Raw genomic sequence first — 223080 nt, 5'->3', positions numbered from 1 at the left:
CTGGAACAGAGAGGATTTGAGCAACTGGAAGGATGGGGAACTGAGGTCAGAAGCACGCCGCAAATCTGGGACACAGTCAAGGCACCCCCACCCCGTCCCTGACTGATCTCTTCATTCAACCATCCTTCCCTGCGCCCAGATCAGCCTTTCTCAGAGCTGCCCCCACAACGGTCCCCGCGGATGTAGATGGAAGGGGGCCGTCCCGGGGAGGACCTCCCACAGGCTCCTCTTGGCCCATTTCCCATCTTCCCTCCCACGCGCAGGCTGGAGATTCTGGCTCTCCATGGAGCTTTTCACTCCAAAGAGGCCCTGGAACCCGGATCAACCGCCCACTCCCACTTCCCCAGGTTTCGGCCCGCTCAGAATAGACCCAGGACACCGCACTGAAAGCCCGGCCCTAGCCGGGAACCCCATCCCACATAAACGCCTATCTAGGTCATTTTGGGGGAACAGGACCTGGGGCCGGTTCTGCACTCCTCTATTCCGTTCTTTGGGAAGCTCCGCCCCCCGCTGAAGCCCCGCCCCGCGCGGCCGCCCCCTCTCCCGGAACCGCCCTCGGCCGCGCGGGCTATTTTGATGCATTCCACGGGTGACAGGGCCGGGTGCCCCCACCACGCTTCCTGTTGGTTTTTTTTTTTTTTTTTTTTAAAGCTCCGCCCCCTGGAGACCGCAGTGTCTCCGGGAGCCGCCCGCGCGGGACCGAGGACAGCCCTGGCCCCTCGCTGCACAGCGCTGGGACCACCCCACGGAGCGCAGCGTCTCATACTCCCTGGGGCCCGCCGCTTCCACTGACCTGCGCAGGGCCACGCGCCACCCCGGGCTCCCTGGCTGTAACCGACCCCATCCACCCTCGAGGCGCGCTGGCCGACCTCCCGCACCTGCGGGGCCACGTGGTTGCCGGGGATGTTCCCCTAGCGTGGTGGAGCAGCGCCCCCTCGTGGCCCTGCGCTCGCGGCGCCTGGGCGGCAGCCCCGCCAAGGCTTTGCTAAGGCAGGAAAAGTGTTTAAGAAAAATTCAAATTGGGCTGGGCGCGGTGGCTCATGCCTGTAATCCCAGCAGTCTGGGAGGCCGAGGCAGGTGCATCACCTGAGGTCAGGGGTTCAAGACCAGCCTAGCCAACATGGCGAAACCCCGTCTCGTCTAAAAATGCAAAAATTAGCCAGGCGTGGTGGCGGGCGCCTGTAGTCCCAGCTACTTGGGAGGCTGAGGCAGGAGAATCGCTTGAACCCCGGAGGTGGAAGTTGCAGGGAGCCAAAATCGAGCCACTGCACTCCAGTGATAGAGGGAGACTCGGTGTCCCAAAAAAAAAAGAAAAAGAAAAATTGCTGTCGCATTCATGAACATTATACTTCAGGCCCTGGCTCAGCCGTTCCCCCTCTGGCAATTCCTCCCTGACTGGTCGGGCGCCTTCTTTGGGATCCTATGTTCCTTATGCTCCTCAACTCGGCCTGTATCTCCCTGCCCTGGCCCGGATCCGTCTACCTGTGCCTCTCCCATCTGGACCCTGACCCCTTTGCCCTCCACCTGCACCTCCCCAGTCACTGCCCCGACCCCTCTGCCTGTGCCCCCCATTTCAGGCCAACCTCTCTGCCCGAGCTTCCCCCATCCTGGCCTCCCACCTCTCTGCCTGTTCCCGCCGCGATGGCTCTAGGCTGTCACTGTCTACAATGGGTCAGCTTCCCTGCCCTGCACAGAAAGCCTTATCAGGGCAGGGAAGAGAGCTGCCTTGATAACCACTGAGTCCTCAGTATTACCAAGGTAGCATTTATTTCCTCCCTTAACACTGGTTTTGTTTTAACAGCTTTACTGAGGTATAATCTACCTGTCATAAAGTTCACCTGTTGTAAGTGATTTACTGATTTTGGGTGATTTTATAGTTCTACAGCCATCACAGCCACTTCAAAAACATTCCCATCACTCTAAAAATGTCCCTTCTGCCCATTTGCAGTTGCTCCCTATTCCCTGTCCCAGCCCCAGGCAACCACTGGTCTACTTCCTGCCCCATACATATTCTCTTCTTCATTTTACAAGCGTTTTCTGAATACTTATTTTTATCAGCTATTGAGGGCTGAGGGTACACAATGATACTCACAGGCCCTGCCTTCGGGGAACTCAGAGTCTGGTTATTGTGAGAGCTGATGGGAAAATATGTCCATGCACTAATTTCTTCATTCATTCAAAAAATATTTATTGGCCAGACACTGTGGCTCATGCCTGTAATCCCAGCACTACTTTGGGAGGCTGTTTGGGGAGGATCACTTGAGGCCAGGAGTTCAAGACCAGCCTGGACAATATAGTGAGACCGCCCCATCTCTACAAAAATAATAATAATTATTATTATTATTATCAAGGTGTGGTGGTGCACACCTATAGTCCCAGTAATTCAGGAAGCTGAGGTGGGAGGATTGCTTAAGCCCAGGAAGTCAAGGCTTCAGTGAGCCATGATTGTGCCGCTGCACTCCAGCCTGGGTGACAGAGCAAGACCGTCTCTACAGAAAAAAAAAAAAAAAAAAGAGAGAAGAGAAAGAGGGGTCTTCCAAATATTCATGGAAAATGTGGATTATGAAAACTGTGCATGGAGTTCAATTTTTTTTTTGCACCAAAATAAACTTGTACTAACTTGTTATAACTTGTCTGAACACGATCTAGTTTGAGACACTAAAATAAAATATCAGATTGAAAAGAGCTCCTAGGCCGGGCGTGGTGGCTCAAGCCTGTAATCCCAGCACTTTGGGAGGCCGAGACGGGAGGATCACGAGGTCGGGAGATCGAGACCATCCTGGCTAACACGGTGAAACCCCGTCTCTACTAAAAAAATACAAAAAACTAGCCGGGCGAGGTGGTGGGCGCCTGTAGTCCCAGCTACTCGGGAGGCTGAGGCAGGAGAATGGCGTGAACCCGGGAGGCGGAGCTTGCAGTGAGCTGAGATCCAGCCACTGCACTCCAGCCTGGGCGACAGAGCCAGACTCCGTCTCAAAAAAAAAAAAAAAAAAAAAAAAGAAAAGAGCTCCTAGGCCGGGGCGCGGTGGCTCAAGCCTGTAATCTCAGCACTTTGGGAGGCCGAGACGGGCAGATCACGAGGTCAGGAGATCGAGACCATCCTGGCTAACACGGTGAAACCCTGTCTCTACTAAAAAATACAAAAAAACTAGCCGGGCGAGATGGCGGGTGCCTGTAGTCCCAGCTACTTGGGAGGCTGAGGCAGGAGAATGGCGTGAATCCGGGAGGCGGAGCTTGCAGTGAGCCGAGATCACGCCACTGCACTCCAGCCTGGGCGACAGAGCGAGACTCCGTCTCAAAAAGCAAAAATAAAAAAAGAAAAGAAAAGAGCTTCTATCAGAGCAACATGAATTCTAAAATTGAAGCAAAAAGAAGCATCAAATTGATGGTGAAGCTTGGGTGGAAGAATGATGAAATCATTGATGTTTTACAAAAACTTGACAGTGCCCCAAAGAAATCAGCCATTTACAAATGGAGAACTCGTTTTAAGAAGGGACAAGGTCGGCCGGGCGCGGTGGCTCAAGCCTGTAATCCCAGCACTTTGGGAGGCCGAGGCGGGCGGATCACGAGGTCAGGAGATCGAGACCATCCTGGCTAACACAGTGAAACCCCGTCTCTACTAAAAATACAAAAAACTAGCCGGGCGCGGTGGCGGGCGCCTGTAGTCCCAGCTACTCGGGAGGCTGAGGCAGGAGAATGGCGTAAACCCGGGAGGCGGAGCTTGCAGTGAGCTGAGATCCGGCCACTGCACTCCAGCCTGGGTGACAGAGCAAGACTCCGTCTCAAAAAAAAAAAAAAAAAAAAGAAGGGACAAGGTCAGGCGTGGTGGTTCACGCCTGTAATCCCAACACTGTAGGAGGCTGAGGCCAGCAGATCATTGGAGCTCAGGAATGTGAAACCAGTCTGAGCAACATGGTGAAACCCCATCTGTACGAAAAATAGATAAATTATCTGGGCATGGTGGTGCACACTTGTAGTTCCAGCTACTCAGGAGGCTGAGGTGGGAGGATCACTTGAGTCTGGGAAGTAGAGGCTGCAGTGAGCCGTGACTGCACCACTGCACTCCAGCCTGGGTCATGCTGAAGATGAAATCCACCGTGGCATACTATCCACATCTATTTTTCTGGAAAAAATTAAATTTGTTCATGCCCTAATTAAAGAGGACTTACAGTTAACAGCAGAAACAATAGCCAACACCACAGACATCTCAACTGGTTCAGCTTACACAAATCTATCTTTCTTTCTTTCTTTCTTTCTTTCTTTCTTTCTTTCTTTCTTTCTTTCTCTCTCTCTCTCTCTCTCTCTTTCTTTCTCTCTCTCTCTCTCTCTCTCTTTCTTTCTCTCTCTTTCTTTCTTTCTTTTTTTTGAGACAGGGTTCTCGCACTGTCGCCCAGGCTGAGTACAGTGGCAAGATTGTGGCTCACTGCAGCCTCGACCTCCTGGGCTCAAGCAATCCTCCCACCTCAGCCTCCGAAGTAGCTAGAACTACAGTTGCGCACCACCATGCTCAGCTAAGTTTTTGTATTTTTTTGTAGAGATGAGGGTCTCATTAGGTTGCCCAGGCCGGTCTTGAACTCCTGGATGCAAGTGATCCTCCTGCCTCATTCTCCCGAAGTGCTGGGATTACTGGCTTGAGCCACCTCGCCTGGCCTCAGCTTACACAATTCTGACTGAAATTAAAGCTGAACAAACTTTCCACTCGGATGGGTGCCAAAACGGTCGCACCCAGGTCAGCTGCAGAGAGGAGCAGAGCTTTCCATGGACATGCTAAACAAGTGAGATCCTGATCTTAATGCATTTCCTTGAAGGATTGTAACAGGAAATAATACATGGTTTCACTGGTGCAATCCTGAAGTCAAATCCTAATCAAAGAATGGCTGTCAAGAGGGGGAAGTGATCCAGTCAAGGCAAAAGCATGTTGGTCAAGAGCAAAGGTCATGGCAACAGTTTTTGGGGATGCTCGAGGCATTTTGCTTGTTGACTTTCTGGAGGGTCAAAGAACAATAAGATCTCCTTATTATGAGAGTGTTTTGAGAAAGTTAGCCAAATCTTTAGCAGAAATAAGCCTGGGAAGCTTCACCAGAGAGTTCTTCTCCAGCATGACTACCCTCCTGTTCATTCCGCTCATCAAACGAGCCATTTTACAAGTTTTGACGGGAAATTATTAGGCATCCACTTGGCAGTCCCGATCTGGCTCCTGCTGACTTTTTGTTTCCTAATCTTAAAATCTTTGAAGGGGCTCAAGCCTGTAATCCCAGCACGTTGGGAGGCCAAGACGGGCGGATCACGAGGTCAGGAGATCGAGACCATCCTGGCTAAGACAGTGAAACCCCGTCTCTACTAAAAAATACAAAAAACTAGCCGGGCGCGGTGGCTCACGCCTGTAATCCCAGCACTTTGGGAGGCCGAGACGGGCAGATCACGAGGTCAGGAGATCGAGACCATCCTGGCTAAGACGGTGAAACCCCGTCTCTACTAAAAAATACAAAAAATTAGCCGGGCGAGGTGGCGGGCACCTGTAGTCCCAGCTACTCGGGAGGCTGAGGCAGGAGGATGACGTGAACCCGGGAGGCGGAGCTTGCAGTGAGCCGAGATCGGGCCACTGCGCTCCAGCCTGGGCGACAGAGGGAGACTCTGTCTCAAAAAAAAAAAAAAAAAAATTTGAAGGGCATCCATTTTTCTTCAGTTAAGAATGTAAAAAGACTGGGCTGGACGCAGTGGCTCACGCCTGTAATCCTAGCATTTTGGGAGGCCAAGGAGGGCGGATCACCTGAGGTCGGGAGTTCAAGACCAGGCTGACTAACATGGCAAAACCCTATCTCTACTAAAAAAATACAAAAATCAGCCAGTTGTGGTAGCTCATGCCTGTAAGCCCAGCTAGTCAGGAGGCTGAGGCAGGAGAATCACTTGAACCCAGGAGGCAGAAGTTGCAGTGAACTGAAATCATGCCACCGCACTCCAGCCTGGACAAGAACAACAACAAAAACGGCCTGGCGCAGTGGCTCACAACTGTAATGCCAGCACTTTGGGAGGCTGAGGCGGGCAGATCACCTGAAGTCAGGAGTTTGAGACCAGCACGGCCAACTTGGCAAAACCTCGTCTCTACTAAAAAAAAAAAAACAATGGCCGGGCGCGGTGGCTCAAGCCTGTAATCCCAGCACTTTGGGAGGCCGAGACGGGCGGATCACGAGGTCAGGAGATCGAGACCATCCTGGCTAACACAATGAAACCCCGTCTCTACTAAAAATACAAAAAAATTAGCCGGGCGAGGTGGCGGGCGCCTGTAGTCCCAGCTACTCGGGAGGCTGAGGCAGGAGAATGGCGTAAACCCGGGAGGCGGAGCTTGCGGTGAGCCGAGATAGCGCCACTGCACTCCAGCCTGGGCGACAGAGCGAGACTCCGTCTCAAAAAAAAAAAAAAACAAAAAAAAAAAAAAGAGCCAGGCGTGGTGGTGCATGCCTGTAGTCCCAGCTACTTAGAAGGCTGAGGCAGGAGAAGGGCTTGAACCTGGGAGGCGGAGGTTGTAATGAGCCGAGATCGCACCACTGCACTCCAGCCCGGGCAACAGAGTGAGATTCCATCTCAAAAAAAAGAAAAGAAAGGTAAAAAGGCTGCACTGATGTGGTTAAATTCCTGGGACCCTCAGTTATTTATCTTTTAATTCCATTCTCCATGAACTTTTTGAATTCCCCTCATAATACAATAGCAATTTGTAGCTCATGCCTATAAGCTTAAGTAGACATTTACATAACTTTTAGATATCTATAGTATGTAGATATCTACAGCTCAATGTAGATGTAGAAAGAGAAAGAGTGAGACCAGGCCAGATGGTTCATGCCTATAACCCCACTGCTTTGGAAGGGTGAAGCAAGGGGATCACCTGAGGTTGGAGGTTCCAGACCAGCCTAGGCAACATAGCAAGAACTCATGTCTCCAAAAATTTCTTTTCATTAACTAGGTATAGTGGCACACACCTGTAGTCTGGGCTACTTGGGAGGCTGATGCAGGAGGATCTCCCGTGCCTAGGAGTTTGAGGCTGCAGTGAGCTATGATCGAATCATTGTACTCCAGCCTGGGCAACACAGAAAGACCCCGCCTCTTAAGACACAAAGAAATACGCCCTCATGTGGCTCATGTTTGTAATCCCAGCACTTTGGGAGGCCCAAGTGCGGGGAATCACTTGAGCCCAGGAGTTTGAGACCAGCCTGGGCAACATGGTGAAAACCCATTTCTACAAAAATTAGCTGGGTGTGGTGGTGGGTGCCTGTAGTCTCAGCTACTCAAGGGGCTTAGGTGGGAGTATCACTTGAGCCTAGCAGGTTGAAGCTGTAGTGAGCTGTGATTACACCACTGTACTCCAGCCTGGGCAACAGAGTGAAACCCCGTCTCATAAACACACACACACACACACACACACACACACACCCACACACACACACACCACACACAAAAACACAAAAGGCCAGGTGTGGTGGTCCACGCCTATAATCCCAGCACTTTGGGAGGCCAAAGCTGGCAGATCACCTGAGGTCAGGAGGTCAAGACCAGCTGGCCAACATGACAAAACCCTATCTCTACTGAAAAATACAAAAATTAGCCGGGCATGGTGGTGGGTGCTTGTAATCCCAGCTACTTGGGAGGCTGAAGCAGGAAGAATTGCTTGAACCTGGGAGGCAGAGGTTGCAGTGAGATCGCACCATTGCACTCCAGCCTGGGCAATGGAGCAAGACTCCATCTCAAAACAAAAACAGACAGACAAAAAACCACAAAAACTTGGTGAATCCATATCCATAGTATGTTATTATTGTCATGCGTGTCCGTGTGAAGAGACCACCAAACAGGCTTTGTGTGAGCAATAAAGCTTTTTAATCACCTGGGTGCAGGCAGGCGGGCTGAGTCCGAAAAGAGTCAGCGAAGGGAGATAAGGGTGGGGCCGTTTTATAGGATTTGGGTAGGTAAAGGAAAATTACAGTCAAAGGGGGGTTATTCTCTGGCGGGCAGGAGTGGGGGTCACAAGGTGCTCAGTGGGGGAGCTTTTTGAGCCAGGATGAGCCCGGAAAAGGAATTTCACAAGGTAATGTCATCGCTTAAGGCAAGAACCGGCCATTTTCACTTCTTTTTTTTTTTTTTTTTTTTTTGAGACGGAGTCTCGCTCTGTCACCCAGGCTGGAGTGCAGTGGCCGGATCTCAGCTCACTGCAAGCTCCGCCTCCCGGGTTCCCGCCATTCTCCTGCCTCAGCCTCCCGTGTAGTTGGGACTACAGGCGCCGCCACCACGCCCGGCTAATTTTTTGTATTTTTAGTAGAGACGGGGTTTCACTGTGTTAGCCAGGATGGTCTCGATCTCCTGACCTCGTGATCCGCCCGTCTCGGCCTCCCAAAGTGCTGGGATTACAGGCTTGAGCCACCGCGCCCGGCCATTTTCACTTCTTTTGTCATCAGTTAAGGCGGGGCAGGGCATGTTCACTTCTTTTGTGATTCTTCAGTTACTTCAGGTAATCTGGGCGTATATGTGCAAGTCACAGGGGATGTGATGGCTTGGCTTGGGCTCAGTGGCCTGATAATTATATCTTCTACTTTTCTTGCAACTCTTTTGCATGTTTAGAAATTTTCTAAATAGAAGGGTGGGGGTAGGGGTGAGGTAAGCATCTGCTTTAGAGGAAAGCAGGAATTGTCCATGAGTGGCATATGTGGAATGAGGAGAGGAAGTGCCTCCAAATTGCCTGGGTTTCTGGCTTGAGGTCCCAGGTAGAGACATTTTTGAGATGGGGAAGGTTGTGATCATGGAGGGGAACAGGTGGGAAGGGGAAAAATCAACAATTTAAGAATGACCATCAGCTGGGCGCGGCGGCTCACGCCTGTAATCCCAGCACTTTGTGAGGCTGAGGTGGGTGGATCATTTGAGGTCAGGAGTTCAAGACCAGCCTGGCCAACATGGTGAAACCCCGTCTCGATTGAAAATACAAAAATTAGCCAGGCAGTAGTGGTGTGCACCTGTAATCTCAGCTACCCAGGAGGCTAAGGCAGGAGAATTGCTTGAGCCTGGGAGGCAGAGGTTGCAGTGAGTGGAGATCGCACCACGGCACTCCAGTCTGGGCGACAGAGTGAGACCCTGTCTCAAAAACAATAAATAAATTTAAAAAGACAGTCTTGGATGCTGTGATTTTGGATCACAGTCTTGGAAAACAATAGATAGCAGGTAGAGAGCAGTCACTGCAAAACAAACGGAAACCGTCATGTTTTTGATCCAAAGGGATTGAGATTTCTCAATAAACTATTTCCGTTTAGAACAGGGAGTTGGAGTTGTGCCCAGGTGGATGTTATTGGGCACAGGCTGTATAGAGGTGGGTCTTAAATCAGTACCAGGAAAAGCCAGATGTAACTTCCAAAGATGGTTGCAACAATGTTTGCCAGCCCATATATTCCTCTAGAACCGTGATACCCCTTCCATTGGGAAGTGGAATTTGTGTAAGCTCCCCTTACATCTAGGCAGTTTGTGACTTGCTTGTAACCAAGAGTATCTGGCAGAAGTAATGCTGCATGATTCCAAGGCTAGATCAGAAGAGATAAGGCACGCTCTCTCTCTCTTTCTTTCCTTCTTGTTTCAATGGAGTCTCGCTCTGTCACCCAGGCTGAAGTGTAGTGGCATGATCTCGGCTCACTGCAACCTCTGCCTCCCAGGTTCAAGCGATTCTCCTGCCTCAGCCTCCTGAGTAGGTGGGACTGCAGGCTCGCGCTACCATGCCCGGCTAATTTTTATATTTTTAGTAGAGACGGGATGTCACCATGTTTTCCAGGCTGGTCTTAAACTCCCGAACTCAGGTGATCCGCCTGCCTCAAGCTCCCAAAATGCTGGGATTACAGGCGTAAGCAACCGCACCTGGTCGAGGCTGCCACTTGCATAAAAACACTTGTACTGGAGACCGAAGCGGCTATGTGAGTCCAACTGCCCAGAGGCTGCCATGATGTGAGGGAGCCCAAACCAGCTCCCGTGGAGAGACCACATGGAGAAGGCCTGAGACAACATGGAGCCAGGAGAAGGTAAGAGCGAGCGAGAGAGCGAGAGAGCGAGAGAGCGAGCGAGAGAGAGCGAGCGAGCGAGCGAGAGAGCGAGAGAGAGAGATCCACCCACCCACCCCCAGCTGCTTCCCTGTTCCAGTTTCAGCTGCCAAGTGACTGCAACCATATGAAATTCCGAGTCAGAACTGCCCAGTTGGGTTATTCCCAAAACTCTGACCACAGACACAGTGAAAAATAATAGGATGACTGTTGTTGTTTTGGGCCACCATGTTTTGGAGTGATTTGTTACCAAGCAATAGTAACTAGAAAGAGGGAAATGTGTGGAGCATAAGGAGCGTGCAAAGAAAAGCAGCCTTGAGAGGTGAGAATGACCATATAATGACAATAACAGAAGCTAACATTTGAACGCTTTCTGTATATCGGCACCATTCTCAGTGCTTTGCATTAACTAACTCATTTAATCCTCACAGGAACTCTACCATATGAGTGCCTTCACTATCTCTGTGTTACTGAAGGGAAACAGGGCAGAGAAGCCAGAAATTGGCTTAGAATGGAAATTGAACCCAGGTGTGGCTTCAACAGCCCTAGTGTGAGCCACTCACCTTACTAGTTGAAGAACCTGTGCTTGGCTCAACCAATCTTGCCATTATGGTTTTTCCGTCTGTCCCTCAGATCACAGTGATTGGCTCTTGCATGAACACGTGCCCTCGGTTGGCCCAATCAGAGTTAGCCTCATTTCTTTGGCAGGAAATCTGAGCCAAAGGTGCTCTCCTTTGCTTGTGGGGTATGAAGGAGGTTCCCTGTGGCCAGAGGCTGGAGGCAACCATCTTGGGAACTTCCACTGGAAAAGATAAAGCAGAGAGGTAAAAAGAAATGGGGTCCCGCGGGAATGGTGGCTCACGCCTTTAATCCCAGCACTTTGGGAGGCCAAGGCAGGCAGATCACTTGAGGTCAGGAGTTCAAGACCAGCCTGGCCAACATGGTAAAACCCAGTCTCTATTAAAAATACAAAAATTAACTGGGTGTGGTGGCACATGCCTATAGCCCTAGCTACTCGGGAGGCTAAAGCGGGAGAATCACTTGAATTCCAGGGAGTTAGAGGCTGTTGCAGTGAGCTGAGATTGTGCCACTGCATTCTAGCCTGGGCAACAGAGCCAGGCTCCATCACAAAAAAAAATAAAAAGTAAAAAAGAAGGAAGGCAGAAAGAAATGGGGTCCTTGGTGATACGGCTGAGCCATTGTGTTAATTTTGGCTGAAGCCAGCACAAGTGTGGATTTTCCAGCCAGAAATTCCCCTTACAGCTGAAGCCATTTGAGTCAGCTGTTGTGGTACTTGCATCTAGGCGAATCATCAAATATTTTACAACCAGTCCAGGTGCGGTGGCTCACGCCTTAATCCCAACACACTGAGAGACCAAGGCAGGAGGATCGCTTGAGTTCAGGAGTTCAAGACTTGCTTAGGCAACATAGTGAGACTTTGTCTCCAAAAAAAAAAAAAAAAAGAAAAGAAAAGAAAAAATGAATTTCACAACCAATACTTTGGGCACTGACCGAGAAGCATGGTTCACTTCAGTGCCCGATATTGACCTTTTACTTCCTGCATTGTGGAGCGGTCTGGGAAGTCCTGGGAGAGGGACCAGGGCAGCTGGAGTGGCCATGGTGGGGTACGTCATTGGAGCGACTTGAGAGCATGATTTACCAATCAATAGGGAAATAATTCAATATTTCAACAATCAACATAACCTAGATATACCCCAACAACATTCCCCGCAGACAGCTTGTCCAAGCTGAATATGAGCTTTGCTTGCTGATGGATACAACACCCCGCCTTTGTTTGTTTGTTTGTTTGTTTGTTTGTTTTTTGAGACGGAGTCTCTCACTGTCGCCCAGGCTGGAGTGCAGTGGTGCGATATCGGCTCACTGCAACCTTCCCCTCCCGGGTTCAACCGATTACCCTGCCTCAGTACAACTCCCTTTAGACGTGAGCTAGTGTGAATGGATTTCTGTTTCTTGCAACCGAGCATATATAGAAGAAGGAAAAAAAAAAAAAAACAGATCCCCTGACAAGCTTGAGTCATGAATCAAACGTTTAGGAAATAAATAGCAGTCCAATCTCGCTTTAACCGTATGAGGTCATCTTAGCTTCGGGTCAGGCTGAAACTCTGCCGAGGTTTTTGACCATGAGCTCTGCCAAAGGGTCCGCACCCTTTGGCCCAAGAATCCCTCCTCTGGGACACACAAGGAGGTCCATGGGGGCATTATTTATAATGGGAGGAAATTGGAAACAGCTTCAACCTCTGGCAATGCTGCCCTTTTGAATAAACATAGTGCAAACATTAGAGATTGTGTTTATCCAAAGATGTTTTAACAGGGGAACAGCTTACATTTTAAGAGGGGAAAAAACAGGGCTGTATAAACAATTTGCTCATACAGTTATGTAAAACACACACGTGCACACACGCATTTAAAAAGCTCACATAGAATAGAAAAGACTGAAAGGAAATATATCAAAATGTCAACAACCAATAGTGGTACAGGACTTAGGGATGGGAGGGGCGTCTTTGCCTTGCTCGTTTTCCACAGTCCAAATGTTGCTTAATGAACACCAAACTCTCCTCTTTTTTTTTTTTTTTTTTTTTTTTTTTTTTTTTGAGACAGAGCCTCGCTCCATCCCCCAGGCCAGAGTGCAGTGGCGCGATCTCGGGATCTCGGCTCACTGCAACCTCCGCCTCCCGGGTTCAAGCAATTCTCTGCCTCAGCCTCCTGAGTTGCTGGAATTTACAGGCGCCCACTACCGCGCCCGGCTAATTTTCATATTTTTAGTAGAGACAGGGTTTCACCACCTTGGCCAGGCTGGTCTTGAACTCCTGACCTCGTGATACACCCACCTCGGCCTCCCAAAGCCGGGATTACAGGCGTGAGCCACCACACCTGGCCTAATTATTGTATTTTTGGTAGAGACAGTGTTTCTTCATGCTGGCCAGGCTGATCTTGAACTTCTGACCTCAGGTGATCCACCTGCCTCGGCCTCCCAAAGTGCTGGGATTATAGGCGTGAGCCTCTGCACCCAGCCCAAACGCTTCTTTTATAAATTTTGTTTTCAATTTTTAAACTCTTATATCATGACAATTTTCAAACAGACACAAAAAGTCGAGAGACAATAAGCTTACATATACTCATCACCCAGGTTCAAGAATCATCAATATTTTGCCATTGCATCTTCTTTCTCCTCCCCGTTTTTCTGAATACTTGAAAAAAAATCACACGCTGTAGTCCCAGCTACTCAGGAGGCTGAGGCAGAAGGATCACTTGAGCCCAGGAGTTTGAGACCAGTCTGGGCAGCATAGTGAGACCCTATCTGTAAAAAAAAAAAAAAAATGAAAAATAGGCCAGGCAGGGCCGGGTGCGGTGGTTCATGTCTGTAATCCCAGCACTTTGGGAGGCTGAGGCAGGAGAATGGCGTGAATCCAGGACGCATAGCTTGCGGTGAGCCGAGATCACGCCACTGCACTGCAGCCTGGGCATGGTGACTCACGCCTGTAATTCCCGCACTTTGGGAGGCCGAGTTGGGAGGATCACTTGAGGCCAGGAGTTTGAGACCAGCCTGTTCAATATAGTCTTGTCTCTACAAAAAAAAAATTTTAAAAACATTAGCCAAGCATGGTGGCCAGTGCCTGTAATCCCAGCTTTTTGGGAGACTGAGGCAGGAGGATCACTTGAGTCCAGGAGTTTGAGGTTATAGTGAGCTATGATCATGCCACTGCACTCCAGCCTGAGCAACAGAATGAGACCCCATCTCTAAAAAATTAATAAAAATTTTTTTTAATTACAGGTGATAGGAATTATGTTGTTTCATTGGTAAATACTTCAATGAGCATCTTGAAAAGAAGAATAGGGTACATTTTCTTTTCTTTCTTTATTTTTTGGACAGGGTCTTGCTCTGTCGTCCAGACTAGAGTGCAATGACACAATCTCAGCTCTCTGCAACCTCAAACTCCTGGGTTCAAGTAATCCTCCCACCTCAGCCTCCTGAGTAGCTGAGATTACAGGCCCACCCCACCACACTTGGCTAATGTTTTTTTAAAATGTTGTGTAGAGGCCGGGCGCGGTGGCTCAAGCCTGTAATCCCAGCACTTTGGGAGGCCGAAACGGGCGGATCACGAGGTCAGGAGATCGAGACCATCCTGGTTAACACGGTGAAACCCCGTCTCTACTAAAAAATACAAAAAACTAGCCGGCCGAGGTGGCGGACGCCTGTAGTCCCAGCTACTCCGGAGGCGGAGGCAGGAGAATGGCGTGAACCCGGGAGGCGGAGCTTGCAGTGAGCTGAGATCCGGCCACTGCACTCCAGCCTGGGTGACAGCGCGAGACTCCGTCTCAAAAAAAAAAAAAAAAATGTTGTGTAGAGATGAGGTCTCACTGTGTTGCTTAGGTTGGTCTCAAACTCTTGAGCTCAAGCAATCCTCCTACCTAGGCCTCCCAAAATGCTGGGATTACAGGTGTGAGTCACCACACCCAGCCAAGGCATGGTATGTGGGCATTATCCAACCACAATGCCATTATCAAGTCTAACATAACAGAAATTCCTTCATATCTCCTAAAAGCCAGTTTGTGTTCAAATTTCCCTAATTGTCTCAAAAACAAATTTTTACAGTTGTTTGGTGTGAATTGGAATCCAGAGAAAGTACATTCATTGTATTTGGTTTTGAACTTTCTTCTTTTCTACAAGCAGTAAAATTTATGGGTGAGTGTGTGTGCGCTCGTGTATAAGCCTGATTCTTAAGGGGTTTTTTTGTGTGTGTGGTTTTGATTTTGGTTTTTGAGACAGAGTCTGGAGTACAGTGGCATGATCTCGTCTTACTGCAACCTCCGCCTCCTGGGTTCAAACGATTTTCCTGCCTTAGCTACTGAAATAGCTGGGATTACAGGCATGTGCCACCACACGCAGCTAATTTTTGTATTTTTAGTAGAGACAGGGTTTCACCATGTTGGCCAGGCTGGTCCTGAACTCCTGGCCTCAAGCGATCATCCTGCCACGGTCTCCGAGAGTGCTGGGATTACAGGCAGGAATCATTTAGTCCGGCTCAATTCTGAGTTTTGACAAATTCGTAAGTCATCTAATCACCACGGTATGGATTCATGACAGTTTTATTACCTCAAAAATTCTCTTGGGCTTTGTAGACAAGCATAGTTGGTTTTTATATCTCTGCATTTATTGTTCCAATGGGAGGAAAAGCAATCGTGGGAGGTTGTTTAAGGCCTGGGGTTATTCAAGATTGGGGAGGAGTCTACCAGCAAAAGCCCAGGATTAGGCAGGAGGAGACCGGGACTCCAGGCCTGCTCTTCCACTTGGGCCTTCCTCTCTCTGAGCCTCAGTTTCCCCATCTGTAAAGTGGGTGCTGTGAGAACCCCAAGAGTTAACAAAGGCATCCAGGAAGCTCTCAACCGTGGCAGCTCTTTCTTTCTTCTTCTTTTTTTTTTTCTTTTTTTGAGACCGAGTTTTGTTCAGGCTAGAGTGCAGTGGTGCGATCTTGGCTTACTGCAAATCTCCTCCTCCCGAGTTCAAGCGACTCTCCTGCCTCAGCCTCCCGAGTAGCTGGAATTACAGGCATGCATGCGCCACCACACCTGACTAATTTTGTATTTTTAGCAGAGATGGGATTTCTCTATGTTGGTCAGACTGGCCTCGAACTCCTGACCTCAGGTGATTCGTCCACCTCAGCCTCCCAAAGCTCTGGGATCACAGGCGTGAACCACCTTGCCCGGCCCTCTTTCTTCTTTATTTACAGCCTCTGAGGCTGAGTCATCCCGACCCAGGCACTAGCCCTACACAGAGCAGCCAGCCCTCCTGGTCACCTGCCCACTGCTCCCCCACAGACAACCTGACACTGTGTTCCGTGCTTTATTTTAAATTATTTTTTATTTTTGGAGACAGGGTCTTACTCTGTTGCCCAGGCTGGAGTGCAGTAGCATGATCACGGCTCACCACAGATCTCCTGGGCTCCAGTGATCCTCCCACCTCAGCCTCCCAAGTAGCCTTGGGAGTACAGGTGGGTGCCACAATGCCTGGCTAATTTTATTATTTTTTGTAGAGACAGGGGTCTCACTATGTTGCCCAGGTTGATCTCGAACGGCTTAAGCCATCCTCCCACTTTGGCCTTCCAAAGTGCTGGGATTAGAGGTGTGAGCCACCATACCCAGCCTATGCACTGTGTTTTCTACCTTCAATAGCACTCACATTCTCCCCTTCCCTTGGCGGGGCACGGTGGCTCACACCTGTAATCCCAGCACTTTGGGAGGTTGAGGTGTGCGGATCACTTGAGGCCAGGAGTTCAAGACTAGCCTGGCCAACATGGCAAAACCCTGTCTCTCCTAAAAATACAAAAAATTAGGCCAGGCATGGTGGCTCACGCCTGTAATTCCAGCATTTTGGGAGGCTGGGGCAGGTGGATCACTTGAGGTCAGGAGGATGAGACCAGTCTGGCCAACATGGTGAAACCCTGTCTCTACCAAAAATATTAAAAATTAGCCAGGTGTGGTGGTGTGCGCCTATAATCCCAGCTACTTGGGAGGCTGATGAAGGAAAATCCCTCGAACCCAGGAGGCGGAGGTTGCAGTGAGCAGAGATCGTGCCACTGCACTACAGTCTTGGAGACAGAATGAGATTCTGTCTCAAAAAAGAAAAAATAAAATAATCTCCTTCCCCAACCCACAGTCCCCAGGGCCTGCCCCTCCTGGACTCTCCACGGCCCTGCCCATCTCCGCTGCCTGGGTGCCTGCCGGGCCGGCCTCCTCCCTGGACTCCAGCCTGCCCTTATGTCTCCCTTGACCCACTCCCACCCAGCCACCCACAAGCACTTTCTATATCTGACCACAGCCCCCCATGTCTCAAAGAATAACTCGAGGCCTGCCAAGCGCCTCCCTTCCCCATAGGACAAAATTATTTCCAGTAATAATCACGGAATGAAATGAACAATATTAATAGCCAGAAAAGAAATGTAAACAGTGGAGATTTTCTTTTCTTGAACCTCATATATGTAAAGTCGTGCCAGTAAAAATTAAATTTAAAAGTAAACATTACAGTACCAAAAAGAAAGAAAGAAAAAGAAAAATAGCACTACTATTTATTCAAAGTTTATTGAAAAATTCAAAGTTGGAACTTGGGTTTTTGGGTTACAGTCTGATATAAAATTGTTATGTAGATAATTGTGAGTTTTTTCATCTTGAGGAGAAAGAGATTGGGAGGGAGGGAGGGAAACAGGAAGAGAGACAGACAGAGAGACAGACACAGAGCGGGACACAGTTGACCCCTTCACACGGGGCCCTGGGCACTTAGAGTTCACCCTGCAAAGCTCCCCCGGAAGTCAGGACTTGGTGTGGGTTGTTGCAGAAATGTTTCCTCCCCTGCCCGGGCTCCACTGGGAAGCTACGTCCCCCACCCCTGCCCTTCCTCCCGCCCACAGCCTGCCTTCTCTCTGGGGACCTCTGCGGAGCTGCCTGGAACATGCGTGGGGTGACATGCATAGCAAGCTGGGGAAAGGAACCAAGGTGGCAGAGCCAGGCCCCTTGAAGATATAAAAGCCCATTGCATTGGGAAAGAGGGACTCCGGGGGGCTGAGACTGTCCTGTTGCTTAAACTGGGTGGAGGAGACACTGGGTGTGGGTGCAGCTCCTTGTTTGTTTTCGGCAGTGGTTTATTGAAGTAGACCCACATTCAGGAAAGTACAAACCATAAGTATAACTGCTGGAGGAATCATCACCGATTGAACACACCTGTGTCACCAGCCCCCAACCCAAGAAGCAGTATCTCCAGGCCCCCAGAAGCCCCCTCGACGTTCCCTTATCACCTGCCCTCCCTCCAAGGTCATTATCACCCTGACTTCTGACGGCATAGATTGGTTGTGCCTGTTTTGAATTCGTGTAAATGCAATCTGAAAACATGTTCTTTTTAGCATCTGGCTTTTTTCACTCAGCACCGTGAAAAAAAATTCATCCTGGTTGTCGTGTGTAGTTATAGGTTATTCTCTTTGCAGCACACAGGGTCACTGTGGGATCAGTTTATCCATTCTCCTGCTGGTGGTAAGGGCCTGAGCCAAGTGGGGCCGGGTGCAGTGGCTCACACCTGTAATCCCACCACTTTGGGAGGCTGAGGTAGATGGATCACTTGAGGTCAGGAGTTCGAGACCAGCCTGGCCAACATGGTGAAACCCCATCTCTACTAATAATACAAAAATTAGCTGGGAGTGGTGGTGGGTGCCTGTAGTCTCAGCTACTTGGGAGGCTGAGGCAGGAGAATTGCCTGAACCCGAGAGGCGGAGGTTGCAGTGAGCCGAGATTGTGCCACTGCACTCCAGTCTGGGCAACAAGAGCGACAAAACTCCATCTCAAATTAAAAAAAAAAAATTAGAGAGACTGAGCCTAGTGGAAAAGAGACCTCTAGGCAGAGGGAACAGCCAGTGCCAAGGTCCTGGGGTGGGAACGTGTCTGGATCTTAGAGAAACAACAAGGAGATCTGTGTGGCTGCAGAGGAGTATGTGGGAGGTGGAAGGGAGATGAGGTCAGAGAGGAAACAAGAAGCAGATGGTGCAGAGTCTGCAGGACCACAGTGAGGACTTTGGCTCTTACTTTGAATGAGATTGGCAGAACACAGTGGCTCAGACCTGGAATCCCAGCACTTTGGGAGGCCGAGGTGGGTAGATAAGTTGAGCCCAGGAGTTCAAGACCAGCTTGGGCAACAAAGGAGACCCCGTCTCTATCAAAAACTTGGCTGGGTTGTTGTAGTGTGTGCCTGAGGTCCCAGCAGCTCAGGAGGCTGAGCCTGGAGGATGGCTTGAGCCGAGGAGGTCTAGGCTACAGTGAGTCGTGATTTGCACCATTGCACTCCAGCCTGGGCAACAGAGTGAGATCCTGTCTCAACAATAACAGCAACAACAACAACAACAAAACAAATGAGCAAAAATATCTTCGAGTGAGATGGAGCCACAGGAAGGTTTCGAGCAGCAGAGGGACTTGATTTGACGTGGGTATTCAGAGTCCCTCTAGCTGCATGACAGGGAGAGATTGTGGGGACAGGAGTAGGAACTCCAAACCCTAAGAAGGAGGGTGAGATATGGGTAGCAGCTGTGGAGGTGGTAAGAAGTATTTGGCCTCTGAATACATTTTTTCTTTGTTTGTTTTTCCAATGAAGTCTCACTCTGTCGCCCAGGCTGGAGTGCAGTGGCGCAATCTCAGCTCACTGTAACCTCCGCTTTCTGGGTTCAAGTAATCTCCTGCCTCAGCCTCCCATGTAGCTGGGATTACGGGAGTACGCCTCGATGCCTGGCTAACTTCTTGTTTTTTTGTATGTGTATTTTTAGTAGAGATGGGTTTCACCATATTGACCAGGCTAGTCTCAAACTCGTGGCCTCAAGGGATCCGCCCGCCTCAGCCTCCCAAAGTGCTGGGATTACAGGTGTGAGCCACCATACCTGGTCCTGAATACATTTTTTGTGTGTGTGATTAGTGATGTATTTTGTTTACTTCTACCATTTTGCTTTGTGACTTTAGTGTCCCTCATTTTTCTGCGTTTATTTTTTTTTCCATGCTCATTTAAGCTTCTTTGAATTGGCTGCATTTTTTTGTTTAGTTTTGTCTTATGTTTTCTTATTCTTTATTTTCCCTCTACTAGTTTGGAATCTATGCACCATTTCTATTCTTTTTTTTTTTTTTTTTTTTTTGAGACTGAGTCTGGCTCTGTTGCCCAGGCTGGAGTGCAGTGGCCGGATCTCAGCTCACTGCAAGCTCCGCCTCTCGGGTTTACGCCATTCTCCTGCCTCAGCCTCCGGAGTAGCTGGGACTACAGGCGCCCGCCACCTTGCCCGGCTAGTTTTTTGTTTTTTTTTTTTTTAGTAGAGACGGGGTTTCACCGTGTTAGCCAGGATGGTCTCGATCTCCTGACCTAGTGATCCGCCCGTCTTGGCCTCCCAAAGTGCTGGGACTACAGGCTTGAGCCACCGTACCCGGCCTTCTTTTAGTAGCAATCTTTGAAATTTTACCATGCTTTTTTTGTTTGTTTGCTTGTTCGTTTGTTTTTTGAGGCAGGGTCTCGCTCTGTTGCCCAGGCTGCAGTGCAGTGATCTTAGCTCATTGCAGCCTGGAACTCCTGGTCTCAATGGATCCCCTGTCTCAACCTCCTGTGTAGCTGGTACTACAGGTGTACATGACCACACCCACCTAATATTATTTCTGTAGAGACAGGGTTTTGCTATGTTGTCCAGGTTGATCTCCAACTCCTGGGCTCAGGTGATTGTCCCACATTGGCCTCCCAAAGCCCTGGGATTATAGGCATGAGTTACTGTGCCTGACCATGCACATTTTAAAAAATCAGGTCTATTTCTATTGGAGGAAAACTATTTTAAAAAAATCAAGTCTAGGCTAGGCACGGTGGCTCACGCCTGTTATGTCAGCACTTTAGGAGGCTAAGGAGGGCAGATCATGAGGTCAGGAGTTCTAGACCAGCCTGGCCAATATGGTGAAATCCCGTCTCTACTAAAAATACAAAAATTAGCCAGGTGTGGTGGCACGCACCTGTAGTCCCAGCTACTCGGGAGGCTGAGGCAGAAGAATCGCTTGAACCCGGGAGGCAGCGGTTACAGTGAGCCAAGATCGCACCATTGCACTCCAGCCTGGGCGACAGAGCAACACTCTGCTCAAAAAAAAAAAAAAAAAAATCAAGTCTACAATCTAATATTTTCCACATCATACCGAACAGTACCTGCAGCACAGAGCATGTTGCCTTTGATCTCCCTAATCCTACTTATAATGATAGTGTTGTCTAAGATTTTATTTTATTTTATATTATTTTTGAGTTGGAGTCTTGCTCTATTACCCAGGCTGGAGTGCAGTGGCGCCATCTTGGCTCACTGCAACCTCCGCCTCCCAGGTTCAAGCGATTCTTGTTCCTGAGTAGCTGGGATTACAGGCACCTCCCACCATGCCCGGCTAATTTTTGTATTTTTAGCAGAGACAGGTTTTCACCACGTTGGCCGGACTGGTCTCCAACTCCTGACCTCAGGTGATCCACCTGCCTCAGCCTCCCAAAGTGCTGGGATTACAGGTGTGAGCCACCGTGCCTGGCCTAAGATTTTAGATCTCTCATTTTTAGGAAGTGTTTTAAGTTTTCCTTTAGAAATAATTTCAGATCATCCTGGCTAACATGGTGAAACCCTGTCTCTACTAAAAAATACAAAAAAACTAGCCGGGCGAGGTGGGGGGCGCCTGTAGTCCCAGCTACTCGGGAGGCTGAGGCGGGAGAATAGCGTAAACCCGGGAGGCGGAGCTTGCAGTGAGCCGAGATCCGGCCACTGCACTCCAGCCTGGGCGACAGAGCGAGACTCTGTCTCAAAAGAAAAGAAAAAAAAAAAGAAATAATTTCAAACTTACCAAAAAATTGCAAGACAAATAATAGGACAAAGAACTCTCCTGTATTTCATACTTGGGTTCGTGGATTGGTAACATTTCTACCTTATTTCCTTCATTGCTTGCTCTCTTCTCTGTTACGTGGGTATATTTTCTTTTTCTGATTTTTTTAAAAAAAGTATTTAAGGCTAAGTTTACAAACAACACTACCCCTAAAAGATTCTGTAATGGGCCAGGCACGGTGGCTCGCGCCTATAATCCCAGCACTTCAGGAGACTAAGGCGGGTGAATCACCTGAGGTCAGGAGTTTGAGACCAGCCGGGCCAACATGAAGAAACCTCATCTCTACTAAAAATACAAAAATTATCCAGGTGTGGTGGCACACGCCGGTAGTCCTGGCTGCTCAGGAGGTGAGGTTGCCGTGAGTCAAGATTTCAGTGAGCTGAACTGCACTCTGCACTCCAGCCTGGGCGACAGAGCGAGACTCTATCTCAAAAACAGAACAAAACAAAACAAAAGAATAGGGATGTTCTTTTACATGACCACAATATAGTGATCAATTTTAGTAAATTTAATACTAGTACATGAATTTTTCTAATCGACTGTTTGTATTCCAGTTCTATCAACTGACCCAGTAATATCCTGATACATAGCATCACTTTTCCTCCAACACAGAATGGGACACCTTTTCTAACTAGAGCTGACAGAATTTGCTGACAAATTTGGTGTAAGATGCAAAGAAAAAATGTCACATTCCTGAAATGTTCTGGAGAAGGGTGAGACAGAGGTGCCGATGACGTGCGCCAGGCACCAGTCTCTCTGTTCCTCTCCCAGCCCTGCTTCCCCTCGTGTTGGCTGCATTTTCAGGCCAGCTCTTCTCCCATGCAAGACCCTAGTGCTCCAGGCCTATGCCCTTTCAGCACAGCTGTCTAGGAAGCCCCTTCTTCAACAACGAGCAGTAGCCCCAGAGCCAGCGCTCATCAGTCTGGCTTCAGGGACAGGCATGTCCCTGAGCCAGTGGCAAAGGCTGAAGGGAAGGGATTCTGTCATTGGCCAGGTCTGGAGTCTTCTAGGAGGGTCAACATGTGAACCACACGAGCTGAGAGTGAAGGAGGCAGCTCTTCTCCCAGTGGGAGAGGCAGTTAAAGCAGTGGTTTCCAAAGTGTAGAGATGGGGTTTCACTATGTTGGCCAGGCTGGTCTCAAACTCCTGACCTCAGGTGATCCCCCTGCCTTGGCCTCCCAAAGTAGTGGGATTACAGGTGTGAGCTACTGCATCCGGCCTATAGCGTTTTGTTTTGTTTTGTAGAGACAACGCTTGCTATGTCGCCCAGGCTAGTCTAGAACTCGTGGCCTCATGAGATCCTCCTGCCTTGGCCTCCCAAAGCCCTGGGATTACAGACATGAACCACTGTGCCTGGACAATCATAGCTTTATTTTATTTTTTTATTATTATTATTTTTTTGAGACAGAGTCTCACTCTGTCACCCAGGCTGGAGTGCAGTGGTTCAATCTCAGCTCACTATAACCTCTGCCTCCCGGGTTCAAGCTATTCTCATGCCTCAGCCTCCTGAGTAGCTGGGATTACAGTGCCCACCACCACACCCAGTTGATTTTTTGTATTGTTTTGTAGAGACCGGGTTTCACCATGTTGGCCAGGCTGGTCTCGAACTTATGGCCTGAAGTGTGTGGGTCTCAGGTGTTGGCCACCACGCCCGGTCTATTAGCTATTGATGATGATGATGATGATGATGACAACGATGACAACGACAATGACCCCAGCCTGCAAAACCAAGGCTGGCTCGCAAAAGGAGCTCAGGGCTCGCTGAAGACTTTACGAGCACCGGCCACTAAGGGGCGCAGCCGGCTTGGGCTGCGCCGGCGCGCGACGGCCATCGGGGGGCGCTGCGTTGCTTGTCTGGAGAGCACGGTGACCGCCTGGACTACCTCCCTCTGAACATTCCAGAGGAGAACGCGTCGTCCCGGCCAGTGCCAGAAGCCCCAGCGCCAGGGCTAGGGGTTAGCGCAGGGGATGCAGGCAGGATAACACTTAGATCCATGGGGCACACCCTCCAGGCCCGGCGGCGGGTGAGATCTCAGAAGAAAGATCCCACTCCCGGGATGCTGAAATTCGATTGCAGTTTTCCAGCACTGTTGGCCAGCCCTGTCGCAATTCCTGGGACATTTATGCAGCAAGGTGGTTGTGGAGGCGGGGGTGGGAATGGGATACCCACAGACGATTCCGAGGGAGGATGAGAATACTTGGAAATTGCCTGCAACCTTTGTTCGTGTGAGTTTTTCTTCTGTGAATGAGCTTTCGACAGATTCTCAAAGGGGTCTAGACCCCCAAACAGAGACTGTTCAGAGCTCTGTGTCTTTCTCCAGAAAGCCTTCCCTGATCATCTCTCAGACTGGATCAAGTGTCTCCTCTGGGCACCCATGCCCTCTGATCTTCCCCCACCCCAGCCTGACCCCTGCCTGTCCTTCCCCTGTACAGCACAGGCTGTCACGTGTGGTGATGTGTCAGTGTCCCCATGAAGGCAGGGGCCTGGGATTTCTCAGACACCAAGAAGGCCACCATTGTTGTCCAACACAGGCCTTACATACCAAAGGAAAAACATCTAACAGATATTTGCTTTCTTACTTCTAGGCCTTTGGAAGTGCTGTTCCCTCCACCTGGAACATGGTTCTCCACCTCTTTCTCTTTCTTTCTTTCTCTCTCCTTCCTTCCTTCCTTCCTTTTCTCCTTCCTTCCTTCCTTTTCTCCTTCCTTCCTTCCTTTTCTCCTTCCTTCCTTCCTTCCTTTCTTTCTCTTTCTCCTTCATTCCTTCCTTCCTTCCTTCGTTTCTTTTTCTTTCTTTCTTCTTTCTTTCTTTCAACAGAGTCTCACTCTGTTGCCCAGACTGGAGTGCAGCAGTGCAATCTTGGCTCACTGCAACCTCCGCCTCCTGAGTTCAAGAGATTCTCCTGCCTCAGCCTCCCGAGTAGCTGGGATTATAGGCATCTCCACCACTTTCATCTTGCTCATTTCCCTACAGTGATCAACTCTCAGCTCCAACATGTCCTCCTCTAGGAGCCCTCCCTACCTCCCACCCCATAAGGCTGGGTTAAAGCTTGTGGTCCTCTAATTCACTTATTGCAAAGCAGGAAAATATCTGTTGAACGAGTGAGTGAGGAGTTAGTTAGTGTTTGGGTCGGGTTCCCTGTGCCAGCTGGAGGGTAACTTCCTGAAACCCTCTGTAGGGTTGGGGATTTTAAAGAAGGGCTTTATTATGATTCACATACCACACAAGTCACGCATGTGTAGTGTACAATTCAATAATTTTTGGTACAGGCAGTTTTGGGCAACTGTTACCCCTTTGTGGAACCTTGAGCCCTCCTTGTCTGACACTCCTCCCCACCAAGGCCCTGTGTTAGGTGCTTCTCACTGTCCTGTTGAAGGGGATGGGGTATGGCCTCCTCCTCCACCCTGGGAGAGAGAATTGGTAAAGAACAAGACCTAGCCAGACTGGGTGCTGTGGGTCATACTTGTAATCCCAGCACCTTTGGTAGGAATTTGAGATCAGCCTGTCCAACACAGTAAGGTCCCCTTTCTACAAAAAATTAAAATTAAAAAATTAGCTGAGCATGGTGGCACATGCCTGCAGTCCCAGCTAATTGGGAGGCTGAGATGGGAGGATCACTTGAGGCTTGGGGTGGTTGAGGCTACAGTGAGCCATGGTGGCACCACTGCACTCCAGCCTGTGCAACAGAGAAAGACCCTATGTCAAAAAAAGGAAAAAAAAAAAGAAAAAGAAAAGAAATAAAAAGGAAGAAGAAAAGAAAAAGACAAAAGAATGAGACCTTACTATCTGCCCAGCCACAGGGCTCAGCATGTCCTGGGAGGCCCAGGGTTACACCAACAATGACTGGGCCCTTGCTCTGTACCAGATGCCATTCTAAGCACATATATGACAATTCATTTGACTACCACCACCAATCCTGCAGAGTAGGCGCTCTTAGTATGATTCCCCAATGTAGCACAGGAGGCTTCTGGGAATGGGACTCCTCCTGACACTCAGCGGGTGGGCTGGGGATCAGGTCAAGAAGCAGCCTCCAATCTGCAATTTATGCAATTTCAGCTGTACCTAGAGGATTAAAACTGGAGCTCACAGGCCAAATAGGCTCCATAGGGTACTATATTAGTCCTTTTTTTTTTTTTTTTTCCTGAGACGGAGTCTCGCTCTGTCACCCAGGCTGGAGTGCAGTGGCACAATCTCGGCTCACTGCAACCTCCAGCTCCTGGTTTCAAGCGATTCTCCTGCCTCAGCCTCCTGAGTAGGAGGGACTACAGGCATCCACCACCATGCCCTGCTAATTTTTGTATTTTTAGTAGAGATGGGGTTTCACCATGTTGCCCAGGCTGGTCTCAAACTCCTGAGCTCAAGTGATCATCCTGCCTTGGCCTCCCAAAGTGCTGGGATTACAATCGTGAGCCACCCTGCCAGGCCAAAAACAGTATTAACACTGGGGAGAATTCCCCTTCCTAGTCTACCTAAGCCTTAGGCAGATCACACTTAGGAGTAATGTGTGCTTCAGTTTTCCCTGCTTCCTGCTAACATTCCGGGTCTGGTCTTTGCAGCATGCGAGTTTGAAACCCTGGGGACACATGCATTGACAGGTAGGTGAAGAATGACTCAGGTACAGTTTTGTGGGGTTGGTTGGTTTTGAGATGCAGTCTTGCTCTGTCACCAGGCTGGAGTGCAGTGGCATCATCTCAGCTCACTGCAACCTCTGCCTCCTGGGTTCAAGTGATTCTCCTGTCTCAGCCTCCTTAGTAGCTGGGATTACAATTGCACGCCACCACGCCTGGCTAATTTTTGTATTTTTAATAGAGACGGGGTTTCACCATGTTGGCCAGGATGGTCTGAATCTCTTGACCTTGTGATCCGCCCGCCTCGGTCTCCCAAAGTGCTGGGATTACATGTATGAGCCATCGCGCCCCACCGAGGTACAGTTTTTTTTGTTTTTTTTCCAGCTTGTCCCAGTGCTAAGCTGATCACCCACGATCCCTGGTCCCTACTCCTGCCCTAAGTTTATGCTGATCTAGGATGTTCTTGTTTTTTAGGGAAGAAGATTCTGGACTAGGAACATGGCCAATAAGTAGTTAGGGCGCATGGAGGAGGTCGGTGCTGGGTCCTCAACCATCACACTCAGAGCTTATTCCCGCCTCCAGCTGCCAGGACTGCCGCTCCATACTCCATCCACAGCCAACTCCCAGCTGGAGCTTCAGGTCTGGGTTTGGCCCACCAGGTACTCCTGCTCCCTGCTCTTGCCCCATTTGTTCCAGGATAGCTTAAGACTTCTAGGCCAGGCGCGGTGGCTCCTATTTATAATCTCAGCACTTTGGGAGGGCGAGGTGGCAGGATCTCTTGAGACCAGGAGTTTGAGACCAGACTGGGCAACGTAGGGAGACCTCGTCTCTAAAAAATAAAAGCTGGGCGTGGTGGCTCACACCTGTAATCCCAGCACTTTGGGAGGCCAAGGTGGGTGGATCACTTGAGGCCAGGAGTTTGAGACCAGCCTGGCCAACATAGTGAAACCCTGTCTCTCCTAACAATACAAAAATTAGCCAGGTGTGGTGGTGCGCGCCTGTAATCCCAGCTGCTTGGGAGGCTAAGGCAGGAGAATCGCTTGAAACTGGGAGGCGGAGTTTGCAGTGAATGGAGATGGCGCCACTGCACTCCAGCCTGGGTGACAAAGCGACACTCCATCTCAAAAATAAATAAATAAATAAAAAATAAAAAATAAAAATATTAAAAAAATCCAGAGGCAAGATTGCTTTCCAGATTAAAGAAGAACAAAACAAAGAGAAGGAAAAAGAGAAAGACGCATGCAGAAACAGAGATGAAAAGACAGGATGTAGAGGTTAGGCAGAGAAAACAAATCAGAGACAGAGAGACAGAGATGAGACAGAACGACAGAGACAGAGAAGGAAGGCAGAGACCAAGAGAGGCAGAGACAGACGAAACTAGGGGTCAGAAGGGAAGGGAATGTCATTTTGTGACTCAAAGCACAAACTGAGGTAGATTTGGAGAAACAGAAAGACAGATGGAGGCAAAACATACAAAATAGGTGGGTTTTAATGGAGAATTTTATAAAAGGGAAAGGGCATGTGAAGGGGCCCCTGGGCCAGGCCCGGGACCACCGCATCAGTGGGAGCGCTGGGGGAGGCGGGGCAGTGCAGGGCGTCGCAGCTTCCAGGTGTCCGTAGGTCCCTTCTCCAGGTCCAAGCGGGCCGCCCCATGCACATACGCATAAGGGGGCTGCAGGATGCGCTGCAGGGGCCATGTGTGGTAGGCGCGGATGGGCGGCCAGCGGGTGCCAGGGCTTAGGCCCGGGGCCGCGCGGGCGCACAGTGGTGCGGCTGGTGCGTGGGTGCGAATCCTGGGCGGCAGATACAGCGGAAGGAGCCATCCGTATTGAGGCAGCGCGCGTTGACGCACAGCGGGGAGGCAGCCTCGGCCTCATCACACTCGTTGATGTCTGTGGAGAGGGGACAAGGATCCCTGCTGAAGGCTGGGGCCCCAGAAGCTCGCCTCCTCGGCCCCTTAGGCTCTTGGAACAGAGGAGCAGATGCTGAGCCTCTCGTTTGGAGTCCAATCTGACCTCAGCCATCTGCTAGCTGTGTGAGCCCGGCCAGGTGGCTTAACCTCTCTGTGCTTCAGTTTCGTGTTCTGTAAGATGGGTATGGTGGCCCATACGGCACTAGGATTTTGTTAAGAAAATAATAATGGCCGGGCGCGTAACGGTTCATGCCTGTAATCCCAGCACTTTGGGAGGCTGAGGCGGGCAGATCACTTGAGGCTGGAGTTCGAGACGAACCTGGCCAACATGGTGAAACCCCGTCTCTACTAAAAATATAAAAATTAGCCAGGCGTGGTGGCGGGTGCCTGTAATCCCAGCGACTTGAGAGGCTGAGGCTCGAGAATCACTTGAACCCGGGAGGCGGAGGTTGTTGTAAGCCAAGATCAGGCCACTGCACTCCAGCCTGGGCGACAGAGTGAGACTCCGTCTCCAAAAAAAGAAAATAATAATAAAAAAAAAGAAAATAATACTGATGATGGTGTCAACAACAGTAAATGTTCATGCATTGTTTTAAGCACATTACGAGTATTAACTTTGTTCTAATATCCCTATTACGTAGGTACTGTAATTCGTTTTACACATGTGCCTCCATTTGCACATGGTCTTAATGTTATTGTAAATCAGTGTTAATAATATTCACAATTCTATGAAATGGGATCTTTGACTATAGCCATTTTTCAGATGAGAAAAATTAGGTAAGGGCAGCGACCTGTCCAGCGTCACACAACAAGCTGCTGGACTGGGCCTGAGGTCTATGTGACCTCCTTGAGTTTTTTTGTTTGTTTTTTGAGACGGAGTTTCGCTCTTGTTGCCCAGGCTGGAGTGCAATGGCGTGATCTTGGCTCACCGCAACCTCTGCCTCCTGGGTTCCTCCCAAGTAGCTGGGATTACAGGCATGCACCACCACACCCGGCTAATTTTGTATTTTTAGAGATGGGGTTTCACCATATCGGCCAGGCTGGTCTCAAACCCCTGACCTCTTGATCTGCCCGCCTCGGCCTCCCAAAGTGCTGGGATTACAGGCATGAGCCACCGCACCTGGCTGAGTTCTTGATTTTAATCACTTGGCTTTACTACAATCCAAATTAGGCAGACTTGATTAATACTCCCATTTTACAGGTGGGAAGACTGAAGCTCTCCAAAGCGGTCCTGCAAGTTGCCCAAGGTAGCATTGCAAGTCACACCAGCACTATTCTATCCTATCCTGCTTCAAGGCCCAGTTCCAGCACTGTGTCAAGCCCTGTCCTGCTGACACCCTGACTCCGCCTTCTTCAGTCAAGCCCCATCCAGTTGCAATTACTCCTCCCTTCTGGGCTGGTCCGTCCCCTGTAGTGAGGTTGTTTCCCGTCCCTTACCAGCAGCCCCTGCTCAGGGCTTCCACCCTCCCTGGACAAGCCTTGCCTCTCCCCACATATGCTGGCCCCGGGCCCGCCCTCACCAACGCAGGCCATGCGAGTCATGTCCAGGCGGTAGCCATCGAAGCAGCGGCAGGTGAAGCCTTCGGGGACGCGCACGCAGCGGCCATTGGTGCAGCCGTCCAGGATCCCGCACTCCTCTGCCTCCAGCTCCTCGTAGGGCTCAGCCAGGGAACCTGTGGGAAATGCGGGGACCCTGTGACTTGAAGTCCCTGCCTTAGTCCCTTACCCACCGCGGTGGGTGCGCGTCCTTGGCTCCATCTTTCTTGCTCTAAACTGTCCACCCGCTCCAGGGCTGCGGCGGGCGCTGTGGGGCCAGTACGCTTACCTCATTCTCTCACCAGCTTTCCCTCTGCCGCTTTCTCTTTCTTTGCCGGGCTACAGACACTTCTCTGTCCCTCTCCGTGGCTCTCTCCAGTTGCACCTGTGTTCCGTCTCTCCTCCCACCTTCTCTGTTTCCCTCCCTCCCCTCTCTCTGCACACCTCACCCCTCATTTCTGTCTCATCATCCGCTGGCAGCGCTCACCAGCATAACTTCCACCTTCAGGAAGCTCCTCGGGCTCTGGGAAGGAGCGGCGGGTGTCCCGGGACCGATAGGGCCAGCGGGTGCCCGGGCCGGGTGGCGCAGGAGCCTCAGATTCGCCATAGGGGCCACCATCATCCTCAAAGTCTGGCATGTCGAAGCGGGGTGCCCCGTAAGGAGCCTCCCGGCGGGCGAAGGGACCAGGTGGCGGTGGGTAGGGGTCGTAGGGTAGCGCAGGTGGCGGGTACAACTCAGGCCCATACGGGAGGCCCTGGTAAGGTGGGCCTAAGTCTGGGCCGTACTCGTAGGGGAGTCCAAAGCCACCTGGTCGCGGGGGGCTATATGCAGGGGGGCGTAGCACATTGCACAGGGCCTCGAAGTCATCTGGGAACAGAAGTCAAGGCAATCAGCCCCCGCTGGCCCCCACACCCACCCCTCATGTACCCTCCTTGGGAAGAGGAGGCAGAGGAGTGGATGGGGAGGGTCCTGGGTGGCCCTGGGGTGTCTGGAGCCAGCACTGAGAATCTGAAGGCTAAGACTGGGATTCCAACGTGCCAAGATCAAGGGTAATGAAGCCTGCTAAAAATCAGGGTCTGAGGCTAGAATTGGAGGGACCCATGGGAGCTAGGACTAGGGACCTGAAGAAATCAGATGAGGGTGTTCTGTGGACCAGGACGAGGGAATCCCAGGAATTGCTGCTGGGGACCCGAGGGGACAGGATGCATGGGAGAGGGTCTGAGCCACTAGGACCTGAAGGTCTGGGGACCCAGGACTGGGGTCTTTGGAACTGGGCTCCTAAGGGCTGAGGATTGAGGAACTCAGGGGTTGTAGGAACCAAGACTTGGGAATCTCTGGGGCTGTATGTTGGGGTCTTAGGCACCCGGATGTGGTGTCCAAGGCAATGGGATTGGAGTTCTGTGGGGCTGTGACCACGGGGTCTGGGGCCAGGATGGTGAGGTCTGAACAACTGGTATTTCAGGTCTAAGGGCCCAGGATTTAGGGGAGGACATCTCATAGGCTGTGTCTTGTGGTTCTACAGACCAGGAGCGGAGGGTATGACAGACCAGACCTCAGGGGCCTGCGGGGCTGGTACCATGGGATCTGCTGGGTCAGGCCTTGGGATGTCTGTGGCTGAGATTTGGAAGTCTTTGGAATGTGACTCGGGGACCAAGATTTTGGGATGGGCTGCGACTTGGGGGTTGGTCTAGGGGACAGAGTTTGGGTAGAGTCTGTGGGTTCTGAGACTGGGGATCTGAGGGCCTAGATTTGAAGCCCATGGGGCAAGGCCTCTGAGTTCAGCTTAGGCCAGTGCCAGCACCTGAGTCCTGGGCAGGGCAGAGGGCACAGTCCATGCCCCAGGCCTCTCCATACAGGCAGCAGCACTCTGTGTAGGTGGCCTGACGGTCCAGCCGAGGGTGACTGCACACGAGGTCAGCCCCAACTTCCTGCCAGCACACTCCCAGATTGTCATCTGCAGGTGGAGACAGCATGTGTCAGACTGGGCCTGGCACTCGGGTCCTCCCAGGGGCTGGGCCCTTCCCCTGCTGAGCAGCCCAGTCACCCTCTGCCTATCAACAAATCCTTCTCATCAGCTGTGATCTAACTCCGGAAGTTCTCTGAGGTCGCTCCAGGGGTCTGGATTGAGGAACAAGGAGACTGTCATATAAGAGGAGAGGGCAGAAGAAGGGGGTCCAATGACTAGGAGGTAGGGCCTGAGAGGGGTCTACCCAAGTCTGGCTTCCAGAGAGCTGTGTGACCTCGAGGCAGTTGCTTTGCTTCTCTGAGCATTGTCTGACATCTCAGTGTATGGGGGCTAGTGCTGAAGGCACAGGAAATGAAAGAAGAGTGGTTGGGACAGTGGGCAAAAAGAGAGGTGGCAAGATGCATAGAGAGTGTTGGAGCCTGTAATCCACTTTGGGAGGCTGAGGTGGGGGCATTGCTTGAGCCCAGGAGTTCAAGACCAGCCTGGGCAACACAGCAAAAATCCATCTTTACCAAAAAAAAAAAAAAAAAATCAAAAATTAGCCAGGCGTGGTGGCGGGCTCCTGCAGTCCCAGCTACCACAAGGCTGAGGTGGGAGGATCATTTGGGCGTGAGAGGTCGAAGCTGCAGTGAGCTGTGATCATGCCACTGTACTCCAGCTTGGGCGACAGAGCGAGATCTTGTCTCAAAAATGAAAACAACAACAAAGACAGTGTTCAAGAGACAGAGCTTCAGGAGAAACTGTCAGAGATCTAGAGATAGGAAAAGAGTCAGAAACAAAAAGGGAGAAAAAAGACCGAGAGAGAGAGAGAGAAACACATCCAAAGAGTCAAAGACTCAAAACAGGAAAACAAAGATACACAAGCAGGAGAAAGAGACCTGAAAACAAAGATCCAGAGGGTGTCAGAAATTCAGAGAAAACACGAAAGACAGAAATCTACAAACACCTGGAAAGAGACAGAGACCTAGAGATGCAGAGAAATAATAACAGGTAGCACCCATGTGGCACTCAGTAAAAAATAAATAACAACATTTGAAAAAATAAAAATAAAATTCCTCAGCCAGGCGTGGTGGCTCACGCCTGTAATCCCAGCACTTTGGGAGGCCGAGGCAGATGGATCACCTGAGGTCAGGAGTTCGAGACTGGCCTGACCAACCCGGAGAAACTCTGTCTCTACTAAAGAAAAAAATACAAAATTAGCTGGATGTGGTGGCACATGCCTGTAATCGCAGCCACTCGTGAGGCTGAGGCAGGAGAATCGCTTGAACCCCGGAGGCGGAGGCTACGGTGAGCTGAGATGGCGCCATTGCACTCCAGCCTGGGCAACAAGAGCGAAACTCCGTCTCAAAAAAAAAGAAAACTTCTCACAGCCACCCTATAAGGTAGGGGCTATTCACCCAGTGTGCAGAAAGGAAGCTGGAGTCCAAGAGGCAACATGCACTGGGACAGAGACTGAGTTGGGGCTCAGTGGGGCGTGGCCTTTGAAGGGCGTGGCTGTCGCAAAAGTGTGGCCCGGGTGCGGGTGTGAGGCTGAGCGGAGGGAAGGAGGGCCTGGACGGCGTGGGAGGGGCATAGCGGATTTGGGGGCGGGGTTACCGAGGCTCTGGCTCTCGTTGGAGACGCAGCGGCGCTGCGAGCCATCCAGCACCAGTGGGGGCTCGCAGGTGCAGTGGTAAGAGCCCACAGTGTTGACGCAGCGGCCGCCCTCACAGGCCGGCTCCTCATCGGCGCACTCGTCATTATCTAGGGAGAGGATGGTTAACAGGCATCCCCTTCAACTCCCCCTACCCTTTCCCATTTCTCTTCCCAGCACATTGGCAGTGTGATGGATGGAGTCTAGACTCCAGGAAAGACTCCCGCTGGGGGTGGCCACATTCCAGAGAGGAGCTGGCATGGCTAGGGGTTGGAGAGAGTTGCCAGGGGTTGGGGGAGGTGGGGCTTGTACCAATGCACTCCAGCCGCTGTGTGTGGTAGTAGTAGCCGTTGCTGCAATAGCACGAGTAGCCCGGGGCCGTGTTCACACACACGCCACTCTTGCACACCTGGTCTCGGAAGAGCTGACATTCGTCCACATCTGTGGGAAAAGCAGAGAGAGAGATGGGGGTGGGCTGGATGGGTGGAGTGTGTGAGGGCATGACCAGGGAAGACAGAGATAGAGGTGGTGATAGAGACCAAGAAGTAGAGACAGGGAAAGAGAGATGGACAGGCCAGGAGTGGTGGCTCATGCCTGTAATCCCAGCATTTCAGGAGGCCAAGACAGGCAGATCACCTGAGGTCAGGAGTTTGAGACCAGTCTGGCCAACATGGTGAAACCCTGTCTCTACCAAAAATACAAAAAAATTAGCCAGGCATGGTGGTTCGTGTCTGTAGTTCCAGCTACACCAGAGGCTGAGGCAGGAGAATCGCTTGAACCCAGGAGACAAAGGTTGTAGTGAGCCAAGATCTCGCCATTGCTTTCCAGCCTGGGTGACAAGAGCAAAACTCTAAAAAAAAAAAAAAAAAAAAAAAAAAAAAAAAAAGAAAAAAAAAGAAAAGAGACAGAGGACGGGTGGGGTTGGGGAGACAGATACAGAGAAGCAAAGGGTGAGACACAGAGCTGGGCCTGAGAGCTGAGTAGGGTGGAGGGTCAAAGGCTGGCCTCACCTCTCCGGAGGCTCGGGTCTCCGCTGGGCGCCAGGTAGCCCCGGCCGTGAGGGCACAATGACTGGTACTCAGCTACACACAGAGACAAGCCTGAGCCAGGACACCAGAGCCCCAGCCCCACCCTGCTCGTGCCCACTTGTCACAAGTCACTCTGGCCCTGTGCCTGTTAATGCCCACCACTCAGCCTCATGCCCACCCCTCAGCCTCATGCCCACCTATCTGGCAGCTCGCCCTTGCCCTGACAGTACTAGTACCTCAACGCCCTATCCAAATGTGTCCCCTGTCCCAGGCCCACACCCCACCCAGTATTTCCACCCAAGCCTTCAACCCTGTGTCCCCATCAGCCCATGCCCACCTGTCTCGGTGCCTGGGCACTGCTGGATGCGGCAGCCGTTGCCCCAGCCCTCACCCACAGTACAGCAGCACTCCTGCCACGTCACATTCCGAGCCAGGATGTTGTCACATGCATCCGGGGCCGCCGTGTCAAAGTAGCACTCCCGGCGCCCGCTCCCCACAGGGCCCTGCCTAGGTGTGCTGGGTCGGCGGGGCGGGGGTGGTGGGGGTGGCCTGGCTGGCAGAACGGGGCTGGCAGGTGCCTGGGGCTGTGAGCCTGGGAACGTGCCTAGGGAGACAAGCGGCTTTAGCCCAGTGTGGGTTGAACCCCCAACCCCGCCACATCATAGATGGGGAAACTGAGGCCGGCATAGATGGGAAAACAGGGTGACAGCCATCAATGGCAGAACCAGACTCCATACCTCTCACACTCTGTCATTGCCTCTCTTTCTCCCACTGTCACCTCCTGTCATTTCTGCATCTCTTGCCTCCCCACCTCACACTTCCCTGTCACTGCAGCTAACAGCTCGGGTGGGTGGTGAGGGAACGTCCCTGGCTTCCTGGATGCCTCTCTGGGTCTCTTATCTGGTGTGTCCCAAACTGGCTGAGTCTTCATCTCAAAATCTACACTTTGTCACCAGGTGCAGTGGCTCCTGCCTGTACTCCCAGCACTTTGGGAGGCCGAGGTGGTCGGATTACTTGAGGTCAGAAGTTTGAGACCAGCCTGACCAACATGGTGAAACCCCGTCTCTACTAAAAATACAAAAAATTAGCCGGGCGTGGTGGCGGATGCCTGTAATCCCAGCTACTTGGGAGGCTGAGGCACGAGAATCACTTGAACCTGGGAGGCAGAGGTTGCAGTGAGCCGAGATCACACCAATGCATTCCAGCCTGGGCGACAGAGCGAGACTCTGTCACAAAACAAACAAAAAACCTGTGCCTTGTCTTGGACACAGCTTCCCCACCCAGACATCCACAGCTTGTCCATATGGCCTCTTGGGTTTTTCTCCCACCACCCTTTCTTCCCCTTCCACAGCCCCTGCCTTGGTCCAGCCCTGTCCTCTCCTGTCCAGGCCCCTGCCCCAGCCTGTTCCCTGAGCTCCCAGCCTCCAGTATCACCCGCTGCAATCACCTTCACATGGCGGCCAGAGGGAGGTTTCAAAATCCAATTCTATCTTTCCTGCTCAAAACCCTTCCATGAATACTACACAGTCATGAAAAAGAATGAAATCATGTCCTCAGCAGCAGCATGGATGCAGCTGGAGACCATTATCCTAAGCAAATTAATGCAGGAACAGAAGACCAAATACCACATATTCTCACTTATAAGTGAGAGCTAAACAGTGGGTACTCATGGATATAAAGATGCCCACAATAGATGCTGGGGACCACTAGATAGGGGAGGGACAGAGGGAGAGGGACAAGGGTTGAAAAACTGGATGTTAGGCCAGGCATGGTGGCTCACGCCTGTAATCCCTGTACTTTGGGAGGCCGAGGTGGGTGGATGACCTGAGGTCAGGAGTTCGAGACCAGCCTGGCCAACATGATGAAACCCCATCTCTACTAAAAATACAAAAAGTTAGCCAGGCGTGGTGGTGGGTGCCTATAATCCCAGCTATTCAGGAGGCTGAGGCAGGAGAATCGCTTGAACCTGGGAGGTGGAGGTTTCAGCGAGCCGAGATCGCGCCACTGCACTGCAGCCTGGGCAACAAGAGCGAAACTCCATTTCAAAAAAAAACAAGAAAAACTGGCTGTTGGGTACTATGCTTATGCTTACTATCTGGGTGACGGAATCATTTGTATCTCAAAGCTCAGCATCATGAAATATACCCAGGTAACAAACCTGCTCATGTATCTAAAGTAAAGATGGAAATTATTAAAAATAAATAAATACATACGTAGCTTTTTTTTTTTTTTTGAGATGGAGTCTCCCTCTGTCACCCAGGCTGGAGTCCACTGGCGCAATCCCACAACCTCCGCCTCCTGGATTCAAGTGATTTTCCTGCCTCAGCCTCTCGAGTAGCTGGGATTACAGGCGTGTACCACTACATCCAGCTAATTTTTGTATTTTTATTAGAGATGGGATTTTGCCATGTTGGCCATGCTGGTCTGGAACTCCTGACCTCAGGTGATCTGCCCGCCTCGGCCTTCCAAAGAGCTGGGATTACAGGCGTGAGCCACCACGCCCAGCCTAAATACGTAACATTTAAAAATTAAAAAATATATATATACTGCAGCCTGGGCAATATGACAAAACCACGTCTCTACAAGAAATACAAAAATTAGCTGTGGTGGTGGTATATGCCTGTAATCCCAGTTACTCAGCAGGCTGAGGTTGGAGGATTCCTTGAGCACAGGAGGTGGAGGCTGCAGTGAGCTGAGATCGTGCCGCTGCACTCCAGCCTGGGTGAAAGTACGACTCTGTCTTGAAAAACATTAAAAAAAAAAATTTCCAAAAATGCCCCGAAACCCCTTCCACAGTACCGCAGTGCTCTCTTACTGTGGTAAGTCGGTGTGATCGGGCACCTGACTCCTTCCCTGGCCCCATCTCTCCCCACCCCTTCCTTTGCTGTCTAAATCATGCCATGTTGAACCTGTTTCAGTTCCTCTTACATGCCAGATGCTCTCTGGCTTTGCCAGGCCTTTGCCCTTGCTGTGTCCTCTGCCCAGAATGCCCTCCTCACACATCGGGCCTGGCTCATTTCTACTCATCCTGCAGCCCTCAGTTCAGATGTCCTCTCTTACAGCAAGAACTCCCTGACCCTCTCATGCTGGGCCAGGCGCCTCCTCCAAAACTCCCCTGGGCTTTCCCCATCACAGTCTTGTTGATTTCTCTGAGTTGTCACTATCTGGTGATATCTCTGTCTGTCCCATTGGCTTGTGAGCCCCTTGAGGACAGACAGTGATCCCTCCTGGTCACTACTACGTCCTCAGTGCCCAGAAGATGGCCTGAACACAGTGCACGCCCTGTGAACATTTGTTGAATGAAAGAATCTGGTAGAGTCACGGCCAGGATCCAGTTATCCTGACACAGTCTCACTACCCATGTTAACCTATGTGTCTTTTGTTGATGTTTAAAACAACAGTATTTAACTGATGGTAGCTGTCCACATCAGGAATGATTAGACCACATGATTTTCCCATGGGGCCAGCAGTCATCAGTTAAATAGACACAACAGTCTCACCAGCAGAAGTTCGTGGGGAAACACAGCGTCCAGTCATGGGGTCAAACTCCTCCGGGCTGTTGGGGCAGACACAGAGGAAGGAGCCTTCGACGTTTTCACACAGGGCAGCTCCACATACACCCTGTAGTGTTTCACATTCATTCACATCTGTAAGCAGGAGACAACAGGGGACACAGTGGTTATAAGCTTCTATGATTCCAAAGGTCCGAAAGTCTGAGCTTTCAAATATTATGAGTATATTTAATGGCCCAGACTCCATCATCTGTTTTTATTCTAGTGACAAGCCCTGAATTTCCCTTGGGAATCCTGTGCTTTGAGTAGAGCTATATCTACTCTGAGAGGTGGGCACAAGTTCCAGGAATGACCAAATAGATGACTGCATTTCTCTGGTTCAGAGATAGCAGTGATCATGCTGGGTCAATCAAAGCCAGGCCTGGCACTTTTGCTAGAAATATTGAAAAAGAACCTCCCTTTTTAGCTCTAGGGTTGCCAACTGGAGCTGTTAGCCCAGAGGTTCTAGGGCCACCTTCATCATTATGAAAAATAATCTGCCTGAAAATCATGCAATAGAAGAAAGCAGAACTCAGAGAAGATAGAAATAGCCTTGTTAAAATTCCTGGATCCAGTTATGCCTGGAGTTCAAATATATCCCAGGTCTTTATAGTTTTAATTCCCTTTAAAGAAATAAAACCTGTTGTGTTTGCATTTGTGAAAATTTACAGAATGTATAATTAAGATTCCTGCATTTCACTGTATATAAATTGAACGTCGAATGAAAATATCTGTAGGATACAATGGCTCATGCCTGTAATCCCAGTGCTTTGGGAGGCCAAGGCAGGAGGGCTGCTTAAGGCCAGGAGTTTGAGACCAGCCTGGGCAACAGAGCAAGATCTCTACAGGCCAGGCGTGGTGGCTCACGCTTGTAATCCCAGCACTTCAGGAGGCCAAGGTGGGCACATCACCTGAGGTCAGGAGTTCAAGACCAGCCTGGCCAACATGGTAAAACCCCGTCTCTACTAAATATGCAAAAAATTACTGGACGTAGTGGTGGGTGCCTGTAATCTCAGCTACTTGGGAGGCTGAGGCACGAGAATCGCTTGAACCCAGGAGGTGGAGGTTGCAGTGAGCCGAGATCATGCCATTGCACTGCAGCCTGGACAACTAGAACAAAACTCTGTCTCCAAAAAAAACTCATCTCTACAAAAATTAACAACATTAGCTGGGCGTGGTTGTGTGTGCCTGTGGTCCCAGCTACTCGGAAGCTCAGTTCTGGAGGGAGGCTGGCTTGAGCCCAGGAGTTAGAGGCTGCAGTAAGCTGTGATCACACAACCACACTCCAGCCTGGACAACAGAGCAAGACCCCAGCTCAAAAAAAAAAAAAAAAAAAAAAAAAAAAAAAAAAAAGAAGAAGAAGAAAATATTAGTAAACATATTGAATTCTGGTTAGTGATATGTATATTAAAGAATTTATGGGGAAGCAGACTGGTGCCTGCAATTTACTTTTAACTCTGTCCAAAAAATTAGATGGATTAATGGATAGATACGTGAGGAAGTAAGTATAATAAAATAATATAATCTAGATCATGAATAGGCAGGTGTTCATTCTATGATTCTCTCAATTTGCTTTGTGTTTAGAAATTTTCCTCATAAAATGTTAGGAAAAATTAACGTTTATGAACACTTTAGTGCTTTATACATTTATACTTTATACATTTTTATTTATTTTTAGTTTTAGTTTTTATTTTTTGAGACGGAGTTTCGCTCTTGCTGCTCAGGCTGGAGTGCAATGGTGCAATCTCAGCTCACTGCAACCTCCGCCTCCCAGGTTCAAGCAATTCTCCTGTCTCAGCCTCCTGAGTAGCTGGGATTACAGGCATGCACCACTACGCCCAGCTAATTTTGTATTTCTAGTAGAGACGGGATTTCTCCATGTTGAGACTGGTCTCGAACTCCTGACCTCAGGTGACCTGCCCACCTTGGCCTCCCAAAGTGCTAGGATTACAGGTGTGAGCCACCGCGCCTGGCCTACTTACACATTTTTAAAAGTACACACATAAAAATAAAACCTGAATAGGTCAGGTTTCTTTCACCAGCCACTACAACAGTTCTGAGAAGATTTTTTTTTTTTTTTTTTTGAGACAGGGTCTCACTCTGTCACCCAGGCTGGAGTGCAGTGGCGTGATCTAGGCTCACTGCAACCTCCATCCCTTGGGTTCAGGCCATTCTTGTGCCTCAGCTTCCTGAGTAGCTGGGATTACAGGCATGCACCACCAGACCCTGCTAATTTTTGTATTTTTAGTAGAGATGGTATTTCACCATGTTCACCAGGCTGGTTTCAAACTCCTGACCTCAAGTGATCTGCTCGCCTCAGCCTCCCAAAGTGCTGGGATTACAGGCATGAGCCACCGTTCTTGGCATGAAGATGATCTTATATTCCAAAGTCTAAATTCCACAACCCGAAAGTTCCTATTTGTTCAGATACATGGGGAGGGACAGGGCCTGACCAACCTCCCCCACCCGCTTTGGTCCCATCCACCCCCTGAAGTCCCATACCCACGCAGTGACGCCCATCCCGCGCCCCCTCGTAACCCTGGTCACAGAGGCACTGGAAGGAGCCGGGCAGGTTCTGGCACACGGCGTGGGCACCGCAGAAGGACCGGTTCCGGCATTCGTCCACATCTGCAACCACCAGACAGTCAGGCCATTTCTGGACCTTCTACCATCTCCACATCTCACCCGATGCCCGACGGACACCCACCCTGGCATCCGCCCCCTGGCGTGGGCTGATAGCCAGGGTCACAGGCCGGTGTGCAGCGGTAGGAGCCAGGGGTGTTCTCACAACGCTGGGCTCCACAAATCTCGGGACCATATTCTTGGCACTCATCCACATCTGCAGAGTGTGGAGGAGATGAAAGGGGAGTCAAAGGCCTGAATTCAGAAGTTCTAACACCACTTCCAGTCCCCAAGACTAAGAAGTCTTTAGAAGGCCGGGCGCGGTGGCTCAAGCCTGTAATCCCAGCACTTTGGGAGGCTGAGACGGGCGGATCACAAGGTCAGGAGATCGAGACCATCCTGGCTAACACGGTGAAACCCCGTCTCTACAAAAATACAAAAAACTAGCTGGGCGAGGTGGCGGGCGCCTGTAGTCCCAGCTACTCGGGAGGCTGAGGCAGGAGAATGGCGTGAACCCGGGAGGCGGAGCTTGCAGTGAGCCGAGATCGAGCCACTGCACTCCAGCCTGGGCGACAGAGTGAGACTCCGTCTCAAAAAAAAAAAGTCTTTAGAAATCTGGTATTCTAGAAGTCTGAGCTTCTAAAGATCAACAATGTTGAAAATGTTGTTTTTTCTTTGAGACGGAATCTCGCTCTGTCACTCAGGCTGGAGTGCAGTGGCTCAAGTTCGGCTCACTGCAACCTTTGCCTCCTGGGTTCAAGCAATTCTGCCTCAGCTTCTGGAGCAGCTGGGACTACAGGCGTGCACCATCATGCCCGGCTAGTTTTTGTATTTTTAGTAGAGATGAGATTTCACCACATTGGCTGGGCTGGTCTCAAACTCTTGACCTCAAGTGATCTGTCCACCTCAGCCTCCCAAAGTCCTGGAATTACAGGTATGAGCCACCACGGCCAGTCACTTTTGTATTTTTTTTTTTTTTTAGTAGAGATGGGGTTTCATCATATTGGCCAGGCTGGTCTTGAACTCCTGACCTCAGGTGATTTACCTGCCTCAGCCTCCCAAAGTGCTGGGATTATAGGCATGAGCCACCATACCCAGGCATTTTTTTTTTAAATGGGGGTCTTGCTCTGTTGCCCAGGCTGGAGTGCAGTGGCAGGATCATGGCTCACTGGAGCTTCAACCTCCTGGGTTCAGGCAGTTCTCCCACCTCAGCCTCCCAAGTAGCTGGGATTACAAGCATGCACCACCACACCTAGCATAGTTGATAACTCTCAAATCCTCACTGCCGTCTCTCAAAGCATGGTCCCACCTCAGGGCCTTTGTACAGGCTCTTCCCTCTGCCAGGAACAGTCTCCCCTCAGCTCTCTGCATGGCTGCTTCCCTCACTTCCCTCTGGTGTTGAGGTCAAGCCCTCCTAGCACTCCTCCCTCCACTGCTCTGTCATCTCTGTCCTGCTTTGTTTTCCTTCCTAAACCTGACCTTATACGTATGTATTTATTGGCATGCCGACTGTGGCCTCCCTAGAATACAAACTCTACAACAGCAGGGATTTGTGTCCATTTTGTTCTTTGCTACATCTCCAGTGGCAGAACAGTGCCCGACACATAGTAAGGTGTCCCCCAGTTTTTTGTTGTATAAATCTTTTTTTTTTTTGAGAAGGAGTCTCACTCTGTCGCCCAGGCTGGAGTGCAGTGGTACGATCTTGGTTCAACTGCCACCTCCGCCTCCCGGGTTCAAGCGATTCTCTGCCTCAGCCTCCTGAGTAGCTGGGACTACAGGCGCATGCCACCATGCCCAGCTAATTTTTGTATTTTTAGTAGAGACAGGGTTTCACCATGTTGGCCAGGCTAGTCTCGATCTCTTGACCTCGTGATCCACCCTCCTTGGCCTCCCAAAGTGCTGGGATTACAGGCATGAGCCACAGCGCCTGGCCTGTTGTATAGGTCTTGAGTTTATTTACATATTTATTACCCCACAATGATAACTCCAGGAAGGCAGGGGTTTTTATATGACTTATTTCCTGTTGCACTTACTTCCTTTTCCGGACACTGGCACAGAGTAGGTGCTTAATGAATTCTTGTGGAATTAATGAATACGATCTTAGGAAGCTAGACTTCCGTGAGTCAGAGGTCTAGCAGAGTCAACGGCAGCCCACAGATGTTTTGTTTCAAGTGTGCCACAAGATGCGGACTCACACATCATCACCTCTCCACAAAAAAAAATTTAAACTGTATGGAAGATTAGCCCCACCCTCCTGCCTCGCTGGAGTCTGACCCGGGAGGGGTGAAATTGCGGGGCGGGTGGGAAGACCTGGAAGGTAAGAGATGGCAAGGGGCGGGTCTGTGGGCGGAGCAGAGATAGGAAGGAGGGCCTATGTGTTCCGAGAGACTGAAGCCGTCTGAGCGAATGGAAAGGCCAGTGTAGCGAGGCCATGGAAGGGTAGAGCTTAAACGGGCGGAGGCCAACGCTAGGAGAATTTCACCTTGGGAATTTCTCATTGGGCAAGGATGAGGCCTAGGGTCGCCGGGATTGGGCCTCTTTGGAGGGAAGGCTGGAAGTAGGACTGGTGGAGGACAGGGAAAGGGCGCGTCCAAACTTCTGTTAGGAAAAGGGGCCTGAAGAGGGGGTTTTAATCCAGAAACCCAGAGGCCGACTGGAAGGGGCGGGGCCTAACAGTTTTGGGGAGGTGTCTTACTGGGGGCATAGCCTAAAATGTGGACTGGGCTTCAACTGCAGAGGCGGAATGGACTGCGGCTGGAAGGGAGGCTTGGCCGTGGTACTGACACAAGAAAATACATGGACACAGTGACTGCTTTCCACTACAGAGATACGGTGCTTTCCCTCCCCCTAAATCTGGGAAGTAGGGCGCCCCTCCTCAGTCCCCAAGGGAGCAGCCTCCAGCACCCCGTTGCGAGCGCTAGCGGAGGTGGAGGGGGCAGGCTCACCGTCACAGGTGCCCTCGGGGCCCGCATGGTACCCAGGATCGCAGTCCCGGACACAGCGGTAGGAGCCGGGGGAGTTCTCACAGCGCTGCGACCCGCACAGGGCCGGGCCCCGCTCGCGACATTCGTCCACGTCTGAGGAGGGAGGTCGGGTGGTCGGATGTGGGAAGCAGGGAGGCAAGATGGGGGAGACAAGGAGGGGAGAGGAGAGTCAGAAAAGGGAAGCCAGGGAAGCAGAGAGGGCCGGGGAAGATTTGGGTAGAGGAGAGATGGGGAGGCTAGGAGAGGAGAGGGGGGAAGGAGGTAAGGGGAGGGGAGAAGCGGAGGAGGAAAGACAGAGGTGGGAGGCCAATGCGCGAGTCCGGGAGTCGGAGGGAGGAGGGATCAGGCCGGGGCGGGGCCTCTCACCGAGGCAGGAAGCGAGGTCCGGGCCGGCGCGGTGTCCCGGAGGACAGATGCACTCGAAGGAGCCGTCGGTGTTGGTACAGATGCCGCTCTGGCAAAGGTCCTCCTCGCTGCACTCGTCCACGTCTGCGGGACAGGGCGTCCGAAAGCCCGGCCCACCTCCCCCTCCGCCTAACATTCCAGTCCACACCCCTCCACCGCTCCTTGGCGCTCCTAGGCCTTTCACGCCTTCCCCAACCTGCCTCAGGCTCCTTCCCTCCCTGCAAGCACCAGCCCCCGACGGGTTTAGAACAGCTTCTTTCCAATCATTGTCCAAATACCCAGACTCCGCCCTTTCCTCTCCATACCCCTCCCCGCCCACTGCCTCGAGACTCCCACCAGCTGCCCCCGATCTTGCTGGAAGATCCCGGCCAAAAACTCGTTTTCCCCTTTTCGCCCTCTTCTCCCCGTCCCGCCTTTTCCTGCCCTAAGCCCACCCTTTCCGGAGCCAGGACCAGCCTGGGTACGAACCGAGGCAAGAGGCTCCGCGGGGTCCGGGTCGGTAGCCGGGGGCACAAGTACAGGCAAAGGAGCCGTCAGTGTTGAGGCACTCGCCGTGAGGGAAGCAGAAATCGCCCTCCAGGCACTCGTTCACGTCTAAGGTACGCGGGAGTTTGGGCGGAGTCACAGGACCCGGCCTCCCAGACATAAGCCCCGCCCACACCGCAGTAACCCCGCCTCCACCAATGCCAGGTTTCTGAGCAGCTCCCACAGGGCCTTGGTCCCGCCTCCACCTTTCCAGCTGGCTTTGCCCTGGAACTCAGGCCCTACTCCCAGGCTCTCTGGCGGGTCCCTATGCTGCTCACCTGCGCAGGGCCCGGGCCGACCCGACGGCGCCCGGTAGCCTGGCGCGCAGCTGCAGCGGAAGGAGCCTTCGGTGTTAGTGCAGTGGCCGTGGGGACCACAGGGAGGGGCACCCGAACTGCATTCGTCCACATCTGTGGGGGGTGGGGGTGTTCAGAAAGGGTCCAGACGAATCCCCTTGGAGTAGGGGGTCTGGGGGAGGTGGTGGGAAGTGTCATGAGTTGGAGGCCAGGGGAGGGCTCCATGGCAGAGGTGGGTAGGGCTGACCGAGGTTCCCGGGTTTCGGGGACCATGGTTGCGAGTCCTGTGTGTCTAGGTTTCTAGGAACTACCTGTGCCAGGATTTTGGAGTCAGGAGAGGGGACTCTGGCTTAGACAAGGATCAGAAATGAACTAGGGCAAGGGACCAGTCAAGTATTGTAAACCAGGATCACTGGATGGGATTCCGTTGAGCCATGGGTCGGAGTTAGTGACTGGAATCTGAGTCCAGTTAGCATCAGAAGTTACAGTCGGGGTCCAGAATTCTGCCTCGAGTCAGGGGCCAGGGTCAGGGATTATGAACCCAACCAGGTTCCAGAGAAGGGATTCTGAGAAGAGGCAGGGGCTGTGAAAGAGACAGGACCAAGAGTCACACAGTCAAGGTTATGGTCAGTGCTATGGTTAGTGGTTATGATTAGGGTCAAATGTCACAGTCAAATTCAGGAGTTACAGGTCACATTCAGGGCCAGAGTCATGAGGGTCACAATTGCTATCAGGGTATGGGCAGGGACTATCATCAAGGGTGATGGTTCGGGTCAAATGTCACTGTCAAGTTGGGTCTTAGGAGTCACATTCAGGGTCAAGAGTTGTGGTCCAGGTCAGGGTCAGGAGTCACAGGCTCTGGAGACTGAGGGACTGAGGTCCAGGTCAGGAGGTTATGGGCCAGGTCATAGTTATGATCTGGGTCAAGGGTCAGGGGTCATGGTGCAGGCCCAAGGTCACAGCCAGGGCCTGGTCTCACCAGTGCATCTGCCACGGTGCAGGTGGTGGCCAGGAGGACAGGGCCTGCACTGGAAGGAGCCAGGTGAGTTCACACACTCCTGCCCAGGGCATGCCAGGTGGTTCTCACACTCATCCACATCTAGGGGGCAGGGGAGAGGGTGGCCTTGAAGAAGTGGCCCGATGCCCCCCTCACCCATCCACACTCCTCCCCCCCTCCCCGGCCTCACCCTCGCACTCGGAGCCAGCAGCGTTGGGTTGGAAGCCCGTGGGGCAGACACACTGGAAGCTGCCTTCTGTGTTCTCACACCGGCCGTAGGTGCAGGGTGGGGGGCTTCGGGCACACTCGTCCACATCTGGAGCAGAGGGGACCAATCAGGCTGAGGAAAGGGCCTGAATCCATCCCCATGGCCATCACCACCCACCCCAGCATTCCAGTCTTGAGCCAGCCTCCTAGACTTGCCTCAGGCTGCTCCCTCTTCCCAGGAAGACAGACGCCTTCCTCCCTTCTTCGTGTCCCTATTCAATGGTCTCTCCAGCTACTAGGGTGGGGCTAAGGCACCAACTCCATGTTGCCTGCCCTGCCTCAGGTGACCTCCTCCTCAGGGTTCCCATAAGCACAAGAGTATCTTTCAAAAAGGGAGGAGGGGTGGGGAGCACTATCTTATTTTGTTGAAAGGAGGGAAGACTCTGGAGTGAGGTCCCCATCCCTCAGCCCCTGTTCTCCATCCCTGAGCCCCATCACTCTGCCTCTCTGCCCCTCAATCTCTCTCCAGTCCCCACAGCAAACAGTGATGGAGTGGGGCTGGGCTCAGCACCCTCACCTTGGCAGGAGGCCCCGGGCCCTCGGGAGCGGAAGCCAGCAGGGCAGGCACAGTGAAAGGAGCCTGCCGTGTTGTCACAGCGGCCAGGCCCGCAGGGTGGCGGCTCTTGGGCACACTCATCCACATCCTCTTCACACGCCGAGCCCCGGAAGCCAGCCGGGCAAACACAGCGGAAAGAGCCGGGCAGGTTCTCGCAGGCCCCTCGGCCACACAGGCCTGGGCTCTGGGTGCATTCATCCACATCTGCACAGGGCAGGGGGCCGGGGGTCACTTGCTCCCCTCTGCCTCCCTGACCTCTGTCACTTTGGCTTTCCACCCTCCATCATTCTGTCCCCTGACCCCATCACTATTCCTCCTTGTAACCATCATCTGACTCTATCCTCCACCAATCCCTCCTAAGCTGCCTAGATGGCTCTGTCTCTGTAGTCCCCATGAGAAGGCCTCCTTCTCCTCTGTCCTCTATAACTCTGCTCCCCTTACCTGATTACGGACATCTCCATCCCTCCTCACTCTGCTTCCCCATCTTCCATGACTCAGCCTTTCTGTTTCCCATCACTTGGACTCTCCATCCCAGGTCTCTCTACTGCCATTAGACCACACGTCTGCTCCAGAGCCTGGCCTCTGTCTCCCATCAGTCAGCTCGCTTTGCCCTGTTGTTCAGTCTCTCTGGCCCTCATCATCGCGCTCTACCCAACCCCTCACACCCCTTCCCAGCTGCCCCTCCCAGGCCCTCACCCTGGCAGCTGGCTCCGTGTGGTGCAGCCTGGTACCCGGCGGGGCACACGCACAGGAAGCTGCCTGGCGTGTTTTCGCAGCGCCCGAGGTCACACGGCAGCGGCACGCGGTGGCACTCGTCCACGTCTGTGGGCACAGACCAGGCGGCTGGGACTGGGGCAGACAGTCCCGGGAGAAGCGACGCAGAGAGGCGGGGGTAGGGGGAAGCGGGAGCGGGGCCAAGCTTGGGCCAGAGCCAGGCTAGGGACCGGCCAGGACAGGCGGAGAAGTGCACAGTGAGAGGGGCAATTGGAGAGGGTAGGGTTTGGTAGGGCAAGGACAGAAAGGAGAGCTTTGGGGACCAAGCAAAGGGAAGGTGGGGTCGGGGCTAGAGAAGAAAGGATCAGTTTGGGGATGGGGCTCTGGTGTGGCAGGGTTGGAATCAGGGGTCGTGGTCAGGAGATTGGTTGCCGCAGTTGCAGGACAGTGGCGGGGCCTGGGGGAGGGAGTTAGTCTGGGACGGGGAGAGGCGTGGCCAATAATGGCGGGGCCTGGGCGTGGGGGCAGAGCAATACGAGCGGCGACCAGGCCCCAGTAGAAACTGGCAGTTTGGGAGCTAGGTAGGGGTGGGGTCAAAGGGAGGCTGGAGCTGGGTGGAGGCGGGGCAGGGAAGGGCGGGGCCAAGGACCAGGGAACAGCGGTCCTGGGGCGGCACCAGACAGGGGAAGCGTGGGAGGGGTGGAGAGGCTGTGGAATGAGAGCAGGAGCGAGACCCTGGGGTGGGCCTGGAGCCAGGTGGGGCAAATTTCTCACCCAGGCATTCCGTAGCCCGTGGGCCGGCTCGGAAGCCCGGGCCGCATACGCAGCGGAAGCTGCCTGGTGAGTTCTCGCAGCGCCCGGGAGCACAGGGCGGGGGCACGCGGCGACATTCGTCCACATCTGAGGACACGGAGGGGGCTGGTGACAAGGTGACGGGGCAAAGCCCCCCGCCCCGCCTCCTTCCACCCCCTCCGCCTTGCTCACCAATGCATCGGGTGCCCTGGGGGCTGAGCCGGAAGCCAGAGTCGCAAGCGCAGGTGTAACCGCTGGGCCGGGAAATGCAGCGTCCTGGGCCGCAGACCTGGGGGTTGCGCTGACACATGCCGGAGGAAGGACCTGGGGGGTCCAGTCAGCCAGGGTTCCCCCACCTCTGAATCCTCCGTTCCTTTTCTCCCAGTACAACCCCCACCCCCGGAGACATCCATAAAACACCTTCATGGATGTCTCCTCCCCAAGCAAGCCCAGTCTTCTGATCTCCTTTTTTTTATCCTGGAACATTCTCATCAGATCCTTGGCCGAATCCCCTCATAATGCCACCCCAAGGTCTCTGGCTTTGAATAGTTTGCCCTCCAACCCTCTGCCTGAGATACATTCTTAGTGCCCTACCTGAGAAATAATTATCTAATATTAGATAATGAGAAATAATTATCTACCGTAAGTATCTGAGCACTTACTAGGTGTCAGACACTTCAGAGACATCTCAACAATGATCCCCATTTTACCGATGAGAAAACTGAGTCTCAGAGGTTAAGTGACTTGCTCAATTGACACAGAAGAGCACAACTCCGACTCCAGCTCCTGATCTACCACCCAACCCTTCAAATGCTTCTCTCTGCGCATAACATTCCTATTTGCTGTATCCTGAAATCTTCACCTTGGAGTCTCCTTACCCCAGAATCCCACCTGTAATACTCCCATCAGTGCCCTCAATTCTTTTTTTTTTGAAATGGAGTGTTGCTCTTGTCGATCAGGCTGGAGTGCAATGGCACAATCTCAGCTCACTGCTACCTCTGCCTCCTGGGTTCAAGCGATTCTCCTGCCTCAGCCTCCCTAGTAACTGGGATACAGGCATCTGCCATCACACCAGCTAATTTTTGTAGTTTTAGTAGAGACGAGGTTTTGCCATGTTGGCCAGGCTGGTCTCGAACTCCTGACCTGATGATCCACCCTCCTCAGCCTCCCAAAGTGCTGGGATTACAGGCATGAGCCACCACTCCCGGCCCAATGCCCTCAATTCTTTCTATCAAACCTGAATCAGGAATCTCAGGACCAGTCCAGGCAGGGATGCTGGGCAAGGGAAGCTCAGGGCCGGGCCGGGGATCAGGCCGGGGGTCAGGCCGGGGCTCCGGGCGATGGGTGGGCAGAAAGCCTGATAAAGAAGGGGTATCAACGAGTGGAGCCCAAATCCTCTCTTGCCTCCTTTTACTATGGGGCTTGGGCAGCCCCTTGAAGATGGCACCCACTTCTGCCAGAGCCAGCTCACCTGCAGATGGCCGAGAGGTGGCTGGCAGGGTACGAGGCTGGCTGAGTGACACTCGGGGTGGCTCCTGGCCCAGGGGTCTGGTGTTGTAGCGGAGGTCGGAGGCCGAGTAGTGGTAGCCAGGGCCAGCCGGGCAGATCTCCCGGAAACCCTCTGGGAATAGGAAAGACAGAGGGACACGGAGAGGACAAGAGAGCAGGAGGAAAGCGATGGCAAGCCCACACCCTGGGCTTGGCTGGGGGCAGGGCTTGGCGGGACAGTGTCAGGGTTTTGAGTTGGAGGCTGGGATGGGGTGGTGTCCTGGCCAAAGAGTAGAATGTCTCAGAGGCTAAAGGTGGGACCAAGAGCGTTTTCCCCCATTTGGGATGGTGGTAGGGACAGGGTTGAGGGTAGGGTCTGGTTGGGTCTACAGGGACAGACTTGGAGGCTAGGAAATAGCTCCCTGTGGGATTTAGTTTTAAGCGGAAGATAGAATGCCAGGGAGGTGTCTCAGGGAGAGGCATGCCTGGGGTGGGGCTAAGCTGAAGGCAGTGTCTCAGAAGCTAAGGACTTGGTTAAAGCTCAGGGACAGGATGAGACTGGGCGTTGACGCTCAGGAGACAAAACCTAACTTGGGGGCTCCGGGGTAGGTGTGGCTACGGATGGAGGGGTGGGTGTGGCTACGGATGGAGGTGGAGCCGTGGATGAGGTCCAGTCTGAGGCCCACGGGTCGCAGAGGCTGGGGCGTGGCCAAGGCTGGAGCCCAGCCAGGTTAGGGGCGGTGAGACTCAGGGTTGGAGGGCGGAGCGTAGAAGGAGCGCCACATGTGTTGCGCGTAGGGTTAGGCACTGCCGCAGGGGCTCACCTGAGCCGAAGGGTGGGCAGAGCTGGCAGCCCCGGCCCCAGGCCTTGCCCACGCGGCTGCAGCAGCAGATCTGTTTAGTGATGTTCCGCAGAATGGGCAGCGAACAGCCGCCGTCGCGGAGCACGCGGAAGCAGGGCCCTTTGGCCTCTGAGATCACGTGTTGGGCTGCGAGGAGCAGGGAGGAAATTCTTCAGGGCGGGGCTGGGAATGCTGCGGCACTGAGGGATTTGGGAGAGAGGGGAATGGTTCCGGGGTTGGGGGTGGGGGCTGCTGGGTGCGAGGGGCATTTGGGAGAGGTCTGAAGGAGAGCAGTGGGCTCTGGAGGTCTGAGAAGGGCTTGGAGCCTATGAGGTGTCAGTGGTGAATGAGACTTTGAGAAGGATCTCAAGATCTGAAGAAAGTAGAGTCTCGAGGGGAAGGAGAGGATTTGAGGGTCTGAGAAGGATTCCAGAAAGTCTGGGAGAGCTGGGCGCGGTGGCTTACGCCTGTAATCCCAGCACTTTGGGAGGCTGAGTTGGGCAGATCCCTTGAAGTCAGGGGTTTGAGGCCAGTCTGGCCAACATGGTGAAAACTTGTCTCTACCAAAAATACAAAAAAAAAAAAAAAAAAAAAAAAGCCAGGCATGGTGGTGCCCGCCTGTAATTCTAGCTACTCGGGAGGCCGAGGCAGGAGAATCACTTGAACCCGGGAGGCAGAGGTTGCAGTGAGCCGAGATCGCGCCACTGCACTCCAACCTGGGTGACAGAGCGAGACTCCATCTCAAAAAAAAAAAAAAAAGTCTGGGAGTCTGGAGGGATCTGGATCCAAAAGACTTGAAAGATCTAAAGGTGGTCCAGGGATGCTGAGGCTGTATGAGAATCTGAGAAGTTCTGAGGGGGCTCTAAGGCTGACTGAGAGGAACCCGGAACTCTGGGAGGATCTGTGGGGGTCCGAGGGAATTAAAAGCCCCAGTATGCTCTGGGACTTGGTCTGAGGGCAGGGAGGGCATGGGACTCAGCCTCAACTCCCTGCTGGTGGCTCACAGATGCAGCTGCTGCGGGACGAGTCGAGCAGAAAGCCGTCGGGGCACACGCACGTGTACCCGCCGCGCGTGTTTGCACACTCGCCGTGCTGGCAGCGCCCACCAGTCGCGCACTCATCCACATCTGCCAGGGTTGGGGAGGTCACTGTGGAGTCAGCAACTTGATCCCTGCATATCCCGCCCCCAGAACCAAGCCCCTCTCACTCCTGCCCCATCGCACCTTCGCAGGACCCATTAACTCTTTCAAAGCCGGTTGGACAAGGTCCATCTGGGGCGCCCACTCTTCCGGAGTTCCCTGTGGCGAGAGGAGAGGGGTGGGCCAGGGACAGGTGGGCTGAGCGAGAATGGAGTGGGCAGAGACGAAGACTGGGTGGAAGGGACTAAAAGATGTTGGCTGTAGTTGAGTGCAGGGTCAGCCTTAGGTTGGCTGACCTGGAGACTCTCAAAGACATGGGAGGTGCCATGGCACAAAAGCAGGGTGAGAATAGAGTGGCCAAAGTCAGAAAATGGGGTAGGTAGTCCCAGAGTGGAATGAAAAGCTCAGGAATGGAAGTCGCCTCCACAGTGGGGTAGGCATGGCTACAATTTGTGAACTGGGTTTATCTAGGGCAGAGTAGGAGCGGTGAGGTTCTCACCCCTCCCCAGCTCCGAGCACCTCAGGGACGTCCTGGGACTTACCCAGGCGCTCGGAGCACAGCTGACAGTCGTGAACGCCCCAGGCCAAGCCGGCCCCTCGGCAGCAGACCTCCTGCGTCCGGAGCCCGGGCAGCGGAGACGCGCACTGCGGGGAAGTGTTGGGTGAGCGCGCCCTCGCGCGGAGGCACGCTCCGGGCCCCTCCCCACCGGCCTCCTCTCACTTCGCCTCCGCGCAGCTCCTGAAAGCAGTAACCGAAGCCCGAGGCGTCCGAGTAGCCGTCTTCCCGCGGCGCGCTCTGTGCCAACACCGTGTAGGGCGCTGCCGCCTCCGCCCGCGCCGCCGCTTCCGCCCGCGCCACCGCCTCGGCGTCCGCCTCCTCCCAAGGGCCAGACACACGCTCCACCTGGTGCACCACCACCGACGCCTCCTGCGGGTGCTCCACGTGGACGCTCACCATAGATGCCACGCCTAGGGGAGGCACGGCCGGGCAAAGGGATTTCTACACGGATTTTTACGGGCTGGGGCTAGACAAGCGGGGAAGGGCGAGTTGGGCAAAGGTGTTCTGGAAGGCGGGAAAGTTGAGGGTCAGGGGCACGGTGAAATGCTTGACAGAGGGGTCGGAGGGACTCTGGCCACACTTTCCTCACCGTGCTCGTCGTCGCGGTGGTTGGCCAGTGGCATAGTGTACACGGAGCGGGTGAGTCCTGGTATAGCCGGGGCCGGAGGCCGGGCGCCCGAGGAGTGCAACTGGCAGAACTTGCCAGCGAAGTCCGGGGGACAGAGGCAGCGGTCAGGCTTCACGCACACACCGCCATTGTGACAGATTAAGGGACACAGGACTGGGAGAAGAACAAAGACACTCAGGGGCGCCACCATTCCTGGCATGTTCCCCTGGGGCCAGCGAAGTTCCTATTCCCTCAAGGTATCATTCATTTCTAAGTCGATCCGCCCTCAGCTGTCATGTGGCCCCGCCCCAGTTCTGGCATTAGCATTGGCCCAGTCCAGTAGTTCAGCCATCAGAGGTACAGCACCACCCATTAAGTCCGCATGATCTCGCACTATTGCCCAGGCTGGAATGCAGTGCCGTGATCAAGGCTCTGCAGCCTCGACCTCCTAAACTGAAGTGATCCTCCCACCTCAGCCTCCTAAGTAGCTGAGACGACAGGCGTGCACTACATCGGGTCATGTTTTTTTTAAAATTTTGTAGAGGCGGGGTCTCACTATGTTGGCCAGGCTGGTCTTGGACTCCTGGGCTCAGGCAATCCTCCTGCCTCAGCCTCCCAAAGTGCTGGGATTACAGGCGTGAGGCCGGCCAGCCCTCAGACTGTTTATTAACTTTCATGTCAACCTTTCTGATCCCACTTTCTGGTTGAGTCCACGGGGTTCCAGACCAATCCAGACGGCGCTGACCCCATCCGATGCTGATCCCTTCCATTGACCTAAACCACATTTTAACCACTCCCTGGCATAACTCCCCGCCCAACTCTGTCTCCTTCGCATTCTATGCCCGCCCACACTCCCTCTGCTAGGTCCACGAAGTCCTATCCCAGCCCCCTGGCTGTGCCCCCTTTCTAGCCCCTCTCACATTACCTTCTACCCGCAGGATTCTAAGCCCTGCCTATCCAGGAGCTTAACCTGCCGCCTCTAGCCCCTCCCACCTCCCTTTTCCGCACTCTGATTCGCCCGGCTCACTAGTTCACGCCCCTCCCACCCCACCTCCAGGCCGTCCGGGTGCATTAGTTCCGCCCACCGCGCTTTGTCTCCGCCCAGCTTCTTTCTGGCTGGGGCCTTAGAGCTCTAGCTCTGCCTTAACGCCTTCAGTAGCACCCGGGCGGGGCCAAGAGCGGGAACGCGCCTCCACTCCCCTCTGCGCGCCCTCGCTGGGCCCCAGGCCACCTCTGGGCGGGGCACTGCCAGCTGTGCGGCGGGGTAAACAAAGAGAGAGGTGCGGCGGGGGCAGGGCGGAGGCTCCGCATTCCGGACCCTTGGGGAGCCCCGGGACCTTTGAGCCAAAGGAGGCCGGACTGTCCTGCGAGGGCACCCCCTCCCTCTCTCTCCCGGGGCTGCAGAGAACAGCTGGAGACAGCTGTGCGGAGGGGAGGGAGGAGGCAGACGGCCGGGGGAGGCGCGTGTGGGATTCTGAGCCACAACTGTAGAGAGGAAAGGGCACGGAGAGCCACCTCCATTTAGAAGGATAAAGGGACTGGAGTCCTGGGAGGAGATCGACTAAAGGGCAGCCCTCTCGAGTTCAAAGTCAGCTGGAGGTTTCTGGGAGGGAGGAACCTAGCTCAGAGGAAACTGAGGTGCCCTTTCAGCAGGAGTCCTTTTGTGGACAGTTACCTAGAAAACAGGACTTTAGTGCCGCCTAGTAGACAACCAGTTTGAGGGTGCTGAAAGCAGGGTTTAGATAGTGAAGTGGAATTCCTGGAAGTCATCAGCACTTAAGAGGCTCAATTGGCCGAGACCCTATGTGGAATCCCCTCCCCTCCCAGCTAAGGATTAGGTGCCAAAGGCTTTTTATTAATGGCTGCCTGTGAGGAGCACAGTGTCTGGAGTCCTCTTAGGAGAATCCACTTATCAAGACCAACCCTGGGGTTCTCTGAAGATAAATGGGATCAGAAGTTCCTGGGGAAGGGGGTGAGTTAGAAGAGCAGGACTTCTGGACAATACGACAGAGTTCTCTAGGGAAAGGCACAGTTTGGGAGGTGGGAGGGAAGAATGAGAGGGAACTTCACTGGAGGAGTGGTCTCTAAAGTCTGTTGCCAGGGGTGGAGAGGGGGCCTAGGGCCTAGTAGCAAAAACTCTGGGCTCCCTTAGGTAGGAGTGTGGGACCACGACTCCAGGGTGGTCTAATAGGGGCTTTTAATTGAGTAGTGGGGCCTAGAAGAGGCTTCACTAGGAATCAAAATTGCAAAATGGGAAGGGTCTCTGATGGAGGTGGTGGGAAACCAGCCAGGTCGGAGGGCATTTCCCAGACTCCAGAGGCATTTATCTGCCTTCTCTTGGCCTAAGTGCAGGCCCCCAGGCCAGCTCCCTGGGGGTGCCTACACCCAGGGTGGGCCGCTAGATGGGCACAGCCAATGTCATGCCCCACAGCCCTGGCAGAGCGGGGAGTTGAGGACATAGGGGTCCCTCTGAGGTCAGCCTCCACTTCACATGCCACTCCTTGCACCCCCAGGGGCTTGGCACCCGCCTGGGCATGGCGCCTGGCACAGGCACATTGGGGCCGGGCCGGGAAAGAGTGAAAGAAAGAGGGAGGAAGGGGAGGAGAGAGGGAGTGGCAGCGGGCGGGGGCTCAGGCGGGAGATGAGCTCACGCCGGCCGGGCTGGGCTGGCTGGGGGCCAGGCTGGGCGAGTTCTCGGCGCCAGGGGCCCCCACTTCCCAACTCCATAGGGTCTGCGGGGTAGGGGGCAGGGAGGCCCCGATCCCAGAGAGTCTGCCCACTTTTGCATCCTGGAACAACAGGTGGCGCGCCCTCCCCCACCTCACCTGAACCCCCAAGGCTCCCCATCTCTAGGAGTGCCTGATGCATACACCTCCTGTCCTCTCCGCCCCCAGGGGGCGCCCCTTCCTTAAAGCCTCTTATCTTAATTTCTCTCGCACGTGGGACCCCCGCAACTCAGGTCCTGCGGAAACACCCCCCCCCAGACACACACACAAAACCCCCTTCTCTGTCCCCTCTCCCTCTTAGCTCTTCGGATCAACTTTCTTCTCTCCAGTGCCCCACCTCACAGGCATTCCCATACGGAACCTTCCCACCCAAAGACACAGAAACTGATACGTCCCCCATGCGGCCCTGAGACTCTTGCTTGGTCCCTGGAGACTCCTTACTTAGCGTCTCAGAATTCGAGTCCCCCTCCCAAAAGTTCTCAGGCCCCTCAATTCTGAGATCCCCATTTTGACTCAAAGCATGAAAGCTGGCGCCAATTCTCTCACGTGGGACATCACAGGCCCCTAAGAACCCTCACTGCTTGCAAAATCGGAGCCCTCAGGACCCAACCCCAAAAGCCAGGGGCCCCCTTCCTCAAATAGCCCCTGCGATTCCCTTGCACTGTTGCATATGGAATCTGGGCTCCCTCTCCCTGGAGGACTGTCTCCTCCATCCCCAGGGATCCTCCTCCCCCCGGGAGTCGCTCTCTTGGGACCACCACCCCGCACTCACAGGCGCGGAAGCCGGGTCCCCCCGGGGCCGCCCCGCCGGGCGCGCCGCTGTCCACGCTGGTGGCGTTGCGGGGCGCGCAGGTCGGGGTACAGCGGGAGCCGGTCGGCCCATGGATGCAGCGCAGGCCGCACACGACCGGGGTGAAGCGCACGCGGAGACGCTCTCCGGGCCGGCCCAGTCCGGGCTGCGGCCCTAGCTGCGCCAGCAGCACCAATAGCGACACCCAGAGCAGCCGCACGCCGCCCGCCATGGCTGCAGCGCCGCGCTCCGCCGCGCCGCCGCCCCAGCCCGCCCGAGGGGCCCGGCAGCGCCCGCCCGCCCGCCCGCGGGGGAGGGCGGCCGCGCCCCCGCTCAGGCCCCCCCTCCCCACCACTCCCTCCCCGGCGGCCGCGCGGGGGCGCGTGGGGCTGGGCGCTTAGCCAGAGGCTCGCAGGCTGGGCGCTAGACTCGCAGGGGTGAGCGGGGCGCCCCCTCTGTCCCCATCCGCGCACCAACAAGTGGACCAGGCCTGTAGGGGAGCGGCGGGGAAGGGAACAGGTGGGGGCGGGCGGGTTTCCCCCCAGACAGAGCTGAATCCATAAAGAGGAAATCCATTAAGAGTAGTGGGGGCCGCATTTGGGGAGACAGCTAAAAGTTGATCCTCTTCAGCCCTGGGCACAGAGAAAGGGGCTTCATCTTGATGGGGGCTATCATGTCACATCTGGGCAGTCAGGTGGGACATCTGAGGGATGGGAGAAGGGTCGCTGCACCTGGGCACATAAAGGAATTGGGCATCTAGATCCTGGGCAGGAGGCTGGGGGGGGATACATCCAAAGATACAGCCACATCTGGCCAGAACCCCACACCTGGTGGGAGAAGTCACAATGGATAAAGGGAGACTGTGGGCGGGGGTATAACATCTGGCCCGAGGCTCACATCTGGAAGACTTTAGGGGGAGGGGTCACATCTGGACTGAAGGCCACAGCAAGAGGAGGGTTTTGAGGGTGTTTGAGATGAGGGGTATTCTAGAATAGGGGTCGAGAGCTGGAGTGGGAGGAGGGCAGGGGGAGGATTCGGGAAACAGGAGGAGGCCTTTGGCCCCCAGCCGCCCCACAATCTTGAGCATTCGGTGCCCAGGCAGGCGCCAACCCGCACAATCGCTTTTGTTGTCTGGGCTGGTTCGGCGGAGCTTTCTGCCGGGCCAGCGCCCTCCCTCTTCGGCCGCTGGGAGCCCGGACGCCTGGCTTCCCGGCCCCACCCCCGCGGGTCAGTGCCTCTGGCCTGCGTCTGGTCCTGTCCCGGGCTCACCTCGCAGGGGCGGACGCTGGGGTCCCTAGAGGGGGCCTCGTCCTGGGGGTGGGGGCTGAGCTACAACGGGGGCGGGGGGGGGGAGGCGGCGGCAGGACCGTGGGAACCAGACGGCTTTATCTGGCCCGGAACCCCCCTCGCCCCAGGCAGAGGAAAGGCGGATGTGCTTACCCGGGGCCTTGCCAGCGGGGGCACGCTGTGGGGGCCTCCTTCTCAGTAGTCCCCGGCCCCCAGGCCCCCGGGGCCGCCGCCGCCGCTTCAGTAGAGCTCTGGCCTCCTGCAGCCTGGGTGGGAGAGGACGGAAAAGCTGCTGTCACCGGGTTAAGCTGACCTCCCCACCAAAGGGCCTCCATGCCAGGAAAATGTCTTTCAGTAGTGGCTCTGCCCAGCCCTCCCCCCACAACACCCATTTATGGGGACCAGGCCTCTAGTGGGAGAGAAACAAAGACCCTGAGAAAAAGAGATGATGGGGGTGGGGGGAGAGAAAGAGAGAAGTGGGAGAGAGACTTAGACATAGAGACAGGCAGTGAGACACAGGGAGAAAGAGAGAGAGGAAAAGAGACAGGTAACTAGAAAGAAACAGAAAGAGACAGAAATAATGCAGAGATGGAAAGAGCCTGAGATAGGCAGGGAAGGGATGAAATAGAAACAGACAGACAGGCTGATAGCAAAAGAAAGAGCCGGGGAGGGAGGGGGGAGAGAGAGGGAGGGAGTGGGGGAGGGAGGGGGAGAGGAAACGGGGGCAAAGCTGGGAGTTCCTGAGGGAGGATTTGGTAGGGGAGGGACTGCCCACTCACGTCAGTGGCTGCCAGTTCAGGGACACCTGTCTCTTCCTCACGCTGGGGCTGGGACTGGGCACTGCAGGCACTGGGTTCAGGCACCGCTGGGGGCCTGCACACTTTTTGGGCTGGCAGTTTTGGACCCTGCAGGAGGCTTCGGAGACAGCCAGGGACTAAGTGGGGAAGGAGGGGACCAAGTACTTCTCTACCAAATGCATCCAGCTCTCCCACTGGGATGAGGGACGGGATGGGGAGCTCCCTGGCCCTCTCCTCCTACTCCCTTTTGCCCCCTACTCATACTCCATCTTCCAGAACCCACCTCGGATGCAGCGGCTCCTCCTAGTCTGGCCTGGGCAGCAGCGACAAGCAGCAACGCTATAAATAGTGGGGTGGAAGTCACTCAAGCCCTTAGCACCCCAGAACTCTGCAAAGGAGGGCAATCGGGGGAGGGGAAACCAAGACGAATCCTGAGGGGGCTTGAAACAGGTATATGACTAACTTGAGGTTCTTCTCCCCATGCCTCAGTTTCTCCATCTGTACAATGGGAGGCAAATTGGCTTAGACTTCGGGCTGAAGGGCACAGAAACCGTACTGTTGTCTTATGAAGAGGTTTTGGCAGTAAGGTTTTATTTAAAAAAAAAAAACGTTATTTTAAAGCCTTTAAAAAGTGACTTAAAAACAAAAACAAAAAAGACTGGATTTCTAAGCATTTCTAAGCCGGGACTGTCTGGGAATCTAGAACCCCGCCCTCCCGCACATCCCGGTCCGGGACTCAGACGCCATCCTGAGCCTGGCCGACAGGTGGCGCCATTTTCAAAGGCCTCGGCAGCTGGGGAGGGAAGGCTCTTCCCTCTGACTGTGGGTCCAGCAGGGTGCTGAGGTGGAGGGGATACAGGAGTCACAGTCCAGGACCGAGAATCCCAGAGCCTGAATTCTAGCCCCTTCTTGCCCTTCCACGATGGGTGTCCAGAAGCCAGCGTTTCTTGGTCTTTGGGCCTCAGTTTCCCGCCTGACCAGGAGAAAAGTGCCGTTCTTGGAGACATCTCCGAGCCCAGAGGGTCTCAGTGGCGGAGCTTCCAGCTCCGGTTCAAGTGCGTCGCAATGAAGGGGCCCCCCAGACAAGTCCATTATCCCCAGGCTAAGGGGGGGCTAGAGACTAGGGCGCACGCCCAGACTCCGAGAGGAGAGCAGTGGGGGGCTGCAGAGAAGGGGGCATCTAGCGCTTGGGCCCCTCTCAGGTGGGTGGGGCCGAGTGGAGGATGAGGCCATCTGGTGGGGAGCCTCGGGGATCCCCGATCCTGCCGTCATCCCTCCCGCCTTTTCTCCAGGTTAACCCCTTCCCGGCCCCGCCCCCGCCGCGGCTCGGGTTACTAAACGCATTCGCAGAGACCCAGGCGGGAGCGGAGCCCGGGGCCTTTGTAACGGAGCGCTGGGCCGCCAGGCGAGGAGGGTGGGTGGGGGTGCTGGGCAGACGGCTTCCTTCAGTTCCGTCACCCGCAGACAGGAAGGGCGCCTATAGCCCCCAGATCTATAGGGAATCCTGGATCTCTCGCGGTGAAATCACTGGAGCCTCATTCAATCCCGCAGTCTTCTAATTCTAGGAAACTTGAGCATCCCCAACCGTTTTGAAGCCTGAGGACTCCTCCACCCCACCCAACTCCCCACAAGCCCCTCCGCCATCAACCCAAGAGTCTACGTCTTCCTGACCAGTTCGAAAAACCCTAAGGTCCCTTTTCATGAACACAGAGCCCCCAAATCCTAGAAAACCAGGACAACTCAGCGGCCTCATAAAGTCCCTCCAGAATCCCCCAACACTTTTCCTCCTATGCGCCCACAAACTTGGGGAGCTCCATCCTAGCTCGAAGACCCCACACGTCTCTATCATTCTGGGAGAGCTCAGCCCCCCACCCCCCCGCCTTAATAAACTAGAGATCTTTCCTCGAAAAAAACCCCGGGATTCTCTGGAGACAGCCTTCTCCACCACAATAAAGGGGACCCTTTCCCCTAAAAATCTCAGTACTCCCCGAATCTAACCTCTACAAATTGGGGGCGCCTAATGAATCCAAGAGCCCTCCATGTATCTCCGAATCGAACAGTGGGTTCGATTTCCCTTAAATCCGAAAGCCCTGGTCCCCGTGGACCACCAGACTTAATGGGTGGAAGGGGCACAAGGAAGCAGGGGCCGCAGCGGGGCTTACCTGGCCGGGCGGCTGGGGACCCCTGCGACCTCGACAACCTGGCTGAGGCTGGGGCTGGGGCTGGCGGCGGAGGCGGCGGCTGCGAAGAGCGGCAGCAGCAGCACCAGCAGGAGGGGGCGGCGGCCGCTGGTGCCAGGCCTCCGCATCGTGTCGGGCGCCGAGTCCCGCTCCGGGCGGGCGGTCTGTCCAGCGAGTCCGGCTCGCCGCGGCCCCGCCCCTGTCCCCGCCCCCACCCCCGCCCGAGGCCGACTCACTTTCTCCACCGTCCAGCCAAGGGCTGTGAACTTCCCGCCAATCACAGCCGTGCGCCGCCAGCGCTCGCCGCGCGGCCAATCAGGAGGCAGCAGGGACAGGTGCCGGACGCGGGGCGCGGGGGACCTCGAGTTCCCCACGCGGTGGGGGGAAATTAAGACTCGGATACTGGCTCCGTGAACCTTCTCATGGAGCAGGGGTCCCAGGCGTAGGGGTGCTTACGGGGAGGGATACGGGGCGGGGGTTGAGGGCAGGGTCCCCTAAGCTGGACTCCATCTGGCAGGCCTCAGCCCTCTGCTCCCAGTTCTGGGAAAATCGGGTCACAATTTAGCTCCCTCGTTGGTGTGGAAGCTGGAAGCCCCCCCCCCCCAACGCGTACCCCTTTCCACGCGAGAGACAGGATTCTGCAAATGGAGCACCAACCCCGCACTAGGTCCTAGCTCCTGCCCCTCTGAGGGTCCCAAGTTCACAATGGATCTTCTCAAAGAATTGATCCCTTCTCAAGGCCCTAGGCTTCAGGGGTTCCAGGCTCGCCATCTGCAAAAGCTTGCTCCCCGAAGCTCTGTCCGTCAGTGAACCCAGCCAGGCTCTGCCCCTGACCCACACACTCTGCTCCCTCCTGCACACCATTTATCACCACCCCCGAGGGTATCAGACCCCCTTCCTTATCTGAGTCTTTTAATGCTCCCAAGAGCAGCCTCCCACCACCCAGAATTGCAGACTTTCTCCTTAAAGAGTTCCCAGTTCTGGCTAGGCGCCCCGGCGCAGGCCTGTAATCCCAGCACTTTGGGAGGCCGAGGTGAGTGGATCGCTTGAGTCCAAGAGTTTGAGGCGAGCCTGGGCAACATAATACAACATCCCCATCTCTATTAAAAATCCAAAAATTAGCCGGGTATGGTGGCATGCGCCAGTAGTCCCAGCTACTCGGGAGGGTGAGGTGGGAGGATCGGTTGAGCCTGGAAAGTGGAGGCTGCAGTGAGCTGAGATGGCACCACTGCATGCACTCTAGCCTGGACGATAGAGTGAGACCCTGTCTCAATAATAAATACATAAACTTATATAAAAGAGAGTTCCGATCCCCTCCTTGCCTAAGAGTCTCCACCACTTGGAGCTGCAAGCCACAGGGGACCTTAAACCACGTCCACACCGGGGTTCCAGGCTTCAAGTCTTCAAGCTCAGAGTCTCAAGCCCAGCTTGAGACTGAATGCTCTTGGGAGCATTCAATAACTCAGGCAAGGAAGGCGGTCTGATAGCCTCTGGGGGTGGCTATAAGTGGGGTGCAGGAGGGGGCAGAGCCAGGAGTCCCCTGGGAGCAGAGTCTGTGGGTCATGGGCAGAGCCTGGCTGGGTTCACTGAGGGACAGAGCTTTGGGGAGCAAGCTTTTGCGGATGGTGAGCCTGGAACCCCTGAAGCCTAGGGCCTTGAGAAAGGATCAATTCTTTGAGATCATTATAAATTCAAGGCTCCACCCTATATTCTCTGAAATACAAGCCCCTTCTCTCCCAAAGGCACCATCCTCAGAGCTTCTCTCCGCCTCTAGTCACCTCTTTTTCCACTGAGTTTCAGGCCACACCCTTTCCCACAGAAAATTGGCACGTGACCACATGTAGGATCCCAAGCCCACCCCTTTCATGTTTGCCTCGCTTTGGGATTCCAGGCCCCATATCGCACAGCAGTTGGATTCTTAAGGTTTCCAGTTCTGTAGCGTTAGCCCCGCCCCCACCTCGTGGATCACAGGCTCCACCCACACAGGGTACTAGGCCACACGCCCGTGACCACAGAGCCCACCCCAGACCAAGAATGGCAACTGATCTACCTGCACCCCCCACCCTGCACTCCTGCTCCTTCTTCCAATCGAGGAGGGTGTGCAGGACTGACGGGGAAGCCCTTCACCCCCCTTACAGCGAGACACACAGGCTGACTCACATGGCTATACACCGTTACTGCCACCTACAGCAATCCATGTCTCCATCCTACACTGACACCCAGAAATCTGGGTCCAGCACCGTCCAGGGACACACAGTCCCTGAGGCAGTGACGACGGCACTCACACTCCATTCACAGCCATTCCTGGGCTGTCCCAGAGCCCAGCTCTGCCCAATGACTGTACTCCATGACCCTGTTTTTGTATAACCCCCAAGACCCCTTCTCATATGACCCTGCAGGACAGCGTATCCCTGCCCGCTTCCCCCCTCACCGCCTCCTACCCTGTGGCTGGAGCATTTGCTGGGGGCGCTGCTGAAATTTCTCCCTTCTGTCCGGGATCCAGCGCATCTTCAATGCTTGTTGCTAGGCAACAGCCTCTGGCTCACCACTGCAACTTCCGGCGTTAGCCTGCCCTCCCCCTAGAATTTGAAGTCCCCAGCTCCCAATCCCCCCTATCAGTGTCACTATCTCCCAGGGTCGTGTCTATGTCACCCCTTGGATCCTAACTCATCTCAACCCTTCAGAATCCCTCAGAGTTCTAGTCCCCCCTCATTCCAGAATCTTCCACCCCTCCCTTCATGCCCTCTCACGCACAGCCTGGGCAACACACAGAGTTAATACTATACTAGGATAATACTATCTCTAGCATTTAAAAAAACCCAGCTCTTCAGTGTTCTACATTTGCTGACATCCCAAATTCTCTCCTCTCTGTTTCTCTCTCTCTCTCTCTCTCTCTCTCTCTCTCTCTCTCTCTCTCTCTCTCTCATTTCTAGAATAAGGCCGGACACGGTGGCTTATGCCTGTAATCCCAGCACTTTGGGAGGCCGAGGCGGGTGGGAAGATCACTTGAGGTCAGGAGTTTGAGGCCAGCCTGGCCAACACAGTGAAACCCTATTTCTACTAAGAATACAAAAATTATCCAGGCATGGTGGCGCAGGCCTGTAATCCCAGCTACTCAGGAGGCTAAGGTGGGAGGATCACTTGAACCTGGGAGGCGGAGTTTGCAGTGAGCTGAGATCACACCACCGCATGCCAATCTGGGTGACAGACAGAGACCTTGTCTCAAAAAAAAAAAAAAAAAAAAAATAAAGAAAATAATAAAAATTTAAAAATAAAATAAAATAAAAATAAAATGATCAGCATTCCAGAAACACGAGTGTTCTGGATTCTCTGGCCTGGAAAAAAAAATGACCCTAATATTCTAGATCTGTAAGCATTACAAAACACCACCATATTCTAGATCTCCTGACCTTCCAGTCCCTCCCCCCACATACTAGATTTCCTAATATGCCAGTATCCCCCAATATTCTGAATATCCTGGCATGTAAAAAATTTTCTAGAGTCTGAGGCTGGGCCTGGTAGCTTACACCTGCAATCTCAGCACTTTGGGAGGCTAAGGCGGGAGAATGGCTTGAGCCCAGGAGTTTGAGACCAGCCTGGGCAACACAGTGAGACAATGTCGCTACAAAAAAAATAAATAAATAAAAATTAGCTGGCTGTGGTGGCACACACCTGTAGTCCCAGATACTCAGGAGGCTGAGGCAGGAGGATCGCTTGAACCCAGAAGGCTGAGGCTGCAGTGAGCCATGATTGCACTGCTGCACTGTAGCCTGGGCAACAGAGCAAGACACTGTCTCAAAAACAAACAAACAAAAACAAAATTAGGGGTTTGAAATGCACAGCTATTTCAGAACACCCCGGTTTCAGAAGCACTCACCTTTGAAGTCTCTCATTTGTGTTCTAGATTCTCTGATAATCTGGAATCTCCTGCATTATGGATTTCTTGGAATGCAAACAAATCTTCCAGTGCTCTGGAAGGGCGGACAGTCCAGGATCTCTTCCATTCTCTAGATTTCCTAGTAATCCAGATTCCTTTCTGTATCTTGTAATTCTCAGCATTCCAGACATACTGGCATGCAAGATATTCCTACTGGTGGAGATTTATGGGTATGAACTCCCCTTGACACTCCCCTATTCTAGAATCAGTGATTTTCCAGATCCTTTTTGTCAGAAACTTCTACATTCTGGATTCTCTGATAAGCAGGGGAGAACTCTAATATTGTTAATCCATGAGCACTCCAGAATATCCTTGTGTCCAAGATGTCCTAACGTTCTAGACCCCTCTCTACTATGTTTCAGAAGCTCTGGCATTCCAGAAACTATGGAATTCTAGAATTAGCATATTCTAGAATTCTCTACTCCTCGTCTGTCCCCACTTTCTGTCCCTTTTTTATTGGCACAAGGAAAAAAGATGCAGAAAACCCCCTCGAGGAAGTGCCACAGAACAAGCATTATTTGGTGAAAAAAAAATCCCCAGTCCAGCCGGGCAAAGTGGCTCACGCCTGTAATCCCAGCACTCTGGAGGCCAAGGCAGGTGGATCATCTGAGGTCAGGAGTTCGAGACCAGCCTGGCCAACATGGCGAAACCCTGCCTCTACTAAAAATACAAAAATTAGCTGGGCATAGTGGCGGGTGCCTGTAATCCCAGCTGCTTGGAAGGCTGAGGCATGAGAATCACTTGAACCTGGGAGGTGCAGGTTGCAGTGAGCCTAAATCATGCCATTGCGCTCCAGCCTGGGCAACAGAACAAGACTCTGTCTCTAAATAAACAAATAAATACTAGCCAAGAATGGTGGCAGGTGCCTATAATCGCAGCTACTCAGGAGGCTGAGGTAAGAGAATCACTTGAACCTGGGAGGCAGTGGTTGCAATGAGCCGAGATTGTGCCACTGCACTCCAGCCTGGGCAACAAGAGCAAGACTCTCAAAAAAAAAAAAAAAAAAATCCCAAGGATGTCAAGGCTTAGGTTAGCTGAACCTATCCCATACACCCTCTCCAGAAGAGGTAAGAAACAGCACAACCAGGCCGGGCGCGGTGGCTCAAGCCTGTAATCCCAGCACTTTGGGAGGCCGAGACGGGCGAATCACGAGTTCAGGAGATCGAGACCATCCTGGCTAACACGGTGAAACCCCGTCTCTACTAAAATACAAAAAAAATTAGCTGGGCGAGGTGGCGGGCGCCTGTACTCCCAGCTACTCGGGAGGCTGAGGCAGGAGAATGGCGTGAACCCGGGAGGCGGGGCTTGCAGTGAGCTGAGATCCGGCCACTGCACTCCAGCCTGGGCAACAGAGCCAGACTCTGTCTCAAAAAAAAAAACAAAAAACAAAAAACAAAAAAAAAAAAAAAAAAAAAGAAACAGCACAACCAGGGATGCTGGTGGGGATTTTTGCAGTGTTGAGGTTTGAGGTACAAATGTTAAGGATGCAGTAACCAATCCATTTACATCTGTGTTTATGCCTCCTGCAGCCACCCGTCCCTGCTTGATCCTCTGTCCAGGAACTCCTCCTCCACTCTACCCACTTGGGGTTGACCTCACCTCCAGGCTTGTGAGGACACATGATCCAGGCTGGAATAATGGAAGGCCTTCATCACACTGGCCACAGTAATTGGTTCAGGGATGGCCACCTGACTTAATTCAAGCCCATGAGAATCAGTCCTGTGATTTTTGCTGTTGCTAGGGAGAAGAGAGTTGCTAAGGAGCTGCTTAGAGTCACCTTGCCACAGAGAGAAAACCTGACTGAGGATGCATTCCAGAGGTAAGTGAAGTTAGGAGATAAAAAGATATTCTGGGCCGGACACAGTGGCTCTCACCTGTAATCCCAGCACTTTGGGAGGCTGAGGTGGGCGGATCACCTGAGGTCAGGAGTTTGAGACCAGCCTGGCCAACATGGTGAAACCCTGTCTCTACTAAAAATACAAAAATTAGGTGGGCATGGTGGTGCGCAACTGTAATCCCAGCTACTCCGGAGGCTGATGCAGGATTGCTTGAACCTGGGAGGTGGAGATTGCAGTGGGCTGAGATTGTACCACTGCACTCCAGCCTGGATGATAGAGTGAGACTCTGTCTCAAAAAGAAAGAAAGAAAGAAAGAGGGGTGGGGGGAGAGAGAGAGAGAGAGAGAAAGAAAGAGAAAAAAAGAAAAAAAAGAAATTCTGGATTAGTATTTGAACCCCTGGATCCAGCCATGCCTGAAGGCAAAGTAAAAGTCAACACATTCCTCCCCTGCAACACCTCTTTTGGTTTGGTTTTGTTTTTTGAGACAGGATCTCACTCTGTCACTCAGGCTGGAGTGCAGTGGTGTGATCATGGCTCACTGTAGCCTTGGCCTCCTAGGCTCAAGCGATCCTCCCACCTCAGCCTCCCAAGAAGCTGGGACCACAGGCATGCATCACCATGCCTGCTTAATTTTTTAATTTTTTTGTAGAGATGGGGTTTTGTTATGCTGCCCAGGCTAGTCTGAAACTCCTGAGCACAAGCAAACTGGCCTCCCAAAGTGCCGGGATTATAGGTGTGAGCCACTGTGCCTGGCCTTCCTTCGCTTAAACAAGAGAGGTAGATGTTCCCGATTTTGCATTATCAGGTTTGGTCCCACATCTCCCCCACCCCTTTCCTGGGGTGTCCCAAACCTGCTAAGAATAAGCAAGATGTTGGCAGTGAGGACTTTATTGGGGAAGGTGACTTTGGCTTCCAGAAAAGAGGGAAGGTGGGGACCTAGTAACAATGACCATTTATTCCAAGGAGGCCCTGGCCCTGAACCCAGGGTTCCCATAGGAATCAGGGAGGCACCTGAGTCCCCCAGGACCAGGGCATCCCAAGGCATCATGGCAGCTGCGTTGTTCAAAAGGAAGTTTCATTGAGCTGCAGCTGCGTTGTTCAAAAGGAAGTTTCATTGAGCTTCATCTTGGGAGGTGTGAGGGGAGTGCCGAGACTGGTGGAGGGCCAAGGGGCTGGTGTGGGTGGCCGTCGGAGGTCCGGCCCACTCCGCACCAGTTCCTGGCAGCGTTCCACAAAGCTGCCCCCACCACGGCGCCGGGCCTCAGCCTGTGGGGGGCTTGGGCTCCCGCGGTGGCCAGACAAGGAGGTGTTGCTGGAGGCTGAGTGGAGGCTGAGGAAGTAAGGACAGTAAGTGCACGTCATCACAGGGCAGCTGAGCCACTCTGCCCCTGGAGCCACCACACTCTCCCCTCTCCCTCCATTGCACAGAAGGGGAAGTGGAGTTGTAGCTACCTGGTGAGGGAGATGCGGGGTGAGGGGCTGGGCAGAGAGCCCCGAGAGGGAGCCGAGGGAGCCGGTGGGGCCAGCTCGCAGTGTTCCAGCTGTTCCATCAGTTCTTGCTCCGTCAGGCCACCTGCTGGGGGGCACGGAAGCAGGGTCAGGGGGCAAGACAGGGGTCATAGGGCAAGGGCCTGGGTTGCATTGCAGTGCAAGCACCCAGAGACAGGACAGGAGAGAGGAGGCAGAGATCAATGCGCGGGGGCCAGAGGCTGAGACAGGGGTTGAAAAACAAGGGCAGGAAGGGATGGGGAGCAGAGAGGGGGTCAAAGGAAAAGAGGTCAGAGGGCAAGGGCCTGGGAGAGAGATTAAGAAGTTGGCTGTGGAGAGTGGTTCTGGGTGAGGCTGTGGGGCTTGGGATGGGATTGGGGTGGGACAGGGAGTACCAGGGGCCTGGCCGAGGCCGTCCATGGCGGTGGTTAGGTCCCACATGGCCAAGCTGCCGTTGGCCTGGCCGGTGAGCAGGTAGCGCCGGGGCCGAGAGCCAAGCCGCCGGGAGCCCTCACACTCCAGCACTGTGAAGGCCGTAGTGGGTGAGCCATCCACGGAGCGCACGGAGCACACCCTGGGGGGGGCAGTGGGGAAGGCAGTCACCCTCGCTTTCTCACCTTTCCTAGTCCCAGTCCCCACCACTGTGGCTGCAGTTCCTGCCTCCCCAGGGGCCACCCCAGTCTTTATCCATCCCTAGCCCGCTTTTCTCTCGAATTCCAGTCCCAAGGGTCCAGCAGCTCTTGCACACCCCAGCCGCAAATGCCCAGGGAATCTCCCAGAGACTTCTGCTCTTCCCTGCTCCCACTGCCACGGAAAGCCCAAGGCCTGTCCCAGCTGCTCCCCCACCTCCTATCAGCCTCCTGGCCTCCTCCCTGGGCTCCTGGCCTCCCACCAAGCCTCCTTTCATTCCCCGTGCAGTGGCCACAGTTCCCCGCACAGGACAAAGCTTCAGCCCTTCTATAGCCTGACAAGGCCCGCCCGCATCTGCACCCCATCCTCACCTCCTGTGCTCCAGCCCAGGAGCAAATGTGTCCTTCCCGTGTGACCCTATTTGGCCCTTCTCAGCCTCTGCACATACGGTTCCCTCAGCCTGGGGCCCCCTTCCCCTCCCTTCTTTCTTCTGCTCCTTCCTACTTGTCCTCTAGGTCTCTGCTCAGAGTCCCTTCATCCAGAACAGCCTCTGAGGCCCCTTTCCCAGCTGAAGCCAGGCTCCTATAGCTCCCTGGGTCTCCTCTATTCCACCCCAACCCCTCTGCCTGTGCCCCCATCCCACCCTGACCCCTGCCCCTGTGCCTCCAACCAACTTGGCCCTGCCTGCACTGGGCTGGCACTGCGCCAGGTCACTCCCACCCACACCCATCACACCTTTGATACCTCCCACCCCAAACCCACCAGGCCTGTCCTCCCTCCCAGCCTTTAATCTTTCAATGCTCCTTGGCTGTGACCCCTTTCTGGCCTCAGTGACCTGGCTGGCATCTTGCCTTCTCCCCTGACCTCCCTCCCTGTTGGACAGGACTGTCCTCACCGCTGCCCAGTAGATGAGAGACGCACAAACAGCTGGCTGGCGCTGGGCACCACCTTCTGGATGAACACTTGCTGGTCGTCCCGTTCGCCGTAGGGGCCTGGGCCAGGCAGGGGCAGGGGTCAGGGCCAGCTGGGGTCCCCTCAGCCTCAGACTTCCTTCCCCACTGATGAAACCCACCATCCCAAGACCCGGGTCCCATTCCCAGGCTGTTGGAGTTGGGCAGGGCCAGAGAGGGCTGGGGGCTTGCAGCAGTCAGTGGAGCTCAGGTGCCTCAAGGATCAGGACACCCAATCATTGCAGGCTCCTGGGTCAGGTGGCCACAAGTGGGAATTAGTGGAGGTCAACAGGGGTCAGGTAAGGGGGTCAGTGGAGTGGGAAGGCCAGGAGCCAGTAGGCACCAATGTCATTGCCAGCACTGCAGCCGCCATGCCCATCCGCCGACTCCAGCGCCAGGATCTTGAAGGAAGCGAGTGGGGTAGAGCCAGGCTGGGTGGAAATCATGCCGCGGAAGCGAGTCACAGACCATGTCCGCACGTGGTTGTTGTCGGCACAGACTGAGGGGGCACAGGGAGAGCAGGAGATCAGGCCTGCTGTACGCATCAATGCTGCCTGCCCCTCCAGAGCCCCAGGACAGCTCCGCTTCAGGAGGGTCAGCCCTTGCTGAGTTCTTCCGTTTCAGAGAATCCTTTCCTCCCCAGAATTCCAAATGCTAAAAACCCTGTTGCCTCTGCCTCCAAAACTGTTCCAGAGCCTGATGTCACCTTGCCCTGTCCTCTGCCCCACGCTGGTCCTGGTCTATTTTGTCACCTGCCTGGACCATATCAGTACCCCCCTCCCAGAGGTCCCTGCTCCTGTCCTATCCACCCACCTTGGCCTCCCAAAGTGCTGGGATTATAAGTGTGAGCTACCGCACCTGGCCATTGATGTCCATTTCTATATATTTATTGTCTGCCATCCCTGCTAGAATGTCAGCTCCATGAGGGCAGGAACTTGGCCCGTCTTGTTCATCAATGTATCCCCTATGCCTGGCACACGGTGGGTGCCCCATAAATCCTTGCTGAATTGATGGATTCCCGAACACACACAGATTGACTCCTCCCCAGACCGATCCCCTTATGGTATTCTCTCACTTCTGCAATGACAGTCCCATCCCAGGTCAATCCTCTCCACCAGAGCTCTCTTCCTACACAGTGTCCGTCCCCAGTGGAAATTCTAATCCTTCTGCCTCCACACTCCCATCTGAGCTGTCTCTCCCGGCACTGGAGCACCCCACAGAGGCTCACCTGAGATGAGGTGCTTCTCCGACAGCATGATCTTGGTGACAGGGCTGCGGTGCACAGTGAAGGTCTGGAAGAGCTGAGGCCCCGAGCCCACAGTCTCTGGGTGCTGCACGATGACCCGCACGCCCCCTGAGCTGGTGCCATAGGCGATCTCGATCCAGTTCCCACTGTCACCTGGTGAGGGGCCAAGGATGAAGAGAGGGCCTGGGCCACAGAAACAGAAACCAGGGCAGAGAGAAAGAAACAGGCACAGAACAGAGACACAGTCAGAAAGCAAGGAGAGGCTGGGCGCAGTGGCTCATGCCTGTAATCCCATCACTTTGGGAAGCTGAGGCGGGTGGATCACCTGAGGTCAGGAGTTCAAGACCAGCCTGGCCAACGTGCTGAAACCCCGTCTCTACTAAAAATACAAAAATTAGCTGGGCGTGGTGGTGCACACCTTAATCCCAGCTACTCAGGAGGCTGAGGCATGAGAACTGCTTGAACCCAGGAGGCAGAGGTTGCAATGAGCCAAGACCACACCACTGCACTCCAGCCTGGATGACAGAATGAGACTCTGTCTCAAAAAAGAAAAAGAAAAAGAAAGAGAGAGAGAGAGAGAGAAAGAAGAAAGAGACACAGAACAGAGACACAGAAAGCAAGGAGAGAGGGAAGGACACAAAAAGATGGTGATGAGATGTGGGAAATGCAGGAACAGGGAGACAAAGGCACAGGTCAGAGGAGGAGAGGCCCAGAGACAGAAATTATAACAGTGAAACAGCAAATAAGAGAGGAAAGAGAAAGAAAAACAGAGAACAGAGGCCGAGGCAGGAAGACTGCCTGAGGCCAGGCGTTTGAGGCCAGCCTGGGCAACATAGTGAGATCCTCATCTCTACAAAAGATTTTTAAAAAACTATTTGGGTGTGATGGTATGCACCTATGATCCCAGCTACTCAAGATGCTGAAGTAGGAGGATCACTTGAACCCAGGGGGTGAGGCTGCAGTGAGCTATGATTGCGCCACTGTACTCCAGCCTAGGTGAAGAAGCAAGACTCTGTCTCAAAAAATAAACAAAAATGACATAATAGAGGCATGTGGTGGGAAGGGAGATGAGAAGGAAATGAATAAGTAAGTGAAATAAGAGGCTGGGTTCAGTGGTCCACGCCTGCAATTCCAGAACTTTGGGAGATGAAGGCAGGAGTATCCCAGGAGTTCAAGACCAGTTCGGCCAATGTGGCAAAACCCCGCCTCTACTAAAAATGCAAAAATTAGACGGGCATGGTGGCAGGCACCCGTAATCCCAGCTACTTGGGAGGCTGAGGCAGGAGAATTGCTTGAACCCAGGAGGCAGAGGTTGTAGTGAGCCGAGATTGCGCCATTGCACTCCAGTCTGGGTTGAATGACAGAGCAATACTCTGTCTAAGAAAAAAAAAAAAAAAAGATAAGAAAAGGGCCTTACAAGGAAGAAAGGTGATAATCTGCCATGAAGTTAAGCGTATTATTAACTTATTTTTGCTTTAAAAAAAAAAAAAAGAAGAAGCAGCAGCAGCAGCAGCAGCAGCTATGGCCAGGCACAGTGACTCAAGTCTGTATTTCCAGCACTTTGGAGGCCAAAGTGTCAGGATCACTTGAGCCCAGGAGTTCAAGACTAGCCTGGGCAACATGACAAAACCCTGTCTCTACAAAAGAATACAAAAATTAGACAGGTGTGGTGATGCAAGCTTGTGGTTCTGCTGTTCAGGAGGTTGAGGTGGGAGGATCACTTGAGCTCGAATGGCAGAGGTTGCAGAGAACTAAGATCATGCCACTGCACTCTAGCCTGGGCAACAGAGCAGTACCCTCTCTCTATCTTTTTTAAAAAAGAATAATCCCTACCTCACATAATACATAAAATTTAATTTCTGATAGAACAGACTTCCACGTAAAAACTAAAACTGTAAATCTTCCAGAAGAAACTCAGGAGAAGATCTGTGTAACCTAGAATAGGTAAAGATATCTTAACACCCAGAAAATGCTAACCATTAAAAAATTATGCTAAGTGAAAAATGCAGACACAAAAGGCCACATAATGTATGATCCCATTTACATGAATTGTCCAGAACAGGCAAATCCATAGGTATAGGAAGCATATTGAGCCTGGCCAACAGGGCGTAACCCAGTCTCTACTAAAAGTAGAAAAATTAGCTGGGCATGGTGATGCGCGTCTGTAATCATCCCCTACTCGGGAAGCTGAGGCAGGAGAACTGCTTGAACCCAAGAGGCAGAAGTTGCAGTGAGCTGAGATCACGCCACTGCACTCCAGCCTGGGCAGCAGGCTCACTACAGTCTCTGCCATGCCTGGCTAATTTTTGTAGTTTTAGTAGAGATGGGATTTCACCATGTTGGCCAAGCTGGTCTCAAACTCCTGACCTCAGATCCGCCCGCCTCAGCCCCCCAAAGTGCTGGGATTACAGGTGTGAGCCACCGTGCCCAGCCAGATTCAACTCTCATCCAGTCATTCAACAAATATTTACTAAGCATCCCTGTATAAGCACTGTTCTAGGTGCTAGATCGTGACCAGCCTCTCCACCCGGGGCAGAGTGGACCATTAGGAGTTAATCTTTGTGTTTCTTTCCCATCTTTGTGATTAAGGCATGATGTTCACATGTTCATAAAACAACACAGATGCATGTTTTACAGCAGATGAAGCTGAGTTCTCTTACTTGAGACAGTTTTTTGTTTTCTTTTCTTGACATCAAATGCAGAATGGGTTAATTTTTGAGACGTAATTCTCATACCATAAAATTTGCCATTTTAACGTGCACAATTTAGCGGATTTTGGTATATTCACAAGATTGTACAACTATCACCATGAATGAATTCCAGAGTATTTTCATCACCTCCGTAATAAATCCCCTGATCTTTAGCAGCAGCTCCACATTTCTCACTTCTGATACCCTCTAGAAATCACTAATATGCTTTCTTTTTTTGTTTTAGCCAGGCCTGATGGTGTGCACCTGTAATCCTAGCTACTCGGGAGGCTGAGGCAGGAGAATCGCTTGAACTCAGGAGCTGGAGGTTGCAGTGAGCCAAGATTGCACCACTGCACTCCAGCCTGGGCAACAGAACGAGACTCTGTCTCAAAAAACAGAAAAAAAAAAAAAAAAAAAAAAAAAAGAGAGAGAGAGAGGGAGTTGAATCTGTCACCCCTCGATAACCCCCCCTGGGTCATGCTACACAAGTTGGGGGATAGCTGCAAGCTGGGGCTGGGGCTGGCTGGTGACAGCAGCAGGGGAAGGTGGGTCATAGCTTACTGGTCTTGGGGGTGAGGTAGACACTGAGGGCGGTGACCCCATCCTCTGCCGGGTCCCGATAGAGCTCGCTGACAAGGAGGTCGTTGTCTTTCATGCGCAAGGGGAACTTCTGCACATCTGCAGTGGGCAGGGAGGGTGGAGCGGGTTTGTTCCAGGTGCCCCAGCCTCTCTCCCTCCCTTCCCCTCTCCCATGGGAGGCTCTCGGGCACCCAAGACACAGGCTGCTGCTCACCCACGTAGTAGATGGAGCCGTTGTTGCAGCCCAGGAGGAGGAAGGAGCCTGCTGCATCATAACTGGTGATGGGCTGCACCTCCTGGACCTGGGGGTGGGGCAGGACAGGCTGCAGCCGGGAGCCCTTCCACTCCTTTGCTTCCGTGGTGACCCCTCACAGAGGATGGGCCCTCTCCTCCACCTCCAGAACCCACCCACTGCTCCCCAGCCCCATCCACCCCAGGCCTACCTCTGTCCCTGTCTTGTTCCCTCCCTTCCTCCCTTTGATGCATCTCTCTCTGACTCTTGGCCTCTCCTGGACTCTGTACTTTTTAAAGTTTTAATTTTTAAAATTTCTGTGTAGAGAGAGTCTTATCATGTTGCCCAGGCTGGTGTCAAACTCCCGGGCTCAAGCCATCCTCCTGCCTCGGCCTCCCGAAGTGCTGGGATTACGGGCGGGAGTCACCACACCCGGCCTCCACTCTACTTCTCACATGACTCTAATTCATCCCCCTTTATCTCTCTGTGTTCCCCCATCTGCCACAGTGGTTCAGTCTGGTTTGACTCTGTCTACCTTTCTCTGTCACCTCTTTCTGATTTTCTCTTTCTTATTTCTATTTGCCTGGTTTTCTCCCTTTCTGTCTCTTTCTCTGCCTCTGTCTGTCTTCTCTCAAAGCGATCCTCCCACCTCAGCCTTCCAAAGTGCTGGGATTACAGGTGTGAGCCACCGAGCCAAGCCAGTTCTTGTCTCCTACAGCATCTCCCCTAACCTGTTCTCTCACCCAATCTCAGAGAATTCTCCCTCCTCCTTTTCAAACACATTCATGCTTCATGTGGGCTCTGCAGCCCTTCCTCCAGGAAGACTTCCCTGATGCTCCTTAGGCCTTTATCACAGACATCCCCAGGCTCTGGCCAGCTGCTGGTTCTCTGGCTTCCTCCAGGTTTAGGGGATGGGGGTGGGGGCAGACGTGAACCCCTCCCTGGGTCTGTATGGTCTGGAAAACTGGGAAGGGGTCAGCCAGGCTGGCCAGAACTCTGACCTGCCAGTGCTTGGTGACGGCATTCCACACCCCGATGCGCCCCGTGTGGCTTGTAGCAATGAGCTGGTTCCCGACGAAGAACAAGGCCTCCACAGGCACCCCCAGATGGAAGACCCCTGCAGTGGGCAAAAAGGGCTTGGCTGGAACCCTGCCTCATGGAGGAGGAGAGGTGGCACCACAGAATCCTTGAAGATTAGAAGATTCCATCAGGGGCCAGGCACGGTGGCTCACACCTGTAATCCCAACACTTTGAGAGACTGAGGTGGGCGGATCACTTGAGGCCAGGAGTTCAAGACCAGCCTGGCCAACATGGTGAAACTCCATCTCTACTAAAAATATAAAAATTAGCTGAGTGTGGTAGCGCACACTTGGGAGGTTGAGGGGAGAGAATTGCTTGAACCCAGGAGGCAGAGGTTGCAGTGAGCCGAGATTGTGAGCTGTACTCCAATCTGGACAACAGACAGAGACTCCATTTCAAAAAAAAAGTGAAGATTCCAGCAGGAATTAGAGAGGATAAAATGGGCCAGAAGATTTCTGATGGGGTATGGGATTCTAAAGGGTTCTGGAATTCTAACAGCATTGAGCTTTGCAACAAGGCAAAAAAACCTCCAGTGGTGGCCGGGTATTCTTACGAGGGCTGAGATTTATTCGGGGACAGATTAAAAAGTCCAAGATTTGTTGTTGAGGCTTTGAGACAGGGTCTTGCTCTGTTGTCCAGGCTGGAGTGCAGTGGTGCAATCATGGCTTACGTAGCTCACGGCAGCCTCAAACTCCTGGCCTCAAGCAATCCACCTGCCATGGCCTCCCAAAGTGCTGGAACTACAGGTGTAAGTTACTGTGCCCAGCCATAAGTCAGAGATTTCTATTTTTCTTTTTGAGATGGTATCTCACTCTGTCACTCAGGCTGGAATGCAGTGGTGTGATCTCAGCTCACTGCAACATCTGCCTCCTAGGTTCCAGTGATTCTCCTGCCTCAACCTCCTGAGTAGCTGGGATTACAGACACGTGCCATCACGTCCAGCTAATTTTCTGTATTTTTTAAGTAAAGACGGGGTTTCACCATGTTGGCCAGGGGGGTCTCGAACTCCTGACCTCAAGTGATCTGCCCGCCTCAGCCTCCCAAAGTGCTGGGATGACAAGCGTGAGCCACTGTGCCAGGCCAAGTCAGAGATTTCCAATGGCCATACAGAATGGCGCATTCTAACAAAACCAAGAGATCTAACAGGGCAGGGAATTCTGATGGAGGGAGAATTGTATGTGGGTGGATTTTTCTAGGAAGCCAAGGAATTCTAAGAGGATATAGAATTCTGAAGGGCTGGAGCATTCTAACCACAAAGAGATCTAATAGGGCAGAGAATTCTTATGGGTTTGAGAATTTTATGGGGTGGGTTATTTTAACAGGCCGTAGAATTGAAAGGACAGAGGGTTCTGGAAAAGGCTTGGGGTCATACCTATCTCGGAGCCACTGCCTTCCGCCTGCAGAGCCCATAGCAGGATCTCGCTGCCGGTAGCCGCTGCCACCATCTTGTCATGTTCACCCAAAGCCCCACCAGGCACCCGGGCTGTGAGCGCCAGTCGTTCGATGGGCCAGTCCAGGCGGGGGCTGGAAAACACCAGCTGCCAGCCAGAGGCCTCCTTCAACCTGTAGGATTGAGGGGACATCACCAGCCCTCACCGCATGCCCTTCCCATCAACAGGGCTGGGACTTCTGGCCACTCCCTCCCCAAGCACCTGTAGCAGACTAGAAACTGGGTATAGGCCACAGCGATCCAGTTATGGTGTCCACACACCAGGCGCACCATCCCCGGCTCCTCGGGTTGTCCTTGAGGGGAAGAGTAGGGATCAGAAGAGGGTCACAGGGGCCCCACAGCTCCCCCAACCTTCCACGAGATAGAAACGTACCTGAGGGTGAGGGAGGGGCTTTCTCATCCAGCATTCGGCCCAGCAGCCCTGCATTGCCAAGGTTGGGGGGCATCGTGTTGCTCCGTCGGACAGGGGCTGGCCGTCCTCCTAGCTGCTGAGGCCCCACTAGGCTGTGCCGGTTCCGCCGCTTCACTGGGAACACTAGAGTGAGAATAAGAGGTAGAGTAACAGTCATTGTAATCGTGGCTGTCACACAGCAAGCACTTAATATGACAGTGATTGATTTCCCCACGTGTGGGACATAGTCTCCGGGTGAAGATTTTAGGTGGTGCAGTGACATGGCATGAAATTACGCTGAACCACATAGCAAGTTACTCCCCTTTCAGTTCCCTTGAGCCCAGCACAGAGGAAGACTGAGTTCGCTGCTGCTGTTATATTAGTGAATCTGCAGTATTACCTAATTTTCCTTTTTTTTTTATTTTTTGAGTTGGAGTTTCGCTCTTGTCACATAGGCCGGAATGCAATGGCGCAATCTTGGCTTGCTGCAACCTCCGCCTCCCGGGTTCAAGTTATTCTCCTGCCTCAGCCTCCCAAGTAGCTGGGATTACAAGTACCCGCCATGACACATAGCTAATCTTTTGTATTTTTGCCAGAGACAGGGTTTCACCATGTTGGCCAGGCTGGTCTTGAACTCCTGACCTCAGGTGATCCACCCACCTCGGCCTCCCAAAGTCTGGGATTACAGGCGTGAGTCGCCATGCCCAGCCCTAATTTTCACTTTTAATAAAGGGAACACTGCACCTTTCACAAGCAATAGCATCTAGCCAGAGTTGTTTTTCGTTTTGTTTTGTTTTGAGACAGCATCTCACTCTGTCGCCCAGGCTGGGGTGTAATGCATGATCATAGCTCACTGCAGCCTTGACTTTCTGGGTTCAAGTGATCCTCCCACCCCAGCCTCCCGAGTAGGTGGGACCACAGGTGCACACCACCACACCTGGCTAATTATTTTTATTTTTAGTAGAGACGAGGTCTTGCTATGTCACCTGGGCTGGTCTCAAACTCCAGGTCTCAAGTGATCCACCTGTCTCGGCCTCCAAACTGCTAGGATTACAGGTGTGAGCCATGGCTCCAGGCCAGAGTTTAATAACACTGCTATGTTTGGGTTTTATTTTCATGTTTACTTTGTATGTATTTATAATATAAAGCTTGCATTTAAGATGATTTTTTTTTAATTAGCCGGGCGTGGTGGGAAGTGCCTATAGTCTCAGCTATTCGGTGGCAGAGCTGAGGTGGGAGGAAGGCTTGAACCTGAGAAGCAGAGGTTGCAGTGAGCCAAGACTGCACTCCAGCCTGGGCGACAAAGCCAGACCCTGTCTCATAAAATTAAAAAATAAATAAACAAACAAATAAAATGATTGTTTTTTGGAAAACAGGATAAAACTCAGTTGGAAAAATACTACTACAGGTCTTTATATCTGGCAAATTTCATGAAGGTAGCAGGTACTGATTGCAGTTAGGGAAATAAAGCTGTAGATGAAATTTCCCTACTCTGTTCCTTCTACCAATCAGAAAAGCCTAGTTCCAATAACCACTGGGGCATACCTTCAATGGTCAGTGGGCTGGCTATCATGGGCATTACTGTCAATAACTTCCTATAAATATTTCTCCCCTCCATGCAAAGAATCCAAGGTCTTCCAAAGCCCCCCCTACAAAGAAACCAAACCTGGACTACAACTCCCATGGGGCTCCAGGGCATCCTTCTGAGCCTCAAGGGCTAGCTGACCCATTGCCTCATGGGAAATGCTGTTTCCGACTTCCTTTCCAAGTATCAGCCCAAGCACTTGATAGGTAACTATACCCCCCATTGTATCTCAGGGCTCACTAGCACAGGCACCAAGAGCTGCAGCCTTATGGGAAATGTAGTCTTTAGCCCACCTCCACACCCCTCCATTCCACTGGGAGTGCCCACCTGGTGGGGGCAGGTAACCATTGAAGAGGACGTTTCCGCAAGAAGATCGATCCAGCTCTTCTCGAAGCTGAAGGCGACGAACTGCAACAGGAGGACTTAAAGTCTAGGACTTAGGGAGATGCTGAGGCCACCCCATTTCTTTCTACACAGAGTACCAGTACTCCTCCCAGTACCAATACAGACCCAGCCAGGGCTATAACCAGTCCTCCCACCTCTACCCCAGCCCTCTTTCAGGAGAGAAGGGGAAGAGGGGCAGGCAGCATCACTACAGAGTTGGTTTTCTATACAATGAGGACAATAGTTGGGGCTCCCACTTACCCAGAGGAGTGAGCCCATAGAACTGGGCTTCGTGGAGGAGGCTGGAACCGTGGACACCCCTGGGGAGTAGAATTGACTAGAGGTCAGGGTCTAGGTGTGGGGGTGAGCAGAGAATTCTGAGAGGGCAATTTTCAAAACTGCACAGAGAATGTCAAGGGGTAGGAAGTTTTGATGGAATCAAGATTCTAAGGAGTGATGATATGGGTGGAAGGAATGTGTGTGTGTTTGTGTGTGTGTGTGTGTGTGTGTGTAGGGAGAAATCGAAGGACATATAATTTTAAAATGATCAAGGTTCTCATGAAGTTTTGCTTGTTTGCTTTTTTAGAGATGGGTTCTCGCTATGTTGCCCAGGTTGGTCTCCAAATCCTGGGCTCAACTGATCTTCCCACCTCAGCCTCCCAAAGTGTTGGGATGACAGGCGTGAGCAACCCTGGCGCGCCTGGCCTTTGATCAAGGTTCCGAATGAGAATTCTAATAGAATGGAGCTCATGTGGACATTCAGAGGTGAAAGAACTTCTCAGGGGGTGAAGACAGTGAGGGACTCCCTCCCCTTTTTCCACGCCAACCTGGGGTCCAACTCTTTGGTGCGCAGGAAGTTGAGGATGGGGGCGAAGACTGTAGGGTCCCTGTCGATGAAGATCTGCGGGAAAGTGGGGCGGAGGATGGATGGGGTAAAAGGGAGGACTGAGTGGGGTCCTGCCCCTCTTCCTACCAACCCCTCCCACCATCCCATTTCAGCTGTTTTCCGACTCACTGCTCCGGTCTCATCTTTCAGCGTCGAGATGCGTCCGCTCAGAAGACTGCAGGGAAGGGACAACAAGCGGGCGTCACGGGCCGGGGGAGTGTTCATTAGGTCTCCCACGCCCTCTCCATCCCTCCTACCCTCTCCCCAAACTCGCTCTCCCGATCACCTGGAGAAGAAAGAGTCTGGGATCCAGGTGAGAGTCTGGCGAGAGGTGCTGAATCTGGGCGGGGAAGGTAAACGGACGCAAGAGATGAAGAGGAGCGGGTGAGGAATGCGGCCCCCTCCCGCAGGATCCAGGGTTCCCTCCCTTCCCCCCTCCCCCGGCGTTTTTCCAGGCTCTCGCGCCTCCAACGGAGGGCGGAGCAACCCTTGATGGACAGGGATTCCCCCAAGAGAGGCGGATACTCCCACCCCGCTTCCCGCCCCCAAGGATGGGACCTCAGGAGTCTCCCACACTCACCTCTTGCCTCCTACATTCAGATGAATGACTTCCCCGGGAGGCCCCCGACTCGGTAGCCCCTCGGCTGCAGTAGCCGCTGCTGCCATGGCCCCCAGGCGAGCCGGCTGGCCCTCACCCACTTCCGGGTGTGCATCCGTACCCCGCCTCCATCGGCTGCTCATTGGGCCAGAGACTCCAGGGGTCACTAGCGATTGGACAGAGCGCCTGCCCATCGCGGTTAACTTTTCCGCCTCCTTAAAGGGGTCCGCCTTTCCTGAACTGGACGGGGCGGACCCAGAGTCGCCTTTGGGGAAGTTTGTTACAAAGCATAACGAAATATTCTCCATCCCTCTGGATTCTCGTTTTAGGTATGGCATCTAGGTGCTTCGTCAAGGAGCGTGTGTTTAGATCCCGAAATTAAGTCCACATCAAGGGGTACATCTGGATGTTCTCCACGGTTCTCCCGTGCCCCGCTCCCCACCCTGCACCCACCCCTACAGCCACCACAGCCCTCCTTTCAATCCTCCCGGGCGCAGCCCAGAAAACCCAAACAAAGGACCATAGACCGTCAAAGCCAAATGGTTTATTATAGGTACATACAGTGTGCGCCCGCCACACCGCCCCACACCCCCGGGCACCAGCGGCTTCTCCAGGCGGCCATGGGGGCTGCCCACAACCCAATCCCCCCACTCCCCAGGGAGGTGCTCCAGCCAGAAGCATGCAGGGGGAGGGCTTCCCCTCACCCCTCCCCTCATGAAGTGGCATTTACAACTGGAGGGGGGAGGAGAGAGGAAGGCAGTTTTGAGCTTTGACGCCCCTCCCATTAAAAGCCTTCGCAGATGCGGGGCGGGGGAGGAGGAGATCGACGTTTTGCAAAAATAAACTAAGTCAGGAATTAACCGCATGGCTCTGAGGCGGTGGAGTGCAGGGGCTAGGGCCCCTTCACTCCCCCCTCCCAGACAGAGATCAAGGCAGCATTGGAAGTGAGGTAAAGGCGGGGAGGGGGTGTCCCCTCCCTACCCCCTAGCACCCTGGATGGTCCAGGGGACCTCACCAGCGCCCCCGTGCCCATCCCTAGGGCAGAGAGGGGGGGCAGGAATTACCGCCCCCACCACCCCAGCTTCTTGGGGCAGGATCTGCAGATGGGGCAGGGGGCTTGGCTCAACTAGGCCCCTGCCCACCCCCATCAAGCTCAGTTATTGCATAAAAATAAGGGAGCCCCAGCACCTGGGGTGGGGGTGGTGAGTGGGAAGGGGCCGAGATATGGCTATAGGGGCAGCAATCTCCCCACCACTTCTTGGGGTGCCGGAGAAGTCCCCTCCTTTCCGGTGCCCACCATGTCACGCGTCCTCAGTGTTGGAACTAGGAGCTCCCGCCCCTGCGGAAGAAAAAGTGTCTTTGTGCCCACAGTGCGGAAAAGAGGGGAGACAGATGTGTCAAGCCCTGGGGGTGGAAGTCACTTCCTGCGCCCGCTGGCCCTGCGATCTCCGCCTTCCCTCTTAGGGTTGCCCTCATCTGTGGATGAAGTAGTGGGTAGTGTCTGGCCCCAGCGGGCGATCTCTGCGTGTTCCGCTACTGAGGCTGCCACAGCCTCCAGCCAGCCGTTCATCTCCTCCTGGGGGAAGAAACAGGGCACAGAGTCCGCATTTGGAAGAGGGAAGCTGGAATAATAGGTGAATTTCAGATCAGACTACCCTCTCTGAAATTCAGTTTTCTCATCTATTAAAAAGGGATGATGATGATGATGATGATGATGATGATGATGATGATGATGATGCAGTTACAAAGCAGTATGTGCCAGGCTCTGTTCCAAACACTTTAGTGGTTTAACTCCCTTAAACTTATGCAATAGGATTATATATACTTCCTACTACAGAGATAAATGACACAATGATAATATGGGCAGTCACCACTACAGCACTGACATTTACTAGGCCCTGTGCTAAGTATCAGTTTATCATGTATCAATTAAACATGGAGCAATTTAATTCTCACAGTAACCCTATGATAAGAAACTTTTTTTTTTTTTTTTTTGAGACAGAATCTTGCTCTTTCCCCTAGGCTGGAGTGCAATGGCTCCATGTCAGCTCACTGCAATCTCCATCTCCCAGGTTCAAGGGATTCTTGTGCCTCAGTCTCCTGAGTATCTGGGACTACAGGCATGCGCCACCATGCCTGCTTACTTTTTGTATTTTTAGTAGAGATGGGGTTTCGCCACATTGGCCACACTGGTGTTGAACTCCTGACCTCAAATGATCTGCCCACCTCAGCCTCCCAAACCCTTCCAGCCTTCCCAGCTGGAATTGCAGGTGTGAGGCACCATGCCAGGCCAAGAAACTACTTTTAATCTTCATTGTGCAGATAAGTAAAATAAGTCATGTAGTGGGTAAAGGCCTACTTCTGGCTGGGCGTGGTGGCTCATGCCTGTAATCCCAACACTTTGGGAGGCCGAGGCGGGTGGATCACCTGACGTCAAGAGTTTGAGACCAGCCTGACCAACATGGAGAAACCCCGTCTCTACTAAAAATACAAAAATTAGCCGGGCATGGTGGCACATGCCTGTGATCCCAGCTACCTAGGAGGCTGAGGCAGGAGAAACGCTTGAACCCGGGAGGCGGAGGTTGCACTGAGCTGAGATTGCGCCATTGCACTCCAGCCTGGGCAACAAGAGAGAAATTCTGTGTCATTTAAAAAAAAAAAAAAAAAGGCCTACTTCTTCATTGCATCTTGTGAGGATCGAAAGAGATAACAAGTGTTAGTTATTACTCTCAACATCTCTTCAAACCACCTCCATGCTTGCCTCTCTCAGACTCCTCTTCCTCCTCTCCCCACAGGCTTGTGTGGTCCAGCCATGCGCTCTCCCACTTGGGTCCCTGCCCTGGCCCTAGCCGCGGCCTGGGCTACCCACGCAGGTAGCCAAAGGAATCTTTGTTTTTTGCATGTTTTGTTTTGAAATGGAGTCTCACTCTGTCGCCCAGGCTGGAATGCAGTAGCCTGATCTCAGCTCACTGCAAGTTCTGCCTCCTGGGTTCACACCATTCTGCCTCAGCCTCCCAAGTAGCTGGGACTACAGGCGCCTGCCACCACGCCTGGCTGATTTTTTGTATTTTTACACTGTGTTAGCCAGGATGGTCTCAATCTCCTGACCTCGTGATCCACCCGCCTCGGCCTCCCAAAGTGCTGGGGTTACAGGCATGAGCCACCGCGCCCTGCCTATTTTGTTTTTGAGATGGAGTTTCACTTTTGTTGCCCATTCTGGAGTATAATGGCGCTATCTCAGCTCACTGCAACCTCTGCCTTCCGGATTCAAGCAGTTCTACTGCCTCAGCCCCCTGAGTAGCTGGGATTACAGGCATGTGCCACCACGCCCGGCTGATTTTGCATTTTTAGCAGAGGTGGGGTTTCTCCATGTTGGTCAGGCTGGTCTCGAACTCCCAACCTCAGGTGATCCGCCCGCCTCGGCCTCCCGAAGTCCTGGGATTACAGGTGTGAAACACCGTGCCAGGCCGGGAATCTTTTTCACACATCACTGTAATCCCCCTAGCTCTCCAGTGCCCTTACATACAAAATCCGATCTCCTCCAAATGGCCCATCATGTCCTGAGACACTTATCTCCCGGGAACCTTTCTGGGACCTTCTTCCATGAACTCTGTCCTCCAGCAGTTAACCCTTTGCAATTCTGCACTCCTGGGCCTCTGCACTTGCAGTTCCCTCTACCTAGATCCCCCACCCCCTCTTGTTTTTGAGACAGAATCTCACTCACTCTGTCGCCCAGCCTGGAGTGCAATAGCACAACCACAGCTCATGATAGCCTTGACCTCCCTGATTCAGGTGATCCTTCCACTCGGCCTCCTGAGTAGCTGGGACCACAGTCGTGTGCCACCACTCCTGGCTAATTTATTATTATTATTTGTAGAGATGGGATCTTTCTGTGTTGCCCAGGCTGGTCTTGAAGTCCTGGGTTCAAGCAATCTCCTGCCTTGGCCTCCCAAAGTGCTGGGATTACAGGCATGAGCCATGGTGCCTGACCTGAATCACTCCTTTTTTTAGATCCCCGCCGTCCCTCTGAATCACCATTTTTATTTTTATTATTTTATTTTATTTTATTTTATTTTATTTTTGAAAGCAGTCTCGAGCTGTTGTCCCTCAGGCTTGAGTGCAATGGCTCCATCTCGGCTCACTGCAACCTCCGCCTCCTGGGTTCAAACGATTCTCCTGCCTGTGCCTCCCAAGCAGCTGGGATTAAGGCACCTGCCACCATACCCAGCTAATTTTTGTATTTTTTAGTAGAGACAGGGTTTCACCATGTTGGCCAGACCGGTCTCGAACTCCTGACCTCAGGTGATTTGCCCGCCTTGGCCTCCCAAAGTGCTGGGATTGCAGGCATGAGCCACCGCGCCCAACCAAATCACCCCTTTTTAAAGCAAACTCCCTCCTATCTTTCCAGTCTCACCTGAGTGACCACGGCAAAGAGGTTGGACTTTGTCATCAGGAACTGCAGGCAGCCCTCCCTGAAGCCCTTCCTACTCCCCACTGGGTTAGGAACCTGCTTTGGGTTCTCAGTGCCTGTGGGCTTTCCCATTACAGCCCTGATAACTCTGGCCTATGAGTGTCCCTTCTCACAGCCCCATCACTCTGGGCCAGGAGCCAGCCAGCCAGGTCGTTACTGAGGTCCACACAGAGGGAGGAAAGGACCAGATCTCACCTCATCTTTTGCCTGGAGCAAAAACTCACTGCCATCCTGGGTCCTGTAGGAAGGGACACAGAACTTGAGAGATCTGGGGAAGGAGCCCAGCCCACCTGCCCACCAAGTGTCCCCCAGGGAAGTCAGGGTCCCCCTGGGAGTTGAAGCTGAGCCTTGGATCCCTCCCTCCTGCCCACTGGGGGGCTCACTGGAGCTTGAAGACATGCTTCTTTTTCTTGTAGTCACTAGCCACCTCGCTGGTGGCCTTGTGCAGGCTGAGCAGCGGCTCCCCACCGTGTGTGCTCCCGGATGCCGGGCCCTTGGAGTCCTTGTAGAAGCCCAGTTCCCCCTTACTAAGCACACAGTAAAGGCTCACCCACGACCTGGAGTGACAAGATGGGGCTCAAGGCAGCGTCACAGCACTCTGCCTGATAACTCTTCACTAACATCCTCAAGGGCTGAATATGCCTGACCCTTCCTTCCTCTGGACTTTTGCACCCTAGTTGGGCCATATGCCTAAAATGCGCTTCCTTATGGCTGTTGCTGCCCCGAGGGGAGCATCTAAGTCTCTCAGTACCAAGCCGTTGCCTAGGCTGGGGTTTCCCTTCCTTATCCCCTCCCATACTGAATTTCCTGAAGGTAAGACTTCAGCTGTCTCCTCCATAAGCCTTTGCTCCACTCAATCCTCCCCAATCTTGGAGCTTTCTCAAGGAAGGTCTATTGGTCTACTGTCTGGAATAAAGAATTCCTGTTTCTCCAGCCATCCAAAGCCTCGATCCAGGAGGAATTCCTCCAAGAGCAAGATATACTAGGTGCCCTTGCTTGAAAGACCACCTACAGATTCCACTAGCAAAATCTGAATCTGTCCTGCCCACTTCATCTCTTGGGACTAGCCCTCATGCCATTACTGGCTGGTGATACCCCTTTTTGGCTCCACTTGTCCCCAGATTCTGCCTCTTAGTAGGACAAAAAGAGGGTGGACAAGCAGGAGCTGGACTCCAAGAGCAGGTACATAGTGGCTAAACCCTCATTTGGAAACCTGTAAGAGATGACTCCCCCTTCCCAACCCCTACCCTCATTAGTTTGGGCTCTGCCCCTTTTCGGACCCTCCCCCAATTTGAAACTTCAAGGGTGGACCCACCCCACTCACTGGTTGGGTGACCTCTCCAGGCTCCACGATAAACCATTGAAACCTTCTCAACCAGACGCCTCCCTCTTTGCTATTTAGCTAGTCAACTCCTGGGTTGGTTGCTAAGAGGTTAGGTTCCAATTTATTCACTTTCAGAACATTTTCCCTCTGTTCCCACCTAAGCTCCACCCATCAGCCATTAGATGCACGAACCTTACGTCCTACCCCTTCCTGTTCATTGGTTGGAATCATCCAAGTTGAGCCCCCCCCCATCTGGCCCCACCTACTACCCCCACGGGTTGGCGCGCCTGACGCTAAACCACACCCTCTCCTGCTCATTGGTTGGCTTTCTTGATTTCATCCACCCCCCTCCTCTGGCCCCACCTACCACCCCCACCTGCTGGAGGGCCTGAAGTTGAACCACACCCGCTCCTCAGTCCCACCGCTCCCCTCATTGGTCACCCAGAGCCTGAGACCCACCTTCCAAAACCCCGCCCATACGCTCACCGGTTGGACGACTTGCGGTTAGCGTCGAGCTCGCGCTTGCGCAGTAGGAAGCCCTCGTGCTGCACTGTGTGAGTGGGCGGTGGCGGAGGCGCGGGGGCGGAGCCGCCCTGGGCCGGGGCGGAGCGCGAGCGCCGGCTTCCCCCGCCCTCACCACCCTCTCTGGGCCGAGGCCGCCGTCGCGGCTTGGGCCGGTCCCGCGCCCGGGGCCGGTCCGGCCGAGGTGTCCGCTCGGGCGGCTCAAGCCCGTTGGGCAGGCGGCCTGGGGGAAGCTCCCGTGGCTGAGGCAGCGACGGCTGTGTGAAGGGAGGGGGAAAGGGGTGCTGTCCATGGAGGGGGTGTGGGGGGTCATCTGTTTGGGGGAGTCATGGGTCTGGGGTCCCATCCGTCTGCAGGGCCGTCTGTCTTGGAGGCGAGTATGGGAGGACCTCAGGGTTGGAGGCCCAATTCTTAGGGCCCCATGGGGTCTTGGGAGTGAGTCTGTTAGGACTCACTGGTTTCGAATCCCTCTCGGTGGTGGGAAGAGGCAGCCAGATCTCTGGAGGTGGGGGTGCAAGCAGGGCGTGTCCCCACTGTCTGCAGGAGGAACCTGGGGCTTCCTTCTGTGTGTGCGTGTATGAGGCTATGAAGAAATTTGGGACCCCACTGGGCTGAAGAAATACGGAGTCCAGGACAGATGTGGGAAGAGTCTGTGTGTGTGTCTGTGGAGGGGGAGTAGGGGTCTCTTAGGTAGGTGCCCCGTCTTTCTAAGGGGGACATTTTCAGATTCTGGGGACCCTGAGAGGCTATGCTGTCTCTGCAGGTTCCAGGTAGGGAATGGGTCCTGCCAGGGCTAGGCACTGACTGTTTCTGAGATCGTGCCCCCTTCTCTGAAAAAGGGGTCCTTGTATCCCCACCCATCCGAGGCTCAACTTACCCCAGCAGGCAGCCCTGGGCCTGCCTCTTTCTCCTGCAGCTGTTCCACAATGTCAGCCAGAGTGGCCTTCCTGGGGGATGGGGGACAGAAAGACTCAATGAAACCAGGGTTCCTTCTCCCAGGGACCTGCCTGGCTGGGCAGAGGAGCCTCCACTTCTCAGCTGGAAGTGCCAGGCCCCTGCCCACTTCTGCAGCTGTTTCAGATGCTCGCCTTAGGTACCACAGGTGTTTGAGACATGTCTGCTGAATGGAGGACCAAACCTCTCGCCCCTTTGAAAAAAAATTTTTTTTTTTGAGACGGAGTCTTGCTCTGTTGCCCAGGCTGGAGTACAGTGGTGCATGATCTCGACTCACTGCAACCTCTGCCTCCTGTGTTGAAGCAATGCCCCTGCCTCAGCCTCCCAAATAGCTGGGATGACAGGTGTGCACCACCACGCCAGCTAATTTTTGCATTTTTAGTAGAGACAGGGTTTTGCTATGTTGGCCAGGTTGGTCTCGAACTTCTGACCTCAAGTGACCTGCCCGCCTCAGCCTCCCAAAGTGCTGAGATTACAGGCATGAGCCACCGCACCCAGATACCCCTTTGAATTTTAAGGAGCACAAAGAATAACTTGTAAACGTTGCCTTTCTCCACCCACCCCTGACTCGCCAGTCCCCCGATCACCCCCATTCCAGCCCAGATAATTCTGGGTCATCATTGATGACAAGCCTGTTTCCCCAATGGACTGATTGTGAGTCTCTAAAGTCAGGGATGGGACTGGTTCAGTCGCCGCTGGACTCAGCACATGTCAGGCAGAGTGGGCACTCAGCAAATGTTCATGAAATGTGAAATTTAAAAAGAGTCAAGAAGTCATTGTCTCCTGACCAAAGGCCTCTTTCTGGAGACACACACAGATGATTGGATGGATCTGCAAAACACACAGTGGCCAACTCTGGATTCTGAAAGTCCTGGTTTGTTTAAGCTGAGTGACTTGCCCTCTTTGCGCCTCAGTTGCCCTAGCCGTACAATGGAGAAGACAACAGCCCCCACTTCATAAGGCTGCTCATAGAACTGTGATAAAGGGTCTTCTCTCCAAGGAGGGGAGGGTTCCACCATCAGCCCAGTGGACAAACTGAGGCACAGAGAGGACAAAATCCCTGCCTCGGGGCACCCGGGAGACTTGATGCAGGAGTCACAACCCAGGGGCTGAGAACCTGAGTCTGGAGAAAGGCTTCCCTTCCTGTGTAATAATGCGCATATCGATTCTTTTGCAGCCTCAGTTTACACCTCTGCAAAATGGGTACCGCGACGATATCTCCTTCCTTGGGAAGTTCGGAGCCCTGAAGCCCCGTCACTGGGCCTGTGCTGTTCCAGGAGCTCTCAGCTTTCCCCTCCCCTCACTTCCTGGTCATGCAGTGGTCGCCTTACCCCTTGACCAGGTCTCCTCTGATGGGCATCTCCTGTTCGCTGGACTCCTGCCGCTCCAAGCGCCGCTCACGCCGCTCGCGCCGCCGCTCCATCTGCTCGTAGCGGCCCAGGGTAAGGCTGTGTGCCGCCTCGTGCTCCGCTGACTCCTGCCGTTCTGGCCGCCGCCGCCGCGCAGCCTCCTCTGATTGATCGACTGACTCTTGCCGCTCGGGCCGTCGCCTCCTGGGAAGCTCCTCCGCGCGATCCGCTGACTCCTGGCGCTCCGGCCGTGGCCGGACCTGCTCCGCCGCCACGGGGGCCGCGGGGGCCGCGAGGGTCTCCGCCGCGTCCTCTGGTGAGGCCGGCAGGGCCGCGTGCTCCACCCTCCCCGGGATCTCTGGCAGCCGGTCAATGCGCGGCTGAAGGCGCTCGGGCTTGAGCTCCTGGCGCACATACCCCACCCGAGTCCGCACCTCGGCCGAGAGCGTGTCCGAGGCCCGGCGGGCCAGGGGCTCCAAGCCCCTTTCATAGCCCCCTGGCCTCAGCAGAGGCGCCGCCTTGGCCGCCAGTTCCGTGGGGTCCCCAAAGAACTTGCGCCCCAGCAGTGGGGTGGGCGGCTGCTTGCTCTGTTCCGCCTTGATTTTCTCGATCTGGGGATGGAGGGACCAGGGTTAGGTTGGAGGCGTCGGGCCGGGGTGGGGTAAGGGGGAGGTCCAGGGAGGCGGCCTGGGTTTTCTGCCTCACCACTCAATTGATCAGTTCCTTGAAAAAGCAAGGTGTCCAGGCCTGTGCGATGCTTTGCTCTCTGTCAAGAACTTAAAGCCTTATTCTCACCGGCAAACACCTATTTCTCTTTTAAGAATTGGCTAAATCACTTTTTTAAAAAATTGGGTAAATCAATTTCTCTGCGTGCCTTTCTGACTCCCATTTCTCCTTCCTTAATGTCCCCCCACACAGGACTTTAAGACTTTATTTTTTTGAGACGAAGTCACGCTCTGTCGCCCAGGCTGGAGTGCAGTGGCACGATCTGGGCTTACTGCAAGCTCCGCCTCCCAGGTTCACGCCATTCTACTGCCTCAGCTTCCCGAGTAGCTGGGACTACAGGCGCCTGCCACCACGCCCGGCTAATTTTTTTTTTGTATTTTTAGTAGAGACAGGGTTTCACCGTGTTAGCCAGGAAGGTCTAGATCTCCTGACCTTGTGATCTGCCCTCTTCGGCCTCCCAAAGTGCTGGGATTACAGGCGTGAGCCACCAAGCCCGGCCTTTTTTTTTTTTTTTTTTTTTTCCAGAGTCTTGCTCTGTCATCCAGGCTGGAGTGCAAGGGGCAGGATCGTAGCTCACTGCAGCCTCAACCTCCAGTGCTCAAGTGAGCCTTGAGTCTTAGCCACCCCTCTTAGTAGCTTGGACTATATGCAGGTGCCATCATGCCTGGCTGTTTTTTCTTTTTCCTTTTCTTTTTTTTTTTTTTTTTTTTTTTTTTTTTTGAGACAGAGTCTCGCTGTGTCGCCCAGGCTGGAGTGCAGTGGCCGGATCTCAGCTCACTGCAAGCTCCGGCTCCCGGGTTCACGCCATTCTCTGGCCTCAGCCTCCCCAGTACCTGGGACTACAAGTGCCTACCACCTCGCCTGGCTAGTTTTTTGTATTTTTTAGTAGAGACGGGGTTTCACCAGGTTAGCCAGGATGGTCTCCATCTCCTGACCTCGTGATCCACCCGTCTCGGCCTCCCAAAGTGCTGGGATTACAGGCTTAAGCCACCGCGCCCGGCCCCTTTTCTTTTTTCTTTGTTTGCTTTTGGTTTTGGTAGAGACGCATTCTCAGTATGTTGCCAAGGCTGGTCTTGAACTCCTGGGTTCAAGTGATCCTCCTGCCTAGGCCTTCCAAAGAGAGTACAGGTGTGAGCCACCCCACTCAGTCTTTAAGCATTTTTTTTTTTTTTGAGATGGAGTCTTGTTCTGTTGCCCAGGCTGGAGTGCAGTGGCATGATCTAGGCTCACTGCAACCTCTGCCTCCCAGGTTCAAGTGATTTTCCTGCCTCAGCCTCCCGAGTAGCTGGGATTACAGGTGTGCACCACCTTGCCCAGCTAATTTTTGTATTTTTAGTAGAGATGGGGTTTCAACATGTTGGCCAGGCTGGTCTCAAACTCATGGCCTCAAGTGACCCACCCATCTTGGTCTCCCAAAGTGCTGGGATTACAGGCATGAGCCACCACACCTGGCCTAATCCTTTTTATTACTACAGTCTCTTCACCTAATTATTCAAGTCTCAGAACAGAATTCTCCAGGCCAGTTCCCCCTCCCTCTCCCCATCCCAGGCACCATCCCTCTGCTTGTTCTTCCCCTATCACATCCCTGACATTCTGGGCTGTCACTGGTGACAGGTCTGTCCCTCTGCTCCACTGGGAGCCTAGGAAGGGTCTTGGCACTCACACAACACAGGACTAAGCACCATGTCCGGGTGTGTCTGTCTCATACACAGCCATGGGTGTGGGGGTCTTGGTGGGGGTGGGGTTAATGGGGCAGGATCTGGGGAGCTGACCGTGGTCAGGCGCCGCAGAGAGCTGAACCTCTCTTCCCAGGCTGCAGCCGCTTTGCGGAAGGCCTCGTGCCGCCGGATAAGCTGCTCCACCTCATCCACGCTGCTGCCCAGCTCCCGGCTCTGCAGGAGCGGCTCCTGGGCTGTCAGCCAGGCATCAGCCACCACCGCCTCCTGGGCAAACTGGTGCACCTCCAGCACTGAGGAGGGGCATGCAGGGTAAGGATTCTAGAGCATCTGGAGCCCTTCCTGGGGCAATGGCTGTTTCTCCTGGCCTTCCACACCCCTGCAGCTTTCCATACCCCAGCCCTGACCATCCTGGGCTCTGCAGGAATGACAGAAGCTGGGGCTATTTCAGTGGGCATCATTCCTCCTTTCTGACTCCCATTCCTCCTTCCTTAATGTCCCCCCACCCAGGACTTTAAGACTTTTTTCGGGGGGTGGGTATTCAATGGCAAGGCAGCCCCCTTGTCCACCCTTCCAGGCTCTTATGTTTGCTTCTGGAGACCCATGGGTAGGGTGCAAAGCATGCTCCTGTCACCCTCTGGGCCTTGGCTGGACAGGCCGGAGCATGTCCCTGTGCCCTTGAGCCACGTATGCCTGGGCCCCCACTCACTCTGCTGCAGCCACTCCCAATGGCGGTCCCACTTTTCCGACACCTCCTCCTTCCTGGTTCCCAGCTTGTCCAGCTGTGCCTGGATCTGGGAGTGGCAGGTGGGTGGGAGGGAAGTCAGGGTGTGGAATGGCTTCCACCCCAATGTGCCCAGGTGGCAGAGGGGGACCCCCTCCCTGCTCCCCACCTCATCAGCCATGGCACTTTTGTTGAGCAGCAGAGATCGCCCCAGCTCCTGGCAGGCAGTCAGCTCAGGCACCCGCGCCTCCAGCTCAGTCTTCAGGCCCTGGTGGTAGTTCATGAGCACCTCCACTGATGACACGTCCCTGCAGTGGGTGGCAGGCAGGGATCTGAGCCACGGGCAGCCTCCTCAGCCTGCCCCATACATGTGGCTCCTGGTGACCCCGAATCCTTGAGGCTGACATCCCACACCACCTCGAGACACCTACTTTCTTTTCTTTTCTTTTTTTTGAGATGGAGTCTCACTCTATGGCCCAGGCTGGAGTGCAGTAGGGCGATCTCAGCTCACTGCAAACTCCACCTCCCGAGTTCAGGTGATTCTCCTGCCTTAGCCTCCTGAGTAGCTGGGATTACAGGCACCCACCATCATGCTCAGCTAATTTTTGTATTTTTAGTACAGATGGGGTTTCACCATGTTGGCCAGGCTGGTCTTGAACTTCTGACCTCAGGTGATCTGCCCGTCTCAGCCTCCCAAAGTGCTGGGATTACAGGCATGAGCCACTGCACCAGGCTGAGACATCGACTTTCGATGACCAAGTTCTGAGGGCCCGTGGTTCACTAATTCAATGATTCAAACTTTCTAAGTTTCTAAAATTTCACACTTCGGTGATTCTAACCTTCTAGGATTCCAAGATCCAAACTTCCTTTTTTTTTTTTTTTTTTTTTTTTTTTTTTTTTTTTTTTTTTTTTTTTTAGGGTCTTGCTCTGTTTGCCCAGGCTGGAGTGCAGTGGCAAGATCACAGCTTACTGCAGCCTCAACCTCCTGGGCTCATGCAATCCTCCTGCCTCAGCCTCCTGAGTAACTGGGACCACAGGTGCACACCATCACACCCAGCTAATTTTTTTATTTTCTGTAGAGACAGGGTCTTGCTATGTTGCCCAGGCTGGTCTCAAACCCCTGGGCTCTAGCAATTCACCTGCCTCAGCCTCCCAAAGTTTGAGGCTATGGGCATAAGCCACCACACCCAGCCAAGATCCAAATTTTCTAACTTTTCCTAGCTATGCTTCTGAAGGTTCCACTAGCCAATGATTTTAACCTTGCAAGTCTGTGCTCTCCAAGGCAGTAGCCACTAGACATGTGAGCACTTGAAATGTGGCCAGTCTGAATTTTGATATGAAGTGTAAAATGCACACCAGATTTTGTGGAGTTAGCATAGTAAAGAACGTAAAATGTCTCATTAATAGTTTTTTGTTGTTGTGCAGTGGCACGATCCCCACTCACTGCAACCTCCCCATTCTGGGTTCAAGTGATTCCCCTGCCTCAGCCTCCTGAGTAGCTGGGATTACAGGCGCCCGCCACCACGCCTGGCTAATCTTTTTGTATTTTTAGTAGAAATGGGGTTTCAACATGTTTGTCGGGCTGGTCTCGAACTCCTGACCTCAGGCGATCCGCCCGCCTTGGCCTCCCAAAGTGCTGGGATTACAGCCGCACTTTTTTTTTTTTTTTTGAGACGGAGATTTGCTCTTCTTGCCCAGGCTGGAGTGCAGTGGCATGATCTTGGCTCACTGCAGCCTCCACCTCCCAGATTCAAGCAATTCTCCTGCCTCAGCCTCCCAAGTAGCTGGGATTACAGGCACCCACCACCAAGCCTGGCTAATTTTTTGTTCTGTATTTTTAGTAGAGATGGGTTTTCGCCACGTTGGCCAGGCTGGTCTTGAACTTCTGGCCTCAGGTGATCCGCCTGCCTTAGGCTCCCAATCTCTGCACAGATTACAGGCATGAGCCACTGCGCCTGGTCTCATTAATAGTTTTGTTTGTTTTTGTTGTTGTTTTTGAGACGGAGTCTCATTCTGTCACCCAGGCTGGACTGCAGTGGTACAATCTCCACTCCGCTGAGATTGGGAGGCTGAGGCGGGCAGATCACCTGAGGCCAGAAGTTTGAGACTGCCTGGCCTCATTAATAGTTTTAATATTGACTACCTGTTGAAGTGATAATACTTTGGGTATGTCAGGTTAAATAAAAATGTATTACTAAAATTAATTTTCATTTGCTTTGTTAATATGGCCACAGAAGATTTTAAAGTATATATGTGGCTCATATTTGTGGCTCATGTTTTTTTTTTGTTTTGTTTTTGTTTTTTGAGATGGAGTCTGGCTCTGTTGCCCAGGCTGGACTGCAGTGGCCGGATCTCAGCTCACTGCAAGCCCCGCCTCCCGGGTTCACGCCATTCTCCTGCCTCAGCCTCCCGAGTAGCTGGGAGTACAGGCGCCCGCCACCTCGCCTGGCAAATTTTTTTTTGTATTTTAGTAGAGACAGGGTTTCACCGTGTTAGCCAGGATGGTCTCGATCTCCTGACCTCGTGATCCGCCCGCCTCGGCCTCCCAAAGTGCTGGGATTACAGGCTTGAGCCACCGCGCCCAGCCGGCTCATGTTATATAACTGTTGGACAGCACCATTCTAAGCCATCTTATGTCCAAAACAAATTCCAAGTTTCTGAAGATTCCATCAGTTGGCAATCATGGCTTCATGCTATGGTTTGAATCTACCACTTGGGCTCAAGAGATCCTCCTGGCTTAGCCTCCAGAGTAGCTGGGACTACAGGCATGCACCACAATGCCCAACTAATTAAAAAAAAAAAAAATTTTTTTTTTTTTTTTTTTTTGAGACGGAGTCTCGCTGTGTCTCCCAGGCTGGAGTGCAGTGGCGTGATCTCGGCTCACTGCAAGCTCCGCCTCCCGGGTTCACGCCATTCTCCCGCCTCAGCCTCCCAAGTAGCTGAGACTACAGGCGACCGCCACCACGCCCAGCTAGTTTTTTGTATTTTTAGTAGAGACGGGGTTTCACCATGTTAGCCAGGATAGTCTCGATCTCCTGACCTCGTGATCCACCCGCCTCGGCCTCCCAAAGTGCTGGGATTACAGGCTTGAGCCACCGCGCCCGGCAATTTTTTTTTTTTTTAAGAATCACCATGATTGACTAATTTTTTTTCTTTTTTGTAGAGATGGGGTCTCACTATGTTGCGTAGGGTGGTCTCAAACTCCTGGGCTCAAGTGATCCTCTTGCCTTGGCCTCCCAGTGTTGGGATTATAGGCGTAAGCCACCTCTTCTGGCTACATTGGCCAAATGTTGATGGTTGTTCAAGCCACGTGTTCATGATACACATGTGGGTTACCTTTACTTCCCTGTATATTTAAATTTTTTTTTTTTTTGAGATGGCATTTCACTCTTATTGCCCAGGCTGGAGTGCAAAGGCACAATCTTGGCTCACCGCAACCTCTGCCTCCCGGGTTCAAGCAATTCTCCTGCCTCAGCCTCCCGAGTAGCTGGGATTATAGGCGTGCACCACCACACCCGGCTAAGTTTGTATTTTTAGTAGAGACAAAGTTTCTCTATGTTGGTCAGGCTGGTCTCGAACTCCCAACCTCAAGTGATCCGCCCACCTCAGCCTCCCAAAATGTTGGGATTACACGTGTGAGCCACCAAGCCCAGCTTTTTTTTTTTTTTTTTTTTTACATGGAGTCTCGCTCTGTTGCCCAGGCTGAAGTAGTGCAGCGGTGCGATCTCAGCTCACTGCAACCTCCACCTTCCAGGTTCAAGCAATTCTCCTGCCTCAGCCTCCCCAGTAGCTGGGATTACAGGCGTCTGCCACAACGCCCAGCTAATTTTTGTATTTTTAGTAGAGACGGGGTATCGCCACATTGGCCAGGCTGATCTCAAAGTCCTGGCCTCAAGTGATTCACCCACATTGGCCTCCCAAAGTGCTGGGAAGACAGGCATGAGCCACCACACCTGGCCTATTTTTCTCAAATGTACACATCACATCACTCCACTGTGCTCTAAACTGTCGCATGGCTCCCACCTTCCTCATAGAGACGGTATGCTCGTCACCATGTGTGGTTTCCAGGGTCCCAGTGCCCCTCTGACCTCACTTCCTCTCACCCTGCATTCCCTCACTTCCTCCCTCCATCTGGCCACAATGATCTCTAGTTCTTCCTCACACATGCCTAACTACAGCCCACCTCTGGGCCCTTGCACTTGTGGGTCCGTCCACCTAGAAAACTCTTCCCCCAAAACTTTACCTGACTCACCCATCACTTCATTCAGGTCTCCAGTCAAACGCATATCCTCAGAGAGACTTTGCCAGCTATCATTCCCTTCCTATGTATATATACCCACACTATATTTCTTTCTTTTTTTTTTTTAGATGGAGTTTTGCTCTTGTTACCCAGGCTGGAGTGCAGTGGCAAGATCTTGGCTCACTGCAACCTCCGCCTCCTGGGTTCAAGCGATTCTCCTGCTTCAGCCTCCCAAGTAGCTGGAATTACAGGCGTCCGCCACCATGCCTGGCTAATTTTTGTATTTTTAGTAGAGATTGGGTTTCGCCATGCTGGCTAGTCTGGTCTCAAACTCCTGAGCTCAGGTGATCTACCTGCCTCAGTCTCCCACAGTGCTGGGATTACAGGCATGAGCCATCATGCCCCGCCCCCATACTATATTTCAGAAAGTAATAAGTGCTATGAGAATGCAATCTGTCTCAGGGCAAGGGCTTGGCCTTGCTCACCACGTGGCACACCATATGCATTTAATACATATTTGCTGAGTAAATGAATGCAGGCTCCAGGCCCTGCATTCCCAGAAGCAATGCCAGGTATCCCTGATTCCCCAGGTCCTTTTCTTCCTGGCCACACCATGTGACTAAATTTCCAGCCTAGGTCAGGCACGGTGGCTTACACCTGTAATCCCAGCACTTTGGGAGGCTGAGGCGGGTGGATCACTTGAGGCCAGGAGTTTGAGACCAGAGTGGCCAACACGGTGAAACCCCATCTCTACTAAAAATACAAAATTAGCCAGACATGGTGGTGGGCACCTGTAGTCCCAGCTACTTGGGAGGCTGAGGCAGGAGAATCGCTTGAACCTGGCAGATGGAGGTTGCAGTGAGCTGATACTGTGCCACTGCACTCCAGCCTGGTCGACAGAGCAAGACTACGTCTCAAAAGAAAAAAAATTTGCAGCCTCCCTGGCAGACAGGTTAGGCCACTAGACTGGCAGTGTGTGAGTGCTGGCTTTATCCCTAAAACCTTCTGTGTAATCCTCCTTCTGTCTTTTCCCATTTGCAGCGTGATGCAGAAGGTCCAGCATGTGACTCCCAGGATGGTGTGATGGAAGGACCCTGCTCCCAATCACCATGGGACAGGATTCTGCCGGACACTCACATCCAGCCACTATGTGAGCAATAAGTCAATGCCTACTAATGAAGCCACTGCGATGCTGGAATTGTTACAATTCTTCACCCACCCTCACAAATACAGTCCCACACCTCCCTTGCCCATCCTGTCTTTAGCCTGTTTCATGCTGTGACATCCCATGGAGAGGGTAATTATGGGCAACTAGGAAGGACAGAGGACAGAAGGATGCCCCATGACCTAAGTCCCCAATGACAGGCCTAAAAATGGGGTCTGAATACACACGAAGCACCTAGAACAGTGCCTGGCACACAGAGGTGCCACACAGATAGTGGCTGTTGTCATTCGGTTGGGAAGGGGGCTGTCAATGGGCTGGGGTTGGCTGGGGGAGGCCGCCAGGGGCAGGCAGGAAGCCCGAGGAGGGATGAGGGGCACCTGGGCTTGTCGGCTGCCCCAATCTGGCTGGCGATGCCATCCATCCAGGAAAGCAGGTCGCGGACTTGGCTGTGGAAGCGCAGGGCGTCGGCCGTGGAGCTGACGTGCAGGCGGGCATCTTCGCAGGCTGACAGCAGCTCTTTCCAACCCTGCAGCACCTCCTGTTCCCGGCTAGCGATGGCCTCGGCATGTTCACCCGCATACACCGTCCGCAGCTGGGCCGCCCCCTCCTGCAGCTGCCGTACCTGAGGGGCATGCCAGGTCGGGCGCCAGCCCTCCATGGGGCCCAGGCTGTGCCCTCCCTCCCGCCATCTGCTCCAGCACGGAACCCCAAGATATAAGGAGCCTCACACTGTGATCCCACAGCCAGGCTCCTGTCATATCTGCTGCCTGATTTCTCTTTGACTTACCCGCGTTCTGACTTCTTTTGGTTCTACTACCACGTCTCTTTCAGCCCACTGCCTGATTTCTTTTGGTCTGAGAGCTCTATTTCTATTGGGTCTGTCACCTATGTTTTCAGGCAGGCCCACCTCTACCTTGGGTCTGTCAGGAAACCCCCTTCCACTTTGATGTCTTTTAGATGTGCTAATTTTTTTTTAACTTGGTTTATTTCAAACCCACTCCTTCGTAGTAGCCCAGTTTCCTACACAATGTCTGTTCAATTGCTGTTAGTCCCCTACCCAATTTCCATTCATTCTGCTGTATGAGTTCTGCTCACTCTATCTTTCGGGTTTTGGGTTTTTTGTTTGTTTGTTTGTTTTGAGACAGGGTCTTGCTCTGTTGTGCAGGCTGCAGTGCAGTGGCACAAACACAATTCACTGCAACCTTGACACCCTGGGCTCAAGTGATCCTCCTGCCTCAGCCTACTAATAGCTGGAACTACAGGTGCATGCCACTGCACCAGGATACACACATATATGTTGTAATGGAGATGGAGTCTCACTATGTTGCCCAGGCTCATCTTGAACTCCTGGGCTCAAGCAGTCCTCCCACCTCGGCCTCCCAAAGTGCTGAGATTACAGGCATGAGCCACTGCGCTCAGCCTGTTGCTCACTCTGTTGGTTAAATCTCCTGATTTCTTTTGGCGTGACCTCCCCATCTCTAACAGATCCACCACTTATTGCTGTCAATCTCTCAGCCTGATTTCTAAGTCACTTATAGGATCTATAAAAATAATTGGGCTGGGCATGGTGGCTCATGCCTGTAACCCCAGCACTTTGGGAGGCCAAGGCGGGCAAATCACTTGAGGTCAGGAGTTCAAGACCAGCCTGGCCAACATGGTGAAACCGCATCTCTACTAAAAATACAAAAATTAGTTGGGTGTGGTGGCTCGCACCTGTACTCCCAGCTACTCAGGAGGCTGAAGTGGGAGAATCACTTGAACCCGGGAGGCAGAGGTTGCAGTGAGTCGAGATTACACCACTGCACTCCAGCCTGGGTGACAAAGTGAGACTCCACCTCATAATAATAATAATAGTAATTGCCAGCTGGGTGCAGTAGCTCATGCCTATAATCCTAGCACTTAGGGAGGCCAAGACGGATGGATCACCTGAGGTCAGGATTTTGAGGCCAGCCTGGCCAACATGGTGAAATCCCATCTCTACTAAAAATACAAAACTTAGCTGGGCATGGTGGCATGTACGTGTAATCCTAGCTGTTTGGAAGGCTGAGGCAGGGAAATCGCTTGAGCCTGGGAGGCAGAGGTTGCAGTGAGCTGAGATCAAGCCACTGCACTCCAGCCTGGGTGACAGAGTGAGACCTTGTCTCGAAACAAAACAAAACAAAACAAAAAAAATTGCCCAACTTCTACCTTCCATTAGACCTGCAACCCGATTTCTTTCAGTCCTGCTCCCTGAGTTGTACTGGGCCTGCAGCTTCATTTCCATCTGACTGCTCAGATCCACCTCCGAATTCTGGCCATACCCTCTGCCTAATTTCTAATCTCTGTTGCCTTTTTCATTAAATTCACCTCTATCAAATTACTTTCAGAAAAGTCATATGATTTCTATCACAGACCCGTTATCTAATTTCTTTTCTTTTCTTTTTTTTTTTTTTTTTGAGGTGAAGTCTCACTCTGTCGCCCAGGCTGTAGGGCAATGGCGTGATCTTGGCTCACTGCAAGCTCCCCCTCCCGGGTTCACACCATTCTCCTGCCTCAGCCTCCCAAGTAGCTGGGACTATAGGAGCCCGCCACCATGCCCGGTTAATTTTTTTTTTTTTTTTTTTTTTTGTATTTTTAGTAGCGATAGGGTTTCACTGTGTTAGCCTGGTTGGTCTCAATCCCCTGACCTTGTGATCCACCCTCCTCGGCCTCCCAAAGTGCTGGGATCACAGGCGTGAGCCACCATGCCCGGCCTTTTTTTTTTTTGAGAAGGAGTCTCGCTCTGTCATCCAGGCTAGAGTGCAGTGGCGCGATCTCGGCTCACTGCAACCTCCGCCTCCCGGGTTCAAGCGATTCTCCTGCCTCAGCCTCCTGTGTAGCTGAGATTACAGGTGCCCGCCACCACGCCTACTAATTTTTGTATTTTTAGTACAGACGGGGTTTCATCATGTTGGTCAGACTGGTCTTGAACTCCTGACCTCGTGATCTGCCCGCCTCAGCCTCCCAAAATGTTGGGATTATAGGCATGAGTCACTGCGCCTGGTCTTGTCTGTTGTCTAATTTCTATCTACACCATAGCCAAATTCCTCTTAGCATTCTCAAAATTCCCTTTAGACCCTCGATCTGGATTTAGGTAAAATTCACAGTTTTAGGAGAACCACTGCCCAATCTCTGTTGGAAGCTTTTTTCTTTTTTTTTTTTTTTGAGATGGAGTATCACTCTTGTCACCTAGGCTGGATTGCAATGGCGAGATCTCGGCTCACTGCAACCTCCGCCTCCTGGGTTCAAGCGATTCTCCTGCCTCAGCCTCGCAAGTAGCTGGGATTACTGGTGCCCACCACCAGACCTGGCTAATTTTCGTATTTTTAGTAGAGATGGGGTTTCACCATGTTGGCCAGGCTGGTCTTAAACTCCTGACCTCAGATGATCCACCTGTGTTGGCCTCCCAAAGGGCTGGGATTACAGCGTCAGCCACCACACCCAGTTGGAAGCTGTTTAGTATCTGTGAGACCTTCTGTACCACTTTTCCCTGCCACTACCTGATTTCTTTTTTTTTTTTTTTTTTTTTTTTTATGACGGAGTCTCGCTCTGTCGCCGGGCTGGAGTGCAGTGGCCGGACCTCAGCTCACTGCAAGCTCCGCCTCCTGGGTTCCCACCATTCTCCTGCCTCAGCCTCCCGAGTAGCTGGGACCACAGGCGCCCGCCACCTCGCCCGGCTAGTTTTTTGTATTTTTAGTAGAGACGGGGTTTCACCGTATTAGCCAGGATGGTCTCGATCTCCTGACCTCGTGATCCGCCCGTCTCGGCCTCCCAAAGTGCTGGGATTACAGGCTTGAGCCACCGCGCCCGGCCCCACTACCTGATTTCTATATACCATTCCATCAGTCCATTTTCTATCTGCTCCATTATCTAATTTCTTCCTGTTCTGTAGTATGCTTTCTGTCTGTGCCACTGCCTAATTTCAACCTGCTCCACAGCCTGATTTTTGCCCACTCATCAGCTGTCTGGGCCCTTCCACCTGCCCCGATGGCCACTGGAGCCCCACCTGGGACACGAGGAGCTGCAGGTCATGCTCAAAGGCTCTCAGGGTCCGCTGCATGGAACTGGCGCTGGGTCTCGGCTCAGGCGGGGTGGTCAGGCGGGGCAGCCGCCTCCGCTTCTCCTCAATCTGTCCCTGAAGCTCTCGGGCATCACTGAAGAACTTATGAAGCTCCCGAGAGGCGGCCAGCAGCTGGGCCCGTGTGCCCATGAGCTCCAGCAGCTCAGCCCAGGCCTCGTTCAGCCCGTCCTTCCACTCGGCCATGGTGGCTGCTGCTGTATGGCCACACTCGATCAGCTCATCCACCATCTGGTTCACAGCTGCCAGCCGCTCCCTCCCTGCTGTACCTGTCTCGCTGGCGAACTCTGAGAATTTCTCCTGCAGCACCTGCCATCAGGAAGTCGGGGGCGGGGGAAGGGGTACAGCAAAGTGAGCAAAGGGGCAGCACACACCAGCCCCCTCCAGCCTACAATTTTTTTTTTCTTTTTGATACAGAGTCTTGGTCTGTCACCCCGGTTGGAGTGCAGTGGTTCAATAGCCACTCACTGCAACCTTCACCTCCCGGGTTCAAGCGATTCTCCTGCCTCAGCCTCCCAAATAGCTAAGACTACAGGCGTGCGCCACCACACCCAGCTAATTTTTTTGTGTTTTTAGTAGAGACAGGGTTTCACTATGTTGGCCAGGCTGGTCTCATACTCCTGACCTCAAGTGGTCCACCTGCCTCGGCCTCCCAAAGTGTTGGGATTACAGGCGTCAGCCACCGCACCTGGCAGAGACTACCATTTTGTGGCAGGTAAGAATAATGAGAATCATCATCATCATCATAAAAAATAATATCTAACACTTACTGAACACCTAGCAAGAAAAGTAGCAAAATAGTAACAATAAAAATAACAATAAGTAACAATAAAATAATAAGCTGGTAACAGTAACTAACACTGGGAGGCACCATGTGTGCCAAGCAGGGTCCTCAGTGCTTTACATCATATTAACTCATTTGTCTCACCGCAGAGCCATGAGGCGGCTGCTGTTATTATCCTCATACTACAGATGAGGAAACGGAGGCCCAGAGAACCTTAGTGGTAGCTCCTGGTATCACTTATTACTAATGATGCTCACCGAGACATGCTCAAAGTCCTGGCCGAGCTCCGGTGAACCAGCCACCACCTCCTTCTCGGCGATCCAGTGCTCAAGCTCGCTCACCTGGCGGCTGAGCTGGTACAGCCAGTACTGCTGTTCCAGAGCCACCCGGCGCTCCTCACCCAGCTCCTTGAGCGCCACGTACAGGCGGTCCACCTGAGACTGCCGCCGGCTGATCTGCTCGCTGATGGGGGACATGGAGGGGCAGGGATGGACCCCTGAGACTGCTGGGGCAGAGCGTGACCCCCCTAAACCCCCTCCCCAAGACAGGGCTGTGTTTCCTTGGAATCTTCAGACAAAGCTGTGTCCCCAGGTAGAGCTCTGTTTTCTTTCCTTTTCTTTCTTTCCTTTTCTTTTTTCTTTTTTCTTTTTTTTTTTTTTTTTTTTTTTTTGGAGACAGGGTCTTGCTCTGTTGCTTAGGCTGGAGTGCAGTGGTGTGATCACAACTCACTGCAGCCTCCACCTCCCATGCTCAAGCTATCCTCCCATCGCAGCCTCCAAAGTGGGACTATAGGTGCGTGACTCTACACCTGGCTAACTTTTTGATTTTTTTGTAGAGATGAGGTCTCACAATGTTCCCTCTGTTCTCAAACTTCTGGGCTCAAACGATCCTCTTGCCTCAGCCTCCGAGTGTTGAGACTACAGGCGTGAGCCACTATGCCTGGCCAGGACTGTGTTTTCTGCAAGTCTTGGGTTCAGACAGCCCTGCATTTCAGCATGCAGGGAAAGCTGTGCTTCCCTAGATGGATAAGTTCACCTCTATCCAGCCTCACCTAGTTTCTTTTTTTCTTTTTCTTTTTTTTTTTTGATGGAATTTTGCTCTGTCGCCAGGCTGCAGTGTGGTGGCATGATCTCGGCTTACTGCAAACTCTGCCTCCCAGGTTCAAGCCATTCTCCTGCCTCAGCCTCCCCAGTAGCTGGGATTACAGGCACACGCCACCATGCCAGGCTAATTTTTTATTTTTAGTAGAAACGGGGTTTCACCATGTTGGCCAAGTTGGTCTCCAACTCCTGACCTTAAGTGATCCGCCCACCTCGGCAGCCTCACCCAGTTTCTATCTCAGTCTCACGCCTCCCTTATCCAGGAACCTGAGTGGGACTCTGGACTCCCAGGTTGGGTCCCCAGCCAATCACCCCACCTCTAGCCCCAATCTCTGAGCCCAGTTGCACAGAGGTCTCTCTCTCTGTACCTCCTTTCAGATTCCATCCCTGGTCCAGGCCTGGAGCTCAGCACCCGCCTACACCAGGCAACATCATCCCACTGCACACCAGGAGGTCTCCAGCCCCACCCCCATAGCCAATCTCAGCACAGGCTTTTCTGTCCTCCCAGACACTGGGTAGAAAGAGCCCCTTGCTTGTCCTGAGCAAATTCTTCTCTGCCCCAGTCCTAGACATCACCTCCTCTTTTCTCCCCCGACGAGGTGCCCACAACTACACTCATATCCAGGTGCTCCTGGCCCCACCCTCTCAACCATCTCTGGGCCGTGTCCCCCCATTCCAGCCAGCCCACTTGCCAAATCCGAGGGCTCCAGCACACAGCAAGGAGGACCTCTCCCACCCAACGTCCAATTCCAGCGCTGCGCTCCCAACAGTGAAGCGTCAGGTCCTGCTGGACCATTCCTGTGAACTGGCCACGCCCCCGTCCCATCCCCGCAAGCCCACCTGTCCGGGTGCCCCATCTCCAGCAGCGCCCGGCACTGGCGCGACAGCTGAGCGATGCTTTCCTCGTAGTTCTCCACGCCTTGCTCCAGCTGCAGGTGTTTCTTGAGCAGCTGCAGAGTGCTCTGTTCGTCCTAGGGGCACAAAGCGCCCACGATGAGGCGGCAGCGGCGGCCCCGGGCTCCAGCGCCCCCAGGCCCTCCGCACCCCCAGCTCGGGCGCACCTTGCCCTTATCCTCACTCATCATGAGCAGCTCCTGCTCGCCCAGCCACGCCTCCACCTCCGCCACGTCGAAGTAGTACTGCTCCACCTGGAAGGCGGCGTCCAGCGCCTGCTGCCGTCGCTCTGCAGCCTCCCGCAGTCCGGCCCAGGCACTCTGCAGCTGCTCCAGGCCCCGGCGCACAGCCTCTGCCTCCGGGCTGCGCAGCGACGACAGCGCGCCCGCGCGCTCCAGCACCTCCTCCAGGCGCGGCCCGTGCGCCTGGATCTCCCGTCGCAGGCCCTGGGGGCGGGAGGTAGGGGGATGTGGGTGGAGAGGGGACGTTCCGAGGCCCTGCAAGACCACAAGCTCCTCTGCTACTGGCATGGCCCACGGGGCAATTAATAAGCACCCCCAGCTCCCTTACCACGTGCCAGGACCATGTAAGCATTTGGCTGATACTCCCTCAATCACCATAACCCCATGCTGCAGGTGGGAACACAGGCACAGAGGGGCAAGGTAGGGAGCCCAAGAACAAGCAGCCAGTAAGGAGTGACAGGATTTGAACACAGGAGGCCGGTTCCAGAGACTGTGCTCTGAGCTAAGATGCTTGCTGACCCAAAATCGGCCCTAATACAAAAACCCTGCAGCTTAGCAGCCGAGGTATCATTTATATACGGTGAAGTGCACAAATCTTAGGTATACAGTTGCACACATATGTACAGACGCATACACTGGTGTGCCCAGATCAGCATGCGGAACACTTCCATCCCCCAGAAGGTTCCCTCCACCAGCTCTGTACTTGCAGAGTACCTTATTGAACTTTTTGTGTGTCTTTTTTAACTTTTTGTGTGCCTTCACCTTATTTAACTTTTCGTGTGCCTCAACTGGTAAACAAAGATAATAACAGCCAGCATATCCTCTTCTTATTTTGCTTCTTTAGAGACAGGGTCTCACTCTATCACCCAGGCTGGAATGCAGAGGCACTACTGCAGCTCACTGCAGCCTTAAACTCCTGGGCTCAAGTGATCCTCCTGCCTCAGCCTCCCAAGTAGCTGGGACTACAGGTGTGCACCACCGTGCCCAGCTATTTAAAAAAATATTTTTGGAGAAATGAGGTCTTGCTATGTTACTCAGGCCGGTCTTGAACTCCTGGCCTCAAGCGATCCTCCCACCTTGGCCTCCCAAAGTGCTAGGCTTATAAGCATGAGCCACTGTGCCCGGCCAGCCAATGCTTCTTGAGTGCCTGCTACCCTGCTACCTGCCAGGTGTTTTGCTAAGTAAGAGCTTTAAATAACATAGCCTCACACCTCCTCACTCCCAACCTATGGGGCCAGATAACATTACCATCTCTGTTTTACAGATGAGAAGACTGAGGCAAAGAGAGGGTGAGGAATTTGCTAACGTCACGCGGCTAGTATCAGGCTAAGGTGATCTACCTTGTGGGGTTGTTGTAAGGTGATAAACTATGGAGCACTTAGAACTGAGTCTGCATGCAGCAATTGCATAATATTTGCAGCTATTTTTTGCTTAACAGCCCCTGGGTATCCAGCACTCTCACTGCACACACAGCTGAGCTCCCCCAATTTTAAGTACTAAGTGCATTTGATCAGCTTCCTCAACCATGACAACGATAGGCCAGTTCTGTTCTCAACACTGTTGACAGTCAAGAGTATTTTCGTCAAGATAGGAAAACAAAATCTCAGCAAAACTCCAGTCTCTTAAAGAACTCCACCTAATGGCCGGGCGCGGTGGCTCAAGCCTGTAATCCCAGCACTTTGGGAGGCCGAGACGGGCGGATCACAAGGTCAGGAGATCGAGACCATCCTGGCTAACACGGTGAAACCCCGTCTCTACTAAAAACACAAAAAATTAGCCGGGCGAGGTGGCGGCGCCTGTGGTCCCAGCTACTCAGGAGGCTGAGGCAGGAGAATGGCGGGAACCCGGTAGGCGGAGCTTGTAGTGAGCTGAGATCTGGCCACTGCACTCCAGCCTGGGCGACAGAGCGAGACTCCGTCTCAAAAAAAAAAAAAAAAAGAACTCCACCTACTGCAGAATGATCAGGAGCCTTCCAAAATAATCTGTGGACCCACCTCCCCACCATCCTTCAGTGTCCTATTCTTCCAACATACACTGTTTGGTGAAATGAGGATAATGACAATATCTACCTCATAGGGTTATTGAGAGGATTAAATTATCAGCATAAACCCTAACACAGTACTTAGCACAGGTAAATCTTTTTTTTTTTTTTGAGATGGAGTCTCGCTCTTGACACTCAGGCTGGACTGCAATGGTGCAATCTTGGCTCACTGCAACCTCCGCCTCTCAGGTTCAAGCTATTCTCCTGCCCCAGCCTCCCGAGTAGCTGGGATTACAGGCACGTGTCACCATGCCCGGCTAATTTTTTGTGTTTTTAGTAGAGACGGGGTTTCACCGTGTTAGCCAGGATAATCTTGATATCCTCCTGACCTCGTGATCCACCCGCCCCGGCCTCCCAAAGTGTTGGGATTACAGGCGTGAGCCACCGCACCTGGCCTTAATTTTTTTGTATTTTTAGTAGAGACGGGGTTTCACCACGTTGATCAGGCTGGTTTCGAACTCCTGACCTCAGGTGATCCACCTACCTCGGCCTCCCAAAGTGCTGGGATTACAGGCATCAGCCACTGCACCTGGCCAGCACATAGTAAATTTTTAATCGATGCTTTTTTTTCTTTTCTTTGAGACAGGGTCTCACTCTGTCACCCAGGCTGGAATGCAGTGGTGTGATCTCGGCTCACTGCAACCTCTGCCTCCTGTGTTCAAGTGATTCTCCTGACTCAGTCTCCCAAGTAGCTGGGATTACAGGCACCTTCCACTACGCTCAGCTAATTTTTGTATTTCTGGTAGAGATAGGATTTCCCCATGTTGCCCAGGCTGGTCTCAAACTCCTGGGCTCAAGTGATCCTCCCGCCTCTGCTTCCCAGAGTGCTGGGATTACAGGCTTGAGCCACTGTGCCCGGCACAATGCCTTATTATTATTATTATTCCTCTTTTATGTGTCTTGCTTTAGTCTTTGGTGAAATAGTTGCTTTGACCAAGGGGTTCCCCTGCTATGCAGTTTGAGAACCACTGCTCTAAACCAACTCTACTTATTTAGATGTGGAAACTGAGCCCCAGAGGAATGAACAGAGATTCAGAGATTTTTTAGGAGCTCAAAAGCCCCCTCCCCCCACCTTGCTCAGGTTAGGGGACAGTAGTACCCTCTTGCTGATTATCTCTGTCCTTTGTCCCTATGGGTGTTTTTTATTTGTTTTGGGGTGTGTGTGTGTGTGTGTGTGTGTGACAGAGAGATATAGGGTCTCATTCTGTTGCACAGGGTGGAGTGCAGCGGTGTGTTCAAGGCTAACCACAGCTTTGACCTCTGGACTCAAGGGACCCTCCCTCCTCAGCTTCCAGAGGAGCTGGGACTACAGGGGTACACCACCACACCAGGCTAACTTGATGGTTGTTTTACTTTTTCCTTGTCCAATAGCCATTCCTCTTTCTTCTAGTCTCAAGCCGCTGATTTTCCTTTGGGGAACCCCCCTTGCCTCCATCTCAGCCTTGGTAATTAAGCTAAGGCTGATTCCAGCAGCAGGTTCCAGCGGAGGGCGCCTAGCCAGGCCAGCCCAAGGAGCAGTCCGAATCCCCATCCGTCATGATTAGTTCAGGGATGGGCATGGGACGCGACGGGCATGGTGAGCCAATGAGAGTTATTCCTGGGACTACTGCTGACATTATTGAGAGGAGGAAATTCTCTTCAGTTTTGCTGGTGGTAGGTAAATCTGAATCTGTTGGAGGCCTTTTATCACCAGGAGAGGAGGATTGGCCTAAGAAGAAAGCTCATGCAGAAAAACAAACAGGCCAGGTGCAGTGGCTCACGCCTGTAATCCCAGCATTTTGGGACGGCGAGGTGAGTGGATCACTTGAGGCCAGGAGTTCGAGACCAGCCTGGCCAACATGGTGAGACCTCCCCCCATCTCTACTAAAAATACAAAAATTAGCCAGATGTGGTGGTGCACACCTGTAATCCCAGCTACTTGGGCGGCTGAGGCAGGAGAATCGCTTGAACTCAGGAAGTGGAGGCTGCAGTGAGCGAAGATTGCGCCACTAAACTTCAGCCTGGGTGACAGAGCAAGGCTCCATCTCAAAACAAACAAGCGAACAAACAAAAAATACAGCCCAGAGTCATGAAAATATATGGAAGCACCTGGATACATCTGTATCTGCTGTCCACAGTCTTGTTAATTCCAAAAGCCAATCAAGTCATTGTTTTGGCTTTAACCACCTTTAGCTGTTTTCTCTCACGTGTATCCAAATGTGTCCTAACTCACTCCCTCACCTGGCTCTGCTCACCTGGTTCTTTTTGATGTGCTGCTGGACCGCCTGCAAACCGTTGCCTCGCTCTGTCTGCATGGCCAGTGGCAGCCGCTCCTGAACCCATGCCTGGAGAGGACACAGGAAGCAGGTCAAGGGGAGAATGCATCCAAGAACTGCTGCATTGCAACTAAACTTTAAACCTGCACGGTATCCCAGGCCCTTCCTTGCCTAAGAGCCCAGTCGAATCTTCAGCCTCCTCCATTTTTTTTTTTCTTTGAGATGGGATCGAATCCCCAAGCTCAAATAATCCTTCCACCTCAGCCTCCCAAGTATCTGGGACTACAGGTGCCACCACACCTGTCTCAGTCTCCTCTGTTGACATACTCTGTCTTGCTCTCTGCACTTAAGCCAGGCTCACACCGTTGGCCTTTGCACATACAGGTCTCGTTTCCTATCACGTTCCTAACCACCCTGAATTGTCACTGTCTGGGGACAAGTCTGTTTTCCCCGTTGGACTTTGAGCCCTCTGGGGCACAATGGGATCTGCCTTGGCCACCCCTGTGGCCCCAGTATCATCCAAACACCGGGCTGGGGCCAGAATGATCAACTGAGTGAGTAAATTAGTGAGCAAATCAGGAAGTTGAGTGATGGAATGAGGACATGAACAGAGGAGTGAATGAGTGAATGAATAATAAGTAAAGAAATGAGTGGAGGCAAAAACAATGGATGAGTGAATAAATAAATGAGTGACTTCATGAACAAATCAACGAATGATTCAAAGTGAGTCAATGAATGTGAATTAATGAATGAGTGAAGGGCTGAGTGCGTCTTTCAGCGTGTGAGTGGGAGGGTCTCAGCCTTCTCCATCCTCGGCCCCGCCCCGTGCCCACCTTCTCCGCCCCCCCGCCCCGCCCCAGGCCCCTGCGCTGGCCTCACCAGCTCATCGTCCAGGTCGTGCGCCACCTGGTGCAACTCCTTGGAGGCCAGCAGCAAGCGTCGGCGCTCCTGCAGCGGCTCGAGCAGGCGCACCAGGCGCTCGCCCACCGCGTTCTGCCGCTCGCCCACCAGCTCCTTGCTCGCCGGCTCCAGCGGCAGAGCCGCCGTCTGCGCCTGCAGCTCTCCCACCTCGCGGTACCACTCCTCCACCTGCGACTCCATGGACTGGGGGGACAGAGGCAGTATCAGTGGACCCCACCCGCCCTCCTGATCCTGCTGTGGCTCTCCAGTACCCTTATGGTGACAGCCAGACCCCTCACCGGCCCACCCTTCCACCCTCTCCTTGCTCAGTCGCCTCCAGGAGCGATGCCCTCTGCATGAACCTGCATCACACTAAGCTAGTCCCTGCCTCGGAGCCTTTGCCTTTGCTGTTTCCTCTGCCAGGCATGCTCTTCCTTGTCAATCAGATTTTAGCTGGAGTATGACCTTCTCAAAGAGGCTTACCTGACCCAGGAACTAAAGTGGTCCATTAAATCACTAATTCTCAGAACAACCCTTCAAGGTTGGTAGTCTCCCTGTTTTACAGAGGAGGAAACTGAGGCCAAGAGAAGTTAAAGAATTTGTCCAAAGAGTCAACTTTCCAAAATTATTACTATCAAATATAGTAATAATTTTTTGTTAACGAATTCTTTTTTTCTTTTGAGATGGAATCTCGCTCTGTCGCCCAGACTGGAGTGCAATGGCACAATCTTGGCTCACTGCAACCTTCACTTCCTGGGTTCAAGCGATTCTCGTGCCTCAGCCTCCCGAGTAGCTGAGATTATAGGCACCTGCCATCATGCCCAGCTAATTTTTGTATTCTTGTGGAGATGGGGTTTCACCATATTGGCCAGGCTGGTCTTGAACTCCTGACCTCAGGTGATCCACCCACCTTGGCCTCTCAAAGTGCTTGGGATTACAGGCGTGAGCAACCATACCTAGCCGATTTTTTTTTTTTTTTTTTGTAGATGGATGAGCAAATCAGCCTGGGCACTGTGTCGTCCGGGCTGGAGTTCAGTGGGCAGTCTCAGCTCACTGCAACCTCCACCTCCCAGGTTCAAGTGATTCTCGTGCCTTGGCCTCCCTAGTAGCTGAGACTACAGGCACCTGCCACCATGCCTGGCTATTTTTACTTATTTATTTATTTTTTTGTATTTTTAGTAGAGATGGGGTTTCACCATGTTGGGCAGGCTGTTCTCAAACTCCTAACCTCAAGTGATCTGCCCACCTTGGCCTCCCAAAGTGCTGGGATTACAGGCTGAAAAAACATTTGATAGTAAAAAATTATCAAAAATAAATACAAAGCTATAGTGATTTGGATGGCTGCTATGTCATAGGGATAGACAGAAAGTGCAATATCAGACCCAAATACACAAGAAAATTCATGTGTTTCATAGATACCAATGCAAATCCCCAAGGGAAAGATGGATTATTTAATGAATGGTCGTGGGCCAATGGCTAACCAATCTAGCTGGATCTTTTCCTTGCTGTTTGTACTGAAAACAATTCCAGATGGATTAAAGACTTAAACGAAGTAAGAAAATCCATAAAGCACTAAAAGAAAACCTGGGCAAATGCTTTTATAATGCTGGCATGGAGAAAAATCTTTCCAAGCATAAAAAAAACATAAACGGAAAGATTTATAAATTTGATCACATAAAAATACTTCTGCATCAGCCAATAGACATATGAAAAAATGCTCACCATGACTGGTCATCAGAGAAATGCAAATCAAAACCACAATGAGATACCATCTCACACCAGTTAGAATGGCAATCATTAAAAAGTCAGGAAACAACAGACGCTGGAGAGGATGTGGGGAAATAGGAACACTTTTACACTGTTGGTGGGAGTGTAAACTAGTTCAACCATTGTGGAAGACAGTGTGGCAATTCCTCAAGGATCGATCTAGAACTAGAAATACCATTTGACCCAGCCATCCCATTACTGGGTATATACCCAAAGGATTATAAATCATGCTGCTATAAAGACACATGCACATGTATGTTTATTGTGGCACTGTCCACAATAGCAAAGACTTGGAACTAACCCAAATGTCCATCAATGATAGACTGGATTAAGAAAATGTGGCACATATACACTATGGAATACTATGCAGCCATAAAAAAGGATGAATCCATGTCCTTTGTAGGGACATGGGTGAAGCTGGAAACCATCATTCTGAGCAAACTATTGCAAGGACAGAAAACCAAACACTGCACATTCTCACTCATAGGTGGGAATTGAACAATGAGAACACTTGGACACAGGGCAGGGAACATCACACACCGGGGCCTGTTGTGGGGTGGGGGGAGTGGGGCGGGATAGCATTAAGAGAAATACCTAATGTAAATGATGAGTTAATGAGTGCAGCACACCAACATGGCACATGTATACATATGTAACAAACCTGCACGTTGTGCACATGTACCCTAGAACTTAAAAGTAAAATTAAAAAAAATTAAAAAAATACTTCTGCATCAACCAAAATTTCATAGAGTTAGAAGGCAAATGAAAAACTGTAAAAAATGATATATATTAGAGCAAGGAACTAGTTTATTTAACAATCAAAGAATTTCCCTCCATCCTGTTTCCTTTGTCTTCATAGTGCTTACCACCATCAGACAACTCTCTTGATGTATGTGTATGTGTGTTTTGTTTTTCGACAGGGTCTTCCTCTGTTATCCAGGTTGGAGTGTGGTAATGAGATAACAGCTCACTGCAGCCTCAAACTCCCAGGCTCAGGGGATCCTCTTGCCTTAGCCTCCCAAGTAGCTACAACTACAGGCACACACCACCATGCCCAGCTCATTTTTGGAATTTGTCATAAAGATGGGGTCTCGCTATGTTGCCCAGGCTGGTCTTGAACGCCTGGACTCAAACTATTCTCACGTTGGCCTTCCAAAGTGCTGGGATTACAGGTGTGAGCCACTGCACTCAGGTACTTGTGTACTTTTATTGGTCCCCTGCTTCCAGAATGTGACCCACATGATGGAAGGGGCTCTGTCACACTCACTGTTGTATTCTTGAAAACCTAGAACAATTTCTGGTACACAGTAGGCCTCCAGTTAAGATTTGTTCAATGCATACATGAATGACATCAGCAAAAAAAAGCCTGCCCAAAAAGAGAAATGGGCATCAGATGTGAACAGGCAACAGACAAAACAAATAAGCATATGAAAAGATGCCCAGTCTTATTAATCAGTTGGAAAATAGAAATTAAAACAAGACATCCTTTTCTTTTTTCTTTTCTTTCTTTTTTTTTGAGATGGAGTTTCACTCTTTTTGCCCAGGCTGGAGTGCAATGGCATGATCTCGGCTCACTGCAACCTCTGCCTCCTCGGTTCAAGTGATTCTCCTGCCTCAACATCTTGAGTAGCTGGGATTACAGGCACGCGTCACCATGCCTGGTTAATTTTGTATTTTTAGCAGAGATGGGATTTCACCATGTTGGACAGGTTGGTCTTGAACTCCTGATTTCAGGTGATTCACCCACCTCGGCCTCCCAAAGTGCTGGGATTACAGGAGTGAGTCACTGCGCCTGGTCAAGACATCCTTTTCTACACATTAGGTTGGCAAAAATGTAAAACACTTATAGTATCTAATGCTGGCAAAGATGCTGGACACACTCAGCCACTGTCAGTGGTGGTGTAAACTGGTAGAGCCTTTTTGGAAGGCAATTTGGCAGGTTTTTGCTGCTTGACCTAGCACTTGCACTTCTAGGAATATAACTAAAGAAATACTGTCATAGGCCAGGTGCAGTGGCTCATGCCTGTAATCTCAGCACTTTGGGAGGCCAAAGCAGGTGGGTCACAAGGTCAGGAGTTCAAGATCAGCCTGGCCAACATGGTAAAACCCCGTCTCAACTAAAAATACAGAAATTAGCTAGGTGTGGTGATGCATGCCTGTAACCCCAGCTTCTTGGGAGGCTGAGGCAGGAGAATTGGTTGAACTTGGGAGGCAGAGGTTGCAGTGAGCTGAGATTGTGCCACTGCACTTCAGCCTGGGTGACAGAGCAAGACTCCATCTTGAAAAAAAAATTAAAAATAATAATAAAAAAATTTTTTTAAAGAAGAAGAAAAGAAATACTGGCACAGATGCACAAAGTTGTAGTCACAGCAGAGTTTGTAATGGGAAAAAACTGGAAACAACCTCAATGCCCATCAAGAGAGAAATGGTTAAGTCAGGTGCAGCAGCTCATGCCTGTAATCCCAGCTCTCAAGAGGTTGAGGTGGGAGGATTGCTTGAGCCCGGGAGATCGAGACCAGCCTGGGCAACACAGCTAGACTCCCCCCTTAAAAAAAAAAACAGTAAAATGGTTAAACAAATCCAGACCAATATGGAATAATAGCCAAATATTACTGTTAAGAAGAAAAAGCATGCGGGGTGAGGTGGCTTACGTCTGTAATCCTAGCACTTTAGGAGGCTGAGGCGAGTGAATCACCTGAGGTCAGGAGTTGCAGACCAGCCTGGTCAACATGGTGAAACCCCATCTCTACTAAAAATACAAAAAATTAGCCAGGCGTGATGGCAGACACTTGTAATCCCAGCTACTCGGGAGCCTGAGGCAGGAGAATCACTTGAACCCGGGAGGCAGAGGTTGCAGTGAGCCGAGATCATGCCACTGCACTCCAACCTTGACAACAAGAGTGAAACTCCATCTCAAAAAAAGGAAGAAGGAGGAGGAGGAAGAGGAGGAGGAGAAGGAGAAGGAGCAGCAGCAGCAGCAGAAGCAGAAGCAGAATATAAATTTGTAGTGGATTGCACATGCATAAAAATTCCCTGGAGTAAACAAGAAGTTCATAACAGATGGTACTTATTGAGGGGATGAGAACTTAATGAATGGGGTACAGGGATGAAGGGGATGGATAATTTTCCCATGGGATTTCCCTAGAGGTTTTGATGTCTTAACCATGAAAATTAATTTATTCGAAAATTGAAACTAAACATGAAAAGCAAATAAAATAAAAACATTAAACATCCATATAGGTACACTTGTAAATGCACAGAAAGAGGTCTAGATGGATGCAGACCAAATAATTGAGGCTCCCTCTGGGATGTGGGATTGCGAGGCAGATCGCAGTGAGACTTTATGTTCTACTGAAGACTGCTGGGTTAGTACAATTTTTTCCCAAAAGAATGTATTTATATATTACCCTTGTAATTCTAAACAGATGGAGGAAAGCTAGAGAAGAAAACAAAATAACAATTAAAAAATTAAGTGGTAGCAGATTATGGCAAATGACTGCAAAACAAAACCCCAAACTCAAGAACCAAGCCAAGACTTCTTGTTTCAAGGTTCTGTAGTGCAGAGTTGTTGGTTTTGCCTGCCCAAAATCCATCCTCTCCTTCCAAATACATCAAAACTCACTCTCAGGTCCTGAGCTTCCTGAAGGGCAAATGAAACCTAGAGAGCCATGGGTAAATCACATGACACAAGTGGGGCCAATGAGAACACTGAAAACACCCTGGTCATAAAGATTGGGTCAGAGATGAACATGTGACCTCAGATGGGCCAATGAAAACTCTTCCCACTTTTTCTTTTTTGGTAGAGGTGGGGTCTCACTCTGTTGGCCGGGCTGGTCTCAAACTCCTGGCCTCAAGCAATCCCTCCCATCTTGGCCTCCTAAAGTGTGGGATTACAGGTGTGAGCCACTGTGCCCAGTCACTCTCCCCACTTTTGCCAGGAAAGTGTGTGTGCACAGAAGAGCTACTCTCTTTCCCATGGGTTTCCTAAGTTGGGAGGAGGTAGGCCAGGCATCCTGGGGTCATCCTGCCAACATCTGGGACTCCCTGACAATGAGGCCAACACAGAAGAAAGCGGTGCTCAGAAATGAAGACAAGGAGATCTGTGAAGACATAATTTGAGTTACTGATCACCCCTCAGACCCCGAGCCAGCACCTTCATAAACTGAAGACATAATTTGTGAATTATGAAGACATAATTAGCCGTGATTGTGCCACTGCACTCCAGCCTGGGCAACAGAGTTAGACTCTGTGAAAGAGAGAAAGAAAAGAAAGAGAGAAAGAAGGAAAGAAAAAGAAAGAAAGGTGGAGTCCCTTGCCTTGAGTCACAATAGGGCAAGGACTGGGACGGTATAGCCCCTGAATCTGCACTCCCTTCCAGGCCATGCTGAGCTGGATACAAAAACATGAGACAGAGAAGCAGAACGGGGGAGGAGGGTGTTTCCCTGGCCAGAGAAAGAGCTTTGCTTAGGGTAGAAAAAGTGTGGGGTCCCCAGGGACAGAGCCTGGCAGCTGCAAAGCCTCTAGTGCATTTTCTTAGATGGCAGGAGACCAGTCCCCCACCCCTCCAAGCAGAAGCCTGCAGCCGAGGCCGACCAGCTGGCCAGGTCCCTGAGGGCTGGGGAGCCAGGACTTGAGACTCCACCATCTGGCTTCTTGGTCAGGAAGCACAGCCTGGCAAGAGGCCCCAAGAGAGGATTCTGGGTCATGTGGCCAGGACCTGGGAGGTGGGGTCCCAGGGAGCCTGCTGCAGTGGGTGTGGTGGGGGACAAGGGAGAGGGCACAAGGAGGACATGAGGAACAAGGGAAGGAGGCAGAGACAGAGAAGTCAAAGAAAAAGAGACAGAGAGACTGAGGTGGTGGCTCATGCCTGTAATCCCAGCACTTTGGGAGACCGAGGTAGGCAGATCACCTGTGGTCAGGAGTTCAAGACCAACCTGGCCAACATGGTGAAACCCCATCTCTACTAAAAATACAAAAATTAGCCGGGCATGGTGGTTGGTGCCTGTAATCCCAGCTACTCAGGAGGCTGAGGCAGGAGAATCGCTTGAACCTGGGAGGCAGAGGTTGCAGTGAGCCGAGTTCACGCCACTGCACTCCAGCCTGGGTGACAGAGTAAGACTCTGTCTCAAAGTAAATAAATAGACAGAGAGAAGGGAGTGAGAGAGTAGGACAGAGAGGGACACAAAGGGAAGAGAGAGACACAGAGATGGCGACGGGAGGACAGAGAGAGGCAGAGAGGCAGCGATGAGAGGCAGAAACTAAGGGACACAGAAAGGCTGAGGGACAAGGACAGAGACACAGGCCCGGAGAGAGGCTGAGAGGGACAAATGGCTCACATAGCGCACACCACTATACACCTTAGACCCCAAGCCAGCACCCCTGCCCCGCCCAGCCTGACCCCGGTGCCCTCAGGGTGGATGGGACGGCCAGGAAACGTGCCAGGCTGGATGGCAGCCGACCCCCTTCCTGTGTATGCCTGAGGGGATAGCAGGGCCTTGGCAGGTCCCTTCCCCAGTGGCAGCTCCTGAGGGGCAGCTGGGCTTCGTCTGGGTGCCATGGCTCACACAGTCACTTCCTGCCTCGGGCTCCCTCTGCTGGGAAAAGGGCCCAGGAGTCTTGTGCTGGAGCCTGCCTCTGGCACCCATCACTGTGTGACCCCTGGGCCAATTCCTTATCCCATCTGGGCTTCAGCCTCTCCCTTGAACAATGGGGACCCCCATCTCATGGTTTGCTGGGCTTGGTCGAGATTGAACCCCCTGCGGGGAGGGAAGAGCTAACTCTGTACTCTGGCTAAAGCAGGAGGCCCCAACTCCTTCCTCTAAAACCTAAATAGTACAAAAGAGGGTCAAAGATGGTCAAGCTCACCAGTTGCATTAGAAAAAAATGCAAATACACACATTGCAGTGAGGTATCACTTCCTAGCCATCGGACTGGGAAAGATCTAAAACGTCTGACAATACCAAGTGTTGGCAAGGACGAGAGGAAACAGGAGCTCATGTGGACTGCTGGGGAGAGAGCGCTCAGCCACACAAGGACCTGGGCAGGCAATTTGGCAAAAACAAGTGAGCTAAAGATGGTTCTAACTTTTAACACTATAAAAATATTTCATTTACCACCTCCAAATTACTTTTTTTTTTTTTTGAGATGGGGGTCTCACTCTGTCTACCAGATTGGAGTGCTGTGACATGATCACGGCTCACTGCAGCTTCAACCTCCTAGACTCAAGTGATCCTCCCACTTCAGCCTTCTGAGTAGCTGGGACCACAGGCATGTGGATCTCGCTATGTGGCCCAGGCTGGTCTGGAACTCCTGGGCTTAAGCAATCCTCCTGCCTTGGCCTCCCAAAGTACTGGGATTACAGGCATGAGTCACTGTGCCCAATCATCCATGTTGCTTTTTTAAAACGTGTTTTGGGGCCAGGTACAGTGGCTCATGCAAATAATCCCAGCACTTTGGGGGGCTAAGGCGGGAGGACTATTTGAGCCCAGGAGTCTGTGACCAGCCGGGGTAACATAGCGAGATCCCATCTATTAAAAAATAAAAATAAATTAAAATTAAAAAGCAGCATGGGGAGGGGTAAATGCCCCAAATGGAACATGAACAAAAACAAATGAAGTAACTGTGTATCACATAAGTAACATAACCAAAGTGAGGGTGAAATAACTAGCTTTTGAAAACAGTAGAGTGATGATGATACGCTCTCAGATTTATGACAGTTAAAATTAAAGACTGGCCAGGCATGGTGGTTTTCACGCCTATTATCCCAGTACTTTGGGAGGCTGAGGCGGGTGGATCACTTGAGGTCAGGAGTTCGGGACCAGTGTGGCCAACATGGCGAAACCCCATCTCTACTAAAAATACAAAAATTAGCCAGGCATGGTGGCAGGTGCCTGTAATCCCAGCTACTCAGGAGGCTAAGGCAGGAGAATCGCTTGAACCCAGGAGGCGGAGGGTTGCAGCGAGCCAAGATTGTGCCATTGCACTCCAGCCTGGGCAACAAGAGCAAAACTTGGTCTAAAAAAAAAAAAAAAGAAGAAGAAATTAAAGACCTGTGAATAAATACTGAATCTTAGATTTGTTGGGTCAGCAGTTCTGAAACCACTTAATGCATTATGTCTTTTCACCTTCACAATGTACTTATGAGGTCAGAAATATTATTATGCCCATTTTACTGAAGAAGAAAATGAGGCACAGCCGGGCGCGGTGGCTCACGCCTGTAATCCCAGCACTTTGGGAGGCCGAGGTGGGTGGATCCCTTGACGTCAGGAGTTCGAGACCAGCCTGGCCAACATGGTGAAACCCCATCTCTACTAAAAATACAAAAATTAGCCAGGCTTGGTGGCAGGTGCCTGTAATCCCAGCTACTCAGGAGGCTGAGGCAAGAGAATCACTTGAACCCAGGAGGCGGAGGTTGCAGTGAGCCGAGATCATGCCACTGCACTCCAGTCTGGGCAACAGTGTGAGACTCCCTCTTAAAAAAAGAAAAAGAAACTGAAGCACAGAGAGAAAAGTAACCTCCTTGAGCTACCCAGGTGATAAGGCACACAGCCAGGGCTTGACCCAGGCAGCCCAGCTCCACCGCCCATGCCCTTCACTGTGCTGCTTCCCACACTTCCGCTATCCACCAGGAGGTAAACATTGAGGTCCTTCCCATTGCAAGGAGAAGGCATCCGAGGCTCAGCGGGAGAGACATAGGCAGCAGGTGGGGGAGGTGTGACTCAGAACCAGACCTGCTGGAGTCCTGAGTCTGTGCCTTCAGCCACTGCAATACACTGCTGGGGAAGAATTAGTAATCACTGCAAGATAATTATGAACCCTAGCAATAGACTGGGGCAGTGGCTTACGCTTGTAATCCTAGCACCTCGGGAGGCCGAGGTGGGCGGATTGCTTCAGCCTGGGAGCTTGAGACCCATAGTCCAAGCTTCTTCACCCTGCCCTGTGCAGGACTGACCTGCATTGACCAGCCCTCCTGTCCTCTGGCTCCCATGTGGGTTGGCCTCAAAAATGGCTTATAATTTTCAGTGCAAAATGGAAAACACAAGGTCCCTTGTTCAAATATTTATTAAGAATTTTGTCCAGGGACAGTGCCTCACCCCTGTAATCCCAGCACTTTGGGAGACTAAGGTAGGAGGATAACTTGAGGCCAGGAGTTTGAGACCAGCCTGGGCAACACAGTGAGGCCCCCGTCTCTACAAAATAATACAAAAATTTTCTGGGCATGGTGGCACGCGCCTGTAGTCCCAGCTACTCAGCAGGCTGAGGTGAGAGGTTCACTTGAGCCCAGGAGTTCAAGGCTGTAGTGAGCCATGATCATGCCATTGCACTTCAGCCTGGGCGACAGAGGGAGAAACTGTCTCCAAAACAAAAAAAAATTCAAGACATCAATAGTAGGGCATTAAACCAAGCAAGCATGGAGCCCTGTGCCACTGCATGGGCAAACACCCACAAAGCCAGCCCTGGTTGACGCAGGGAAGCCCAGAGGAAAGTGAGTCTGGGGTATTATCTCCCTGGCTCTTCCCTTCTATGGTGCCATGGTCTGGCTGCCGTTCTTTTTTTTTTTTTTTTTTTTTTTTTTGAGACAGAGTCTTACTCTGTCACCCAGGCTGGAGTGCGGTGGTGCAATCTTGCCTCACTGCAACCTCCGCCTCCCAAGTTCAAGTGATTCTCATGCCCCAGCCTCCCGAGTAGCTGGGATTACAGCCATGTTGCCACCACGCTCGGCTAATTTTTGTATTTTTAGTGGAGACGGGGTTTTGCCATGTTGCCCAGGTTGGTCTTGAATTCCTGACCTCAAGTGAGCCACCCGCCTTGGCCTCTGAAAGTGCTGGGATTACAGGTGTGAGCCACCGCGCCTGGCCATGGCTGCCGTTCTTGACTAAGAGTCCCAGCTCCTGTCTCGAGACTCTCCCCTTCCAAGTTCCAGTAACTTCTCCTTCCCTGCCTTCTCTGGCTAGGGGGGAGCAAAGGCTCCCCTCCATGAGTCCCACACCCTTCCTGCAGCTTCCCCATTCTCCACTCACACCTTTGTCAAGAAACTCAAGTGTTCTGCAGGTGAGCCTGCCTTGTGTTTCTGGCTGGGACCCTCACAGTCAGATGCCCCTTTCTTGCAGGCTGACCACATCCTGGGCACTGTGCTAAACGGCTCCTTTCTGTGTACAATCCCACCTGGCCCTGGGAGACCTGCACTGATGATAGAGTCCTATTTAAGAGGGCGGACAGAGGCTCAGGGAGGGACTAAAGGTGGTATTGAATAGCCACTTGGTAGCCATGTGACCTCTGTGAGCCACGGATCCTTTCTGTGCTGTGGTTTTCTCCTGGGTGGGGATAATAACAGGACCTCCCTCATGGGGCTGTTGGGGAGGAGAGAGGAGTTAACAGTGCCCAGCACATTATGTACATCAGCAGTTCTCAAACTGTGGCCAAGGAACCCCTGGGGATCCCTGAGATCTTTTCAAGGCATCTCCAAGGTTACAACTATTTTTATAAAAATACTAAGATGTTATTTGCCTTCACCATTCTCATTCTCTCCCCAGCATGCAGCAGCATTTTTCAGAGACCTAATGACCTGTGCTAGTGAAATGGATTGAATACAGACACGAATGGGAGAAGCCAGCTCTCTTCTATTCTAGACATGAAAGAGAACTACAGGCTGGGTGCCATGGCTCACGCCTGTAAACCCAGCACTTTGGGAGGCCAAGGCAGGCAGATCACCTGAGGTCAGGAGTTCGAGACCAGCCTGGGCAACATGGTGAAACCCTATCTCTACTAAAAATACAAAAATTAGGCAGGTGTGGTGGCACAGGCCTGTAATCCCAGCTACTCCAGAGACTGAGGCAGGAGAATTGCTTGAACCCAGGAGGTGGTGGTTGCAGTAAGCCGAGATTATACCACTGCACTCCAGCCTGGGCAACAGAGCCAGACTCTGTTTTAATTTTTTTTTTTTTTTAGTTTAATAAATAGAGATAAAGACTGGGCAACATAGTGAGCTTCTGCCTCTTAAAAAAACATCAGTCAGGCATGGTGGTGTGGGTCCGTAGTCCAAGCTACTTGCAGGACTGAGGGAGGAACATCACTTGAGCCTCAGAGGTTGAGGCTGCAGTGAGCCGTGATCACACCACTGCACTCCAGCTTGCTGACACAGCAAGATCCTGGCTCAAATAACTAAATCAAATAAAACAGAGACAGGCTCTTGCTCTGCTGCCCAGGATAGTCTCAAACTCCTAGGTTCAAGCAATCCTTCTGCCTCGGCCTCCCAAAGTCCTGGGATACAGGCATGCGCCACTATGCCTGGCCTCAATTTTCATTTTTAATACAGTGAATGTCAATAGTCTAATCCACACATACAAAGCTTTCTTAGGATCTCAGTGCGGTTTAAGAGTGCAAGGGGGTCCTGGAGACCCAGACATTTGAGAACTGCTACTCTATATAAAGTAGTGACCTCATTGGCCAGGCACGGTGGCTCACGCCTGTAATCCCAGCACTTTGGGAGGCCAAGGCGTGTGAATCACCTGCAGTCAGGTGTTCGAGACCAGCCTGGCCAACATGGTGAAATCCCGTCTCTACTAAAAATACAAAAATTAGCTGGGCATGGTGGCACATGCCTGTAATCCCAGATACTCAGGAGGCTGAGTCAGGAGAATTGCTTGAACCTGGGAGGTAGAGGTTGCAGTGAGCCGAGATTGCACCACTGCACTCAGCCTGGGTGACAGAGCAAGACTCCAACAAAAGAAAAGAGAGAGAGAGAGAGAGACAGAGAGAGAGAGAGACAGGAAGGAAGGAAGAAGGGAAGGGAAGGGAAGGGAAGGGAGGGGAGGGGAGGGGAGGGGAGGGGAGGGGAGGGGAGGGGAGGGGAGGGGAGGGAAGGGAAGGGAAGGGAAGGGAAGGGAAGGGAAGGGAAGGGGGGAAAGGGGAGGAGGAGGGGGAGAGAACGAACTGACCTCACTGGCCATCACATTCAGATCTGTTTGTCTTTTTGTTCTTTTGCCTGTTCCCCCAACTAGAATGGGATCACCATGAAGACAATAACTTTTCATCCATTTTGCCCACTGCTATATCCCAACACCCAGAAAAGTGCCTGGCACATAGCAGGTACCTAATAATTATTTGCCACCCAGATGAATGAATAAATACTAATCAGTGTCATTATGCATTTCTTACTAGCTTTTTTTTTTTTTTTTTGCCATACACTATGCCAAGCACTATATAACTACATAGAAAGTATATCAAAAAGGAGGAGTGAAGAGTCAAGGGCCCTGGATTGAAATCCAGGCTTTGCTATTTGCTACTCTGGACAAATAAGTTCACCTCTCACCTCCTGGAACCTCAGTTTCCCATCAGTCAGTCAGGCATTGTTCCTGACAGGTAAAAGCAGGAGCGATATGGGCCAGATACCATGGCTCACACCTGTAATCCCAGTACTTTGGAAGGCTGAGGCGGAAGAGTTGCTTGAGCCCAAGAGTTTGAGACTAGCCTAGGCAATATGGTGAGACCCTGTCTCTATAAAAAGTTTAAAAAGATTATCCAGGTGTGGTGGTATGCACTTGTGATCTCAGCTACTTGGAAGGCTGAGGTGGGAGAATCACTTGAGCCCAAGAGTTTGAGGCTACAATGAACTGAGATCAAGCCACTACACTCCCGCTTAGGTGACAGAGTGAGTCGCTATCTCAAAGAAAAAAAACAAACAACAACATCAACAACAGCAACAAAAAAAGAAAACCAAAGGCAAGAGCCATTACTCCTTGGGAGGTTAGAAGCAATGGCTACTACATTCACCTCTGGTCATTCCACGTGCACTGCTGTGTACCAAGCATGGAGCTGCCAAGCTGGGAGCAGATACAAAGCAGACGCCATGTCTGTTCTCTAAGAGTGCCCTGTTTCATAAAGGAGACACCTTGGGCCAGGTGCCTTACTTTCTGTGCCTCAGTTTCCCCATTGGTAAAACGGGATAATAACAGTACCAATCTCCAGAAGTTGCTGGGAGGAGTCAGTGAGTGCTTGGCCCAGAGACTGGTAGAGGAATGCTAAATGAATGCCATTGTTATTCCATGCAAAGCCATTCCCCTACCCCTGGGCTTTGGTTTCTCCATCCAGGAAATGAGTGTCAGGGTCCTGTGAATCCTTTAGCATGCTAGTCATTTACCTACTGCTTTGTGGCTCTAGATCCTTCCTTTTCCCTTTGTACACCATACCTTAGGGGGTGGTGGCTGCTTCCAACAGTTATTACCAGCTGGATTGCTTCAATATTCCCTTTCTGCTCTTCTACAAGTTTGAAATAAATCCCTGTATTCAATCCCCTCCATTTGAAATACCTTGAGTGGGGCTGGATCCTGACCTGGCCCCCATGTGGCATAGGGAGCCCTCATCTGGGCCAGGAAGGCCATACCTGCAGCTTCTTGAGCTGACTGTTGACGGTGGCCAGGTCCCCTCCAGGGTCCACGTCTTGCAGCTGGCTCTCCATGTGAAGGAGCTTCTTGTCCAGCTCAGCAAAGCTCTGCACCAGCTGGTCTGCTTTGCTGGCCTCAAAGAGCTGCCGTGCCTTGGCCTGGGTGGTGCTCTCCAGCTCCGCCCAGCACTGGCGGATCTCGCCCAGCTTCTTCCGCACGGAGGCCGCCAATTCGGGCTTCTCCTGCATTAGTTGCTGGCCCTCCTGCCCCAAGTGGGTGGATGGCAGGAGATGGAGAAGAAAGATAGATGGTGGGGAGAATCAGAGAAGTGTGGGAGAGTGACAGGACACAGGGAAAGATGTGAAAAGAGAATCAGAGGCAGGAAGTTGGAAACACATAGGGAGAGAGAGACATGAGGGGTGGATGCAGAGATAGGCCCAGAAATGGAAGGAACCAAGGAAGTGAGACAAGAAAAGAGAGACAGACATAGGTGAGGGGAGGGAGACAGAAAGATGGAGAAACAGACAGATGGACACAGAGACATGGGAAGGAATCAGGAACAGACAAACAGTCACAGAGTGATCAACAGAGAGACAGGCACAGAAAATCAGAAACATGGGGAGAGGACCGTAAGAAAGACAAGGACAGAAGGATAGACAGAGAGGAAAGAAAGACAGAGGGAGCCAGAGAGGCAGGGAGAGAATGAACTTCCGTTAAACTCAAAGTCAAGAAGACTGCCTTCACCATAAGCCACCACTTATGAAACATCAATGACCAGTTAAGGGTTTAATGCCAACCTGGGTGCCTCTGTGTGAGTCAGAAGAGTGTGTATATCCAAGGCTGCAGGTCTAGGGGTTCAGCCAGAGTAGGGGGAAGTTCTGACGGTTGAGGCTTGGAGCAAATATCTGCCTCAGTCCCTCCAAGACTGAAGTTGAGGTTCTTAGTGGCCCAGAGCTACTTAGGTAACATTAAGTATTAAAAGTAACAAGACCATAGTAATTACAGCTCTTAGGTGGGTGGTCTTGTGTTAAGCACTTTATGTGCACAGAGCCCAGGAAGTAGCTATATTTATTATTTCTCTAATTTTATAGAAGAGCAAACTGAGGCTCCAAGAGGTTAACACAATTACCTAAGGCCCCACAGCTGTTAACAGGCATAGACACAATTAGAACCCAGGGCTGTAAGAATCCAAATTTTACTTTAACCCTAGGCTTCGCAGGGGCTGTCCCAGCCCATCTCCCCAACCTTCCATCTTAAATGCCCCAAATGGTATGGAAGGAACCTGGTAGAGGAGGTTATATGAAAAAGTGAAGTATTTAACAAACAGGAGGATACAGGCACCATTCAGAAGAGATGCTGGCCATTTTACAGATGAGCAAATTGAGGCTCAAAGAGGTTACATGAATCACTCAAAGCCACATAGCTAGGAGCAGATCTGGAGCTGATTTGAGTCAGTCCAGAGGTGTGAGACCAGCAGGATGGCAGCAGAGGGTGCAGCAGGTGAGATGTGGGCTCCCTGGAGGCCTCCTGCACCTGGCACAGGCAGAGGGGCCATCAGCTTCCTCACCCTCTCAATCTTCTCCAGCCACTCCTTATTCTGAGCCAGCTCGGCCATGAATGCCTGGTGCCGGAGCCATCTCTTATGCAGCTTGTGGCTGTCCTCCCGCGTGCCATCCCGCGCCATCAGCATCTTCTCATGGATCCAGCCATCCAGCTGTGCAGAACAGGGTAGGAAGGCTCAGCCGGTCCCCTCAACCTGCCACAGCCCCCTATTTCCTTCAGGAAGTCCCAGGTTCAGGACCTGGGCTGCTAGGGTGTATAGGTGGAATGAAGAGGAGAAGATGAAAAAACCTTTGCAAGTGAGGCCTTTATGTTGGGGATGGGTGCAGCTCAAGCCCTTTCCTGGGTAAAGGATGGATGGAAGGGTCCCCAGAATGCCCAGTCCTTTGCCCCCCTGTCCTCTGTCTTGAGGGAAGCCCCCAAGGCAGGACCAGTCAGCCCCTTAGACTTGGAGACAAATCATCCCCCCAAAACAAGCTCTCTAACCCAATTTAGCTAACTCCCAATTCATCCTCAGGACCACCCCTCACATAGCAACACTTAGACCCTTCATTCAATCTTAGTCACCCCCCCAATAAGGACCAATTGAAGAGCTTCAACCCATTCCCAAGGGTATCAAATGAAGCCCCCATATCTAGCCCCAGTTCCTCCAGTATGGCCAGATCAATCCCCTAAACAACCTCCCAATTAAAGCCAACTCTAGCTGTCTCTAAACTAGCCCTCCAATCTGGAGTAGATCCATCCTCCACAATTGAGATCTAGCACCCCTAATGAGTCCACAGGGCTCCCCAATTGTTTCCCTGGGACTCTAAGACCACAGATTCCCAAACCATGACCAGTTCTAGCCCTCAACCAAAGCCAACCCCAGCCAAATGTGAAAAACAAAGCTGTGTTCTGGCTCTCCAAACCAATCTGCCCCAAAATCTAGCCACAGACTCGCTATCGTGGATCAGATCGAATCTCTCAGGCCAGCCAGCACCCCATTCTACAACTAAAGCCAGTTCTAGTCCTCCCACCCACCAACAAAACCAGTCACGCAAAACGCAAGCACCAAGAGTGGGCCCCTCTCACGGCACTGGGCAGGATCAATCACAGGCTGCTTTCTGAGCCTTCCCCCAGCTCTCTCCAGTAAAAAACCAGACTTATCCCCCAAGCCATAACTTCCCCACTCATGACCAAACCCAGCACCTGAAACAGTTTGCTCCTCCCCTTTCTCCTCCCCACTCCAGTCACAAGATCCTCCCTCCTCCCTCCTGCAAAAAGGAAAAAAAAAAAAAAAAAAAAAAAAAAAAAAAAAAAAAAACGGACTCCAGCTCAGCGGGGCCGGGAGGCAAACACAGTCATAGCCAAGGACAAATCCCAGATCCCCAGCCGGTCAAACCCCAGCCCATTTTCCCTGAGCATGTGTTCCCCAGGGGTCCAGAACAGCATCACATTCCATACACACACTAGAACCAAGTCCAGTGTTGAACCCCCCAACTCAATTCACAGGTTCCCGATGCGTAGGGAAGAGTCCAACGGCAACCACAGCCTGCAGTGAAAGCAGAGCCCTTAAAGAGATGGTACCCCATCCTCAAAGTAAAGCCCCCTCAAAAGTGATTCATTCTTCATGGAAGGCAAAACCAGACTATCCAACAACCCAGGAAAAGCCCCACAAAGTCAGAGCCCCCTATACCCAAAGAAAATCCAAGACCCCTCATCATCCAAGCCCCACAAAAGTGATTCACCTCCATCATCCAAAGCTGATACAGATCCCCCAAAACAAGAAAGAAACCCTACAAAAGGTTGAGAAGCCCCCAACCCCAGGGCAAATCTTAGATGTCCCATTACCCGGAGAAGAGCCCCCCCCTAGAGAGGCTGAGACGCCCTGAACCCTCAGGGTAAATCCAGATTACCCTAGAAGTGGTCTTAGAAGTCCCCCCGCTTCGCTCCCCTCCCCTGGGGGCCGGCCCCTCAGTCCCGCCCGCGCCAGCACCGCGGACAGCTCCCGGCATCCTTGCCCCTCCCCCAGGGCGGGGGTCCGGGCGCCTGCCCGACCCGCCCCCGCGCCGCCCCGCCCCTCCCTCCCGCGGCCACGGCGGGCGGGCACGCGCCTGAGCCCCCTCCCCTGCCTGTGTCCGCGGGGTGCGCGCCAACCCCCTCCCATGGGCGCCCCCGAGACCTGAAGCGGCAGTGGCGTTGGCGGGGCGTCCCTGCGGCGGGCGGGCGGGCGCTCGCCCCTCCACTGCGACGGCAGCGGCAGCGGCGGCTACGGCTGAGGCTCCGGCGGCCGCGCGCCCCTTCCCTCGCCCCCGCGCCGCGGCCGCGCGCCCGTCCGCGTGCGCCCCCTGCCTGCCTCCCTGCCTGCCTCCCTGCCCGCCTCTTTGCGGGGCCCCAGGTGGGGGTGCAGGAGGAACCACCACTCTCCCCAAGGCTTCGGGTGGGGGGCTTCTGTGCCATCTCAGATGATTGCTACCTGGTCCAGAACAATCTCATGAGGGAAGGGGGGGTGCTCCTGGACCAAATCAAATGCCGGGAGGGGGCGCCTGGGGCTTGGACTGCCTCACTATGGGAGTGGGGATTATCGGGAGGGGCTGGGTGAACCATCTTCTGAACCATCTCTAGTGGGAAGAAGCTCGGGCTTCTGGCCACCACATGTGGACAGGGGATATGGGAGGGCGACCTGGAACATCTCTTACAATCTCCAGTGGGGGCGACGGGGAACAGGGGCTTCCTCCAATGGCTCAAGTCCAGGTCTACCCCAGTTATGGGGGAGGGAGGAAGGGTATGGAGGCCCTTGTTTATTTCGTATGCGGAGAGAACAATCTCCCATGGGCTTTCAACATAGCGGGGAGGGTTGAATCATCTCTAATTGAGGCTGAGGGGTTTAGGGGTTAGACCTGGTTCCTGAACCAGCTTTGGTTGGAAGAAACTTAGATACGGGGTGATGATGGAGGACGGGATGATCCTGAGTCACACAGATGGAGGGGCTCCAGGCCAGGACTATCTCTGTTTAGAGTTTAGGAAAATGTTTACTGGGCCATCTCTAATGTGGCCAAAGTCTAGAATCGTTATATGGAATGCAGGGGAAGGAGGGGAAGACAGCAGGTCTCCTGAACCGTCACTAATAAGGAAGGGGGCCTGGACATCTCGGATTAGGGGAGATCGTCCCTTGTGTGTGCAGATCATCCCTTAGGGAAGGGACTTAATTCCTGAACACATTTAAAGGGGCGAGGGCTTGGTTCAGAGCCATCGCTGGCTGCAGGAGGGCGCAGGGCCGCTGGCCCCCCCACGGCCCTCAACCCCTATCCCCATCGCCCGCCCCGCCCCTCTCCTGGGGTACAGCGATTCTCACAAATCTCAGGAGAGAAAGGTGAGATCAGCGCGCGTCCCCGCGGGACCCGTAGGCGCGGACACGCGCGGTTGCCAGGGGCGCCCGGGGCCCCTCCTTCCTTCCCCGGAGTGGGCGTGGGCGGGCAGGGACCTGCGGAGCATGCGCACTGATACCCGGCTCTGCGCGCCTCCTGGCGGCCTAGAGCGACCATCGCTCCGCGACCCACTTAGACGGGGCGTCCCCACCCCCACCTCGGCGGAGGATCACTTCCCTCCCAACTAAAGGGTATGTCTCGGTTCCCAGCACACCTGGAGTTCCTACCTCATGGCAGTCTCGGAGGAAGTGCTGCAGCTCAAGTTGGTCATGTAGCTTTTGCATCCATTGCTGGGCCCGTAACTGGTTTTCTTGGTTCCTGGGGATGGGGAGATAAGGGCTGGGGAAAGGTCCCGGGGGGTAGCGGGGAGGTGCTGGCAGTAGGATCGTGAGGGCATTGGGCTGGGTAGGGGAAGAAGGGCGTGGAGAACATGTAAGAGAGAGAGAGGAACTAGTGGGGCAAAGCCAGGGACAGGGCTGGAGAAGGGCAGAGAGAGAGACAGAGGAAGAGAAAGGGAGAGGGAGAGACAGGCACTTAGAAAGAAAGAGATACAGATGCAGAGGAAAAAAGGCAAGTCCAGAGAGAAAGATAACAGAGAACTAAAGGCAGACATACCCAGGGACAAAAACAAAACAAAACAAAACAAAAAACGAGAAAGTGAGAGGAGACACCAGAAAGAAAGAGAGAGAGAGAGAGAGAGAGAGAGAGACAATAAGAAAAGCCGAGAAAAGAGATGGAGTAAGGCAGAGCCAGAAAGACACTCAGGGAGCAGCAGATGAGGAAAGAGGAGGCAGAGAGAGGGAAAGTGACAGAAGGAGTCTGGTCAGGGATAGCCCAGAGAGACACAGGCAGAGAAGTGGCAAATGCCACCAGGAAAAGACAGCCCCACAGACGACAGACAGACCAGGGGGCCACAGAGTTGGAGAGAGGGAAGAGAGCAGAGTGTGGGGAGAGATGACAGCAGAGTCACAGAGAAGCTGAAGTGGGCATGCCTGGGGGCAGAGCCAGGCCCTTGGCCTGACTGAACTGACCAGGCTGGACCCAGGCCACACCACCCTGGAGCCAGCTGGGACCAGGGGCCGCGGGCAGTCTGGCCTCCTGCCCACAGTGCAAGGCACAGTGCCCAAGAGGCCTGGTGGATGGGGCTGGGGCATCCCACATGGGCTCCCGTGCATCCCTGTCCTGTTGCTGTCTGTCTCCCCCAGGGAGAGAGGGAGAATGAGACTATCCTCCCAGGGTCCCCCTGAGAGTCCTTAGAGTCCTTTTATTATTATTATTATTATTATTATTATTTTTGAGATGGAGTCTCGCTCTGTTGCCCAGGCTGGAGTGCATGATCTCGGCTCACTCCAACCTCACCTCCCAGGTTCAGGCGATTCTCCTGCCTCAGCCTCCCAAGTAGCTGGGGTTACAGGTGCCCACCACCAGGCCTGGCTAATTTTTGTATTTTTAGTAGAGACAGCATTTCGCCATGTTGGCCAGGCTGGTCTCGAACTCCTGACCTCAAGTGATCCGCCCGCCTTGGTCTTCCAAAGTGCTGGGATGAGAGTGAGCCCCTGCACTTGGCCAATCTCAGAGGCCTTTCTGACCTTCCAGGCCCCACCCCCCCACCTTCCAAACTCTTATCCTCCTCGAACTCTTCCCCCTCACTCTGTGATAACTGTACTGGCCTTCTCACTGTGCCCTGAGCAAGCCTCGGGCCCTTGGCACTGGCTGTTCCCTCTGTCAGGAATGCTCCTTCCCCCAATGTCTACTCAAAGATCACCTTCTTCGCGAGGTTCCTCCTGACCACTCCCCAACCCTTTCTGGCTTTCTTTCCTTTAATTTTCTCCTTCGCACTTAACACAATCTAACATATGCTATGTGTTACTTATTTATCTTGTCTGTCTCCCATGCTAGGATATGTCATTTCCACGAGGGCAGGGATTTTTGTCTGTTTTGTTCATAGATGTATCCCCAATGCCTAGGAAAAGGGCTGGGCACACAGTGCACGCTCGATATATTTTTGTTAAATGAATGAATGCAAGAAACACAGTGGCAGAGAGAAAAAGAGGTGGGAGAAACACAAGTACAGTGTCTGTGAAAGAGGCAAAAAAGACAGAGGGATACAGAGGTGCAGATGGAGGGAGAGAAAAACAGACAGGGAGCAGGAAACAGAGATACAGAAATAGATGGATAGATGGAGGCAAAGAGACAAAGTGTATAGGAGACAGTTCCAGAGACAGAACCAATGAGAAGGAACAGGAAGGGCCTGAGACAAGCAAGTGAAGCATTCACTGCCTCCTGCCCAACGTAGCTCAGGAGCCAGGAGAGACAAAATGCCTCTGAAATTGAGCTGAAATCAATCCCTCTAGGCTTTCAGCAGCCAAACTGTCAAGCATCAGTCCTAGGGATGAGGAAGACCCTGAGTCTCCATGAGGGTAAAAGAACAACAGAGTAGGCCAGGCACGGTAGCTCACGCCTGTAATCCAAGCACTTTGGGAGGCCAAAGTAGGAGGATTGCTTGAGCCCAGGAGTTTGAGACCACCCTGGGCAATATAGTGAGACCTCATCTCTACAAAAAAAAAAAAAAAAAAAGAATTAAAAATTAGCCAAGCAAGATGGCACACGCTTGTAGTCCCAGCTACTCAGGAGGCTGAGGCAGGAGGATTGTTTGAGCCCAGGAGGTGGAGGCTGCCGTGAGCAGTGATCGCACCACTGCACTCCAGCCTGGGCAACAAAGCAAGACCCTGTCTTTAAAAAAGAGAAAAAGAAAAGAAAGCAACAGGGTTCAAATCCAGGCTGTGGCACTTCCTGGTCATGACTCTGGGCAAGTCAGTTTTCCTCTCTGAGCCTGACATGCAAAATGCAGAAAAGAACAGCACCTAGCGGCTGGGCACGGTGGCTCATGCCTGTAATCTCAGCACTTTGGGGGGCCGAGGCAGGTGGATCACTTGAAGTCAGGAGTTTGAGACCAGCCTGGCCAACATGGTGAAACCCTGTCTCTACTAAACATACAAAAATTAGCTGGACATGGTGGCTCTTGCCTGTGATCCCAGTACTCAGGAGGCTGAAGCAGGAGAATTGCTTGAACCCAGGAGGCAGAGGTTGCAGTGAGGCGAGATCGCCCCACTACACTCCAGCCTGGGTGACAGAGTGAGACTCCATCTCAAAAAAAAAAAAGAAAAAAAAAAGAACAGCACCTCACACACAGGTTCCAGCTGAGGGGCCAGGCAAGCCGAAGCTCTAAGTGACTTGCCCTGAATGTCACAGGTTGAGGGGGAAGCCAGGTCTGAGACCCCCAGGGCCCCAGTCCCCAGCTCTGTATGGCTCTGCCCCCTTGTGGATGTAGAAACCCCTCCCACTCCTCCCACAGGGTGGAAAATGTGTCCCCAGATAAATAAATGACCGGGATGGTGGGGAGGTGCAGCGATTAGTCCGTCTCAATACCTCTGTGTTCACATCTCACCCACCACAAGCCTGGGGCAAATGCTGCCTCTCCCATAGCCCCTGCACGTCTCCCATCTGGACCCTGACCTTTCTGCCGGGCTTCCTCCATCCCAGCCCCGAGCATTCTGGGCCATCCTTGTCAGATAACGTTTGAGCTCTGTGAAGCAGGAATCATATTCTGTCCTGGTCATCTCTGTGACCACACCCCACTCCGTACCGAGCACGGGCTCAGTACATGTTTAATTGACTGGAGAATGAGTGAATAAACAATACGGTGAAAGGAGCAATTAATGAATGACTGAAAAGAAATGAATGAGTGAATCATGGAATGAACTATCCCCCGGGCTCCTCCTCCTCGTTTTGCTGAGCCTGGCATGCAGCAGATGCTCAAAAAATGTGGAACAGGCCGGGCTCAGTGGCTCACATCTGTAGTCCAGCTACTCAGGAGGCTGAGGCAGGAGAGTTGGTTGAGCCTAGGAGCTCCAGGCTGCAGTGGGCTATGATTGCACCACTGCACTCCAGCCTGGGCAACAGAGTAAGATCCCTGTCTCAAAAAAAAAAAAAAAAAAAAAAGTGGGACAAAGGAAGGAAGGATCCAGGCCTGGATGGAAAAGGGGGCACTAAATGATGAGTGCATCCCCTATTCTTGCATCCTCAAGAACAGAATTTCCATAAAAGTTTCTTTTAGAAACTTGCAGCCTTGTCCCAGATAAATCTAAGGAAAGGATGTCTGAGCCCTAAACAGAAAATGGGTAACAGTCTTGGGGCTGGAGGTGGCACAGTGAAGTGACCAGGGATGCTTTCTGTCAGAAGATGGGAAGACAGAAGGAGGGGTACTGGGTCCTTTTCTGGCCTGGATCATGCCAGAGAGAGCCAGAGAGCTTGAGCGGAGAAATTTAGGGTCACCAGGAGGAGCAGAAACAGCTCTAATGATGGACAGAACTAGGTCTGGAAGACGAGAAGGGACTTCCCATGATGGCTGGAGGTGGTGGTGCTGTTTTGTTCAGGGCCTACCTACAATAGTGCCTGGCACACAGCAGGTGCTCAATAAATGTCTTCGCTTGATTAGTGCAAGGACAGACAAGAGAGTGGTGGCAAGAGACAGATGGTGACAGAAGCAGAGAACAACGAGGTTCAAGAGATGAGAGAGACACAGAGACACACAGACACTCACTCTGCATGCTTCCGAGAGTAGCTGGGGCCAGGCAGAGGTGCTTACACAAAATATTTGACAACCAGCCTGGCAGGGGACACGGTCCCATCTGGAAAGCTGGAGCGCACCTGTGCCTGGCCTCTAGCTGCTGGATCTGGGGAGTTCTGGGAGTTCCCAAGGAGGCTGCAGAAGAGCAGGAGAGCAGGAGGGATAATGGGGCATCTAGGGAAGTAAGTTAACCATTTTTTTTTTTTTTTTTTGGAGTGGAGACAGAGTCTTGCTCTATCCTCTAGGCTGGAGTGCAGTGGTGTGATCACAGTTCATTGCTGTCTCAATCTCCCAGACTCAAGCAATCCTCCCATCTCAGCCTCAAGAGTAGCTGGGACTACAGGCACACATCACCACACCCAGCTATCTTTTTTTTTTTTTTAATTTTAGAGACGGGGTCTCACTGTGTTGCCCAGGCTGGTCTGGAACTCTTGGGCTCAAGCAGTCCTCCCGTCTCAGCCTACCAAAGTGCTGGGATTACAGCTATGAGTCACTGCACCCAGCCTAACATTTTAACAACAGGACCAGCTATCGAACACTGAGGGCAAGCTTGAGGAAGAAACCTTTCATTGTATATCCTTCTGTATATTTTGGGTTGACAGCCTCAGGTTACCTTTTCACAATATATCCACTTAAGGCCAGGTGCAGTGGCTCATGCCTCTAATCACAGCACTTTGGGAGGCCGAGGCAGGTGGATTACCTGAGGTCAGGAGTTCAAGACCAGCCTGGCCAACATGGTGAAACCGTGTCTCTACTAAAAATACAAAAATTAGCCGGGAGTGGTGGCTTATGCCTGTAGTCCCAGCTACTGTGGAGGCTGAGGCAGGAGAATCACTTGAACCCAGGAGGTGAGGGTTGCAGTGAGCCGAGATTGTGCCACTACACTCCAGCCTGGACAACAGAGCGAGACCCCATCTCAAAAAAAAATCCACTTAAATCAAATCTAAGACAACATGGAATTAAATAGAAATAGGAAAGGGCCACAGAGAAGCAGAAATTGTGATGAAAGGAGCGGGACCCTGGCCTCCCACACCACTCCCCTATGCTGGGCCCCATCTTCTGCCCCCTCCCTGGGGTGGACGGGTCTGGGGGACCTACTTTTCCAGCAGCTGAGTCACAGCCTCCTGAGCCTGCTCCCCATAGATGTTGCCCTGCCTCAGCAGGCCCTCCGCAGCCTGCACGGCCACCTGCATCTTTTGCTGGTTCAGCTCCATGGTGGTGAGAAAATCCCGGTGCTGTTTCAACGCCTCCTCCACCGATTCCACTGTGCCCGGGAGCTCCGCACCAGACAGCGCCATCTCCTGGGGAGGAGGGAGCATGGTGCAAAGGTCAGCCTCATTCTATTCCAGGACCTGGGAGAGGCTGCCAGCCTGGCTTGTCACCACTTCCCGCAACCTTGCAAGCATCGAACATTGCAGTTGTGGTCCCACCTCGGGGCCGTTGTCCATGCTGGTGTCTCTGCCTGGAGGTCTGTCCCTCCAGATACCCCCATGGCTGGCTCTTTCACTTTCTTCAAGTCTCTGACCACCCTGCCAAAAATACCAACTCCCACCCCAGCCCTATCCCACTATCCTCCTGTATTATTTCTTTCTGTGGGGGGAGGGAGCCGACGGAGATTCACCCTGTTGCCCAGGCTGGAGTGCAGTGGTGCAACCCAGTTCACTGCAACCTCCACCTCCTGGTTTCAAGTGATTCTCCTCCCTCAGTCTCCCAAGTATCTGGGATTACAGGTGCATATCACCAAGCCTGGCTAATTTTTTGTATTTTTGGTAGAGACGGGCCTTCACCGTGTTGGCCAGGCTGGTCTCAAACTCCTGACCTCAGGTGATCCACCTGCCTTGGACTCCCAAAGTGCTTGGATTACTGGCGTGAGCCACCGCACCTGGCCAACCCTCCTGTATTATTTCTCATAGCATATACCTGGCAATATTAGCAATGCATTGACTTGTTTACTCTCTCCTCCCCCACGTACTAGAATGTCAACCACATGAGGGCAGGATTTTGTATTTTGTTGCCTGAGGTGTGCTCTGCCCCAAAATAGTGCCCAGCACAGGGGAGGCACTCAGTAAATATTTGGTTAATATGAAGACTGAAGCCTGGGCATGGTGGCTTATGTCTATAATCCCAGAACTTTGGGAGGCTGAGGCGGGAGGATCACTTGACCTCAGGAGTTTGAGACCAACCTGGGCAACATGGTGAAACCTCATCTCTACTAAAAATACAAAAAATTAACCAGGCGTAGTGGCACATGCCTGTAGTCCCAGCTACTTGGGGGGCTGAGGTGGGAGGATTGCTTGAGCCCCATAGGTCAAGGCTGCAGTGAGCCGTGATCGTGCCACTGCACTCAGGCCTGGGTGACAGAGTGAGGTCCTGTCTCAAAAAAAGAAGACAACTAAACTGGGTACTGTGTGAACTCAAGGAGGTTCTTTTCCCTCTGGGGTTAGTTTCCTAACTGGTAAAATGGGTGGGTCAGGGCCAGGCACAGTGGCTCACACCTGTAATCCCAGCACTTTGGGAGGCCAAAGCAGGGGGATTGTTTGAGCCCAGGAGCTGGAGACCAGCCTGGGCAGCATAGACAGATCCCGTCTCTATTTTTTTTTTTTTTTTTTTGGAGATTGAGTCTCATTCTGTCGCCCAGGCTAGGGTGCAGTGGTGCGATCTTGGCTCACTGCAAGCTCCGCCTCCCAGGTTCACGCCATTCTCCTACCTCAGCCTCCCGAGTAGCTGGGACTACAGGCACCTGCCACCATGCCCAGCTAATTTTTTTTTTTTTTGTATTTTTAGTAGAGATGGGATGTCACCGTGTTAGCCAGGATGGTCTCGATCTCCTGACCTCGTGATCCGCCCACCTCGGCCTCCCAAAGTGCTGGGATTACAGGCGTGAGCCACCGCGCCCAGCCCCTGTCTATTCTTTAAATGGGTGGGTCAGAAAGGGTCTCTCAAGGCCACTCACTTCAGCTCCATATTTAGTAATCTTATGATTCAGGGGCTCTCTGTCCTTTCTCCCCTACTCCCTAGATCAGAATTTCCCAAGCCTTGGGCCACAGAGGGGTACTAGTCCATGGCCTGTTAAAAACTGGGCTGCATAGAAGGAGGTGGGCGGGCAAGTGAGCATTACTGTCTGAGCTCCGCCTCCTGTTAGATCAGCAGCAGCTTTACATTCTCATACGAGGGCAAACCCTATTGTGAACTGCACGTGTGGGGGATCCAGGTTGCACGCTCCTTATGAGAATCTAATGCCTGATGATCTGTTGCTGCTTCCCATCACCCCTAGATGTCACTAGATGGGACCGCCTAGTTGCAGGAAAACAAGCTCAGGACTCCCACTGATTCTACATTACAGTGAGTTGTATAATTATTTCATTACATGTTATAATGTAATAACAATAGAAATAAAGCACACAATAAATGTAATTTGCTTAAATCATCCTGAAAACATTCTTCCTTCCCGCACCAGTTTGTGGAAAAATTGTCTTCCAGGAAACCGGTCGTTGGTACCAAAAAGATTAGGGAGCGCAGTGGCTCATGTCTGTAATCGCAACACTTTGGGAGGCCAAGGCAGGTGGATCATGAGGTCAAGATACCGAGACCATCCTCGCCAACATGGTGAAACCCCATCTCTACTAAAAACGCAAAATTACAAAAATACAAAAATTAGCTGGGCATGGTGGCTCGCGCCTGTAGTCCCAGCTACTTGGCTGAGGCAAGAGAATCGTTTGAACCTAGGAGGCTGAGGTTTCAGTGAGCCGAGATCATGCCACTGCCCTCCAGCCTAGCTACAGAGTGAGACTCTATCTTAAAAAAAAAAAAAAAAAAAAAAGATTGGGGACCACTGCTGTAGATAATCCTCAAACTGGGTCAGCATCCCTTAGATAACCAGTATAGGCAGGCACCCTTTCTAAGATGGTCCCCAAACACTGGAAGCTACTCTTGGACAATCTGAAAACTGGCTGTTCTATCTTGCCAAAATTCTCAAACTTGGTTCCCATCCCAGAGTGATCTCCAAACTGGATTGGCTGTCCCGAGATAACCACTGCACTTGGTTCCTCATGCCACAAACACAGTTACTCTCTCCAGAGAATCCATAGTTGTCATCCCCAGAAATGAAGATATTGTGCTAATTTAGGCATCCACACCATGTAATCCACAATCACTGACTGACTCCAATAACTCCTCAGCCTGTTACCTACCTCCATAATCCTAATCCTTTGTTATCCATACCAAGATCTTCTTTGAACCCCATTTAACCATCAATCAACCTCAGAGTCTTATTTGCTTTCAGATAATCCATGAACCCAGGAAGCCACTCCAATAAATATCCACATGCATTACTTACTCGGAATAGCCCACAAACTGTCACCTGTAATAAGGCACCAACCTACCCTACTCATCATACTCCTCAAATTCTGTTACATACACGCTTCCACACACACTGGATGATCCACAAACTCACGTATCCATTCCGGATATTCTCTCAACTCCTACCCACCGCAGAACCCAGTGGTCCCAGCAAACACCCTCCTCCCCACCCCCGCATGCCCCTGTCCCTGCAATCCCACGCGGCCTCGGACTCTCCCTCTCCGAAATGTACACCCCGAGTGGGCACCTGGTTACGCAGCACCACGAGCGCCTGGCGTAGATCCCGCAGGAAGAGCTGGTAGATGTGTGCCTGGACCAGCGCCTCCCTGCGCGCCTCCCACAAGCCGAGAAGTTTATGCCAGCCAAGTTCGAGGTGTGGCAGCCACTCGTCTAATGCCAGGCCCGGGCCCAGCTCTGCGCCGTCGGCGGCCAGCAGCGCCTCGCTGGCCGCCACGATGCGAGCATAGTCTTCCTCGCGCTGGTCCACCTCCTCCTTGAGCGCAGCGTGGCGCGCCAGCAGCGCGTCCGCCTCTTCTAGGCTGTTGGGCAGGGGCCCCTCGCTGCCGCCCGCCGCTTCCTGGGCGCGCACGAGCCAGTCCAGGAAAGCATCGAGGTCATGTAGGAAGCGCTGCAGGCGCCCTGCTGCTGCCACCGCCTCACCGCAGGCCTGAGCCGCGCTGGCTAGCGCGCCCCACTCAGCGCCCAGCTCCTCCGCGCCCTGGTGCAGCCGCGACGCCTGCGCCGGGAAGCGCGCTGCCAGCAGGGCTGCCTCCTCCAGAAGGGCCGCCTGGCGTGGCTCCAGCGCCTGCAGAGCGGCCTCTAGGCCGCTAAGACGCCACTGCAGGGCGCCGCCGGCGCGGGGCGCGCTCTCCACAGCTCGCCGCTTCTCACGCACCTGGGCGCGCACCTCGGCCACCTCCAGCACGTGGTTCTCCACCAGCAGCACCGCGCTCATTTCCTCTTTGCGCTGTTCCACTAGCTCCACGATGCGGTTCCACCTGCCCAGGAGAAAGAGAGTGACTTGAGGAGGACAGGGACTCCTCTTGGGCGCGGAGGGCCCGCCTACCCAGGGTAGAATCCGGGCCCAAGCCACCCAGCCATTGTGTGACCTCAGTTTCCCCAGTTTCTGCCGGTGTAAAATGGAACCCTACCCATCACTTTTGCTTAGGGCAGCCGTTCTCAACATGTAATCTGATCGAGGACAAAACGATCTTCATAAAAATGTGTTAAGACGCCATTTGCTTTTTCACTCTCATTCTTTCCCGAGTGTTCAGTGAAGTTTTCCAGAGGCGGCAGGAGAGACTGAGTGCAGAAGCCGACTCTGACTTAAGAGAAGCCCAGCTGCCGTCTCTTAAACCAGACTTTAAAGAGATTTACAAAGGTACGAAACAATGCCATTCTTAGTACATTTTTTGTTATGAAAAGTTATTTTTTTTATAAAAATATGTTAGTTGGCCGGGCGTGGTGGCTCACGCCTGTAATCCCAGCGCTTTGGGAGGCCAAGGCGGGCGGATCATGAGGTCAGGAGATCGAGACCATCCTGGCTAACACAGTGAAACCCCATCTCTATTGAAAATACAAAAAAATGGCCGGGCGCGGTGGCTCAAGCCTGTAATCCCAGCACTTTGGGAGGCCGAGACGGGCGGATCACGAGGTCAGGAGATCGAGACCATCCTGGGTAACACAGTGAAACCCCGTCTCTACTAAAAATACAAAAACTTAGCCGGGCGAGGTGGCAGGCGCCTGTAGTCCCAGCTACTCGGGAGGCTGAGGCAGGAGAATGGCGTGAACCCGGGAGGTGGAGCTTGCAGTGAGCTGAGATCCGGCCACTGCACTCCAGCCTGGGTGACAGAGCGAGACTCCGTCTCAAAAAAAAAAAAAAAAAAAAAAAAAAAAAAATACAAAAAAATTAGCCGGGTGTGGTGGCGGGCGCCTGTAGTCCCAGCTACTCGAGAGGCTGAGGCAGGAGAATGGCGTGAACCCAGGAGGCGGAGCTTACAGTGAGTCAAGATGGGGCCACTGCACTCCAGCCTGGGCGACAGAGCAAGACTCTGTCTCTAAATAAATACATAAATAAATAAACAAATAAATAAATATAATAATATGTTAGTTATATTAACACATTAGATATTTAGATTTTTAAAAAAATTTTAAGACATGAGATCTCACTATGTTTGTTGCCCAGGCTAGAATGCAGTGGCTATTCACGAACTCCTTTATGGCACACAGAAGCCCCCAATCCAGGCTCAAGCGGTCCTCCCACCTCAGCCTCCTGGGTAGCTGGGACGACAGGCATGCACCACTCCCAGCTTATTGTTATTTTTAAATAACTTAATGTTTTCAAATTTCTCAGCCAGGTGCAGTGGTTCACACCTGTAATCCCAGCACTTTGGAAGGCGGAAGCAGGTGGATCGCTTGAGCTCAGGAGTTGGAAAGCAGCCTGGGCAACATGATGAGACCCATAAAATACAAAAATTGGCTGGGCGTGGGGGCGCACACCTATGGTCCCAGCTACTTGGGAGGATCGCTGGAGCCTGGGAAGTCGAGGCTGCAGTGAGCCGTGATTGTGCCACTGCACTCCAGCCTGGGTGACAGAGTGATGAGACCCTGTCTCAAAATAAATAAATAAAAATAAAAACATTTAAAATTTTCTCAGTATTAAGTTCTAATATAGTAAATAGCAATAAATATGACTCACTAAAACAAGCTCTTGGGGTCCTCAATAGTATGGGTTTATTTTATTTTATTTTATTTTATTTTATTTTGAGATGCAGTCTCACTCTGTCGCCCAGGCTGGAGCGCAGTGGCGCAATCTCGACTCACTGCAAGCTCCGCCTCCCGGGTTCAGGCCATTCTCCAGCCTCAGCTTCCCATGTAGCTGGGACTACAGGCACCCGCCACCACACCCAGCTAATTTTTTTGTATTTTTAGTAGAGACAGGGTTTTGATTTGACGCGTTAGCCAGGATGGTCTCGATCTCCTGACCTCGTGATCTGCCCACGTTGGCCTCCCAAAGTGCTGGCATTACAGGCGTCAGCCACCGCTCCTGGCCTGTTTTGTTTTTGAGACAGAGTCTTGCTCTGTTGCTCAGGCTGGAGTGCAGTGGCACCATCTCAGCTCACTGCAACCTCCGCCTCCCAGGTAAATGGGATTCTCCTGCCTCAGCCTCCCAAGTAGCTGGGATTACAGGTGTGCACCACCACGCCCGGCTAGTTTTTGTATTTTCAGTAGAGATGGGGTTTCATCACATTGACCAGGCTGGTCTCAAACTCCTGACCTCAAGTGATCTGCTCGCCTCGGCCTGCCAAAATGCTGGGATTACAGGTGTGAGTCACCATGACCTGCCTATTCCTTGCATAAAGCCATTATGATTCTCTAAATATCTTGTTCATTTATTAGCATATTTAACTGTTTCTGTGCCTTCTCTAGAATGGACACACTACAAGGACAGATATTAGGACTCTGAAATCAGACAGACCCGAGTTCAAGTTCTGCTCTAGCCAGATTTGCCATGTAACCTTGGGCAAATCATTTCCTTCTCTGATCTTCAGTTTCCTTATCTGGAAAATGGGGATAATAAAGTCCACTTCATTGAGTGTGTAATGAGATCATGTGGCTAAAGCACTCGGCATATAGATCTCTCTACATGCTATAAATTGTTACTGTTGTAGTTATCTTTTTAGGCTGGATGCTTTGCGATTGTCTCGGCTATAGAGATTTTAAAATCCCTGGATATGGGAATCTTACACCAGAGAGTCAAGAGCATAGTCTTTGGGTGGGGTGCAGTGGCTCATGCCTGTAATTCCAGCACTTGTAGAGGACAAGGCAGAAGATCACTTGAGCCCAGGAGCTCGAGACCAGTCTGGGCAACAAAGTGAGACCCGATCTGTACAAAAAATACAAAAAGTAGCCAGGTGCAGTGGTGCGCACCCATAGTCCCGCTACTCAAAAGGCTGAGGCAGGAGGATTTCTTGAGCTCGGTGGGGGGTGAAGGCTGTAGTGAGCCATGATCGTACCACTGCACTCCAGTCTGGGTGAAAGAGCAAGACCCTGTCTCAAAAAAAAAAAAAAAAAAAAAAAAAAGAACACAGTCTTTGAAGTCAGACATATCCATCTTCAAAGCCCGATTTGATCCCCTAACTAGCTATGTAACCTTGGGCCTCCATCTTCACCTCTCTGAGATCCAGTTTTCTTCTCTCTAATGTGGGGTAATTTCCACCCCATAGTGTTACCAGGAAGACTGGATATATTAGATAAACAGCTCCAGCTCAGGATTCAGCCAGAACTGCATTTGACTCCTACTTATAGACTGAGTAATCTTGGATAAGGAGTTCACCTCTTTGGACCTGTATCTTCATCTAGGAACCCCACCTGCACTGGGAGAATTGCTGGTAGTATTCCAGATGTACTGTATTAGTTTGTTACTTATCTTAAAAGAGTTGTAGGCTAGGAGCAGTGGCTTACACTGTAATCCCAGCTCTTTGGAAGGCCGAGGTGGGGGGAGGCCAGGAGATTTCGTTTGTTTCTGTATTTGTTTGTTTTTGACATAGATTCTTGCTCTGTCACCTAGGCTGCAGTGGAGTGGTGTGATCTCGGCTCACTGTAGGCTCTGCCTCCTGGGTTCAAGCAATTCTTCTGCCTCAGCCTCCTGAGTAGCTAGGACTACAGGCTCATGCCACCATGCCCGGATAATTTTTGTATTTTTTGTGGAGATGGGGTTTCACCATATTGGTCAGGCTGGTCTCGAACTCCTGACCTCAGGTGATCCACCTGCCTTGACCTCCCAAAGTGCTGGGATTACAGGTGTGAGCCACCACACCCAGCCAAACCCAGGAGTTGTAAGACCAGCATGGCCAACATAGTGAGACCCCCGTCTCTACAAAAAAAAATGTTTTAATTAGCTGGACATGGTGGTGTGCACCTGTAGTCCCAGTTCCTCAGGAGGCAGAAGTGGGAGGATCGCTTGAGCCTAGGTGTTGGAGGCTGCAATGAGCCATGATCACGCCACTGTATTCCAGCCTGGGCAACAGAGCAAAATCCTGTCTCAAAAGAAAGAGAGAGAGAGGCTGGGCGCGGTGGCTCACGCCTGTAATCCCAGCACTTTGGGAGGCCGAGGCAGGCGGATCACGAGGTCAGGAGATTGAGACCATCCTGGCTAACACGGTGAAACCCTGTCTCTACTAAAAATACAAAAAATTAGCCAGGCATGGTGGTGGGCACCTGTAGTCCCAGCTACTAGGGAGGCTGAGGCAGGAGAATGGCGTAAGTAAACCCGGGAGGTGGTGCTTGCAGTGAGCCTAGATCGCGCCACTGCACTCCAGCCTGGGTGACAGAGCGAGACTATCTCAAAAAAAAAAAAAGAAAGAGAGAGAGAGAGAGAAAGATCTGAATTCTAGGACCTTTACCATGGAAATTGGGATATTGGAATTTTTTTTTTTTTTTTTTTTTTTTGAGACAAAGTCTGGCTCTATTACCCAGGCTGGAGTGAAGTGGCACAATCTCTGCTCACTGCAATCTCTACCTCCTGGCGTCAAGGCATCCTCCCACCTCAGCCTCCCGAGTAGCTGGGACTGTAAGTGTGCACCACCATGCTTGGCTAAATTTTGTTTTGTTTTGTTTTGTTTTTTTTATAGAGAGAGAAATGGGGCTTTCGCCATGTTGCCCAGGCTGGTCTCGAACTCCTGAGCTCAAGTGATCCACCCATCTCAGCCTCCCAAAGTGCTGGGATTACCAGTATGAGCCATTGTGCCCGAAAGAACATTGGGATACTGTAAAAAGTTACATAAAGTGCTTGGGAATACTCCTGGCAGATTGTAGATATTCAATAAATTATTTCTGGATAAATAAATGAACAGCCAACTGAAATGTCTGTTTTAATTTTACCACGTCATCACCAGTACTGGGGATTATGATTCTTGGTCAACATTTTGTTGATTTATCAGGTGGCCATTATGATTCCAGGGGTTTGAGATTGCACATCTTTGCTGTCCACGGTTGTGTGAGTGTGGAAGGGAAGGATGGGAGGGACTCCCAGCCCCAGGCCCTCCTACCTGCTGTTGAGGTGGTCCTGGCAGGAACGCACCTCATCTGAACTGGGGTGGCCTCCTTCCACCAGCTCCTGGACCGTGTGGTTCACGTCCAGAACGCGGCCCATCAGGCTGTTCATCTCTTGGTCCAGGCTCTCGAATCTGCAGGAGGATGGAGATGCTCAGACACCCGAACCCTGCGGACCTTGGTTTTATGAAACGCCTTCTACTGGTTCTACTCCTAATTCTCCACCCTCCTTTTCAGCCTCCTTTGTGGGCTCCTCCTCTTTTACCTGCTGTTAATTTAATTTAATTTTATGTATGTATGTATGTATGTATGTATGTATGTATGTATGTATGTATTGAGACGGAGTCTTGCTCTGTCACCCGGGCTGGAGTACAGTGGCACAATCTCGGCTCACTGCAACCTCTGCCTCCCGGATTCAAGCGATTCTCATGTCTCAGCCTCCCAAGTAGCTGGGATTACAGGCATGCGCCCCCACACCTAGCTAACTTTTCTATTTTTAGTAGAGATGGGTTTTCACCATGTTGGTCAGGCTGGTCTTGAACTCCTGACCTTATGTGATCCGCCTGTCTTGGCCTCCCAAAGTGCTGGGATTACAGGCGTGAGCCACCATGCCTAGCCTCTACCCGATGTTTAAATGGGAGTTTCCGCAGCAGCAACTCCACCCTGAGCCCTCTGGGTTTTCCCTCACACCCTTCTTCGACGATTCCACCCAACCCCACAGCCTTGGTCTTCTCCCCTGAACTCATGACAGTCACACCTCAGTCTTCAGCCTCAACCTCTTACCTTTTGAACCTATCTTCAACCTAAAGTCTGCTGTATACCTTCTTGGGGCTATTCACACCCATCTGACTCAAATTTGTTCTTCCTCTGGGCCCCCATGTTGGGGACAGCACTGTCATCCCCCAGGCCAGAGCCCTGGGCTTTGTTTTAGAAAATTGCTCTGGCCCATCGGCCTCCATGGCCTGTCTGTCTACTTACTTCCAGCCCTGGTCTAATCTGTTCCACTCCATCTGGGTCCCCACCCCAGTTGCCTCTCTGGGTTCCCAGCCACAACTCTCAACTGCTCCAACCACCCTCCACATGACAGCCACTGAGGTCTATTTTAAGCTGGACATGGTCCTCCCATCTTTAAATCAATGTTTCAAAGAACTGGGCAACTGTGGGCACAGTAGGGGCAAGGAGCAGCCCTGTGTTTCCAGCAGTGCCCAGCACAAGACCTAGAAAGGCATAGGCACTCAGTACTAACACCTGCTGAATGAATGTATGGATGAACAAGATGCTCAGAGAGAGTGGTGCAGAGGAGGAATACACATTGTTCACCCACTAATTGAACAACTCATTGCTAAGTCAGCCAACAGACAAGTCAGTATATAATATGTCATGGGATGGTAAGTGCTACAAAGAAATGTAAAACAGGATGAAGCAATGGAAAATGTCAAGGGTTAGAGCTATTTTAGTAGCTTAGGGAGGTGACATTTATGCAGAACCATTGGGAGGCCTCCCAGAGGAGGGGCCAGGCTGAGGTGTCCCCGTAGAAGCATAGGTCGTTTATTTCATGCTTGGCGAATGTAAGCCTGGGTAATAAGAGCAAATGCTGGGGGAATGCTTCCTCTACCCCCAGGTATTTGCGTCATGTTCTGCATGTATGAACTCACTTACCCTTCATCACATGCTTGGGTAGGGACTAATACCACCCCCATTATACAGGTGGGCAAGCTGAGGTTCAGGAAGGTTAGGCAGGTTGCAAACCTTCTAACTGTCACAAAGCTGGTTATGAGTGAAGCAGGGATTGGAACCCCTCGTTCCAGCTGAGCGAACATCGGAACTGTTGAACCAATGAAGGTGAGACTGGGTGCATGAGGAATGGGACCCCGGAGTCCCATATGTGTGCGCTCACCGGTGCTGCACCACCTCAACGTCGTCGAGTGAATCGGGCACACGCATGGAAAGCAGCCATTGCTCCTTCTCGCCGATCCACAGCTCGCACGCGTGCACCTCGCCAAACATGCGGTAGACAGCGAGCGCGTCCCGCAGCCACTGGCGCCGCAGCGCCGCCACTTCGGTCACCTCAGCGAACAACTGCTCGGCTTCCACCACGCGCACCTGCAGCGCCACCACCAGCGGCCCTGCGCCACTGGCACCCCCGAGTGTTGCCAGCTGGCGTCGCAGGCCGCTCACGGGCCCGCGATGCGCCTCCACCTCTCCGGTGAGCGCGCGGTGCTGGCGCGCCAGGCGGCGGCTGGACGCTTCGTCGTGGCCAAAGTCGCCAGCAGCTGCCAGGCGGTAAGCGTCACGAAGCCAGTCCAGCAGCCCGTCGAGGTCAGCGCCGAACTGGTGCAGCGCCCGCGCCTCCTGCAGCCGCCGCTCGCGCCGCGCAGCCGCCTCTTCCAGCCTCTGCCAGCGGCGCCGGGCGCTCGCCGCGCGCTCTGCCAGGCCCACCAGCTGCACCGTCTCTGCTCCCGGGCCGACGGCGCCGCCGGCTGCAACCAGCTCCTCGCCACACCGCAGGGCCTGCTGCAGCAAAGCCCGCCGCCCGCCCAGCTCACCCTGCAGGATCTTGTGCTGGGCCAGGAGGCGCGCGGTGCTGGACAGGTCATGCGCGCCGCCCGCCGTGCCCGCTGCGCCCGCTGCGCCCGCCGCACCGCCGCCGCCCGCAGCCTCCAGGAGGCGCTCCTTGTCGCGCGCCCAACTCTCGGCCTCCTCCAGCTCCTGCAGCAGCGCCCACAGGCTCCGCGAGGCCTCCAGCTCTGCCCGTCGCCGCGCCGCCTGCTCCTGCAGCTCCGCCAAGCAGCCGTGCACGTGGTTCACGCGGTTGCAGATGACCTGCGGGTCGCAGGGCTGGTAGCCTGAGCCAGGAGAAGGGGAGCATCCAGGATTGGTCACAAGCCAAGGGGCGCCCAAGAGAGGATGGTGCGGGCTACCTACCCTGTCCTTGGTGTGACTTCATCAGGTGCCGGGTCACGCGGCTCCTCCTGCAGGCAGCCTTTCCTAACACCCCAAGACTGGAGCAGGCTCCTCCTCGATCCTCTCAGGCTGCTCTGCTTCCCCATCCCAGCCCTGACAACTCTGTGTTGTCATTGCTTTGTCCTGTCTCCCCCGCTGGACTGAGAGCTCCTTAAGGACAGGACCTGGGACTGTCACACCCTATCCCAATCACTGCCTAGCAGAGGGTGGCACCCAGAGCTGTAGCCTAGTGAATGTAGTGATTTGTTGACTGAACGATGGATGGATTCAGAGCATCTCAGATTCTGTATATTTGAGTGAAAATTGTGCTTATGTCAGAACTGAGTCAAATGGAACTTCTTTGTTTTTCGTTTGTTTGTTTTCTTGAGACAGAGTCTTGCTCTGTTGCCCAGGCTGGAGTGCAGTGGCGCGATCTCAGTTCACTGCAACCTCCACCTCCAGGTTTAAGCGATTCTCCTGTCTCAGCCTCTCCAGTAGCTAGGATTACAGGTGCCCACCACCATGCCTGGCTCATTTTTGTATTTTTAGTAGAGATGGGGTTTCACCATGCTGTCCAGGCTGGTCTCAAACTCCTGACCTCAAGTGATGCGCCTACCTTGGCCTCCCAAACTGCTGGGATTACGGGTGCCTGCCACCACGTCCAGCTTTTTTTTTGTTGTTGTATTTTTAGTAGAGACGGGGTTTCACTATGTTGGCCAGACTGGTTTTGAACTCCTGACCTCATGATCCGCGCCCTCCTTGGCCTCCCAAAGTGCTGGGATTACAGGCGTGAGCCACCGCGCCCAGCCTGGAAATATTGTTTAATAAAACCTCTGTGTTAGTGTGTGTGTCCATGTATGCATGTGAACTGTGAGTCATGAGATAAGTGCATTTATTATTTTATTTTAGAGATAGGGTCTCACTCTATCACCCAGACTGGAGTGCGTGGCACGATCATGGCTCACTGCAGCCTCCAACTCCTGGGCTCAAGTGATCCTCCCGTCTCAGCCTCCTGAGTAGCTGGGACTATGGGCCCACATCACCATGCCTGGCTAATTTTTTTTTCTAAGTTTTTTGTGGAAATGGAGTCTCACTAGCTGGTCTCGAATATCTGGGCTCAAGCAATTCACCCACCTTGGCCTCCCAAAGTACAGGGATTACAGGCATGAGCCACTGCTTGGCTGTGTATTTCTTACTGGATCATAAAAGTGAGAGAGAGACACTGCCCTAGGTGGAATGTGGGATTTCTGTAATTCTGTATGTTCACTGATGTTGACTCAAACCACAAGGTATCCAACTGAATAATAGTTACAAAAACAACAGCTTCTTGCCAGGCGCAATGGCTTATGCCTGTAATCCTAACACCTTGGGAGGCCAAGGCGAGCAGATCACTTGAGGTCAGGAGTTTGAGACCAGCCTGGGCAACATGGCAAAACCCCATGTCTACCAAAAATACCAAAATTAGCTGGGTGTGGTGGCGTGCACCTGTAGTCCCAGCTACTCGGGAGGCTGAGGTGGGAAGATCACTTGAGCCAGGGACGTTGAGACTGCAGTGAGCCGAGATAGAGCCACTGTACTCCAGCCTGGGCAACAGAGCGAGAGTCTGTCTTAGAAAACAAAACAAAACAAAACAAAAAAACAGCTTCCATGTACCCAGCCCTTACTCTCACACTATGTCATTTGATTCTTACAACCATCCTGTGAGGCCAGTATCCTTATCAGCCCCATTTTCCAGATGAAGAGACTGAGCCTCAGAGAGAGGAAGGATTGCCCTAGGATCAGCTAAGAAGCGGTCCATCAAGAGCTCACACTCTGGACCACCCATCAGGCAGCGCTGCCTCCCATCCCCATGACAACGCACTGCCCACACTCGCACTCCCCACACCGGCCCCTCTGTTGTATTCTCGGGGCTGCTGATTGTCACAGGAGCCAAGAACTCACAAGGCGAGGGCAAAGGGAGCTTCCCGAGACAAACCTAGCTAAGTTGAAGGAGAGGGTCCCAACAACCTCGCCTGGAGATGAGATGGGGATGGGAGGGGGCTGAGCCAGGGTCAGGATGTCCACACCAGGGCATGGAGGGAAATCTCAGCATTTGCACTTAGGATGTGACCCACGTCGGCTAGGGCGAGAAACTTCCCCACCAGCCTGCAAGCCAGACAGGTTGTCCCTTTTCTAATAATGCTCCAAGATTCCAAAGGGCTGTGGGCTCCAGATAAAGGAGGAAAACATCTTAACGGAGAGATACGGACCAGCCTCAAGACCCTCTTATCAGCTCCATGGCCTGGGCCTCAGTTACCTCATCAATGAGAAAGATAAAAAGCAGTCGTGACTGCCATCAGCACTCAGGGCTAGCCATGGTGTTCCGAGGAGTATAAATAATCTCACAGGCTGGGCGCGGTGCCTCACACCTGTAATCCCAGCACTTTGGGAGGCCGAGGCAGGCAGATCACCTGAGGTCAGGAGTTCGAGACCAGCCTGACCAACATGAAGAAGCCCAGTCTCTACTGAAAATATAAAATTAGCGGGACATGGTGGCGCATGCCTATAATCCTAGCTACTCAGGAGGCTGAGGCAGAAGAATCGCTTGAACCCAGGAGGCGGAGGTTGCAGTAAGCTGAGATCGCGCCATTGCACTCCAGCCTGGACAACAACAGCAAAACTCCATCTCAAAAAGAATAAAATAAATAAAAATAATAATCTCACAGAAATGGCCAGGGACAGTGGCTCCCACCTGTAATCCCAACACTCTGGGAGATGGAAGCGGGAGGATTGCTTGAGCCCAGGAGTTCAAGACCAGCCTGAGTAACATAGAGATCAAGTGTCTAAAAAAATAAATAAATAAAATAAACAACAACAATAATAAAAAAAAAATCTCACAGAACACTCATATCAGATGGGGCCACTCTGACCATGATGGAGTAGGACAAAACCAAGCTCACTCCATAATCATGCCTGAGCACAGACAAAATCAAGGTCACTGTGCAAACCACAAAAATGACCACAGGCTGGGTGCGGTGGCTCAAGCCTGTAATCCCAGCACTTTGGGAGGCTGAGATGGGCAGATCACGAGGTCAGGAGATCGAGACCATCCTGGCTAATACGGTGAAACCCCGTCTCTACTAAAAAATACAAAAAACTAGCCAGGCGAGGTGGCGGGCGCCTGTAGTCCCAGCTACTCGGGAGGCTGAGGCAGGAGAATGGCGTGAACCCGGGAGGCGGAGCTTGCAGTGAGCTGAGATCCGGCCACTGCACTCCAGCCTGGGTGACAGAGCGAGACTCTGTCTCAAAAAAAAAAAAAAAATGACCATGCATCCCCCTCGCTGGCTAAGATGAATGACAGCTTCCAATGACTGCAACAGCCTCCTTCTGTTCCTCCCACCACCTAGATCAAAATGATTAAGATGCCCGATCACCTAGTCACCCCCATATTCTGACATCATCCAATCCACAGCACAACTCACTACACTGAATCATCTTCCAAATCACCTAACACAAGCCCAAATCCTACAATAAGCCCCCAGTCATATATATATATGTATTTGAGATGGGGTCTCACTCTGTTGCTCAGGCTGGTGTGCAGTGGCACGATCTAGGCTCACAGCAACTTCCACCTCCCAGATTCAAGCAATTCTCCTGCCTCAGCCTTCTGGGTTGCTGGGATTACAGGCACGCGTCACCATGCCCAGCTAATTTTTTGTATTTTCAGTACAGATGGGGTTTCACTATGTTGGCCAGGCGGGTCTCGAACTCCTGACCTCATGGGATCCACCTGCCTCGGCCTCCCAAAGTGCTGGGATTACAGGTGTGAGCCACTGCGCCCGGCCCCCCATCATACTTTCTTGCTGAGATGCCCCACAGCTCCCCATGGTGTGTGTAAAGAGCCACCAAACCCAACTTGGTTTGACCACAGAGGGACTCCTGGTGGTCTCTGGCTGGAGGGCACTGACATAAGTAAGACAGGAACCTTATTAGAGCCAGTCTTGGTTTTGCCTATCAGCATCCATGACCCTGTGTCTGGTAAGGGCGTCCCTTTCTCCTCTTTTTCAGTCTAAGTCTTTGGAATGGGCTGACCCCACTCCTGGCCCTGGGATAGGTGTATCACATGCATGTGGCCAATTAGGTCCCTGCATACCCTGGGGCCACAGTAATTGGCTGAGCAATGATGGAATCCACTGTGAACGAATACAAGCTCTCCTAAGACTTTTTGTTAGAACTCTTGGGAGAAAGGGGCCTGTGTCCCATTGGCTCTGATAACCTGTTAGGATGTATACCTAGGGCTGAATGATCCTGGATTTATACCACAAGGGGCAGGACTGCTTGACAGTGACACCAACACAGAGACTAGAGATGGAGAGAGACGAGAGAGATAAGAGTCTTTTGTTTATGTTTTGAGAAGGAGTCTCACTCTGTCACCCAGGCTGGCGTGTGCCTGGTGGTACGGTCTTGGCTGACTGAAACCTCTGCATCCTGGGTTCAAGCAATCTTCCCACCTCAGCCTCCTGAGGAGCTAGGATTACAGGTGGGCACCACTATGCCTGGCTAATTTTTTTTGTATTTGTAGAAGAGATGGGGTTTCATCATGTTGGCCAAAGCCTAACCTCAAGTGATCCGCCTGCCTCGGCCTTCCTAACACCTAACACCTAAGTGTTAGGATTACAGGCATGAGCCACCGAGCCTGGCCTGAGTCTTTTTCGTTTTTGATATGGAGATGGGGTCTCGCTATGTTGCCCAAAACTCCTGGCCTCAAGCAATCCTCCCATCTTGGCGTCCCAAAGCTCTGGAATTACAAGCGTGAGACACACCAGGCCTGGTCTCAGATGGAGTCCTAAAAGCACCCTTGAGCCATACCTGGATCCAGCCATGCCTGAAGTAAAACCCACCCTTCCCCAGATTTTTTTTTTTTTTTTGGTGACAGGGTCTCAGTCCAGTTGCCCAGGCTGGAGTGTAGTGGCACAGTCTTGGCTTACTGCAGCCTCGACTTCCCAGGTTCAGGTGATTCTCCCACCTCAGCCTCTGGAGTAGCTGGGACTACAGGCATGCACCACCATGCCTAGCTAATTTTTGGTATTTTTGGCAGAGACGGGGTTTTGCCATGTTGCCTAGGCTTCCCTGAACATTTTGGTTACGTTAGCCAGTCCACTCCTCTTTTCACCTTAAGCCATTTGAACTGAGTTTCTATCACCTGTGGTTAAACAGGCCCTGATTAACATTACTTAGCAAAGGTTTTCTTGTTTGTTTTTTAAGAGACAGGATCTCACTGTGTCACCCAGGCTGGAGTGCAGTGGCATGATCATGGCTTACTGAAGCCTCCAATTCTTGGCCTCAAGTGAGCCTCCTCCCTCAGCCTCCAAGTAGCTGGCACTACAGGCATGTATCACCGTGCCTGGCTTATTTATTTATTTATTTATTTAGGTAGAGATGAGGTCTTTCTGTGTTGGCCAGGCTGGTCTTGAATTCCTGGGCTCAAGTGATCCTCCTGCCTTAGCCTCCCAAAGTGTTGGAATTATAGGCATGAGCCACCATGCCCAGCCGGCACAGGTCTTTTTATTTTATTTATTTATTTTTTGAGAGGAAGTCTTGCTCTGTTGCCCAGGCTGGAGTGCCAGTGGCGGGATCTCAGCTCACTGCAGCCTCCACCTCCTGGGGGTCCAGCGATTCTCCTGCCTCAGGCTTCCAGGTAGCTGGGATTACAGGCACGTGCCCCCATGCCTGGCTAATTGTTTTTTGTATTTTTAGTAGAGACGGGGTTTCACCATGTTGGTCAGGCTGGTCTCAAACTCCTGACCTCAGGTGATCCACCCGCCTAGGCCTCCTAGACTGCTAGGATTACAGGCATGAGCCACCACACCCAGCCAACACACAGGTCTTTTTAAATGGTATTCGTTGAGAGCAATCTGTGAAGGGCTTGGCACATAACAAGTGCTCAATAAATGTGGGTTATCACTGCAGAATCTAAAGCAGGAAGAGGTCGAGTGGTCCACCCTGCCACTCAGGGCATTGATTCTCCCCATGACTTCCTTAATGGAATGTGATCTTAGGCTCTGCTTAAATGCCTCCAAGGACAAGGAGCTCACTCTTTTCTTCTCTCAGGAGTCACTCTTGTCTCTATCGGCAACAGTCCCAAGAGTCTCCAACCCCAGCCCCAGCCCCAGCCCCAGCCCCAAGACTCACCCTGCAGCTGGGAGAAGCGCAGGGCAGCGGCATTGAGCGCCTCCACCCGCTCGCTCTGGGCCACAATGTCTCCCTCCAGCAGTCCATGCTTCTGCAACAGGTCGTCTGCCTCCACCAGGTGCTGCCCACACTCCGGGGACAGCAGCTGAGCCTATAAGCGGGGACAGCACTGAGCACACCTCTGGCACTGCCCTGGCCACTCGCCTCTCCCCCATCGCCTGTGCCAGCCCCTGCTGCTCTGCACTGTCACTCTTGACTCTGACCCGTCTTGGAGAGATATGGACCAGCCTCAAGACCCTCTTACCAGCTCTGTGGCCTGGGCCTCAGTTTCCTCATCAGAAAGAAAAAAGCCGAGCCCCGGCTGTTGTCGGCTCTCACAGCTAGCAATGGTGTTCTGTCTCTGTCTCCCTCTTTCTCTACCTGTCTCTCTCTGAATGTTTCCATCTCTCGTGGACTCTACATTTCTGGGCTTTGTCTCTGTCACAGCAGCTCAGTCTCTGCTTCCATGTCTTTCTTGTCTATACATCTTTGTCTCCATCTCTCTCTGCATCTCTCTTTCTACATTTCTACCCCTTTCTCTTTCTCTCTGTCTGTATCTTCCTTCCTTCCTTCCTTCTTTTCCTTCTTTTTTTTTTTTTTTCCTCTTCTTCTTTTTTTGAGACAGAGTCTGGCTCTGTCGCCCAGGCTGGAGTACAGTGGCACGATCTCGGCTCATTGCAAGCTCCGCCTCCCGGGTTCAAGCGATTCTCCTGCCTCCCGAGTGGATGTACCTTGCCCGGCTAATTTTTGGATGTTTTAGTAGAGATGGGGTTTTGCCATGTTGGTCAGGCAGGTCTCGAACTCCTGACCTCAGATGATCCGCCTGCCTTGGCCTCCCAAAGTGCTGGGATTACAGGTGTGAGCCACCGCACCCGGCTTCTTTTTTTTTTGAGACAGGATCTTGTTCTGTCACCCAGGCTGGAGTGTAGTGGTGCAATCATGGCTCACACAGCCTCAACCTCCTGGGCTTAAGTGATCGTCCCACTTCAGAGTAGCCGGGACTACAAGCGCATGCCACCACACCTAGCTAGTTTTTGTTTTTGTTTTTATTTTTTTGTACAGACAGGATCTCACTATGTTGACCAGGCTGGTCTCAAACTCTGGGGCTCAAGCAATCTGCCTACCTCGGCCTCCCACAGTGCTGGTACCGCAGGTGTAAGCCACCATGCCCAGCTGGCTTCTATCTTTATTGTCTCATCTCTCTCTATTTCTGGTAGGTCTTTCCCTCTCTCAAATTGATTCCAGTCTTCCTGTATCTTTCTCTGTAGTCATGCAGATTTTCATTGTCACCTTTGTGTCTGCCTCCCCCTCTCTCTGCCTCTCTGATTTCTCTCCCTCTCTCTCAAACTGTCACTCTCTCTCTCTCTGCATCCCTGGCTTACTCTGTCTCTGTATCTCCATGTCTTTTTTCATTTCTCTCTCTTTTTTTCTTCTTTTTTTTTTCTTAGACAGAATCATATTCTGTCATCCAGGCTGGAGTGCAGTGGCACCATCTTGGCTCACTGCAGCCTCTGCCTCCTAGATTCAAGCGATTCTTGAACCTCAGCCTCCCAAATAGCTGGGACTACAGGCACATGCCACCACACCCAGCTAATTGTTCTGTATTTTTAGTAGACAGGGGGTTTCACCATGTTGAACAGGCTGGTCTGAAACTCCTGACCTCAAGTGATCTGCCCACCTCGGCCTCCCAGAGTGCTGGGATTACACGTATAAGCCACCGTGTCCAGCATTTTTCTATTTCTCTATTCGTCTCTGTCTCGTTCCCATTCTGTTTCTTTGTCTGTCTCTCTTGTCCATCTCTGTATCTTTCTCTCACTCTCTCTCTCGTTCTCTCTTTTTGTCTTCCTGGCTTTCTCTTTATCTTCTTCTATCTCTGCCCTTCCCTCTCCAGCTCCAGCTGTCTGTCAACGCTTTCAGCGTCTGCATCCTTCCCTCCCTCCTGGCACTCCACCCGCATCCGCGGCCCCCGCCTGGCACCTGCATCTCCTCCATCCAGTCCACCATGTACACCATCTCCTGGAAGACCTTCTGCAGGGCCAGGTTCTGCTCGAGCCGTGTCCGCCGGGCACCCACAAGCCCAGTTAGCAGGGCCCACTGGCGCAGGACGCTGTCACGCTGGGCTGCCACCCGCCGGATATCGTAGTAGCCTTCGGCCGCCAACGCCTGGGCCAGCTCTGCCACACCCTGTACCCGCTCCTCGTAGGCTGCAATGTCTGCCTCGATCGCTTCGTGTTTCTTCATGGCTGCCTCCACTGCGGGCAACTCATACCCAAAGTTGTCCTGGGGCAGTGAGCCAGACACTCACCCATGCTGCCTCAGCAGTCCACCTGTTACCTTGACCCTGTGTGACCCTGGGGACTGCCCCCTCCATTACCTTGGAGACCGGCCCTGCCCTCCCTAGTTATCCTGGAGACCAGCCCCGCCCTCCCCTGTTACCCAGGTAACCTGGAGACCAGCCCCACCCTCCACTGTTACCTTGGAGACCAACCCCACCCTCCCTTGTTACCCTGGAGACCAGCGCCACCCTCCCCAGTTACTCTAAAGACCAGCTCCCCTCTCCTGTTGCCCTGGAGATCAGCCCATCTTCCACAGTTACCTTGGATACCAGCCCCATCCTCCCTTGTAGCCCTGGAGACCAGTGCCACCCTCTCCAGTTACCCTGGAGATCAACCCCACCCTCCCCTGTTGTCCTGGAGACCAACCCAATCTTCCCCAGTTACCCTGGAGAACAGACCCACCTCCTCTGTTGCCCTAGAGACCAACCCCACCTTCCCGTTTCCCTGGAGACCAGCTCTACTCTCTCCAGTTACCCTGGAAACAAGTCCCGCCCTCCTGTTACATGTCTAACCTTAAACTTGTTGCTCAGGAAAGAGGCCCACGCTTCCCCTGTCCTGGTTTACCTGACTCTGTTACTTAGGAAACCAATTTTATCCTCCTGAGTTACCCTAGACACAAGATACAACCTCTCTTGTCATTTAAAACACTCCCCCTATTGCTGAAGAGACTAATTCTGCCCTTTCTAGTTACCCTGAAGACCAGCCTCACTCTCCCATTACCCTGGAGATCGGGCCCATTCCCCTCACCCAACAATCACTTAGAAGACCAAGTTTCCCTTCTCATCCTCATTTATCACCAGGAAACTAATCTAACTCTTCCCTGTTGCCTAGGAGATCAAGTCTCCCTCTTTGGTCCCAGGACCATCAGCCCCGCCCTCCCTCCCTTTCCCCCCCGGAGCCAAGCCCTACACCTTGTACCTGGGAGACCAGACGCTGGTTCTCATTCAGCCAGCTCTCCCTCATAGCCACCTTGTGGTCAAACCTCTGTGCCAGTAGTTCCAGCTTCTCCTGCCGAATCAGCTCAGCCCGTAGGGCAGCCTCCCGCTCATGCTCAGCCTTCTCCAGCTCACCCCATGCCTGCAGGAGATGGGAGGAGGCAGTCAGACTCTGACAGCTCCCCACAGTTTAATGGTCTTGACTTAGTCTGAGGCCACTCATAGCATTATGGCAACTTCATGCAAATTGGAAAACATGTTGCTTCATTATGACACTTTACTACTGAAAAACTGTCAGAATGAATATCTAATCCATCATGCCTACAATGTGAACGATTCCCTTGAGCAGTGTGCAACCTATACAACTCCACAGTGCAACTCCACCTCTCCCCTGCATCCGTGGCCTTACCTTGTCAATATCCCAGATGCCACAGCCCTCCCGAGGCACAAAGAGGCGACGGTTGCAGGCACGCAGTTTGCTCTGGATGCTGAAGAGCAGCACCTCTAGGTTCCCCTTCTCCTGGAACCTGAAGGAGCATGAGCTCAGGAGACCTGCCGTCATGCCACCCCTGCCCGCCCTCCCTCCAGAGCTGGGCCTCACTTGACAGGCTTCTCCAGCGTGCAATAGGCCGTGAAAGCCTGGAGTTGCTGCTGTACCCCACTTAAGGAGTTGGCAAATTTCTGGTTGCTGATGAGGCCCACAGTGCGGTGAATCCAGGCCAGCAGCTCGGCCGCCAGCTCCTCGTAGCGTTCTATGATCTTACCCACCTCCAACACCTGGTCCAAGACCTGACACAGCAGAGGAAGCGGGGGTCAGCCTCATCCCCCCCATGCCTGCCGCCAGCTCCCAGCTTCCCACTCACCCACTCCTTGGCTCCTTATACCTTCCCGATACGCTTCCCCTCCACAGCCAGAGCCTTCATCTTGGAGAAATAGTGGTAGAAAGAGACCACATAGGTGATAATGGACTTCTCATCTGGAGCCTCCATGTTCACATCTGGAGGGAAGAGGGAGTGGGAAACAAGACAGTGGGCACTTTGACAGAGTGCTTGAAGGTATTGGGTGGAGGGATGGAGAAGCTACTCTCATTAGCTGTGTGACCTTGGGCAAGATAATTAACCTCTCTGTTCCTCAGGTTTTGTCAAATGGAAATCTACCTCCTGGGATTAAATAGTGCCTGACACATATAAACCACCATAGATAAATAGCTATACTTTTCTTTTCTTTTTTTTTAAGATGGAGTTTTGCTCTTGTTGCCCAGGCTGGAGTGCAATGGCATGATCTTACCTCACTGTAACCTCCACCTCCCAGGTTCAAGCGATTCTCCTGTCTCAGTCTCCCAAGTAGCTGGGGTTACAGGCATGCGCCACCATGCCTGGCTGATTTTGTATTTTTAGCAGAGACAGGGCTTCACCATGTTGGTCAGGCTGGTCTCAAACTCCTGACCTCAGGCGATCTGCCCACCTCGGCCTCCCAAAGTGCTGGGATTACAGATGTGAGCCACCGTGCCCAGCCTATACTTGTTTCTTGAACACACCATTCTACCTTCCACCTCAGGGCCTTTGCATGTGCTGTTCTCACTGTCTGGAGCACTGCCCCTCTTCTGTGTTCCTAATTCCCGCTTATGCTTCAGAACTCAACTCAACTTTTTACTTTTTTTTTCAACAGATGGAGTCTGGCTCTGGCTCTGTTGTCCAGGCTGAAGCACAGTGGTGCAGTCACAGGTCACTGCAGCCTCAAACTCCTAGGTTCAAGCAATCCTCCCACCTCAGCCTCCTGAGTAGTCAGAACTAAAGGTGTGCACCACCATGCCTGGCTCAGCTCAAATTTCCTTAGATAAGCCTCCGTGTTCACTCTGTCTATAGTTGGTAATCCTCATGTTATTCTCCTCTTAGCATCTTACGATGTCCTTCCCAGAATGTATCACAATTTGTAATTACCTACTCACTTACGTGATTATGTCATTATCTAGAGCTTGAGTTTCATGAGGACAAAACTATGCCTCTTTTCTTTTCTTTTCTTTTCTTTTCCCTTCCTTCCTTCCTTCCTTCCTCCCTCCCTCCCTCCCTCCCTCCCTCTCTCTCTCTCTCTCTCTCTCTCTTTCTTTCTTTCTTTTGAGGCAGAGTCTCAAGCTGTCGCCCAGGCTGGAGTACAATGGCGTGATCTTGACCTACTGCAACCTCTGCCTCCCAGGTTCAAGCGATTCTCATGCCTCAGCCTCCCAAGTAGCTGAGATTACAGGCACACAGCACCACACCAAGCTAATTTTTTGTAATTTTTTTTTAAATAGACTTTTTCTTTTTTATAAAATAGGGACAGGGTCTCACTGTGTTGCCCAGGCTGATCTTGAACTCTTGGGCTGAAACAATCCTCCTGCCTCAGCCTCCCATAGTGCTGGGACTATAGGCATGGGACACTATGCCCGGCCATATGCCCGTCTTAGTTACTACTGTTCTGCCTTCCCTGGCACACAGTAGATGCTAAATAAAAATTTAGTTAGCTTGTAAATGGTGCACGAGGCTTGATGTCAAGAAACAGGCTTTGGGGGCAGCATCCACTTGAATCCCAGTTCAACACTTACTCACTGCATGTCCTCAGAAAATAACCTGGCTTCTCTGAGCCTTAGTTTCCCCATTGTTATAATAAAGATGAGCATGGTTCCTGCCTCCTAGGAACAATGTAAGTATTAGAAAGACCAGCCTGGTACAGAGGGAAAACTCAACAAATTCTAACATCATTTTAATTGGTGGTTGTTTTTGCTTTTTGAGTCGGGATCTGGAGTGCAGTGTTGCAATCAGAGCTCATTGCAGCTTTAAACTCCTGGGCTAAAGTGATCCTCCTGCCTTGGTCTTCTGTGTAGCTGGGACTACAGGTGTGTGCCACCACGCTCAGCTAAGATTTTTCATTTCTTTCTTTTTTTTTCTTTTTCTTTTCTTTTTTTTTTTTTTTTTTTGTAGAGATGAGATTTCGCTATGTTGCCCAGGCTGGTCCTCAACTTCTGGCCTCAAGCGATCCTCTTGCCTTAACCTCCCAAAATGCTGGGAGTACAGGCATGAGCCTGTACTCCTAAATAAGTAGGCCAGGTGTGGTAGCTCATGCCTGTAATCCTAGCTCTTTGGGAGGACGAGGCGAGCAGATCACTTGAGGTCAGGAGTTTGAGACTAGCCTGGCCAACAACGGTGAAACCCCGTCTCTGCTTAAAAAAAAAAAAAAAAAATAGTCAGGCGTGGTGGCATGCACCTGTAGTCCCAGTTACTTGGGAGGCTGAGGCAGGAGAATCACTTGAACCTGGGAGGTGGAAGTTGCAGTGAGCTGGGATCACCCCCACTGCATGCCAGTCTGTGACAGAGCAAGACTCTGTCTCAAAAAATAAATAAATATAAGAATAATAAATAAGTGAATAAAAACAAATAAGTAAAATAAAATGGCCAGGTGCAGTGACTCACACCTATAATTCCAACAGTTTAGGAGGCTGAAGTGGGCAGATCACCTGAGGTCAGGAGTTTGAGACCAGCCTGGGCAACATGGTGAAACCCTATCTCTACTAAAAATACAAAAATCAACCAGGTGTGATGGCGCACACTTGTAGTCCCAGCTACTTGGGAGGCTGAGACGGGAGAATCACTTGAGCCTGGGAGGCTGAGGTTGCAATGAGCCGAGATCACGTCACTGCACTCCAGCCTGGGCAACAGAGCCAGACCTTGTCTCAATAAATAAATAAATAAGTAAATAAATAAATTAAATAAAACAGGGTTGATAAATTCTCTCTAACCAGGTCAGTGTGAAGATGAAAGTGAATAGCTCTGATAAAGTTCCCAGCCACGTGTTTGGCAGACAGTAGAGCTCAGAGGAAGGGAGCAGCTTTGATTCGGAATGGGAGATGGGTGTCAGGGCTGATCCTGGATTGGGGCTGAGGCTGAAGTCAGGGATGGGGTTAGGGATAGACTGGAAATGGAAAAGCAGCTGAGGATGAGGATGGAGTCGTGGGAGAGGTAGACATGGGGATGGGCTAGGGCGAAATGAGGTTGGATATGGATTAGGGCAGGGATAGGAATGGAGCTGGAGCTGAAGATGTGGTGGGGATGGAGACACTTGAAGATGGGGTGGCATTAGGGGTGGCGATGGTGTTGGAGATGCCATTGGGTTTGGGGCTGGGGTAGGGGAGTGGGAGTTGGTTTTGGGGGAGATGGTTGAAAGCAGGGTTGGGGAGTGTGTTGGGGATGGGAGGAAATTGTGAATGGGGAAGAGGAGGGGTTACGTTGGGACATGGTTGGGGATGAGAGAGGAAGAGGTGTGAGGATGGAATGTGGGAGGGATCGCACAGGAGGAAGAGGAGGCAGAAGGGGAGGAGGCTGAGGAGAGAGTTGGGATTTGGAGAGACCTCAGGATTTGGGATGGTGCTGGGGTGGGATGGAGTTGAGTTTGACATGGCATTGGGGTTGGGAGTCCCCCAAGAGGAAGTCCGGGCTGGGCCCGCACGACACTTACCTTCAGGATCCAGCAGCCTCGCCAGCCCCAGGTGCTGCTCAGCTGTGCGGAAGGCTCTCTGCAGGTTGTAGTTGGCGTTGGACTTGGTGAGTTTGCTGAAGTCCACGAGATCAGGCCTGGGCAGGGGCACAGAGCAGGCAGGCAGCAGGCAGGCTCCAGAGACGGCGGGCAAGCAGGGAGGAAGCCACCCTGTCTGAGAGCCACCCAGGGCAAGGGGCACAAGGGCACAGTCTAGCCAAGGGCCATGCTGTGTGTGCTGTGCAGCATTTAGCTGTGATGTGAGTGTGATGGACGCAGGCACGTCTCTGTGGGTTCCCGGGAATGTGTGTGTGCATGTGCATTTGTTGCTGGGCCGGCCTGTGCACACAGACGAATGGGTAGGCCAGCCTGAGTGTGCTTGGAAGAGATGAGCTCACACGGTGCATGCCTGTGTATGTCTCTGTGAAGTCCTATGACAATACGAGTGTGTACAGCCCTTATGTGTGTTGTGTAAGGACACATGTACTTCTTTTCTTTTTTCTTTTTTTTTTTTGAGATGCAGTCTCGCTCTGTCACCCAGGCTGGAGTGCAGGGGTGCGATCTCAGCTCACTGCAACCTCCGTCTCCCGAGTTCAAGCAATTCTCCTGCCTCAGCCTCCCGAGTAGCTGGGATTACAGATGTGTACCACCACGCCCCGCTGATTTTTATATTTTTAGTAGAGACAGGGTTTCACCATGTTGGCCAGGCTGGTCTCGACTCCTGACCTCAAGTGATCCACCTGCCTAGGCCTCCCAAAGTGCTGGGATTACAGGTGTGAGCCACTGTGCCTGGCCAGGACACAATGTACCAGTTGACACATATATGCTTACTTTGGGGATTCTTTTTTTTTTTTTTTTTTTTTTTTTTTTGAGAGGGAGTCTCGCTCTGTTGCCCAGGCTAGAGTGCAGTGGCGCGATCTCGGCTCACTGCAAGCTCCGCCTCCCGGGTTCACGCCATTCTCCTGCCTCAGCCTCCCGAGTAGCTGGGACTACAGGTGCCCACCACCATGCCCGGCTAATTTTTTGAATGTTTAGTAGAGACGGGGTTTCACCATGTTAGCCAGGATGGTCTCAATCTCCTGACCTTGTGATCCGCCTGTCTTGGCCTCCCAAAGTGCTGGGATTACAGGCGTGAGCCACCGCGCCCAGCCTACTTTGGGGATTCTTATGTGGTGTTATGCAGTGGTTAGAAGTGTGAGGACCAGAGCCAGTTCATCAGAGCTTGAGCCCCAGCTTGGTCACATCCTGGTTGTGTCACTCTGGGTGAGCTACTGCGTTTCTCTGTGCTTTGGTTTCCTCTAAAATGGGGATAATAATAGTACCTGCCGGCCAGGCATAGTGGCTCTTGCCTATAATCCCAGCACTTTGGGAGGCTGAGTCAGGCAGATCACTTGAGGTCAGGAGTTTGAAACCAGCCTGGCCCAAATGGTGAAACTCCCATCTCCACTAAACATACAAAATTAGCTGGGCATGGTGGCACATGCCTGTAATCCCAGCTACTTGGGAGGCCGAGGTGGGTGGATCACCTGAGTTCAGGAGTTCAAGACCAGCCTGGCCAACACGGTGAAACCTCATCTCTACTAAAAATAGAACAATTCTCCGGGTGTGGTGGTGGGCGCCTGTAATCCTAGCTACTCAGGAGGCTGAAGCAGGAGAATCGCTTGAATCTGGGAAGCAGAGGTTGCAGTGAGCTGAGATCGTGCCACTGCACTCCAGCCTGGGCGACACAGTGAGACTCACCCTCACAATAAATAAATAAATAAAAATAGCACCTGCCCACAGGTGGATCGGACACATTGAATGGATACATTGACTATTGAATGCTTTAGTGGGAAGCACTTAGAACAGTGCCTGTGCGTAGAAAACACTGAGCGAATGTCACCTAGTGTGAGGATGACCCTGGTGCAGCTTGTGAGTTTCTGTATATGGAGGTGGGTCTGGGTTTCCCTATGTGTGTATGAGTGTGTGTAGGTGTAAGAGGCAGGGATTGTGAGTGGACAGGTGTCCACAGCAGAAAATGCTGGATTCTGGCTTCTGCTACACCACCACAAGCCCCTTCCTGCGCCTGAGACTCAGTTTCCCCGATATGTCATGTGGACGATGATGATGTGTGTATAATTTGTGTGGGTGTCTGACCCTCAGCCATTTCAATGGCAGGCCCCAAGTTATCAATCCATGAGTGTACAGGGATGGGGACACTAGGGGCTCACTTTGAGGAAACATTTTCTTTTCTTTTCTTTTCTTGTCTTTTGGGTGAGGGTAGGGGTGGAGTCTGACTGTTGTCCATGCTGGAGTGCAGTGGCACAATCTTGGCTCACTGCAACCTCCAACTCCTAGGTTCAAGCGATTCTCCTGCCTCAGCCTCCCCGGTAGCTGGGATTACAGGGGTACACCACCACGCCTGGCTAATTTTTTTTTTTTTTTTTTTTAGTAGAAATGGGGTTTTGCCATGTTGGCCAGGCTGGTCTTGAACTCCTGACATCAGGTGATCCACCCGCCTCAGCCCCCCAAAGTGTGGGGATTACAAGCGTGAGCCACCGTGCCTGACCTGAGAAAGCATTTTCTGATAGGAGGAGGTGCTGGGTACACAGCAGCATGGACAGTGACAGGGGACCGAGCTTCCTACCTTGCAGGCAGACTGTGCACGTGTGTGGGTATCTGTGTGTGTGCACACATCTGTGCGAGGGCTTATGTGTGTCCATGTGTGCACAGGGTATGTGGACTGGACAGGAGCCCGTGTGGCTGTTCCTGTGCGTAAATGTGCAGGACATGTGTGTGAAGGGAAAGAAAAGTGTATGTGTGTGTAGAGGTGAAGGGATGGGTCTTTATGTCTGTGTGTGCCATCTACACACGTACATGTACAGGTGTGCAGCTGCGGGGATATGGGAGGGTGCAGGGCGGGGCTGGGCTGCCCCAGGCCGAGTGGTACCTGTGCCGGTGAATGAGGGCATTGAAGGCCAAGCCGTCCCGCCAGCTGGTGGTGAAATTCTGGATGTTTACCTCAGGGTAACTGGAAGTGTGAAGGGAGAAACGGAGGCAGAGATTGGGGAGAGTTAGGAGGGAAGAAAGAGGGAAAAAGAGGGAGACCAAATGATAGGGAAAGAAGGTGAGAGAGAGGGGGTAGAACATTGAAAGATGTATGGGTGGGTGGGTGTTGGGTGGTTAGAGAGAGAGATAGGTAGATACATAGATAGATGATTGATAGATAGATAGATAGATAGATAGATAGATAGATGGATAGATAGAGGTTGATAGATGATAGATATATAGATTGATAGAAGATAGATTAGATAGACAGATAGATAGATGATAGATAGATAGAGGTTGATAGATGATAGATATATAGATTGATAGAAGATAGATAGATAGCAGGAGAAGAGAGAAAAAGCAGCAAAAGAAAGAAGAGAGAAGAGAGGGAAGGAGAGAAGGAGGAAGCAGAGAGATAGCAAGACAGGGAAAGAGCAAGATATAGACAGAGATGGGGAGAGAAAGGAGAGGAGAGAGAAAGAAGACATGAAGGAAAAGGGAAGGAGGAAAGGAGAGAAGGAGGGAGGAGAAAAGAGATAAGTACAAGGAAAAGCAGACATAGAGAGAGACAAACACGTAGAGAAACAGATGGTAAAAGTCCCCATGATCTCCCTTGCAAGACAGACAGCCCAGAAGGATGAGAGTCAGAGAAGCCCACCTCCATCCCATACCTGCCCCTCCCTCCATCCTCCTAGGGGCTGCTCTACAGGGGACAATTGAGTTTCAGGTCTTACTGCTCCCTGCAGGGCAGAGAGTTGGGGGCCCAAGGGAACCTGCCCAGTAGAGCCTGCACTCCACCCCGCCGCCAGCTCAGCCACACTGAAGGGACCCAGGACTTTGAACTTTCCTGTGTATGCCCTGTGAGGCAGAAGGGTGATGCTCATAGCGGGAGAGGGTGGCCAGAGTTTGGACATAGCACTGAAGGTCCACATAGGTGAATGTGAGATCTCTTGAAATGTAGGATGAAACAGGATGGGGGACAGAGAGAAGAGAGCAGGCTGGGGACAGTTCACCTCTTTCCAGCATTGGTCTCTGAGGAGTCCAAGAGTTCTCTTTTATTTTTATTTATTTATTTGTTCATTTATTTGTTTGTTATTTATTTTCAAGACAGGGTCTTGCTCTGTAGCCTAGGCTGGAGCGCAGTGGCATGATTGTAGCTCACTGCACCCTTGAACTCCTGGACTCAAATAATCCTCCCATCTCAGCCTCCTGAGAACCTGAGAAGCTACGACTATGGACGTGTGTCCAACAACAACAACAATAAACCAACTTTTTGTAGAGATGGGGTCTTGCTATGTTGCCTAGGCTGCTCTCAAAGCCCTAGCCTCAAGTAATCCTTCCACCTCATTCTCCTAAAGTGATAGGCATGAGACACTGTGCCCAGTGAGGCCAAGAGTTCTACATTTGAAACTGGGTGGGATGCAGTGGTCCCAGCTACTTGGGAGGCTGAGAAGGGAGGATCACTGGAACCTAGGAGGTCAAGGCTTCAGTGAGCTATGATCATGCCACTGCACTCCAGCCCGGGTGACAGAGCAAGACCATGTCTCTAAGTAAATAAATACATTTGAACCCATCCTTCCAGCATGTTAGGAAGGATTATTAGTCAAGGCTGGAGACGTGGATATATTTTATTTACCAGTTGGTTAGCTTCAGATGTAACTTTTTGACCCTGAAGACGTAGGCTGCCTCTTGAGCTCTTGTCTGGGAAGGAACTGCAGAGGTTAGAGGACCACTTGCCTAACCTCCTAAGGAAGGTGGTGGGGGTGCTTACCCAGCTGTCTTCATCTGACACCACAAGAGCAGAGCATCCTTGGCTGAGCGTGTCTCTCTGTTGTCCTCAGTCTCAATTTTGATGACTTGAATCTGTGAAAATACAAAAAATGGCTACCAGGGCCTGGAGAGCTTGAGGCTTGGAGATGCCCCCCACTCACCATCTGCTACTAGAGAGGGTGGCAGGTGACAGAGGAGATGGGGGAGGCAGCATCTAGCTGGGAGTGGGGGTTCAGGAGTGTGAGGATAAGTTCTGGAGTGGGCCAGGACATCCACAATTAGGGGAGCAGTTAGGACTCAGGTCTCAGTTTCCAAGGAAGCCTCCAAACTGAGCATCTGGGCCACTTTCTTGGTCTAAGTCACTGCTGTCTCCTGCCTAGGCTGGTGCGGTGGCCTTCATGCTGATCTCCCCACTCTTGCATCCACAATCTGTTACCCACATGGCAGACAGAGGGACCCTGTGAACACTCAAATCAGATCCTTGTTCCTCTTGTCAACACCCTCCGTATCTCTGTTTCATTCAAGGTAAAATTGAAAGTTCCCATGATCTCCCTTCAGTAAATTGATGACCTCATCTTCAACAGCTCACTCCACTCCATACCTGCTGGCCTCTTCCCCGAATCACGAGCATTCTACCTCCTTGGTCCTTTAGCACTGGCTGTTCCCTTTAACTGGAACATCCTTTCCCCAAGTCCCACATGGCTCCAACCTCCTTCAGGTCTTTACTCAAATGTGACCTTCTCTGTAAGGCCTTCACTGACCATTTGATTTTAAATCTCATCACACACCCAAATTTCATATCCCCTTCCCTGTTTTATTATCTTCTTAGCATTTACCACAGCCTATACATTTTATCTTTTCATCAGATTTACTGCTTTCCCCACTAAAATGTAAAAGCTTCAGGACCATAGGGATGTTTACCTGTTTTGTGCACTGTTGTATCTCACTTAGTAGTGTTTGATAAAGTTCTGAATGGCCCAAAATCTAGAGTGGATTCTAGAGCCTAAGGTGGGTATCTGAGACTTGGGTCCTGGATTTAGGAACAAGGTTTGGCATGTGGGTTCCAAGGGAAAGAACCAAGACCCTTCCAAGGAGGTCCCAGCCCCTACTGCAAGGCTCCAGCTGCCAGCAGTGATCTCCCACTCTCATGATCTCATTCCTCAATTTTGTTCTGACAGTGTCCGTACCTGTCTCCAGTGTCTCCTTGTTCCCTGAGCTCCATGCCCAGGACCCAGTGGACTCCTAGATGTCCCCCAGCTCTTCTATGTCCTGGACCCATAACCACTGGACCTATTTCAAACTGGCCCTCAGGGTGTTCCTCAAACCTGCTCCCTCTCCCTGTCCCTGTCTCAGGGCAGCCCCATCATCCTCTAGTCCCCAGATCAGAGCTCTGAGTCTTCCCCTGGACACCGTCTCCCTCTTCCCTCCCATAAGGCCTGTCCACTCCACTCCCTGAGTGTCTCCCCAGCCTGCCCCCTTTTGCCTCCACATAGTCCCACCCTGATCCAACTTCATCCTCCTCCCTGGGCTCTTGGCTCCCAATATTGGTGAACACCTCCAACCCAGAGGGATCTTTCTTTCTTTCCTTCCCTCCCTCCCTCCCTCCCTCCTTCCTTCCTTCCTTCCTTCCTTCCTTCCTTCCTTCCTTCCCTCCTTCCTTCCTTCCTTCCTTCCTTCCCTCCTTCCCTCCCTCCCTCCCTCCCTCCGTCCCTCCCTTCTTTCTTTTTTTTTTGAGACAGAGTCTTGCTCTGTCGCCCAGGCTGGAGTGCGGTAGTGCAATCTAGGCTCACTGCAAGCTCTGCCTCCCAGGTTCATACCATTCTCGTGCCTCAGCCTCCCAAGTAGCTGGGACTACAGGTTCCCACCACCACGCCCGGCTAATTTTTTGTATTTTTAGTAGAGACGGGGTTTCACTGTGTTAGCCAGGATGGTCTTGATCTCCTGACCTCATGATCCACCTGCCTCGGCCTCCCAAAGTGCTGGGATTACAGGCGTGAGCCACCACGCCTGGCTCTTTTCTTTCTTTTCTTTCCTTTCTTCCTTTCTTTCTTTTCTTTTTGAGATGGGGTTTCGCTCTTGTTGCCCAGGCTACAGAGCAATGGTGCGATCTCAGCTCACTGCAACCTCCGCCTCCCAGGTTCAAGCGATTCTCCTGCCTCAGCCTCCTGAGTAGCTGCTGGGACCACAGGCATACACCACCGTGCCCAGCTAATTTTTTAAAAATTTTAAAGGTCTCATTAAGTTGGCCAGGCCGGTCTCAAACTCCTGGCTTCAGTGTTCCTCCCACCTCAGCCTCCCAAAGTGCTGGGATTACAGGCCACTTCACCTGGCCCTGCATAGCTTTTTACACTTCTTCTCTAACTAGAACTGGTCCTTTTTCCATATATGTCTTCTTTACATATTTATGTATTTATTATGCATCATTATGCATTGGATCCCTCTCTCGTCCACCAATGTTTTGCCATTAATCCCGTGGCCGCCCAGGCGCAGTGGCTCATGCCTGTAATCCCAGCACTTTGGGAGGCCGAGGCGGGTGGCTCACTTGAGGCGAGGAGTTCGAGACCAGCCTGGCCAACATGGTAAAACACTGTCTCTGCTATTATTCATTATTCTTCTCACCACAATGTAAGCTCCTAAAAGGCACATCTTTGTCTGTTTGTCTCTATGCTGGATCAAGATTGCCTGGATTCTAATTTCAGCTCCAACACCCAGCTATGTGTGATCCTGGGCAGATGACACCTCCTATCTGGGCTTCCATTTCCTCACTGGCAAAATGGGCTAATAAATAGTGTCTAATTTGTGGGGTTGCTATGTGTATTAAATGTCAAGTGCTTAGAACAGTGTTTGAAACAAGGTCAATACAACATAACATGATTATCGTGATGGTGGTGATATGACAATTACTTTCATCATTATTTTCATCCCTACCACCTGGAATAGGATTCCAGCATATTAGGATATTACTGGCCGGGCGCGGTGGCTCACGCCTGTAATCCCAGCACTTTGGGAGGCTGAGGCAGGTGGATCACGAGGTCAGGAGATCAAGACCATCCTGGCTAACACGGTGAAACCCTGTCTCTATTAAAAATACAAAAAATTAACCAGGCCTGGTGGCGGGCACCTGTAGTCCCAGCTACCCAGGAGGCTGAGGCAGGAGAATCACGTGAACTCGGCAGATGGGGCTTGCAGTGAGCAGAGATCACGCCACTGCACTCCAGCCTAGGCGACAGAGAGCGACTCCATCTCAAAAAAAAAAAAAAAAAGGATATTATTGGAAGGAATGAATGAATGGGTAAACGGTAGGGAACACCTTCCTAAGTCCTACTGGTGCGGGGCTTGACAGGGGCCACTCGAGGGTCACCTGGAAGCGCAGGATGATGGTCCAGACCAGCCCCAGCGTCAGCCTGTGATTCCCATCCACGATGTCATGTGAACCCACGTTCTCCAGGTGCACGCGCTGCTCCTTCAGAAACTGCAGCGCCTTGTCCACGTTCTCCAGTGAGTGGATCCGCATGCGGCCGCGCGTGGGCCTGGGCTAGGACGACAGGAGCGGTGGGCGATCGGGGGTCTGGACAGACAGGAGCATGGCTCCCTCGGCCCCGCCCCTTCCAAAGAAGCCCGCCTCCCATGGCCACGCCCCCTGAGTGTCCAGGATCAGGCTGTCCTCTTCTCGTTTCAACTAAGACGCAGGACTCAGTCCTTCTAAAGAAGCCCTGCCCCGTCCCATAGCCAGACCCTTTCAAGAGTCACATCCCTTCAAGGCTTATTCACGTCCCTGGCTCTGCCCCTTCCACAGGCGCCCCACTTCCAACCTGACAACTACGCCCCCTCATCATGAAGCCCCACCCTCCTAGCCCATAGCCACAGCGCTGGCCCTGGCATTGGATCCCTCTCTCATCCACCAATGTTTTGCCGCTAATCCCATGGCCGCCCCAGCACGGTGGCTCACGCCTGTAATCCCAGCACTTTGGGAGGCCGAGGTGGGTGGTTCACTTGAGGCGAGGAGTTCGAGACCAGCCTGGCCAGCAAGGCAAAACACTGTCTCTACTAAAAATACAAAAATTAGCCAGGCGTGGCAGCGGGCTCCTGCAATTCCAGCTACTCGGGAGGCTGAGGCAGGAGAATCGTTTGAACCCGGGAGGCGGAGGCTGCAGTGAGCCGAGATCATGCCACTGCACTCCAGTCTGGGTGAGGGAGTGAGACTTCGTCTAAAAAAACAAAATCCTGTGTCACACCCCTCGCTGCCTCTGCCTCACTGCTTCCCTTTATGATCCCTACCCAGAGCCACGCCCATTCCAATTAAGTTCCGCCCTGCCCCAGCGATCTTCCCCATGTTTATAGCTCACTTCCAACAGCGTTGGTTCCTACTCTTTTTTTTTTTTTTTTTTTTTTTTTTGCTTTTGTTGTTGTTTTTGAGACGGAGTCTCGCTCTGTCGCCCAGGCTGGAGTGCAGTCGCGCGATCTTGGCTTACTGCAACCTCTGCCTCCTGGGTTCAAGCGATTCTCCTGCCTCAGCCTCCTGAGTAACTGGGACTACAGGTGCCCGCCACCACGCCCGGCTAATGCTCTTTAAGTTTTTAAAATTCTTTTTGTAGGCCCGGCGCGGTGGCTCAAGCCTGTAATCCCAGCACTTTGGGAGGCCGAGACGGGCGGATCACAAGGTCAGGAGATCGAGACCATCCTGGCTAACCCGGTGAAACCCCGTCTCTACTAAAAAATACAAAAAACTAGCCGGGCGAGGTGGCGGGCGCCTGTAGTCCCAGCTACTGGGGAGGCTGAGGCAGGAGAATGGCGTAAACCCGGGAGGCGGAGCTTGCAGTGAGCTGAGATCCGGCCACTGCGCTCCAGCCTGGGCGACAGAGCGAGACTCCGTCTCAAAAAAATAAAAAATAAAAATAAAATAAAATTCTTTTTGTAGAGACGGAGTCTCGCCACAGCGCGTGGGTATTTATTTATTTGTTTATTTATGAGAGAGGGTCTCTGCCAGGTGCTGTGGCTCACGCCTGAAATCCCAGCACTTTGGGAGGCCGAAACTGGAGGATAGCTTGAGTCCAGGAGTTCTAGATCAGCCTGGAAACATAGTGGGTCCTCGTATCTATTTAAAAAAAGAAAATTTTTTTAAGAAAAAAGAGAGAAACAAGAGTCTGGCCTTGTCGCCCAGAGTGGAGAGCGGTGGTGCAATCATGGCCCACTGCAGCCTACCGACCTCCCAGGCTCAAGCAATCCTCTCGCCTCAACCTCCTGGGTACTTGGGACTACAGGCTCGTGCCACCACGCCTGGCTAATTTAAAAACAAAAACAATCAAACAAAAAAAAAAAGTAGAGACGGGGGTCTCATTATGTTGTCCAGGCTGGTCTGAAACTCCTGGGCTCAAGTGTTCCTCCCGCCTTGGCCCCTCAAAGTGCTAGGATTACAGGCATGAGCCACCACACCCGGCTGTTTGTTCCTATTCTATCGCCATGCCCCTCACAAGTCCCTGAAGGCTCCAGGCTCCAGTCCTTTAACGAATCTGTACTACCCCTTGAGAATCCCACGCTTTTAGTTGAAACCCCATTCAACCCAGAGACACAGCTCCAACTCATACAACAAGCCACATCCCAGGACACCGTCTGCGTCCCTAGACACCCAGGACCTAGGTGTCACCCTACTAAGGAACACTGCCCCTTAGCCTAGAGCCCCGCACCTTCATCCACTCCCCACTCCACCAACCCGCAACACAGTTCTGCCGCTGTTTTATAGCCATGCCCCTGCTAGCTCATACCCCAGGCCAGTCCCTTCTAACAAAACTCCTCCCTTATCTAATAGCCCTGCCCTTTGCAACAGAGCGCCTCCCCTTCCATCGAAGCCCGGCCTCGCAACTGTAGCTAGCTGGTCATCAGCTTCGGTTCCAGTCATGCGCCCAGGTGTCTCACAACCAAGTTCCGCCCCAGCGCCACAGCCCCACACACCCATGTAGAGGGACCTCTTACCCACAGGGCCCTTCTAGCACGCTCCACCCGCCCATGAGCCAGTCCCCTACTTGCAGTTCAGCCCTTCCAGAGAAGCCCAACCCCAGCCTGAGACCCCAGGGAGGACCCCTGCCCCAGCCCTTTAGGCCCCCTCACCAGCTGCTCCCCAGACAGCACTTCCAGGAGCCGCGTGAGCACGAAGCCGTCCCGGAGGTCCACATAGAGGTCCCCGATGTGGCAGCCCACGCGGGCGAGGTGCGAGTTCACCCACTTGGTGAAGGTTTTCTTCTGCACGGCTTCCCGCTCATCTGGAGGACAGGCCCTGATGAGCTCCCAGGAGCTTCCATCTTCACCCCAGCCCTCCTCGAGCCAAGCCTGCTCAGGCCCAGCTCGCTGCAAGAGTCCCCCCTCACAGGCGGATCACTTGAGGTAAGAGTTCAAGACCAGCCCGGCCAACATGGTGAAACCCTGTCTCTACTAAAAATACAAAAAGCAGCCGGACATGGTGGCGGGTGCCCATAATCCCAGCTACTGGAGAGGCTGAGGCAGGAGAATTGCTTGAACCTGGGAGGCGGAGGCTGCAGTGAGCCAAGATTGCGTCACTGCACTCAGGCCTGGGCGACAGAGCAAGACTCCATCTCAAAAACGAACAAAAAAAAGAGTGAGTCGGCCGGGTGCGGTGGCTCACGCCTGTAATCCCAGCACTTTGCAAGGCCAAGAGGGGCAGATCACAAAGTCAGGGGTTCAAGACCAGCCTGGCCAATATGGTGAAACCCTGTCTCTACTAAAAATACAAAAAAAAAACTTAGCTGGGCGTGGTGGTGCATGCCTGTAATTCCAGCCATTCGGGAGACTGAGGCAGGAGAATTGCTTGAACCAGGGAGACAGAGGTTGCAGTGAATCGAGATCACGCCACTGCACTCCAGCCTGGGCGACAGAGCGAGACTTTGTCTCAAAAAAAAAAAAAAAGAGAGAGAGAGAGAGAGAGTCCAGCCTCAGCAGCCACGTCTCCTCCTACCTGGGACGCCTTCCCCTACCCTCTGCCACCCACCTGGTGACAACCTTCCTGTCCCTTGAAGTTTTCCTGAGATGTCACTTGTACAGGAAGTCTTCCCCGCTTGTGACCCCAGTTGGCTCTAGTCATTCATTCATTCAATAAATATTCGAACACACACTCTGTGTCTGTTCAAGACTCTGTGAATACAGACAGGGCCCTCACAGAGCTCAGTTCAGTGGGGACACGGATAAATACAGCCATGGCCTCAGCCTCCCAAAGTGCTGGGATTACAGGCATGAGCCATCATGCCCAGCCTTAAGGAACTGTCAAACTGTTTTCCAAAGTAGCTGCACCATAGGCCAGGCATGGTGGCTCATGCCTGTAATCCCAGTACTTTGGGAGGCCAAGGTGGGTGGATTGCTGGAGTTCAGGAGTTTGAGACCTGCCTGTACAACACGGTGAGGACTCTGTCTCTACAAAAAAAAAATACAAAAAATTAGCCAGGCAGGGTGGCATGCCCCTGTAGTCCCAGCTCCTTGAGTGGCTGAGGCAGGAGGATCGCTTAAGCTCAGGAGGTGGAGGCTGCAGCGACCTGTGCTCACGCCACTGCACTCCAGCAAGGGTGACAGAGCCAGTCCCCGTCTCAGAAAAAGTAAAAAATTTTTTTAAAAAGTTGCTATACCAGCAATGTGTGAAGGCCCCAAATCCTTGCCAACACTTGCTATTTCCCAACCCCTCCTTTTTTTTTTCCCTTGAGATGGGGGTCTCACTCCATTGCCCAGGCTGGAGTGCAATGGTGCGATCTTGGCTCATTGCAACCTCTGCCTCCCAGCCTCAGGTGATCCTCCCATCCCAGCCTCCCAGGTAGCTGGGACTACAAGAACATGCCACCAGGTCTGGCTAATTTTTGTATTGGTGTAGAGACAGGGGTCTCACTATGTTGCCCAGGCTGGTCTCAAACTCCAGGGCTCAAGCAATCCACCCAACTTGGCCTCCCAAAGTGCTGGGATTACAGATGTTAGCCCCACTGTGCTTAGTTGTTTCCCCCTCCTTTTTTTTTTTTTTTTTTTTTTTTAACTATGGCCATCCTAGTGGGTGTGAAGTGGTACCTCATTGTGGTTTTCTTTTTCACTTCCCTAATGGCAAGTGATATTGTGTATCTTTTCATGCTCTTATCAGACAGCTGTATATCTTTGGAGAAATATCTATTCAAATCCTTTTGACATTTTTTAGTAGAATTACTTTTTTTTTGGAGTCACAATCTCTCTCTGTCGTCCAGGCTAGAGTGCAGTGCCACAATTATGGCTCACTGCAGCCTCAACCTCTCAGGCTTATGCAATCCTCCCACCTCAGCCTCCTGAGTAGCTGGGGTTACAGGCACATGCCACCATGCCTGGCTGATTTTTTTGTTTTATTTTTGCGGAGATGAAGGTCTTGCAATGTTGCCCAGGCTGCTCTCAACCTTCTGTGCTCAAGCAATCTTCCCACCTAGGCTTCCCAAAGTGCTGAGACTACAGGCTCAAGCCACCATACCCAGCCAGTTATATGCCTTTTGTCATCTGTACTATCTTTGTGACTTCCTAGGAATCTGTAATTATTTCATAATTTAAAGTTTTAAAAAGGCCGGGCACAGTGACTCACATGTGTAATCCTAGCACTTTGGGAGGCCAAGGCAGGTGGATAGCCTGAGCTCAGGAGTTCGAGACCAGCCTGGGCAACTTGGCGAAACCCTGTCTTTACTAAAAATAGAAAAAACTAGCAGGACTTAGTGGCGCCCATCTGTAATCTCAGCTACTCAGGAGTCTGAGGCACAAGAATCGCTTGAACCAGGGAGGCGGAGGTTGCAGTGAGCTGAGATCGTGACACTGCACTCCAGCCTGGGCTACAGAGTGAGACTCTGCCTCCAATAACTAAATAAATAAATAATAAAGTTTAGGCCAGGCACGGTGGCTCATGCCTGTAATCCCAGCACTTTGGGAGGCTGAGGCAGGTGGATCACCTGAGGTCAGGAGTTTGAGACCAGTCTGGCTGACATGGTGAAACCCCATCTCTACCAGAAAAACAAAAATTAGCCGGGTGTGATGGTAGGCGCCTCTAATCCCAGGTACTCGGGAGGCTGAGGCAGAATTGCTTGAACCCAGGAGGCGGAGGTTGCAGTAAGCGGCGATCGCGCCACTGCACTCCAGCCTGGGTGACAGAGCAAGACTCTGTCTCAAAAAATAAATAAATAAAAGTTTAAAAGAGAAAAAGAAAATTGCTGCCTGGCCTTCCTCTTTCTTCCCCTGACTCCCATAAACTGGAAAATCAAGGTCAAGGTCTGCAGAACATAAGATGAAATTAACCAGGAATCTACACTGACCTCTCTGAGCTAAGTCTTCCTGCCAACTGGGTTGCTCATCTCGAGGTTATCTGGGAGGGAGAAATAGCTTCTCCATTAAGCCACTGTGCTGTTAAGTCGATTTTTGGCAGCTTAGCCTGTACGGTTACTGTTAAAATCCCATTACTAAATAATATTAAGTTTCCTATTAATATTAAGTTTTCTATTAATTCAGGAATAAAGATGTGTATTTCCAGTCTATTTCCCCTTCAACCATTTGAAATCTCTCAATAATTTCCTTTTTCGGCCAGGTGCAGTGGCTCAAGCCTGTAATCCCAGCACTTTGGGAGGCCGAGACGGGCAGATCACGAGGTCAGGAGATCGAGACCATCTTGGCTAACACGGTGAAACCCCATCTCTACTAAAAAATACAAAAAACTAGCCAGGCGAGGTGGTGGGCGCCTGTAGTCCCAGCTACTTGGGAGGCTGAGGCAGGAGAATGGCGTAAACCTGGGAGGCGGAGCTTGCAGTCAGCTGAGATCCGGCCGCTGCACTCCAGCCTGGGCGACAGAGCGAGACTCCGTCTCAAAAAAAAAAAAAAAAAATTTTCCTTTTTCATAAAATTTACCTTTTGTAATATTATCAATAGTGGTGTGAAGGGAAGGGGTGATGGTTAATGGGTACAAAATATGGAAAGAATGAATAACGTCTAGCATTTGATATCAGTACAACAAGGTGATTACATTCAATAATAATTTAATTGTACTTATCTTTCTCTTTTTTTTTTTGATACAGGGTCTGCCCTGTATCAAATCTGGGCTGGAGTGTAGTGGTGTGAGATCATGGCTCACTGCAATCTCTGCCTCCTGGGGTCAAGCCATCCTTCCACCTCAGCTGTGTGAATAGCTGGGACTACAGGCGTGCACCACCACACCCGGCTAATTTTTGTATTTTTAGAAGAGTCAGGGTTTAGCCATGTTGCCCAGGCTTGTCTCAAACTCCGGTACTCAAGTGATCCACCCGTCTCGGCCTCCCTAAGTGCTGGGATTACAGGTATGAGCTACTGCACCTGGCCTGATTGCACATTTTAAAATAATTAAAAGAGTATAATTGGATTGTCTGCAACACAAAAGCATCTATCCCATAAATACATATAACTACTATGTACCCACTAAAATTAAAAATACAAAATTTTTTAAAAGTATTGCTTTTTACTCTAGCACTAGAAAATATACATTTACTTATCTGTATTTTTTAACTTTAAATTGCACCTTGAACGTTTACCTCTAGTTTGAAAATGAATATGCAAATATTAACAGTAAATGCAAAGGAAGTATCTTGTTTGTGTCAATGTGGGTTTTGTGCTGTTTAGATAAGATGGTACCCTACGTTAATACTGATCATCAATCATACCTGAGGAAGTGATGGCAGAAAAGATGCTAAATTGAGTATTTATTCCTCTGCCTTCTAACAAATGACACCCACACCAAATAGCAGATTTTGGCTAGTACTACAGCCAAAGTGGAATTTTAGTGCAGCCCCAGGGTGGTACCAGAATGAGGACAACTGGGTTCTGCCCTGTCTCTATTAATAACTGGCCAGGTGACTTCTTAAGGTCATCTCCCCTCTTTGGACCCCAGTTTTCACATTTGCAAAAAGAAGGATTTGGACTAGATTTGGCTTTCTTCAATGGATTCTGGGGATCATTGATTTTGGGAACTTATACTTGAGAGAGGTAGGGGTGGGTGTGTATGTGTGTGCATGTGTGTGTGTGTATATATACACACACACATACATATATATATATATATAAATTTTTTTTGAGATGGAGTCTCCCTCTGTCTCCCAGGCTGGAGTGCAGTGGTGTAATCTTGGCTCACTGCAACCTCCACCTCCCAGGTTCACGCAATTATCCTCCCTCAGCCTCTGAGTAGCTGGGATTCCAGGCATGCGCCACCACGCCCAGCTAATTTTGTATATTTAGTAGAGACAGGGTTTCTCCATGTTGGTCAGGTTGGTCTTGAACTCCTGACCTCAGGTGATCTGCCCGCCTCAGCCTCCCAAAGTGCTGGGATTACAGGCATGAGCCATTGTGCCCAGCCTCGGAGATATATTTGGTTGCACCCCCACTGCGTTTTATAAAAATGTAAATCAGTTGCCAACATTTTAAAATAGGAAGATTTTGTCTTTAAAAAATTTAGATTTTTGGCTTCTCATGAAATATCACCCAATAGGGCAACCCTGGACCTCCATTCCTGCCAGGCTGCCATCGCGGGGGCTGTGTGGGTGCTGCCCTCTTACAGGAGGTCCCAGTTCTCTCAGTGTATACAGCCCATCTGGTCTCGGTGGGCATTTCAGTTCTCAACTCTTGCTCCATGCTGACAAGACTGTAATCAGGAATAGAAAAATCAGGCCAGGCATGGTGGCTCATGCCCATAATCCCAGCACTTTGGGAGGCCAAGGCAGGAGGATTGCTTGAGGCCAGGAGTTTCACACCAGCCTCGGCAACATAAGCAAGACACCATTTATGTAAAAAATTAAAAATCAGGCCAGGTGTGGTAGCTCACGCCTGTAATCAGAGCACTTCAGGAAGCCAAGGTGGGTGGATCACCTGAGGTCAGGAGTTCGAGACCAGCCTGGCCAACATGGTAAAACCCCGTCTCTACTAAAAACTTAAAAATTAGCCAGGCATGGTGGCGGGCGCCTGTAATCCCAGCTACTCAGGAGGCTGAGGCAGGACAATCACTTGCATCTGGGTGGCGGAGGTTGCAGTGAGCTGAGATCACGCCATTGCACTCCAGCCTGGGAAACAAGAGTAAAACTTTGTCTCAAAAAAAAAAAATTAATTAAAACTTAGCCAGGCATGGTGGCCTGTGCCTATAGTCCTAGCTACTCAGGAGGCTAAGATGGCAGAATCCCTTGAGCCCAGGAGGTTGAGACTTCAGTGAGCCATCGTTGTAACACTACACTTCAACCTGGGTGACAGAGTGAAACCCTGTTTCAAAAAAAAAAAATATATACACACACACACACACACACACACACACACACACACACACACACACACACACACAGGGGTATCATCCTTTATGAAGTTGCCATTAAGATGGTCCAGGATCAATTTCTTTATTTTCTCTCTTTGTTTCTTTCTTTTCTTTTCTTTCTTTCTTTCTTTCTTTTTTTCTTTCTTTCTCTTTCTTTCTTTCTCCTTCCTTTCTTCCTTCCTTCCTTCCCTCCCTCTTTCTCTCTTTCTCTCTTTTTCTCTCTCTTTCTCTCTTTCTCCCTTTCTCTCTTTCTCTTTCTTTCTTTCTTTTGTTCATTCTTTCATTCTTTCTCAATTTCGTTCTTTCTCTCTTTCTTTCTTTCTATGCCACACTCTGTCACCCAGGCTCTGGAGAGCAGTGGCATGATCATGGCTCAGTGAAGCCTCAGCCTCCCTGGGCTTAGGTTATCCTCCCACCTCAGCCTCCCCAGTAGCTGGGACTACAGGCGCATGTCACCACACTTGACTAAGTTTTGTATTTTTTATAGAGACAGGATCTTGCCAGGTTGCCCAGGCTGGTCTCAAACTCCTGGGCTCAAGCAATCCTCCTGCCTCAGCCTCCCAAAGTGCTGGGCTTATAGGTGTGAGCCACTGCACCTAGCCCAGGATCAATTTCTGTTCACTTTCTTTGGGTATCATCAAAATGAAATCACAAAACAAAAAGCATTGTCACGGGGCTGGGCATGGTGGCTCATGCCTGTAATCCAGCACTTTGGGAGGCCTAAGTGGGCAGATCACTTGAGGTCAGGAGCTTGAGACCAGCTGGCCAACATGGTGAAATCCTCTCTCTACCAAAAAATACAAAAATTAGCCATGCGTGGTGGTGCGTGCCTGTAATGCCAGCTACTCAAGAGGCTGAGACAGGAGAATCACTTGAGCCTGGGAGGTGGAGGCTGCAGTGAGCCGAGATTGCGCCACTGCACTCCAACCTAGGTAACAGCAAGACTCTCTCAAAAAAAAAAAAAAAAACTCAGAGTGTTGCCCTGACCTGAGATGACGCTGAATGTTGACCATGTTGGTGTGTTTACTGTGTGGGGGTCTTCCGTTTCCCCCTCTGGTGCCACCCTCCACTCCTCTTCCCCGTGCTGTGGTGGGTCCAGGGAGGCTGGCCAGTGTGGACTGTATGAATGGACTCCCCAACCCTCAGAGGCCCTCAGACTTCCAACTGGGTTTGGCCAGCAGGAGATCAGAGGAGTCAATGGCTTTGTTGCTTCCTGCTCCCTCCCTCCCTGCCTGACCTGCCCCTGGCAGTGCCTGGTTTCTTTCTCTACATCCCCAGCTCCTGCTGATGACGTCTCTCTGCTCTCTCACTGCTCCCTTCTCTGCACGCTGCGGGTCCCTGCTGCCCCTGTAGGTTCCCTCAATCCTGCCCACCCCTATGTCAATAGTCCCTTCATTAAACTTGCCCCAACTTTACCCCTTTGTGGGATGCCATCTGCTTCCTGCCAGGACCATAACTGACACAGATACCTTTGGGCTTTCAAGACTCCTGGCCAGGTTGGGCGAGGTGACTCACACCTGTAATCTAAACACTTTGGGAGGCCAAGGTGGAAGGATCACTTCAGCCCAGGAGTTTGAGACCAGACTGGGCAATATAGTGAGGCTCCCGTCTCTTAAAAAAAAAAAAAAAAATTTGGCTGGGCGCGGTGGCTCAAGCCTGTAATCCCAGCACTTTGGGAGGCCGAGACGGGCGGATCACGAGGTCAGGAGATCGAGACCATCCTGGCTAACACAGTGAAACCCCGTCTCTACTAAAAATACAAAAACTTAGCCGGGCGAGGTGGCAGGCGCCTGTAGTCCCAGCTACTCGGGAGGCTGAGGCAGGAGAATGGCGTGAACCCGGGAGGCGGAGCTTGCAGTGAGCTGAGATCCGGTCACTGTACTCCAGCCTGGGTGACAGAGCGAGACTCCGTCTCAAAAAAAAAAAAAAAAAAAAAAATTTAATAGCTAGGCATAGTGCGTGTGCACCTGTGGTGCCAGCTGCTCAGAAGGCTGAGGTGGGAGGATCGCTTGAGCCTGGGAGTTCGGGGCTGCAGTGAGCCATATCGCACCACTGCATTCTAGCCTGGGCAAGAGAAGGAGAACCTGTCTCAAAACAAACAAACAAACAAAAATACTCCAGGCCAAATGACAAGTTTCCTCTGTCTGCTATTGTGCTTATATTGAGTTCTTTTATTTATTTTATTATTATTTTTTTTTTGAGACAGTCCCACTCTGTCACTCAGGCGGTGGCTCAGAGGCATGATCACAGCTTACTGCAGCCTTGACCTCCTAGGCTCAAGGGACACTCCCAACTCAGCCTCCTGAGGGGACTAGAGGCGTGCACCACCACAGCTGGCTATGTTTTTCATTTTTACTTTTTGGAGAGATGGGGGTCTTGTTATGTTGTCCAGGCTGGTCTCAAACTCCTGGGCTCTAATGATCCTCCCACCCTTAGCCTCCCAAGTAGCTAGGACTATAGGCAAGTACTATTATGCCCAGCTTTTTACCATTTATACATTCTTCTCCAATAACTTCTTCTCCAATAACAATCACAAGTGAAACACATTTCCTTAGGATAAGACTTTAATTTGGCCGGATGCACTGGTTCATTATGGTCCTGTAATCTCAGCACGTTGGGAGGCCAAGGTGGAAGGATAGCTTGAGCCCAAGAATTCGAACCCAGGGGAGAACCTGGGTTTTGTCTCTATCTACAAAAATATATAAATTATCCAGGCATGGTGGAGTGCACCTGCAGTTCTGCAGTACCTGTAGTACTGGAGAAGATGAGGTGGGAGGATCACTTGAGGCCAGGAGTTGGAGGTTGCAGTGAGCCGAGATCACACCACTGCACTCCAGCCTGGGTGACACAGCAAGACCCTGTCTTAAAAATAAATAAATAAACAAATGCACTCAGAGATACATGGATGAGTCTTAAGGCAGAGTTCTGAAAATAATACTAATAATAATGTGGCCAGGCATGGTGGCTCACAGCCGTAATCCCAGCAATTTGGGAGGCCAAGGCAGATGGATCACCTGAGGTCAGAAGTTCGAGACCAGCCTGGCCAACATGGTGAAACCCCGTCTCTACTGAAAATACAAAAATTAGCCAGGTATGGTGGTGTGCGCCTGTAATCCCAGATACTCCGGAGTCTGAGGCAGGAGAATCGCTTGAACCCGGGAGGCGGAGGTTGCAGTGAGCCGAGATTATGCCGCTGCATGCCAGCCTGGGAGACAGAGCGAGACTCTGTCTCAAAACAAAACAAAACAAAACAAAAAAGCAAAGAATGCAATCTGGAACATGATAAAACCTGTATCAGTTACAGCAATAACTGCATGCAGAAACCCATAGATAAGTGGCTTTCAGATTTATGACAAAGCGACATTGCAGTTCAGGGAAAGGATAAATAAATGGACCTGAGTCAACTGGATATCCATATGGGGGACGAAAACAAACTGACCTGCACTGTACACAATAATATATACAAATAAATTTCATTCCGCTTACAAATCCAAATGTGAAAGGACTAAAATAAGGTTTTAGGCCAGGTGCAGTGGCTCACGCCTGTAATTCCAGCACTTTGGGAGGCTGAGGTGGGAGAATCACTTGAGGTCAGGAGTTTAAGATGAGCCCGGCCAACATGGCAAAACCCTGTCTCTACTAAAAATACAACAATTTAGCCGAGCGTGGTGGCATGCGCCTGTAGTCCCAGCTACTGGGGAGGCTGAGGCAAGAGAATCGCTTGAACCCGGAAGGTGGAGTTTGCAGTGAGCCGAGACCACGCCACTTCACTCTAGCCGGGGTGACAGAGCGAGACTCCGTCTCAAAAAAAAAAAAAAAGAAAAGAAAAATTAGGTTTTCAGAAGAAAACATCAAAGACTATTTCCATAACCTTGGAATAGACAAAGATTTCTTTTTTTTTTTTTTTTTTTTTTTTTTTTTGAGATGGAGTCTCGCTTTGTCGCCCAGGCTGGAGTGCAGTGGCGCGATCTCGGCTCACTGCAAGCTCCGCCTCCCGGGTTCACGCCATTCTCCTGCCTCAGCCTCCGAGTAGCTGGGACTACAGGCGCGCACCACCACGGCCGGCTAGTTTTTTGTATTTTTAGTAGAGACAGGGTTTCACCATGTTAGCCAAGATGGCAAAGATTTCTTAAACAAGACACAAATAATGTTAGCCATACAGGAAATGATTGTTAAATAATTATTAAATTATACTACATTCAAATTAAGATATCTTGTTCGTCAGGCTGGGCACTTCTAATCCCAGCACTTTGGGAGGCCGAGGCGGGCTGATCACTTGAAGTCAAGAGTTTCAGACAATTCTGGGCAAGATGGCGAAACCCCGTCTCTACTAAAAATGCAAAAATTAGCCAGGCATGGTGGCCCGTACCTGTAATCCCAGCTACTCAGGGGGCTGAGGTGGGAGGATCTCTTAAGCCTGGGAGGTTAGGTTGAGGGTTGAGGCTGCAGTGAGCAGAAACTGAGCCACTGCACTCCAGCCTGGGCGACAGAGTGAGATCCTGTCTCAAAAAAAAAAAGAAAAAAAGAAAAAAAAAATCTGTTCATCAAAGGCCTTGTTAAGCCAGTGAAAAGATAAGCCACAGAGTGGGTGAAAACACTGACAACACATACGTCTGCTTACGTACTTGCATTCCTCCAAAAGCATCAGAAAGAGGCAGACAAATTAATAAGAAAATGGGCAAAAGACTTGATTGGGGCCGGGCTCGGTGGCGCATGCCTGTAATCCCAGCACTTTGGGAGGTTCGAGACCAGCCTGACCAACATGGCGAAACCCTGTCTCTACTGAAAATACAAAAATTAGCCCGGTGTGGTGGCGCACGCCTGTAATCCCAGCTACTCAGGAGGCTGAGGCAGGAGAAACACTTGAACCCGGAAGGTGGAGGTTGCAGTGAGCCAAGATCATGCCATGGCACTCCACCCTGGGCGACAGAGCAAGACTCCATCTCAAAAGACCAAAAAAAAAAAAAGACCTGAATGGGCATCTTGCAAAAGAATATCTGAATGGCCAATAAATGTATGAAAATATGCTTCACCTTCTTCGTTGTTCTTAGTCATCAGGAAAATGCTAAGTAAAACCACAGCAGAATGCACAGCCACCAGAATGGCTAAAATTAAAAAGACTGACCATCAGCTGGGCATGGTGGCTCAAGCCTGTAATCCCACCACTTTGGGAGGCCGAGGCAGGCGGATCACCTGAGGTCAGGAGTTCGAGACCAGCCTGGCCGACATGGCAAAACCCCGTCTCTACTAAACATACAAAAATTAGCTGGGCGTGGTGGTGTGCGCCTGTAATCCCAGCTACATGGGAGGCTGAGACAGGAGAATTGCTTGAACTCAGGAGGCGGAGCTTGCAGTGAGCCAAGATCGCGCCACTGCACTCCAGCCTGGGTGCCAGAGTGAGACTCTGTCTCAAAAAAAAAAAAAAAAAGAAAGAAAAAGAAAAAAAAAGACTGACCATCACAAGGGTGGGGTGCACAGCAAATGAATCTCTGGTACACTGCTAGTGGGAATATAAAATGATACAAACTGGCAGTCTCTACTAAAGTTAGATATACACTCACTTGGCCGGGCGCATGGCTCACGCCTGTAATCCAGAAACTTTGGGCGGCCAAGGCAGGAGGACTGCTTGAGCCCAGGAGTTGGAGACCAGCCTGAGCAACATAGCGAGACTTCGTCTCAATTAACAACAACAAATACATATACATATAAAATAAAATATATACCCTTACTCTGTGATTGGACATCTTCACTCTTGGGTGGGTGTAAACCATCAGAAACAAGCGCTTATGCCCACCAAAAATGTGTACTAGAAACTTGAGAACACCACCATTTATTTTATGTATTTATTTATTTAAGACAGAGCCTCACTCTGTCACTCAGGCTAGAGTCCAGTGGCACTATCTTGGCTCCCTGCAACCTCCGCCTCCTTGGTTCAAGTGCTTCTCCTGCCTCAGCGTCTCGAGTAGCTGGGATTACAGGCATGCACCACCATACCCAGCACATTTTTTTGTATTTTTAGTAGAGATGGGTTCTCACTGTATTGCTCAGGCTGGTCTTGAACTCCTGGCCTCAAGTTATCTGCCCGCCTTGGCCTCCCAAAGTGCTAGGATTACAGGCTTGAGCCACCACATCTGGCCCAACATCGCCATTTATAGTAGCCCCAAACTAGCAGCAATCCAAATGCTCATCGACAGGTGAATCCATAAACAAACTGTGGTATGTTCACACCATGGCACACTATACAGCAAGGAGAAGGACCAACCCACAAGCACAGGGAGACATGGATGCATCTCCCACAAGCATAATGTTGAGTGAATAAAGCCAGACACAAAACAGCACACAATGCATTATTCTATTTACATAAAGTTAAAACACCAGCGAAATGAAGCTGAGTTGTTAGACGTTAAGAGAGTACGCCCTTGGACTATAGTGTAGGTAGGTGGCATGAGGATGCTTTTCTGGGTCTGTCATATGTCACATTCTGTTTGTTTGTTTTTTAAAGATGGTATCTCATTCTGTTGCCCAGGCTGGAGGGCAGTGGCACCTTCTTAGGTCACTGCAGCCTGGAACTCCTGGGCTCAAGCAATCTTCCCGCCTCAGTCTTTTGGGTAGCTAGGACTACAGGCTCATGCCACCACACCCAGCTAATTTTTTTTTTTTTTTTTTTTTTGGTGACAGAGTCTCCCTCTGTCGCCCAGGCTGGAGCGCAGTGGCTTGATCTCCACTCACTACAAGCTCCGCCTCTCGGGTTCACACCATTCTCTTGCCTCAGCCTCCTGTGTAGCTGGGACTACAGGCGCCCACCACCACACCCGGCTAATTTTTTGTATTTTTAATAGAGATGGGGTTTCACCATGTTAGCCAGGATGGTCTCAATCTCCTGACCTCGTGATCCACCCACCTCAGCCTCCTAAAGTTCTGGGATTACAGGTGTGAGCCAGCGTGCCTAGGCCTGCCCAGATAATTTTTAATTTTTTTTTTTTTTGTAGATATGGGGTCTCTCCATGTTGCCCAGACTGGTCTTGAACTCCTGGCCTCAAGTGATCATCATGCCTTGGTTTCCCAACGCACTTGGATTACAGGCATGAGTCACCACACCCCGTTGTAGATTCTGTTTTTTAATATGGGCGCTGGTTACAAGAGAGTACTCATTTGTGGAAATACTGGCATGATTTTTCTGCCATTCTGTGTGCATGAACTACTTTAATATTAAAAAGTTAAATATATATATATATATATGCTTACTTATTAGCAATGCACATTTTGCAAAATTATCCTCATGTAAAGAAAAAGATTCACATTAAAAACTATCTGAATGGGGTCAGAAGCAGTGGCTTCCCAATACTTTGGGAGGTTGAGGTGGGAGAAGTGCTTGGGCCCAGGAGTTCAAGACCAGCCTGGGCAACATAGCAAGACTCCATCTTTATTTAAAAAGCAAAACAAGCCGGGCGCGGTGGCTCAAGCCTGTAATCCCAGCACTTTGGGAGGCCGAGACGGGCGAATCATGAGGTCGGGAGATCGAGACCATCCTGGCTAACACAGTGAAACCCCGTCTCTACTAAAAAATACAAAAAACTAGCCGGGCGATGTGGTGGGCGCCTGTAGTCCCAGCTACTCGGGAGGCTGAGGCAGGAGAATGGCGTAAACCCGGGAGGCAGAGCTTGCAGTGAGCTGAGATCCGGCCACTGCATTCCAGCCTGGGCGACAGAGCGAGACTCCGTCTCAAAAAAAAAAAAAAAAAAAAAAAAAAAAAAAGCAAAACAAAATAATGTCAGTGGTTGCCTACAGGGAAGAAGAAATTGATTTGAGATTTGGGAATAAAAGAGAATTGGAGAGAAGCCTCACACAGGTCAGTGACAGTAGTGAGCCACAAACTGTGGAGGGTGAGCAGAGAACACACTGAATGTGGGGTCCAAACAATTTTCCTTAATGTCGAAAAAATTGACAGAGACAGGGTCTCACCATGTTGCTCATTTGTGGGCTCAAGTGATGCTCCCATCTCAGCCTCAGTGCTAGGATTACAGGTGACCTGGGAGGTCGAGGCTGCAGTGAGCCGTGATCGCACCACTACACTCCAGCCTGGGTGACAGAGCGAGACTCTGCCTCAAAATAAAAGAGGGAGAAAAACCATGAGAGAGCTGGGCAAAGGGATGCAAAAGAAATGCAGTGTAGTGGTCTACGTCACATTTGCACTTTGAGCGGCCAGGTGGTTTCAGCAGGAGAGCAGCATCATGAAGTTACCATTAAGCTGAATGTTACTGGTTTGGGGTCTCGAGTTCCTCTACAAATGTGTTTTACTTGTAGAGCTATATGTGAACCCTAAGCATGGGAGATTTAAGCAGAGTTGTGCATTTGTGAGCATTTATGAAAATTACACAGGCCGGACGTGGCTCACGCCTATAATCCCAGCACTTTGAGAGGCCAAGGCAGGTGGACCACTTGAGGTCAGGAGTTCAAGACCAGCCTGGCCAACATGGTGAAACCCCATCTCTACTAAAAATACAAAATATTAGCCGGGCGTGGTGGCGTGCACCTGTAATGCCAGCTACTCAGGAGGCAGAGGAAGGAGAACAGCTTGAACCCAGGAGGTAGAGGTTGTAGTGAGCCAAGATCGTACCACTGCACTCCAGCCTGGGCAACAGAGCGAGACTCTGTTTCAAAAAAAAGAAAATAAAATACAATTTCTTAAGGTGGGATCTCACTCTGTTACCCAAGCTGGAAGGTTGGAATGCAGTGGTGCCATCATAGATCCCTGCCTTCAATTCCTGGGCTCAAGTGATCCTCCTGCCTCAGCCTCCAGAGTGATAGAGGCACATGCCAGTGTGGCCAGTTAATTTTTAAATTTTTGTACATACAGGATCTTTCTTTGTTGCCCAAGTTGGAGAGAATTTTTTTTTTTTTTTTTTTTTTTTTTTAAAATCTCAAAGGGGATTTCTACATTTCCCTGGGCGAGATGCTCTCAGAAGCACAGTTCTAAGATTTGGAGAGTCCTTAATTCTCATCTTACCATATCCCACCTCTGCTTAAAAATCTTTCCATAGCTCCCTGGTACCCCGCAAGGCCCTTTAAGATCTGGCTTCTGCCAGGCTCAGTGGCTTATGCCTGTAATCCCAGCACTTTGGAAGGCTGAGGCGGGTGGGTCACCTGAGGTCAGTAGTTCAAGACCAGCCTAGCCAACATGGTGAAATCCCCATCTCTACTAAAAATACAAAAATTAGCCAGGCAAGGTGACAGGTGCCTGTAATCCCAGCTATTTGGGAGGCTGAGACAGGAGAATCGCTTGAACCCAGGAGGTAGAGGCTGCAGTGAGCTGAGACTGTGGCATTGCACTCCAGCCTGGGCAACAAGAGCGAAACTCCGTCAAGAAAGAGGAAAGAAAAGAAAGAAAGAAGGAAAGAGAAAGAAAGGAAGAAAGGAAGAAAGGAAGAAAGAAAGAAAGAAAGAGAAAGAAAAGAAGGATCTGGCTTCCACTGGCTCCTCCCCCATCATCACTTACTCCTCACCTGTATCCTTCTCAGTTAAGCCACTCCCAACTTTTGGAGGCCTTGTATATGCAGTTTCCTCTACCTAGAATACTCTTCCACCCTTCACTCCGGTGTTCATGCCAATTCACCCTTTAGGCCTGAACTTAGGCCTCTCCTTCTCCAAGAAGTCCTCCTTGATTCTCCAGGCTGGATCAAGTACATCCTATGGGCTCCTGCAGTCCTTGGGCTTCCCCATCATAGCCCAATGCTTGTGCCTCTCTGTCAACAGCCCCAACCTCTCTGCCTGTGCCTCCCCTACCCTGTCTCTGACCCCTCTGGGTCATCACTGTCTAGCCGGATCTCTCTCTCCCACTGACCTATGAGCCCTGTGGGGGCAGGACCCGGGCTGCCTCAGTCACTACTATGCCCCTCATGTTGTCCAGCATGGGCCAGGCACACAGCAGGCACTGAATTCATATTTTCTAGATAAAATAAATTCCAGTGGTTCACACCTGTAATCCCAACACTTTGGGAGGCCAAGGTGGGAGGATCGCTTGAGTCCAGGAATTCAAGGTCAGCCTGGGCAACGTAGCGAGACCCTGTCTCTACAAAAAATTAAGAAGAAAATTATCCGGGCATGGTGGTGCATGCCTGTAGTCCCAGCTACTCGGGAGGCTAACGTGGGAGGATCGCTTAAGCCTAGGAGTTGGAGGTTGCAGTGAGCTATGATTGTATCACCACACTCCAGCCTGGGCAGCAGTCCAAATAATAATAATAATAATAATAATAATAAATTCTACAACTGGGAGTGGTGGCACACATCTGTAATCCCAGCTACTCAGAAGGCTGAGTTGAGACCAGGAGTTTGAGACCTGTCTAGGCAACGTGGAGAGACCCCCTCCCCCTCAAAACACAAACAAACTCACTTAACAGTAAATTAGTAAATTCTAGAATTCTAAGTTGATATGTTCCTACCTTTTTAAGGTTCTAAGACTCTAAAGGTATAACTGTAAATTTCCATGAGTGTATGTTTTCATCAGTCTAGGTTTCTAGATCAGACGAAGCTGGCAATCCATCAGCTGAATCTGGTTCATACTTTGTGGCACATACAGATTTCTCTCTCTCTCTCTCTATTTTTATTATCTTGTTGTTGTTGTTGTTGTTGTTTGTTTTTGAGACGGAGTTTCGTTCTTGTCGCCCAAGCTGGAATACAATGGCATGATCTTGGCTCACTGCAACCTCCGCCTCCCAGGTTCAAGCAATTCTCCTGCCTCAGCCTCCTGAGTAGCTGGGATTACAGGCACGCGCCACCAGACCCAGCTATTTTTTGTATTTTTAATAGAGACAGGGTTTTGCCATGCTGGCCAGGCTGGTCTCAAACTCCCGACCTCCAGTGATCTGCCCACCTTGGCCTCCCAAAGTGCTGAGATTACAGGCGTCAGCTACTGCGCCTGGCCAGGTTTCTTATTTTTTTGAGACAGGGTCTCACTCAGTTGCCTGAGGCTGGAGTCAGTGGCTCAATCTTGGCTCACTGCAACCTCCACTTCCTTGGGCTCAGGAGATTCTCCCACCTCAACCTCCCGAGTAGCTGGAACTACAGGCATGCGCCACCACACCTGGCTAATTTTTGTTTTCAGTTGAGGCGGGGTTTCACCCTGTTGGACAAACTGGTCTCAAACTCCTGGGCTCAAGCAATCCGCCCGCCTCAGCCTCTCAAAGTGCTGGGACTACAGGTTGCTAGATCAGCCAGGTTTCTTGAGCCAGCGCGATGGCTCACGCCTGTAATCCTAGCACTTTGGGAGGCCGAGGCGGGTGGATCGCTCAAGCCCAGGAGTTCAAGGCCAGCCTGGCCAACATGGTGAAACCCTGCCTCAACTAAAAATACAAAAATTAGCCAGGCGTGGTGGTGCGGGCCTGTAGTCCCAGCTACTCGGGAGGCCGAGGTGGGAGAACCGCGTGAACCTGGGAGGTGGAGGTTTCAGTGGGCTGACGTTGTACCACTGTACTCCAGCCTGGGCAACAGAGTGAGACTCCAGCTCAAATAAATAAATAAATAAATAAATAAACAAACAAATAAATGTTCCAAAAATCTTAGTATCAGAGAGCCATCCTGTGATTATAAACTACTGAGTTACTAAAGTTCTAAGATTTGGAGGTAACTGATTCTGATCTTTGGGTTTTAAGAATTCATGATTATGATCATCTATATTTTACGATTCTAGCAGTCTGTGTTTCTAAGACGTTAAGGTCCCAAGGGTCAAAGGTGCTAGGGTGTCATGTTTTAAAGGCTTATGATTATGAAGTTCCATATCTCTGAGGCTCCTCAGGGTCTTTGCCAGTTTTATTTTTTTTTTGTTTATTTTTTTTTGTTTTTTTGAGACCAAGTCTCACTCTGTCGCCCAGGCTGGAGTGCAGTGGCCAGATCTCAGCTCACTGCAAGCTCCGCCTCCCGGGTTTACGCCATTCTCCTGCCTCAGCCTCCCAAGTAGCTGGGACTACAGGTGCCTGCCACCTCGCCCGGCTAGTTTTTTTGTATTTTTTTAGTGGAGACGGGGTTTCACCGTGTTAGCCAGGATGGTCTCAATCTCCTGACCTCGTGATCCGCCCGTCTCGACCTCCCAAAGTGCTGGGATTACAGGCTTGAGCCACTGCGCCTGGCCATTTGCCAGTTTTAATGCTGATGATTAAACACTTCTAAGGTTCCAAACCTCTATGAATACTAAGTACTAAGGTTCGAGAGTCTACAATTCTAAAGGTCTAAGGTCTTTCTATAACTATAAAGTTCTCTGGTCTTTGCTAATATTGTTCTGATACATCAAAGTAGGGTGACTACTAGGCACTCTGGCTTACCCCTGTAATCAAAGCACTTCAAGAGGCCGAGGTGGGAGGACTGTGTGAGCCCAGGAGTTCCAGACCAGCCTGGGCAATACAGCAAGACCCCATCTTACAAAAAAATTTTTTTTTTGTTTTGAGATGGAGTTTCACTCTTGTCACTTAGGCTGGAGTGAAATGGTGTGATCTCAGCTCACTGAAACCTCCATCTCCCGGGTTCAAGTGATTCTCCTGCCTCCCACCTCACGAGTAGCTGGGATTACAGGTGCCAGCCACCAGGCCTGGCTAATTTTTGTATTTTTAGTAGAGTCACCATGTTGGTCAGGCTGGTCTCAAACTCCTGACCTCAAGTGATCCATCCGCCTCAGCCTCCCAAAGTGCTGGGATTACAGGCATGAGCCACCATGCTCAGCCAAAAAAAATTATTTTTAATTAGCCAGGCTTTTTTTTTTTTTGAGACAGGTTCTTGCTTTATTGCTGGGGCTGGAGTGCAGTGGTGCGATCTTGGCTCACTGCAACCTCCACCTCACCGGCTCAGGCCATCCTCCCACCTCAGCCTCCTGAATAGCTGGGACCACAGATGCATGCCACCATGCCCGGCTAATTTTTTTTGTATTATTTTAATTTTTAGTAGAGACAGGGTTTCATTATGTTGGCCAACCTGGTCTCCAACTCACACACTCAAGAGATCTGTCCACCTCAGCCTCCCAAAGTGCTGGGATTACAGGCATGAGCCACCATGCCCGGTCAAAGGTCTTCATTTCGAGAGGTCTAAGAATCTCTTAGACATTTCTTTTTTTTTTTTTTTTTTTTTTGAGACGGAGTCTCGCTCTGTCACCCAGGCTGGAGTGCAGTGGCCGGATCTCAGCTCACTGCAAGCTCCGCCTCCCGGGTTCACGCCATTCTCCTGCCTCAGCCTCCCGAGTAGCTGGGACTACAGGCGCCCACCACCTCGCCCGGCTAGTTTTTTGTATTTTTTTTTTTAGTAGAGACGGGGTTTCACTGTGTTAGCCAGGATGGTCTCGATCTCCCGACCTCGTGATCCGCCCGTCTCCGCCTCCCAAAGTGCTGGGATTACAGGCTTGAGCCACCGCGCCCGGCCAGACATTTCAAGTTCCAAGGATCTGATGGCTCTGCATTTCGGGACTCTAAGGGAATATGCTTACAAAGTCCCACCATTCTGGGACTGTACATTTCTAAGGCTCTAAGGCTGCGCTGCTCCATACGGCAATCACAAGCCACATGCGGTTATTTAAATTTAATTAAAACTGGGCCAGGCGCAGTGGCTCATGCCTGTAATCCCAGCACTTTGGGAGGTCAAAGCAGGTGGATCAGTTAAGGTCAGAAGTTCAAGACCAGCCTGGCAAACATAGTGAAACCCCGTCTCTACTAAAAATACAAAAAACAAAAAAACAAAAAAACAATTAGCCAGGTGTGGGGGCATGCATCTGTAGTCCCAGCTATTCAGGGGGCTGAGGTAGGAGGATGGCTTGAGACCGTGAGGTAGGGATTGCAGTGAACCAAGATCTCGCCACTGCACCCCAGCCGGGGCAACAGAATAAGACTCCATCTCAAAAAATATATATATATAAATAAATTTAATTAAAACTAAATAAAATTGAAAACTCAGTCTGTCACATAGCACTGGCCACATTTCAAGCACTCAAAAGCCACATGGACTAGTGATTATTACATTGGACATCACGGATATAGACTATTTCCACCATCATGGAAAGTTCTATTGGACAGTGTTGGTCTCTCTTCCCACCCTCCGGACCACCAAGGTTCTTGGGTACCCTTTCCCCTTCCTCATCCTCCTCATCCCACCCCAGCCCTCCTCCAGGTACCTGCCAAGGCCTTGATCCGGGAGCACTCAAAGAGCGAGGCCGCTGCGGTGGAGGCGGCTGGCTGCTCCCGCTCCCAGCCCCGATCCGGACTCTCCCAGCGGGTGGCAAGGTTGTTGTTGTTAGAGGCAGGCAGGCCCTCCATGTTGTCCACTTCCCCTGGTATCTGCGCCATCGGGGAAAGCGAGGCCTGGACATGGGGAGAGGTAGGTCAGGTCTAGGATCAAGTCCCATTTCTAACAGTGACTGGCTTTGAGTCCTGTCCCCTCTCTTGTCCTCAATTTCTCTGTCTTTAATGTGGACATAATAATAATGATAAGGCCTGGGCACAGTGGCTCATACCTGTAATCCCAGCACTTTGGGAGGCACAGGCAGGAGAATCACTTGAGCCCAGGGGTTGGAGACCAGTCTGGGCAACATAGCAAGATTTCACGTCTATAAAAATAAAAATAAGCCGGGTGCAGTGGCTCAGGCCTATAATCCCAACACTTTGGGAGGCTGAGGAGGGCAGATAGCTTGAGCCCAGGAGTTCGAGACAAGCCTGGGCAACATGGTGAAACCCTGTCTCTACAAAAAATACAAAAATTGGCCAGGCACAGTGGCTCACGCCTATAATCCCAGCACTTTGGGAGGCCGAGGCGGGCGGATCACCTGAGATCGGGAGTTCAAGAGCAGCCTGACCAACATGGAGAAACCCCGTCTCTAATAAAAATACAAAATTCGCCTGGCGAGGTGGAATATGCCTGTAATTCCAGCTACTCGGGAGGCTGAGGCAGGAGAATCGCTTGAATCCGGGAGGTGGAGGTTGCAGTGAGCCAAGATTGTGCCATTGCACTCCAGCCTGGGCAACAAGAGCGAAACTCTGTCTCAAAAAAAAAAAAAAAAAAATAATTAGCCAGATATGGTGGCAACGTGCCTGTAATCCCAGCTACTCAGGAGGCTGAGGTGTGAGAATGGCTTAAGCCCAAGAAGTGGAGGTTGCAGTGAGCCAAGATAGCTCCCACTGCACTCCAGCCTGGGCAACAGAGCCAAAAACCATCTTTAAAAAAAATTTAAAAATTAGCCAAATGTGGTGGCTGCCACCCATAATCCCAGCTGTTTAGGAGGCTAAGGCAGGAGGATGGCTTGAGCCCAAGAAGTCAAGGCTACAGAGATCTATAATAGTGACACTGCACTCCAAACTAGGCAATATGGTGAGACCGTATTTCTAAATAACAATAATAATAATGTTTACCCTCACCACTTCACAGGATGTGGTAAAACACATAGCTTAGACCCTGGCACATATTAAGGGCTCAGCAAACTGTCACTGTTATTATTAGAACAATAGAGTTCTGTAATGCAGTAATAACAATAATGAACATATTGAACACTTGCCCTGTGGTCAGTACTTCATGTACATTCTCTTATTATTTCCACAAATTTAATTCCCTAACAGTTGGCTATTATTTTTTTTTTTTTTTTGAGACGGAGTCTCGCTCTGTCGCCGGGGCTGGAGCGCAGTGGCCGGATCTCAGCTCACTGCAAGCTCCACCTCCCGGGTTTACGCCATTCTCCTGCCTCAGCCTCCTGTGTAGCTGGGACTACAGGCGCCCGCCACCTCGCCCGGCTAGTTTTTTGTATTTTTTTAGTAGAGACGGGGTTTCACCGTGTTCGCCAGGATGGTCTCGATCTCCTGACCTCGTGATCCGCCCGTCTCGGCCTCCCAAAGTGCTGGGATTACAGGCTTGAGCCACCGCGCCCGGCCCAGTTGGCTATTATTACACCTATTTTACAGAGGAGGAAACTGAAGCACAGAGGAATTGATCTATTTTTCCAAGGTTACACAGCTAGTAAGTAGCTAGAATTCAAACACAGGTGATAGGTCCAGGCACGGTGGCTCATGCATGTAATCCCAGCACTTTCTGAGATGGGTGGATCACTTGAGGTCAGGAGCTCAAGACCAGCCTGGCCAACATGGTGAAACCCTGTCTCTACTAAAAATACAAAAATTAGCTGGGCGTGGTGTCACATACCTGTAATCCCAGGTACTCAGAAGGCTGAGGCAGGAGAATCGCTTAAACCTGGGAGGTGGAGGCTGCAGTGAGCGGAGATCATGCCAATGCACTCCAGCCTGGGAGACAAAGCAAGACTTTGTCTCCAAAAAAAAAAAAAAAAATAGGTGATAGAATGTTTGCATTAATGGGGCCAGGCACAGTGGCTCCTGCCTGTAATCCCAGCATTTTGGGAGGCCAAGGCAGGCGGATCACGAGGTCAGGAGTTCGAGACCAGCCTGGTCAACATGGTGGAATCCAGTCTCTACTGAAAATACAAAAATTAGCTGGGCGTGGTGGTGGGCTACTGTAATCCCAGCTACTCAGGAGGCTGAGGCAGGAGAATCGTTTGAACCTGGGAGGCGGACGTAGAAATGAGCTGAGATCGTGCCGTTGTACTCCAGCCTGGGTGACAGGGAGAGACTCCATCTCAAAGAAAAAAAAAAAAGAATGTTTGCATTAATGGCCCTAATTCTTCACCCTTGTAGCCACAGCCTTTGCCATATAACTCTTCAGTGTCCTCCTACTGCTAAGGTAGGATAGAGTGCTGCATACCCTACCCATTGACTCTAGCCCTGTTATTTGCTTTGGCCAGCGGAATTAGGTGAAAGTGCTGCTGTGCCAGTTCTGAGCCTAGGACGCGGGAGGGAGACTTCGCATGTTTCTGCTTGTGCTCTACTGTGGCTATAAGAAAAACACACCTGGGCCAGACCAGGTCCAAGGCCCTAGTCATTCTAGCCAAGGCCAGCTAAGGTTGCCAACACCACCCTCAACTCTGACCACAGCAGAGACCAGAAGAACGGCCACCTGATTCCAGCCTAAATTGCTGAGCTCAGACTCAATGGCTTAGTAAAGGTTCTGTGTTTTTTGGTTTGTTTGTTTGGTTGGTTGGTTTTTTTGTTTGTTTGAGATGGAGTCTCCTCTGTCACCCAGGCTGGAGTGCAGTGGTGTGATCTCAGCTCACTGCAAGCTCTGCCTCCTGGGTTTACACCATTCTCCTACCTCAGCCTGCCAAGTAGCTGGGACTATAGGCGCCCACCACCACGCCCGGCTAATTTTTTGTATTTTTAGTACAGACGGGGTTTCACTGTGTCAGCCAGGATGGTCTCGATCTCCTGACCTCGTGATCCGCCCGCCTCAGCCTCCCAAAGTGCTGGGATTACAGGCGTGAGCCACCGCGCCTAGCCGTTTTTTGTTTTTTGAGACAGTCTCGCTCTGTCGCCCAGGCTGGAGTGCAATGGTGCAATCTTTGCTCACTGCAACCCCTGCCAACCGAGTTCAAGCGATTCTTGTGCCTCAGCCTCCAAAACAGCTGGGACTACAGGCACACAGCACCATGCCCAGCTAACTTGTACTTTTAGTAGAGACAAGTTTTCGCCATGTCAGCTAGGCTGGTCTCGGACTCTTGGCCTCAAGTGATTCGGCTGGGCGCCGTGGCTCACGTCTGTAATCCCAGCACTTTGGGAGCCGAGGTGGGAGAATTACCTGAGGTCAGGAGTTCCAGACCAGCCTGGCTAACACGGTGGAACCCCTGTCTCTACTAAAACTACAAAAATTAGCCGGGCGTGGCGTCGTGCACCTGTAATCCCAGCTACTCAGGAGACTGAGACAGTAGAATTGCTTGAACCTGGGAGGCGGAGGTTGCAGTGAGCTGAGATCGCGCCAGTGCACTCCAGCCTGGGCAACAGAGTGAGACTCCATCTCAGAAAAAATTAAATTAAATTAAATTAAAATTTAAAAATAGAGAACAAAAAAATATTCAAAAAAAAAAAAAAGAAGAAATTAGCCAGGTGTGGTGGCTCACACCTGTAATCCCAGCACTTTGGGAGGCCGAGGTGGGTAAATCACCTGAGGTCAGGAGTTCCAGACTCTAATATGGTAAAACCCTATCTCTAATAAAAATACAAAAATTAGCCGGGTATGGTGGTGCATGCCTGTAATCCCAGCTCCTCGGGAGGCTGAGGCAGGATAATTGCTTGAACCCGGGAGGCAGAGGCTGCAGTGAGCCGAGACTGCGCCACTGCACTCCAGCCTGGGCGACAGAGTGAGACTCCATCTCAAAAAAAAAAAAAAAAAAAAAAAAGAGAGAGAAGAAATTTAAAGGGTTGAGTGACATTAGATGTATCTCCTCTACCTTCTGAGCCCCCAGGCCTGATTCTAAGACCAACAAAGGAGGAAGTTAGGAGATCAATGTCCTCAAAAGACCCAGACAATTGCCAACTCACTGAAATCTAGGAAGGTAGGGTCTGAGTCTTGGTCAATAGAGTGAGTAGAGTGGAAATTGTCCCTTAGGGGGATACACTGTAATCCCCCCCTTTTTTTTTTCTCCTGAGACAAGGTATTGCTCTATCACCCAGGCTAGAGTGCAGTGACAAAATCATAGCTCCCTGTAACCTCCAACTCCTGTACTCAAGCGATCCTCCCACTTCAGCCTCCTGAGTAGCTGGGACTACAGGCAAGCTCCACCATGACCAGGTAATTTTTGTATTTTTGGTAGAGATGGGGTCTCGCTATGTTGCTCAGGCTGGTCTCGAACATCTGGGCTCAAGCTATTTGCCCACTTCAACCTCCCAAAGTGCTGGGGTTACACGTGTGAGCCACTGTGCCCAGTCCCAAATCCATTTTTGTTCTTCCCTCCCTCCATGGAAAAGTGAAAGTGAGCACACAGCTACCTACCACCTGTGTGACTTTGGCTGAGCTATTTCTACTCTTTGGGCCTTAGTTTGTTCATCTGCAAAATCGTAATGATGGCCCAGCACGGTGGCTCATGCTTGTAATATCACCACTTTGGGAGGTCCAGGTAGGTGGATCGCTTGAGGCCAGGAATTTGAGACCAGCTTGGCCAACGTGGTGAAACCCCGTCTTTACTAACAAAGTACAAAAATTATCCAGGCATGGTGGCGCATGTCTGTAGTCCCAGCTGCTCAGGAGGCTGAGACAGGAGAATGGCTTGATCCTGGGGGATGGAGATTGCAGTGAGCTGAGATTGACCCACTGCACTCCAGACTGAATGAAAGAGTGAGACTCTGTCACACACACACACAAAAGGGTAGGCCAGGAGGTGGCTCACGCCTATAATCCCAGCACTTTGGGAGGCCAAGGAGGTGAGTGGATCACCTGAGGTCAGGAGTTGGAGACCAGCCTTACCAACATAGTGAAACCCCATCTCTACTAAAAATTCAAAATTAGCCGGGCGTGGTGGCTCATGCCTGTAATCCCAGCTACTTGGGAGGCTGAGGCAGGAGAATTGCTTGAAGCCGGGAGGCAGAGGTTGCACTGAGCCGAGATTGTACCATTGCACTCCAACTTGGGTGACAAGAGCTAAACTCCATCTCAAAAAAAAAAAAAGAGTAATGATAATCGTACCCGTTTCTTAGCGGTGTTTGAAGAAGTAAGTTAATAATGCAGGGATCATGGTATCTGGTACACTGCAAGCTCTCGATATATATGTTCCTTGCTATTATTCTTCATCTTTTCCTCACATATCTCAGCAAATCAATGTGCCTGTTCCGGAGTCAGACAGAAATGAGTTCAAGTTCCGCTTTATCCTTGCTGTATCTTTAACCGAGTATCTTTAACTTGGCCTTTCTGTGACTCAGTTTCCCTCCCTGTTAAACGGTGGTTACAACTGTTTTCTTCAGTGGAGGACACTTAAAGATGGGGAGGCCGTTAGCTCTCCTGTTAGCTCTCAAGCCAGGCCGAGGATCAGCTCTGGCCATAACGCGATTGAACGGGAAGGAAGGGAGCAGGTAATAGGGGAGCCGAGAAGGGGTGTCCTGCGAGCCGGCCCCCCACTCCCCACTGCAAAAGCAGGCGGGGCGCTGGGCTGCGGTGGCATCAGAGGTTTTAACCCTTCCCAGGCCGCGCCTCTCTCCCTGCGGTTCAGACACCGCGCCCAGGGAGGGGGCCTGGGAAGGACAAGGCCTGGGGGTAAGACCCACGCGTGGCGCGGAGGCTAGACCGGGTGGGGGGTTGGGGACTCGTCCTGCCCTCGACCCTTTGCCTCCCTCCAGCCAGGGAGACCCGGGGCTCCAGCTATGCCCGGTGCGCACGGAGGAGGGATGCTCGCCAGGTGGGTACATGCTTGGGGGAGGGGCTGTCGGCCCCCTAGCCGCTCACCTGGGCCCGCGGCCGCCGGCGCCGCTGTCCCCACTGCTCACCACGACCGACCGACCTCCCTGTCGGCGTCCGCTGCCCGGCCCGGCCCGGCCCGGCCCGGCCCAGCCCGGCTCAGCTCGGCCCCGCGGGCTCACGGCTCAGCCAGATCCGCATGCGCCGCCGCGCCTCCCTCGCTCGCGCCGCCGCCGCGCTCCGCGCGCCCCCGGGGCCCTCTCCCGCCCGCGGTCCCCGCGCCCCGCAGCCCGAGGCCCACGCACAGTCACACCCGGCCGCGGCGTGGGGTGCACGGCTGCACTCGCGCGGGCACGGCGGCGTCACGCGCTGCACACTCCCACGGGGTTACGCTCGCCACGCTGCTATGCCATACTCGCGGGGGCCTCGACACACAAACTCACCCCCGCATCCACGCGCTCGCGCGCCGTCACTCCCTCCTGTGAGGTCCCACGGGGTCACACCCTCACGCCGTCACAGGCGGCGTCCACACTGGAACAGTGTCACCCAGCACCACACCAATCCAATAGGGTCACCACCGCCCAAGCGGCGTCACACACAAACGCACCTGTCACACACAGTCGCACACTCCCCGGCAGTCACAAACAGTGTCATAGGCCCACACATCGCGCACAGCTTCACAGCCACAGTGTCACACACTCTACACACTCGAACCTTCACAGCAGTCGCCCCGCACATGCTGCACCCCCTGACCTCGCACATCATAATCACAGGGGGTCACAAACAGCAGCACAACAGAGACACCCACAGTCACACACTCGAATGGGGTCCCGGTGTCACACATCCTTACACGAGACATGTGGTGTCACACACTGTCACAGTCTAATAATCTCACGCTTCCATGTAGCACACCTCACACGTCCCACACCCTATCGTACAGGCTGACGCAGTGTCACCCACGGTGTCACCACAATGTCACAAAAGAACAGAATCAATGCTTGGCACACGTGGTGTCACGCACGTGTAGTCACACTGTAACACGGGATCACACACGGAGGATGACACAAGGTGTCGCCCACAGTCATGCTTGCCCTTCCGGTCACTGAGTCACACAGGGTCATATAAGTGCATAGATATGCCGTGACACAGTGTCTTACACTCAAATGCACACACACACTCTGTCCTCCCTCACTTTCTCCCCTTGCTGGTTCTGGGAGGCTCTGGGGCTTACAGTGCGCCCCAGATCGCTCCAGGCTCTGCGAGAGGGGGCGTGAGCTACAAGAGGCCGTGGGCGTGGCTCGCCTGGCCCCGCCCCTCTCCGGGAGGTAGAGCGCGGAGGCAGGACGCTGAGTGACAAATTATCTCGGCTCCGCCCACTCGGTTTGTTGCTATGTGGAGGCGTGGCCTTCTGTGGCCCCGCCTTCCGACCTAAGTGGCCGGCAGAGAGGGCGGTGCTGGGCGGTGAGCGAATGCCAGCTGACTCCTGCCCCGCCCACCCGCGTTAGGCCGCGTCCCTTGACCTGAGCCGCGGGCGGAGCTGGGCTGAGGCGTGGCCCTTCGAGCCAGCTCCGCCCAGCTGTTCCTGCTTGAGTAGGGCAGAGAGCGCCGCCCAGCAGCCAGTAGGTTCCCGCGCGTGCCGACACTCTGAGGCCTTGCACCCCCACGATCTCGCAGGATGGCCGTCAAGAAGATCGCGATCTTCGGCGCCACTGGCCAGACCGGGCTCACCACCCTGGCGCAGGCGGTGCAAGCAGGCATGAGCCGGGGCGGGCGGGGCGTGTCACGGAACGGACGGGCAGAGCTTTAGGAAGGGGCACCATGGGGCAGGGCCGAGGCTGATTGGGGCCATGAGCGCCCCAGCCAGGTGTATGAGAACTCAGGGGCCAAAGCAAGCGGCCACGGGAGCAGAAATGGGAAAAGATGTGAGATCCAAGTTCATGTGAGTCCAAGCCAGAGAGGAATTGGCCCCGGGAACCCCGGGGGGACTCCCGTGGCACAGTCATGTGTAAGTCCAGAGCTCTTATGCAATGCAGTTGTCATTATTGTGGTTGTGGTGGTGGTTGTTCGCACACCCAGAGAGGATTTACTAAGCCAAGCTTGCTCTGTCATCTCTTCACATGAGAGCTCTCAAAATGGAGTGGGAACTAGTATTACCCTACTTGACAGATGAGAAAACTGAGGCCCAGAGAGTGACTTGCCCAACATCACACAGCTGGTAACTAACAGGGCTGGGATTTGAACCCAGCTCATGCTCTTAACCACCACAAGTCCCCAGGCTGGCAATTGAAAAAGTTGGGGGGCCAGGTTGCTGTGAGTACCTAATGGGAAGGAGTCACAGAGAAACATGAGTGAAGACTTGGGGACAGCAGTCCTGGGAAAGTCAATGAGGTCTGAAAATGTGGAGTTGCCCCAGGAGAGAGGGCAGGAAAGGGGATAACCATCCCCCAGCACTCCCTGCCCCCACAGCCCAGACTTGACCAACTCCCAGCTGGGCCTGGGACTTCCAGATATGGGGCCCCACCCTTACAGGCCTTGGTGACGCTGAAGATATTGACTATCTGCGTGCCCCAAAAGGGTGGAGGCCACCAGGACCCCACTCTGCTGTCTCCCTTGGAGGGACTCTGAAAGTTCTTCACTGGGTTGGAAACTCTTCCCTTCCCCAGGGAGACCCCGTGACGATCTTGACTTGTGGAGAATGGGGAGCTGTGGGCCTCTCAGTAAAAACCAATTTGCTGATAAGCATTTACTGGGAGAGAAGGAAGTGAGAGAAGTTGAAAGGTGCTGAGTCACATGGAAATCCACTAATTCCACTTGCCCATCCCTGCTGGTCATAGCTGGGACTGCACTCAGGGGGATTAAGAACTGGAGCCTAGGGAGCTTCAGAGCTGTGGCTCTGAAAAATCTCTTTCCAGCTCTCAGCTTTGATGTCCCCATCAGCAAAGGGAAGGGCTGGCCAGGCACAGTGGCTCATGCTTGTAATCTCAGCACTTTGGGAGGGCAAGGCGGGAGGATGGCTTGAGGCCAGGAGTTTGAGACTATCCTGGGCAACATAGCAAGACCCCATCTCTACAAAAATATAAAAAATAAAAATAAATTAGCTGGGCATGGTGATGCATGCCTGTAGTCCCAGCTACTCAGAAGGCTGAGGTGGGAGGATTGCTTGAGCTCAGGAGTTCAAGGCTACAGTGAGCTGTGTTTGCACCACTGTACTCCAGCCTGGGTGACAGGGTGAGACCCTGTCTCTAAAATTTAAAAAAATAAATAAAAAGAAAGAAAAAGAGGCTGGGTGCGGTGGCTCACGCCTGTAATCTCAGCACTTTGGGACGCTGAGGCAGGTGGATCACGAGGTCAGGAGGCCTGGCCAACATAGTGAAACCCCGTCTCTACTAAAAATATGAAAAATTAGCCGGGCGTGGTGGCGGGCGCCTGTAATCGCAGCTACTCGGGAGACTGAGGCAGGAGAATAGCTTGAACCCAAGAGGCAGAGGTTGTGGTGAGCCGAGATTGCACCACTTCACTCCAGCCTGGATGACAAGGGCGAAACTCCATCTCAAAAAAAAAAAAAAAAAAAAAATTAGCTGGGCACAGTAGTACTTACCTGTAATCCCAGGTACTTGGGAGGCTGAGGCACAAGAATCACTTGAACCTGGGAGGCGGAAGTTGCAGCGAGCTAAGATTGCATCACTGCACCACTGCACTCCAGTCTGGGTGACACAGCAAGACGAAAGGAAAGAAGGAAGGGAGGGAAGGAGGGAGGGAGGGAAGGAAGGAAGGAAGAAAGAAGGGAAGGAAGGAAGGAGGGAAGGAAGGAAGGAAGGAAGAAAGGAGGGAAGGAAGGAAGGAAGGAAGGAAGGAAGGAAGGAAGGAAGGAAGGAAGGAAGGAAGGAAGGAAGGAAGGAAGGAAGGAAGGAAGGAAGGAAGGGAGGGAGGGAGGGAGGGAGGGAGGGAGGGAGGGAGGGAGGGAGGGAGGGAGGGAAAGGGCTTGGATTAACTGGAGTTCACAATGGTTCTGTAGGACCAAGAGTCTTGACAGGCATGAACTCTGGTGCCAGCCTGCCCACATTCAAGTCACCAGCTCTGCAGCTTACAGCCTGTGTGGCCAAATGCCTTGTCATCTGTGTACCTAGACATGTGTAAGGTCATGGTGAAACTGGTAGTACTTGCCCTAGGGCTCTCGGGATAATTAAATGAGATCTTATGTAGGAAGTACTTAGACTAGCATTGAATTTTGCAGTCTCTGGATCAGACTCACTTAGGTAAAAATTCAACCTTCTCTACCTACTAGCTGTGTGATCCTGGCCCAGTTGCCTAAAATTGTCTCAGTTTCCCCATCAATGTGGATAGGATAATGATACCTACCTTGCAGGGTTGTTGCAACCTGATGCTTCTCAAACTGTGAGTTATAGTGAGATCTGAAACATATGGTCACAATGTGTATCAACAATATAGGGTGACAAATGATGACATAGTATCAAAATGTATCACTTTAAGTATTAGTTTTATGAAACTCATTTCAATTATATATGTGTGGGTTTGTGTACACCAGGTTAGGCAATGAAATCTTTTGTATTGATGGCTGAGATTTTTTTTTTTTTTTTTTTTTGAGACAGAGTGCCACTCTGTCGCCCAGGCTGGAGTGCAGTGGCCCAATCTCGGCTCACTGCAAGCTCCGCCTCCCGAGTTCACGCCATTATCCTGCCTCAGCCATCCAAGTAGCTGGGACTACAGGTGCCCGCCACCATGCCCGGCTAATTTTTTTTGTATTTTTAGTAGAGACGGGGTTTCACCGTGTTAACCAGGATGGTCTCCATCTCCTGACCTCGTGATCCGCCCGCCTTGGCCTCCCAAAGTGCTGGGATTACAGGCATGAGCCACCATGCGTGGCCGATGGCTGAGATTTTTAAAAAGCTTAAAAAGAGGCCAGGCACCATGGCTCACGCCTGTAATCCCAGCACTTTGGGAAGCTGAAGTGGGTCGACTACTTGAGTCCAGCAGTTTGAGACCAGCCTGGGTAACAGGTAACACAGGAAGACCCACATCTCTATAAAAAATATAAATAAAAATTAAAAAGACTAAAAAGGGCACGACCTCTACAACTTACTCTAAAATAGGAAAAAAGTATATATATGTGTGTGTGTGCATATACATGTGTTTCTAGACATATGTATATACTTATCGTATGTAATATATACTATATTTAATGTTTATATAGACACACATATATATACACATAGGTAGAGAAGGATAGAGCAAAGGAAAATATGAAAAATCATGCCGGGCGCCTATAATCCTAGCACTTTGGTAGGCCGAGACAGGTGGATCACGAGGTCAGGATATCGAAACCATCCTGGCTAACACGATGAAACCCCATCTCTACCAAAAATAAAAAAAATTAGCCAGGCGTGGTGGCGGGCCCCTGTATTCCCAGCTACTCGGGAGGCTGAGGCAGGAGAATGGCATGAACCCAGGAGGCACAGCTTGCAGTGAGCCGAGACTGTGCCACTGCACTCCAGCCTGGGCTACAGAGCAAGACCCCATCTCAAAAAAAAAAGAATGCCCACATTAAGCCCAGTGCAGTGGCTAACGCCTGTAATCCCTGCATTTCAGGAGGCCAAGGCAGGCAGGTCATTTAAGTTCGAGACCAGCCTGGCCAACATGGTGAAACCCCATCTCTACTAAAAATACAAAATTAGCCGGGCATTGTGGCGCACACCTGTAATCCCAGCTACTCTGGAGGCTGAGGTGGGAGAATCACTTGAACCTGGGAGGCGAAGGTTGCAGTGAGCCGAGATCACACCACTGCACTCCAGCCTGGGCAAGAGAGTGAGACTTCGTCTCAAAAAAAAAAAAAAAAAAAAAAAAAAGAATGCCCATATTGGCCCCATGCAAGCCCCTGCTGCTCCCCCATGTGTGAGGGCAGCACAGATCTTGTGTCATTCCCCTATGAAAGGTGGTCACATAGCATGGGGATGCTGGTACTGTGATCTTCACTTCAGAGATGAGAAAGCTGAGGTCCAATCATGGAAGAGGTTGCATGAGGTTCCTCAGCTGGTAGGTGGCAGAGCTGGAGTTTGGACCAAGGTCCCTGGGACAGTAATGCCTGTGCTTTTGTGTTTATAAAGGGCCAGGGAGATGGCAGGAAATATGACACAGTCCCTGGACCCACAGAGTGCTTGGTTTGCTGCAGGTCAGCATACAGAGGAAGTACAAGTGACTGGGGGGACTGGGGAAAGAGAGTAAAGGGTGTTCCAGTCAGAGGGCACAGCACGTGCAAAGGCCAGAAGGCAGGAAGCAGCACCATGCATTTGAGGAACTAAAGGAAGAAGTTAAGGCCGGGTGCAGTGGCTCACACCTGTAATCCCAGCACTATGGGAAGCCGAGGCAGGTGGATCACGAGGTCAGGAGTTCGAGACCAGCCTGGTCAACATAGTGAAACCCCATCTCTACTAAAGATACAAAAAGGGCCAGGCATGGTGGCTCAAGCCTGTAATCCCAGCACTTTGGGAGGCCGAGACGGGCAGATCACAAGGTCAGGAGATCGAGACCATCCTGGCTAACACGGTGAAACCCCGTCTCTACTAAAAAATACAAAAAACTAGCCAGGCGAGGTGGCGGGCGCCTGTAGTCCCAGCTACTCGGGAGGCTGAGGCAGGAGAATGGCGTGAACCCAGGAGGCAGAGCTTGCAGTGAGCCAAGATCCGGCCACTGCACTCCAGCCTGGGCGACAGAGCGAGACTCCTTCTCAAAAAAAAAAAAAAAAAAAAAGATACAAAAAGTTAGCCAGGCATGGTGGCAGGCGCCTGTAATCCCAGCTACTTGGGAGGCTGAGGCAGGAGAATCACTAGAACCCAGGAAGCAGAGGTTGCAGTGAGCAGAGACTGCGCTACTGCACTCCAGCCTGGGCAACAGAGCGAGACTCCGTCTCCAAAACAAAACAAAAAAGCCCAGCAGGGTGGCTCACACCTGTAATCCCAGCACTTTGTGAGGCCGAGGTGGGCGGATCACGAGGTCAGGAGATTGAGACCACGGTGAAACTCCGTCTCTACTAAAAATACAAAAAATTAGCCGGGCGTGGTAGCGGGCGCCTCTAGTCCCAGCTACTCGGGAGGCTGAGACAGGAGAATGGCGTGAACCCAGGAGGCGGAGCTTGCAGTGAGCTGAGATCCGGCCACTGCACTCCAGCCTGGGCGACAGAGCGAGACTCCATCTCAAAAAAAAAAAAAAAAAAAAAAAAAAAAAAGTACTGTGGGTGAAGAGGGCAGAGCCTTCAGCAGAGGCTGGATAGGACAAGCGAGATCCCGAGGGGCCTGGAAGGCTGGCATGAGGAGCATGGGTTTTATCAGAGGGCATTTCAGGCTTGTGAGAGGCAACTGAGCAGGGAGGCACTTAAATCTTTCTGTGGAAAGCTCTGTCTGGCTGCTGTGTGGAATATGGATTGGAGAGGGCAGGTCTCGGTCCAGGAGCCCAGGGAGGACCCAGGAAAGGGACCAGGAAGGAGACGCAGGCCTGGTCCAGGCCAGGAGATAAAGTCGCAAAATGGTTAAAAGGTGTAATAGGCCAGGCTCGGTGGTTCATGCCTGTAATCCCAGCACTTTGGGAGGCCATACCAGGCAGATTACTTGAGCCCAGGAGTTCAAGACCAGCCTGGTCAACATGCAAAACCCCATCTCTCTTTTTAATTTTTTTATTGTATCTTTTTGGGTTTTTTGTTTTTTGTGGTTTTTGTTGTTATTTGTTTGTTTTGTTTTGTTTTTTTGAGACGGAGTTTCGCTCTTGTTGCCCTGGCTGGCACGTAATGGTACAATCTCAGCTCACTGCAATCTCTGCCTCCTGGGTTCAAGTGAGTCTCCTGCCTCAGCCTCCCGAGTAGCTGGGACTACAGGCGCCTGCCACCACGCCTGGCTAATTTTTTTTTATTTTTAATGGAGACGGGGTTTCACTGTGTTAGTCTCGATCTCCTGACCTCGTGATCCGCCCACCTCAGCCTCCCAAAGTGCTGGGATTACAGGCGTGAGCCACCGCGCCCGGCCTAATTTGTCATATTTTTAGTAGAGACGGGGTTTCACTATGTTGGCCAGGCTGGTCTCAAACTCCTGACCTCAAGTGATCCACCCGCCTTGGCCTCCAAAAGTGCTGGGATTACAAGCGTGAGCCACCACAGCTGGCCTTTATGTTTCCCTAGACTGCTCAGTAGAATGAAACCCTAGCTGTATAAAATAAAAAAAATTAAAAAAAAAAAAAAAGGCATGATAATAGCAAACAACCAGGTAGCTCTTTTTTTTTTGAGATGGAGTTTCGCTCTTTTTACCCAGGCTGGAGTGCAATGTCATGATCTCAGCTCACCACAACCTCCGCCTCCCAGGTTCAAGCAATTCTCCTGCCTCAGCCTCCCAAGTAGCTGGGATTATTAGCCACCATGCCTGGCTAATTTTGTATTTTTAGTAGAGGTGGGGTTTCCCCGTGTTGGTCAGGCTGGTCTCAAACTTCCGGCCTCAGGTGACCCACCTGCCTTGGCATCCCAAAGTGCTGGGATTACAGGCGTGAGTCATCGCGCCCAGCACCAGGTAGCTCTTATTTCTGTGCCAGGTACTAGCCTAAACTTTTTGTTAATTTAATTTTATGTATTTATTTTTGAGACAGAGTCTCATTCTGTAGCCCAGGCTGGAGTGCAGTGGTGCAATCATAGCTCACTACAGCCTCAGCCACCTGAATAGCTGAGACTACAGGTTGCACCAGCACACCTGGCTAGATTTTTTTATTTTTTTGCAGAGACAGGGTTTCACTATGTTGCCCAGTCTGGTCTCAAATTCCTGGCCTCAAACAATCTTCCTGTCTTGGCCTCCCAAAGCTCTAGGATTATAATAGGCATGAGCCCAGGAATTTGAGGTTACAGTGAGCTATGATTGGTGCCCCTGCACTCCAGTCTGGGCAACAGAGCAAGACCCTGTCTCTAAATATATATATATATATATATATATGTGTGTGTGTATATGTATATATATATATGTATATGTATATATATAGCTATTACAGTATACCCAAATGTTAACATCCTTTGCCAATGTTTAAAACAAAGGAAGAAATATGTTAGTTGTGAACTTTAAAATGTGTGTGTATGTGTGTGTGTGTTGGAGAGGAACAAAATTATCCAAAATTATTTTGGGAAGGAATATACTAAGACAATATTAAAAATCTGTTATGACCACTAAAGGAGGACTGGGCTTCCCAGCAGTAAGGCCAGGCAGCAGGGCTGAGACCAATCCAAGCACTTGTCAGTCTGTAGGTCACCCATGTCCTCCTCAGGACCTCAGTTTCCTCCAGGACCATGGATGGGAGGCAGAGACCAGTGCAGTGCCAGCATTAACCCTTTAGTTGTTACAGGGTAGGGAAGTTGCTGGCTGGGTACAGTGGCTTACACCTGTAATCCCAGCACTTTGGGAGGCCAAGGTAGGTGGATCACCTGAGGTTAGGAGTTCAAGACCAGCCTGGCCAACATGGTGAAACCCCATCTCTACTAAAAACACAAAAATTAGCCCAATGTGGTGGCATGCACCTGTAGTCCCAGCTACTCGGGAGGCTGAGGCAGAAGAATCGCTTGAACCTAGGAGGCAGAGGTTGCAGTGAGCTGAGATCACGCCACTGTGCTCCAGCCTGGGCAACAGAGTGAGACTCCATCTCAAAAAAATTAATAATAATAGCCAGGCATGATGGCACGTGCCTGTAGTCCTAGCTACTCGGGTGGTTGAAGCAGAAAAATCACTTGAACCCGGGAGGCAGAAGTTGCAGTGAGCCGAGATCGTGCCACTGCACTCCAGCCCGGGTTATGGAGTGAGATTCCGTCTCAAAAAATAATAATAATAAATAGAGGGAAGGGAAGTTATAGGGTGTGGTGCTTGGAGGCTTCAGTTCAGATTATTTATGAATTATGAAGGTATGAAGTTATGGTCTTTTTTTTTTTTGAGATGGAGTCTCACTCTGTCACCTAGGCTGGAGTGCACTGGTGCAATCTCTGCTCACTGCAACCTCCGCCTCTCAGGTTCAAGTGATTCTTTTGCCTCAGCCTCCCAAGTACTTGGGATTACAGGTATGTACCACCATGCCCAGCTAATTTTGTATTTTTTAGTAGTGATGGGGTTTCATCATGTTGTCCAGGCTGGTCTCAAACTCCTGACCTCAGGTGATCTGCCTGGCTCAGCCTCCCAAAGTGCTGGGATTACAGGCGTGAGCCACCATGCCTGGCCAAGGTATGGTCTATTTTAATAACCAGCCCAATACTAAGCATCAATTGTAGGTATGCCAGCAAAAATATTTGAAGGCCACGGCGCAGTGGCTCATGGGGAGCCTGAGGCAAGCAGATCACCTGAGCCCAGGAGTTCAAGACCAGCCTGGGCAACATGGCAAAACCCCTTCTCTACAAAAAAAATTGCAAAATTAGCTGGGTGTGGTGGTGCACACTGTAGTCCCAGCTACTTGGGCTGCTGAGATGGGAGGATCAGTTGAACCCGGGAAGTTGAGGCTGCAGTGAGCTGTGATTGCACCACTGCACAGCAGCCTGGGCAAGAGAGCAAGACCCTGTCTCAAAAACAAAACAAACAAAAACAAAAAATGTTTGAAGACTTGGCCGGGCGCGGTGGCTCAAGCCTGTAATCCCAGCACTTTGGGAGGCTGAGACGGGCGGATCACGAGGTCAGGAGATCGAGACCATCCTGGCTAATACGGTGAAACCCCGTCTCTATACAAAAAACTAGCTGGACGAGGTGGCGGGCGCCTGTAGTCCCAGCTAGGGCACCTGTAGTCCCAGCTACTTGGGAGGCTGAGGCAGGAGAATGGGGTAAACCCCAGAGGCGGAGCTTGCAGTGAGCTGAGATCTGGCCACTGTACTCCAGCCTGGGCGACAGAGCGAGACTCCGTCTCAAAAAAAAAAAAAAAAAAAAGTTTGAAGACCACTTCCCCAGAATAGAGGAGGGGATGGATTTGAGCGTTCATGGTGGCTTCTAAGACCCAGCCCCTGGAGCCCAATAGTGCCAGCCCACAAGCCTACTGACCAGCCTCTCTCCTCCTCTTTGTCCACAGGTTACGAAGTGACGGTGCTGGTGCGGGACTCCTCCAGGCTGCCATCAGAGGGGCCCCAGCCGGCCCACGTGGTAGTGGGGGATGTTCTGCAGGCAGCCGATGTGGACAAGACCGTGGCTGGGCAGGATGCTGTCATCGTGCTGCTGGGCACCCGCAATGACCTCAGTACTGAGCCCCCCCTCTGCCCACGGCCCTCCCCTACACCTCGGCCCCCAGCGCCACCCCCGCCCCCAGCCCCACCCCTGCCACCCCTGCCGCCGCCGCCGCCCACCAGTGACAGCCACTCTCTGTCCCCTCTAAGGTCCCACTACAGTGATGTCCGAGGGCGCCCGGAACATTGTGGCAGCCATGAAGGCTCATGGTGTGGACAAGGTCGTGGCCTGCACCTCGGGTGGGTGGTGGGATCATGGAGGTGGGGCTGAACTGGGGGGTACTGGGAAGGTAGCCCAGGGGCCTCTGAAAGGTGACACTGAAGCCATTCCATGTTCCTGTGCATTAACTGAGCACCAGCTGTGTGCCTGAACCTTACTGGGTGATGGTGGGGACACAGTGGTGACCTGTGCAGCCCTGGGCCCTGCACACACAAGATCACAGGTGGGAGAGAGGTGGTAAACAGATCCAGGATCAAACTGACATCCAGATCATCAAAGCTGGGATGGGGGAGGCAGGCAGAGGGGATAGGGCCACAATGGGAGAAACTACAGGACTGTGGGAGCCCAGAGGGGGTGTCTGACCCAGGCTGAGAGAGGTCAGGGTGGGCCCGCCAGAGGAAGTGATAGAGCTGTGGATATATACTAGGTCTCCGCCCTCACAGAGCTCCTGATTATGGGGACAAGGACATTAAGCAAATAGTTGTCCTGTATAATCTATTTATGTATGTATGTGTGTATGTATGTATTTTTAGTTATTTTGAGGTTTGTTTGAGATGGAGTCTCGCTCTGATGCCCAGGCTGGAGTGCCATGGCATGATCTTGGCTTACTGCAACCTCTGCCTCCCGGGTTCAAGGGATTCTCTTGCCTCAGTCTCCCGAGTAGCTGAGATTACAGGCACCTGCCACCACGCCTGGCTAATTTTTGTATTCTTAGTAGAGACAGGGTTTCACCATGTTGTCCAGGCTGGTCTCGAACTCCTGATCTCAAGTGTGTTTCATCACACAAATTGCCTCCCTGGAAAGGGAAGTGACATGAAAGAGGACTGCCTGATGATTGTAATTACACTCCAGGCAGAGGACAAAGCAAGCAAAGAGGCCTGGAGGCCAGACCTAGCTGGAGGGTAGGAAGCGAAATCATTTATGGCTTTTTTCCTCAAGCTTTGAAATGGAAAAGTAATACACAAGTAACCTTGCGATTTCAGAATGGTTCACTCGGTCTTGCTCTGTCAACCAGGCTGGAGTGCAGTGGTGCGACCATGGCTCACTGTAGCCTCAACCTGGGTTCAAGTGATCCTCCCCACTGCAGCCTCCCAAGCGGCTGGGACTGTAGGCATGCACCACCACACCTGGCTAATTTTTTGATATTTTTGTAGAGACAAGGCCTTACTTTTGTTCCCAGATTGGAATGGTCTGCAGTTAATTTTTGGGTTTTTTTCTCCCATGTCTTTTTTTCTTTGAGATGAAGTCTCACTCCATTGCCTAGGCTGGAGTGCAGTGGCGCAATATGAGCTCATGGCAACCGAGGCTCCACCTCTGGGGTTCGTGGTGCCTGGGACTATGATCTTGGCCTGCAGCGATTCTTCTGCCTCAGCCTCCTGAGTAGCTGGGATTACAGGCGCCTGCCACCATGCCCTGCTAATTTTTGTATTTTTGGTAGAAACAAGGTTTCGCCATGTTGGCCAGGCTGATGTTGAACTCCTGGCCTCAAGCAGTCCTCCTGCCTCGGCCTCCCAAAGTGCTGGGATTATAGGTGTAAGCCACCACGTCCAGACTCTCCCATGTCTTTTTTTTTTTTCTTTTCTTTTCTTTTTTTTTTTTTTTTGAGACGGAGTCTCGCTGTGTCTCCCAGGCTGGAGTGCAGCGGCCGGATCTCAGCTCGCTGCAAGCTCCGCCTCCCGGGTTCACGCCATTCTCCTGCCTCAGCCTCCCAAGTAGCTGGGACTACAGGCGCCCGCCACCTCGCCCGGCAAGTTTTTTTGTAATTTTTAGTAGAGACGGGGTTTTACCGTGTTAGCCAGGATGGTCTCGATCTCCTGACCTCGTGATCCACCCGTCTCGGCCTCCCAAAGTGCTGGGATTACAGGCTTGAGCCACCGCGCCCGGCCTCTCCCATGTCTTAAAAATCAATTTAGGCCGGGCGCGGTGGCTCAAGCCTGTAATCCCAGCACTTTGGGAGGCCGAGGCGGGTGGATCACGAGGTCAGGAGATCGAGACCATCCTGGCTAACATGGTGAAACCCCGTCTCTACTAAAAATACAAAAAAAACTAGCCGGGCGTGGTGGCGGGCGCCTGTAGTCTCAGCTACTTGGGAGGCTGAGGCGGGAGAATGGCGTGAACCCGGGAGGCGGAGTTTGCAGCGAGCCGAGATCAGGCCACTGCACTCCAGCCTGGGAGACACAGCGAGACTCCGTCTCAAAAAAAGAAAAAAAAAAAAAAAAAAAAAAAATCAATTTAAGTGGTTAAGTTTTGCTTCCATGAAAAAGACGAACCTGTAAAATTGATTTAATATGCTTTCTTTTTTTCAATTTTTTTTTTGTTTTTTGTTTAGATTGTTTTCTAAATATTAAAGTCTTATGTGTGCCAGGATTGTTTTTTAATTAAAAAAAAATTTTTTTTTGAGACAAGATCTCACTCTGTCACCCAGGCTGGAGTGCAGTGGCATGATCATAGTTCATTGTACCCTTGAACTCCTGGGCTCAAGGAATCCCCTCACTTTAGCCCCTCAAATAGCTAGGACAACAGCTATGAGCCATTGAATCCAGCTTAACTTTTTCTTTGGAAATGATCTCAAACTTACAGAAAAATTGAAAGGACACCGGTACACCCACTGCCCTCTGTTCACAGACACACAGTGTTTTCTTTGCTGACCCATTTGAAGTTAGCTTACATACCTCATGGCTGCTTACTTCAGTGTGTAGGTCCTCAATATACTTTTTAACTTTTTATTATAAAAAGTTATAAACAGAAAAGTTAAAAGAATAGTCATGTGAACAACCGTATTCCTTTTTTTTTTTTTTTTAATTTTTAAGTTTGGATTTATTTATTTATTTATTTATTTATTTATTTATTTTTTTTGAGACCAGGTTATGAGGCTGGCTAATTTTTGTATTTTTGGTAGAGATAGGGTTTCGCCATGTTGCCCAGGCTGGTTTCAAACTCCCGGACTCAAGCGATCCACCAGCCTCAGCCTCCCAAAGTGCTGGGATTACACGTGAGCCACTGCACCTGGCCAACAGCCATATTCCTGATTTTAAAATTGTGATTGTGTTTTGTAATTGGTTTATGCACATACACATACACAAATAGTTTTTGTTTTTGTTCTCCTAAACTATTTGGGTTTTTTGTTTGTTTTTGCTTTCTTTGAGACGGAGTTTCACTGTGTTACCCAGACTAGAGCACAATGGCATGATCTCAGCTCACTGCAACATCCGCCTCCCGGGTTCAAGGTATCCTCCTGCCTCAGCCTCCTGAGTAGCTGGGATTACAGGTGCCCGCCACCACGTCTGGTTAATTTTGTGTGTGTGTATTTTTAGTATAGATGGGGTTTCACCATATTGGCCAGGCTGGTCTGGAACTCCTGACCTCAAGTGATGTGGCCTCCCAAAGTGCTGGATTGCCGGTGTGAGCCACTGCACCCGGGCTTCCTAAACTATTTGAAATGGAGCTGCGCACCCACCGACACCTTCGGCAAGTCCCAAGAAAAGGACCTTTCTCTTCCAGCACCACAGTGCAATGGTCACCCTTTAATTATCTTCCACCCTCTAATTATTAGAGTTTAATATTCCCTCCATATTCAAATGTCAAGGTAAAAGATTAGAAAGATTTTTGTCATCTAAGAAGCTCGGAGTTTATCCATTAGGGCTTGAGGAGGATTGTTTTTTACGGAGGGAACTGAGAGGATTAGAAAGAAATCCAGAGTAAGGCCAGGCACAGTGGTTCACGCCTGTAATCCGAGCACTTTGAGAGGCCAAGGTGGGCGGATTGCTTGAGTCCAGGAGTACAGGACCAGTCAGGGCAACATAGCAAAACTCCATCTCTCCAAAAAAAATACAGAAAATTAGCTGGGTGTGTTGGTACGCACCTGCGGTCCCCACTACTTGGGAAGCTTAGGTGGGAGGAGCCTTTGAGCCTAGAAGGTGGAGGTTGCAGTGAGCTGTGATTGCACCGCTGCACTCCAGCCTGGGCTACAGAGCGAGACCCTGTCTCAAAACACAACAAAACAAAACAAAAAAGAAAGAAACCCAGGGTGAGTTAGAGACTGGATTTGAGATTGTGAACTGGAGGCTGGAGGCTGCAGATAAAAACATGGAATGAGGAGAAGGGGAATAGGGCCCTGAGATCCTTGCTGTGTGGCCTTGGGCCACCACTTCACAATCTGCACCGCAGTTTTCTCATCTGAAAAGAGGAAACCCTGGGCCAGGTGTGGTGGCTCACACCTGTAATCCCAGCACTTTGGGAGGCTGAGGCGGGTGGATCACTTGAGGTCAGGAGTTCGAGACCAGCCTGGCCAACATGGTGAAACCCCGTCTCTACCAAAAATACAAAAATCAGCTGGGCATGGTGGCGCATACTTGTAATCCCAGCTACTCAGGAGGCTGAGGCAGGAGAATCACCGGAAACTTGGAGGTGGAGGTTGCAGGGAGCATGATGTGATCATAACTTACTACAGCCTCCAACTTCTAGGCTCAAGGGATCCTCCTGAGTAGCTAAGACCACAGGCATGTGCCACCATGCCCATCTAATTTTAAAAATGTTTTTGTTGCGACAGGGTCTGGCTATGTTGCCCAGGCTGGTCTCTGTGACACACCTTTTTATAACCACTAACATTACTCAAACTATGTATTTTTTTTCTAGACAAGGTCTTGCTCTGTTGTCCAGGCTGGAGTGCAGTCGTGCAATCACAGCTCACTGCAGCCTCGAACTCCTGAGCTCAAGTGATCCTCTCACCTCAGTCTTCTGAGCAGCTAAGACCACAGGTGTGGATCATCACGACTGGCTAATTTTTTAATTTTTTGTAGAGACGGATCTCACCAATCTTGCCCAGGCGAGTCTAGAACTGCTGGACTCAACTGATCCTCCTACCTCAGCCTCCCAAACTGCTGGGATTACAGGTGTGAGCCACTGTGCCCAGCCTTTGAACAATGTATATCATCCCAGTTTGCACATGAGGAAACAGGAAGCTGGCCAGTGGTCGATACAGGACTTGACTTTAGGCAGAACCCAAGCTCTTAACTATTCACCAAACTGCTCCTAAAAGTATTTAGCATAGTTCTTGGCTTGAGGTAAAAGTTCTACAAATGTCAGCCGGTATAGCTTGGCCAAGTTATAGCTTGTTGAAAGCTAATTCCTGAACAAATATTTAGTGAGTACCTACAATGTTCCAGATACTTCTAAGGGCTGGGATTGGAGCAGGAAATGTGATAGAAAGAGTCACAGAATAACTCTAGGGTGTGGCGACAGGGGAAGGGTCCTAGGGAGAAAACAAGGCCCCAAGAAAAGGAATTGGTAAACTGGGCTGGGGGAGATGGGATTTTGCTATTTTAAGCAGGACAGTCAAGAAAAGCTGCATGGAAAGGTGACCTTTGAGCAAAGTCTGCAAAGAAAACAGGGAGCCACGTGGCTATGAGAGGGAAATGACAAAGGGTCCTGGGTCACACCCGTAATCTCAGCACTTTAGGAGGTCGAGGTGGGAGGATCTCTTAAGCCCGGGAGTTCAAAACTAGCCTGGGCAACTTGGTAAGACCTCCATCACTACAAAAAACACTTTTTTTTTCTTTTTCTTTAGAGACGGAGTTTTGCTCTGTCGCCCAGGCTGGAGTGCAATGGCGCGATATCGGCTCACTGCAACCTCTGCCTCCCAGGTTCAAGGGATTCTCATGCCTCAGCTTCCTGAAAATAGCTGGGATTACAGGCATGCACCAAGTCACCCAGCTAATTTTTGTTTTTTTGTTTTGTTCTGCTTTGTTTTTGAGATGGAGTCTTGCTCTGTCTTCCAAGCCGGAGTGCAGTGGCGTGATCTCGGCTCACTGCAACCTCCGCCTCCTGGATTCAAGCGATTCTCCAGCCTCAGTCTCCTGAGTAGCTAGTACTACAGGCATGAACCACCACGCCCAGCTAATTTTTGTATTTTTAGTAGAGACGGGGGTTTCACCATGTTGGCCAGGCTGGTCTCAAACTCCTAACCTCAGGCGATCTGTCCTCCTCAGTCTCCCAAAGTGCTGGGATTACAGAGGTGAGCCACCGCACCTGGCCTAAAAAAATTTTTTTTAATTAGCCAGGCTTGGCCGGGATGGCGCCATTACACTGCAGCCTGGGTGACGAGAGGGAAACTCTGTCTCAAAAAAAAAAAAAAAAAAAAAAAGGGCCGGGCGCGGTGGCTCAAGCCTGTAATCCCAGCACTTTGGGAGGCCGAGACGGGCGGATCACGAGGTCAGGAGATCGAGACCATCCTGGCTAACACAATGAAACCCCGTCTCTACTAAAAATACAAAAAAATTAGCCGGGCGAGGTGGCGGGCGCCTGTAGTCCCAGCTACTCGGGAGGCTGAGGCAGGAGAATGGCGTAAACCCGGGAGGCGGAGCTTGCAGTGAGCCGAGATAGCGCCACTGCACTCCAGCCTGGGCGACAGAGCGAGACTCCGTCTCAAAAAAAAAAAAAAAAAAAAAGAAAAAAAAGAAAAAAAAAGTGGGGGTTTGGTGGCTCACCCCTGTGGTCCCAACTCCTCAGGAGGCTAAGACAGGAGGATCACTTCAGCTCAGAAGTTCAAGGCTGCAATGAGCCATGTTCACGCCACTGCCCTCCAGCCTGGACAACAGAATGAGACCCTGTCTCCGAGAAAATAAAAAAGAGAGGGAAATGCATCAGAGGCAGAGGGATCAGACATTGCCAAGGCTGAGAGGCAGAACCTGGCTGGAGCAGAGGCATGTAAGGGAGAGTGGTAGGCAGGGTAGGCAGGGACGTCAGAGAGCTGATGGGGCCATATCAGGTGGGGCCTTGAGGGCTGGCCATGAGGACTTTGCTTCTACTCTGAGTGAGATGGAGCTATGGATGTGAACTGATAGGGGTGTTCATGGGCTCCTTGGGAGGAAGGATGGAGGGGCTGAGAGACCAGGGAGGAGGCTGCTGGGCTGGTCCAGGCAAGAGGAAACAGTGGACAGGACCAGGCAGAGTGAGAAGAGGTCAGATTTGGAATTACTGTGATCAGCAGACAGCTCTTACCTGGCCTGTGAGGGAAAGAGGAGGCCCAGAGACTCCCCTGTTTTTGCAACTGGAAGGCAATGGTGAGCCATGGCAGGGTTTTGTCCTGGCATCAAGACAAGTGGGCCCTTGGCCGGGCGTAGTGGCTCATGCCTATAATTCCAGCACTTTGGGAGGTGGAGGAGGGTGGATCATCTGAGGTCAGGAGTTTGAGACCAGCCTGGCCAACATGGTGAAACCCTGTCTGTACTAAAAATACAAAAATTAGCCAGGTTGGTGGTGTGCACCTGTAATCCCAGCTACTGGGGAGGCTGAGGCCAAATTGCTTGAACCCAGGAGGCAGAGGTTGCAGTGAGCTGAGATTGCACCACTGCACTCAGCCTGGGTGACAGAGCGAGACTCTGTCTCAAATAAACAAAAAAAGAGAGAGAGAAAGAGAGAGAGCCCAGGCTGATCCTGCCCTGTGTCCTCCCTCCAGCTTTCCTGCTCTGGGACCCCACCAAGGTGCCCCCACGACTGCAGGCCGTGACCGATGACCACATCCGGATGCACAAGGTGCTGCAGGAATCGGGCCTGAAGTACGTGGCTGTGATGCCGCCACACATAGGTAAGCAGGGCAGGGACCTGGTGGCACCAATGCCATCTGCCTGTTCCCTCCTGCCCTCTGGGGAGATCTGCAAGGCCTTCCCTGATCACCCTAAAATTGCAAACCTTCCTATGATATTGTGACATATATATTTGGCCTTTGTCCCTGTTTCCTGGCATACAACTCCTAAAATCCTTGGAATCTCCAAAATGATAAATGTCTTTTTTTATGCTGATGAGTTCACTGAGAGCTGGCATCCCCTAGGCAGCTTCAGGTCTGGTCACCAGAAAGACTAAGGCTGGATTAGAGGGTTGGGACTTTCCCTTCTGAGGAGTGGTGAGGGATTGAAGGTTGAGGGGATTACCACTGGCTAATGGTTTAATCCATTATGTCTATGGATTCTGGGGCCTCAGCCTCCTGAGTAGCTGGGATTACATGCCTGTATCACCATGCCCGGCCATGGCTTACATTTCTAGTATGGGAGATAGAGATTAGATAGATAGATAGATAGATAGATAGATAGATAGATAGATAGATAGATAGATAGATAGATATGCAGGCCAAGCATGGTGGTTCACGCCTGTAATTCCGTCACTTTGGGAAGCCAAGACGAAGGATTGCTTCAGCCCAGGAGTTTGAGACCAGCCTGGGCAACACAGACTTATCTCTACAATGTAAATACAAAAAAAAAAAATTAGCTGGGTATGGTGGCACACACCTGTGGTCCCAGCTATTTGGAGGCTGTGGCTTGAGGATGGCTTGAGCCCAGGAGATCAAGGCTGCAATGAGATGTGATAGAGCCACCACACTCCAGCCTGGGCAACAGCGTGAGACCCTGTCTAGAAAAAAAGAAAAAGACAAGAAAAGATAGATATTAATGGCCGGGCACGGTGGATCACGCCTGTAATCCCAGCACTTTGGGAGGCCAAGGTGGGCGGATTACGAGGTCAGGAGATCAAGACCGTCCTGGCTAACACGGTGAAACCCCGTCTCAATGCCTGTAGTCCATTCTCCTGCCTCAGCCTCCCTAGTAGCTGGGACTACAGGCACCCGCCACCACACCTGGCTAATTTTTTGTATTTTTTAATAGAGACAGGGTTTCACCGTGTTAGCCAGGATGGTCTCAACTTCTTGACCTTGTGATCCACCCACCTCGGCCTCCCAAAGTGCTGGGATTACAGGTGTGAGCCACCATACCTGGGCTTTCTTTTTTTTTTTTTTTTTTTTTGGAGACAGAGTCTCGCTCTATTGCCGGGCTGGAGCTCAGTGGCATGATCTTGGCTTACTGCAACCTTTTGCCTCCTGGGTTCAAGTGATTCTCCTGCCTCAGCCCCCAGAATAGCTGGGACTATAGGCATGCGCCACCACGACCAGCTAATTTTTGTATTTTTAGTAGAGACGAGGTTTCACCATGTTGGCCAGGTTGGTCCCGATCTCTTGACCTTGTGATCTGCCCACCTTGGCCTCCCAAAGTGCTGGGATTACTGGTGTGAGCCACTGCGCCCAGCCAAGTGTGTGAAAACTTTCAAACCTCCCGAGTTGAATGCATTAAAGGTTTGTGAATACACATAAACCCTTTGTTTAGGTTCAGTGCTTAGCTTTTTATCCTGTTCTCTCTCCCTCTCTCCTCCTCTCTCTCTCTCCATGAATATATAGATAGATTTTGCTGAATATATTGTGAAAAAAATATATGCATATATATTTGGCTTAATCATTTGAGAGGAATTATAACATTGTCTCACTTCACTCCTAAATACCTAGACAGCTATCTCCTAAAAGAAAGATATTTGCACACAAAACATGATCACACCTAAGGAAAGTGACATTTACTGTCATATCATTTAGTATCCACTCCATAGTAAAATTTCCTCAACTGTCAGGCCGGCACAGTGGCTCACATATGTAATCCCAGCACTTTGGGAGGCCAGGGTGGGCAGATCAGTTGATGTCAGGAGTTCGAGACCAGCCTGGCCAACATGGTGAGACCCCGTCTCTACTAAAAATTCAAAAATTAGCCAGGTGTGGTGGCGGACACCTGTAATCCCAGATACTCAGGAGACCGAGGCACAAGAATTGCTTGAACCTAGGAGGCAGAGGTTGCAGTGAGCTGAGATTGTGCCACTGCATTCCAGCCTGGGTGACAGAGCAAGACTCTGTATCAAAAAATCAGAAAAATTTTTTTCAATCTACCCTGCCCTTTTTCTTTAAGTTTCTCATAACATTAACCAGGCCAGGTAACTTTAAAAGGCCCACATTCTGGAATTTTCTTTTTTTTTTTTTTTTTTTGATACGGAGTCTGGCTCTGTCGCCCAGGCTGGAGTACAGTGGCCGGATCTCAGCTCACTGCAAGCTCCGCCTCCCGGGTTCACGCCATTCTCCTGCCTCAGCCTCCCGCTTAGCTGGGACTACAGGCGCCCGCCACCTCGCCCGGCTAATTTTTTGTATTTTTTAGTAGAGATGGGGTTTCACTGGGTTATCCAGGATGGTCTCGATCTCCTGACCTCATGATCCGCCTGTCTCGGCCTCCCAAAGTGCTGGGATTACAGGCTTGAGCCACCGCGCCCGGCCACATTCTGGAATTTTCTAGCTGTTTTGCCACAGATTCAGATTAAACATGTTGGGCACGAATGCCACATGGGGTGAGGGTGTGTGTTCCTTTTTTTTTTTCTTTTTTTTTTGAGACGGGTCTCCCTCTGTTGCCCAGGCTGGAGTGCAGTGGCACAATCTTGGCTCACTGCAACCTCCGCTTCCTGGGCTCAAGTGATTCTCCTGCCTCAGTTGCCCAAATAGCTGGGACTACAGGCATAAGCTACCACACCCAGCTAATTTTTGCATTTTTTGTAGAGATGTGGTTTGGCCATGTTGGCTGGTCTCAAACTCCTGAGCTCAACTGATCCTCCCACCTTGGCCTCCCAAAGTGCTGAGATTACAGACGTGAGCCACCGCGCCCAGCCAGGGCAGGCGATTCCCGTCCACTTTGTCCCAAGCAAACACACAGCCAAGGGTGTGTGTTCCATACTGTGCATAATTCCAGCCTGTCTCTGCTTGGGTGATGGTACATTTTATCCCTAAGTTTAGTTGGTTACTGTCAGATAATTTGTTGTTGTTGTTGTTGTTGTTAGAGACAAGGTCTTGCTCTGTCGCCCAGGTTGGAGTGCAGTGTCACGATCATGGCTCCCTGCAGCTTCAGCTTCCCTGGCTCAAGCAATTCTCCAGCCTCAGCCTCCTGAGTAGTTGGGACTACAGAGGCACACCACTGCACCCGGCTGATTTTTGTATTTTTAGTGGACTCAGGGTCTCCCTGTGTTGCCCAGGCTAGTTTCAAACTCCTGGGCTTGAGTGATCCTCCTGTCTCAGCCTCCCAAAGTGCCGGGATGATGGGCATGAGCCACCGCCACTGGCCAGGGCAGGGGATTCCTGTCTGCTTTGTCCCTTGCTTGGGTGCCCAGCACCTGGCCACATAATAGGTAATCAATAAGGATTTCTCGAATGAATGAAGCAAAGGATATAGATGAGCACCTGCATACCGGAAGTCCATTCTTGGCTGTGACACCACCCAGGCTGGGCACACAGTAGGCACCCTGGGAAGGTCTTTCTGGGGGTCAAATTTTGGGGGAGGGGAAAGGTGACTGCTTCACCCAGCCCTTCTGTCTTTACTTCACAGGAGACCAGCCACTAACTGGGGCGTACACAGTAACCCTGGATGGACGAGGGCCCTCGAGGGTCATCTCCAAACATGACCTGGGCCACTTCATGCTGCACTGCCTCACCACTGATGAGTACGACGGCCACAGCACCTACCCCTCCCACCAGTACCAGTAGCACTCTGTCCCCATCTGGGAGGGTGGCATTCTGGGACATGAGGAACAGAGGAAAGGGGCAATAAATGTTGAGCCAAGAGCTTCAAATTATTCTAGAGAAACCGACTCTGTGACTCCTCTCTCTGCCTCTGTCTGAGTATTTTGGTGTGTCTGCCTGCCTCTGTGTAAGATTTGCTTAGTATGCATTCATTCATTTGTTCAGTAACAGCTTACTGAGTCTGGCTGGGCATGGTGGCTCACGCTTGGAATCCCAGCACATTGGGAGGCTGAGGTGGGTGGGTCACTTGAGGTCAGGAGTTCAAGACCAGCCTGGCCAACATGGTGAAACCCTGTCTCTACTAAAAATACAAAAATTACCCGGGCGTGGTGATGCACACCTGTAATCCCAGCTACTTGGGAGGTGGAGGCAGGAGAACCCGGGAGGTGGAGGTTGCAGTGAGCTGAGATCGCGCCACTGCATCCAGCCCGTGTGACAGAGCAAGACTCCATCTCAGTAATAATAATAACTTAGCTGGGCAGGGTCGTGTGCACCTGTAGTCCCAGGTATTCAGGAGGCTGAGGTGGGAGGATGGCTTGAAGCCAGGAGTCCAGGTTGGGCAGCATAGTAAGACCCCATCTCTACAAAATTATTTTTAAAAATTTAGCTGGGTATGGTGGTATGTACTTGTAGTCCCAGATACTCAGGAGGCTGAGGCAGGAGGATGGCTTGAGGCCAGGAGGTCAAGGCCTGGCCACTGCACTCCAGCCTATAGGACAGATCGAGACCCTGTCTCTAAAAATAAAAAAAGTTTGTGCTTTATTTTGAGGATTTATGCAAGGAGTGGAGCATCAGAGAGGTAAGGCAGGGGGACAGTTGGGTGTGTGTCTTATGAAGCTTCCTTTGGCTACTCTGTGAAGGTGGATAGGAAGGGCACAGGAATGGAGGCCGATAGCCCAGAGGGAGTTGGAGTTGGAGGAGGAGCCGTAAGGAGAGGAAGAGAGAGAGGGTGGGAGGAATGCCTGGGACCCTGTGTGGACAGTTGGTGAGGGTTGGAGGGGAGACATCAGGAAGAAGCACAGAGCTGTAGCCTGGGGACAGAGTTACAGTAGTGCTTCAGGAGGAAGGCTGAGGCTGCAGTGAGCCGAGGTGCGCCACTGCACTCCAGCATCCACGACAGAGTGGGACCCCGTCTCTAAAACAAAAACCCAAATGCAGTAGAGCTTTCCTGATTTGGGGACCCTATAGGAGGAGCAGGTTTTGGAGGAGGAAGCGGAAGAATTGCTCCTTCCTAATTATGTCCTTTTTTGGAATCAACTGTCCGGTTCTTTTGTTCCCAGGGACACCTTCCCCAGGCCTGAGTGAGCTGAGACGCTTCTCTCTCCCTACCTCCAACCCACACCACCCACCTACCTATTCCCCTCCCTTTTATCCCCACCCCCCCGTGAAATCCTTTCGTCTTACATTGCAAACAGCAGGATGACTTGGTTGACAAACTCCAACCGGCAAGAACTGGTCTGAGGAGGCTTAAACCTCCCTTCCCAGAGGTGGCCTGGAGAAAAATGCCTCCTCCCCTTAGGGAAACTCATTGTAGGGGTGGGGCATTATGGGTGAGGGCTTTCAGGACACTAGGAGTGTCTTCTTTCTGCCTTATTTTTCTGTCACATTCCTGAGCACGTAGCAAACTTTCACTGGGACCTGCTACGTGTTCAGCCCTGTGCTGTGTGATCCTGCAGACCAAGCGGTGGTTGACAGATATATCCTTAGTACCTGCCCTCGGTGGGGGGTTCCTCAGTCCATATAGTAACTGACAGTCCAGGACTGGGATGGTGGCACAGGAGGCCATGGAATCCTAGAATAGATCCTAACTCAACCTGGACTGCCAGGGAGGGCTTCTGAGAGGAGGAAACCTTTGAGATAAGTTCTGAGAAGCAGCCTGGGAATTGAGGGTATATTTTCAGGACGAGGAAACAAGTTTAAATATCCAGAGGCAAGAGGATTGCTTGAGGCCAGGAGTTCAAAACCAACCTGGGCAACACAAGGAAACCCCCACTGCCTCCCCCATCTGTATTTTAAAAAGTGTGTGTGTGTGTGTATGTGTGTGTGTGTGTATATATATATATATATATATATTTTTTTTTTTTTTTTGAGATGGAGTCTA

The 223080-nt window shown here is 51.7% G+C and overlaps 4 protein-coding genes across 11 annotated transcripts; 1 reads left to right on the top strand and 3 right to left on the bottom strand.

Moving 5' to 3' along the window:
- The first annotated feature begins 893 nt into the window (after positions 1 to 893).
- Positions 894 to 221043, top strand: BLVRB (biliverdin reductase B). 2 transcript variants are annotated; one of them, XM_050769318.1, is made up of 6 exons: positions 894 to 905; positions 199734 to 199867; positions 209187 to 209351; positions 209488 to 209577; positions 217014 to 217142; positions 220786 to 221043. In XM_050769318.1, exons 2-6 carry the CDS (start codon positions 199789 to 199791, stop codon positions 220941 to 220943), a joined length of 621 nt encoding a protein of 206 aa, XP_050625275.1. In that variant the 5' UTR covers positions 894 to 905; positions 199734 to 199788; the 3' UTR covers positions 220944 to 221043. The 2 variants fall into 2 exon arrangements, with proteins under 2 accessions (XP_050625275.1, XP_050625274.1); XM_050769317.1 differs by lacking the exon at positions 894 to 905 and having other exon boundaries at positions 199557 to 199867.
- LTBP4 (latent transforming growth factor beta binding protein 4) lies at positions 27523 to 57558 on the bottom strand. Of its 4 annotated transcripts, none has more exons than XM_050768880.1 (30): positions 57425 to 57558; positions 52451 to 52642; positions 52024 to 52271; positions 51845 to 51947; positions 51387 to 51461; positions 51168 to 51290; positions 50146 to 50310; positions 49305 to 49454; positions 49071 to 49190; positions 48026 to 48157; positions 47816 to 47941; positions 47024 to 47149; positions 46289 to 46531; positions 45695 to 45820; positions 45487 to 45606; positions 44490 to 44621; positions 44155 to 44280; positions 43648 to 43770; positions 43243 to 43374; positions 40383 to 40514; positions 40178 to 40303; positions 37625 to 37771; positions 34462 to 34728; positions 34107 to 34178; positions 33409 to 33537; positions 33060 to 33206; positions 31299 to 31451; positions 29984 to 30364; positions 29481 to 29633; positions 27523 to 27940 (listed from the first exon to the last, which is right to left on the bottom strand). In XM_050768880.1, exons 2-30 carry the CDS (start codon positions 52482 to 52484, stop codon positions 27786 to 27788), a joined length of 4266 nt encoding a protein of 1421 aa, XP_050624837.1. In that variant the 5' UTR covers positions 52485 to 52642; positions 57425 to 57558; the 3' UTR covers positions 27523 to 27785. The 4 variants fall into 4 exon arrangements, with proteins under 4 accessions (XP_050624837.1, XP_050624835.1, XP_050624834.1 ...); XM_050768878.1 differs by lacking the exon at positions 57425 to 57558 and adding an exon at positions 55967 to 56253; XM_050768877.1 differs by lacking the exon at positions 57425 to 57558 and adding an exon at positions 55967 to 56253 and having other exon boundaries at positions 49071 to 49454.
- Positions 66896 to 80323, bottom strand: SHKBP1 (SH3KBP1 binding protein 1). Of its 3 annotated transcripts, none has more exons than XM_050768927.1 (18): positions 80195 to 80323; positions 79901 to 79954; positions 79744 to 79789; positions 79556 to 79629; positions 78990 to 79048; positions 78672 to 78752; positions 76742 to 76903; positions 76571 to 76661; positions 76291 to 76481; positions 74840 to 74955; positions 73821 to 73908; positions 73589 to 73705; positions 70320 to 70520; positions 69435 to 69590; positions 69037 to 69133; positions 67907 to 68085; positions 67476 to 67599; positions 66896 to 67353 (listed from the first exon to the last, which is right to left on the bottom strand). In XM_050768927.1, exons 1-18 carry the CDS (start codon positions 80278 to 80280, stop codon positions 67122 to 67124), a joined length of 2154 nt encoding a protein of 717 aa, XP_050624884.1. In that variant the 5' UTR covers positions 80281 to 80323; the 3' UTR covers positions 66896 to 67121. The 3 variants fall into 3 exon arrangements, with proteins under 3 accessions (XP_050624884.1, XP_050624885.1, XP_050624886.1); XM_050768928.1 differs by having other exon boundaries at positions 67476 to 67596; positions 80195 to 80299; XM_050768929.1 differs by having other exon boundaries at positions 70320 to 70490; positions 80195 to 80299.
- Positions 80742 to 198263, bottom strand: SPTBN4 (spectrin beta, non-erythrocytic 4). Of its 2 annotated transcripts, XM_050768976.1 has the most exons (37): positions 198162 to 198263; positions 197409 to 197546; positions 192013 to 192199; positions 171668 to 171819; positions 168924 to 169097; positions 165564 to 165655; positions 163695 to 163775; positions 160748 to 160863; positions 157144 to 157256; positions 156861 to 157048; positions 156669 to 156786; positions 156243 to 156401; positions 154966 to 155268; positions 152950 to 153100; positions 145733 to 146681; positions 143832 to 143969; positions 138029 to 138779; positions 134521 to 134723; positions 129020 to 129110; positions 125393 to 125539; positions 123825 to 124088; positions 109655 to 109879; positions 108755 to 108844; positions 104405 to 104683; positions 104184 to 104314; positions 102501 to 102705; positions 101388 to 101768; positions 97741 to 97985; positions 92128 to 92266; positions 91944 to 92028; positions 91331 to 91527; positions 88815 to 89443; positions 87407 to 87476; positions 86494 to 86786; positions 85067 to 85240; positions 84879 to 84921; positions 80742 to 81788 (listed from the first exon to the last, which is right to left on the bottom strand). In XM_050768976.1, the coding sequence occupies exons 3-37, from the start codon at positions 192182 to 192184 to the stop codon at positions 81630 to 81632; spliced, it is 7707 nt and encodes a 2568-aa protein (XP_050624933.1). In that variant the 5' UTR covers positions 192185 to 192199; positions 197409 to 197546; positions 198162 to 198263; the 3' UTR covers positions 80742 to 81629. The 2 variants fall into 2 exon arrangements, with proteins under 2 accessions (XP_050624933.1, XP_050624932.1); XM_050768975.1 differs by lacking the exons at positions 80742 to 81788; positions 84879 to 84921; positions 85067 to 85240; ... (23 more) ...; positions 197409 to 197546; positions 198162 to 198263 and adding an exon at positions 127547 to 127683 and having other exon boundaries at positions 97392 to 97985.
- Positions 221044 to 223080: the final 2037 nt, after the last annotated feature.

This window comes from Macaca thibetana, chromosome 19 (assembly GCF_024542745.1).
Source record: "Macaca thibetana thibetana isolate TM-01 chromosome 19, ASM2454274v1, whole genome shotgun sequence".
NCBI classification, from domain to species: Eukaryota; Metazoa; Chordata; class Mammalia; order Primates; family Cercopithecidae; genus Macaca; species Macaca thibetana.
Note: the sequence above shows the minus strand (reverse complement) of the source record. Positions and strands in the feature narration are given on the sequence as shown.

Coding starts and splice junctions, on each gene's coding strand:
- SPTBN4 (XM_050768976.1), bottom strand. CDS start 192,184: ATGGCGCAGATACCAGGGGAAGTGGACAACATGGAGGGCCTGCCTGCC. Junction 157,257..160,747: donor GAGGCTGCTGGATCCTGAAG/GTAAGTGTCGTG, acceptor TCTTCCCTCCAG/ATGTGAACATGGAGGCTCCA. Junction 84,922..85,066: donor AAGCATGTCTTCAAGCTCCA/GTGAGCCCCCCA, acceptor CCCTTCCTACAG/GACCCAGGATGGCAGTGAGT.
- BLVRB (XM_050769318.1), top strand. CDS start 199,789: ATGGCCGTCAAGAAGATCGCGATCTTCGGCGCCACTGGCCAGACCGGG. Junction 199,868..209,186: donor GGCGCAGGCGGTGCAAGCAG/GCATGAGCCGGG, acceptor CTTTGTCCACAG/GTTACGAAGTGACGGTGCTG. Junction 217,143..220,785: donor TGTGATGCCGCCACACATAG/GTAAGCAGGGCA, acceptor TTTACTTCACAG/GAGACCAGCCACTAACTGGG.
- SHKBP1 (XM_050768927.1), bottom strand. CDS start 80,280: ATGGCAGCAGCGGCTACTGCAGCCGAGGGGCTACCGAGTCGGGGGCCT. Junction 69,134..69,434: donor CAGTGCTGGCAATGACATTG/GTGCCTACTGGC, acceptor TGCCTGGCCCAG/GCCCCTACGGCGAACGGGAC. Junction 67,600..67,906: donor CGGCCTCGGCCAGGCCCCTG/GTACTCCCTGTC, acceptor CGTGCCCCCCAG/CAGGTGGCCTGACGGAGCAA.
- LTBP4 (XM_050768877.1), bottom strand. CDS start 56,216: ATGGCGGGCGGCGTGCGGCTGCTCTGGGTGTCGCTATTGGTGCTGCTG. Junction 51,291..51,386: donor AGTTAATGGGTCCTGCGAAG/GTGCGATGGGGC, acceptor CAACCCTGGCAG/ATGTGGATGAGTGCGCGACT. Junction 47,150..47,815: donor ACGGGCTACGGAATGCCTGG/GTGAGAAATTTG, acceptor CTGTGCCCACAG/ACGTGGACGAGTGCCACCGC.